This window comes from Amphiura filiformis, chromosome 9 (assembly GCF_039555335.1).
Source record: "Amphiura filiformis chromosome 9, Afil_fr2py, whole genome shotgun sequence".
In the NCBI taxonomy this organism is placed as follows: domain Eukaryota; kingdom Metazoa; phylum Echinodermata; class Ophiuroidea; order Amphilepidida; family Amphiuridae; genus Amphiura; species Amphiura filiformis.
The window spans coordinates 50,740,503-50,966,066 of NC_092636.1; the positions used below are offsets into that span (position 1 = coordinate 50,740,503).

The 225,564-nt window shown below is 36.5% G+C and overlaps 5 protein-coding genes across 11 annotated transcripts; 2 read left to right on the plus strand and 3 right to left on the minus strand.

Moving 5' to 3' along the window:
• Nucleotides 1-205: 205 nt before the first annotated feature.
• Nucleotides 206-26,515, minus strand: LOC140161116 (lysosome membrane protein 2-like). Of its 5 annotated transcripts, none has more exons than XM_072184518.1 (13): nt 26,312-26,515; nt 21,502-21,636; nt 20,600-20,760; nt 19,873-20,017; nt 18,802-19,005; nt 18,310-18,451; nt 17,615-17,684; nt 16,213-16,394; nt 15,139-15,260; nt 12,821-12,894; nt 8,989-9,040; nt 6,831-7,016; nt 206-3,877 (listed from the first exon to the last, which is right to left on the minus strand). In XM_072184518.1, exons 2-13 carry the CDS (start codon nt 21,610-21,612, stop codon nt 3,833-3,835), a joined length of 1,494 nt encoding a protein of 497 aa, XP_072040619.1. In that variant the 5' UTR covers nt 21,613-21,636; nt 26,312-26,515; the 3' UTR covers nt 206-3,832. The 5 variants fall into 5 exon arrangements, with proteins under 5 accessions (XP_072040619.1, XP_072040618.1, XP_072040620.1 ...); XM_072184517.1 differs by lacking the exon at nt 12,821-12,894 and adding an exon at nt 10,269-10,342 and having other exon boundaries at nt 21,502-21,652; XM_072184519.1 differs by having other exon boundaries at nt 6,861-7,016; nt 21,502-21,652.
• Nucleotides 26,516-32,580: 6,065 nt separating this feature from the next.
• LOC140161117 (uncharacterized) lies at nt 32,581-41,890 on the minus strand. Its single transcript, XM_072184523.1, has 2 exons — nt 41,722-41,890; nt 32,581-35,125 (listed from the first exon to the last, which is right to left on the minus strand). The coding sequence occupies exon 2, from the start codon at nt 35,119-35,121 to the stop codon at nt 33,454-33,456; it is 1,668 nt and encodes a 555-aa protein (XP_072040624.1). The 5' UTR covers nt 35,122-35,125; nt 41,722-41,890; the 3' UTR covers nt 32,581-33,453.
• A 32,241-nt stretch (nt 41,891-74,131) lies between these two features.
• Nucleotides 74,132-142,111, plus strand: LOC140161118 (cyclic nucleotide-gated channel alpha-3-like). Its single transcript, XM_072184524.1, has 4 exons — nt 74,132-74,372; nt 129,816-130,819; nt 136,942-137,171; nt 140,219-142,111. Exons 2-4 carry the CDS (start codon nt 130,365-130,367, stop codon nt 141,700-141,702), a joined length of 2,169 nt encoding a protein of 722 aa, XP_072040625.1. The 5' UTR covers nt 74,132-74,372; nt 129,816-130,364; the 3' UTR covers nt 141,703-142,111.
• A 14,756-nt stretch (nt 142,112-156,867) lies between these two features.
• Nucleotides 156,868-177,238, minus strand: LOC140161119 (ankyrin repeat and LEM domain-containing protein 2-like). Of its 3 annotated transcripts, XM_072184527.1 has the most exons (13): nt 176,764-177,238; nt 174,935-175,122; nt 173,468-173,632; nt 171,360-171,671; nt 169,304-169,426; nt 168,285-168,345; nt 166,781-166,965; nt 164,628-164,734; nt 163,612-163,760; nt 162,698-162,874; nt 162,202-162,643; nt 158,376-158,504; nt 156,868-157,136 (listed from the first exon to the last, which is right to left on the minus strand). In XM_072184527.1, exons 1-13 carry the CDS (start codon nt 177,152-177,154, stop codon nt 156,878-156,880), a joined length of 2,688 nt encoding a protein of 895 aa, XP_072040628.1. In that variant the 5' UTR covers nt 177,155-177,238; the 3' UTR covers nt 156,868-156,877. The 3 variants fall into 3 exon arrangements, with proteins under 3 accessions (XP_072040628.1, XP_072040627.1, XP_072040626.1); XM_072184526.1 differs by having other exon boundaries at nt 162,202-162,871; XM_072184525.1 differs by having other exon boundaries at nt 162,202-162,874.
• Nucleotides 177,239-185,480: 8,242 nt separating this feature from the next.
• Nucleotides 185,481-206,570, plus strand: LOC140161120 (prostaglandin reductase 2-like). Its single transcript, XM_072184528.1, has 8 exons — nt 185,481-185,576; nt 191,977-192,066; nt 193,834-193,949; nt 194,753-194,959; nt 197,445-197,615; nt 200,502-200,711; nt 205,190-205,399; nt 206,332-206,570. The coding sequence occupies exons 2-8, from the start codon at nt 192,024-192,026 to the stop codon at nt 206,437-206,439; spliced, it is 1,065 nt and encodes a 354-aa protein (XP_072040629.1). The 5' UTR covers nt 185,481-185,576; nt 191,977-192,023; the 3' UTR covers nt 206,440-206,570.
• Nucleotides 206,571-225,564: the final 18,994 nt, after the last annotated feature.

Consider the following 225,564-nt stretch of genomic DNA (forward strand, 5'->3'; position numbering starts at 1 on the left):
ATCTACTGCTGATAGCACATAGTTCATCGGTGCCATATCTACTGCTGATAGTATATTATACAAATATTGACTGCTATGAGGGGCATGGTTAAAATTATAGGCCCAAGGTGATCTCAAAACCATGACTATGCCCAGAGGCATAGCCGAGGGCATAGTCATGGTTTTGAGCTTACGGCGGGCCTATAATTTGAACCATGTTCCGAATAAAAAGCAGTCAATATTTGTTTTATATACCAAATCTTAAGATTCTTGTCATCTGCTTGGTTAAAAGCATCGATTTTGGGAAGAGAAATTAATAGTTTCAATGCGAACGGCACAGATTACAATCTGCGATTTCCGCGTAATTATAACGCGAAGACATTAACGCGTGCGTAATATCATTTTACGCTGGGAACAACGCACACGCAGAACTATGTCCGGGGAATAGTTACTTTTGCGGGCATAGTCAAAACTATGCCCGCTCTTTTAACCAATCAGATGACGTGAATCTTTAGATGAGGTATATAAAGTTTATCGGTGCCTGATTGCACACAGTTCATCAATGCCGTATCTACTGCTGTTAGCACATAGTTCATCAATGCCCCATCTAACTGCTGATAGTACATAGTTTATCGGTGCCATATCTACTGCTGACAGCAAGTAGTTCAATGCAAGTAGTTCAGTTTAATCTACTGCTGAATGATAGAATTACAAATTGATGCAGTAAATATTTGCAATTTGAGGGTGAAAAGCTTGTCCATCCAGTATCACTATGTATACTTTGTACATAGTCCATATTATTGCAATGGCAAAATTAGAAAGAAATTTACATATTTAAATTAATTATAAAAACATCTTAATCACTTGTTATCATCTTGTTTTCAGCAGACTCACCAACACATTGCACTTGCCTGAAAATCAATTTTCCACACTTTACATGATCTCAACATATTTCAAACATCCTGTACAGAAATATAAGCCTTGAATAAAATGGTGTACAAAAATGCCTTAAAATAATAAAATGTGACATGATTTGGTCCATGGGGGCCAAATGAGGCATTTTTGAATATTTAGATACTATAGTATAATCATTACTTTTACAAACATTTCAAATTGCCACCTTTGGCCCCAATGGACTAGATTGTGTCACAAATGTGACTCATTTCCACAAACTAGGAATATGTTCAAATGTTGATATTTTGACCAAGCTGTGAAGAGTAGTGAATATGCTTTATAAAGACACAGCACATTTGATTTGTAGCATGTATACTTCTAAAACTATGATACAACTTGCCATGAGTGCTTGAAAGTTTCATGTAAAAACACTAAATAGGCACCACAATCAAATCAAGAAGTCTGATTTCAAAGGTTTACAACTTTATGGCAGATATCTTGCAAAATTAGATCCCAACATGAGGTATGCTGACATGTTTCAAGTTTGTGGGAGCTGGTCACAAATAATGTTTGAGAAATCACATTACCTCCTAAATTAAGACCCTGTTTATACAGAGCCTGAAGTCAACTTTAGTTAAATTTGAACTCAACTTTATTTGTGTATCGACTTCTTCATTTTGAACTCAACTTCTAATGCAACCCAGAGCAACTTTTATTAAATTCAAACTTGACTCTTGCAGAAGTTGAGTTCACTAATGGTTATTTGAAGCATGAGGCTGAGCAAGTGATGATGAAAAAGTCAAATTCACAATTTGCTTTCAAGTTGACTACCATGGAAAGATAAATTATACTAATCCTTGGTCGCAATCTGAATTCAATGTTGCAATTGAGGTCAACATCTCTCTGTGTACACAGGGTCTTTGACATCGAGATAGTTAAAAGTTTTTGCAGAACTCTAAATATACAAAAATAAGGCACTCAAAAGAAGAGTTACAGGAAACCATAGTGATTACCACCTGTCATGCAATCATAAGTAGGTCACAGTAACTTCATGCTACAGGTGTAACACCTGTTTCCTCATAAGTCATTTACACAGTGGATCATTACCAAAGGATGATCCTCACAAGTCATTGACACAGTGGATCATTAACACACTGTGGTCCATAGGATGATTTAAGCATTTCCCAATACTCACTGGGCAAACTATGTAGCCAGCTGAATGTATGAGCACACAATCCAATCTTACCTGTACTGGAATTTTTACATTTATTTAAACTGCAATGTCACTGAGTAAACATCTGTCAATAATCAAATAATCTGATCCATAGACAGAGTGAAGTATCCTCTATACGTACAGTTCTTTTATGTCCTCAATGTTATCAAAAGATTTGAGCCCGAATTGTGGGTTAAATAATCGAAAAGTCACCCAATGTTTCTCTGAACCAAGACATTGGTTCCTATGTGACAGGAGACTACCGTAAGTTGCGGGAGCCAATGTTGAAAAGTCGCCCAATTTTTTCTTAACCATCGGTTTCTATGGGACAGGAAATTGTCACGTGGCAGGGAAAATCTTCAAAAGTCGCCCAATTGGGCTACCAAATCGCAGGTTTGGCAACCCTGCTTGTCCTATCGACTGACTAAAGCATTTTCCACCCTGACGTGGCAGTGACGTCAGTGTGCATTTCAATAGGCGCAGCTACAAATCACTAGTGTTCGCTAATAGCACTAGCGTACACATGCACACGCTTAAAGAAGCCACATAGATACGTGCACGTAACAGCTGCCTCAATGCTTTGATGTCACTGCCACATCAGGGTTGAAAATGCTTTAGGTACTAAACTGTGGCAGTTTTAAAAGAACATATTTTCATTAGAATTCAGTGGGACTTGTTAGCTTAAGTGGCAGTTGAAACCCTAGTGTTAAACACTCAGCAATGGATTATGGGAGTTCCAAAATCATCCTCTGGATCATTACTGATCTATTTCACTTTTGACTTCAAAATTAAACCAGCAGGTGTGTTCTTTTCATGTTGTAGAAGTTGTTAATATGTGATGTGATCAAGAGAAATGAGATATAGCCAATAATAGTATTCAACTTCCTTTGTATTTTAGTGTTCTGAGCAACATTAAAATGGCCATATATCTGTAACCATAAGTCTAATTATAATAGGGTTTCCAGCAAAATAAAGCTCTCAGAATGGCTCATGTAATGAAATTGGAAACTGAATTTTGATTTTGATTGATATCAAACTCATTTAGCTTGATCGCATCATATAATATGTGACACGATCTGGTCCATGGAGGCCAAAGGAGGCATTTTTAAAAATTGAGTTAGTATAATTATTGCCTTATACAAACATTAGGCTATCATATACTGAAAACACCAAAGGTCTATCATACTTGGTTTTGTGATGTGTATTTTCTTCAGTATTTGATTGTCTTTTACTCCATATTTTTTTGCCTTTATCTCAATTTCAAATTTGCTGCCTTTGGCCTCCATTGACCAGATCATGTCATATATATATTATATATAATATACAAATTAAGTTATAAAAAGTTTTCATGAGCCGAGTATAGTATCTCCCGAATTGCACAGAATTGTCCTGTTTTGCATAGCTATTACATAGCCTTATCATATAAAATATGAAACCATTCTGAGCAATCTCAGTCTTAACAGATCTACAAAATAGATCATTTAGATTTTTTTTTAAAGTGGCAGAAACTTGGACAATTACTGATGCATGGACCATGACATGGCATGTAATTTTTACATAAACACTCCAAAAAAATACCATGAAAATTAAATGTATCATAGCAACATGTGCAAGCTTCAATTTTGTCATTTTCTCACTTAGAGAAGCTTATAATACAAGATTTTCACAGGTGTTGTGGGTGAGGTAAAAAAGATTTTATTCTTAGTAGACAAATTTGATATATTCTGGTAGTTCTGTTGGTGTATTTCATCTCAGTATTGGTGTGGTCTCAGATAAGTCACCATTGGAAGTCTGTATGTAGAAAGGACAAAATAAAAACAATAGAAACAAATTAGAAAAAGACTATTCATCAACAACAAAAAAGACAAAGATTCAAATAGTGCAATTATATACAACCATCGCAATTTACAGAAAGTCATCAACAACTTTCATCAAATACACACCTAAACCAATTAGAATCATTCCATAGACACATCTCTATACAGGACTGCAGACCCTTATCCATATTCCAGAAAAAAACCCAGAATCAGCTTCCTGAGTTTTATACTAGGTAGACCAGGGCAATAAGTAGTAATAAATGAGTTCCTTGCACAGGAAATTTTAAGCTAGCTCAACATAAATATGACACTGCAGAGGGGATTGAACCTGTACCATCACACACTCATGCATCTGAGTCTAGCATTACCAAATGAGCTAACTTGACTGCAAAGTACTTTAGAGCATGATCTTGTCACAATGGCACAGTACACACTGCACAGGTGCCGATAGGCAGTCGACTATGGAGCACAACCAAAGTCACATGAGAATATTTTCATGAGCGGAAGGATTTAGTCTAATACTTTCACATGTGAAATGTAAATGGTAGGCTAGGCCCCTCACACTTGATTCTGTGTTTTCCCTCACATATTTTCAGGAAACAAATGCGGTAACTTTTTCATTATTTCCCCCAAGTTTCATTATCAGTTAAAATGTGGAATTAAGCGCAGTCTTCAGGCAAAAGCTTAGGCATTGAAGAATTTGAGTATGCTGAAAGCAACTAATTATTCAATTACTAAAATAAAAAAATTCGGCAGGCAAGCAAATAAAGAATTTTTTTTAAAAATAAACAAAGACAGAAAGAAACAATACAAGTAATGATGGACAAATAATAAGCTTCCCTATTTCTTTTTAAATTTGGATATGCAGTATAAAGCATATATACCGGAGACTTTAAAGAAACTAGTATTATAGAATGACTAGAGACTAGTATTATAGAATGACAGCTTTTCAAGCTGCTATATTTTTATACACTATAAATTTGTTTGACATTAATAAGGAAACAGTTGTTGTAATCCAAATCTCTTTTAGTTCCTGTCATCCACTGTCATCCAATATTATAAACCAAGCTGTTTACAGGCAGTTGCAAAAATGACCTCAAGTGACCTTTGACCTCACACCTGCTTACATCACACTTGTCAACAATGTACCCAAGGGCCCTCCCTTGTGTTCCATTGAAATCCATTAAAGCATGTGGGAAAAATCAACAGAACAATCCAAGGGTTAACATTAGAAGGTTAACATTTTCTGCACATACAGCCAGACACACAGCCACATATACATCGGAGTGCATTTTATAGTACCCTTTCCAAAATGTGTTTGGCATGGCCGGCAAACTTCGTTTGACAGGGGATGGACAAACATTACAACCATGCTACAAAAAAAAACTCTCCACATGTGGAAGCTTACCATAAAGTCAGTCAAATTTGCAGCAGTTACAGTGCTATCACCAACATCCAAAATATGTTTCTTTTGGAATGATAAAATATTATTTTTTTGGTTGATTATCTGGTAAGGATAGGAGGTTTGAAAGGGGGCAAAAAATTCTTATTATGGCAATTAATCCTCGTAATTCAGAAGCGTTGCACACACCCCAACAAATATTGCAAATATGCATTTAGTATGCTATGATAATAATCCTGGCAAGCATAGATAAGCTGAAACTTGATTTCATTAATACAATTACAACAATGACTTTTCATTTTGATACCCAATAACAGTTGTTTGTTTACTAGTCCTGTTTACTAGTTCCAAGAAAAATTTCTTCCTATTATACTCACAACCATTCCATGTTTGTATAGCATTGTTAGTAAGATCAATGTGCAGCAGGGTCATGGGCTGGGGTATCAGTACAAATCACCATGCAGGAATTGACAGCCATTAAGTAATCAATGTCCAGGTTTTTAGATATCGATGGTTAATTTTTCAAACTCTTTAAAACAATTAGCTGCAATTTGTCCCATTGCAGCCTAAATGTTCCAAATTTACCAATATCTCTAGAAATTTGGTAAAAACTGTGCCAATTGTCTTTGACATCAAATCTGGGCTTTATATAAACCGATGGGTCATAGCTAGAGTCCGAAGTTTTCCGTTTTACGGAAAACGGAAGAAAATCACGGAATCGGAGGTACAACACGGAAAATGACATTTTTGTATGATGTGACAAAAATTGTTAAAAGATAAGAGAAATAAATGTTAAAAACAATTAAGAGTTGTGTATGTCAATTTTTATGATAAAAATACTGTTTAATAATACTGAAATAAAGGTATATTACCAAGGCATGAACCCCCTATATCCCTCCAAACATCGTAATAGTCGGCCTATTATCGCCTATATTCCAATCAGAGCATATTGATCGGGATATTGAACACTTTATTGTGACATTAATATCATTGTTTATACATTTTAAGCTTTTTTCATGACACGGATTTACAAATATTACAACACGGATTATAACACGGAAAATGGATTTCAGAAAACGGTAAACTTCTGACTCTAGTCATAGCTATCATGGTACATAGCTATCATGGGTCCACTTTTTTAAAACTCTTGGCATCACCACCTTACACAAAACAAAACTTGAGAGTACCCCAGTGGGATGGCTATCAACAAACATTGGGGATGTCATGATATTAGTAACTCACATTTATGGCAGCATGATATTATACTGGGAAATATCAATTGAATGAATACAGCTGCAGAGCAGCGTGACAACTGTCCGTGCACATTGTTTGATGAATGCTCGCGTATGTGTGATGCAGAAGTAAATCCAACCATGCCAACTCACTTGTGATTGGTTAGTATTTTAATTATTATATCCAGGGTCATGCGTTCGCATTGTACGCAATATACAAGCGCTGTGCTCATTCAATTGAAATTCCCAGTATAATAACTCACATTAATAGCAGCATGATATTAGTAACTCACATTTATGGCAGTATCACTAAGGCTTCTTACTCTTGGGGATCTTCTCCTGATAAAACATGCTGAACATATGATAAGAACCACTGCACCAAGACCTATAAGTCCCCACTTGACACACTCGGTTATTAAGAGTGGTAGTGATAGACTCTTCTTTAAGCTATTGGCACCATCTACAGTTATTGTTGCACTCTGCAAGTTAAAACAAAACAAAAGTGTGAGAAAATTAGTAGGATTCTCTACAGGACAATAATTGTACACCGCACATACCTATGTAGGCAAGACCACAACTGAACCAGCAAAGTTCATGGCATTTCAAATTGTCAGAATTCCTCACATCATAATTCTTCACAATATGTACCGGTAGCTTAAGATTTCTTTAACCCTAACCAAACCCGTGTTTTTTTGCTATCGGAAGGGAAAGAACAAACAAAAAAGGAGAGAAGATGAACAAAGAAGTCCCTTGGCACCCCTGGGATTCGACCCGCCGACTCCTCTAATGCCACGCACAAGATCACTGGCCTGTACCCATGGGGGAGGGTAGGGGGGTTTCGCAGTGTTCACAGTGCTTTTCATAGTGAGCTTTAGTGACTTTCAGTTCGGTTAGGGTTAATTTCACAGCGAATAAATGCGCAAATAGAAAAATCCCATTTCTTGCTTACAGCGCATATAACTGAGCCAATGGCACAAGCTCATGATGACCATTAGGCTATTCCATTTAAAATCCACACTACCCCTGTGGAAGATTTAGCTAAAGTCTTCCATAGAGGGAGTATGGGTTTTGAATAGAATAAACAATTGGGTAACTTCCATTTAAAATACTCACTCCATTTGTGGAAGATATAGGTAAAACCATAATACAGAGGGAGTATGAGTTTCAAAATGATTAACCCTGACCAATTTCATTTGAAAAACATACTCTCCTTGTGGAAGATATTTCCAAAATCCACTCATGTTGTGGTGGCCTCATCTTGGATGCCCAGGGAATATTGAGCAGACCCATTATGTTATGACATTCCACCCCCCAGCTGTGCAATAAATTCCTGCATTTCTTATAAACAGTTAAATTCACCTGCACATCCAAGATGGCCACTCATGTTGTGGTGGCCTCATCTTGGATGCCCAGGGAATATTGAGCAGACCCATTATGTTATGACATTCCACCTCCCAGCTGTGCAATAAATTCTGCATTTCTTATTTCTGCTTGAGAAACTTTCTGCACTAGGGTTTTCAGGTACTCTTCATGCTCGTCCAGATGGATTCTGGGAAGGGTAAGCTATCTTCTCTGGACATTCATTCATTTCATTCATTCATTCATTTATTTATTTCCACAATTCACATAGAAATACAAAATACGCATTAAAATACCATCAAAGAATCATGGAGGAGATGGCCGAAAGGCCAGTAAGGCCAGAGGTAGCCATCCCCTTTAACAGAAAAGTTACCAAACAGAAAATTCAACAGCAAATAATAAAAATTAAAAACAAGAAACAACAAAAAAAAAAACTACAATGCTCGTCAATTAATCATATTTTGAAATTAAGTGTCTTTTGTACACGTTCCGGAAATGTTTCACTGAATAAGACGCTCTTAAAGATTTTTGCAATGAGTTCCATAATATAGGACCAGCTGTACGGACAGCGTGATCGGTGAAAACCCTGCTATTTTTAGTCAAGTTATAGTTATTAGCGTTTCTTGTTTGGTAATCATGAATATTAGATCGTAGGGTAAATAAACTGTCAAATAAGCTCGGTAATTCATTAATACTGTACTTATACATAAAAACTCCCAAATCTAATTTATAGGTGTCATTGTTTGCTAAAATGTTATATTTGGCAAACAAGGGGGCTGTATGACTTCTGTAATGACTACTGGCAACTGTCCGTCTCGCCCATTTTTGGAGTTTCACAATTTTATCCAAATATGTTTTACATGTGTTTCCCCAAATTAATATTCCATAGTTCAAATAAGGTTGAATAAAGGTACAATATAGAGTATAAAGAATGCGATCTGGTACAAAGAATTTGAGTTTGTTCATTACACCAATATTCCTTGAAATAGTTTTTGCTATACAGTTAATATGACACCTCCATGTTAAGTTTTCGTCTATGAGTACTCCCAGGAATTTGGTATTATCTACCCTTTCTAGGACACACTGACTTACCTCATTTAGCCACAACAATGGAAATGTTAATGTGCGAAGGTTCTTCATTTGACTGTGAAAAGAAAATGATTACAAATAATCTGTAAATAATAGACATAGAGATAGGCCTCACCAGGAGACAGCAATAAGAAAGGAGAGAAGAGAGACAAGAGCAAAATGGATAAAGATAAAGACAATTATAGCAGGATTGAGAATGACAGATGGTATTACAGAGAAACAGGGAAAGAAATAAGGAATGGAAAAGAAAGGAAGCAAAAGAAAAGAAGAAAAAAGAAAAGGTAAAAGGGGAAAAGAAAGAAAGATAAAACAGAAAGACAGAAAACACAAAAGAAAAACTCAGACAGAAGGAGAAAGAAGGAGAAAACAAGAAATGGTACGTTTTTTTTTTTTACTCTTTACCTTTATTAAGCTAGCATTTTGGCACAAGACAATATTATTAAAGCGCAATGAACATGTTTGGTATTGCGCTATAGCAAGCACTGTATATTATTATGAATTCATGCAACAATTTGTGCAGTGGAAGTATATTTATATAGTTGTGCAGTGGAAGTATATTTACGAGGGGGTATCAAAAAGTTTTAGAAATCGTCCAGAAGTGAAAGAGCTATGTCAATGAAATTTTGTCAGGGCAATCACTGGTCCTTATGTAGACTCTGATGCAAAAATGGTCTCATAAGAAGCTAGATGTCAGTACCTGCCTAACCGCATAACCAGCAAAATGGAGTAAAATGAGGCATGTAGCATGATTAAGTTCCCAAAAAATCTGTGATGAAATAAAAATTCATTTTCCAAAAAGCAACAGTGACAATATCACAATCACCACCGAAGATAACTTTCATTTCATCATCGATTTCCTAGGCACTGCAACCCTTCAAATGCAGGATCTTAATAACGCTTGCCTCAATTTTCTCAATCTTGCAGTTTATGCGCAGTAACTGGGGCAGCAGGTTATTAGCATCTAGCGTCGCCTGTAAAAAAGTAAACATATACTTATGAGACCATTTTGCACCATAGTGTACATAAGGACCAGTGATTGCACTGACAAAATTTCATTGATATAGCTCTTTCACTTCTGGGCATTTCTAAAACATTTTGATACCCCCTCGTATATAGTTAACTAAGCTAGGAACACAAAACATTTTTTTCACAATCTAAGGTCCTCCTACATGCTTGTCCAAATGTCCAATAGCGTCAGTGGTGGGCGGGCCACCTACCATAGCTATGACTACAATTTCTGACATAACTACCTTAGCATTAACTCACACATCTTTTAAACTTACTCTATCTCTGCATTTTTTTCCATAAAAATATTAATCTGAATGCGCTTGGCAACTTCTAGAGGAGCTCCTGTTAGCTGTATAATGGAAGTTGGTGTAGAAAGCAATAATATAATATAATATGAAAAGCAAACAGCAGGCAAAAAATTCAACTGATACCAGTTAGTCAGTGGATCTTCAGCTTACAGAAGTGACTTGTCAGTCAGTTTCCCCACCACTCCCCACCACAACTTTCAGCCAATTTTGTGAACATTTTGAACTGATATAATAATCTAACAAACAAGAGAAGTATGTATTGAATTCTCACCTGTCTTAAAATATCATAGTAATATAGAATGTCCCGAGAGTAGGATCTTACACCAAAAAGTCTTTTTTCTATCAATCCACACTTGATTGGAATAATTTACCATCCCAAATCAAAGCTATTATTGACAAAAATACTTTTAAATATGCCATAAAAAAACACCTTGCCAGAAGAGCGTTAACCCAAGAGTCAGCTGCCTTTGTGTAACCTGTTCCTTTCTGTCCTTTTGCTTGTTTTGTCCTCCGTCCCAGGCACCGTCTTGTCTTTATGTTGGACCCCATTGGAAATAAGTTTACACATTTGCAGCTAGACTTTATGGGTTATCCTGGCATTTCGGCTTTTTGGTGTCTTTGCTTGTATCCATGTATTTCATATGCTAAATTTGTGATAATTTGTGATTGATTATATTTATTGTTCTTGTCGATTTTGTCGAATAAATATGAATGAATGAATGAATGAATGAATGTAAAAATAATGTATAGTGCTGCAAAAACAGTATACATCACTTAGTAAAATTTTCATAGTTTAAAGGACAAACTGACAATTCATTTCCATAAGCTTACAAGCCAGCTTTTGCTGCATTATTTGGGGACATTTTTGAAAGCAAGCAATATTTAAAGAAATGCATAGGTATTTAGCCCTGCTAGTAATTCTAGTCAGGGCTCAAGTCATGTGTGAAACATACATTACATTTTGAGAAGTTGTGTGTGTCCAGGGTGTTTGAATGCATTTCATATTTATGTAGCACTAAGCATCACCAAGCATGATTCAATCAGCTTTTTGTACATGCATTTAAAACATGAAACATAGATATGTAACTGGAAAAAAAACATTAGATGCATAGCATTTTCATTCCTTGCAAAATGATTTCCATTGGATTGTGAAAAAGTAAAGCATGTTCAGCCATATTTGGTGCGCTACTGTTAGCCTTATACATAATAACCCTACACAGCTAGGCTCCATCATGATCATTTACAGGGTGTATCTAAGTTCCTTAGCGTACTTGAAATTAATATCCATATTGATTCTCAGGAGCACAGAGTATGGGGGTTTACCAATAGTATTCCTTTTAAATCATCAAATTATGCTGTTTAGGAAATACAGCGATTTCCCTAAAAGAATTTTGTGAACTGATGATTAACTATTACACACACATACACACCATTACAGGTGTTCGCTTCCAAACTTGGACAAAGTTTAATTAGGACTATGCAAACACGAATGTCTGACGCATTCCAATTGGCAAACCGAGGAAATTTTCGCCATTTTGTGCGTGTATGTGTACGAGATGCAATTTTACCTTGCAACTGCGGACAGAATATTTAATGCACAATTGAGGTAGAATCTCGCATATGAACTATACGTACAATTGTGGTCGTTTGTAGACCTCTGAAACCGAGGACGGTCCCCTTGCAGAATGGTCCACAGTGAAATGTCATGTGCGTGTCCTCATTTGTCGGTAAACACATATACACTCTCATGACTTTTATAATCTTTTCCTATGCAGTAGACGAGGGCATACTTTAAGCGTACAGCGCGTATGTAGTGTATTGAAACACACTTGTCTCTGATTGGTTGCTGAGGCAATCTGCTGTTGCCGCGTGGAAATTTATGAATGAACTTTGCGCTGCATGCATTTTTAGCTCTGACTTTACAGAAGTACGCACTTGTCAAAGGTTATCAGTAATTTGGTCTAGTCATGTATGCGTGTATCACTTAATCATGCATGGATTAATTTATTTTTTCATGAATTTTGGAAATATTGCTGTATTCCTAAACAAAATAAGTAAAATTCATATCCATAAGTACCAGACTTGAGTCCTGTTTATCAGGGACAGTCTGTGTAGCTCAGTGGTTAGAGCGCTCGCCCGACAAGTGAGATGTCTGGGGTTCAAGTCCCCGCACAGGCAGGTATGACCGGAGTTTTTTCTCTGGTATAACTGCCTATGCATGTTATGTTTCCATTTGTAAATTCATGTTTAAATGTGCTAGTGTGCGATGCGTAATTCTTCTTTCCCCTGTATATTGATATATTAAGAATAACGATTAAGCATCATTAATTTGATCTCGTGCGCTAGTTTCCATGTTCCAGTGTATGATGCGTAAGCCTCTTCCTCTGTTTGTAAAATCAATCATTTAAAAAGGACATCATTGGCAAAACCACATACTTTTTGATTTTGAGGTAACTCTCATGAAAGAACCCAGCTGTGTATACGACTACGAATCATAATAAGGATCTACATGTACGTACTCAATGGATTCATGTTTGTCCATGTATGCATTTATTTGGATTTTCTTTTGGATTTTCAATGGTCCTCCTGTGTACTGTATCAAATTAACATTAATGTTTTAAGTTTTTTATTGTACATGCAAACACCAAATACACATGTGTGTATAGAATTTATTACACAATTAACTTTTAGAAGAAATTTTATCAAGAAATCAAATTCAACATATTAAGTCATGTAAACCCTACACAGAGATTTGAAATAAAATCCATACACTACAGATATATAATTTCTTATGGACTCTTATGTTGCAGCCAATCCATGATCATATTTGCTATATTTTCTGGAAACTTTTGCTTTCTCCCTGCAATCTAATTATAGGACATCTTTAACTCCAATCCACTTTTATCCGGTGCTCCTTGTGTTGCTAGTGCACCTTAAAAATTATTTGGTTGAAAGATCACCCAATATAAATAACTATTTGCATGTTAAGTGGAATGTGTTTGTTGGAATGTTAATTCAAGCATCAATCCTGAACACTTTCAAATGGCTACTACAATGTATTCCGATCAGCTTGTGATAGGCAGGACTCATAACATCGTGGATTGATATACAATGGCGTACACACAGTTTGGGCGCAGTACCTACGCAAACTGCGATTTGCATATTCAGTGACTAATGCACTTTTGTGAATTGACCAAATCCGAATAATTCTTGCCTAATACGAGCTGGCGTCCATTTCACTAAACTTTACGAAGCTTCGTAAGTCCCGAAATCATTCGTAACTTCACTAAACTAATAGGGATTTCCTACAGGGACACTTCGTAAAGTTATGTCTAGTAATTGTTTTTTTGTAACTTTACGAACAGTTACTTGAGTTATGAAGGGTTAAAAGTTAAGTGAAATGGACCCCTGATCATAGTATAATGGCATAGTGTTGAATGGGTTGTATCTCTAGCTGTAGGCTGGACACACCCTGCTGAATGGGAACATTTATGACCACATAATTGATGTATCTGGGCTCAGAAGCTGACTATATAATAAATACAGTCTGGACATGAGAATTTGCATAAGCTGTGTGGTTGAGAGACAGCATGTGACTTGGGGTTATTCCAGCTATGGAAGACATGACCTTAATCTCCCACATAGGGAGCAACCCATTTGGTAACCGCATTTGAAATTCTCACTCCCTGTGTGGGAGAGTAATGTCATGTCTTCCATAGGGGGTGTATCGATGTCAACTGGAATAGCCCTAATGTGAGCCTCACTACTGGAAATAGCATGTACTTCTTGAAAACATGGGACATATGGTTTAATATGAAAACCTACCTAACATGTTTATTCTTCTTCATGTATGCGTTAACTTGTATTTTCTTTGATACAATCAATGGTCCCCCAGTATACTGGATTGAATTGAACACAACATGAACACTGATTGCATGCAGTATTTCTTATATTAATTCAATACAGGATAATATAAAAGACAATATTAACTTTGCTCTTGTATCATAATGAGAATGAGAAAATTGAGATAAGATTTTCCACTTACATAAGGCCAAAAAAATATATTGTTTGCTTGCCCTCCAGTGGGATTTTTGGGTGGGTGGTTTACTTTTCCCTAATTCTCTTGAATTGCCTATGGCTCAATGTATAGAAATCAGACCAGGTGAGTTGTGGCATGGCTGCTACTTTAAAACAAAACCTCTAAATCATACAGAACAGAATCCTGACTCAATCATGCTACACATCACCAACAACTTTTTTTCTGAAATATCTCTTGTCAAAAAAGAAAATATTAAAAATTGTATCATTTTTTTAGATACATCCTATATAATATTGAGGAACAATTTCAGTTATTACAACATATAGTGGTTTTGGCTTGATACATCTAATTCCTTCAACAAAAAGAAAATATTAAAAATTGTATCATTTTTTTAGATACATCCTATATAATATTGAGGAACAATTTCAGTTATTACAACATATAGTGGTTTTGGCTTGATACATCTAATTCCTTCAACAATGCACTATTTTTCACTCTCCAAGAGAATTTTTTCGTCAGGTCGACTAGCGTCTTCAGCAGATGGTGATGCTGTGATGATATGTTGTCTACAATTGGAATAGTCCTTACAGATGATGTCATATGATTGACACAATGACATCATGTTATAGTAAGGACTATCCCGCTTGTAGTCAAGATATTATCACACCATTATCATCTGCTGAAGATGCTAGACCACCCATCGATGTTCCAGGCGAGCGAAAAATAGTATAGTCCTGAAGTCAAACTCTTTTATCATTTTATCTACCACTACATATATGATAAATCCAGTTTACTCACAGGTTCCACATTGAAGTATGTGTTATGTTCCACTATGTCTGGCCTGACTCCATAAACTTGATCTATTACCTTTTCTTCATCAGCAAATAGAAAATGTGGTAATGACATAATGATAGGTGCACCTATAAAAAGAGGGAAATAACAAAAGACAAAGGAATCAACAAGAGGGCTCTTGAATCAACAACAACAAACCATACTTATATAGCACTTTACACCAAAATCCCTAAGCATTTTTACAAAGATACATAGACAACAACAAAACATAGTATGCAATTTTAAATAAGTGCATTTTCAGATATGTTTTAAAATGATTTCTGGTCAGACAGTTTCCCCCATATGGTAAAGTGTTCCTAAGTTCAGTGGCCACAAGCCCCCTTTTGACCCCCACCCCCCTTTTTTATTATTTTATAATAGGTTATATCGATGTTCATCATGCCATCAATGGCAGGAAAGTACCAAATACAGAAATGGTTTATAGTCTTTAGCAAAGGCTATGTCAGCTGATGGAAGGACTGCATGAATGCTTCATCATCTTTCAACTGTGTATATCATTGGATTATCTATTCCATAAGTGACAGACACAAGAAAATATAAAAATATACTAGCATGATTTCAGATGTGTCTGTTGTTTCTTTGTGTGGTTGTGAATGGAGATTGGCTTCACTTTGTAAACTACATTGAGCTATACCAGTTGAGATCCATACACCCATATGGAAGACATGACCTTAATCTTCCACACAGGGAGTGTGAATTTCAAATAGGTTACCTGAATGAGTGATTCCATTTAAAATCTACACCCCCTGTGTGGGAGATTAAGGTCATGTCTTCCGCAACAGGTGAATGGATTTTACCTGGAATAGCCCATTTTTAAATTACAGATACAGGTTAAATTAGGACAATGCACAGGATCAGTTCCCCAGATATTTTTTTGAAAAGTCTGCACATAAATTACACACAACTCATCAGTGTGTTGCTAAGTTGGCAGGGTGATAGAGCATGATGAATTCTGGTGCTGTACATACTTACATTGACAGACTGAGGGTATCATTCAATCTAAAGATAGCTGTCACTTACCTAATTGGCATTTGCTGACATTGAGTAACCCACTAGGAAGACAGTGGTCAATATCAGGAAGACAGAAGCCAGCATTGGGTGGATATGCTGTACCATTCAGCATAGAATATGATGGAGCTGAAAATTTCCAGGTTCGAATCCCTCTTGTTCTGGTTTCCTGCTCATATTTGACTATGATTGACCTGTTTATGAGGTGACAAGATTAAATTAACAGACATTATTTGGTTAGGTACACACATAAATTGATGGACTTCCTCTATGCAAGACCATAGACTATTACATACTATTTATCAAGAATCAAAAGTCCCTGTGCCAGGGGTGTGAAATGGCTTTTTAAAAAAAAGCGGAAAATTTACCAACCAGTGGGTTTCGAAAAAAATTGGAAAATTTACCTACCAAACTACGGTACAAATTCAATGCTATTCCGCGCATATTTCACCAGCAATAAATTGAAGATTATAAGCTTCCATTTCATGGCCTAAATGTGAGTGTCGCTTGACAAAATCACATTTTATGGTAGCCATGATGTATCTTCTCTTAATTCCATATGATTTTTATGAAATCAAATGTGAAACTTCAGATGGATGGTTCGGATTGAAAATCGCTTACATTTAACAATCACATATTTCGTATTTCCCCACAGGTACCACAACGACATTTTTAACTCATTCCGATGGGCGCAGTTCCCAAACAAACATATTACACAATGAGTAAGAACGAGGAATCAAAGAATATCGCGATGATGTTATGACCTGCGTTTCATGACCCGGGTATGGGCCGGGTTCATGACCTTTCAAGCATCGTTAATCTCATTTCCCAGTCGTTTTTATTGCGACACACATGTAATGCTATCAGAAGTACACAGACACACTTTTGATTTTTGAAAAGCGGAAATTGAAATCGGTCAGAAAAATGAAAAAAGCGGATTTCCGCTCTGTAGCGGAGATTTCACAGGCCTGCTGTGCTTTGTATGCTGTGAATTCTCACATATTCATGAGGGCCGATTATTCAATTGTGCGTGTCTAACAATCACGCCAGCGTTGCAGGTCTTCGCGTATACGCGATAGAGCGTTGTGTGTCTTCACGTTTAAACAAAAGACCATAAAAATATGTGGTATATGCGTAGCAGTTTTTGTCTGTCACAATTCATGGAACGATCATTATCGGGTGATGCTGAGACTTTTTTTTGCCTGTTTGCAGATCTTGCAAAGATGTTTATTTCTTGACTATCAACCCATGTTGAGCCAGTCTTTCTCAATATGAAAACAAAGGGAACCTGTACAAAGTAATAGGAGTGTCATTAGCTGTAATGAAGCATAATGTTGCAAAGGATTCTGGGAAGGGTAAGATACCTTCTCTGCATATAGGATACCCCATAAAAAGATCTGACCTGTGCACTTACCTGCATATATCTGAAGAAAACACATAAGCATCATCATCCTTATTCCAGAATGGGTGGTTGTAACTGCCATCTGAAAATATGAAATTCAGAAAATGAGTATTTCATTCATATTTAGCTTTATTTTAATAAATTCAAATAATTAAGAGCAAACACAAGACAATTGAATGAGAGTATTTTTGGAGAGGTTTGAGTAATCTTGCTCAAAAAGAGATCTCATGATTAGTTTTGTTTTGAGATATGGGTGAAAATATGATAACAAACTACCCTTTCATTGGGAGATGGCTTCATGCATGTCATTTCTTTGAAAATAAAATGTATGTTTATAAAAAAAATTCAACAAATGCCAAAAGAGTCAAAGAGATCCGCAAATCACAAGTGTCACCTGCCTGCACGTTCTTGATTATGGCGCTGTGTCTTTAAAACATAAATATGAGGTTTCTGCCAATTGGAAATTCAAAGCCAGTTGTTATGGTGGATGGAAATTTGCAAATTTAGCACATTTCTTAAAAACTTCTCATTGTGTCAGAAATCTGCAGTGCTAGTTGGGATTCCTTGCATCATTTCCTTCCTGAAAATGTATGCTCCTATGCATTTATTTACATCATTACTCTTAAAGATACAATATAAAACAGTGTCAGAAATTTCAAACTTAGAATGACCCCGTCTTCCCCCTTAATAACCATGGTACCACCTACCTGATCCATTGATAGCATTAGCTTCGTCTGTGGTCCACCATTCTAGCTTTGTCATGCCTTTCCATGATACTATGTTGCTAATTTGCATAGGGTCATTCTTGCCAGTATATACTTGATAAACGCCATCATTGGAACCATTTCTCTACAAAATATAAATTAGTGTTAATAATGTGTTAATATTCATGATTTAGCTCATTTGCATAGGGCTGTTCTTGCCAATAGGGTCATTCTGACCAGTATGCAGGGTGGATCCAGGATCGTCAATAGAGGGGAGCAAAGGCTAGAATTAGTGGAAATTGGCCTGATGTTTAGAAGGACCAATGGAATGGTACCAAGATTTTCGAACGCCGTTTACTCAGAACAACAATTTTGTGTATTCGGCACTCTGCCGTGTTCATAATGATATGGACCCATTTTCTAAAGATTAAAAAACACTGTTAACAATGTGTAAATATTGCTGATTTAGCTCATTCTGGCCAGTCTGATACTTACTCCAACAAATATACCAAAGGTAGTCTCTGGAACCAAGCTAGGGGCAACTTTTGCCAGCAATACCAGCATAGGATCCTCATAACCCCATAAAATATCATGGATGGACACCTCATAAAATATTTCCTCATGTTCATATGATTCTAAAAATTCCAGGACAAGTTTCTGTAGAAAAGATGGCAGAAATTTTAGCTGATCTGCTACCGTCTGTTGAAAAAAGAAAAGAAAGAATGTTGTTAGTGAATGATTAACAATTTTGGATACAAACAAGTTTTTATCATACAATATGAATGATTATGAGTGAAAAAATCCACTAAGGCCATCATAAGAAAAGAGTTTGTCTCAAAGCTTGTCAGAATTTAAGTTGAAATCATGTAATCACGAGTTCATACTGGTTCTGATTTTTTCTCTCTTTTATTATATGGCCAGTTTGTCTGAGATTCACTTCTTTGTTTTTATAACACGTTAGACAAACAAGAATTTTAATATATTTTGTATTAAAAATCGTAATAAATAATTTTGACCACTACAGGTCAAAAAGGTCAAAGGTCCTTCCCTTTTGCTTGAAGGCAATACATGAAGTTATCAATGTGCTGGCTGTTAAAACTCTGAAGCAAGGCATGATGGGAGAGCATCATTTGCTGCTGTGGGTTTAGTTGAAATGCATGATGGGAAGACACAATTCGCTGCTGTGGGTTTAGCTGAAATGTTGGTGAGCAAGCTTAGAAGAATGGACTAACTGACTAATTGACTGACTGACGTACAACCAGGGGTCCATTTCACTAAACTTTTACCCCTTCGTAACTCAAGTAACCGTTTTTAAGTTACGAATACCCAATACTAGATGTAACTTTACTGAAGGGTCCCTATAGTAAATCCAGTATTACTTACAAAGGGTATTGTTCAGTAGGTGAAACGGAACTTACGATTCGTCAGAAGTTACGAACGATTCGAGACTTACATAGCTTCGTAAAGTTTAGTGAAATGGATCCCAGGAAACATAATGCCTCCTGTTTGTGTAGTCTAAATTACATTTCAAATGGTCAATATTAAATGCAACACAATAAAACTCACCAACAAAGGTATATTAATTGTTGTTATTTTGTAGTCAGGGTCAGCAACTGACATATCAGGGATAAACTCATAGGAGTTAGGTGACGTATAGTTGACAGTATTTTTGTCTGCACTGAATGTGATATTACCCTTTGGTTTGTGTTCTCTGAAAAAGATAAAATGAATAGAAAAAGCAAATAACTGAACAGTCTGGGTCAATGTCATTTTTTCTTATCACTGATAAGCTTTTTATTTGTGCTGAACTGGCTGAAAAGAATTTCATTATGGGTACAAAGATATGACAAATGGGAAATACTACCCACACATGGCGCACCCCCACACACACACAAAACCCCATACAAAGAAATAATATGTCTTATGCTATGGGAGATCTATATTGTAATTTGTTAAGGACTAGACCTTTAAAGAGATTTAATACAAAAGTTATAAGTTTGTACAGCACTGAGAATTGGCAAGATATTTATTGATTTTGTGGTTTTTGTTTTAATTTTGGGAAATGCTTTTTCCCCAGTTTTGTTTTCCCCTGAAATTTTACTGGATTTTTCAAATAAAAAAACAAAACAAACAAATTATTGGTACAATTGTTCCAAAATGAAATGCACTCAGCATAAATACCCAGCAAGCACATCTACTGGGGTATGTAATGGAGACCTTCTTGAGTAAAGGATAACATTGATTCTCTCAATAATAGCTTGATCCTGTTAAATTTCAACCGTGTGACACTTACTTGTATGTGAATGGTCCTACTTCCGCAAAGTATGGCTTTGCTCCGTCTTGCACCTCAGCTTTGTTCGCGAGAGTGAAGAACCAGAATTGCATATAGATGTCCCCAGGGGGTGATTTCCACTCACCAAAACCAGTGGAGTTAGTATTGTACAAAACTACTTGCTAAAATCAAAAGACAAGACAGAGAAATTATGCAGAAAATGAACTTGGTACTTGCTACAGTTTCTTTGAACAATAATTAGGCTCAGTAAACTAGATTGTTGATAAGGCCATTATAATTTAATAGTTAGTCTCAAAGCCCTTCTCAAGTTCAAAACCTAATGCGGAATTCTGTAGGACACCACAAGCAAAACTATAGGGCACCAAAGGCAACACTACAGGACACCACAGGCAAAACTATAGGGCACCAAAGGCAACACTACAGGACACCACAGACAAAACTATAGGGCACCAAAGGCAACACTACAGGACACCACAGGCAAAACTATAGGGCACCAAAGGCAACACTACAGGACACCACAGGCAAAACTATAGGGCACCAAAGGCAACACTACAGGACACCACAGGCAAAACTATAGGGCACCAAAGGCAACACTACAGGACACCACAGGCAAAACTATAGGGCACCAAAGGCAACACTACAGGACACCACAGGCAAAACTATAGGGCACCAAAGGCAACACTACAGGACACCACAGGCAAAACTATAGGGCACCAAAGGCAACACTACAGGACACCACAGGCAAAACTATAGGGCACCAAAGGCAACACTACAGGACACCACAGGCAAAACTATAGGGCACCAAAGGCAACACTACAGGACACCACAGGCAAAACTATAGGGCACCAAAGGCAACACTACAGGACACCAAAGCAATTTTGATTATTTTGAAGCCTTCTTACCTTGACTACTTGATCATGTATGATTTTATCGAATACAGGGAAGAACACTCCTCCTAACACTATCATAACAGCACCCAGGACAGCACCAACAACCAACGCCCCACCTGACATCTTGGGAGTCTCTTATGTGTCTGTCTGCAAACAAATTTATCTGGCAAAATAACAAAAATATGTCAAGATCATTATGATTAGGTTGGCCATGTGCTTCTATACATTTGAATTGAACATGAACTCCTCAAAAAAAAGTTTGGCAAGTTTTTTTAGGGGAAATGCTACAAGTCAAAATTCTTGCCCCACCCCCCCCCACCCCCATTGCCCCTCCCCCCAGTAAAAACACAATACACAAAATTATGAAAAATTCCACTTTTGACACAAAATTTGTTGATTTTCCACCCTAAAATTCACTCCCCGAAAAAATTCCTGACACCGTGCCACCACTGATTATTTGTGACATGTTCATATCATTATTCTGTGCTCAACATTCTGTTTGAGACTCCACTACATTCATAGGATGAGGACTTGGCTATGAAAATTGTGATTGTTTCAAATGTGGTAAAACTTGTTGTAAAGAGGAATAAATTAGAGCTGTCTATTGATATGCAACACAATTTGAACATGTCACAAATAATCTGAGATGTATGACTTGAAAAAACCAAACTTGTTTATGAGTTGCACAGCGTTTCCATTCATACACGTTTTTACGATCTGAGCATGCTCAGTACCCCATATGATGTTGCCATTACAAGAAAATTTGATTGTCAGGTAAAACCCAGGTTTTGTTTTCAATTAACTCACTGGAATTTCAATTAACTAAGATACAATTATCGTGTTCTTTCAACACATATATTTAACTGCATTTTCACTGAAATGTTTTTAAATCGTACGATAATAATGTGATATATTCAACTATTTGAGAATATAATAAGTATGAAAAGAACATACATAGCCCATTCAGCTCAGACCACGGTGTTGTAAAGCACATTGAAACACTATACAACTTTCTTTATAATCTGCCTCAATAATAGAATAGGTACGGTATTGATTTAAATGGAATTGAATACATCTCTACATCTGAGTTTGTACTTCATCACTGAGCGATCTAGCGATCGGTTTCTAGCCAATCAGATAGGACTCCCTTTTCTTGCGTACAGTGAAATACCAATCGCCCGTTGCTCACCAACGGAGTATTAAGACCACGGTGTTGTAAAGCACATTGAAACACTATACAACTTTCTTTATAATCTGCCTCAATAATAGAATAGGTACGGTATTGATTTAAATGGAATTGAATACATCTCTACATCTGAGTTTGTACTTCATCACTGAGCGATCTAGCGATCGGTTTCTAGCCAATCAGATAGGACTCCCTTTTCTTGCGTACAGTGAAATACCAATCGCCCGTTGCTCACCAACGGAGTATTAAGACATGATTCATTGCAGGGAAAAAATATTTATTTACAGGTTGACGACACTGTGAGTTGTCTAAAAGTGAAGGATAAGTCATTAAAATTGTCTATAGGTATTTTTGAAATGTACTTCTTCCTTGGTTTATTTTAGACCCAAGATGTGCGCATTTATCCCGGCAAAGCCACTCTGGAAATTCCATTTCATGTTGGTTCCCTCTTTGTCAAAATTTCATCCTTTCTATTGTGTTAATCATAATATGAATGCTATAGCGCAGCTTCCCTGATACCTGGAAAAAACTGGCCCAGTAACTATAATACATCCCTCAGGACCCCACTATGAAGGCACCAAGGCAGGCCTTGGACCAGGGGTGTCTATTCTTCCAGAAAATTCTCTACATTCATAAACATACTCACATATTCAGTTTTGTGATATTATCCTTAAAAATAACACTATGAAGACTTCCTGCATCTCTTTTCTTCATCAAATCAGTATTAAAATCGGCATTTCACAGCAAAAAAAATGTAATTTCCTCGCCACCGTCATGAGTAAACCGTGTTATCTCTATGAGATTAAATTTTTGTTGTGGTGACGAATGACGATCGTTACGGTCACAAATTTGGTCATTTTCACACCTTCAAATCAAATTTGAATGTACCCAAATTTTTCACACATGCACCAAATTATGTTTTGTTTAAAGCCATATTATAACATTTCTGTAAAAATAGATTAGTATTTATTTTCCATAAATTGTTAGCTTTTACTGTCAGATATGTCCCCTTTTAATTTTGAGCCAAACAAGTGAGGTAAAGCATAGACAATTGGAATTTACTACTACTAGCGCCCATGCATGTTACTCCAGCTGGTTGTAATACGGCACGATCCTCGGGTGTGTGTGTATGTGTATCCCACACGCCGTGTAACGTACTGTGCATATGTGTTCGACTAATAAAACGCCGGTTCCATCGTTTTATTAAAAATCTCGGATTTTGACAAAACTATAGCACCCAAAGTCTATCTTTATTGACTTAAAGTACATTACAATCGTGTAAAAACCAGAATTAAACAAAAAAATTGAGGGCGTTCTCCTCAGCAAATGTTATAATATGGCTTTAAGTCTTATAATTATTAGTCTTATCTTCACGTGAGGAATGGTAAGAAGTGATATTTTCATTATTTTGTTTTAAAAAATTGAATACTGTGTACCCTGGACGAGATATGCCATGCCTCAGACCTTCGTACGGAGAAGGACAGTGGAAATCTAGTACAGCATGTACAGGGATCTATACTAGTCTACGGCATGTACCGTGATTTTTTTGTTGGGTGGATCACCATATATAACCGTATATAGGCAGTTTCAAGGTCTTAGCTAGAAATTGAGGGTTGCCCGTCATTTGAATAAAATTGCTTGTCCTAATTTGACCTTTAAAACATTTACCAGACATCTATAGCCTATTGGGGGTTCAAAGAGTTCAAATATGTGCTGATATGGCCTTGTTCTACAAATTGGGTCTACTAAAAAGGTCAATTAGCTTCTCAAAACATTCAATTTATAATACAGCATCTGTCAAAGGCATTAATTTTGCCCGTCCCAGGAGCAAACTCCCCGTCTAAAATGACGGCCAGACGGGTGCCTAGCTAAGACCTATGCCCAGCGAGGTCACGTCACACTCGGTGTGACGTGCCCTGAACTCCCAATAACTTTCCTAAGCGACAGACAATTTGCAGGAAAGCGTGCCAATTTAAGCTTCCTGTAATATCTATTGCACATAACGTACGAAGTCACAAACTTACAAACTTCAATATGCACTTCAAATACAGCAGACCAGCTGTTAATTATTACCGCTCCTGTAGAATAACTTACATAATCTTCAATTTCATGGAATCCCGTTGCTCAGAATTGCAAATGTCATTTTTATCTGTCAAATCCGCTGTGTATGTGCTCAGATAGTCAGAATAATCAGACCCAGAACAAAATATTAATTTCTGACATGATCGTGTACTGGGTCTGAACTGTTTCCATATGAAATCTTGATGGCAAATTGGACAATAGAAGCACATGGTTCTACGTGACAGCTTTTTAATCCCTATTCAGGTTACGTGAATTACGCTATTGTGGACCATCCTTCTGATACTTGAGTTTTTGGACAAGCGGAACGGTTTTTTGTCTACCTCTCTGTTTGTAAACAAACCAGGAGGTCGAAATCGTCCTCCTCGCCGAATACGAAAGTCAGCGTAATAGTACGGCACTGGTGCTCAGAGATTTTATGATATGCTCCATAAATCACAGGTGTGAAACTGACTTTATACCACTCGCTCGCTTTTAAAGCTAGCAGAAAAGCGAAGCCTCCGGCTACCTCGTGGCATGACGTCATCATGGACGTGTACAAAATTTCAGATGGGCGCCTTATTTATTTGTAACCCGTTTTGTGATTGGTTGCAAACACCATTCATCGCGGCCTTTTACGGTATGAATAAATGTGACCCGCCAGTAAAGTACGTCTAACCTGATTGGTTTACAAAAATAATTGGATATTTGCTAAGCCAGTAAGCGTGCTCGATGCTTAACAACCTGGTCGTAGAGGTGTTTTTTTTTAATAGGCGAATTCACATGGTGATCCAGCGATCAAGTATAAATTCAGCATGACTTCTGCTTTAACAGGTGCAATAACAATACGTGGACACAATCAGTGACATTTACACAATGCAATAATGAATTATTTATGACATGCATGGGCTGGATTTTACGATCGAGGTAAGGTTTTCGGCCTGTCCCTGCGTGAATATCGTTACTTTTCAGCATCAAAGATACTTGCGATGACCAGTTTTTTGCGGACACTTTAATAACAGGTAACTTTTATAGGTCATAGGGTAGAAACGATAGTTGTACAATTGTACGAAAATATACATTTTGTTATAGGCCTAAAATGTTTACAAAAATATATTGGTCCGTACGTTGTGCATGTATTCAGTTGTTCGACGTATAGCTAAGACCCTGCCCTGGCAGTTTACATTGAAAATACATGTCACTCATGCAATTGAATAGCAGACCGGCACTGCACAGTGCCGGCTTTGGCTGGTTACCAGTTGTACTCGTAGTACGTTATGCAATCGGCAATCGGAGCCTACACTATGTGGCACACATATCATCATCATCAATGACCATGCCCTGGGAATGATGACAGCGTCATGCATCGGGAATTGACGCAAATTTTATGGTAAAAGCAGTCATACTTAAAAAGGATAAAATTCAAATTGAGAAAATATTCTAGGTATGACTTGTTGTATTAGTGGAAATCATAGTGACGGGGGTGTGAGTACCTTGGGCTATTAAATCACAAGTGACATGCATGCAATGATGCATACACATGATGGAATGCATGTCGTGTCTGCCGAATTCACCTACCTTTACAGTTGTTTTCCCCCAAAGCTGTAAAGACCAGGTTGTGCAAAGGTTACTATTCTACTTGGATCAGTCTGTCAACACTTCTCTGAAACGTACTTTGATCTTGAACAACCGATTGACAATTTATCTTCTGATTTTCAATGGAAACATTGCGAAAGATTCAAGCCAAAAACTCAGCCGATCCCGTGATGATGTTTACGTAACTTTGGCTGATAGTGATGTGTTCTACTTTTTTAGTTAACGTGTAAAATACGCATTGCAAAAATAATCTTTACAACTCGGGGAACAATCGTTTCCGATCATTAGGATATTCTCATTTTTAGAAGGCATCATTCAAGCGCTGATATTTACAGGCTTTTACTTATAGGGTATTTGAAGGAAGAATAAGTAAAACTTTATGACGAGAATGTTAAACTTTCAACCAATCAAACACGTCTAGGCCCAACTCCCTATTGCAGAAAAATACAGCACTAATTTTTTGGGATTAAAAAAAAAATATTATCAAGTTCTGCCAAATGAAACATAGCTCATCTTTAAATCATTCATTTGGTACTATACCTGAAGAAAAAGTTACTAATTTTACCAATTCCTTGCAAAAAGGGCCAAAAATATGCATTTTCGGCATGTTTTTTGACAATCAAGTCACAAAAATCTAATACTTGGAACAAGTCTAAGCATTCAAAATCTTATGTAGGCCTATGTGCCGAATTTTTACTCTAATTTTCACTTTTTTGTGTTACTTATTTGTTTTAGGAATGAAACATGTTTTTTCCAAAAATTAGAATGTTTAAACTGAAATTAGCCTTTCATCTTTGGGCTTGATTGTCACAGTATACGAAAAACACCTTAAAAATGCAGGTTTTTGGCCCTTAATATTTCCAAATATTAAAATTGGACTTTTATTGCTAGTTGGGTCTAACTAAAGGATTAGGATGTAGCCATGGTTGGTTGGTTGGTTGGTTGACGTAATTCCCTCCTTTTCCCACCAGAAAATCAATTCAGTAAAAAGTTACAGTACATACAAGTCCCGGGGGCACTCAAATATGACAGTGTACACATGCGTGACCATTTTTTTTTCAAACACCCCCTAAACGAGTTTTACCCTACCAGCAAATTTAGACCCTTAATAAGGTAATTTAGTGTAGAATTTACCCCCTCATGAGTTTTTGGCTGGTGAAAATGCAACAAATGTACCCTTTTTGGACTCATAATTTACCAAAAATTTGAAAAGGTACCCTAAACAAGTTGTCCAGTTTCAGAAAACTACCCTTATTCTTGAACACCACTGTTTTTAGACCCTAAACGCGTCACGCCGCAGTAATTTGCCTTGCCTAAAAAACACCCCTTTCACTTGTTTTTTTGGTCACGCATGCGTACAGACCATTTATGTGAGTGATCCCCCGGGATACAAGTCCTTTTTTGTAGTTCAAAGTCATAATTAGGGATTTCACTAGGGCGTTAGGTAGGCAAAGCAGCGATGATAGCAGATCATCTTGTGACATGGAGTCTAGGCCTATAGTCTTGAGATGGGTTCAGTGTGAGCATGCAGGTTGGGATAGCAAGCAAAGCGGGTTAAATCGAGAATAAGTTGAGTAAGTCCTGTGTTAGATTCAGCAGTTAGTGACCAGCTACCCGGATACAGGCTTTCTCATTGCGCTTTCAGTTGCTTGACAAAGGGGTCTCTTTGTTTGTGAAGGGCTGTGCAGCAAACAAGAAAGTGCTCTCTGGTTTCAGCCTCTTTTTCACACAGCAGGCAAGGGTCAATGTTGAATTGGTTAAATTTGGCACGATTGCCCTGCAGATTGTAAGTACCAGTCAGTAGTTTTGTCTTGATTTGTAGACATCTCTCTGGTTACATTCCACATTTTCCCATGTTGGGTGGGTTACACCGATGCCGCAGTATGCAGTGTTGAGATACTTCAGAGAGGACTTTCTCATGGCTCCATTTCTCAACTTGTCATTCCAGAATGTAGTTACTGCAGATTGGATCACATTCTTCCAGTTTGCTTTTGATGGAGGACTGATGATCAAGTCGTGGGCAATTGGGAGATCATATTTTATGAAGTAATTTGTTCACACATATGAACCAGCTTTCTGATTTCAGATCTTTCATTGCCAGTTGTCTTTCAGCAATCTCCCAGTCAATTGATTGACAGTGTAAGCTGATTAAGCTCAATTCTGGCTTCAACTGGAAGTGCACCAAGTAGGAGGTACTAGTATACAGCTTCATCGGCAGTCTTCTCTGGCAGGTGTTGTATTTGCTTCAGTATCTTCTTCAGGAAAGTACTGTTGTCCATACTTTCAAGTCTGCCAATGTCAGGTTCATGATTTCCATTCCATATAGATAGCGAGGTTCCACATAGGTGTGAATCAGTTTCCATGATAACTTAGGATTAATCCCATTAAGGCCATGCAATACAGCTCCCATGAGAGCATAAGTGGTGCGTCTACCCGTCAGAGTTCTATCTTGGATGACTGATTTGTTTGAAGAGTGGTTGTTTCTTTTCACACCAAGGTGCTTGCTGCTCTCAGCCACCTCCACTACTTCATTATTCATACACCAAGGTGCGAAATCACTCCAAAACGAGAACGGCAATTTGGATTTAACAGGTATGATTACACACTTCTGTGGGTGCAGAATGTATCTTTCTTTTTGGGAGTATAGAACTGCCTCATCCAGTATGTCTTGTAGCTTCTTATAATTCCGTCATGGTGTTGGATGCCAAAAAGGATGTCATCAGCACATGTTGGTGCTCCTACATAGTAGGGACCGATTCTAGCATCATATATCTCTTCTCCTCCAGGCGATGTAGCAGGGATCCACATAGCATTTGTACAGCTCTGTTGATATGACTCTACCCTGATGCACACCTTGGAAGAGTTCGAATGGATCAGAAAGATTACCCTTCCACTTCACTTGGCTAGAAGCGCCGCCCTTACCAAACTTGAATACATTCCAACTGTATTCCCAATTTGTATTCCATCTGTATTCCTGGACGTGCAGGAATACAGATGAGATACACAAAATAGAGGAATACAGCATATGGTTCTTAACAAGTATATGGGCAGGAATACAATCAAGGAATACAGATCTGTATTCCGAATGCATTCCCACAAGCCTAATTATTTAAATGAGATGAGAATACACCCCAGGCCCAGGAATACACCTCAGGAATACACTCCATGAATGCATTCCACTCCGGGAATGCATTCCACTCCAGGAATACAGATCTCTATTCCGAATGCATTCCTGTGAGCCTAATTATTTAAATGAGATCAGAATACAGTTCAGGAATACAAATCTGTATTCCTGAGAGCCTAAATATTTAAATGAGAATACACCCACGGAATACATTCCATTCCAGGAATACAAATCATGCACCAGCATGACAAGGCACTTTTAGTAACTTCATGTACGGTACTCCTGTACTGCATCAAATTGTTAACTGTATATAAAAAATAAGAAATTATATAGCTGCATATGATGTAATGCCAATGTGTACTCCTCCCTCCCCTTGTGCTAGACTATTCCCTACTGAGATACATTTGTACTACATGCCTATATTATATACACAATAACCAAAATACCTGAATTTGCAAGATGCAATCATATTTTTAAGCTTACCTTAAATTATCATGTTATCCTTGTATTTCGAATGTAACACTTGCACACAAGAATCTATATATAGTTACATGGTTTACATACATTGTTGGTAAGTAACATCCCAATTTTTGTGAAAAACAAGGCCTGTAATACAGCTGGAAAATGGTAAAATATCCCCCAAACAATGAGTCCACATCTTCTCTGTAGTCATGCCAATTTCAAAATGGCTGATTAGAGATATATTCCCATCATGCACCTTTTTGTCAATTAAAGCTGATCCTCATATGACCTTGATTGCAAGGAATACAAATGAGGAATACAGGTTTCAGGAAATTGTATTCTGAGGAATACAAATATTGTATTCCTAGTTTCAAAATTAGGCCAGGAATACAGATGGAATACAAGTGGAATAACAAATTTGTATTCCACTTTGGTGTTTGACAATGCTCCATATTTCTGGCTGTACATCCTGCAGGTATAACTTTCTCAGCAAAGAGGAGTGGCAGACAACATCAAATGCCTTTCTTGCATCAAGTGTTGCAATAAAGAGATCCTTTTTTGTATCCTTGACTTCATTTGTTATCTATGATACTAGCAGGGCAGCAGACAGGGAGGAAGTATTAGCAGTAAATCCTCTCTGTAGTTGACAGTACTTTGCTTCCAAAAATGTTACTGGTCTCATACGTCCAAGAAGTACGTTCTCAAATATCTTGCCAATTGTGCTGGTAAGCGTTATTCCACAATAATTCTCCTGTAGAAGATGGTTCTTGTCTTTCTTTGGGATTGGGATTACAACGCCCTTCATAAAGGCCTCTGGGACTCTCCTTTTTGCCATGATGAGGTCAAAGAGGTGTGCAAGAGGGAGGAGAACAGCAGGTTCTGCTTTCTTGATGTGTTCTGCTGGATCCCATGACCATCAGGAGATTTTCCATTATTCAGCTTCTTAATTGCAAAGTCCACCTCCCCTGTTGAAATTGGGTTGGTGCACTCCTCAAGTTCAACAATTTGGGAACCAATCTCAAGATCGGCTTCTACTTGACTTAGATAATCAGCATCAAACGAGGGATCATTCTCCGGAGTTCCAAGCAGCTTGTGAAAGTAATTCTTCCATGCTTCTCTGGTGTCATTATCATCAATGAGTAGCTTTCCCTCACTAAGAATTGAATCTGTATGCAATGGAGTTGCCCTCTGTTTGTTGATTAACTTGAAGAACAACTTTTGATCGTTAGCATCAGCTTCCATGATCTTGTTTCAAGTCTTCTGCCTGTCCTTTGCTTTTTCTTGTCTTTGGGCTACATAGAGATACTTGTTTATGTTTCATTTGGTAAAACAGGATAATATTTTTTTAATCCCCCAAAATAAGTGCTAGGCTGCTAGCTGTATTTTTCTGGAATAGGGAGTAGGTAGATTTCTTCACATTGGTCCCGACATTGGTTCTCTTTGATCCCACACGGGACTTTACATTTGTTCTTGAGGGAGCACTGCACTGCACTGTGATGTTTGAGGCAAGATTCTGCGCAGTGCCCCCCCTTTTTTTTTTTTAATATAAATGTTTGTTACAATTGACATGTTTTGAATTACTCTGATAATTAGTAATAGGCCCTATACCGAGAAGTTTTCGCTAAGTTTGTTTTGATTTATTAAGCTTCAGAATAATCCTTATCCATGCCACTTTTTCAGAAATCCGACTAGTCTTATGTATTTAAACAGGGATACTCTGCCATGACTTTCTCATGCACACACACACCCCCACCCCTGCAACACCCACACTCTTATTACATACACACACCCCAACATGTATGTACCATAATATGGCAGGATGTATATTGCAAAATCATTCCAAGGGGGAGATTGAGTCTATCACTGTATTCATTCATTCATTTATTTTATCAATCATTATACCAATTCGGGGGCACTCATAATTTAGGGACGTCTCTGATATCAAATACTATTGAAGCGTCATGTCACATAACAGTATCATATTTCAGAGACGTCTCATAAATCACGTACTCCCTAGTTTCAAAACCCAGTCATAAACGATATTAGTAATTTTGGTAAACGTGCCAGCGCAGTGGGAATAATTTTGTGAGGAGGCCTTATCAGGGTTGTAGCTAGCCCAAGTTGAATGCCTGCTAATTTTACAATCCAATTCATGAATTAGAGCGCAGACTCGGGTACTCTTGGGATTTTTTACTTCAAAACATTTGATATTGGCCACTGCAATAGATCTAAGTGTGTTCTGGACACAGACCCCCGTATGTGAAATCACTGACCAGTCTTTGAAATCAGAGACGTCTGTGAATTACGAGTGCCCCCGAACTGATATAACAATAATAGAATACATAATACATTGTACATGTATAAATTTACAAAATACAATATGCGAGAGTGAAGAAATCACAGCAAAAGCCAAAAGAGGCCTGAAAGTATGTGATCCCTTGTTTGGTTAATTCATCATTGGACATGGCAGCAGATTGTCAGATCAATGAATAGTCAACAAGCTGTCATATCCTAATATGAATTAACCTAAGTAAATATAAAAAGAAAATAACAATAAAAAATAGTAAGTTAGGAAGTGCACGACACAAATAAATAATATAAATATCCAATGTGGTCATATAAACCAGAAACAATAAGAATTAATAGTAACTTTGCATAAGATGCTTTTTAAATTCATGGCGGAATTGATTGATAGATGATGAACTTTTAATGCTGTTATCAACATTATTCCATAACTTAGTAGCTGCATATTTAATAGATTTTTCACAGAAAGCTCTTTTAATAAAAGGAAGCTTTAAACGATCTTTATTTCTGGTGTTTATGAATCTCAGACTGTAAAGTTTGTCTCATTTACCCAAAAAGGGTTACATTATTTTCATCCCAAAATTTTCCAAAGGAGTAGTGTACAAGGTGTGAATCCTTGTAGTCTTGGAATACCTGCATTTCAGAAATTCTTTTCACAGTATACACATTGGATATCAACATTTGGACATAATTTTTTATGGGACATGAGAGCACATCAGACATATGTGACCCATTCTGACAAAACCAGGAACAAGTCGCATTTTTGACATTTCATGATTTGAATACAAATTTAATCACAATGTAGACAAAAAGCTTTAAAATGATACCAAAAGTTATATTATGTCATAACATCAATGTAACTCAAGACAAAAACATGCCTGGCGACTTGTTCTGGGTTTTATTGGAGCTGGTCACATATTGCAAATTCTGAAAATTTGTATTATATTGTGAATTTCAAAAAAATCAAAATTATTTGATATAAGAAGTACATTCGTCGCATTCAGAATGCAATTTGATACATGTATGTCTGATGTGTTCTTATGTCTCAGAATTTACTTTGCAAATGTTGATATACAAGCCCTTACGGGTTCCCTTTGGTGTGAATCCTTTCCTGTACAGTCTTGTTACCTGAATATGAGAAACTCTTTTTACAAAATTTACATTGGTATGGTTTCTCTTTGGTGTGAACCTTTTCATGTACAGTCTTGTTACCTGAATATGAGAAACTCTTTTCTCAATATTTACACTTGTATGGTTTCTCTTTGCATTGGTAGGGTTTCTCTTTGGTGTGAATCCTTTCATGTACATTCCTGTTACTTGCAACTGAGAAAGTTATTGCACAATATTTACATTTGTATGGTTTCTCTTTGGTGTGAATCCTTTCATGAATAATTTTACTGCTTGCATCTGAGAAATTCTTTTCACAATATTTACATTGATATGGCTTCTCGTTGGTATGAATCCTTTCATGTATAGTCTTGTTACCTATAGTTGAGAAACCCTTTTTGCAATATTTACAATGATATGGTTTTTCTTTGGTGTGAATCCTTTCATGTATATTCTTATTACTTGCCTGTGAGAAAGTCCTTTCACAATATTTACATTGGTATGGTTTCACTTTAGTGTGAATTCTTTCGTGCGTAGTCCTGTTACCTGCCTCTGAGAAACTCTTTTCACAATATTCACATTTATATGGTTTCTCTTTGCATTGGTAGGGTTTCTTTCTGGTGTGAATCCTTTCATGCCTACACTTATTACTTGCAGATGAGAATGTTTTTGCACAATATTTACATTTATATGGTTTCTCTTTGGTGTGAATCCTTTCATGGCTAGTCTTGCTACTTGCATCAAAGAAAGTCTTTTCACAATATTTACATTGGTGTGGCTTCTCTTTGCCATGAGTCCTTTCATGTACAGTCTTGTTACTTCCAGATGAGAAAGGTTTTGCACAATATTTACATTTGTATGGTTTCTCTTTGGTGTGAACCCTTTCATGTTTAGTCTTGCTACTTGCATCTGAGAAATTCTTTTCACAATATTTACATTGATATGGTTTGGTGTGAATCCTTTCATGCCATGTCTTGTATCTTGCCTGAGAGAAAGTCTTTTCACAATATTCACATTTATATGGGTTTTCTCTGAATTGGTATGATTTCTCTGCAGTGTGAATCCTTTCATGTGCAGTCTTGTTGCCTGAATTAGAGAAACTCTTTTTGCAATATTTACATTGGTATGGTTTCTCTTGGGTGTGAATCCTTTCATGTATAGTCTTGGTACTTGGATATGAGAAAGTCTTTTCACAATATTTACATTGGCGTGCTTTCTCTTTGGTGTGAATCCTTTCATGTGTACTCTTGCTTCCTGCCCAAGAGAAGGTCTTTTCACAATATTCACATTTATATGGTTTTTCGTTGAATTGGTGTGGTTTCTTTCTGGTGTGAATCCTTTCATGCCTACACTTATTACTAGCAGATGAGAATGTTTTTGCACAATATTTACATTTATATGGTTTCTCTTTGGTGTGAATCCTTTCATGGCTAGTCTTGCTACTTGCATCAAAGAAAGTCTTTTCACAATATTTACATTTATATGGTTTCTCTTTGGTGTGAATCATTTCATGTCTAATCTTGCTACTTGCATCTAAACAATTCTTTTCACAATATTTACATTGGTATGGTTTCACTGTACAAATCCCTGTATGTATAGTCTGTCTGCAGCTATACCAGTATCTGTGTAATTTCGCTCTATGTCTTATCACATGTTTCACATAATATGTCAAATTACTGTAAAACCGTCTACAGTAGATACATCTGTATGGTTGAAAACTGTTTGCATAATTTGTCTTAAGATGTACTTGATGTGTCCTGCCCCCTAGATACTGAAATTGGTGTGTAGTCTTCATGGCTCTGAAATGAGAGAGAAAAGATATTTATCGGTAAAAAAATAAGTATTGTTCAAGAATTGCATGGATATGAAACTACTTGAAGTTGAGGATATATCATGGATCAGCGATGATAGGATTAGGAATTTCCAGAGGAATTTCTATTCATTATTTTATGAATAAGAATATCCTGAAAAAGGGTCTGATCCCAATTAACATAACTGCACTGTTACAGGCACAATCAAATTGCAATTTATCCTACATTATCAAGATCATAGTTATAAACTCTAGCACTTTAGCACTTTTGAAAGATACATTTGTTTAGATCGAATCAGTGATACATTTGATGCAAGTGAAGGTTAATGATTTAATTAATTCATTTCATCATTACTTCCTTAATTTGCTTGTTATAAGATTATGATTACAAACTTGTTACATACAAAATCAGAAATACAACATTTCTGGTACAAGGCCATGTAATTACTACTAGTATACAGCAGCTGATTGCACCATAGTTATGTAAGATTTATGGATATACTGTACTGCATGGGGAATCTGATACACTGAGCATCGTTTATAGTGACAAGTTCAAGCAGGTTATCTTGTTGCAAAACCTGTGATTAGAAGCCCAATTGGGTGACTTCTGATGATTTTGAAGATCAAAATGGACCACAACTTTAAAACTATTAGGAGTAGAACCCCCTGTGTTTTTATTACATTCTTTAATGTTTTCTCTTTCATTTGACACCACTTGGGGGGGGGGGTGGTCACTTATTAAGTTAGTAACATAACAATAATATAGGATGGTACCATTTCATGGTCCAGCAAAAATATTGATCATTTATATTTTAACTATCATTTATAATATCAATATTCAAAATATATTATTAGTTATCCCCTGTTTGTTCATGCAATGCATGTCTACTGAATGATATTAAAGGATAACAGGGTCAGAATTTTGTTTCACAGTGCGAGAATCAATCTTGATTCTTGCAGAATAAATTTGCGGGAATCATTTGATTCTCGCAAATCAACTTCTGTGTAAACTACAAACGTTTGCGAGAATCAACTTTGATTCATGCAAATCTGTTTACGAGAATCTTTGGGAGAATCGATTCTCTGATTCACGCCGAAATTCTGACCCTGGGATAAACTATCATTTGTTTGTGTTATTTTTTATTCAACCAATCCTGTAATTTAATATGAGAATGTTCAGCTGAATTTGATATATATCTGGAAATCAATACTCTGCTGAATTTACAGTGCAAACTTGTTAATATGGGATCGCTGGGACCTTGCTACATGTACTGTTTACTTAAATTACTATCTCAATAATTCTCATCTCATTCTCAAGTTGAAGTTGAGAGTAATGCCATGTCATGATGTTTGATTTCACACTCACAGTGTATGCTTGTCCCCCTAAAATTCCATTATCCAGGCAGCCCTCGAATTAAGGATCTGAAGGGGCACGGCAACTTTTTTAGGGCAAGTTGAGAATTGCCTTGGATTTTCACTGAAAAGGCAAGGCAGCATGGCAGTTTGTAATATTTCAAGAGGGCATCATGGCAACTGTTGAAAATTTGAGAAGGGCACCAAGGCAATTTCTCAAAAGTGAAGAAAACACACACAGACATAGATAGATGATTTTATAATGAAGGGGCAGGGCTGGGGCACCGACGGCAAATTCATTAGAGGGCACGGCAAGTGACTGCCTTGGGTAAAGGACATATTTTGAGGGCATTACGGCAGTGGTGGTGGGCACCCACGGCAAAATGCCATGGGTTAATTCGAGAGCTGTATCCAGGATTTAATATTATATTAAAGACTCGACTCAACTCAAAGAGTCATGAACTCATGATCATTGATCAATTTATTATACACACAATGCACGATTTAAGGTTGGTAATATGCCATGTTTTTTGGGTTCCATGGGAACAAGGAACAAATACCAGGAGAAAAGCGTCAATTGGAAAATGGAAAGCAAAGGATTTTTTTTTTAATGGACTTATATATTTTTATAGTTGTTTTAATTCTAGTTTCTAGTCTTTTTATAGTTTTTCATCGCTACTTTAATCCTGTTCCTTGTTCCCGTGGAACAAAAAAAAACATGCCGAATCACCAACTTCAAATCGTGCATGTTTATATGTCAATTTATTTTACTTACATGACTTAACTTAAGCTTTAGTTTGCAAAGCAAACTTAAAAACCAGGTAAAACAGACACATCATTTATCGGTATGACATTTTCGTATTGGTGCTGCCCTATTTAAGTTTGCACTGGATCACGTGCTAAAGAATTTTTATTTATTCTGGATAAATAATGGAGTATTAATTACAATTTGAATTTCAAGCATAGGAGTTTAGGCAAGAAGTACAAGAAGCTGTGTAATTAATATTATGAAAAACTATTTAAGCCACAGGAGCCTTGTAATTTTTACTGTAAACTCTAATTGAAATCATGCAATTGCATTGCACTAGCTTTTTGTATACACTTTATCCCATACCGTTGTGCAGAGCTACTACTACGGTATCAGTTCGGGGGCACTCGTAATAACCGGACGTCTCTGATTTCAAAGACAGGTCAGTGATTTAACATACAGGGGGGGTCTGTGATATCACATACGTCGAGCTTTGTTGACAGCTGGGCACTCGATGCAGCACATCGGAACGAAGCTGAGTGCATTAGAATAAGATTTCCTATGTTTAGCAAATATCTACCTGTGCAAAAATTATATCTATATATCTGTGCAAATTCTGACAAATGGTCCCAGAACACACTTAGATTGCAATGGCCAAAATCAAATGTTTTGAATTGCTCGAGAAACACTAGCCACGAATTTGCTCACGGATGCCCTCGCATTCGTGGCTAGTGTCCTTTCGTATCTAATTTCGGGGGGTAAACATATTACGTAAGACCACATAAATTATAATGACAATACAGCATGATAAACATACCCTGAAATAACCCCCTTTTATCTAACTTCACTTACCATTCTGTTACTATACGTGTTGGTGGCATAATTCCCAGATAGTATGTCCCATTTTAAGTGTACTCACATGAATATTTCGGCACAATTTGTGATAAAAATCGCTCCCTTCTTTTCCGGTGATCGCATGTTCAATGGATACAACACGTGAATAGTAGGACTCGTCAGCTCTGGCCCATGCCAACTCGACCACAAACTAATTCGGCCCCTGTATAAACCCACTTAGGTTTTTATGTGTAGATGCCATGTTAATTAAAAGACGCAATGTGCTCTGGCTGTGCAATGATTATGAGCCCCCCCTCCCCGGGGTAAATTTCCGAACGACCCGCCAAAAATCGCTTGACCCCCCCCTCGGCCTGAAAAGTCACTTGTCCCCGACTCGGCCCACCAAAAATCGCTTGCCCCCCCCCCCTCCGTCGCCAAAAATTCCCCTCTACTTTGTACTCTTTTAAAACAGATCAATCAAAATTCCTTTTTGTTAAATTGTCAATTTATGATGTTACTAGAGTGCGGTCTAAAGTCACCACAGAATTAGTTCTGTGAAAGTCACTCACATAGGGCGTGGTGTACAGTCACTTACGGAGCACAGCCAATTACATTGTTTGGCTATAAAATTTATTGCTATGTACCGTCTACCAGGGTGCGATCTAAAAAGTCACTCACATAGGGCGTGGTGTAAAGTCACTTACAGAGCACAGCCAAATCATGTTGTGCCGTCTACCAGGGTGCAGTCTAAAGTCACTTACATAGGGCGTGTTGTATTAAAATCACTTACGGAGCACAGCCAATTAACTTGTTTGTCTTTACTGCTATGATACACCGTCTTAAGTCACCTACAGCACCCTGAATAGGGCGTGGTGTAAAGTCACTTACGGGACACAGCCACATTTGAGTGGAGAGAGAGGAGAGCCAGGCTTGAGAAAATAGGGACGATACTGACCGTGCCCCCTCCCCTCGTATGCTGGCTGCGCGCCTGGGTACCGTACAGGTCCAGAGCCAGCCATCGGTACAGGTGTATACGATGGCGGAAATTGGGACTCGAGTTCGGGTTCAAAAAAAGTCTGAGAACTGGATCGAGGGAGGGATTTTGAAGGTCGGGTTTGAAGGGAGAGAGAGAGAGACAGAAATAGTGAGAGAGGGATGGAGAAAGAACTGAGAGAGGCGCAGTCGTGAAAGTCACCCAGATTTTAAAGTTAAATTTTATTTAAACCTCATGCATTTAAAAAATGTATGTGTGTTGACCATTTTTCTTCAGATCTTCAATCATTAGAGATTACAACACTATACAAGTTTGCACAAAGTACATGATCTGATCGTTATAATGGCTTTATAAATTCACTTTTTATAACAAAAAACCTTTTATTCAGTGGGTCACTGTTGTGGGCGGGGCTAAATGTAATAGCCAACCAATTACCTTTTCCCATTTGCTTTAGAAAAATTTTGGTAAGTGATCAAAATCAATTCCCAGTTTCCCACGCTATTGAGAATGTGGCTAGACATCTCGGCACCTTGCCATGGTATATTTCCTGGGAAAGTCCGCTTATTTACAATATTTGCGGTGAGCTTTTGCGAGTTGAGCGGTTAACGTAAAGCGATGGTTTGGTACTACAGTCATGGTACAATTTACATCATGATCATGTTGACGCATTGTTTTGTCTACGGTGAGGTAAGGGACGCACCATTAGATTCTCGGGGGGTAGGAAGTTGGGATCGGGGAAGTTTTTTTTTTATTTCATGCATTTATACACAGAAGGTGGGGAAGTTTTGGGTTTTTTTTAGTGTTGGTGGGGAATTTGCTTTTTTTTATTTCATGCATTTATACACAGTTAGTTAGGTGGGGAAGTTTTGGGGTTTTTAGTGTTGGTGGGGATTTTTTTTCTTGCTTTTTTTTTTTTTTTTGCTCAAAAACTTACTACCCCCTGAGAATTCTAATGGTGCGTCCATTTTTTGCCAATAATGTAGTTTCTGATGAGGAGCATTGTAGACACCCGGTCAGTCGTGAGCAATTATTTTTTATTTTGAATATAATTGGATAAAATTACTTGAGTCGCAAGGGTTTTAGGGGCGCACCATTAGATTTCCAGGGGGGGCATGGGAGTTTTTGAAGAAAAAAAACTTCGCCCACTAGTGAGACGAAAAAAAAAATTTTACCCACTAGTTAAAAAAAAAAAAAAAATTGCCTCACTGATCAGTAAAACAAAAAAATTCCACCAACCCAAAATAAAAAAAAAATATACATTAAAATTGAAAAATAAATACTTCGCCCGAAAAAAAAAAAAATCTGCCTTCGAGGCGATAAAAAAAAAAATCTGCCTGACCCAAACACCCATGCCCCCCCCCCCCTGAGAATCTAATGGTGCGTCCCTTACATGGTCGGTCGGGTTACCAGAAATTTTTATTTAGCCTTATATAATGATGAAAAATGAGCAAATTTGCGAAAAAAATTGCTACTTGAAAGCTATATGACTATGAGGTTAATTTTTCTGCACTAACTGTGAAATTTTCACCCTTGACATCAACATTTTTTTTTGCCAGTGGAACATTTTTTTTCAACTATCTACCAAGCCTACCCCCTTGATATCTAATGGTGCGCCCCTTACACATAAAAACGTGGTTTTATACACATAATACAGGGACCGAATTTGCATGTGGTCGAGTTTGCCTTGGACCGGAAATGCCCTGGACTGGTTAATCGATCGACAAAAATAACAGGTGTTATCTGAATGAGGTAATCTCGTACCTACTAAGTGACTGTCCAGTCATAAATCACCAGAATTTACGTGTGTACAATTATCTCATAGGTTGAGATTATTTTCCACGATGTGACAGCTTCGATAAGCAGCACTGTAAGCAGCGCTGAATTAGGCTTCATATATCATCTTATTTTTTAGGATCGTATGTATCAAAGATGTCAAAAGGTAGGGTTGAACTTAATTAAGCTTATATGACACGCTTATGAAAGTGTGTTTGTGAAAAATGAAGCATTTTATCAATGTTTATATGCAGTAGCATCTTTGTGTATCGGGTCCGCACAATAACCTCTATGGTCGGGTCTCTAACGCAAATCAAAGATTTGCGATAGAGGCTACATGCTCGAACAAGTTTTGAAGTAAAAAAAATCCCAATTTTACTGTCCAATTCATGAATTGGATAGTACAATTAGCAGGCACTCAACATACTCAACTTGGCTTGGGCTAGCTACAACCCTGATAAGGCCTATACACAAAATTATTCCCACTGCGCTGCCACGTTCATCAAAATTATTTATATCGTTTGCGACTGGGTTTTGAAACTAGGAGTATGTGATTTATGAGACGTCTCTGAAATATGATACTGTTATGTGACATGACGCTTCAAGAGTATTTGATATCAGAGACCAGGCCTTATATTAAGTATGCCAGGACCAGGAGCTAAAAAGAGCTTCTGGTCCCAAACATGGCTCCTGGTCCTATAGTTTGTAGTGTAAAATATTGGACACACCAGGAGCCAAAACTGGGCAACCATGGGGTAAAAAAAGCCTGGGTGCCTGGTTAATATAAGCCTTGTCAGAGACGTCTTTGAATTAGCAGTGCCCCCGAACTGGTATGGGATAATGGGCTCCTATAATATTGTACTAACTAAATAAATAAGCTTACCTGATTGGGCCAACTCACAAAATACTCATGATACTGCCATGCACTCACACAAGTGCAACTAGAAGGGCTGTGACTGAGTGTGAACCATAAAACCACGATGTAATTTGCATTGAAACCCTGAAATACTAAAATAATCATAGACTGAAAAAATAGCACAAATTCGTAGACAAATTCGGCACAATTTTTAATTGGGTTACGAGCTCTCTGTGAAGTGCGAAAATAAGGGCGCACGCCACCAAATAATTTCCGGTTGCACGACTTCAACAGTTTTTTTACTGTCGCTGGCCACGGCTATGACAGAACCCAGCAGCAAACACAAAACTATTTTAAATCGTTATAAACAGGTTATAAACACGTTTTGGTTTTGGTAAAAGCATTTTATATATAAAGGTCATGAAAACAAAATGCATCAAAATGTTATTGCAAAATATGGTTTTGTAAACAGTTTTGCTAAATATTTTGTCAACAGTTAGGCCTAATAACAAATTATGTTAGAATGTTTTGTATAAAGTTTTCAAAAATGTTTTCTAAATGTTATTTTTAAACAAGAATTTGTCTTTAAAAAGACAAAGTTCACGGAACAGGTGTATAGTACTTTGAGCTACTTTGGTCTAACTTTCAATATTCATATACTAACCTACTCTGCACTGATTTGACAATAAATAAGTGATTTGAGGTATAAATGATACTTGCATCTTGACTCTGGAAAATAATTTCCAGAAAACCTCATTTTGCATTTAGGTTTTTAAGCTACCTGCAGGAAACAAATTTGGCTATTACTACGAAGAAAATTACATGAAAATATCTACTGTATCAGCCCATCATGCATCAAATGCTATTTCCCGTTGGATGTCCCATTCCTTTTTAAAAGAAGTTTTATTTGGAAGCAAATCGCCTAATGTGTTTCAGGAACACTGCATGTCAAATTATTTTGTTGAATAGTTTTCTATACAGAAGCTAGATGCCTAAAGCAAACAAATTACAATACATTGTGGTCTTGCTAGATTTTGTCACAGATATTTGTCTCATATCCCAGCTTTATGAACACCAATTTAATTAGTTTGTAAAAGATAATATACATTGGATATGTCTATAGGCCTACACACATTGCTTGGTTATTACAAGAGTCAATAAACATTCAATTAACTAGAGAATTGACTTAATTTTGTGCAGTGAAGTTATTTTCTGAAGTAAATCACCTATGAATAGGTTTCTATACAGATATGCCTAATCACTAAGTAAATAAATTATAGCTAATTATACTGACCAATCAGTTATGTGTATTATCAGCATGTGATGACTGTAAGCCAATTGCAAACATGTTTAATAAAAAGGCTAAAAAAATTCCTACACTAAGCAGTCTCACTCAGGATTAAATGTGCTAAATAGTAATTGACATGGGTAGCAGGATTAGATAAAGGCACACAAACGAGGGCATGAGATATTAGGAATTATTTCCTAGCCTCTTAACCACATGGATGGTGGGTTACAATAGCTATTCGAGACACAGGGTATGGGTGTAAGGGATAAACTGTGCATATAAGATGTGGGTGCAAGTGGTATTAACGTTCACTGGCGTGAACAAAAAGAGGGAGAGAGAGAGAGAAAGGGAGAAAGATAGAGAGAAAAAGTTAAATTCCACGTACTTGAGTAGGCCCATGCCTAAAAACCGCACGTCGATCGTAAATAAATATAACAAATTTCTTATCATAGGCCTGTGATTATTTTAGGCATTGCTTGAAGGCGGGTCCAGTCGGTTCGATATTTTGTCACCAAAGTCAGTATTAAGATGGACTCAATGGCTTCAACATCAATCGACGCATGCTTTTATTGGCATAATTGCGAGTCTCAAGTCTTATATTTGGACACTTTTATACATTTAAAATTTTGCCAATTGCGGTTTTTTTTACTACCTATTTTTAAGTGTGTACGATCTTTTTTGGTTTGAAGCAATGCACCAAATGGCGGCTTCAATTGCAGCTTCATTTTACAAAATTTGACAACTTCCTAAGGGGGAAACATCCCCCCTCAGACATACACCCAGTGGGTGGATTAACATCTTGCCGTTTTCGCTTCTGTTTTGGATACCCGTACACTTTATGTTTTTGAGCAATGAATAACTACGCCTACAGCTACAGAGGTATTGAATAAAAGGAAGCTAAACTGGTTTGGTATAGTCCTGGGGGATGCACATTAAACTATGTTATATAGGCCTACTGGACTATATGCACTAGCTTAAGAAATTACTTTGACGACCAAGTAAAACTATCAATAGGTGACATGTTTGCCTACTAGTAGTACCCCAGCAAACACAAAACGTTTTCGACATCCGCAAAAGGTTATAAAAGGTTGTCAGAAAACGTTTAAATGTCGGGTTATATAAAGGGTATATTAAGAGTATAAAACGTTTTCATAACCTTAAAAAACATTTTTGATAATCTACTGCTCAGCAAACAAAAATGTTTTACAGAAAACGTTTAAATGTCGGGTTATATAATGGGTATAAAAACGTTTTAATAACATTCCAAAAACATTCTTGAAAACTTGATACAAAACATTCTAAACAAAATGTTATTTTGGGGTTGAAAAAATATTTTGCGAAAAATGTTTGCCCAAAATATTTTCAATAACGTTTTAAAAATGTTTTCATGACCTTTATATAACCCGACATTTAAATGTTATTAAAAGGTTTTGAAAAAAACATTTTAAGAACATTTCTGTGTTTGCTGGGTTCAAATTTTTTAACATAATGTTATTTAAGTATTGACACAATATTTGGCAAAAATGTTTGCAAAAATAGTTTACAATAACATTTTTTGAAAACGTTTAAAAATATTGTTGCAGTGTGTTTTCATACAAAACGTTTTAAAACGTTATCATGACCTTTATATAACCCGACATTTTAATGTTATTAAAACGTTTTTACCTAAACCAAAAGCCAAAATATAACTTATTTAAAACGTTTTTAAAACGTTTTTGTGTTTGCTGGGACGGTATACTATTTTCTAATTTGTACAGATTTCACATCACCAAATATAATGTCTCTAAAGGCCTTCCGTCCCGATAAATCAATATCAAAAATCTGTGCCAGGTATTAAAATAGGCTTGAATCCAAACATCTGCCAAGATTTAAAAAAAAACTCTGTGTTTTTATTCGAATTTTAAATGTATTTTCTCAGCAAGACACCGGTTTCTAGCCGGTTAGGTAAAATTACAAGTGCTATTCTTAAGGGATGGGGTATGAACGTTTGGACAGTATTTATTGTGGGACATTAGAGCACATCAGACATATCGAATTGCATTCTGAATACGAAGAATGTCCTTCTGATATCAAATAATTTTGATTTTTGAAATTCGCAATGTAATACACATTTTATGGCAAATGATTAAAAATTGACATTTTGATATTTAACAGTAGCCTACTCGAAGTAAACTTTATAAATCTGATGATTTATACTTAAAGTGTATGTAGGTGGGATGAAAAGCCGACGATCAATTGAAAATTTTGACCTTTCGTATTGAAGATATGGATTTTATTCCCAAAACACCAAAAAAAATAGGTCTTTTGGGGAAAAAAATCCATATCTTCAATATATGAAAGGTCAAAATTTTCAATTGATCGTCGGCTTTTCCTCCCAGCTACATATACTTTAAGAATATATTATTAGATTTATAAAATTTACTTCGAGGACTGTTATCAAAAATGTGAAAAATATCAAATTTTAATTATTTGTCATAAAATTTGTATTATATCGTAATTTCAAAAATTAAAATTATTTGATATCAGAAAGACATTCTTCGTATTCAGAATGCAATTCGATATGTCTGATGTGCTCTCATGTCCCACAAAAAATACTGTCGAAACGCTCAAAATCAAATGTCCTAGCTAAATATCTCTCTTTAAATTATAATGCTCCCGCCAACACCGTCGATCTATACCTAAACCAAAAGTTGGCCACCTCACGGTGAGTTGGGGCCTCCAAATTTTGGCCTGGCCCAGGGCCCCCAGAAAGGTAAATCCGGCCCTGACTCTACATGTAAAGTCTTCAAGGGAATTTATAAATTTGGTATTTTATATGTAACGGGCATCAGAATGGTTGGTTTTAATAATAAGGTTAGGGTTTGAAATGTTAGGACTTAAGGTATATGATTATTTACCATGTTTATTATTTTGTTTATTTTGATTGTGTCATTCTTAATTAATGTAGGTTTTTGGTTTCATATCAAATTATATTTCTATCTGTTGTGTAATTAATCGATCGTAATCATCATTGTCTTTGAAATATTATTTTTAATAGATCATGGTTTATCTTTAATTTGAAAAGGTCATTCACCTCATTGATGTAGGCATCCTTTGATTCTCAAGTTTATGAGTACCTCAAATATTTATGTCTTCATTGTTTATTGTCTTCCATTCATAGAAGTTTTAAGAGCACTTTAGCAATTGATTCCTTTTATATGACTGTGTATTGTTATATCCATAAGTTAAGTGTGGTGGAATTTATTGACACTTATCCAATTAACTTGTTTCTTGGAACACTGAGCTTGAGATGGTAGGTGACGTGCTTATGAATTATTCATGAAAAAGTTTTATCTCTTTATCAGGTTATGTATTGTTAAGATTTATCATAAAGTAAATGCTTAGTTAAGGTTATTATTTATGCTGTTGCAGAGATGGTACTTAAGTTGGTTTTCAAGTGTTTTTCTGGTGAGCTTGCCCCTTAGATCATTTTACTTCACTTCCATCCAAGCATTCAACTGATCAACATCAAATCTTCCATCTTAGCCACGAACTGATCAACACCAAATCTTCCATCTTAGCCACCAACTGATAAACATCAAATCTTCCATCCGAGCATCCAACTTGCCAATATCAATTCAATCGTCATCATATTATTATTGCATCGATCTTCATACTGTTTCTACATTATTATTACATCATCATATATTAAAGCCGGAGTATAACAGCGTGTATATATCCACCAAGTCTTCCATCTGTGTGTCTATTTATTTTGTGTAACGGTATTGGACATTTATTATCGCCCGAGTAAGTCCCTGGATCCAAAGTTGAACAAAAGAAAATCACCCTAAAAAATTTTCTACCGTTACATTGGCGTCTTCAACGTGGGGCTAAAAATTGACGATAACTTTTCTTCAACAAATTGGATCAGGGCACCCACGACCCTTGGACTACATCATGATCTCTAATATTATTTCACGACTAGAAGCCCTGGAAGCTGATATGAACTATCTTCGTAATCTCCATCGCTCTAGACAGCGTTCATCTCCATCATATACCGGACCAACATATCTCGCTCATCAAGTATCCGGATATGTAAAGTGGTTCAACGTTAAGAATGGATATGGCTTCATCACCCGCGATGACACCAGAGAAGATGTTTTTGTACATTGGCGTGGTATCACTAAGAACAACCCTGCAAAACTTCAATCCAGTGTAGGCGACGGTGAAGCAGTTGTATTCGACGTTGTGCTCATTCCTGGAAGAACTCCTGAAGCCATTCACGTCACCGGCCCTGGAGGCACATGTGTTCGTGGAAGTAGCTATGCCATGGACAGACCATACTTCAATCATAGTGTCCAGCATCAATCAGTTTCTGTCATGACAACGCAAACTGATCCAACTGATGAAAGTCATGCAACTGAGCCTGGATGTGAACATTCATGTAGTGAATCTGACTTTGAACCTGAGCATGTTGATAATGATAGTGATGATGATATGTTTGAATACAATTCTGATGACTTCCCCTGTGACACTAGTGATCAAACATCTGAACACTCTGTACCTGATAACTTGCCGCCAGCTGATATTATTGTTCCCTTAGTTGACATTCCTGCTGAAGATCCATCATCTGAACAATCTGAATCTGATAGTAACTCTGAACTGAATTACACACCAGCTGCAGCTACTCTTGATAGTCACCTGGTTAGTGAACAAGATAAAATTGCTATGTCTGACGCTTGGGAGAAACTAAGCAACTTACAAACTGATGATTGTTGTGACCAGTTACTAGATAGAAAATTTGATTTCTTGATACTATGCCAACTGGAGGACATTTCACGTCGCGTCCCATCACAAGATATCTTGGAAGTGTTATTATGTTTATGTCAACACCTTCTGGACATTGACCACCATGGACATCTTCGTGATATTATACCATCTTTTGTGACAGTACTTAGGAAGTACCATGCTTTTATTTCCTGTGGATATGTGGCCATCAACTCTCACCCCTCATATCGCAGCTTATATTCTGACGATTCTGCCATCCTTACATCATATTCAGACTCAGAAATTGCAAATGCAACTAGTACACATGCAAGTAAAATACTGTTGAACTTTCAAGGTAACAACCTAGAACAATATGGACATTTGCTGGATGAATTATGTCACCTATTTTACATTAGTAAGGAACAAGAACTCATCACCACTACATTATACAATTGCTATCGGAGATGGAAGATATATTACCAGCGAGCAGCAGAACAACAAAAGTAAACTGACTTTTGAAAAACACTTCAAACAACATTATCATACAACTTTTTAAATTTCAAATTATTGTGTGATCTACATATTTTGTCATCTGAATAATATCTTTCAAAGACTGACTCTATCAAAATATTACATGTATAATGAAGTGTATGTTGCTAAAATCCACATCAAACAATATTTTCATCATATTTTAAAGTGTCATAATTATACACGTATAAATGTCGAGGACGCCATTTCCTCGCAGCAGAGTTGAATGTAACTGTCACCCCTTTCTGAGTAACTTTATATTATGTTTGTCAGATAATGATTTTAAAATACTTCATTTTATGATCATGCATGATTAAGTTTGTTGTCTTCTTTGTGTACAACTAAAAATTCTTAAATCATTATTTTACAAGTGTTAATCATATATGTATAGTTTCGTAAAGAGTAAGTTTGAAGACGTGCACTTATTCAAACTTAGTTCCTCTTTCAAATTAAGAGTTGCGGTCCTCTTTTGTGATTCTACTATATTTTGCTCATAAAAATCTGAGTATGTCAAGGCATTTTATTAATCATGTTATATTATTGCTTTGAGTTTGAAGCCATTGTTTACGTCATTATTTTATTTCACTACATGTTTTATGTAGGTCAAAGGAGTAAAGTTGAGCATAATAACTGCTCGCATCCAATTTCTCTTCAAAACAGAGTTTTTGATATTCTGCTGTTGTTTTACATGTTTATTGATTTTCATTATGCAAACTGATGTTTTATGAATTGATTTGAACAGGTTTCCAAACTAAACCTATTGTTGTGGTATTTTGTGTTTTGGCATATTTTAGATCATTACCAAAATTGATCCAATTTGCATGCAATTGTCAATCCAAAATTATCATCAAATCATTTGCATATTTGTTTGGCATCAGTTATTTAAACAAAGGTATTTCTCATTTCCATCATGATACCATCTTTAGTAATTTGCCAACCAATTTATCTCGTAATTTATTTTTCTTTAAACATGTCATTTGATATGAGCTAAGTTATGAGCATTAACATTGTGTTCTATTATTTTGTTCAATAATCATATCATAAAGATTATGGTTTGCTAGTATTGTATTTAGAAGTGTTATGAGGTTATATTTAAGGACCAATTTGGTTCACCATTTTGTTTGAGTAGTATAGGTTTTATAAATTAAACCTATATTTTATTAATTATGTTTTTGGCATGAAGATCACAGGAAAAAGATGATCTTAATTTGCGCAACATGTCATCACATTTTTTTCCAAATAGCTACTCACCAAATGTTTTTGTTATTTTATGATATCATGTCTCATTCATCATCATGATATTGATTTTATTGACATGTCAGCTACATGAGAGAATTATTTGTAGAAACATCAATCACATTTTCTATTCTGTTCTTGATTTCATTGTCAGGAATATTTATGATTAGTTAATTATGTATCCTCCACCTTAAGTTCATTAAGTTCATAATTATCTTGTCATCTTATAACTTGCTTTATTTCCATCATATACCAATAATACATGTATTCATGCAAAGTTATTCACTTACTTATTTTTGATCTGTGTCATTTTCACATGACTAAATTAAAAGTAGAATATAAAAATGTATTCTACATGTAGGCCTTTATTTTCTTCCAAAAATAGTCTTGTTTATCTGTTGATCATGCTAAATTCAAAATGAGTAATTGCATTCATACATTGTGAAGTTTTATTTCTTCCAAAGTGTTAATTGGTTTATCATGAAAAGTTTCTTTTGATTTGTAAGTCAGATTTGGATAGTGGTCATGAAGTCATAAAAGTTGAAGTGTGGTTATTGATTCTTTTGTATTGTTTGGTATTTACAGCAAAGTGTACCTTTTGGATTTCACACCAAATTAGCAGGTCATAAATGCACTTTAATTTGTAAAGAGATAGTTACATCACTTAAGTATGTACATGTATTTCATTATTATATTTTTGTTGAAATTTGCAACATTCTTCAAATTATCATCTTCCAAATTTCATGTAAAATGCCGAGACGTCATTTTCTCTGCAGCAGGGGTGAATGTAACGGGCATCAGAATGGTTGGTTTTAATAATAAGGTTAGGGTTTGAAATGTTAGGACTTAAGGTATATGATTATTTACCATGTTTATTATTTTGTTTATTTTGATTGTGTCATTCTTAATTAATGTAGGTTTTTGGTTTCATATCAAATTATATTTCTATCTGTTGTGTAATTAATCGATCGTAATCATCATTGTCTTTGAAATATTATTTTTAATAGATCATGGTTTATCTTTAATTTGAAAAGGTCATTCACCTCATTGATGTAGGCATCCTTTGATTCTCAAGTTTATGAGTACCTCAAATATTTATGTCTTCATTGTTTATTGTCTTCCATTCATAGAAGTTTTAAGAGCACTTTAGCAATTGATTCCTTTTATATGACTGTGTATTGTTATATCCATAAGTTAAGTGTGGTGGAATTTATTGACACTTATCCAATTAACTTGTTTCTTGGAACACTGAGCTTGAGATGGTAGGTGACGTGCTTATGAATTATTCATGAAAAAGTTTTATCTCTTTATCAGGTTATGTATTGTTAAGATTTATCATAAAGTAAATGCTTAGTTAAGGTTATTATTTATGCTGTTGCAGAGATGGTACTTAAGTTGGTTTTCAAGTGTTTTTCTGGTGAGCTTGCCCCTTAGATCATTTTACTTCACTTCCATCCAAGCATTCAACTGATCAACATCAAATCTTCCATCTTAGCCACGAACTGATCAACACCAAATCTTCCATCTTAGCCACCAACTGATAAACATCAAATCTTCCATCCGAGCATCCAACTTGCCAATATCAATTCAATCGTCATCATATTATTATTGCATCGATCTTCATACTGTTTCTACATTATTATTACATCATCATATATTAAAGCCGGAGTATAACAGCGTGTATATATCCACCAAGTCTTCCATCTGTGTGTCTATTTATTTTGTGTAACGGTATTGGACATTTATTATCGCCCGAGTAAGTCCCTGGATCCAAAGTTGAACAAAAAGAAAATCACCCTAAAAAATCTCTACCGTTACATATACTAGTTTGACCCATGATTGGTGTGAATTTTGCTGGGACACGGACTCCTTTCCTTTTCTTTTCCTTTGCCCCCCCCGATTTTCTCTTTCATTTTTGTCATCAGGAGCACTTTTCTCTTTCAGTTTTTGTCACTCTGCCCCTCCCCTTCTGATAACTTTTCCTTATCAAGAAATAATCCTACCTCTTTTTTTTGTGTGTGTGTGTGTTTGGTCTTTCTTCTTCTGAGGGTTCTGTAAATGGCATATCTATTGCAAAAACAAGTTTAACTCCATTCGAAAAGAATAATTATTACATTACATATTTCTCCTGAAAAAAGACTGAAATTGTGTTGGTAAAGTTCGGTCTCGTTCTGGTCCTTCCCCCGTTCGAAGCGAAATTAATTTTCAAGGCAGCGGGCTGATGATGTAAGTAAATGAAGCGGACACAATAGTGGAGAGTGGGGTAATCCCCTATGTTCACGATATAAACATAATGGCCCAGAGTTCTTTTCATGTTCATTCATGCATAGATCATCCAGATGATCTATACGCTGGCGAAGTTACGTAATTAATCGGATTAATTACCATAGCAATAGGTGAAAACAATTTTGAACATATTGCGCTGCACTACAAGCAGGTTACACTCATCACCTGTGTATGTCTGCAATCATAGATTGAATACAATACTGGTCTTTTCAAAGATACTAATCTTACAGGTGCAAGTAACCAGCATGATATGGTTCAATGCAGAGGTACCGCGTGAACGTATCAGTGCAGCGCGGTATATTCAAAAATTGTTTTCACCTATTTCTATGGTAGTTAATCCGATTATTACGTAACTTCGCCAGCGTATGATTCATGCGCGACTTTCAATGGTCAACAAAGGCTTAGCTACTGGCCCATTGAAATTGTTTATTTGCATAATAAATATAATATTGATCATCGAGACTAGTATACCTGCATACTAGTCTCACGCTCAAATTCTAAGCTCAAAATATTTTTTTTTTAGTCCAAATATTTCTCATGATTTTGATATACATATGAATTGTAATATCACAATTTACTAATATATAATAAAGAAGCGGCTGATTTTATCCATATGTTTAAAAACCATTAAATCTGTAACACTTGATTAGACTTTTTTTCTGAGAACACCAACAGTATACGTTCTGTGCATTGAGAGTGTTTACAGTCCATTCTTACAAAGCGGGCACATATCATTTCATGACGTCAACTTTTTTCTAGGTAAAATCTGTCTCGTTCGAAGGAACTTACCGCTTACAGTTGGTTTTTGCGGAATATCAATTTTAAACGTCTTAATTTCTCAAAAAAGGAGTCATTTTCATTGTCCTCATAATATTAGCTTGCCAATGATATGATGTTGTCCGAGCAATATATATGACCTTTAACAATGTCATTTGAAATATCATTTGAAAGGTACAAAGATTGAATTTTTTGCTTAGCACTAGTATCTGTTTGCATCATGCCCTTAGTTTTAACTTCCTCAATTTTTGCATCAATAGGGAATCAAATTTGTTTATCATGTTCAAGTAGTTTGATTTGGCCTTCTGTATTTGTTTCCCTTTAATTTCCTCAAATCGTGCTGGTCAGTAGCAGCCACTTGCTGACCCTTGTATCTCCATTTCTGTTACCTTGGTTGGTTACTGCCTTTTTATGTTTACCTCTTAATGTTGATGGGTCCATTTCACTATCCTTTACAACGTGTTCAGTGCCTTATGTTCTCTTTTTGAATTCCCTCACAATTTTCCAGGTTGCCATCTCCTCACTGATGGCACTTTTAATACACCTTATTCTTTTATGACTTCTTTTTTTTTCCATACAATCCTCATTGCCGTCACTTTATGAATTTCCTCGGATATGTGCCCTATTACCACCTGCCTTCACCCAACCTCTATTTTTCCTGTTAAATTACATTGCATACCTTCTCTGATGATAAATTGTAAATTTCCTCAAATATGCATTGTTACCCATATCCATACTTTAACACCAACACCTTCCTAAGCTCTTATTTGTGATTTCCTCAATATTTTGCACAAGTGTCTTTCTCTCTTCCATTTAGTAGCTTCACATCTTTTGCTGAGATATGTTTCCTTCTTCTACCTCCTCCTTTTCTTCATCTTTCCTTCTTCCTCTCTTCTTTTAATTTTTTCTCCTTTCCTCTTTTTTTCCTCACTTTTTTTTCCTCAAGGCACTATTTCCTCAATTTTGACTGTCATTTCCTGGGAGCGGTGCACCCCGCTCCCGCACAATTTGCATCCCTCAAGGATACAATTATTCCGGACCTGTTTGCCAAGATAATGAGCACTGAACACATATATAATTTACATCACAAAAACAGATAAATGCAATAGAATGTGATCATTCCGTTTGGCAGTAACCCAATTGTGTATGTTTGTTTGTTTGATTTATTGTCTTGTGTTGTTTTGAAAAAAAAAAAAAAATTATATAACCATGTGGGGATTCGATGTCACTAAGTCCAGAAGGAGCAAATTCTGGAGACCATCACGGTATGCAGACATACAGTGCATATGCTAGTGAAAACCCGAGACTGAAAACGAAAAAGAATTCTCAACGATTTGAATTGTTGTAGAAATAACGAGGTAAAGTGAAAAAAACCGCACTGGATATTTTGACCATTTAACGTTGTTTAATGTTGTAAATAAGACTTTACGTTGAAGTATACAAAAAGTAGAGAGATTGCGATGTTCCATACGCAGCACGTGGACCGTACGTTTTAACGTACGTTTTTACGTACGTTAATACGGTGTTTAAAATATTACCAGTCTCGGTTCCAAACTGGATTGTGCTCATTCGTCACAAAGGAGAACATGGCGGCTGGAATAAAGACTATAATATCTGATCTAGGTAGATCTAGGCCGATAGAGGGCATAGTGATTAAAAAAATAATGGTATCAGCAGGTTACCGAGTCTCCGCCTAATTCAAACAGCACGCTTTTGATTTAGACTAAAATTTTGACTTAACATGCTGCTTAAACTTAATTGTATTTTTGTGCTCCCCAAATATTATAGTTGCCCGAAAACATATATTTTGGTAGATTAAGGATCACTACATCCATATATCATGACTTTACATTCAAAATGTTTAGGTGCGTTGCATGAACTTCGACATGTCGTAAATTCAGCATAATTCAACGTGGAACGTACGTTTTAATACTACGTTGAGTCCAAAATGTGAAATCGCAATGTCATTTTTTATACGCAAAGTATCACACACATTTCAATGGGCAATCTCTGCGTATGGACATCGCGTATAAATCCAGTCAATTTTTAACACATCGCTGTACCTTTATTATAATGATTTGTTTCAAACAAAAGGATCATAATAATAATCAGACTTTCCTTCGTATGTTCATTATCCTTGACTGTCTTTAACATATTGTGAAATGGACAAAATGCATTTTCAACGATCTATCTACGTTCATTTCGCACGTGGAAAATCTTAAAAACTGGCTAAATACGTGACCTCGCTTCGATACAGGAGAGTGGTTTTGAATAGATCAACGTACGTCCGATACCTACGTTTGGAAATCGCAATCTCTCTAGTATTTAACTGTTGACCTAAACGTAACAAATTTGGCTGATTCCATTTAGGCGTAAGTTGGTAGCCCGGGTTGGTAGGTCTTGTTTGAAACAAATGAACCAATTTCTACATAAGATTGTACATGGTTTTAACAGTTTCTTAAGGCACAACATATCCATCGTCATAGTCTGGCTCAACAGCAACTTCGATCGTGTTTTCGTACGCGGAATCATAATCCGATGGTTCGATTCTACCACTGTTTCCTGATGACTTCGTGTTTCCCTGGTTCAAAGACGGGTTCAAAGACGCATACGACTGATTAGTGCTGATGTTGTCCTTTTGAAGATCTTGATAAGATGATTCGTTCTCCACTGATGACATTGTAATGACTGGCGCTGACTTGGTGACAGTCTGTTCCTTATCAGATGCAAATTTACGGTTGGTACAATACAAGAGGATTATCAAAACGACGATGAAGAGACACCAACCAATTACAGCCAGCACAATGGCTGCTATATTCACTGCGCATGGAGACTGTGATTGCTTATCTGAATCTGATCCTGAGGGTAAGAGAACAGCGTCAGGGATGTCTATGGTAACAACTACACTTGCATTTGCACTGGGAATACCGGGAATAACAGCTTCACACGTTACCTTCTTGTTGTTGGATAAAACCGATGGATCTTCTATTACAAGTGTAGAATTTGTTATTGACTGAGTTATGAGTATTCCATCCCGAGTAGTATCAATCAAAGTGTTGCCAATATACCAGTTGTAGGTGATGTCATTGGTCGTCGCCCCAGTATTGGTGCACATAATGATAATACTGGATACACTCTCAGAAGAGTAGGTGACTGAAGCATCTGTGGCGACTACAGGCAAAGGGTTGTATGGAATGATGCTACAAGATAGTGATTGGTCCAAGGTACCAGCGACTGTGGCTATGCAAACAAATTCACGTCCGTGATCCTGGGCACCGATCTCGAGTACGTAATTAGTTTGAACCACACCAGGATTAGAATCGAGATCGTCTACCACGGTATATTCATTATTTATTACTTCAAACCACGTCAATACAGGCCGCGGATTGCCATCATCTAATACACAAGTCAACGCAATGAAATAGCTCGAGTCTCCAGTTATAACGGTAGGTATACTACTTTGCTCCTGGTTTCCGCATCGAGGTGGAATTGTAGGCTTTGTCCAAACAATAAGTTGTGACCCTGTTCCAATGTTAATATTCAAAACCCCTCTATATTGGTATAAACAATTGAACATATAACGTGCGTCATTTTGGGTTACATTTACAATACGCAACATAAGGATTTCTATGTCACCTTGTAAAGTGTGTGAAGTATAATACTTTCCGTGATTGGTGGGAGTTGAAAAACTAGGGAATATCTCTCCTATGATTTGCGCATCAACAAACAAGCCACTGCTACCAGAATCATCCGGATCATAAGCTTGCCACATCAATGGTTCACCATTTCTACCAGTAACATTACATGTAAACTCTGCTGTGTCGCCTTCCAATACATTGTTTTCAGGCGAAGGCTCTAAGGTCCCTGTTGGTTGACCATTTGCAGGATGCCATATTAGGCAAAGACATGCACAAATAATGGGTTGTTTCACACAAGCTAACAGGTTCGACGCCATTGCAATTCGTGGCTGTAGCAAATGAAAATGTTGTCCGCCCTTCAGATGCCAAATGAAGGCGGAAATACATACAAAATATTGCAATCAATGAATGCTTATGCTTTAATGTGTATGTAAAAGTACCTTTTGTCTATAGTGAGTTCAACCAACTATGTTGACCTTGTATACACTGCAAAAACAAATGTTTATATTTAAACACAATATAAAGTGTTTAAGTAGATCAACACTTAATAAACACGTAATTAGTGTTATACTACATGTTTATTATAAACACAAAGTTATGTTAATAACGTGCTGAATAATTGTTAATAAACACTAATTACGTGTTCATTAAATGTTGCCCTTAATAGTTAATGCACACAATATTGTGTTTAAATATAAACATTTGCAGTGTATACATTTTGTTTATCCGCACACACGAAAAATGAGATGATAGACTATACTGCAAATCAGCAGGAAGGTGTGCACAATACACCATGCGCACCTCCCCCCCACACACACACACACTCCTTCTAAGACACGCTTGCACGCGAGTAAATGTATCAAAGCATAGTACGCGTTTTTTGTATTTATTAGGACCTCGACACGAAGTGTAACAACAATCTGCACGATGTAATTTTACCACTACTTGGAAACATGTTAATGTTAAGTCTTGCAAATCAACACGAATACGTGCACACACGCCCTGCAAACACGCAAAGACACGCCCACACGCGGGTAAAAGCACAGTTCGCATATACATGTATATTTGATCTCGACATATGTGTAACAACAAAATGTAGTTTTACCATTGCCTAGATTGTTGATTATTCATATACATTGTATATTGTCCACATACAGAGAGAATTGGAGACTACTGCAAATCAGTGGGAATAGGTGTACCCCACATGAGCGCCGCCGCCCACTTTACACACCTGGATCGCCCCTTGTGATCTGCCCTGAGTAATTAAATTTGGTCTTTAAATTTTCTTTACATGCAAAGCTATTTCATGAAAGGTGGGAATCCCCTCTCATGTAATCAAGTTGATTCAATAACAATTCAGTCAAAATTTATTAATATTTTGGGAAATCTTCCCAGATTTTCCAGAATGTTCTATTCATAGTATTGCATAGTTATGGAAAATCCCAGTGGCTATAATAAGGTGAATGTGACAGAATGACCTGTTCTTTGAATGTTTTTTCTTCAGTTTTACTAGTTTGGTATAAAAAAAGTGAAGCAATAGATATTCATGGCAGATTTTATCAAGAAAGTTATTGCAGGTTTTCTAATGTGTTTATCGTATATGTGCCTTCAAAGAAAGGAGAGTTCGAGTACACGTTTCCAAGCATGTTTCCAAGCTAATTCCTTCCCACAAAGAGAATATATTCCTCTGTCGACTTGTTAAAGTCTGTTTTATGAAACAACACATATGTCAATGTAAAACAGTGCGAAAAAAGAATGTTTCCTGGAAAAAGTGTGTTATTGTTGAAAGCAGCACTGTTTTTGGAAACTGTCGTCTGTGCAAGGATTTATACGCAAAGGATATATAACTACAAGTCAACAATGGACTTCGCGGAACAGTAGCCTTCGCAGGGTAAACTTGAATCAGGACATACATCAGTCGTCCAGAACATTGAGTGCAACAGAACTTTGTAATCAACAACAAGAAGACTGCCGGATAAGTACAAATTATCATAGTGATTCATAAAGTGTATGCATTTGTGTTTATGTGCAGGCTAATTGTCAATCCGATATACGTTTCATTAAAGATTCAGATTTTGTTAGCTTATACGAACAGCGTGTTTTATTGTGCATTCAGAAGGGAATTTGGGTAAAAGGTGGTTTGGTCTTGAGTCATTTACGACTCGTAACACCCTGACTGCTAATTAACAAGAATACGTGCACACACAAGCACAGCACATTCACTACAGATATCTATATACAAAGACACGCGGGCAAATAGCAAAGTAAGTATTGTTCATTAGGACCTCGACACAAAATGAAACACCAATATGCACAATGTAGTTTTACTACTTCCTGGAAACACGTTGTTGATAATTCTGTATACATTCTATAATATCCGCATATAAAAAAGAATGGTCAGCAGGAATAGTTGATCCTACACCCCTACAAACCCTCTATACACCCCACACATACACCCCACCCACCCCACCCCTCCATACACCCGCACACTGACACCCTACACACATGCAAATACACACCCACACGCGAGTAAATACATAAAAGCACCGTTAGAATATTGTCCTCGACACAAAGTGTAACAACAATCTGCACAATGTAGTTTTACCTGGATACCCATCGTTGGTAATTCTTATATACATTCCAATGTTCTCATATAAAGGAATGGGATACTTATGGAAATTAGCAGGAATACGTGCACACACACCTCACACCAACACCCCACATCCACCCACCCACATCATTTTATCTGGGTTTTATGTGTAATCAGCTTAGAAGAATATCATTTTGTTAATCAAGATTCATGATTCTGAATTATGCTTAGTGATTACAGGACAACAGGGAGTACAAAAGCTTAGCCCAGCCTTGACCATTTCCAGCAATAAGATAATGCTATACGTTGATATATACTTTTATTAGTTTAAATCCAAATATATAAAAATAACAAGTGACATGGTGAAGGCCATGATTGTCGTATTACGTAAAAGCAATTGTGAATTATAGTTATACAATAATTTATGCGAACCGTAACACAATTTAAATACATGAGCTAAAAATAAAACATAAGTACAAGAATGTTTTTCTATATAATTTTGTACGTAGCCCAGCACAAAGATGTTCGTAACCGTTATCTTATAATTAGTCCCTAGCTAATTATAATCCTGATCCTATAGATATTAGATAAACATCTCAAAAAAAGTAACTAACCCCCCTTAAATAATGACCAATATTAAAAGAACGGGCAATTGTATTACAAATCTGTAAATGCGTTGGAAGCAGAATTTATTTCTGCACATTTTGACACCTCATTTGTAGCAATTGACTAAACATTTGAAAGTTGCAGTAAATAATAGTATTTATTTTGTATTCAGTGTAATGGAAGCAAATCTGTGTAATGATATCTGAGTGGTTTTTTTTTATTGTAATAAGGTGCAACTTTCAAATCTGGACCTCACTACATTAAATTGACCCGTGTTTTATTGTTTTCTGGGCTATCGTATCAAATGAGGTGTCAAAATGCGCAGAAATAAATTCTGCTTCCAACACATTTTACAGATATGTAATACAAGAGCCTCTTTTGAATTATGGCCATTATTTAAGGGGGGTTAGTTACTTTTTTGAGATGTTTATAACGTTTACCATATAATATTTAATTATAGCAAGGGTGCAATTATTCCGGACCTGTTTGCCAAGATTATGAGCAAATTGAACACATAACTTACTTCACAAAAACAGATAAATGCAATAGAATATTCGTTTGGCAGTAACTCAATTGTGTATGTTTGTTTGTTTGATTGACTGTCTTGAATTGTTTGTTCTTTAAAAAGCCCATCTGAACTATGCAACGTTTAGCCAAGTGTGAGTTTACCAAAGACCCATTTAGTGATTCCAGCGCAAGTGTAAAAAAAAAATTGTTTATAAATTGCTTAAAAGCATTCAAATTGTCATTTTATCTTTTTGAAGTAAAAAAAAATTGGCAAAAACGAAGAAAACAGCAGTATTGACGAAGTTGAAGCCCCATTCAAATAAATGTCACCAATTGATCTACTGTCAGTATATAAATTACAGATTCATGTAAAATGCCTTATTTTGTCTTAAATACACGGCTTTCGGTTGAACCGCTAGCAGGCTGTGTTAGTACATCTATGACAATAACAAAGGTACCAAAATCTGAATTATTACTGTTTTAAATGTTAATGTTCTTTATAAGTGCTTAGCGGTAGATTCCCAATTCATCATAAATTTGGTATTTGTTATTCATGATAATATTCATGTATTAATGACATTTCCTATCATCACGGAAAGACAATAATCTTGTTTATGTACTTATTTTTCATTACAGTTGGTAATTAATTCTGAAGATAATATTTCAATTATATGTCCATCTTTTTAATTTTGGCGGGCTTTTAAGAAATTACTAGGACCTCGAAACTTACAATATGGAAATTCATTCACTCAGTTTGTAATTTGTATTTATATTATGTATATCGAGGCTTTTTTTTTTTAATCTATCAGTTTTTACAATAGTTAAAAAGGGCTAAAGGGCTTCTACATAAAGATTGACATCAGAAATACGGTGTCTGATCTCCGCCAAACTCCCCCTTTTATAATTCATCTCCCCAAATTTTCAGTTTTCCCCCTTTTTTGCGAAATGCTTTCCCCTTTTTCAAATATTTCCCCTTTTAACTTTCCCCTTTTCAAATAGTTCCCCTTTTCGACTTTCCCCTTTTCAAATAGTTCCCCCTTTTCGACTTTCCCCCTTTTTAAATAGTTCCCCCTTTTCGAATTTCCCCCTTTTCATATAGTTTCCCCATTTTCGAATTTCCCCCTTTTCATATAGTTCCCCCTTTTCGAATTTCCCCCTTTTCATATAGTTCCCCCTTTTCGAATTTCCCCTTTTCATATAGTTTCCCCTTTTCGAATTTCCCCCTTTTCATATAGTTCCCCTTTTCGAATTTCCCCTTTTCATATAGTTTCCCCCTTTTCAATTTCCCCCTTTTCATATAGTTTCCCCTTTCGAATTTCCCCTTTTCATATAGTTTCCCCTTTTCGAATTTCCCCTTTTCATATAGTTCCCCCTTTTCGAATTTTCCCCTTTTCATATAGTTTCCCCCTTTTCGAATTTCCCCCCTTTTCATATAGTTTCCCCTTTTCATATAGTTTCCCCTTTTCGAATTTTCTTTTCACCTTTTACATAATACCATTTTACAGATTTTTCCCCATTAAAATAGTTTCTCCTTATTTTTTATTCCTTTTTTTTACTCCTTTTTTTATTCCCCTTTTCACGATGCGTAGGCTTTACCAGTAGGCACGGACCATCTATAGTACCGTGCATTCACGTCCCATGTACTTCGATATTGAAATAGGTCCGGCCTACACGTTGAAAGCACGTGATTGTCTGATACAAATTCTTGAGCTAAATAAAATGAATAAAATGATACTTATTATGTAATTTATGAATTCTATAGGATATAGATCTACATTTAAGAAAAATCATAATCTGAATTATATCATGCAACTAAATAAAGACCCAGGAAAAGGCCAGGAGATTGGAATTCGAATCAATTAGATTGGCTTATTAATCGTTATTATTTTGGACTTGTCTCGACTTTTAAAAAGATTAGGCTTAAGGGGTACTACACCCTGTCCAATTTGCGCCTATTTTTGCAATTTTCTCAAAATTATAGCACATTGGTGACAAGTAAGATATGTATATTATAGGGGCAAGGACTACAACTACCGTTTTGAAAATACAGCAACACAAAGCAAGTAGTTATTGATTTATTGATCAAATATTGGTTTTCCCTCATTTTTGACTGTAACTCCACAACTGTTGGCTGTGCTGAAATAAAATTTCCAGTGCAGTAGTTGTAGTCCTTGCCCCTATAATATACATATCTTACTTGTCCCCAATGCGCCATAATTTTTGAGAAAAATGCAAAAATAGGCACACAATTGGGCAGGGGTGTAGTACCCCCTTAATTACTACTTAATTCTTCATCTAACATATAGGGCCTACTAATTCTTTTTGGCTTTTTGAGGCGTGCACCACTGACCGAAGTCCCTGGTTCATTTGTCTGGTCAATTGAATATACGCCATAGAGCCTTTGATTAGAAAGCACATTTTTATTGTTAACGGGATTGTTGACAAACAAAGAATAGAGAAAATTACTCGGAACTGGCTTAAAAATAAAGTTGCATAAAATCACACAGCCACACTTGTCATAAATATGCAATGCCCATTTTGTCCAGGCCCGTTTTATAAATGTATGCTTTTATTGTCATTTCACTGTTAAGACCGCTTGTTTTAAACTTTGGTGCTAACTTTAAAAAAAACTTTTGAATAATTATATAGCACAAACAATTCTTATTATCTAGGCTTCTGTAACAATGGCATGGCAGCCAGTTGTTTGTTGTCTCTGACATATCCCTGTTTATAGACAAGTTCTTCACAGACTTTCAAACATCATTGCTATGAATTTGACCAGCATAAATATTTATGCATGCCATTTCACCCGTTTAACATTCTGAACATCATTTGGTTTATCAATCATATCGGATTTGCTCTTTGTACAGCCCCTCTATAAACGTGCATAAAAGTTGACGGATCCCTAACCCATTGAATTTAGCGGCGCTTGCACAACAGGCTATAAATCTACCTACGTTGGTATCCAAATTCATGTAGAACGCCTTTCCAATAATGGATGTAGCGAAATGAGCTCTAGTGAGTGCACGGTACTCTTCAGGGTCCAGGCTTACTGGTAAAGCCTACGCACGGAAAACGGGGAGTACCCAAACAAAAAGGGAGTATTAAAAACAAAAGGAGTATTATTTAAAAGGGAGAAACTATTTAAAATGGGAACCTATTTGTGAAAAGCAGGAGGAAAGTTAAAAGGGATTATTTGTAAAAAGGGGAACTATTAATTTTACAAAATGGGTGAAAATAAAAGGGTATTATTTGTAAAGGGGGTAATTTGAAAACGGGGAAACTATTTAAAAAGGGAAACTATTTGAAAAGGGGGGATTCGAAAAGGGGGAAACTATTTGAAAAGGGGGAAACTATTTGAAAAGGGGGAAAGTCGAAAAGGGAGAAACTATTTGAAAAAAGGGGGCAAGTCGAAAAGGGGGAAACTATTTGAAAAGGGGGTAAGTCGAAAAGGGGGAAACTATTTGAAAGGGGGAAAGTCGAAAAGGGAGAAACTATTTGAAAAGGGGTCAAGTCGAAAAGGGGAAAGTCGAAAGGGGGAAACTATTTGAAAAGGGGTAAGTCGAAAGGGGAAACTATTTGAAAAGGGGAAAGTCGAAAGGGAGAAACTATTTGAAAAGGGGGGCAAGTCGAAAAGGGGAAAGTCGAAAAGGGGAAACTATTTGAAAAGGGGGGGAAAGTCGAAAAGGGGGAAACTATTTGAAAACGGGGAAAGTTAAAAGGGGAAATATTTGAAAAAGGGGAAAGCATTTCGCAAAAAGGGGGAAAACTAAAAATTTGGGGATATGAATTATAAAAGGGGGAGTTTGGCGGAGATCAGACACCGTACAGAAAGCCCTAAACACACAAGCGCTTGGTATTCAAAATCCATATCCCGGCGAGGATGAGGAAGAATTGTCAAATATAGATAGAATGACATGTCAGTATTCTATGATATGCAAGAAACACTGCTCTCTACGGGACGTGCTTATCTACCTACCCTTGCTCCATCCCAACTGATGTAGAAAATTGAGACGTAACAACCAAGATACAAATCGACCGTTACGCCATCTCATTGGAACGAAGGTAAAGACGCTATTGCTGCACAACCACCTTGCGCATGGTTCATTATAGATCCACGACAGTGCCGACCTCTAAGTGACTCGCCGTGTTTATTAATCAGTACTGCTGCAATGCATACATCCTAAGCAAGCCAAAGAACAAACTGTTAATGGAGATATTATATTTGCTGTGATTTCCAGAATATTCGAGCAGGATTTTAATATCGGCTGTTTTTTATTTGTATATGTTTTAAAGGATGTCGTATATCACAGGTAAGGATATAAACAATAGATCACTACTAGTGTGACAGTGTTATATGTGTGTGCTATTTGCGACAAGGAAGATGGCATTCGTTGATGACAGAAGCGAAGTTAAGCTTTCATATATGGTAAATTTATGTTCACATACGCATTTGTATGCCTTGACGCCAGTAAACTACATCATTTAATGCTGTATTGGATAGCATGATCAACTGTTGTTGTTTTGCATCGTAAAATACTGTCTTTCTTTAACAAAAGTGGCTCACCAATAATGAGTGATAATGAGGACAGTAGTTGAAGCCCTAAAACATCAGCACAGATGTTAATTTGTACTTCACCTGCTCCAATTTGTGTGTGTCATATAACACAGTCTTCGTAATAATTAAACGCAGGTAGTATAACCCTCCCCTAGATTCAAATTGCAGGATTCAGCACGTCATGTAATTAGAAATTACATTGTAAGCATGGTAAGTGTGCACGTAGAGTGTCAAAATAGGAGAATAGCGCGTTGGAAGGTTTTTAATTTACTTGGATTTCTCTCATAAATCAAAGCATGTATATTGTTACTGTAAATATTAGGTTTCATTATATACGGTGTCGGGTAGTTATGGCATGCGTTATGCTTGTAATGTTAATAATATGTGTCGAGAGAGAATAAATTAATTTGAGAATTTTCATGACATTATCAATTCAAATAAAGAGCTGGTTAAAGATGTATTACAAATACTGGTAGTCTTTCCATTAAAGTCCAATTTATACATAATTTATTTGTTTATTGAGTAAAAAGGTTCTTGGCTGTCCTGTATGTAATCCCAAGGAAGGTTCTTGAGTATGTTTCTAGCATTTACATACTAGTAACTTTTTCTGGTCAAATATGGTTCTTTCTTGCCTTTGCAGAACCTTTTTAGTTCTTCGTAGAATCATTTAAGGTCCCACATACATGACAGCTGAAGAACCAGATAGACAGAAACATCTATATAGACACAAATGGTCATGTTTAATTTGTGGATAAATGTCTGTGTGAACGTCTCCATGACGCACATCATTGAATTAGCCAGATTGGAAAGCCCTTCTTGATTTGTCGTGCTCAGAGTAGAGTTTACCCCGGGGACATGACTTATAGTGATTTCGAGGTTTTTTTGCAACATTTCTGGACACAGCTTCTAATGGTGTTTAAAATTGATCTATAAATTGTGATACCCGGCAATTATTTTTTTTAAGTGACGTAATAGGCATTTTGGTGGGTATTAAAGCCGTTTTTGTGATTTGCAAAATAAATTTACCAAACATGTCTATTTTAAAAAAAGGTACATAACTTTGAAAGTAAATAGAATATGAGCTTCACATTATACTTTTTATATTATCTATTTTTGCGGCATATCTGATTAAGACCTTGTTACCCAACCCAGAGAAGATGAGATTTATTCTCATCTTCTCTGCCCAACCCAACTAAGACGTTATTGCCCAAATATTATCTTGACATCATTTTACACTGTACTCAAATAAAATCATTTCGATTATGACCATCTCAAATTAAACACTCATAATTATCATAAATCTGACGTCGTAAATCCTGAAGCAAGCAATTAGAGGTACAGTCATTTCACGGAAAAATGCTAAATGACCTGATAAAATTACCCGTCGTATAATTATATGATCTTAATTTTGTTTGTCCAGATATCTGCGGTAATCCAAATGATTCCAATCCGTTAAATTATGATAAATATCTACATGTATTTTGTTCTGCTTCTGCTCGTACCTGTAAATTACCGTGGTATAAAATCTTGTACAAACTAAAACATTCATTATGGTTTACATAATGTATAGCAGATTGGGCTTGCTGATATTAATTTCGTCTGAGTCTGCCTCGATGTAGTTTTCAACATAATTGAGACTTGAGGCAGAAAATAACACCTTCTCTCTCGGCTGGTTTACTGATATCATGGACATGCACATACAATAATAACACATTATGTTGCAGATGTTTCCGCGGTCAAATTTGCCACTTCGCGGTTGTCATAATTTAACGATTCATTTGTAGTATAGTACAGGCTATCTACTGAAGAAAGCATTCTTGATTATTCTTTCGTTTCATCTTGAAGACTTTACTCTGTATATTTATGCTGCTGTCACCTTGTAAAGTGTGTGAAGTATAATACTTTCCGTGATTGGTGGGAGTTGAAAAACTAGGGAATATCTCTCCTATGATTTGCGCATCAACAAACAAGCCACTGCTACCAGAATCATCCGGATCATAAGCTTGCCACATCAATGGTTCACCATTTCTACCAGTAACATTACATGTAAACTCTGCTGTGTCGCCTTCCAATACATTGTTTTCAGGCGAAGGCTCTAAGGTCCCTGTTGGTTGACCATTTGCAGGATGCCATATTAGGCAAAGACATGCACAAATAATGGGTTGTTTCACACAAGCTAACAGGTTCGACGCCATTGCAATTCGTGGCTGTAGCAAATGAAAATGTTGTCCGCCCTTCAGATGCCAAATGAAGGCGGAAATACATACAAAATATTGCAATCAATGAATGCTTATGCTTTAATGTGTATGTAAAAGTACCTTTTGTCTATAGTGAGTTCAACCAACTATGTTGACCTTGTATACACTGCAAAAACAAATGTTTATATTTAAACACAATATAAAGTGTTTAAGTAGATCAACACTTAATAAACACGTAATTAGTGTTATACTACATGTTTATTATAAACACAAAGTTATGTTAATAACGTGCTGAATAATTGTTAATAAACACTAATTACGTGTTCATTAAATGTTGCCCTTAATAGTTAATGCACACAATATTGTGTTTAAATATAAACATTTGCAGTGTATACATTTTGTTTATCCGCACACACACGAAAAATGAGATGATAGACTATACTGCAAATCAGCAGGAAGGTGTGCACAATACACCATGCGCACCTCCCCCCCACACACACACACTCCTTCTAAGACACGCTTGCACGCGAGTAAATGTATCAAAGCATAGTACGCGTTTTTTGTATTTATTAGGACCTCGACACGAAGTGTAACAACAATCTGCACGATGTAATTTTACCACTACTTGGAAACATGTTAATGTTAAGTCTTGCAAATCAACACGAATACGTGCACACACGCCCTGCAAACACGCAAAGACACGCCCACACGCGGGTAAAAGCACAGTTCGCATATACATGTATATTTGATCTCGACATATGTGTAACAACAAAATGTAGTTTTACCATTGCCTAGATTGTTGATTATTCATATACATTGTATATTGTCCACATACAGAGAGAATTGGAGACTACTGCAAATCAGTGGGAATAGGTGTACCCACATGAGCGCCGCCGCCCACTTTACACACCTGGATCGCCCTTGTGATCTGCCCTGAGTAATTAAATTTGGTCTTTAAATTTTCTTTACATGCAAAGCTATTTCATGAAAGGTGGGAATCCTCTCATGTAATCAAGTTGATTCAATAACAATTCAGTCAAAATTTATTAATATTTTGGGAAATCTTCCCAGATTTTCCAGAATGTTCTATTCATAGTATTGCATAGTTATGGAAAATCCCAGTGGCTATAATAAGGTGAATGTGACAGAATGACCTGTTCTTTGAATGTTTTTTCTTCAGTTTTACTAGTTTGGTATAAAAAAAGTGAAGCAATAGATATTCATGGCAGATTTTATCAAGAAAGTTATTGCAGGTTTTCTAATGTGTTTATCGTATATGTGCCTTCAAAGAAAGGAGAGTTCGAGTACACGTTTCCAAGCATGTTTCCAAGCTAATTCCTTCCCACAAAGAGAATATATTCCTCTGTCGACTTGTTAAAGTCTGTTTTATGAAACAACACATATGTCAATGTAAAACAGTGCGAAAAAGAATGTTTCCTGGAAAAAGTGTGTTATTGTTGAAAGCAGCACTGTTTTTGGAAACTGTCGTCTGTGCAAGGATTTATACGCAAAGGATATATAACTACAAGTCAACAATGGACTTCGCGGAACAGTAGCCTTCGCAGGGTAAACTTGAATCAGGACATACATCAGTCGTCCAGAACATTGAGTGCAACAGAACTTTGTAATCAACAACAAGAAGACTGCCGGATAAGTACAAATTATCATAGTGATTCATAAAGTGTATGCATTTGTGTTTATGTGCAGGCTAATTGTCAATCCGATATACGTTTCATTAAAGATTCAGATTTTGTTAGCTTATACGAACAGCGTGTTTTATTGTGCATTCAGAAGGAATTTGGGTAAAAGGTGGTTTGGTCTTGAGTCATTTACGACTCGTAACACCCTGACTGCTAATTAACAAGAATACGTGCACACACAAGCACAGCACATTCACTACAGATATCTATATACAAAGACACGCGGGCAAATAGCAAAGTAAGTATTGTTCATTAGGACCTCGACACAAAATGAAACACCAATATGCACAATGTAGTTTTACTACTTCCTGGAAACACGTTGTTGATAATTCTGTATACATTCTATAATATCCGCATATAAAAAAGAATGGTCAGCAGGAATAGTTGATCCTACACCCCTACAAACCCTCTATACACCCCACACATACACCCCACCCACCCCACCCCTCCATACACCCGCACACTGACACCCTACACACATGCAAATACACACCCACACGCGAGTAAATACATAAAAGCACCGTTAGAATATTGTCCTCGACACAAAGTGTAACAACAATCTGCACAATGTAGTTTTACCTGGATACCCATCGTTGGTAATTCTTATATACATTCCAATGTTCTCATATAAAGGAATGGGATACTTATGGAAATTAGCAGGAATACGTGCACACACACCTCACACCAACACCCCACATCCACCCACCCACATCATTTTATCTGGGTTTTATGTGTAATCAGCTTAGAAGAATATCATTTTGTTAATCAAGATTCATGATTCTGAATTATGCTTAGTGATTACAGGACAACAGGGAGTACAAAAGCTTAGCCCAGCCTTGACCATTTCCAGCAATAAGATAATGCTATACGTTGATATATACTTTTATTAGTTTAAATCCAAATATATAAAAATAACAAGTGACATGGTGAAGGCCATGATTGTCGTATTACGTAAAAGCAATTGTGAATTATAGTTATACAATAATTTATGCGAACCGTAACACAATTTAAATACATGAGCTAAAAATAAAACATAAGTACAAGAATGTTTTTCTATATAATTTTGTACGTAGCCCAGCACAAAGATGTTCGTAACCGTTATCTTATAATTAGTCCCTAGCTAATTATAATCCTGATCCTATAGATATTAGATAAACATCTCAAAAAAAGTAACTAACCCCCCTTAAATAATGACCAATATTAAAAGAACGGGCAATTGTATTACAAATCTGTAAATGCGTTGGAAGCAGAATTTATTTCTGCACATTTTGACACCTCATTTGTAGCAATTGACTAAACATTTGAAAGTTGCAGTAAATAATAGTATTTATTTTGTATTCAGTGTAATGGAAGCAAATCTGTGTAATGATATCTGAGTGGTTTTTTTTTTTTATTGTAATAAGGTGCAACTTTCAAATCTGGACCTCACTACATTAAATTGACCCGTGTTTTATTGTTTTCTGGGCTATCGTATCAAATGAGGTGTCAAAATGCGCAGAAATAAATTCTGCTTCCAACACATTTTACAGATATGTAATACAAGAGCCTCTTTTTGAATAATGGCCATTATTTAAGGGGGGTTAGTTACTTTTTTGAGATGTTTATAACGTTTACCATATAATATTTAATTATAGCAAGGGTGCAATTATTCCGGACCTGTTTGCCAAGATTATGAGCAAATTGAACACATAACTTACTTCACAAAAACAGATAAATGCAATAGAATATTCGTTTGGCAGTAACTCAATTGTGTATGTTTGTTTGTTTGATTGACTGTCTTGAATTGTTTGTTCTTTAAAAAGCCCATCTGAACTATGCAACGTTTAGCCAAGTGTGAGTTTACCAAAGACCCATTTAGTGATTCCAGCGCAAGTGTAAAAAAAAAAAATTGTTTATAAATTGCTTAAAAGCATTCAAATTGTCATTTTATCTTTTTGAAGTAAAAAAAAATTGGCAAAAACGAAGAAAACAGCAGTATTGACGAAGTTGAAGCCCCATTCAAATAAATGTCACCAATTGATCTACTGTCAGTATATAAATTACAGATTCATGTAAAATGCCTTATTTTGTCTTAAATACACGGCTTTCGGTTGAACCGCTAGCAGGCTGTGTTAGTACATCTATGACAATAACAAAGGTACCAAAATCTGAATTATTACTGTTTTAAATGTTAATGTTCTTTATAAGTGCTTAGCGGTAGATTCCCAATTCATCATAAATTTGGTATTTGTTATTCATGATAATATTCATGTATTAATGACATTTCCTATCATCACGGAAAGACAATAATCTTGTTTATGTACTTATTTTTCATTACAGTTGGTAATTAATTCTGAAGATAATATTTCAATTATATGTCCATCTTTTTAATTTTGGCGGGCTTTTAAGAAATTACTAGGACCTCGAAACTTACAATATGGAAATTCATTCACTCAGTTTGTAATTTGTATTTATATTATGTATATCGAGGCTTTTTTTTTTTAATCTATCAGTTTTTACAATAGTTAAAAAGGGCTAAAGGGCTTCTACATAAAGATTGACATCAGAAATACGGTGTCTGATCTCCGCCAAACTCCCCCTTTTATAATTCATCTCCCCAAATTTTCAGTTTTCCCCCTTTTTGCGAAATGCTTTCCCCCTTTTTCAAATATTTCCCCCTTTTAACTTTCCCCCTTTTCAAATAGTTCCCCCTTTTCGACTTTCCCCCTTTTCAAATAGTTCCCCTTTTCGACTTTCCCCTTTTCATATAGTTTCCCCATTTTCGAATTTCCCCCTTTTCATATAGTTCCCCCTTTTCGAATTTCCCCCTTTTCATATAGTTCCCCCTTTTCGAATTTCCCCCTTTTCATATAGTTTCCCCTTTTCGAATTTCCCCCTTTTCATATAGTTCCCCTTTTCGAATTTCCCCCTTTTCATATAGTTTCCCCTTTTCGAATTTCCCCTTTTCATATAGTTTCCCCCTTTTCGAATTTCCCCCTTTTCATATAGTTTCCCCCTTTTCGAATTTCCCCCTTTTCATATAGTTCCCCCTTTTCGAATTTTCCCCTTTTCATATAGTATCCCCCTTTTCGAATTTCCCCCTTTTCATATAGTTTCCCCCTTTTCATATAGTTTCCCCTTTTCGAATTTTCTTTTCACCTTTTACATAATACCATTTTACAGATTTTTCCCCCATTAAAATAGTTTCTCCCTTATTTTTTATTCCCTTTTTTTTTACTCCCTTTTTTTTATTCCCTTTTCACGATGCGTAGGCTTTACCAGTAGGCACGGACCATCTATAGTACCGTGCATTCACGTCCCATGTACTTCGATATTGAAATAGGTCCGGCCTACACGTTGAAAGCACGTGATTGTCTGATACAAATTCTTGAGCTAAATAAAATGAATAAAATGATACTTATTATGTAATTTATGAATTCTATAGGATATAGATCTACATTTAAGAAAAATCATAATCTGAATTATATCATGCAACTAAATAAAGACCCAGGAAAAGGCCAGGAGATTGGAATTCGAATCAATTAGATTGGCTTATTAATCGTTATTATTTTGGACTTGTCTCGACTTTTAAAAAGATTAGGCTTAAGGGGTACTACACCCTGTCCAATTTTGCGCCTATTTTTGCAATTTTCTCAAAAATTATAGCACATTGGTGACAAGTAAGATATGTATATTATAGGGGCAAGGACTACAACTACCGTTTTGAAAATACAGCAACACAAAGCAAGTAGTTATTGATTTATTGATCAAATATTGGTTTTCCCTCATTTTTGACTGTAACTCCACAACTGTTGGCTGTGCTGAAATAAAATTTCCAGTGCAGTAGTTGTAGTCCTTGCCCCTATAATATACATATCTTACTTGTCCCCAATGCGCCATAATTTTTGAGAAAAATGCAAAAATAGGCACACTAATTGGGCAGGGTGTAGTAATCTTAATTACTACTTAATTCTTCATCTAACATATAGGGCCTACTAATTCTTTTTGGCTTTTTGAGGCGTGCACCACTGACCGAAGTCCCTGGTTCATTTGTCTGGTCAATTGAATATACGCCATAGAGCCTTTGATTAGAAAGCACATTTTTATTGTTAACGGGATTGTTGACAAACAAAGAATAGAGAAAATTACTCGGAACTGGCTTAAAAATAAAGTTGCATAAAATCACACAGCCACACTTGTCATAAATATGCAATGCCCATTTTGTCCAGGCCCGTTTTATAAATGTATGCTTTTATTGTCATTTCACTGTTAAGACCGCTTGTTTTAAACTTTGGTGCTAACTTTTAAAAAAAACTTTTGAATAATTATATAGCACAAACAATTCTTATTATCTAGGCTTCTGTAACAATGGCATGGCAGCCAGTTGTTTGTTGTCTCTGACATATCCCTGTTTATAGACAAGTTCTTCACAGACTTTCAAACATCATTGCTATGAATTTGACCAGCATAAATATTTATGCATGCCATTTCACCCGTTTAACATTCTGAACATCATTTGGTTTATCAATCATATCGGATTTGCTCTTTGTACAGCCCCTCTATAAACGTGCATAAAAGTTGACGGATCCCTAACCCATTGAATTTAGCGGCGCTTGCACAACAGGCTATAAATCTACCTACGTTGGTATCCAAATTCATGTAGAACGCCTTTCCAATAATGGATGTAGCGAAATGAGCTCTAGTGAGTGCACGGTACTCTTCAGGGTCCAGGCTTACTGGTAAAGCCTACGCACGGAAAACGGGGAGTACCCAAACAAAAAGGGAGTATTAAAAACAAAAAGGAGTATTATTTAAAAAGGAGAAACTATTTAAAATGGGAACCTATTTGTGAAAAGCGGGAGGAAAGTTAAAAGGGGATTATTTGTAAAAAGGGGGAACTATTAATTTTACAAAATGGGTGAAAATAAAAAGGGGTATTATTTGTAAAGGGGGTAATTTGAAAACGGGGAAACTATTTGAAAAGGGAAATTAAAAGGGGAAACTATTTGAAAAGGGGGGATTCGAAAAGGGGGAAACTATTTGAAAAGGGGGAAAGTCGAAAAGGGGAAACTATTTGAAAAGGGGGAAAGTCGAAAAGGAGAAACTATTTGAAAAGGGTCAAGTCGAAAAGGGGAAAGTCGAAAAGGGGAAACTATTTGAAAAGGGGTAAGTCGAAAAGGGGAAACTATTTGAAAAGGGGAAAGTCGAAAAGGAGAAACTATTTGAAAAGGGGTCAAGTCGAAAAGGGGGAAAGTCGAAAAGGGGGAAACTATTTGAAAAGGGGGTAAGTCGAAAAGGGGAAACTATTTGAAAAGGGGAAAGTCGAAAAGGAGAAACTATTTGAAAAGGGGGCAAGTCGAAAAGGGGGAAAGTCGAAAAGGGGGAAACTATTTGAAAAGGGGGGAAAGTCGAAAAGGGGGAAACTATTTGAAAACGGGGAAAGTTAAAAGGGGGAAAAATTTGAAAAAGGGGGAAAGCATTTCGCAAAAGGGGGAAAACTAAAATTTGGGGATATGAATTATAAAAGGGGGAGTTTGGCGGAGATCAGACACCGTACAGAAAGCCCTAAACACACAAGCGCTTGGTATTCAAAATCCATATCCCGGCGAGGATGAGGAAGAATTGTCAAATATAGATAGAATGACATGTCAGTATTCTATGATATGCAAGAAACACTGCTCTCTACGGGACGTGCTTATCTACCTACCCTTGCTCCATCCCAACTGATGTAGAAAATTGAGACGTAACAACCAAGATACAAATCGACCGTTACGCCATCTCATTGGAACGAAGGTAAAGACGCTATTGCTGCACAACCACCTTGCGCATGGTTCATTATAGATCCACGACAGTGCCGACCTCTAAGTGACTCGCCGTGTTTATTAATCAGTACTGCTGCAATGCATACATCCTAAGCAAGCCAAAGAACAAACTGTTAATGGAGATATTATATTTGCTGTGATTTCCAGAATATTCGAGCAGGATTTTAATATCGGCTGTTTTTTATTTGTATATGTTTTAAAGGATGTCGTATATCACAGGTAAGGATATAAACAATAGATCACTACTAGTGTGACAGTGTTATATGTGTGTGCTATTTGCGACAAGGAAGATGGCATTCGTTGATGACAGAAGCGAAGTTAAGCTTTCATATATGGTAAATTTATGTTCACATACGCATTTGTATGCCTTGACGCCAGTAAACTACATCATTTAATGCTGTATTGGATAGCATGATCAACTGTTGTTGTTTTGCATCGTAAAATACTGTCTTTCTTTAACAAAAGTGGCTCACCAATAATGAGTGATAATGAGGACAGTAGTTGAAGCCCTAAAACATCAGCACAGATGTTAATTTGTACTTCACCTGCTCCAATTTGTGTGTGTCATATAACACAGTCTTCGTAATAATTAAACGCAGGTAGTATAACCCTCCCCTAGATTCAAATTGCAGGATTCAGCACGTCATGTAATTAGAAATTACATTGTAAGCATGGTAAGTGTGCACGTAGAGTGTCAAAATAGGAGAATAGCGCGTTGGAAGGTTTTTAATTTACTTGGATTTCTCTCATAAATCAAAGCATGTATATTGTTACTGTAAATATTAGGTTTCATTATATACGGTGTCGGGTAGTTATGGCATGCGTTATGCTTGTAATGTTAATAATATGTGTCGAGAGAGAATAAATTAATTTGAGAATTTTCATGACATTATCAATTCAAATAAAGAGCTGGTTAAAGATGTATTACAAATACTGGTAGTCTTTCCATTAAAGTCCAATTTATACATAATTTATTTGTTTATTGAGTAAAAAGGTTCTTGGCTGTCCTGTATGTAATCCCAAGGAAGGTTCTTGAGTATGTTTCTAGCATTTACATACTAGTAACTTTTTCTGGTCAAATATGGTTCTTTCTTGCCTTTGCAGAACCTTTTTAGTTCTTCGTAGAATCATTTAAGGTCCCACATACATGACAGCTGAAGAACCAGATAGACAGAAACATCTATATAGACACAAATGGTCATGTTTAATTTGTGGATAAATGTCTGTGTGAACGTCTCCATGACGCACATCATTGAATTAGCCAGATTGGAAAGCCCTTCTTGATTTGTCGTGCTCAGAGTAGAGTTTACCCCGGGGACATGACTTATAGTGATTTCGAGGTTTTTTTGCAACATTTCTGGACACAGCTTCTAATGGTGTTTAAAATTGATCTATAAATTGTGATACCCGGCAATTATTTTTTTTAAGTGACGTAATAGGCATTTTGGTGGGTATTAAAGCCGTTTTTGTGATTTGCAAAATAAATTTACCAAACATGTCTATTTTAAAAAAAGGTACATAACTTTGAAAGTAAATAGAATATGAGCTTCACATTATACTTTTTATATTATCTATTTTTGCGGCATATCTGATTAAGACCTTGTTACCCCAACCCAGAGAAGATGAGATTTATTCTCATCTTCTCTGCCCAACCCAACTAAGACGTTATTGCCCAAATATTATCTTGACATCATTTTACACTGTACTCAAATAAAATCATTTCGATTATGACCATCTCAAATTAAACACTCATAATTATCATAAATCTGACGTCGTAAATCCTGAAGCAAGCAATTAGAGGTACAGTCATTTCACGGAAAAAATGCTAAATGACCTGATAAAATTACCCGTCGTATAATTATATGATCTTAATTTTGTTTGTCCAGATATCTGCGGTAATCCAAATGATTCCAATCCGTTAAATTATGATAAATATCTACATGTATTTTGTTCTGCTTCTGCTCGTACCTGTAAATTACCGTGGTATAAAATCTTGTACAAACTAAAACATTCATTATGGTTTACATAATGTATAGCAGATTGGGCTTGCTGATATTAATTTCGTCTGAGTCTGCCTCGATGTAGTTTTCAACATAATTGAGACTTGAGGCAGAAAATAACACCTTCTCTCTCGGCTGGTTTACTGATATCATGGACATGCACATACAATAATAACACATTATGTTGCAGATGTTTCCGCGGTCAAATTTGCCACTTCGCGGTTGTCATAATTTAACGATTCATTTGTAGTATAGTACAGGCTATCTACTGAAGAAAGCATTCTTGATTATTCTTTCGTTTCATCTTGAAGACTTTACTCTGTATATTTATGCTGCTGCAAATCAACCAATACAACTGTTGCAGCCTTTTATTATCCCTATAATATATATATATTGCTAAATCTAAGTAGGTATTTGCAAGATTTATTGCTAAGTGTCAGCATTTCTAACCACCTGTATAACAAACAACCTCGACGTTCGAAGAAACTCACTCGCTTAGGCGACGAAAAAAAAGAAACCATGTTCTACGGGCGTTATTAAGATGCATTCAATAATATATTAAAGCCTATGTATACTTTACTTTTTAAGTATACGTAGGCTTTAATATATTACTATTATAAAAAAAGTTTAATTAGTGACATTAAGCCTCTGCCTATATCAGATCCCGAGATATAGTTAAAAAGGTTTCAAAATGGTTGCCATTTTGAACTTATGCAAATTAGGCATGAAAAAATGACTCAATTATATAAAAACTGTTGTAAATGAATTCTTTGACCCCAAAACATGGGTATAGACACCAGAATTAGGTCTCTACCAATCTTAGATTCCGAGATATAGTCAAAATTATTATGAAATTATTTATGCAAATTAGGCACTGTTCCACTACTCTAATTTGGGTAAACATTTGATACCTCCTTTTGTCAGATATTCCATGTTAAATGCAGATAAAATGGTTTCTGTTGGAATTTGTTTTGGGTCAAATCGTATTTTTACTGAGCTAAAAGGTGCCTCGCCTAAAGTGAGAACAGTATATAGTTGACGCCCTAGAAACATCAACACAGGTGTTTAATTTACTGCAATTACTCCGATTTTGTGTGTCACGTAATACAATTACAAAAATGCGATCTTCGCAATAATTAACCGTAGGGTGTTCATGTGTATAGGAAAACCCCATCATCTAGATTTAAATTGCATGATTCAGCAAATTTGCATTTACATTGTAAGTGTGCATGTAGTGGCAATATATGAGAATAGCGAGTTGTCACCGGTTTTTAATTTACTCGGATTTCTCTCATAAATCAAATTGTTAGTGTTTAGGTTTCATATACGTACGGTGTTGGGTCGTTACGACACGTTCTGCTTATGATGGATGCTAATTTATGTCGAGAAAAAAAACAAATTGGTTTTACAATTTGCTTGACATTATCATAGGGTGGTAAAAATTGTACTGCAAATAGTAGAGTAGCCTTTACAGTCATAAATGTCCAATTCAGGCCTCTCTACATTACCATTTATTACTTATTGTTTATTCAATCATTTTCAACTCCACACGTCACGCTCTTAAACCAATGTTTTAAAGGGGTTTTGAAAATGCAAGAATCCAAATTAGTTCTTTCTGGCATTTACAAAACCTGTTCTGGTTAAAAAGTGTTCTTTCTGGCCTTTGCAGGCTTTCTTCAGTTCTTCGTTGAATCATTTAAGGTTCCACATACATGACAGCTGAGGCATTTATTTCAGGAGTGCAGCTGCTGTTATAAAAGGAGCCTGATCATAAATAAAATCGTGTCTTGAGTTTAGACATATTAATTTCAACCACAGAAAAAATACAAAAATAGACAAATAAGTCTTGCCTGATGACACAATCTAAGGGAACGTGAAACAGAAGCATACACACGAGTGGTACATGTCCAGATGGTCACTTAATCTCTGTCGCCTATGACACGTCCTGTTTACGAGACATTTCTCTTAAGACACGTCCAGTATTTATGGGACATGTCATTTGTAGCCATATTTGAGACACATTCTTCATTGTTCGTTTTTCATCCTAGACATGACCTGGGGACATGACTTACTCAAGGTCATACCACAGTTGAGAGTATGTGACCACCAATATCTGTGATGTGACTTATATAGTTTGTGTGGTTGTGATTTGTATTTCTTTTTTCTATTGTTTGTGGCAATAAGGTTGATTTTCATTTTCTATTGTTTCTGACTATTACCAAGGCATCATTTTTTACAGCTCCAAATAAAGTTGCTTCAATTATGACCACCCGAAATTAATAACCCGTGTTAAATTAAATCTGATATCGCACAGAAGCAAGTAATCAGAGCTATACTCATTTCATCTGAAAAATACTTAATGACCTGAGAGAATTACCCTGTAAATGGAATTTTATTTGTCTAAAGCAGGCATTTTCAAGATTTATTGCTATTTGTCTAAGCAATTCTAAGCACCTCGTGGTTCTTGTAATTTAACGATTCATTCGTAGTAATACGAGCTATCTACTGAATAAAGCATTCTTGGTTATTCTTCCTTTTCAGCTTGAAAACTTTATGCAACAATTCGCAAACCTTGTAGCGTATTATATGCCATCTATACATATTGCTAAGTCTACAATGTGCCCTTTCAAGTAGCATTTCTAAACAATCTTTATGGAATCACAAATTTCTTATTTAATATAAAAATATGAAATTTGAAAAGATGTATCTGCAGTGTTTGCCACAAGAAATGGTGAGCGAGTTTAAAAAACATGTATGCTTGCGAAGGATATTTTAAAGATGTGTTGTTGTTTGTGTTTCAATAACGACCAACTATCGTCAACATTTTATTTTGTCATAAATAAATCTTTATTCAGACTGTAGTCTTTCAATAGTTACCTCAAAGTATTTTGGTTACCTAGGATCCGTCTTACGCTGTGATATAAAAAATATCTGCAGTAACAATAAATGTTTTTCAAAGATATGACAATTATTATTCATACAAAATATGTTTACAACACTAGCGTAAAACATGTATCTTGTGCGTTTTTCGACCTTTTCTAAAGCCCTTGAAACTTTATCTCGTAGAAATATTCGCAACCTATCCCTTAAGCTGCGCATGAATCATGCATGTACTCTGCCTTTGAATACTAACATCCGTCAGTATGCTATTGACATCACTAGATGCATGTTTACTTATTTTGACTGAAAGGAAATTATGGCAAAATATCTTTCATGGCATCAATTGTCCCATTTTTTCATACTTGAATGTTGACAACCATGTGACTGTAATCTATGTAATTAGCTTCTTGATGAATTCATAAATCTTTGAGTGTTATTATCATTCTACTTAAGATATAGTTATAAAGGCAAATTCAAGTTCCTCTAAACTTGCTTTATAATTTATAGACTTAATAAAGGCCAAGCGGTGCTCAAATGTTTTAGCACTTTATCTTATAAAACTGAAATCTTAAACTTGGCTGAAAATCCCTATTATATGGCCCACAATGAGTGTAATCTGCACGTTAAAGCTAATTACCGGTAGTTACATAAAGTTTATATTTATCGAAACTTGTCAGACATTTCTCTATTTATTTCGGTTTCACTAATTCCAGAGGAATATTTATAGAACGTTTGGCATACGGGGATGTACGGCAGATTTAGGGTGGATTTGGATTATTCGGGGTGAAAATTTCAGAAACTTGGTTTAGAGAAAGGACTCCTTTTCACAATAATTTTCTTCACAAGAATCAAGAATTAAAAGTGGTTTGTTTTCATTTGCGGTACTAGTAAATCAGTCCAATGCGCTAATTTAAAATAGCTACATATTTTTGTTTTGCTTCTGTTCATATCGGTAAATTCATGGTACAACTACAAATCTCGCAAAAATTGAAACATTCATTTTTTTTTACCAAGTATCACTAATGTAGCGGATTGGGCTTGCTGATATTAATTTCGTCTGGGTCTGCATCTATCATGTTTATAGAGTTTCAAACGCAATTGAAGCTTAAGGCTGAAAAATAACACCTCTCTTGCTGCGGCTGCATGATTTACTGATATCATGGGCATGCACAGTAATAACACATTATGTTGCAGATGTTTCCGCGGTCAAATTTGCCACTTCGCGGTTTTCATAATTTAACGATTCATTTGTAGTAGCACGAGCTATCTACTGAAGAAAGCACTTTTTTAAACCTTGCAGCGTTTTATTAGCACTCTACACATTGCTTGGTCTAAAGTAGGCATTTTCAAGATTTATTGCTATTTGTCTAATCAATTCTAACCACCTCGAGGTTCTTGTAATTTAACGATTCATTCGTAGTAACACGAGTTGTCTACTGAAGAAAGCATTCTTGGTTATTCTTCCTGTTCAGCTTGAAGACTTTATGCAACAATTCGCAAACCTTGTAGCGTTTTATTTGCCATCTGTATATATCGTTAAGTCTAAAATGTGCCTTTTCAAGTAGCATTTCTAAACAAATCACAATTTTTTTATTTAATATAAAAGTATGAAATTTGAAAAGAAGTATCTGCCGTGTTTGATACAAGAAATGGTGGGCGAGTTTAAAAAACACGTATGCCTGCGAAGGATATTATAAAGATGTTTTGTTGTTTGTGTTTCAATTGCGATATAAAATCTACCAACTATCGTCAACATTTTATTTTGTCATAAATCAATCTTTATTCAGACTGTAGTCTTTCAATAATAGTTACCTCAAAGTATTTTGGTTACCTAGGATCTGTCTCCTTTTAATACGCTATCATAAAAGTTTTTGCAGTCACAATAAATTTTAAAAGATGACACATTGAACATATTTCTTACCAGGTTCGCATATTCGTTATTTTTCCGATATGACAATTATAAATTATTCATACAAAATACGTTTACACAACTAGCGGAAAACATGTATCTTGTGCGTTTTTCGACCTTTTCTAAAGCCCTTGAAACTTTATCTCGTAGAAATATTCGTAACCTATCCCTTAAGCTGCGTATGAATCATGCATGTACTCTGCCTTTGAATACTAACATCCGTCAGTATGCTATTGACATCACTAGATGCATGTTTACTTATTTTGACGTCTTTCATGGCATGAATTGTCCGAATTTTTCATACTTGAATGTGACAGTCATGTAATTAGCTTCCTGTTGAATTCATAAATCCTTGACTGTTATTATCATTCTTCTTAAGATATACGTGTAGTCATAATGGCAAATTCAAGTTGCTCTAAACTTGCTTTATAGACTTAAGGCCAAATGAGGCTTTAATGTTTTATCATTTTTATCTCACAAAACATGGATATAAAACTTAGCTAAAATATTCTGTTATATGGCCCCAATTAGTATACTGCATAATTAGCTATGCATAAAGTTTATATTTATCAAAGCTTGTCAGACATTTCCCTATTTATTTCGTTTTCACTAATTCCGGAGGAATATTTGTGGAAAGGTTGGTGCTGGGATGTATGGCAGATTTAGGGTGCAGATTTAGGCTCTTCTGTCTGGATTCGGGAGCAAATATCAGAAACCTGGTTTAGAAAAGGGCGCTTTTTCACATTTCTTCAAGAATCAAACATGGTTATTTTTCAATTTTTTTAGCAAAGTTTGAAAATTTATCTTTATTTTGAACAAAAGTAATTTCAAAGTGCACAACATTGGTATAATTTTCAGTTTCTTTTCATCGAATTTGGTATATTTTTAGGATAGGTTTTCGGAATTCCATCCGCACGTGATCTTCACCAATCAAAAATCAAAAACTCCTCAGTACAGTAGTGGAATTATAAGCTATAAAACATGTTGTTGTTTGGTTTTAAGGGTTGTATGTTACATTTTAATTACACGAGCAATACCATATAATGTGACGGTCCGCGGTGGAGTAAAAATGCTAACGAGCTCAAGTATGAACCAATTATAGGCCTGAGATGGTTCTCTAATTAGGGAACTATAATGATGGTCGCTAACACACGTTACGATTAAAACTGAATAGAAATCGATTCATTGTTGGTTAAACAGCCACATGCAGAGAATATTTGTATTTGCATTCATTAGCCATATTAACTTTCATTACATTTTCAGAATGGTGGTTGACAAATGAAGGGAGAGCGAAGAAGGCAAATGTTAATGCTCTGCAGGCTTCAACATAAAAAGTTCAAGTTTTGAGATATTTGCTCAAAATATCAAGAGCTATCTTTAGAACCACTGAAGCAATACTAGGTTTCATGCTGATTCTAAAGTATGGTCATGACAATAGAGGCCGTCAGCGTGACGTCATATGCCGCCATCTTGTGGGTACACGCTGCGATGTAGACTGCTGCCCTCAGTCGTCAACCGTCTGGATTGACGACTGAGAAAACTACATGGAAATGTATAATATGTGATGAATTTTTTTGTAAGGGGGGTAGATGTTTTACTGTTGTATTTTATTACTTTTTAAACAATTTTGGAACTCAACATGTCCGATGTTTAGGATCTTAATACTGTCATATGATTATTCTTTGTGTTTATGTGTTAACTTCATGTTTGCTTTGGTGTTTAGGGATTTTCGAAGGTCAAAGCAAAGAGCTTACTTTATCGTCAATATTGTGAGAGCTGATTGTATGTTACGGCTGTCTGGTTCAGATCGCTCAAATTGAAACAAACATAGGCCTATCAATAAATTGATTTGAAGTCGTAGTTGAATTTTCTGTATGACATTTATTAGAAGTATTTATCGAATAGTTTGCGATCTTATACTATGAATTTGGACAATCAACTAACACCCTTGCATTATGATCAATATAAGAAAGCAATCTCTATTGATAACAGACTGACCATTCGTGTCAGAATGAAGATATAGCAACTATGGTAGGCCCACTTTTTTTTTTATTGTGAAAGCCGGTGTAAAGGGCGGATTATGAACGTGATTACTGCCGAAATATACTCAATATAGGCCTAAATATAAACAATTTCTTATTGAGATGCCTTTAATCAATCATGACTCCCTGTTCTTTAGTCACGATTGATCACGAGTTAAAATTTTGATCCTCGGTCTCTAGAATTCTAACAACTATCATTACAAGTTGTCAACTGATAAATTGAACATGATAATGTGATTATGTAGGCCTATCATCAGTTTATGTAGGCCTATCATAGTTTCCGTAACTTTGAGTAAGAGCCTTAAATCAAATAATAATGACCCCCGTTTTTTTAGTGTAATTAAAACGTGATTTTGATTTAACTTTTAATCCAAAGACAAGGAATTAATTAATAATTTCCGATGGTAATTTTCATTAGCGAGCGAGTGATTAGTGAGTGATGAGTGAGTAAATTCTTTATAATGAATCAAAAGTATGTAGGCCTATAATGTAGGCCTATCATCAGTTGCCGTAAGTTTGAGTAAGAGCCTTAAATGAAATAATAATATATATGACTCCCGTTTTTTTAAGTGTAATTACAATGTGATTCTAATTTAAACTTTTAATCCAAACACAAAGAATTAATTCATATACATCGGAAATTATGGTACTCCTAACTTTCATTAGCGAGTGAGTGATGAGTGAGTGACTGAGTTCGTTATATTTGAATCAAAAGTTTAAATCAAAATCATAATTTAATAGAGATGAACTTTCAGGAACGTATTTACAACGTGTCACAAATGATCATGAGTTAAATGTTGTATCATCAATCACGACAAGTTGTCAACTCATGAACTGAGCATGGTATATAGCGTAGCGTATCGTAGCGTAGCGTAGCGTAGCGTATCGGCTACCATGACTATCCTACAGTTGGAAAATCATCATACAGCTGGTCTCACCTTAGTTAACCTCTACTTACACTGTCAATACATACTACAAACCGGCCAACCCTTGCACAGACTGTTAAAAAGACAAACTATGCTTATTCTCTTTCTCAGTCATGTACTGCCATGCAAATCAAACTCATAACAAAATACAGCATGTGCATGCGCCTAACCTGTAATATTCTAGGCTCATTTGAGCTCGATTATCGTAATGTATTTTGAATGGTGTATCAACGAAAGTTGAGGAATATCACCTAATCGTATGCAAGCCATTTCAGTGAAATTAAATAGGGAAGCATCGCCTGCGGGCGCTGCTTCAAAAAAGTGACGGATTTTGCAACAGGATTCCTGTGGCATAGAGCATGCGCAGTTGTGTCCAAATTGACCTTTTGACCGAGATTGTTGTTTTTAGAAGTTCAGAGCGCGATTTTGTCACAGCGGCGCGCTACAGCGACGCGGTACGCGGGCGCCGCTAGTCAGTCGCGCTACGGCGCACAACTGAAGTCGCATTGAATAGTTTTCAGAAGTCCGTCATGATATTGGCTGTAAGATAATCACTACGAAGCATACACAGTACATGCGAAGTGTAGACGGCTGATTGGAATTAGTCTAGCTGCGATGGTCGTTCGATCTCCATGCGTGAACAGTAAAATCATCGCGTTGATGCGTGGTAACAACTGCGTGGCAAGCTGCGTAGTATCAGACGCATGAACGCGCGTATCATTTGTACCCACAAGATGGCGAAAGGCTGACGGCCTCTATCGGATTCGACATCCATATAGGTGAAGGTTGACATAGGTCCAATAATTGCCGCGCATACTGCAGTTACTGTCCGTTTTCCTATACACAATACACAGTGCTCTCACAGTTGACGCGTGACCTCTACAAAAAGTGTATGTTAGTAGTATAGGCAATTGCCTAGTTAACGTCACTGTGTGAAAAATAACCGGCCAATATTTAAAGTATTCTCTGAAATTCTAGAAAATATAGTTTTGTAACATGTCCTAAATGTTTAGCTAATTTAGGTGTTTGGAAATATTCGCACTTTGGTGTTTCAGGAAGGATATGTAAACGACAGATAACACCAAAAATATGAAGAAATTATATCCAAACCGTGTTAAGTCTGCAACCATTATGCTTCTCATTTTCAAGAATGCTAGTTAACAATAAGCAGACTATTGTCTCATTTCGTAAACAAAAGCCCACACAGTATTGTTACCCTTCGTTTGCTTTATAATCGTTCACCCAACTGAAACTATAATACCATCTCATTGCTCATTGCACAGGTAAAACAGAAACATCTGTAGTGTAGATTTAACCAGAGAAGATCTGATTTAATCAGTTGAGCTGTTTTCAATGAGTGTTATCTTGGTTTAATAGCTTTTAATGGGGTTTAAGTCCTGCAAAGGTCGTGGTGAATTCTAATGTAGACATGACTGCATCATGGTCCAATATTGCCGCGTTTTGTTTAGGTCACCTAATGACAGAATACACAATTCCTTACATCTTCTTAGTAGGCATTTATTGTAATTCTAAATAATCTGACCGATGTGAGCTCCGGTACAAAAACCCACGCAAAGAATTGATCTAAGTGGAAGCGATATTACACTGGGCGGATAATTATGAAAGCATCGACTATTCGTAGCTTTTAGAAAAACTGAAACAAAAACAACAACAACAGCACTACCGTTACTCAGATTACCTGATTGACTTCAGTCAATTTCTGAAGATATTGTTTCGTCAGAAATTATTTGAATGTTAAAGATGGGAATGTTGTCAGAGAACACTAGGCCTATCCAGACCAAAATATAGTAGATCTTAAAGGGAAATTAAGGTTCTTTTCTTTTCATAGGACTATAATAATATATTTTTATTAACAGCAATTTTTTCAGACCTGCAAAGCATAGCTTATAATACAGGAGATCTCCATTGATATAAAGGGTGTTATTTTCGCCCCATATGCATGATTTTTCTCGGGAGGTGGAAAACGCCCAATTTGTTCATTCTTATATTATCAAGAATTGCAAGACCTATGGAAATAGGATGCGATTATTGGCTTCCTTGACTCATTTCATCTCCATTAACTAAAAGGCACTCACTAATAGGTGTAATCAAGTTTTACTGGCATATTCATTAACATTTACTGCTCTTAATAGCTACAAATTGTGATACACCTTAATAATCTGGGCATAATGAATCTATTTAGGCAAATATAGGGCCAAAACGTTTTAAAGTAACTTTCATTGGGTTATTATCAACACCCTCAAAAGACAACGAATAATTAAAATTAACAAACTATACAATGGAAATCACAGAAAGGTAACCATAGTTACAGCGCTGTTTTGACGGATGTAAAATAACACAATCACCATGATCACTTACCAAATTCTGCCCATCACTTCTGCAGCGCAATTTTGGCTAAAATTTCAACATCATGAATATGTTTTTCCCCAAACCATAAGAAATCCAAAATTTTGCAGGGTGTAAATTTGGAATAGGCCTACGTCATTTTTTGGGGTGACAGTTTATGACATACATGTGAAGATTGGAGTCTTCTCAGAAGACAACTAAATGTAGCAGTGCAAATGAGCTATTCTAGTTGAAATTAATACACCCTATGGAAGACAGGACCTTAATCTCTCATACAGGAGAGTGAACTCAAATGGGTTACCTGAATGGTTGACCCCATTTGAAATATAGGCCTACACCCTCTGTGTGGGAGATTAAGGCAGTGGCTAGCGCGTAGCCAAGGGGGATGGGTAGGGGCAGCTACCCCCTGTGAGAAATCTTGCCCCCCTCTTGCCCCCTCTGTGGGATATGCTAGTCGCCCTGATATTTAAGATTTTTAGGCCTTTTTTGTATTTTTAGCCCATTTTTGACCATATGCGTCAAAGTTTTTCCCCCTTAAAAAGTGCCCCCCCCCCCTTTGCCCACCCGCTGAAAAAGATTCTGGCTACGCCACTGGATTATGGCCATGTCTTCCATTGGTGGTGTGTGGATTTCAAAAGGAATATCACAATGTGTTGAGTAGCCGGCCATTTCCATGATTGCATACATTGTACACGGCCCTGGAACAATTTGCTTTCGACGACCAAAATGCTTAATTGTCATGGCAACGGATTTAGAGTTTGATGCAAAGTTATCCTTTATGACCATTTATGGATTGTTGACGTAGGTTATTTGTTTACAGACAAGAGCGCCAGTAGAGATTATCAGTAATTCTCTTTTTGTTCTTTATACAAGCGTGCCATATCCGTTGTCATTTAATCAAAATAGACGTGTTGCTGCAAAGATGTAAACAAAGAAGTATACATCGGAAAATAAATCATCTTGAATCTAAAGGTTTACCTTACTGAAAAATAAGACCAAGAAGAATTTTATACGCTAAGATAAATAGAAAGATAATTTCGTAATTTCAAATGATTTAGACTGGACCTACTTCATGACGTTTTCGTAGAAAACAAACGTGTCAAAGTATATATTTCTGCAATTTGTATATATGACCCCAGAGTCTCTCGGGATGACTTTCTCATCCAAAGACCTCCATATTTCGGGTGGCATATCCCTATTTACGAACTGCTGTTTGCCACATCCCCGTACGCTTCCCCTCCCGGTGGGAAAACGATGATTTAGTTTTACGAGGACGTCCGGGGTTGGAAAGTCCACCTTGTTGTGAAACTTGCTAATGGAAGAACAATCAGTTCACAGTTACATAGTCAACTAGAAAAGTCAAACGATGTAGAAGTAGACTTCTCCGTAGTCCACTTGCCAATTGTGCATACTCTGGCTATTGCATTTAAGCTTAAAACTCTCTGATTTAATTAATTTGCGCACAATTGATAGATTTTCATATCTGATCTTTTCAGTCACCGTACTCCCTCTGTTTGTTAGCTTCGCAAGTGTCAACTCGGGCTTTTCGCAATTAATGAACTGACAGATTCTAAAATTATAATTGTTCAGTATTGAAGTACCATTATAGTTATGCCACTATGATATGTTGCATTCAATAATATAAGCCTACATATACTTTACTTTTACTGTCACAAATATAATTATATAAACTTTTTCATAACCATTTTATACTAGTATTTTGATGTAATAAATATCAGTATAATTTCGAGTTCAACTGAATGCGTTCATCATGAATAATAACATATTTTTAATTATCAAAAATCGACTATGGCATAGTCTAATGTAGAAGAAGAGTAGAAAAGAAGAAGACGATGATAATGATGATGATTAAAATAATAATTATTATAATTAGGCACAGAATGAAACAACAGATGTGGTCAATCAGCAAGGGTTTTGACTACGGTGAAGATGTGAATTACGAAAATACTGATTAGTGCAAGAAAAAGAGAATAGCTTCTATTATTCCGTAAAAAAACTTCAATGATGTAAATATCAGAGATATACCGTGATGACCGCAGAATATAAGATGCAGAATAAAGATGACAGGATTGACATTATGTCCAGGAGGTTTCGTAATGCCATAATATGAAAAATATGAATATAACAAATTATTAAGTCCTACCGGCGAATAAAGGTGAACGACTTACTAAGGGGTTTTAAATTAAAAACTTCGGTCGAAGTTTTGCCACAAGTTAAAAAAAATAACGGTTAGTTCATGAAAAAGAAGAAGTGAAATTTAGCAAAACGCGACGAGGTTTATTTGCCCGTAAGAGAGCTCTATTGTTCCGCTATTGTATCCGCTATTGTATCCACTATTGTATTCTATTCATAAAAGCTACTGCAGGAATCGCGGCAATCCCTGATATTGCTGATGTCTACCGCCGGCGTTTCGCATTTATTAACAATCAAAATTATCCCATACTCTTACATTTATAGTCTTATTCTCACCTTTTATATAATATTAAGAAATTGCAATTATGAAAACTACAAACTTTGAAAGTGAAAATATATTTACCATCGAAAATATATCATACTTAAATTCTATAGAGTCTATAATATATCCAACCCAGAAGTGCCAATTTATTTAAATTGTTGTAATAGCGCCCAAATATCCCCACAAATATCTTATACACGATTTTATTGATTCATTTTGGGCTAAATCAAAAGTCAGAAGTAGTTAAAAAGGGCAACATCCTCACCATTACTTGCTGATCCTCGCTTGACCAAACACGCATAGTACGTTGATCGAAAAACCTAGCGTGGTTGTCTTAACAATGCAAAAGAGATGTACAGCTTACCCACTAATACTAGCTCATTTACTCAGAACAGTATTGAACAGTTACGTAGTCCATCGATAGTGCGGACACTCTTCACTCGCAAACCACCAAAATTCGTGCTATTTTGGCGTTGGAAAAGAATTCTCGTGAATAGAGTGCCCTCTCTACTATCTGCCTACATAGTACATGTTTACGTTCTAGAAATGCCAACTAAAATCATCCAACAACTTCATTTTAAGAATTATTTCAGTATAGAAATCAATAGGAACAGAAAGAGTATGGTCTACACATTCCAGGAAAATGTTTTATTTGTTTCTTCCGCCATTCTATATTTCCCTAAAATTATCACATTTTTTCTCCAAAATCCTATGTAAATGATTCTCCACGCTACGCAGAAATTGTGTGCGATAAATCATACAAATTTGCCACAATTTTACATCACTTTAGACAGTATTGCAATATTATCTTGATGATTTTTAGGCATTTTCAACGGCAACTTGAGTATATTCAGAAATCAAATATCGCGCCAAGGGGATGACACTCTTATTCACGCATTCATTTACAACGCAAACTTGTATCGAATCCCGGTGGTTTGCGACCAATGAAATGTCCGCACCCTGGATTTATTCATCCCTGGTATGAATTATTTATTAGGTTTGTCAAGGCAATAACCACGATCCGTTTTGTAATAATATAAAAGCACTTGCAATAGAATCCCGCTGAGTTCAATGAACTGCGCCCTGAAACCGATGGAGAGGTGCCCCATAAAGAAGCTATTCCATTGACCTCTATTAACAGGTCAGTGAGCTCTCCATACACAAATGAACAAGTACAATAGGACAAGGCCAGCACCTATTACCTGCTTTGTAACATGTTATTTTGAAGTCGTGAAGATTAGTAATCGTCTGTGCATATGAACTGCGCATTTATGATGCAAAATATTAGTTCTATATAATATAAAATTACAAATACTGGTATTCTACACCCATTTAATATGTACTCAGGTGGAACCTTGCCTTTTTAATTTTCATTTCTTTTTATGTAACAAATTCAGGTTTTTCCATTACGCGGGGCCCCCCATACAAATTTGATGCTAACATTGAATGAACGCAGAATCAAGAATGGGCGTTTCTAGTACATACAGCGTCTGACTCTACCTGAGGACCTAGCCCCATGGGCTCCAAGAGTGGCTCTCCATACACACATGAACAAATACAATGACGGGTCGCCATTGCACTCCATACACAAATGATCAAATACAATGGAGAGTCCGACTGCCATGCAAATGAGCCAAGTGCCCTCTCAAGGGTCTGCTCTGTGATATCACACTGATCAGACTGATCTTTATGTTATTACAGCGAGGCTCACATACAATGTTCAACACAAAGTGAACGATGTTATAACTTGGAGGGCTAACAAACCAACACCGCCAAATTCGACTGACGTGTGAACAACGTGGGATGCTATGAGGAAATTGAATACTCGTTGTCTGATCATGCATGTGCGTTTATGGTTCGGATAGCGGTTACTTAGCAACTCTCGTTCCGCCTTGGGTTTATTGAATACACTCTATATAAAGTCATCAATATGTCGTTTCCAGTCCTTGGCTGAACTATTGGGTTCAGCTATTAATTTTTTAAATAATTCTGTTAACCCCATAGCATTAAAAAACTAGTATTTTGATAAATAAAATAGCTGGATGCGGTATGCAGCTGATTGGGGTGGTTACGGGTCGTTAAAACCACTAACCGCGAAATATGGATATCCAACTAGTTTGCCCCGCAGGGTTACAAAGAACCGCTAACCGCGAAATATGGATATCCAACTAGTTTGCCCTCGGAGCTTCAAAAACCACTCACCCCGAAATATGGATATCCAACTAGTTTGCCCTGCAGGGCTATAAAGCACCATTAACCGCGAAATATGGATATCCAACTAGTTCACCTCGTATGGCTACAAAGAACCACTTAGCGCACAATATTTTTTTACCTCAAAAAAAGAATTAATATCTACCAAAAACGTTTCAAAACGTAAAAAGCGGCCAAAGTTTAAAAATCTTTCCTGTGTTGCTTTTCACCCTTTTTTAAACTTGGTCCCATTTAGTAAAGTAGTATTAACATGAAGAATGAGTCCTAATTTTACATGCAACAATGTACTCTTATAGGTTTAAGACTGTTCGAAAGCGGTGCAATATGACGTAGGCTACCGTATGTATTATCAAAAACATTTCAAGGTTTATGTTTTATTATATTGCGTGATCATAAAGAGTAGTAGAGTATTATATATACTTAGCAAATTGACTGTGTGTCAACCTGCTACATATAGGCCCTACATCTGTACATAAGGCGCAGAATCGCACATGACGATGAAGAATTTAACAAAGTGAGTATTTGCTACAAAATACATTATAACGTCTATACGGACAAAAAACTTCAATTACGCACGAACATTAATTCATTTGCTCTACAAAATAAACATTGACAACTAAGAAAACCAACAAGTAGCCTATAGATGACTTCGTATGGGTCTTTAAAACTTTCATAAATGGGACCAAGTTTAAAAAGGGTGAAAAGCCACACAGGAAAGATTTTTAAACTTTGGCCGCTTTTTACGTTTTGAAACGTTTTTTGGTAGATAGGATTTGCTCATAAACCCTGGACAAATTTCTTGGATCAATACCACATTCCTTGCATAGAATAATACTGACGCTAATCCACTTTGACATTTTTCAAAACCAAGAAGGAAAGGGAGATCGAGAGAGAAGAAAAAGTAAATGAAGAGCAAGAAAGAAAGGAAGGAAGAAAAATAGACAAGGAAGGACACGAAACCCAAGAAAACAGGAATGAAGAGAAACAACTAAAAGAAGGACATGAAAACCAAGAAATAAAGGACGAAAGAGAAATAATCAAAAGACGGGCAATTGGAAAGGAAAAAGCCCGGCCATTGAATAAAAAATGGGCTTATTTAACAGAATGTTGATGTTTTTTGGTCCCAATTTTAGCTGAAAATATTTTTCCGAGGAGGCAATCTGGGCAATAGCATAGCTAGCTTCCCCATACTGTAGTTACTGTCCGTTTTCCTATACACAATACACAGTGCTCTCACCATTGACGCGTGACCTCTACAAATGATGTATGGTGGAAGAATGGACACTTGCCTAGTTATCATCACTGTGTGAAAAATAACCAGTCAATATTTTATTTATTCTCCAAAACTTCTAGCAAATATATTTCTCTAACATGACCTAAAATTACAGCTAGGTTAGATGTTCAGAAATGGTCGCACTTTTGTAAAATATGAGTGAGGGCAAGGCATAGCTAGCCAACTCCCCGTGTTAATTGAATGGAGATTTGACCGAAAATATTGGTATCGGACCGCTCACTTCTGAAGGATGCCACAAAAAACGGTAAAAGCTACATTTAAACTATTCTAAATAGGTTCTAGAAAATATAGTTTTGTAACATGTCCTAAATTTTTAGCTAATTTAGATGTTTGAGAGGGTCGCACTTTTGTGTTTTAGGAAGGATATGTAAACGACAGATAACACCAAAATATGAAGAAATTATTTCCAAACCGTGTTAAGTCAACAATCATTATGTTGCTCATTTTGAAGAATGCTGGTTAACAAAAAGCAGGTCTTTGTCTCATTTCGTGAACAAAGGTATACATACCATTGTTTCCTTTCGTTTCCTTTATAATCGGTTACCCAACTGAAGCTATAATACCAGCTTTATTGCGATGTCGCACATTGAAAACAGACACTTGTGCACAACCAGAGAAGATCTGATTTAATCAGTTGAGCTGCTTCAATGAGTGTTATCTTGGTTTAATAGCTTTTAATGGGGTTTAAGTCCTGCAAAGGTCGAGATGAATTCTACTGTAGACATGACTGCATCATGCCCTGTGAGAAGTCGTGCCGCCTCTTGGGTTCTATCCGCCTTGTAGATTGTGAGGCGTTTTTGTACATTTTCGCCTATTTTCAACCATTTTCGGCAAAATTTCCCCTTGAAAGTTGTCCTGTCCCCTGACAAAGTTGCCCGGGAAAAGTTCCGACTACGCAGTCTGTACCTGTCCCTGATTATATCTCAAAACATCATGCACACGTTGAAAGACTTTGGAACCAACAGATGCATGTAGCTGTACCTCAGGGCAGTATACTTATCTAACGTTGGTCTAATAAAACCAAACATACCTTGTTTCAATGTTGTATTATGTCTAAAGGCTCTATGGGTCTCCCCTTTAACATAGCCTAATGCCCAGAAGTACGCTCTCTTTCGGGACTCGAGCACAAATGTATCTCGATCACTCGATCATACCTTGGGGATATAAAATGGCGAATCACTCAGGCTGTTTACAACAACCTGCAGTCGTGTTTGTGAGACTTTGTGCGAAAATCAGGTCTATACATTATACCTTGCAGTCACCTGAAAATCTCGCAGTGAATAAAATCTCCTCCAGTCTAGACTAGTGCTTGTCACTACTTTGGTAAACACATCCTTGGATATGGAATTAGGTTAGAACCTGTTTGTATTTTACACCACAAAATTATTTAACTTGTGTCTGTAGTTCGCCCTTCCATCGATGTTGTTACTGCTGCTAAATTTTATCTGTGTTTGTAAATGTATCGTTTTATAACATTTTTAAATCAATACTACTGTGGCATATCAAGGTGAGTTGTCAAGTGGGGCCAAAGATGAAAATGTTCCCGTTGCTCAAAGCATTTTACCGTGCTAAAAAGAAGATCTACACATGGCAATGTTCAGAGTTTATGACGAGAGTCAATATTTGCCAACCTTTAAGCAACCTCGTACCTTTCACTACTCATGATGTGGATTAATACATGTAATTATGTTCTAACCTCTAGCTTGCTTAATTAAACACGTCTTATCCACAATCACATTGTATATAGGATTCCAATGTTGGGAGCATCTTTTTTTATTTCAAGATTCACTACCTCCTTTGAAAAACAAAATAAAAGCAATATAGCATATTTTTAAATAAAACATTTAAAAATGTTATATATCCAATCTTCTATGGTACCATTCCCATAAGCGGAGTACACGTACTTTATAAAGAGTATACATCTAACGAATAAAATAATGGCTTTTTTCATGTTCGCTATCATCAATTCATTAAATTGCTTTTAGAATTATGCATACAATAAGACAAAGGAGCAGAAAAATCGGATCACTAATTGATCAAAAATATAGATTTGCTGATTTTTCAAACATAAAATATACAATCTATGTTAAATAAAACAGCGGTGAGTGGATTTAGCTGACAGTCATACTGCAGTTACTGTCCGTTTTCCTATACACAATACACAGAGCTCTCACAATTGACGCGTGACCTCTACAAGTAGTGTATGTTAGAAGTATAGGCAATTACCTAGTTAACGCCACTGTGTGAAAAATAACCGGCCAATATTTAAAGTATTCTCTGAAATTCTAGAAAATATAGTTTTGTAACATGTCCTAAATTTTAGCTAATTTAGGTGTTTGGAAATATTCGCACTTTTGTGTTTAGTGTATGTTATAGGTAATAGGACATTGCCTAGTTAACGTCACTGTGTGAAAAATAACCGGCCAATATTTAAAGTATTCTCTGAAATTCTAGAAAATATAGTTTTCTAACATGTCCTAATTTTTTAGCTAATTTAGGTGTTTGGAAATATTCGCACTTTTGTCTTTTAGGAAGGATATGTAAACGACAGATAACAAATATGAAGAAATTATTTCCAAACCGTGTTAAGTCTGCAAACCATTATGCTTCTCATTTTCAAGAACGCTGATTAACAATAAGCACACTATTGTCTCGTTTCGTAAACAAAAGCCCACACAGTATTATTAGCTTGCATTCGCTTTATAATCGTTCACCCAACTGAAACTATAATACCAGCTCATTGCTCATTGCACAGGTAAAACAGAAACATGTGTAATGTGGATTTAACCAGAGAAGATCTGATTTAATCAGTTGAGCTGTTTTCAATGAGTGTTATCTTGGTTTAATAGCTTTTAATGGGGTTTAAGTCCTGCAAAGGTCGTGGTGAATTCCACTGCAGACATGACTGCATCATGTAATACGTACACTGCAAGTATGCCAATTGATTTGCTTCATGTCTTTGAAAAAACTAAACAAGGGAAAATAATGATGATGATTAAAATAATAATTATTATAATTAGGCACAGAATGAAACAACAGATGTGGTCAATCAGCAAGGGTTTTGACTACGATGAAGATGTGAATGACGAAAATACTGATTAGTGCAAGAAAAAGAGAATAGCTTCTATTATTCCGTAAAAAACTTCAATGATGTAAATATCAGAGATATACTGTGATGACCGCAGAATATAAGATGCAGAATAAAGATGGCAGGATTGACATTATGTCCAGGAGGTTTCGTAATGCCATAATATAAAAATATGAATATATTAAGTCCTACGGCGAGTAAAGGTGAACGACCTACTAAGGGTTTTTAAATAGGATTTGCTCATAAACCCTGGACAAATTTCTTTTATCAATATCATATTCCTTGCTAGTGTACTGACGCTAATCCACTTTGACATTTTTCAAAACCAAGAAGGAAAGGGGAGAGAAGAAAGAAGTAAATGAAGAGCACGAAAATCAAGAAAGAAAGGAAGGAAGAAAAACAGATAAAGGAAGGACACGAAACCCAAGAAAACAGGAATGAAGAGAAACAACTAAAGGAAGGACATGAAAACCAAGAAATAAAGGACGAAAGAAAAATAATCAAAAGACGGGCAATTGGTTTATTCTACATGATGCGGTAGCTAAAACCAAAAGTCAAGGAAAAAGCCCGGCCATTGAATCAAAAATGGGCTTATTTAACAGAATGTTGATGTTTTTTGTCCCAATTTTAGCTGAAAATATTTTTCCAAGGAGGCAATCTGGGCAATAGCGTAGATAGCTTCCCCCTGTGAGAAGTCGTGCCTCCTTGGGTTCTATCCGCCATGTAGATTGTGAGACCTTTTTGTACATTTTCGCCTATTTTCAACCATTTTCGGCAAAATTTCCCCTTGAAAGTTGTCCTGTCCCCTGACAAAGTTGCCCGGGAAAAGTTCCGACTACGCAGTCTGTACCTGTCCCTGATTATATCTCAAAACATCTTCACGATCTTGCACACGTTGAAAAACTTTGGAACCAATGGATGCATGTAGCTCTACCTCAGTGCAGTATACTTGACTAATGTTGGTCTAATAAAACCAAACATACCTTGTTTCAATGTTGTATTATGTCTAAAGGCTCTATGGGTCTCCCCTTTAACATAGCCTAATGCCCAGAAGTAAGCCATACTGCAGTTACTGTCCGTTTTCCTATACACAATACACAGTGCTCTTTCCCATTGACGAGTGACCTCTACAAATAGCCCTACGTTAACAGTATGGGGATATGACTAGTTAACGTCGCTGTGTGAAAAATAACCGGCCAATATTAAAAGTACTCTTTTAAAGTTCTAGAAAATATAGTTTTTAACATGTCCTAAATTTTTAGCTAATTTAGATGTTTGGAAATATTCGTACTTTGGTGTTTTAGTTAATGTTATAGGTAATAGTACATTGCCTAGTTAACGTCGCTGTGTGAAAAATAACCGGCCAATATTAAAAGTACTCTTCTAAAATTCTAGACAATATAGTTTTGTAACATGTCCTAAATTTTTAGCTAATTTAGGTGTTTGGAGAGGGTCGTACTTTTGTGTTTTAGGAAGGATATGTAAACGACAGATAACACCAAAAATATGAAGAAATTATTTCCAAACCGTGTTAAGTCAACAATCATTATGTTGCTCATTTTCAAGAATGCTGGTTTACAAAAAGCACGCCATTGTCTCATTTCGTGAACAATGGTACACATACCATTGTTTCCTTTCGTTTCCTTTATAATCGGTTACCCAACTGAAGCTTTAATACAAACTTTATTGCGATATCGCACATGAAAACAGTCACATGTGCACAGCCAGAGAAGATCCGATTTAATCAGTTGAGCTGTTTCAATGAGTGTTATCTTGGTTTAATAGCTTTTAATGGGGTTAAGTCCTGCAAAGGTCGAGATGAATTCTACTGTAGACATGACTGCATCATGCCCTCTTTCGGGACTCGAGCACAAAATGTATCTCGATCACTCGATCATACCTCGAGGATATAAAATGGCGAATCACTCAGGCTGTTTACAACAACCTGCAGTCGTGTTTGTGAGACTTTGTGCGAAAATCAGGTCTATACATTATACCTTGCAGTCACCTGAAAATCTCGCAGTGAATAAAATCTCCTCCAGTCTAGACTAGTGCTTGTCACTACTTTGGTAAACACATCCTTCAAATCACATTGGATATGGAATTAGGTTAGAAGCTGTTTGTATTTTACACCACAAAATTATTTAACTTGTGTCATCAATGTTGTTACTGCTGCTAAATTTGATCTGTGTTTGTAAATGTATCGTTTTAGATAACATTTTTAAATCAATACTACTGTGGCATATAAGGGTGAGTTGTCAAGTGGGGCTAAAGATGAAAATGTTCCCGGTAGGCATCACTTTTTCCCGGTTTTACCGGGACAGCCAATTTGCAATTTTATACTATTTTCCCCTAATCAAGATGTTTACCGTGCTAAAAAGAAGATCTACACATGGCAATGTTCAGAGTTTATGACGAGAGCCAATATTTGCGAACCATTAAGCAACCTCGTACCTTTCACTACTCATGCAGTGGATTATTACATGTAATTATGTTCTAACCTCTGGCTTGCTTAATTAAACACGTCTTATCCACAATCACATTGTATTATAGGATTCCAATGTTGAGAGCATCTTTTTTTATTTCAAGATTCACTACTTCCTTTGAAAAACAAAATAAAAGCAATATACCATATTTAAATGTTTTATATCCAATCTTCTATGGTACCATTCCCATGAGCGGAGTACACGTACTTTATTACGAGTACATCTAACAAATGAAATAATCATTAGAGAATGAATTTGGATAAAAAATTCTGATAATTACAAACACTCGTTGAGCAGCAAGACCTTCGCTCTAAGCTTTTAATCCTGATTATCTATTTGTTTTCATGAATTGGAAGACATTCTTTGATGTATTACTGAGCTCAATCATCTGAAATTACTGGAGTGTGAGTCACCCAGACTGGTGGCTCAGCATAGTATTGTATTAACAGAAGGTTTTCTCCAAATTCATTTCCAAATGGGCCCTTTTCATGTTCGCTATCATCAATTCATTAAATTGCTTTCAGAATTATGCATTAGAATACAATAAGACAAAGGAACAGAAAAATCGGCTTACTAATCGATCAAAAATATAGATTTGCTGATTTTCGAAGCATAAAATATACAAGCTATGTTAGATAAAACAGCGGCGAGTGGATTTAGTTGACAGTAATGTATACGTACACTGCAAGTATGCCAATTGATTTGCTTCATGTCTTTGAAAAACAAAAGCAAGGGTAAAATAATGTTAACTCTTCAAATGCAGCCGAAAACAGATGGAAAAATTTTCTGAAGTTTGCACATATTTGTTTGTTTCAAAGTTGTATCTGTAGGTTTGATTCAATATTTTCATTGTTTGTCTGCGTATACTTGTTTTAATAGTATATCTGTTTGTTTGTTTGTTTGTGGGTGTAATTGTGGCTGCTTCGTGTTTATACCATGTGTATAAAATGATATCTTCATATGGAAGCCTCCCGAAATCTTGCGCCTCAAGAAAACCAATACAAATACGTTTTTGGACCCCTTAGAAAAAAATCATAATACCAAATCTAAACACCATGACGGGAATTCACCATATCACGTCCAGCTCACATTGGGCGCCCATTCCTTTTTTAAAGGAATTTTTATAGAAGCATGCTACTGTTTTTGCTATTATGATTTTCTTATTTTATATAAAATACACGGAATTCGCCGAAGGACATGGGTTTAAACATAGGGGTGGGACCACACAGATATATATCTGTGGTGGGACGAAATTGCGATTGCTCGCAATTAACTTGAGCCAGAATGACAAAATCATACCGACCGCGTCACTTTTAAAGAATAATGTGTACACACTCAAATCAAGGATTTATCTATAATTGCAAATATTATGCCAAAACCAAACTAGTTTTTCAAAATTTGAAGGTATTTGAAAGTAATCTTAACCTAGTTCATTTAAATATTCAATTCCGATTCTGAATTATTTTTATTTTGTATTTTGATCTAATTTACTGCCTTGAACATTACTCGTTGACTGCCGATAAACGTCCCAATAAATCGGACTTAGTCACCGGTCAATTCTCATGATAGATCTCCATGGCTAACGATGGTTAACTATGAAAACATGTTGAAGGACATCAAGAAAATTTTCTAAGTTATTTATTTTGAGCTCTTTCGAGTATCGACGAGTAATGGATATATTCTGTAGATTTAGGTTTTGTCTGTGACTGCTAATGTGAGGCCGTCGTAGGTCGTACGGGGCTCAAACTCGGTGGGTGGGTGTAGCTCTGTCCTGGCAAGAAGAAGTTTATGTTCGTTAAGTCATCCGACCCCGGGGCCCCCTCCCAGGGGTCATTTGAGGTCAAATGACTAAAGACTGTCATATGGGCATGAAACTAGGTCGTACGAGGCTCAAACTCGGTGGGTGGGTGTAGTTCTGTCCTGACAAGAAGAAGTTTATGCTCGTTAAGTCATCCGACCCCGGGGCCCCCTCCCAGGGGTCATTTGAGGTCAAATGACTAAAAACTGTCATATGGGTATGAAACTAGGTCGTACGAGGCTCAAACTCGGTGGGTGGGTGTAGTTCTGTCCTGGCAAGAAGAAGTTTATGTTCGTTAAGTCATCCGACCCCGGGGCCCCCTCCCAGGGGTCATTTGAGGTCAAATGACTAAAAACTGTCATATGGGCATGCAACTAGGTCGTACGGGGCTCAAACTCGGTGGGTGGGTGTAGTTCTGTCCTGGCAAGAAGATGTTTATGTTCGTTAAGTCATCCGACCCCGGAGCCCCTCCCAGGGGTCATTTGAGGTCAAATGACTAAAACTGTCATATGGGTATGAAACTAGGTCGTACGAGGCTCAAACTCGGTGGGTGGGTGTAGTTCTGTCCTGTCAAGAAGAAGTTTATGTTCGTTAAGTCATCCGACCCCGGGACCCCTCCCAGGGGTCATTTGAGGTCAAATGACTAAAAACTGTCATATGGGCATGAAACTAGGTCGTACGGGACTCAAACTCGGTGGGTGGGTGACGTTCTGTCCTGGCAAGAAGATGTTTATGTTCGTTAAGTCATCCGACCCCGGGGCCCCCTCCCAGGGGTCATTTGAGGTCAAATGACTAAAAACTGTCATATGTGCATGAAACTAGGTCGTACGGGACTCAAACTCGGTGGGTGGGTGTAGTTCTATCCTGGCAAGAAGATGTTTATGTTCGTTAAGTCGTCCCACCCCGGGGCTCCCTCCCAGGAGACATTTGAGTTCAAATGACTAAAAACTGTCATATGGGTATGAAACTAGGTCCTACGGGGCTCAAACTCGGTGGGTGGGTGTAGTTCTGTCCTGGCAAGAAGATGTCTATGTTCGTTAAGTCATCCGACCACGGGGCCCCCTCCCAGGGGTCATTTGAGGTCAAATGACTAAAAAACTGTCATATGGGCATGAAACTAGGTCGTACGGGGCTCAAACTCGGTGGGTGGGTATAGTTCTGTGCTGGCAAGAAGATGTTTATGTTCGTTAAGTCATCTAACCACGGGGTCCCCTCCCAGGGGTCATCTAAGGTCAAATTACTAAAAAGTGTCGTATGTGCATGAAACTTGGTAGGTACTGTCAACATTTAAAGCAACATTTTTGAAGGTCATTTTGGGGTCATCCAAGGTCACCACGGGTCATCTGAGGTCAAATTAGTAAAAACTCATATATGGGCATGAAACTTGGTAGGTACAGTCAACATTTAGAGTTATAAGTTTAGGTCATTTTGGGGTCATCCAATGTCACCCTGGGGTCATCTGAGGTCAAACTACTAAGAACTGTCTTTTGGGCATGACGGTACAGTCAACATTTAGAGACAAATTTTTGGAAGGTCATTTTGGGGTCGCCAGGGGTCATCTGAGGTCAAATTAGTAAAAATTGTCATATGGGCATGTCACCATCAGCCTGGTAATCGCGCCCAGCCGAGAACCGCCAAATATGGGTAACCGCCCAGTCTATTTTAAAACTGATGCATCAATGACTATGTTCATCATGTCATATAGAGGCCTTGCATGCGACGTATCATCCCGTAAATATGGCGGACTACTCAAATGCATTCAACAAAAGCATGATTGCAATCTACCGTGACAGTTCGTCTCACACACATAATCCTGCACTACGATCAAATAGGTTGATGACAACATTTGATTGAATGGACTGCACTCCGCCATAACTACGGTGAAGGACACCGGTTGAAAACCTTTGTTTGGAGCCAATCAATAATTTCATGCAGGGCCTCTATTGTATCATTCTCACATAGATATAGAAATACTAAATTCGTTCACTATCTATTTACTTCTAGTAGAGCTCCAATCTAAGGGTTAAAGTTATGTTTTAGGTTAGGTTAGAATTTTTTTAAAGTACCCAGTACAGTGAACCTTATGGTACAAATGCGCGCGAAAATTTTAGCATAGGCCTATTGAAACTAAACTGGTGAAATATGGGACAAAAGTGGAATAAATTCGCGCAAAGCGCTAAAATGGCATTTTGTGGCTATAAAATGGCCAAATATGAGGTTAATTTCGACACAAACCAATACACAGGCGTCAATATTGGGGGGGTGGGTGATTATATTGACCATCCCCCTGGCAAAATATTGTGGCATTTATCCCCCCCCCCCGATCTACGCCTATGTAATTTAGAGCCCTGTGACTCCATCGGTCTCCCTCTCCCTCTCTCTCCTTCCCCCCCCCCTCCTTCCATTTTTTCTTCCTCCCCTTGGCGGAAACTCTAATAGGCACAAAGGACCAATATGCGATACGTAATCTATTTCCTCTTCTTTCTATATGTAGCCTCCTTGGGCCTACATATTAGTACTGATATATCATACGCTGGCGAAATTACGTAATTAATCGGATTAACATACTGAGCAATAGGTGAAAACAATTTTGACAAAAGGAGTTGTCCTTGTCAATTTGTAGACATGTACTTTTGATTATTTACATAGCTTCTTCTCCAATCACTGTGTAAAACATCCATCCAAAAATCTGATTGCTATTATTATATGGATGAATGGACATATCACAAAAGGATTGCTTATCTCAATAGGGCATGTACTTAAGCATTTTTTTTAACTGACCGGCGTTATTGGCCGTTTTATCGGAGGTCACCGAGTAATGCCGAAGATCAAAATCGATTTTATGTATTGTGTATGTATCATAGGACGCTCGTATTAATTGTCTCTATGCGCTTGAGAATTCAACAATATAAATAATGGTAGCTCTATTATAATACACATTAATGTTTTAAGCAGATAAAATTCCAAATTATAATACGTTTTCTGCCTTTGCTTGTCACGTGGTAGGCCTATGTTGAAGTTGCGATTATATTTTTAAATAAGTTTCAGATGAATAACAAGACAAGTGGCCGAGTGGTCTAAGGCGCTAGGCTCATAGAGTACTAAGCGTTGCGCCGTGAGTTCGAACCCCGCCTCTGCCAAAATTTATATTAAAAGAAGTAAATTAAAATTTGACTTTTTTTAATTTCATATTTGGGAAATGTGACTGGGAGAATTTATGTATGGTGTGGAGTGGTGTGATAGGGCATGTACTTTAACTGGCCGGCGCGGTCCGGTGACTAAGTCTTTATTGGGCGTTTTATCGGCAGTCAACGAGTAATGAAATGGGTTGCCACGAATATAACAAACGAACATCGAGCCTTGACCTCAATTGAGACACGTAATTACTTTGATATTTGTGGTGTTATTTAAGCTGAATTATACAAAAATAGCACAAATAAATAATCACAAGTTCATATATAGCCCTATAACCTTTATGTGAATGATTATCGAATTTTGAACCAAGAGCAATCCAAGATACGAGCAATCCAAATGATTTTATAATTTGTGTTAAATTTATTATAAACATGCTCGTGCTCTTATTGAGAAGGACTATTAATGTCATACATAAAGAACCTGTATAGATTTCAAGAAATTAAGCGTTCCACGTGGTGAAAATTAATGCATTACTCAAAGATTTGTTTTTATGAGGACATCCAGGGTTTGGAAAGTCTACCTTGTTGTCAGACTTGTTATAGAGGAATATCCATCAGTGTTCTATAACTTATAAGCTGCATATCCTATCAACGACTGCTATACCTTGTTTAGGACTTTCAAAAGAAATACCTGCACGTGTAACTATGACTGTTTCAAAATAGCCTCCAAAGTCATGCAGGTAACTCCGAGGTCGTGCATTGAATTGGTTTGAATGAGGAATACTACGGGAACCAGCGCCTTTTGTTAGAAGTCACACATGAGTGAAGTGGATAACCTCTATAGAACATAATCAAGACGAGAATTGAAGAGGAATAATGCTGGTTTCATACTGTCATGTCGCTTGCCGCTGAGCGGCGTGACGCACGCGCATTGCAGACACCCCGGCAGAATCAATTGACTGATACGACATGCTGCTTGTTGGTCAAATGTGACGTGTCATGTCAAAAGGAGACACTTTTGGGCAGGTTATGAATTTTGAGGTTTTTGCATATCTTAAATGTAAAGATATTTTGCTCCACAACGCCGTTTTCCTCAATGAAATCGGACATTCCTAAGCGAAGATATTGAGTTCGGAAGTTGTGGTATTATAAAATTGGAAATTGAGATATCGGCCTTTAAAAATATTATTGACAGTGTTGTGAGTAGGAATTAACTTGAAAATGTCTCAAAAAATACAAGATGCCAGTTATATTCCGGTCTGAAACTATCAGACAATATTTTTAACATTAGTAACATCACAAATTCGCAACAAACCCGAATTGTGAAAAAATCACACACCAGCAGATTTTTGGCTATTTCTCTATTTACGATCCTGCCCAAAAGTGTCTCCTTTTGACATGACACGTCACAAATATCTATATCGCTTATCGCACACACCGATTGTGCGCAAACTAGCCTAATTGGCAAACAATGTGACATGTTTTCAAATAGCATCAAATAAACCCCTACCTTTTTGACGGTATACCAGTACAGTGGCATATCCAGCTAGGTTTTCGAAGGGAGTGGGTTGGGAGTATAGTACTATGCTGAATACTTGTAAACATCTTTACAAAATATTCTTCAGAAGTTTTTGTTTATTTTTAGACTCGTAGGTTTGAAAAAGAACGACCATTTGTGTCATCTTCATGCACGTATACACCAAGAAAAGCAATTGAATTTCCGATTAAATTATTCATTTGCGCGACGGACCATTTTTAATCGTCCTTTTTATTGTTATTATTTTGTTGAAAGGTGATAAAGAAGAACTGCCCTACATAATTATATTAATAAATATGACTCGCACATGTTGACGCTTGTAATGGTAAGGACGAACCAACCATGCCAACCGCGAACCAGGCGGCGGATGACATGATCGAGCCGGCAACTTGCGAAACCGCCCGGCCGTATGGCATTTTCCATACTCGGATAGTTTTGTGGGGTTCATTATCGAACCCCAACGGTTTTAGCTTGTATTTATATTATTTATCAACATAGGCCTATTTGTTTGTGATATTTCAAGCGTTTTAAAATTTCAAAATAATCCCATTCAATTACACGGTTGACGATGAAAATTTACTGAATTTAGAGAATGCAATGCGGCCACCACCTGCCGCGAACCTTCATGTGCGTAAAATCACACTTATATTATTTTCCTCTTGTTCAACAATTTTCTTATATTATTCTTATTTATTTATGCAGTAGAATTATTTTCACTATCAATCATAGACACAACAACAAACAATACTCAGTGATTTGCAAGAAATCAGAACGCAATATGAATCATAAGATGCATTCCATTTTACTAGTATAATTGAAACACATAAAATACATCAAGTATTTTATATATAATACAAATCGCTGATTGAGAGCAATCATTATGCAGTCATGTCTACAGCAGAATTCACCACGACCTTTGCAGGACTTAAACCCCATTAAACCAAGATAAACCTCATTGAAACAGCTCAACTATGTTAAATCAGGGATGTGTCTCATATCCATGGTTAAATCCACAAACACATGTTTCTGATTTACCTGTGTGATATTGCAATGGGCTGTGGTGAAATAGGTATCATGATTTCAGTTGGATGCACCATAACAAAGCAAACGCACAGACACAATACCGTGCCTGGCCTTTGTTTCCCAAATGAGAACAATAGTCTGCGTATTGTTAACCAGGCTTGCTGATGGTACAACTCATGTCAAACTTGTCAGAGTAATTGTGATTGTATCACACAAGTAAATGAGAAACATGTGGTTTTAGACTTAACACGGTTTGGAAATAAGTTTTTCATTTTTTTGCTCCCTATCGGGCAGTCAGAACTCCATATTTGGGAGGGCTCGACAACAATCTTCCCAAAATCGCATTTTAATAATGACCATAGAGGGAAAGAATTGAAGTTTATTTACAGCTTCTATGGCGAAAATTGATCAAACCGATCACCCGACGGTGTCCCTTCGAAGTTGGAGCTATCACAAGTCAGCTGTTGAGCACAATTTGCCATTGAAATTACACGTCCGACTGCTATGAAATTTTGGAATTCTCTCTTCGGAAAAATAGCTCGACAACAGCTTTTCCGTGACATTTTTTACTTCAAACTGTAGTATGTTAAGGATGAATATTATAATTCACATGTGAGCTTCTATGGCTAATATTGGGTGAAGGGTTTTCCCACCAGCTCACTAACTAGTTTATTGCATATACCTACAGTACAGTGTGAGTGAGCTATAGGTCAATCATCAATTGGAGCGCGGTGTGTACACTGAACAGGAAAAACGGACAGTAACTGCATAATGTTTAGCGTGCTCAGTGCAAAATTAGCTTAAGCTTACACTTATTCAGTACGCAACATGAAACACAAGATTCGTTCCAATTGAAACACATTAAATACATCAAAGTGTTTTACATTATGTAATGGAAATCGCTCAAGACGGCTGATTGAGAGATACAGTTCGGAGGTTAATCCATCTCCTTTGCTATGCAATACGCATATTGCATTGTGGGAAGGAATTTCGGCACAAATTGACTTCCGGTAAAGAAACCCTAAATCCGCGTATTTAACCCCGCAATTAACCATGTTATTAGACTTAATTACTTCTTAATTGAAGACGACACATGAAATAGATTAAGACAAATATTTGGTCTCTTCCCAAACCATGTATTCTATTAATGCCATATTTTTGTTTCTCATTCTTTGACATTTCATTTAGTGAGCGTTTTGAGCAAATCTGCATCAGTTAAAGCCGCCATTCTATTGCAAGTCGACTGTCAATGCTATATGTGTTATCTCACGTTTAATCAGCGGGGCAAACAGTCGCTAGTTAAAATAGCAAATACAGAGGTGAAGCCATGAATCCATACATTACTGTCAATCTGAGTAAACACTGTCGTCGTGGGTTTCTGAATTCGGCAACCAAATGAATATAAAGTCAATGTGAAATGAGCTTCAAATATTTCTTATCGTTTGTTATATTTTAATGCGTATTCTCAAGAATTCCCGAGTTATAGAAATAGTCTGTTTCGATTTACAGACGATTCTTTTGGCATATTATTTGGTTAAATTTTTTTTTAAAAACATTGATTTTTCTGCAGAACAGAAAGCGTTTTGCGAGGAATTAAATAGTAATAATCATTTGACATTATGACGATAATTAAACATTTTCAATGGTTTGTGAATTTATTCTCAAGACTCAAGGATCAGTCCTTGTCTAGGGTCGTTGTAAAGAGACATAGTGGCCTGCATAAAATAATGTAAAATTATACGGCGTCGTTGATATTGTCATTTGTATATATATTATTTCAAACGTTCATTCTTGAATCGACTTATTGGTGTGCTGTGTCTCAATATTTTTCACGGCAGTGAAATAATGCCACTTGCCCCCACATCTCATATGCACAGTTATCCCTTACATATCATGTGTCTTGAATAGTTATTGTAGCCCACCAACCCTGTGGTTAAGAGGCTATGAAATAATTCCTAATATCTCATACCCTTGTTTGTATGCCTTTATCCATGCTTTATCTAATCCTGCCCCACATGACAAGGACTATATGTAGCCCTTAAATCCGGCAATGAGACTTTTTAGTGTAGGAAATGTTAGCCTTTTTTTTTATAAACATGTTAGCAATTGGCTTATAGCCATCACATGCTGACAATACAGAAAACTGATTGGTTAATCAAAACTAGGCAGGTCATGATCAGTATACTGAATATTTACTTTGTGATTAGGCCTATCATCTGTATAGAAAACTATGTGCAGCAGGCGATTTACTTCAGAAAATTCATTATAACTACATTGCACAAAACTAAGTTCATTATCTATAGTTGAATGTTTATTGACTCTTGTAATAACCCTGAAATGTGTGTATAAACCTGTATAATATATTTTCTTTTACAAAATAATAATTGGTGTCCATAAAAGTAGGGCTATGAGACAAATATCCCTGACAAAAGCTATAGCAAGTCCATAATGGCTGTGTAATTTGTTTACGTTAGTGATAAGGCATCTTGCATACAATTTTCTTCGCAGTTATAGCCAAATTTGTTTCCAGTATAGGTGGCTTAAAAACCTAAATGCAAAATGAGATCCTGTAGGTGGCTTAAAAACCTAAATGCAAAATGAGGTTTTTTAAAAAAAAAAATTGTTGCCAGAGTTTGTATTATTATTATTATTATTATTATTATTATTATTATTATTATTATTATTATTATTATTTTAAAGAACTTATAAAGCGCATTTCCCATGCGCTGTACAAAGAAAATAAAAATACATCAAAATACACAGCATGGCATTAATCAAATTGTTTTAATCAAAAAATTTGATTAAACCAGATATGCGCAGCAATCTGAAGCACAATTAGAATCATTAAAAATACACAGTATCAATACCAAAAATACACAGCATGGCATTAAGTACAACAATATATCACAACGTGGTAAAATATACTCCTAATTACTTTGTTTTAATCAAAAAAATTGATTAAAACAGATATGCGCAGCAATCTGAAGCACAATTAGAATAATTAAAAATACACTTGAACCCAAATAGGGACATATATCATTATAAAATACATATTATTATCTGTACACAACGGGAGTGAATACCTGCAAACAGGTGTATGAAAATACATAATGGTAAAAAAAACCAAAAATCATAACAAAAACCTAATATTTTGGAAAAAGATAGGTTTATAAAAGGTTGTATCATTGTTAAGCCTCATATTACTTATTTATTGTCAAATAAGTGCAGAGTAGTTTAGTTATGAATATTAAATGTTAGACCAAAGTAGCTCAAAATACTATACACCTGAGCCGTGAACTTGTCTTTTTTAAAGACATATTCTTGTTGTATCTTTAAACGTTATCTATTTCCCGATCGTATCCTCAAAGGAAATTAAGCGTGTTTTACTTATACTTTAGTTGACATGGGAAAGTGCCCACTCTCAATCTGCTACGAAGCCACATCCCCATTGGTTACTGTTTATTACTATGGTTTAAAATATTCACCACATTGGCAAAAATAAAATGACAGCACGGAAGGACAGAATTATGTTAGAAAAAGCAACAATGGCATTAAGAATATTATTGAGGCACTCTCGGTCTTGAAGTAAAGAGCATGTACCAATTTGCCATTGTTGCCTCGGTAGTGAAACGATTGGCATTGACATTGCTATCTAAAAATAGGGTCTTTTTTGTGATTTCTATTATGTGTCTAATTGTTGTTGATGTACTTTCAAGGATAATAGAAACATTGTAAGTCACGTCGCGATGTCATATATTTTCAATGGAAATAAACCGATTATTCAAACCAAACATATCCACACTTAAACATCTATAAAACAACTTACTCCCACCACCACTCCAACCAAATACGCCCTACCTTTGCATTACGCTTATTTCCGACCGATGTCCTGAAAAATGAAGACATTTTGTGAAGTCCAAAGTCCTCAGTTTATCGTTATTGTGTTGTCATGTCAATTAAGGACTCACAGCAATGTGGTTTTACTAATCTTACTGAGTGAATATTACTCAATGTTGATTAAATTATACACAAATTGAGTTACATTTGACTAATTTTGACTCTCGGCAGTGGCGTAGCGTGGGTCATCCGATTGGGGGGGGCACCAGGTCTGATTGGGGGGGCACAACCCGTTTTAGGCCATTTTCCTATGGGATTTTAAAAATTTCAGATCGATTGGGGCTGACTCTCGGTTCCCTTTTTACTCAACATTAAGTCATTTTTACTATTGCCTTTTTTATATTTAGAGTGTACATTATAATTATACATATGAAGATGATAGAGAAAAGTTACCAGTCGTACCTAACTTCGTATACTTCATAAATCAATTATGTTATGTTGAAACTCAAAATATCAATTCCTTCTAAAACAACGAGCAAAACATTTACCTAAGCGTCCAAATAGATCAATAAAAGCTGAAACAATCAACAAATACCGAAATGCGAGTGACATGTAAATGTTGAATCTGTTCAGATTAGCTCATGTGTTTTGCAACAAGATATGTACACATTTGAATAGAATATTTAGTTTTAGGATATAAATTTATATGTCGGATAACAATATCAACTCACAGTCGGTAGCATCCACAGCGATCACTTGAAAGTAATAACAAAAAGACACTAAAGCATTTCGTGTCAAAAAGAGCTACCTGCCATGATGGTGAATTTCAATTGCTGCCGTGTGTAACCGGTCTCATCAGCATTGCCCACAATTCGCAAGATATCTGCAGCCAGGGCACACAAAGGTCAACTACACTAATGGCAGCTTTTAACTATGATGTCTTTATTGATGATAGCATACATTGTTATGACGTCATCATTAAGTAGGATAAACTAATATAATAGAAAACCATGACAACCTGTAAGATCAATCTATACATTGTTACTAATAGAAATAACAAATTGTATCTGGCACTGTTCACTCATCATTTCTGATTACTCTTGAAGGTTCAGATTTGAAATCCAAGGGAAGTTTGATTTGTCTAAGATTATAAATAATATTAATTTGAAAAATGGAAGTAAAAGGAAATCGTTTACCTATCGAATCATTCAATGTCAATCATAACCTAATTAAATTGAAAGCTATTAAAGTGCAACTTGTCACTTTGACAGGCAAATATGTTTCAAATCACTACTAAAATATTTGACAATATCCAATATGATTGACTGATTTAGCCAATCTTGTCATTAAACAAGTTGTATGTGTGTCCAATGGTCCAATCTAATATACAAGAGCCAATCAATAGGCGACGGAATTATGATAAAATGGTCAAGCTAGAAATGGCGGACATGCCTTTTTGCTCGTGTAACTCCCGGGTGTAACTTAGTCCCCGTGTAACGAAGATTGATGATTTTATGTTCTCTCTATGATTGCCGCAAACATCCCAACAACCTATACGTCTGCGTTGAATCGTTGTTAATGGCATTTCTCGCCGTAGCAACCATTCATGACACGAAACAAGTTGTGCGTTGTCATAACAACCATCAAATCATAATGGTGCGAAAAGGTGGAGTATAGTAGTAAAGGTTGAGTAAAAATCTGAAAGCGAATAGGATGAATAAGATTTTTTTCCTGTCATTATCATCACGTGTGTGGTAAGGTGAGTGAAATCCGTAGAGGAATAATTTGAGTATAATTTAATCTTAATAGACGTATACACATCACTTAATTGGTTCATATTTATGGCAAAAAGACTCGTTGCTCTTGTATTTCTCGCAATTGTATAACTCAGCCTCAATGACGTAATTCACCAAATTGATCGAGCACGAGCATGTTTTTAATATTCGCCAACAAATCTGGTCTTAAAATTGTTCATATTCTAACTGATTTAAAATGACTGTTTCATAGAGTAGTATGAAACAATTATATATTTTTTTTGCAATACTAGTATTTTTAGATTGATTTGGCTTAGAACAAGAAAAGTCGTCTCCAATTGCTCATTTTGAGGGATAATCTATTTTACAATACACTAACGCTCGCTTGTTGGCCAAGTGGAAAATAATCATGACTTGGAACATTGCATTCATATTACCTTTCGAAAAATGAACCTTTTCCATAACTATTTTAAATATAATTATAAAAACAAGTCATAATTTTGTTCCATTATTATGATATTTGTTTGCATACTTTGAAAGAGTCCTTTAGTTTTTAACATACACGACGACAGAATGCCAATTACCAAATCACGTTCTACCAATTGTTCATTCTAAAGGATATTTATTCGTGTTTATGTTTCAGTGTCTTCATAAAAAAAGACGAATATTATGATCAGTGCAAAGTCCAATGGCAATTATTTTCTGTAAATTCTTCAAACAAATACTTTAAAATGAAATATTTCAAATGTTGAATATATAATATCGTGAGTTTTATTGTCATGTCGAAGGCACTGCAGACCGTTAATTTCAGAAACACTATGTGATACCACCGGTAGCACTGTCGCCTCTTTTTAAAGAAAATATCATAATTGCTACTTTAATGAAAACTAACTCAGACACAATCATCTCAAGAAAGGCACACAATAATGTAATTATCTGCAAGCTATGACCTATAATTCCTCCATATAGTTACTGACATTATGTGTAAGATGAATTATTGAGTAAACAAAAGACGGCAATGACCTTGTCCTCAGCTTCCAACATCAATTATATAAAATAAAAATATCTCGCAATGTGGCTAAAATAGTACTTGGTATAAGCCTGGCAAAGGCACATACAATTATAGAAAAAGCAACAACTTTTTTAAAATAGGTCACTCAACAAGGACAACATAGTCCTTGTATAATATTTATTGTGACCATCTTTTGAGATACACTTTTCAGGCGATATCAGAACTGCTTTTACATCACTTAAGTTAATGTGCGCATTTCGTGATCATTATGCAATATCAGATTTAGTCACCAGACTCGTATTAAATTTAGAACATAACGACGACAAGAAAACCTACATTGGTGATATCTAACACTTAGTCCACTTATACAGGTGGTTTAATATCAAATCGCTGAGCAAGATGGAGGTATAAACTCCTGCTTCCGGGTATATCCGTACCGAGTCGTTAACAAAATTCACAATTAAATGAATTCTTATACTATACTAAAACTGTACTACTGTAGCAGGTGTGCCAGGTGTAGAACCAAATTATGAACTTTACATAGCTGGTATACGACGTATATTAGAATGCAGAATCAGTGACTCGACTGACTAACGCTTATGTGAATTTGTGCGAGCGTAAGTTGGGACTCTATTTTCGCCACTTAGTACTTGAACAAAGTATAGTACCAGTCCAGATTGGAACAATTTTAGTTTAAAGAACTTTTGCTGCCAGCATTTCAACCAATCATCCCAATGTTTTTTGATGTTTTGGGAAATGTTTTACCACAAAATTCGTCTCGGGAATGCCTTAAAATGAGACGTTTCTTCCAAAACTAGAAATTAACGATATTCGGGAATATAACGCCCATGTTACAACTTCTCCGTTTACAACTCATTAAAGGGGCAAGTAAAAAATGCTAGCCCTGGATTAATTTGAGTGATGTATTTTCTAAAAAAAACTTTTCTGGACCCAAGGCAGGCTTTATATTACCCATTTGTACAGCATCCCATTCCAGAATGTCCTCATGTATTGCATGTTGTACTCTTGAGATCAGAAACCCATAATATCCAGCATTGGGCCGGGACCAATAAAATATATATGAGATCATTTCGGCGAACTGACTTTCTATTATATACACCTCATTCGTAAATATTAAAAAACCTTGATGGTCATAATCGACTCCTGCTTTACTAACTAGTGTTGAAGTAGGACACATTGGTATAATATAAAGTCTGCACGAAAAGTAACGCAGCTGTTATAAATACGCCTATAGCTTCAGAACTAATAATTGTTTTCACAATATTTCAACATAGAGAGAAGGATGATTTATTTACGCGCATTTTGATACCCCATATGTCAAATGTCATTCAATATTAACAACACAGTAGTGCTTTTAAAGAAAAATACCCGAATTCAAAGGTTTTTATGCCAGCACTGTAAACACGTAAAGCCCGCCATTATCTTCGCGCTTACTTCAAATCAATACAAATAGCTGCAACTTTTAAATTCGGGTATTTTTCTTTCAAAAGACTGCTGTATTGTCAATATCGATCACAATTGGACAAATTGGGTATCAAAATGCGCGTAAATAAATCATCCTTCTTTTTATGTTAAAATATTATGAAAACAATTATTAGTTCTGAAGCTATAGGCGTATTTATAACAGCTGCGTTACTTTTTGGGCAGACTTTAGAACAAAATCCCGCCCAAAACCCATTAACTACCCAAAATGGCGTTTTTTAAAAACCTTTTTCGTATTTCCTGATCTCCTATCGTTGCGTGTCATGTTTGGTTAGCTTATAGTCCTAAGTGTGAGTAACCCTCTTTTGTGGAGATCAGCATAGGCGTACTCGTTTCTATTTCCTGACGGCAAATTCTTTCTTTTAATTAGTTAGACGAGATGTCATCGACCACAAAAACCACAATCATTACAGTATATAGGTGATATGTTCGGCAGGACAAAAGATTTTAATGAGGTTAGATAAAGAAGATTTTAATGAGGTTAGATACAACAAATATCAAATGATTTTAATGAGGATATCAAATGACATGTTGTTTTTTAATCCTAATGAATGCAGGAGGACAGAAAAAACCAACATTCAATATGATACTATCCTATTTAGTGGGTAATTATATAGACATATGATAATCTTTAACCCAATGGATCCGGATACACGTTACCGATATTATACTTATGGATCATAAAAACGTTATCAATGAACCGTAATTCGATCACTTATGTATTCTATCATAAACAAGTGCAGAACTGTATTCATTTTAAAGCAAAGTTGAACACTGGTGGCGGTATTTATCTTAAATCTTTTTTTGCACCTTTTAAAGGGGTAGACACATGTATAATGACATTATAATAAAACATCAGAAAATGAGTAACAAATAACAAGGAAATGTTCTAAAAATATGTTATTATGAAATGAAAGGTATAAATCGTATTATTGAGCTAAATTAAACATAAAATATATGTAAATAGCGCCCTCAGTTTTAACACAAATAAACAATTTATAGAATAAAAATTACCATAAAAAGGCAGAAAAAGATTTTGAAAAAAAAAATTGATACATAATAAGGAAAATCTATGTTAAAAGTATGATAGCAGTTGGTATTGTCCAGGTGTGGAATTGAAAATTATATGATGTTTTGTAAGAAAATTTAATAAATGATCACATCAAACAATATATACTGCCTGTAAGGACATGTTCAATGTAAATAACAGCGTAAGATCATGGATATATCAATATTCATTTTTACTTCTAGGAGACCCCGGGACGTGAAAAAAGATATGTTGCTATGTTGCTGACTAGAGTTTGCAACTCTGTAAATTTACAATATTATTCAGTATACTTGGTAAATTAACGCGAAGGAAATTGGAGTGTTAAGTTAAAATAAGCAAAGCGGTAATCTTGATGATTTATACGGATGAAAATGTTTCTGACATACACCGGGACGGACAGGCAAAACATCGCAGTGAGATGTTTGCAACACACACATTTTAAAGGAATTTTGATTTGCGTTGTTTATCATTTTAATTGAATGAACACATCTGACAGGTAAATTGTCTGGTTAATATCTACATATTCGTTTACGTAGATGAATGACAAAGAAACAGACGATAGAATTGAATTAGATTCAACCCTCGTCTTCTACGTCTTTTTTATAGGTGCACTATAAGCACTCAAATAAGCAGACAAATGACTCTGGCCAATCGTAAGCCTAGTTGAGCTTATTAAAGCGCAACAACATTTAACCTACCACCATAGGGTAGTCTGTCAAGCTTCGAGGGTAGGGGAGGGACGATAGTGAGAGAGAGAGGGGGGGGGGGTTGTTCACGACCAGCAGGAAATTTTCTTTGTCTTCAGTATTGAAGCTTTAAACTTATCTTGGTATATTGTTTTGCATTTTAATGAATCTAGCAGTATTATGGTGCTTTTATTGTTAAACATCTACATATCGTATTGAGTCTGGGTCTTCAGCTCATTTTGCCTTTATTATATGTTTAAACAGGAAACATCGGGTGCTTTATGTGGAAGTGTTATGATTTCTCGCTTTGCGTTTCTCGAATTTGCACCTCTTATACACGTCAATTGACATACTTTTGTTCCTCAATTTCCTTTTTAAGCACGCGTACCTGACAAATAGATATATTATAAAAGCGATAGCTTCCCGTCTTCCCGCCGAGACTTCGTTAAATCGATATCTGGAAACTAACCAATTTTCAGGATTCTCTGTATTAAAATGTTACTGTTAAAATGTCTTTCACATGGTGAAGCCATATTTAGAAATAGCACAAATCGTCTGGAATACATTATATCATATCCTTACCACATCAAAGTAACTAGAAATTTATTATATTTTTTGTAGCTTGGTTTTTTCAGATAAAAATAAACAAATAATATAGGCAGGGGCGTACCAAGGTGGTGGTGGGGGGGGGGTCAGCTGTGGAGGGAATTGTCAAAAATAACATAAAGTATTAAAATTCTGAGCTAACTTTTATCCTATATTCAAGAATTTGAAGTCTTAAAATTGTGTGACTAATAGAATCTTTCTATATTACTTTGTTAGACATTTTATAGAATTCGTCTACATTTAGAATTCTGCTGTAGTTGATAGAGTTATTGTATATTTTATAGAATTTATCTATATTTTACAGGATTCTTTTCCATTTTATAGAATTCTTCTGTTTCATAGAATGCTTGTACGTTTGATAGAATTCTTGTACATTGTTTTCTTGCATCATTTTCACTATCAATCATAGACAGAACAGACTTGAAGTAAATCACTACACAAATTGAAACGCAAGATACATTCCATTGTAATTGAAACAAATAAAATACATCAAGTATTTTGCATTAAGTAATGAAAATCGTCCAAACCGGCAGTTGAGAGCATAATCAATTTAACTTGTTTTTAAAGGGATGAAAAATTGGCCAATTAACCATGTTAAAAGTAAAACATGGCTAAATGTTGGAAGATGACTGGAAATCATTTCCAAATATTGATTAATTGTTGACCTATATTTTTAAAGCCGCCACCATACTCATACTGGTATTTGACAGTGAATGTTATGTGTTATCTCACGTTTAATCAGCGGGCCAAACAGTCGCTAGTTAAAATAGCAAATACAGAGGTGAAGCCATGAATCCATACATTACTGTCAATCTGTGTAAATACCGTCGTCGTGGGTTTCTGAATTCGACAGCTATAAATGATCCCAGAAAATGAGGCGTCATATTTCTTATTCCTTATAAATATTCTTCATGTTTATTTTCAAGATATAACATGATATAAGAAGAATCTATTTTAAGAGATATGTTCCATGTGGTTCCATATATCATGAGCATCAATCATTTGGCAAATGAGCCAGTTTTTGTTTCTTTTCAGTTCAGTGCACTTTTGGACAAGCCGACTCTCCTCTCACTTTTCAATACTTTGTTTAAAATATTAAGCTGCATATTGTTGTTGGGTTTTTTTTTTTTTTTTTTTGCACAACACGAAGCGTTTTGAGAGGAATTAAACAGTTATTATCATTTGACATTCTTGAATAAATTTTTGTGAGGACGTTTGATTCATTAAGTACGCGCCGACGATAAGGATTTATCCTCAGGACTTAAGCGTCCCTGGGAAGCGTCCTTGTCCGGGGGCTTCGAGAGCGGGCTAGGCTTAGTATCAAGGCCACCTTAAGACTAAGGCTTGCTAAGACTCCGGTCGAGAAACTCGCCCGTAGTGGCCTTCGTGCAATAATGTAAAGTTATACGGCGTCAGTGATATTATATATTCTTTCAAACATTCATTACTGAGTCGACTTATTGGCGTGATGTGTCTCAATATTTTCAATCTTTAAACTGTTGACCGTTAACAAAGTCCTTCGTCCATTTCACGAGCTTATCCCCGAAGGATATTTAGCGTGTTTTACTCACTTTAGTTGACATGGGTAAGTGCTCACTCTCAACAATCGTATAAATGTTGACTAAAACATGGTATTGAAATAAATACCCGAGTTCAAGCGGAAGTTCAAGGAATCTATTTATAGCTGCAGAAAGCAAATGACAGAAAAAGCATTTTCTGTTCGTTTTTATTACAATGGTTTTAGCATGGTCGTCACTAATATATAATGAAGATGACAACATGGAAAGGACAATGTTAGAAAATTAGATACTTTGCAGGAACAATGACATTAAGAATATTATTGAGGCACTCTCGGTCTTATAGTAAAGAGCATGTACGAATTTGCCATTGTTGCCTCGGTAGTGAAACGATTGACATTGGCATTGACATCTAAAAATAGGGTCTCCAAAATAATGTGATTTCTATTATGTGTCTAATTGTATTAATGTACTTCCAAGGACAATAGGAAAACTGTAAGTCTCGTTGCGATGCCATATCTTCAATAAAAACAAGCATATGACTCCACAAGTGCGCGCATTGAGACCCTACGTATCCCCACCCGGGATCCCCACACGTACACACACCCACCTCGATACACCCCCACACATCCCATAATCACCTGTCCCCACCCAACCCCAACTCACATACCTAAAACCAAAACATATCACCAGTCATCATGGTAATGTAGTTTGACCGTCACTTCAAATACCGTTGCATACTACTCTTACATATAGTTTTTAGCTACATTACATACTACTTCCAAAAATACAGGGCTATCTTTTTATGATGGGCTTAGGATGGTTTTCGTATGCTGTGACAATCAACTTGTTGTCTAATTATGTATTCTAATTTTGGAAAACACATTTTCAAAGAAATTAGCATGATTGAACACAAGAACACACGAACTCGGTATGTGTGTTGTAAAAGAACTAGTAAAGTCATGAAATGTGCCAGATTTCAGGAGTTTATCGAGATGCTGATTTCTGACTGAAATATCTGTAATATATTGTTTTATTTTCAAAGTCTGAAGTCAGGAACAACGGAATGGCGTTTAATTAAGCGAAGTCGAATTAAAACCAAATTGTCAATGGGGAGAAAATTGTTGGCCAGGCGTATAAATGGGTTTTTACCCTTGTGTATAATATGGGTTAAGCCGTTGATCCACTTGGAGTTATGCACATCAGTGATTTCAGATATGCGTTCACCCATGTTAAAACAGGTGCAGGGTTATTGAATGCAATTATAATGGTTTTGTTAAAGGTTTTTGTTGTTGCTAGGATACAACCAATCACTTGGCATAAGTGTAGCTGGTCAAATGCAAGTGGGTTTTTGACTCATATCATGTTTTATCACCGAGAGATCAACTTCTATTGAAAAAACCCACCCTCCACGCCCAATAAATGTACATGTTAAGTGAAAGTAAAGTAACAGTGAGTCATGTATAAGTTTACATGTTTTAGCGGAAAGTAAGTAAGAATAATCAATTGGTTATAAGTTTTACGTAACTTTGAAAACATGTTTAATGCTAAATTATGCGGTTTAAATTAACACAAACATGAAATGTTTTATCAGAGCGTTAAACGTTTTCAAGTTAATCATTTGAAACAGAAATATCATAATAAATGTCAAATGTTCACTTCGAATTCATGCATAACAATATAAGAATTGAAGTAATATAATCAAGCCTTGCAGGCTTAATTGAATTGAATTTAATGGCTTAACATGTTTAATAAAACATGTTTATCATAACAAGTGGGACACGGATAAGATAATAATTCGCAAGTCAGCAAGTGATTATAATTGTGAATTCAAGTTTAAGTCTATAAAAACTTTCAATTGTATATACAGAAATATCACAATAAATGTCAAATGTTCACAAAATGAGGTAACTTCGAATTCATGCATAACATAAGAATTGAAGTAAATAGGCTTGTTCAGACGATCGCTTGTAAAGTCGCTTAAAACTACATTCAAATGTAAACTTGTATGTAGTGCCCGTCTAAACGCACTTGCATGTAGCTACATGCAAGTTACAAGTGACAATTTTACATGTAAGATATCTTACATGTAGCGAGTAACATTCAAATGTAAGGCCAGTGTGAACAAGACTAATGTTATCAAGCCTTGCATGCTTAATTGAACTTAATTGAATGGCTTAACATGTTTAATAAAACATGTTTATCATAACAAATGGAGACATGGATAAGATAACAACTCACAAGTCAGCAAGTGATTATAATTGTGAATTCAAGTTCAAGTCTAAAAGCTTACAATTGTGTATACAGAAATATCACAATAAATGTGAAATGTTCACGAAATGAGGTAACTTCGAATTCATGCATAACAAAAGAATTGAAGTAAAGATTATCAAGCCTTGCAGGCTTAATTGGAATGGCTTAACATGTTTAATAAAACATGTTTATACTCGCAAGTCAGCAAGTGATTATAATTTTGCATTCAAGTTTAAGTCTAAAAGTTTTCAATTGTATAAACTTGAGCCTTAAACACTGCATAGAGCGGTCGTGTTAAACTAAGATGTCCCCCAGCGCAAAACACTGGCGAAAAATGGTTCACAATGGAAATGAGAACCAGACGTATAGAAATAAGGTAATAAGTCAACAAGTTCAAAATAAGTTTGATATGACTTTGAATTCATAGCAAATTCTAAAGTCTGAAAATATGTAAGCTAAATAATTCCACAAAAAAGAATGTTTCTGTCGGCGTCAAGTAGGCACTTTATCATAAAATCAAAAAGTAGCCAAAGTTAAAGAAAAAGCACTTTACCACTGTCTACCATGTTTACTGCATAATCAAAAACAAAAACAAAACAAATCAAAAATGGTTGTTGAAGTTAAAGACATAAACCTGGTACATGTATGTCAACAGTTTCCTAGGCATTGTGGTAAATACATACCAATTAACTGTACCTATCGGAAATAAATACATGAAATGATTGAAGTAAAACTTTTCATGTCTATAAACGATGACGCATACGTGCAGTTATTTTTCGGCTTTCAATGATATTCTGCATTAATTATATGCATTTATGACAAATCATGGCAAATGACATGGTCATGATTTGAAATCTGCGTAAAGTATTGAATTGAGTGTTATAAAATACACACGATAATGATTCCATATGGCGATGGCCTTTCAATTAGCGCGTGATAGTTTTGTCTGCGTTTTGGGACCTTTTTGGGCTCAATTATAGGCCTATGGTATATAATTATATGGTATAAGATATATAGTGCTAATTAGCGAATATTAGAAATATGATGAACCCCGGGGATGATGAACAATGGTATATGGTAACTTGTGCCCTTAATTAGCGCAAATTATGGTCGTGTTTGGCTTTGGGGCATTTATCATAGGGAATAACATGTGCCCGGAAATAACGTCATAAGAAATAATGTGCCTTTAAATACGCGCAGATTATGGTTATGTCTGGTGTCAGGGCATTTTTCTTTGGTATGAGATATTTAAGAAATCCCATAGAGGATATTCTTTATAAATAAACCAAATGATCTCTCGGTTGGTATAGAACATGACCACCGCAAATAGTGTTGTCTCCCATGTTTGTTGTTTTTGAGTACAATGACAATTCACGATTGCTGTCCATTCGTGATTTCACAAACCCAGTTGTACCTATTAGTGTTCTTCACAGATAAATATGTTTTAACTCAAAATATCAATTCCTTCTTTAGATACGGCAGGCAAAACATTTTGCTAAGCTCCAAATGTAGATAAAAGCTCAAATAATCAACAAAATACGACTACATGACAATAATTTATAGCATGTAAGTGGCTGAGAAATGTAAATGTTAAATTGTTAGTCTATTCAGATTAGTTCAGGTGCATTTCAAGTGAAAAAAGAGCTGCCTACAATAATTAATTGCAAGTGCTGCCGTGTGTTCCAGGTCTCATCAGCATTCTCTACAATTCGCAAGATATATCTGCTCCAAGGACATGCAAAGGCCAATTAGGTAAATGGCAGCTTTTATCTATTTCTCTATTGGTGATGGATGCATTGTTATGACGTCATCATTAAGTAGGATAAACCAATATGATAGAAAACCATGACAACCTGTAAGATCAATATATACATTGTTACTAATGGAAATAACAAATTGTATCTGGCACTGTTCACTCATCATTTCTGATTACTTTTGAAGGTTCAGATTTGAAATCAAAGGGAAGTTTGATTTGTCTAAGATTATAAATAATGTTAATTTGAAAAATGGAAATAAAAGGAAATCGTTTACCTATCGAATCATTCAATGTCAATCATAACCTAATTAAATTGTTAGCTATTAAAGTGCAACTTGTCACTTTGACAGGCAAATATGTTTCAAATCACTACTAAAATATTTGACAATATCCAATATGATTGACTGATTTGCCAATCTTGTAATTAAACAAGTTGTATTTATCTCCAATCAAATACAAGAGTCAATCAATAGGCTACGGGATGATGATAAAATGGTCAAGCTAGAAATGGCGGACATGCCTTTTTGCTCGTGTAACTCCCGGGTGTAACTTGTGTAATGAAAATTGATGATTTTATTCTGTCTCTATGATTGCCGCAAACATCCCAACAACCTATACGTCTGTGTTGAATCGTTGTTAATGGCATTTCTCGCCGTAGTCATGACACAGAACAAGTTGTGCGTTGTCATAACAACCATCAATTCGTAATAGTGTGAGGAGGTAGAGTATAGTAGTAAAGGTTGAGTACAAATCTGAAAGAGAATAGAAGCTAATAGATGAATAAGATTTTTTTCCTGTCATTATCATCACGCGGATGGTAAGGTGAGTGAAATCCGTGGAGGAATAATTTGAGTATAATCTAATCTTAATAGATGTCATTTTGAAATATACATCACTTAATTGGTTCATATTTATGGCAAAAAGGCTCGTTGCTCTTGTATTTCTCGCAATTGTATAACTCTGCCTCAATGACGTAATTCACCAAATTGATCGAACACGAGCATGTTTTTAATATTCGCCAACAAATCTGGGCTGAAAATTGTTCATATTCTAACTGATTTAAAATGACTGTTTCATAGAGTAGTATGAAACAATTATATATTTTTTTGCAATACTAGTATTTTTAGATTGATTTGGCTTAGAACAAGAAACTGATTTAAAATGACTTAGAGTAGTATGAAATAATTATATTTTTTGCAATCGACCTACTGATATTTTAGATTGATTTTGGCTTAGAACTTGATAAATCTTTTCCAATTGCTCATGTTGAAGCATAATCTATCGTACGATGCACAAACGCTCACTCGTGTGAAGCATTTGGCCAAATTAGAAAAGAAACCTACTTTAAAAAAACCCAAAAAAACAGATCATAAAATATGTATTATGATTATTTGTTTGCATACTTTGAGGGAGTCCTTAGTTTTTACCCAGATTTTTAACTTAATACTACAATTGTTCAATTGCAGCGCAGATTTCAAACAGTGATTTTATAATGTTCTGTAAATTAAATAATGAAAACTAAATATTTAAGATAATGTTGTATAGAATGTCGTCATGTCGAATTCACTAGCCGTATTATATAGGCCTAGATGTTAACATTAAATGTTTAATTTAATTTAAACATTAAATTACAACATACACTAATAATATCATGAATATGACAATGTTAGACCTTTATTAGAAACACTGTGAAATTATCGGCTCCTTTTTATAACAGAAAATATCGTAATCCCAGCAAACAAAAAAACATTTTACAGAAAACGTTTAAATGTGCACCATGTCAACAATTCCTAGAAAAGTTGCTTTTGGCCTTGTAAAAGTACCGTAATGTTTTGTCATTTTCTGCGATTCCTTTTCTCCGATCGGCACCAGATGAATATTGAATCCTTCCATTTACGCGCTAGTACTAACCAATCAAGGGAGTTTGATTGACAGTGACGTCAGACGCAATCTAGTCTTTATAATTCTGTCTCAGATTATACTCCCATTGTTAGATTCCAGACCACCTATACAGACAGCCCATTGAAGTGCTTGGATCCGTGAAACAATGATCAATTCAATAGAACTCCTGTTAAATTTCGAGTTTGATTGCCAGCTTTCTATTGTGGCTACGGATTTACTTAATAGCTCTTTTGTGGAAAACATAATAAATTATAAATAGCATTGTGGATTAATGAGACAATATACAAAAGACTTGAATCGAGTCACTTTAAAGACACAAATATTACCGATTGGAACATCTTCAGTGACTCGTTCATGTGTTCAGTTGTTGCTATTGTCTATTTATCAAATAAACCTTTCCAATCAAATCAAGGAAACCCACGCTATTTGTAGTGACACTCAATGTAAATACGTTGAGAATAATATATAGGTTTGCAATAATTTCAATCTTGCGATTAGCGATTGTTTTTAGTCAATAAACTTTATCATGTCTTAACCAATGAACGTAACGCTTACACTATACCTTGCATGGAGTTATCATCTATCTTATTGATCGATGTAATATAGAAATGGTGAAGTTCCACCAAGGTCGATCCATACTTGAATTGTTTTTCTCATGTCAGAATAATCTTGTCAACCATAGACAAGATTATTCGGTTGAATACTCCGAGTGTGTTGAAATTGTGCAATATTGTGAAGTGTATATGTTACATTGAGTATTCATACGAAAGATCAAAGTCACTGTCGTCTGCAAGTGTGCATTGTTAATATACTGCGCCAATAAAGTATCCTTACACTTGGAAAAATAATCACAATCTCAAAACCAAACCATATTGGGGTAAATTTGTTTTTTTAATAGATGGACTATTTAATCCTGCACATTATGACACCACATTGAATCCAATGTGACCTCAAGAAGTAAATTACAAGCAATTGAATAGACGAAGGTCCAATTTTAAAAGTGACAAACTGGCCTATACAAGGCGTAACAAAGAGAAAACACAGTTTCTTCAATGAAGCTTTATTTAAAGCAGTTTTTATTTCAGTTTTCAGTTTTATATACTTTGGACATACAATTCAGAAATAATGAAGCTCGAAAAGGTCCATGTTCTCTCCCATTACTCTGCCCTTAAGACTAAGGCTTACTAAGACTCCGGTCGAGAAACTCGCCCGTAGTGGCCTTCATGCAATAATGTAAAATTATACGGCGTCAGTGATATTGTATATTCTTTCAAACATTCATTACTGAAGCGACTTATTGGCGTGATGTGTCTCAATATTTTTAATCTTTAAAACGTTGACCGTTAACAAATTCCTTCGTCCATTTCACGAGCTTATCCCCGGAGGATATTTAGCGTGTTTTACTCACTTTAGTTGACATGGGTAAGTGCTCACTCTCAACAATCGTATAAATGTTGACTAAAACATGGTATTGAAATAAATACCCGAGATCAAGCGGAAGTTCAAGGAATCTATTACTAGCTGATAAATACTAATAAATAATGAAGATGACAACATGGAAAAGACAATGTTAGAAAATTAGATACTTTGAAGGAACAATGGCATTAAGAATGTTATTGAGGTACTCGGTCTTTTATAGTAAAGAGCATGTACGAATTTGCCATTGTTGCCTCGGTAGTGAAACGATTGACATTGGCATTGACATCTAAAAATAGGGTCTTCAAATGTGATTTCTATTATGTGTCTAATTGTATTAATGTACTTCCAAGGACAATAGGAAAACTGTAAGTCACGTTGCGATGCCATATCTTCGATAAATATAAGCATATGACTCCACAAGTGCAGGCATTGGCACCCCACGTATCCCCACCCGGGATCCCCATACGTACACACCCCCACCTCGATACACCCCCACACATCCCATAATCACCTATCCCCACCCAACCCCAACTCACATGCGTATAAAACATATCACCAGTCATCATGGTAATGTAGTTTGACCGTCACTTCAAATACCGTTGCATACTACCCTTACATATAATTTTAGTTACATTACAAAATACAGGGCTCTCTTTTTATGGTGGGCTTAGGATGGTTTTCGTATACTCCTGTACTTTTCATAACTTTCATTTTATTTGTCAGCTCCTTTGTTTCAGTTTTCTTTCGTTCCTTTTGTTTTAAATTAAAGGCACGCACAAATTAGCCATTCACCACTCTCAAACCAGATGACTAGTTCGTGGAGTTTTGAATAGGCATGTTTGTCATTTTTAAAACTGGACCTTCGTCTATTCAATTGCTTGTAACTTTGCTTCTTGAAGTCACATCGGATTCAATGTGGTGTCATAATGTGCAGGATTAAATAGTGCATCTATTAAAAACAAATTTACCCCAATATTGTTCAGTTTGGAAATTGTGATTATTTTTCCAAGTGTAAGGATACTTAATTGGCGCAGTATAGTTCTTCTGTACCACTGGCGTAAAATGGCCCATACATTTTATCTGTTTTAGTTTCTCAATTGTCCAGAAACTAAAAATAAGAAATTAGGTTAATAATGCTAGAAAGCTAGAAAAAGCTACTCTAGGCGAAATGTTCTATAGAGTTCGTACGAAACATATTCTATTGAACATGACCATTCACACTCAGCTATACGCCGTAGAAGTGACGTAGTTAATCGGATTAACTACCACAGCAATAGATGAATACAATTTTGACTATACCGCCCTGCACTACAACGTATACGCGGTACTGATGTATTGAACCATAGGTGTCAAAGAAAGGCTGATCAACGGCACCTGTAAGATAAGTATCTTTGAAAAGAACGGTATTGTATTCAATCTATGTTTGCTGACATGCACAGGTGATTAGTGCAATCTGCTTGTAGTGCAAGGCGGTCTATTCAAAATTGTATTCATCTATTGCTATGGTAGTTAATCCGATTATGACGTCACTTCTACGGCGTATACAGTCAGCACATGGTTGCTCACTATGCAGCCTTTCCGCCCAAGGTCAGAACAGAACAAGGTAGAACACATTGCATAGTTTTCCAGTTCAGTGGTTTAGAGAAAGTAGTCAAATGAGCATTCACACTCAGCTATACAGTCAGCACATGGTTGCTCACTATGCAGCCTTTCCGCCCAAGGTCAGAACAGAACAAGGTAGAACACATTGCACAGTTGCCCAGTTCAGTGGTTTAGAGAAAGTGGTCAAATGAGCATTCACACTCAGCTATACAGTCAGCACATGGTTGCTCAAGGTCAGAACTACCAGAGCGTGAGCTGCTTTGTGGTCTTACCAGGGTATAGCCGATCCCCCGGGGGGGGGGGGGCACTTCAATTTGAAATGGATATAGGTGTAGGGCTGGCACTTTCGCACTAAGGGGCATTCGGTGAGAGCAAAATGTAAAAAATATGGGGTCATTGGGTGAGAGCATGATTTTTGGCATTCGGTGAGAGCAAAATGTAAAAAATATGGGGTTTTTGACCTTTTTTTGAAGGTCAAAAAAACATGACCTTTTTTTGAAATGGAATCTTTGGGTGAGAACCGAAAAAGCGCCACAGAAACCTCGAAAATCGAATTTTTAGTGCTAAATCGATTCAAATTTCATTGTTTTTTCAAAATAAGTAACAAAATCAGTGATAAATGAAAGTTGCTGCTCAAATTGAACTTGTAAGGGTCTTTTGGTGACAGATCAAATGGAAAAATAGGGGGTCTTCGGGTGACAGAGCTGGGACAGAGCATGTGTTTGTAAAAAAATATGGGGTCTTTGGGTGACAGCTATGCTGAAAAAGGGGGTCTTAACAGCCCTACATACGCGTCACCTCCAAAGTTGAAGTGCCCCCCCCCCCGGGGACGAATCCAAATACACGCATTCCTACACCTGACTAGCAGCCTTTAGTTGGGTAGCCGTCGGCTACAATGCACTCAAAATGTGAAATGATTCGGCCTTGGCGGAAATTTTAAACTGCATTCCATCACCCGTTTTACACCTTCCGCGAAGACACAGGTAGACAAAAGAATAACACAATACAGTTCCCTTCGACAAAACACACAGCATGGTCTATTCGCTGTTGAAGTGACATAATAATCGGATTAACTATACGCGGTATCTATGCATTGATGTACTTGCGAACAAAAGGACTATGTAGATACGACGGGATTACCTGCGGAATTATCTCCATTATATATATTATTAGCTATTATTCTATTAACCCTCCTCGTCCTTGCATCTTCTCTAGGTGTTAGGCGGCTTTTATTTGCACAATTGGACGCTCAAAACACCAGGTTGGTGCTAGCGGCTACCCAAAGATGTCCGACCAAATCCTGACCATGACTTGGCTACTTGGATTCGTCTATATGCGAGTTGCTGTTTTACAAATTATCCTCAGTGCGTAGATCGGCGCAACTAGCCTTCGCATGATATCGAAGGTCGTAACAGATAATCTGATAACAATATAGCCATCATCAATAAGCTGTTTCCAGTCCCTTCATTACACAATACCTGTCATCTGAGATGTGTTGATGACGTGCTTTTCTATTCATATTCAAACCTATTTCAAAATTTTTTATGTAAATGACAAACTTCTAGATGCAACAACTTTTAATTATTGACACCAAAAAACTTCTAACGAATATTTGATGACGTAGAATCGATAATATTTTATGCAGAATGTATGATGGAAATATATTATCGATTTTACGTCATCAAATATTCATCAAGACATGTTACATGAAATATCCCACATCTACTAAAAAGTCTCATAAATAGGGGCCCTTATTTTTAGTATGTTTGGGATTGTCTACATCTGATAGTCATCAGGAATACATTCAGATTGTGCGTACGCGTGTAGAGAAAGTTGAATTACACAGGAAGAGCATTTTTATACTTTTGTTCTTGTTCTTGTCCTTGACCTTGGTCTGATATGAAAAAAAATATTTGTCGAAAATTTAGACGTGTGGTAATCTTCATCTGGTTGTCCTCCCGGGATATTTACAGGAATGCATTCAGATTTTGCAGAGCGCCAAAATAAGGTTATATTTCGCAAGATGCTATTGTTGTTGTTTCTTTTGCTGTTTTGATTGGTTTTTCATTATTTTTATTTAAAACACATTTGGTCTGTTCTGATGGGGCTACTATATATAATGATTGTTCTATATGTTATAGCATTCTTCTATATTTGATAGAATATCAAGCCTTGTAACAATGGCTGATAAAAATATGCATTGATCTGTATCGTAGTAACATACACCTGGGACTGTGTAATCTGAATAGATTGAATAGGTAGCACTGCAGACAGAATACTATACAGTGCACAAAAGAATTAAGGTAACAGTTCTATTTACCACTGTATATCCTAAACAAAGACATATATGTCAGAATTGGAACCAGCAGCCAATGGTTGTATCTTTTAACTCGGATTTAAGACCTCATTCGTTGATATCGTTCAATAAATAAAGACACGATGATAAAAAAAAAACCAAGGAAGATGCATTCAAAAGTTGTTTTGCACACATAGCGTTCTTGAGCAAGAGAAATAACGCCGTGCTCCAAAACTAGTGTCGTGCTTTCATTAGTTAGAACATAAAAGTGCAACTTTTGATTTCGTTCTTTCCTTAGGTTTTAGGTCACTGTTTCTTTAATTCTCAACCAACTTCAACAACTGAGGTCTTAAATCAGAGCTAATGGGTACAGGTACTGGCTGCTTGTTTTAAGTTTGACATCTTTGTTTAGGATATACAGGGGTGAACATAACTGGTACCTGAATTTGTTGCGCACTGTATATACCCTAGGGTGATTCCTTCACAAGTAGAGCAGACCTATTTAATCATTGTAATGTGCGATTGATTTATAATGTGTATTCTTTCCTATTCGAGTTGATGAATTAACTTACTGTCTATAGCTAATACGCTTGCATTAATTGTACCCTTTCTTTGATTAAATTTTAATAAATGATGAATATCGTCTTTTTATAAGCACTAAGCAGGATGATCTTTGTGCTTTATTTTGGATACATATTCATTTGAATATCTCCCTGCAATACGCCTACAAGCTTACACTTATCAAAGTGTTGCACTAGGCAAAATGGTTGGGAGCGCAAACAAATAAACGAAGCACAAAGCTTACTGAAAAGGTGAGGATTTTTGGTTAATTCACCTTCCACAATCCAGGTGTTTAGATAGAAACTTAATATAAAAGTTTCAATCTAAAACCCTGGATTGTGGGAGACTCTCTGGTGGATTTACTACCGTATAAGGAGTTTATTTCATTCTTTTATTCTCCTGGGCCTGAGACGGCTACAGAGTTTGATCCAGCTGATTTGAAAGCTGTATGCATACTAAGAAGCGTCTTATCAAAAGAAGATATCTGAATGCTTGGAAAATAAGAAGAAAGAAGCTCACTAACATTATGTTATGGATTTACACACGTCTCATTTTACTGTTTTACGTAATATATTGCAACTATTTATTAAATCATATTTAATACTTATATTTCAAATTCTAATATATACTTTTATTGGTGATTATGTGTGAGTTGAATCTTTTGAGATTAATACTTTTGCATTAAAATTTCAATAAAATATAATGAATAACAAAATCATTGTTTTCTTTTCTTTTCCAGATAGTAGGTTGACTGACACAAGCTTCGTCAAAACAGCATCTCTACAGGATTAGAATCGGATAAAGAAACTCATTAGCGTCGCCATTATCATCATTAATTTCATCTTACTATAAAGCCTTGGATTATACTCACGCTCGTACTTGCGCTGAGAAGATTAATTAATGCCTTGTCTAATTCATCACCTTTGTAGAAATGAAACCGATGAGTGAAGCCAATTATTCTCTTGCTGGAATTAATTTATTGATACAAGCAATGCATTTCTGTTTATGCCGTCGTATGAAAGAAAACGGAGTAAACAGTATGAGGTTTGATTATTATTAATTTTTAAACATCTTTTTGATTATCATGGAAAACATAAACAACATCGGCCATGTTTGACCACGTGAAATCATTGCTGCAACGTGACCAAGTGGTGAATAAATCGCTCTTAACTGACCTTGATTTTGCATCTAAACCATGAAAGTTGTAATAGGAAAACGATGACTATCAGGGTACCTTTGTGTATAAGGTGAAAGCTGCTTATTTGATATCATCGATTAAAGTGAAACAATGGGTGACACATCAGATCAAGAAAATGGACGTGATGGAGATGGTGCTAGTAAGAAGTCAGAGACTATGGACTCTGACATGGAACACAATTCTGAACCTTCTTCAATAAGGAAGCCTCCCTCGTTGTCAGCATTTGTGAAAAGGATGTCCCGCAAAGACCCCCCGAGACCTTCTTCTCCTGATCTAAGTGGCCATAGTGGCCAGGCCAACATCGAGATCATACATTCCGACTACGATGCGGAACAAACTGACGAAGAAGGTGGCGGGGAAGGTCGGGAGAGAAAAAGTAGTACAATGGGGAGGTTTGTAGGGACATTACAAGTGCTGAAAAGTTGGATGGTTAGAGAAGAAGAAAGGACCAAAAGAGCAGATTCGTTTCTAGAGAGGCTTGCTATGGGAGGGCCTCATGTGGAGATGTCACCAGGGGGAACCACTCCCGCCGGTGGAGACAGTGGGTATGTTAAAATTTAGTTAGTGTATGACTTTGAATCAGTGGTGGCTCCAAAGAGGAGGCATGAAAAACAAACACGTCAATTTGGGCAAAAAAGATGCGAAATGTCTTAGTGCCGCCACTGCTTCTAGCTCAAACAACGCGATAAAGTATATGTATTTGATTGGTTTGTTATTGTGCGTGCTCTTGTGGAAACGCGGAATTTAAATTTTGTGCCCACTTTTACTTTCTTACCAGGCGCTTAAAATCTATAATTTAAGCGCCCTGTCCTGGTTTTGTCAGATTTTCTGTCTTAGAGAAATCTCCATCACATTGTATTACAAATTTACATTTTTGACATTTAACAGTCCTCAAAGTAAACTAGGTTAATTTTATAAATTCAATGATATGCACTTAAAGTGTATGCAACTGGGAGGGAAAGCCAACCATTAAATGAAAATTTAGATTTTCGTATTGAAAATGTACATAAAAAGACCTACAAATTTAGGTTATTTGGGAAACTTCATGTATATCTTTAATACAAAAGGTCACCGTTTTACAATTTTCATATGATGGTCGGCTTTCCATTCCAGCTACATACACTTTACGTAGCATTAGACTGATAAAGTCAAAAAATTAAGGTATCAGTTATGTTCACCCCTTGTATATCCTAAACTAAGACAGATATGTCGTAATTGGAACCAGCAGCCATTAGCTGCATCTTTTAGCTCGAATTTAAGACCTCATTTGTTGAAATTGTTCAAGAAATAAAGATATGACGATCCAAAACCCCAAGGAAGATGCCAATTTAAAAGTTGCAGATTGCTCCACATTGCGTGCCCTATCGATTTGCACACAATGCGTTCACGAAAAGGAGAACCAGCGCCGTTAAAACTAGCGTCGTGCTTTCGTTGATTAGAACACAAACTTGATTTCGTTTCTTTATTAGATTTTAGACCACCGTTTCTTTAATTCTCAACCAATTTCAACAAATGAGGCCTTAAATCAGAGCTAAAGAGTACAGGTATTAGCTGCTTGTTTTAATTTTGACACATGTTTCTTAATTAGGATATACAGGGGTGAACACAACTGGTACCTTAATTTTTTGGCTTACTGTACTTCGTTGACTGTTAAATGTCAAGAAAAGGCCATTTTTAATAATTGCAATACATTTTGTATCATATCGGGAATTATGGTGCCAGTTATTTTCAACCCTGGATATCCTAAACAATATGTCATATTAAAAACAGCTAACAGCCAATAGTGCATCTTTCAGCTCGGATTTAAAGCCCGGGGATTTAAGACCTGATTTATTGAAATCGGTCAAGAAATAAAGACACGGTGAAGTCAAAAGTTTCCGATTGCTCCATTAGATGCCCTATTGATTTGTACACAAAGCTTTCTCAAAGAAAAAGCAGACAAATAACGGTTGCTTTGCCATGTTTATATAAATTCAGCAAGTCAATCAGGCATCCTCCTCCTCATGGTCCATTTACAGGTTACCATGGGAGATATCTGGTTGCAAACGATCGCCTTATAACTAATTTAACGCAAATCTTACTACACGAGTACCTTATCAATACAATTGTCGCCATTGTCATGTGACTGTGAAAATGCAATATGGCGGACTTAACAGCCTTTACAATTTACAAACATGTTCTTTTAACACTTTGAGGTACAATTTGTCATCAAGACGTAGATTTTATGTGAGAAAATTTTGTTCTTTTGGCAGATTTTGCGGGCACGTTTAGTAACTCTTAGTTAAATATTACAACCTACTATAGATTTAATAAAAGCAATTCGAGTACAAGTGAAGCGTTCATAATAGTAATGTTTCTGTGTTCAATTCAAAATCTTATCATCTCGTTACTAACTCTGATTAGAATGTAGAATGCATCCTTGATTAAACAAACACTTATTAATGACAGTGTTCCTTTACTTATTATTTTAAGATATTTTACTGCGTGGGTTGCTCCAATATGGCGGACTTTATGCGTATTCTAGCGTACTGGTGATGAATATCTAATTAAGATGCAGCCCACAAAATATTGCGCGAGGAGCAAAAAATTGCAATGCTGCAAGAAAATGAGAACGGATATGTAATGTTAAAATGAACTAATTGATCATCTAATATTATTTTACACAAATATATTCTTTTACTTTGAAATCTTTGTTTTTAACTCCATCGATGAGCGACTGAATTTTAATTTTGTCCAACAATGTAGATCATTTCAACCCAAAGCAATATAAACTATCAATTTCATTGGTTAGATTTCAATCGCGTGTCGTTTACGACTGGCTATAAAGTCAGATTAGGTTTTTAAACCTGACCTTGAATCCTTGACATTTATTATGTCCACATTTTGCATTTAAGTTTGTGTTGTATATTTTATTTTAAGCTTGAGCTTGTGGTGTTTTTTTTTATCTCAAATCCTATTATAAATTCTAATCATTGATTTTCTATAGACTTTGCCTATTAAATTTGTTGTATAATTACTTTCTTTTAAAAGCCCAAGCTTTGTGCTTTGTATTATTATAAATTCTTATCGTTTCTTTTTTCAATTTTCCCTTTTAAGTTTGTCACATGTTTTTAACTAAATGTCAAGTTTTATGTATTTAATTTTATCGTCAATCCGCTGACGTTTTATGCTTTGAAATTTCTGTTATTTTCTTTTTATCATTTCCTGCTTCTGCTGTTATTTTTCGTTTACCATTTGCAGAATACATCATGCATTTTGCATGCAAAGGTATAAGTGATCTTTTTGGTAAATCCCATAATTCTTTGCGGTTAGACCTCTGATTTCGTCATCTCAGGTCTAAGCGCAAAGAATTATGGGATTTACCGAAAAGGTCCATTTATGTGCAAGTCATCTGATTTAATTCCACCATTATCTGAAAAACATTAATCATATTCAAAATACAGAATCAATCGTGGAGTTAGAATAATTTGTTTATTGTTCATATTATTTTTCAAATCAATTTTCATTTCATCATATACAGTCAAATTTACAAGTGCATGTGTAGCATAACATATCATACAATATAGTTTGAATTTCATTACTATACATTGTGTGGTTGCTTATAACATATTTGTACCAGTTTGTTTATGTCGTCATAAATTTACTTCTAAGACTAACTCTTGCATAATATTGATATTGAAACATCTACGACATTTCCACTTTTCATGGTCTTAATCCTGGTCCTGGCAAGCCTTATTTGGTAACACGTCAATTCCTCTCTCATTTTCCCCAGTAGGTGACATCATGATTTTCACGAAACTTAGATAAATTAATATAAATTTGTCCATTATGTATACATTCTATTAAACATACACAGAGAGCCCATACAGTATGGCCAAATAAAAATACCGGATGCGTTTATTTTCTTTAACTTTAAAAGTACACACCGCAATCACAAAATTTAAAACGAAACATTATAGCAGACATGTAATAGCATAATCTGTTTCCTACATAATTATATATCAGCGCAAATAATTTATGTTCGATTCAGTTACGTAGTAACAAAGACGTGAGTGCGTATGCGTGTGATCAGACTTTGAATAAACAGTGACATGGGAAAGAGATAGTGATACATGGTTCTTTTTAAAGTTGTATGATTCCTGTGCTGTACACCTTTGCATTACTGTACAGCAAAATAAAACTATCCGGTCATTTTTATTGGGACACACTGTATTGTCAATATATTCATTAGAGCAGTTTATAAAATCTCCGGGTGGCAGTAACCACCCCTTATCCTTGAGAGCATACCCTAAGATAAGGTTGTTAGTTTTGACGTACAAAGGTTGGTCCTACAATTACATAGAAGCGTTTGGTCACTGCAGCGTTATAGTGCAACAAGTTGTGAGCCGTTGGGGGCGTACTTGTAATATTCTATTTAAAATCTACTCATTTGGAATGAAAGTGTTGATCTCACAAGGATAGACAATTTATATTTACATTATATTAGCAAATACCCTGTAATGCGAGATATCGATTTCGTTACCGTTTAATGTAAACAACACATAGTAAGCGCAAACATTGTTTTAAATTGAAATAATACGATGGGTGATTAATGTATGAAATGTGTCTAAATATTTGAAATGTTACGTAACTGATATCAAGGAAATAGATTGTGCACTATCTACTAACTCGGTCTCTAATCTTTTTATTTAATTTTTATTTATTTGAAGTACGGGCATACAAATGTGGGATATTCACACAGTGAGCACGGGCCTTCCCCGAAAATTAATGGACGTAATTGGCATAATTTAAAAATGATAACGATTATGAAATTATGATTAAAGAGTTTAACTTCAACACTACACTATTTTTCGCTTACCTGGAACGTTTTCACTAGTTCGACTAGCGTCGTCAGCAGGTGGTGATCATTTTATCTACCACTACGTATGAATATCCACTCGTATATATTTAATTATAAAATTGTTTTCTCCTGGTGAAATACTTTCAAATTTAGATGTCTTTCAAGTGTGCAAAAGAAAAATAGCGTTCTATCAGTTATAGTTGCTTTTACCAATTAAGGTTATATTTGTACGTTCTGCCAAATAAATTTAGAAGAGTTGCAAAGTTGGTTGGGAAATGTGTTGCCCAGGCATGATTAGGTAGTGAAAGGTAAAAAGGAATGTGTAAATATTATGTGTGAACCGTGACCGAAATAAAAGCAATTTCATGAAGTTTTTATTTTAAGTTTCTGAACATGAGATTGATTCCTTTGGTATTTCTATCAAGCATGTCTAGAGTGATGAACAAAACATCACGTACGTGCACCTAAGTGATGCCCGGGAAGAGATGATAATGAATGTCCTTCACATTATGAAATCTATCATAATAAGCTCATAATAAGTTGCTTGCGTTTGTCTCATACTCCATCTTTGTCATTGTATACCATTATGTTGTTCGTTATATTCAAGTATCTTTTTTGATCCATTTCTCTCATTTTATTGTGTATCTGATTGGTTTTTCATTGTTTTTGGATTTGCATTTGCTCCCATTCATCTTTCGAGTTATATTGCCACAATTATACATAATATCATACTGACATCACGTCGAAAAGTGGTGGTTGAGTGACGTATATCATTTTTGGAGCCTTATCGTTCAGGTCTCGGACTGCAAACCCGGGTGCAAACCCAACTCGGCTATTCATCGGTCCAACGCCCATCTCTACAGAATGAGCTATCTAAATTATGCTCCAAAGCGATGCTTAACTATAACAACTTTGACAACTTTTGACAAGTTTTGATAATACAAAAAGTAAAGATTTCCTATGATGCTAATTTCGATCTTTGAGATCCTTAAGATGTGACCATCCACTACGAATAGGCTGAAATGTCGGCTTAAAATGTGACCATCCACTACGAAGGCTGTAATGTCGCAGACAGAGCATGTTTTGCAATATGGTCCATTGAACCTCTCAAAAACAGCAGAAAGCAAAGAATTTACCAACTTGTACTGATCTTTACTGCTGTGTAAGCAAGCAACATGGACAAGCTTATTTTGAGAAAAAGTTGCCTGTGCAATATCTCAACACTGCTCAAAAAGTTTCAACATTACAGTCCATTTGTGTTAGATCATGATCTAGAGATGTTTGCACTCAGACAAATAAAGCTGACACACACACATTTCTCGGGATTTTTCTAGTGACGACGGGGGGGGGGGGGGGTGCGCAAAACAGTCGTTTTGATATACAATTGGCTTTAACCTAGGGAAATATAAATGTGATTACTGACTTCATTGATTTATTTGAGATAAGATCAATAGAATAATATTAAGAAATATACCGTAAAACTTGTTATTTATCATATTATGTGCTTACTATCGAGCGCTTTTGAAAACATAAAATTGTACGGAAGTCCGGTGTTTTACGAACTGGGCTAATGGGATTGAGACACAGATTTGCAGGTTTACTTGTTCGTATATGACCATGTGTATCGACGAGTTGCTGCTCAAAACCCTTTACACTTTTGTGGATGGGGCTCTTCATGTTTGCATGTTTTAAAAGCGCTCGATAGTAAGCACATATGCTAACTATCGAGTTTTTACGGTACTTAGTTAAAGGGCTAAACTGGACAATAATTTGGCTCCTTCCATCCAAACTCTAGATTACCATTCCTATTTTTCCGTTTCTTTACAGCGCTGCAGCACAACAGAAAGCCTCTAAAATCTGGGTAATCGAACAATCGGATACGTTCTACTATCGGTGGCTTCTTGTCATTATGTTAGCAGCCGTCTATAATTGGTACATCATCATTGCCAGAGCGTGCTTTCTTGATTTACAAGATTTATTTACCACCACGTGGTTGGTCCTGGATTATGTATGTGACGTTATCTACATTCTTGACATGTTGGTTCAATCTCGAACAGGTAAGAAATACAATCTTCGTGCGTGTATACGTACACGTACACGTATGAAATGTACGTATACGTGTAAAATGTATGTGTATGCGGATGTTTTTACTTCTTCATTTCTTTATGTGAGTTTTTCGTCATTTGTTTTTTACAATATAATTAAGGTGTGATACTGAATATCGGCCACTTACCAGTTGACAAAATTGCTTTTCTCCTCTCCAAAAATACAATTTTCCGAAGTCACTTCTTTTAGTTTGTTTCATTTTTATTTTTGCTGGGGTTGGGGTTTATGTATTTTTTTCTTCCTTTTCTTTCTATTCATATTCATACTTTTTAAGAGGCAAATCAGGACAGAGGTGATCACAACCCAGGAAGTGAATACGATTTACACCTAAAAATGATAAATAAAATAAACGTAAGATATAAAACTACAAACAATGTTCCAAACTAAACAACAGTTATCAATATTGGGACACAGTTTGGGCATGGCTTGGCTCTTGTTATTTGACTTTTTGTGTATATTTTTGTAAGCGCCATGGTATCTTGGCCTGTAAATGTAAATGTTAAATTAATTTTAAGGTATTTCACGGATGCCATTTAGTGGTTTTCAAAGAATTGGCCCGGATGTTCTAACAGTTTCATTAGAAATGCATTCTTTTATCTTGTTAAACAGGCGTGGTCCAACTTTTTCAGGTTTCATATTCTGTTAAATTAAAGGATTATGTTTCCAAATTTTGAGTTGTATTGCTCCAGCGGTTTTGATTTGAGAAGCAAAAACGTGTAAACAATGCTCCATGTGATAGTACATGATACAAAAATCCAAGTTTTTGATGAAGAAAAATGGGGCATGAGGCTATCGATTGGGCCACACCCTCACCCGTACCCATGATGTAATCATAAGTGTGTTCAGTACCACAGTATTTGTGCTAGCATAGTTTGGTAGAATAGTTATCGGAAGAGTTTTGGGAATTTCTTCCAATCGTTCCAATACAATTAACACGTGATATTTTATTCTTACGCCTTTTCCCGTTTTTGGATAACCTCGCACAAAAATATGTTCGTGTCTTACTGCTCTTATTTAATACGGGTTTGTTGTACGTCTAGGGCAGTGGGGTGTGTGCGAGATGTGGGGTGGTGGCGGATGTATTTGATAATGACACCTTTGGCATTACATTTTATTCTTACGCCTTTTCCTGTTTTTGGATAACCTCGCACAAAAATATGTTCGTGTCTTACTGCTCTTATTTAATACGGGTTTGTTGTACGTCTAGGGCAGTGGGGTGTGTGCGAGATGTGGGGTGGTGGCGGATGTATGATAATGACACCTTTGGCATTACATTTTATTCTTACGCCTTTTCCCGTTTTTGGATAACCTCGCACAAAAATATGTTCGTGTCTTACTGCTCTTATTTAATACGGGTTTGTTGTACGTCTAGGACAGTGGGGTGTGTGCGAGATGTGGGGTGGTGGCGGATGTATGATAATGACACCTTTGGCATTACATGTACACATTTTTTTGAATGATACAAAAATAATATGTCCATGCATTCGTGAGGCCTGTACATTTCCTGGGCAACCATACGATTGTGTTCTAATATACACTTCAGAGACGCAAATGGTGTTACAGAAATTGCCATGACAACCGGTGTTATTTTAAAATGAGCACAAAACATCCTTGAAGCAATAAACGTCACCTTGGTGTAACGGACTGCTCAGGCTAATAAATATGGATGACGAGGGACACAAGATAGGGGTCGATGAAAGGGGTGAATGTCGAGAATATTTCGATATGAATAACACATAATTTTATACTTCGTCCCAACTGCCAACAGTTTGTGCGATCTTAACTGTTATTGATGGGGTAGGAATCTCCTCTACTAGGAAAACCGTATTCTGCCTTTCTGTTATTTCAGGAGTCTCCTTTACTAGGACAAGCGGTCATATTATGCCTTTATTTATTTTAGGAATCTCCTTTACTAGAAAAGACGGTCATATTCTGTATTTTTTATAATTCCAGATCGATCAGAATTTAGCATCATAATATTATAACAATCGGCGCGCCCGCGGCGGTTGTTTGATGGCATGTAAACTGTACGTCATTTTAAAGAAAAGGTGAACAATGATGGTGTTATTTATCGTAAATCTTATTTGCATCTTTAGTCTTTAGAAGGGGTAGACACTTGTAAAATGGCATTAGAACATCAGAAAAATACTAACCAACAGACTAACAAATGGCAAGGGAATTTTCAAAAAACTTTTTATCATGAAATGTAAGGAATAACTCATATTATTTGGCTAATTTAAATTTTTTTAAATGTATGTAAATAGCGCCCTCAATTTGCTCACAAATGTGCAGTTTATAGAATAAAGATTACCACAAAAAGCAGACAAAGATGAATAATTTAATATAGAAACGAGAATCTATGTTGAAAATAGCTATACAATATATGAACGAATTGAACATTATATAATGTTTTTAAAATTAATAAATGATCACATCAAACAACCGTAACCCAGACCATTGGATGGGCAAAGAAGCTCGAATAAAATTGCGCTTGGCGATAACATAGTACAAGGAACTTATACGATGTCCTCATTCACAAACTGATACTATATTGGCGAGCGGTCTGAATGTTGAGCCATACAAGTTTACGTGGTGAACTAGCGATAACATTGAATTCTGTTTCACGACGTCCGAACAACTTCCATGTGTTTGAACATTGATTAATTGCATATTACATGGCTACTTCTTAACAAAAATATCAACTCCAGCTAGGTTATCTTGTCTGGTTGATTTGGTTTTGTTGGTAGGTCGAGAGAAGCATCCAGGGCGTGGAGGGTGCTGTTGCATCCCAATTTTGGAGGTAAAATTGACCAATTAATATAAATGCGTCTTTGATAAGCTCCATTCTCCCTAAATAAATACGTACAACCTGCATACGACAATGCAAAATGGTAGATTTGGGATAACCTACTCAGAAGCAGTGTTTCATTATGTCCTTGCCATCTCATGAAACATTTGTATAATTTGCAATTATTTTTGTCTCCCCTACTTTTTGCAGGTTATCTTGAAGGCGGCCTTCCAGTACGAGATTCGAAGAAACTACGGATGCACTATATCAAATCCTATACATTTATCCTTGACGCATTATCCCTACTACCACTGGACTTTTTCTACCTGTTATTTGGCTTCAATACACCTTTGCTACGTCTTCCCCGTTTACTGCGTCTACCCCGTGTATTTGAATGCTTCGACCGTACTGAAACAATCACCAGTTATCCTAATATCGTCCGTGTGCTTAATCTAATCTTCTACATAATGATCATTATCCATTGGAATGCGTGTGTATACATTGCTTTGTCTCGACATATCGGGTTTGGTACCGACGGATGGGTCTATCCAAACGGTTCCGACCCACTTAGTACACAGTATGTGTATAGTTTGTATTGGTCAACTTTGACACTGACCACGATCGGTGAGACTCCTAAACCAGATACCGACCCAGAATACATATTTGTTGTGTTTGATTTCCTTGTCGGTGTGTTGATCTTCGCCACCATCGTCGGTAACGTCGGTACCATGATAAGCAATATGAATGCATCCAGATCGGAGTTCCAGCATCGTATGGACGGGGTCAAACAGTACATGACATTACGAAAGGTTAGCAAAGAACTAGAAGCAAGAGTCATCAAGTGGTTTGATTACTTATGGACAAATAAGAAAACTTTAGATGAAGAGGTTATATTGAACACATTACCCGAGAAACTACGTGCAGAGATTGCTATCCATGTACATCTGGACACCTTGAAGCAGGTCAGTATCTTCTCTGACTGTGAACCTGGCCTATTAGTAGAGCTTGTCCTTAAACTGCGACCACAGGTGTTTAGGCCTGGAGATTTTATATGTAGGAAAGGAGATATTGGGAGAGAAATGTACATTGTGAAGCAAGGCAAATTACAAGTTGTATCTGAAGATTGCAAAGTTGTGTATGCAACTTTAAACGAAGGTAGCTACTTCGGGGAAATCAGTATCCTTAATGTCCCCGGTAGTTTATCTGGGAATAGGCGTACCGCCAATGTGAGAAGCGTTGGATATTCTGACTTATTCTGCTTATCAAAAGACGATTTGCTGGATGCTATCAAAGAATATCCAGATGCAAGATCCATCCTAGAAGAACGCGGAAGGAAGATTTTGATGAAAGATAATCTGATCGATGAGGAATTGGCTAAACGAGGTGGTAAAACGCAAGAACAGGCGGAGGCGGAAGAGAAACTGGAGAGAATGGAATCTAACCTTAACCATCTGCAGACAAGATTTACAAGACTCTTGTCTGAGTACAGCAATTCCCAGATGCGACTGAAGCAGCGTATAACGAGATTGGAAAAGAAAGTCAAAGATAAAGATAAAGAAGACAGAGACAGACTCAAGGAACATGCACCAGAAACGTCTACTAAATCTGAAGCAGCAAGAGCTGCATCGCCGCAGAAACCTAGAAGGCGTACGTCAAAGAATGCGAAACACGAACCCAAAGATGAGAAAAAATAAACGAGTGATATGATAATAATATTTTCATCAGGAGAGTCATTCTCACAGGCGTTCATTTTGAAACCCTTTGCGATATTGTACATGTTTTTTAAGTCATTGTTTTTCTCCACGACATACACACACTGGCCAAAGGTATTGCAACATTGCTGTAAAAAGAAAAAAATGACAAGGTGAACATTCATCCAATATCCAGTCGATTTCACATTACGTGCCGGATGGCAATGTTCTTTGTATGATATAATTAAGATAATGCTAATCAATTTGGGTATATTTGGTCACCCATGGTGACATCATGCGAAGTTTCTAATGCTTATAATGGCATGAATGGTGAAAGGACGGTGATTCGTTAGAACGCAGAGTCGAAGAAACTTAAGGCCACAAAAAGTCCAGATGCCATTTAGAATGGTCGCCAAATGGTTTTGGTTTCTGCAATATAGAACGGAAGTGGTGCTTGGAAGAAAATAACAGTCAAAGATGGCCGACGTCCTGCAAGGGTTGTGAGACTCGGGGATTTCAATAATTGCAATATTATTGTAAGGTCGTGTGGTTATTCCGTAAAGGACATAACGACTTTTAAAAACGTAATGAACACACCAAACAATGTTTTGGTGTAATTCAGAGTCATTAGGCATGTTAGGTGCCTTATGGGTTAAACACCTTTCTCCAAGACCACAAAAAACTTCCGTCTTCTAAGGCTGTTGATTTCTTTCACCCGACACATCCCTGAATAATTATCCCATCACCATTTCACTGATACGTTGCAGAAACCACTTATTGGTGACCATTTAAGGCATCTGGACATGTTGTAGAATAAAGTTTCTTCCTCTCTGCGTTCAAACGGATTTCCGTCTTTTTGCCATTGTAAGCACTGGAATACTGGCGTCACCATACTGGACATCTACATCCCATTGATTTCGTGCAAAGAGCATTGCTATTTAGTACTTACTGTGAATTCGACAGGATATTGGATGAATGTTATAATAATGATAATAATAATTGTATTTAAACACGATAAAAACATGTTCAATACAACATTGATCTTCCACATGTACGTGGATATTAAAATATTACTAAAATATAAAAGTTTGTTTAAAAGATATTTACAATGCAAAATGAACATAGACTAATATTAACACAATGTTCAATATACAGTTTGCCGAATTCTTCCTTTTCAGTGATGTTCCAATACTTTCGGCCTGTGTGTGTATGAAAATATACAGAGTTTGATTGAAACAAGATGAGTTCTTGGGACGACGTGCAAGTAACATAGCCAAACTGAAACCATATTATATGTGTCAGCTGCCTCGACGAGATGGTCGGAATTACATCAACGTGGAATACCGAAATCCCTGGTTTGTTCATAGTGTGTATTTCGAGCTTTAACTTATTTGTATGCATAATATTGGCCATAGACAACAGGAACAAACAACAGGAACAAACTGTAATATTGCTGGACAATATTTGAAACGAACAAAAGAATTCCTTGGTGCAATGTAATAATTATTTAGGAAAAGCAGTTACATGTTAATGTACAATGACATGTCAATGTACATATTGTGTCTTTTAAAAGATTTTTTTACAAACGAACAAAACAAAAAGCGAAGTAGTCGATGCGTAAGAGCCTTGAAAGTACAAAGTAATTAGAATGTTTGATATCGTGATATTGTGTAATGTGTGTGATAAACCCGCGACAGCTTTGTCGGGTTATAACAGTTTTAACATTATCGTATGCTGTATAAAGTAAAATCGAATTCTGGAAATAAAATTTGCAACTTACATGCGACAGTTGCGATCGGTAACTCCGAACTTCATCAGGCATCTGATAGGTCACGTGACAAACGACGGGGAAGATTTTGCAAAGCTTTGCGGCAGTTGAAAGCGGAGTTCCCCTTTTCTGGCTACTCCACTCTCTCCAATGGCTTCCCTGACACCCCGCTCGAACCACTTTTCTTCTTTGTCGAGGATCACAACCTCCATTGGCTTAAAGAAGTGTTCTGATGTTTTGCAGTGATTGAAAACTGCGGAGTTCTGAGCTTCACTTGAGCTAGGTCTACGATGTTGGTTTACCCTAGCTCTCAGGGACTGTTTGGTCTCTCCCACGTAGGCTTCACCACAGTCAGTAGCCGCACAGGTTATGCCATTAACCAAATTACTCTGCTTGTCCTTGGGGGTGTCCTTAACGTGGACTAATTTACCCCTGATGATGTTAGTGGGCTTATAAGACGTTGCGATCTCAAAGGACTTCAGAGTGTTATTGATCCTTTCTGACAAGCTAGATATGTAGGGCTCTTTGGTCTTTTTAGCTTTGGTGAAGGCCCAGTTGGGGTAGCCACAGCAACCCAGGGATTGCGATATTTGCATCTGAATGTGATGTTGTTATCCAGGAAGGTCCTGTTGGTCGCTGATAATGGTACTAGCCCGATGTTTCAGGGATCTAATCACCCCGAGTTTGTGTATTAAGGGATGATAAGAATCAAATTGTAAGTAAAAGTCCGTATGAGTTGGTTTCTATGTAAACCGTGGACTTGAGTGATCCGTACTCGTGAATGTGCACTTGACAGTCCACGAAGGCTAGATTGTTATCCACACACTCCTCCTGGGTAAACTTGATGTTTGGGTCTACCTCGTTGATGAATTTGTAAAATGGGGCAGCCTCGTTCCTATCAATAACAACAAACGTATCGTCGACGTGGCGCAGCCACAGTTTAGGATAGTTTTCAGGATATTTATCTAGCACGATCTGCTTCAAATTCTCTATGTAGATGTTAACAACAATAGGCGAGACAGCTGAACCCATGGCACAGCCATATTGAATGAAGAATTTGTTGTTATATGAGAAATACGTGGTCTAGAGACAGATGGTTAAAAGTTCAATGATTTGGTCCACCGATCAATTTGTTCGATCATCTAGTATTGTCCTTGGTGAGATATTCTTTCACCACTTTTATAGCATCGTTGGGAGGAATGGATGTGAAAAGAGCGGTCACGTCGTATGATGTGATGATTCCTGTAAAGCTTGATGTTCTGAATTTTATGAACAAAATCCTGAGTGATCTTTAAGTGGTAGGGGGACACACCAACTAGGGGGCCAATGATCTTGGCAGCGTGCTTGGCTAAATTTTATTTCCAGAATTCGATTTAACTTTACTTTATATGTTATTTACTGGATGACTAATCTACACCAAGATATTATCGTATGTTGTTTAAGGCGACGCGATCTTTTGTGCGTAACTATAGCGGGCCAGGGGATTCACACTATCATTAAAAAAATATTTGAAGAAATCAAAGAGCCCTAGGAATAAAAAATTGTAGTATAATTCACTACAGACACAATTTCTGTTTAATGATCAAAATAATTTTTGTAATCGATCAAAAAACAAACGTTTTATACCAATTTTGAATTTAGCCCGAATTCGTAAATATGGCACTCCTCTGTTAAACTGTTTTTTTCTTCTTCAAAATCCATGATCGCATTTCGAAATGAGTCATTTGTCGGTAAATCGTGGATCGTAAACAAAGCAGGGCTGACCAATGCTGCCCAAACTATTTGTTTTGGGCAGAATTTCACCACGTGCGAGATAGAGTAGGGCCGCCGGTTTATTGCCATTTGGTCTAATACCATTTCGTCTAATACACATTTTTAGTCTATATCCATTTCGTCTATCACCAGAAAGGCTAATTACCATTTAGTCTAATTATCATATAGTCTAATGTCCATTTAGTCGAATACTGTTTGGTCCATTAACGTAGTAGATATAGACCAAGTGGGTTTAGACGAACTTGATGTGTGTAGACGAAACGGTTATTAGACGGAATGGTATTAGACCAAACGGCAATTTCCCGGGCCGTCGGCCGGCCATTGTACACGACACAGTTATACGGACCGTACGACTGATTTTGTAATTAGTATGAAGCTTTTATCTATATCAGGGATATTCTTCATGGAAACGAAGATGATGATGATCGATTGACTTCATCATGTTTATTAAGAACAATACATCTTGGCGACTGTTTGTAGATAAAATATGATTGTATCGAAGATGTACTTCGTTTTATAATTAATGTACATTATAAATGTCTTCTTTCAAGAATGTTAAATGTAGTATCTATTGATGACATAATTTTAACTTGTACTTTGTAGCCATATATGGTATTATATTTTTTCTACGAATGTTGAAGACATAGAATTTTGGTGTACATTTCAGTAAAGTAACCCTATTTAAAATATTTGATATTTTTCAATCAGTGCAATGATCTGCGAGTACTAACTTTTTAGGTAAAAAGACTGGTTTGGATGTTTTGCATGAAGTGTCAGTAAATTATCTTGTATGTAATCATGGTAATGTAGATAACAGGCATGAGAATGGCTTTTTTGAAAGTTGCTTTAAAAAGGGCCTGAATTCATCCTTAAAAAGGCCCAAAACAGGCTGAAAAAATAAAATGCGTAAATTTGGACAACAAAACTGCCTAAATTCCCGGGCTGAATTCAGGCAAAAGTCTGAAAATTCTAGACGATTCTAGAAAATTCTCAACTGGATAAATTAATGAGAGCAAACCTGATCGGATTGTGGAGTGCATGGCGCGTGGCGCGCATTTCATACATATCAAGAGTTAGTTCCGACCGAATCCGAATTGCATAATTATGGCAGTGTGATTTTTGGTTTCCATATTATCAAAGGCTGTTTAATTGTCAAATACTGCTTTTCACAACCATACTAAAAGAGAATAGGATGACGCCACTAGTCTATTATCTTATTTTGAAAAACGTTTTAGGTACAAGCCCGTAGCCAGAATTTTTTCGTGGGGTGTGGATTTTCCAAATGCAGACCTTTTTAATAGAAATCTTCATTCTGGCCAAAAGTAGATCTTTATCTCCCCTGCAACTGATTTTTGGATCCTGTTTTTTTCAAACACATTTCACTTGATTTGGGGTATGTTTATCAGAATGTTGACATTTTGGGCCCAATTTTGCCATTTTTTACAAAGCAGACCGTCGCAGATTTATGGAAGGTGCGACGCCCCCACCACACACCCCTGGCTACGGACCTGTTTAGATATATAACCGTTTAGGCCTATTATAAGGCGTTTTCAAATGATATGTAAATTGTATTTTTAGTTTATAAGATAGAAATACAAGCAGCGACGCAGTCGAAGGGTTACGAATCTGATAGACCTTTATAGGATTTGACTTTTATAAACAATTTTTCTGTCATTTGGTATATTTGTGCGTAACATAAGATAATTTGCTTTTTGTGATTATGTGTCGGTTTTTTTTATATATAAAGTTATGATCAACAGTCGAGTCGATGTAATAGCATAGAATTTATTTCTTTATTTATTTTATTTTTTTGGTAACGAAACAATTTTAATCGGGTATAAAACAATGTCAACAATCCTTTTATACTACTAATGTGATTTCATATCGAATGACATTCCATATCGATCATGTAAAAAGTAACATGCGTAAACTAACCTTGAATTTGGACAAGGCCGCCAATAATTATTGCTAGATCGACGTAAGAGCATCGATGCCATTGCATCGTCCTCACGTTATCAGCCTTGTTAAGTACTAAAGGCAATTTGTATGAGCGTAACCTCCGGGTGGGTGAGACAGTAAATAAAATCTCAAAGCTGATTTTTTTGTCATCTTTGCTTTTCCCATTTCCTTCTATCTCTTTTTCTTCTTATTTTCTTGCTCTTCTCTTTCAGTCCCCTCCCCTTTTTTCTCTTTTATCCGTTTTCCTTTTTACCCTCTTCCGTTTTTCAGTGCTCCTTCATTTCCCCTCATCATTGCTCCCTCCTTTGCCCTCATCATCCCCCACCCATTATTGCTCCGAGTGGGCAAGTCGCTCACCCAGAAAATCCCAGGTTATGCCACTGACATTTGGAAACAGCCCGTTAGTTCGAAGGGTTAAGGTTAGCAACTATTTTAAACTGTTGCAATTTGGTAGTTCACAGCATCTTCACGGCTGTTTGATGGGGTCATTTATTAATAATTTATTTAACAAAACATTATAATGTTCAATTCTAGACCTGAATAATACCAACAGCTATCACACTAATAAATTGTATATGCGCATATATTTTGCAGAAATTTTTAACATAGATTTTCGTTTCTGTATCAAATTATTCATCTTTTTCAGCTTTTTTATGGTAAATTTAATTCTATAAACTGTACATTTGTGTGAAAATTGAGGGCGCTATTTACATATATTTTTAATTTAAATTAATCTTATAAAAGTTTTTTGAAAATTCAGTCTGTTTGCTTAAGTTCTAATACCATTTGACAAGTGTCTACCTCTTGTAAAGTTGCAAACAAGATTTTAGATAAATAGCGCCATCATTGTTCAACATTTGTTAAAAATGACTCGTTACATGCCATCAAACAACCGTGTCTTGCGAATGCATGCGCGTATTTTTTTTTGGGGGGGCTTTGGGGCACCAGCCCCGGGTCAAAGCAGGGGTGGCCAAATCGAAGGGCAGCGGAAAGAAGAAGGCGACAAAAAGAGGGGCGGAAGAAGAAGGCGGCAAAAAGCATTAGTAAAGAAAAAAGGGCGGAAAATATGAAAAATTTGTACTATACATCAAAATGTATTGCTTTTGGGGCGGTAGCGCCTATAAATCCTTGTTGTTTTTCAATAATATATTAATGTTCGACCAACAAAACACCGTGTACCCTTAAGGCGACGCGATCTTTTGTTGGTCGAAGCAACCAAAAACAACAACAAAAAAAAGGATTTTTACTGTGATATTTGAATTCTTCTAAACACTCGCTATATGAAATGATCAATGCAATTTTTGCCAAAGCTCACTACCATTTGCAAAATGCTGTGAACTACCAAATAGCAACAGTTTAAAATATTTGCTAACCTTAATAGTCCCAAAATGGTTAGATAGGTTTAGGGCATTGTAGGTTAAGATTGGGGTTAGCATCTGGGTTTGTGTTACTACTGTGTTAGGGATAGGGTTTGGCTAGGGTCATGGTCAAAGTTAGGATTAGAATCATGATTGGGTTTAGGGTTAGGGTTAGAGCTTATAGGCTAGGGTTAAGTTCGGAGCTCGGGTAAGGATTATAGTTAATAATATTTTTATCGGGTTTTCTGCTAATCATCCTTCGGACCTGTAACCGGCAGTTTGCTTATGAAAAAAAACCACTTGAAGAATTTTGGCCAATACTGTGCTAATACATGTAGTGTATTTTGTGAAGGATCTCCTCATATAATTACTAGTATTATAAAGACAAGGCCAAGGTCATAGAAACGGTCCATCTCTGTTCTTTTTTTCATTTTTTTTCAATTTATATTGCGGAGCTTATTCAGTATATTTTGGCTATATTGCCAATATATACCGTTTAACAGCAAGTTTTACCTTTAAGCTAGGCATATCATTTTAGAATATTCTGGGAATCATCACACGGAAATGTACAGTTTCTGTTGAAATGTATTTTAGGCCAGTCTGGGAGGCAAGTATTTATAGTTTGATATTTACAAACATGTTCACAAACACTTATTCGAGGGGGCCTGATGTAAAAAATAAAAATTCATTTTTTTTTTACCTATAATTATTTTCAGAGCCCCCCTTTTGGCCATGAAAAATGTACGTCAACCCCATAGAAAATAGTGTAGGCCTAAAACTCATGTTCTCCGAGAAAAATTAAGGTGATTTTTTTAAAGGCTCCCCCTTAAGAGGGATACAAATTTTCAGGTCCCCCTTTTTTTGCATCAGCCCCCCCCCCTTACAAGTGTTTTTGAACGGTCCATGGTATTACTTCATGGAAGCATACTCGGAGTTAGCCAGGTTTATGTACAGCTTACATATAAAGGCTGTATAATCGAAAATTATAGATAGATGTCAGTGTTTTGCCTTTGCAACAAACACACTGATAAAATTTTAACTGATCAAACTTTCTATTTCTCATGGTTCAAAACAGTAAATTTTATATTATAATGCCTATTAACATATTTTAAATGTTTGACAAGTTGTAGAAAGATTGTGCAATAGGAGTGCTGATCATTTCCTGCCATTGTGTAAATACCATTGTTGCTGTATTCATTGTTTGTGTATAGATTTGGAAGATGCTGATAATAAATCATTTTATTTAGACTACTTCGATTTGAAACATGTGATTCTTTGAAGTTTGAAACACTCTAATAAATGAAACTTGAGTATCTGAATATCCCCTCTGTTTAATTTAGATTAATCCTATTTGAAGAGCGATTCTTTGAATTTTGAAATAAAGCTCTAATAAATCATGTCAGGGGAAAAGAACACATCACAGATGAGCAAAGCAGCAAATATTGGGCTATTCCAGTTGAAATCCATACACTCTGTATGGAAGACATGACCCCGGGGACATGACTACTCAAACAGGGAGTCAAGATTTCAAATGGTATCCCCATTTGGAAGATTATGGTTAGGCCTGTCATAGAGGGTGTATGGATTTTAAATAGAACAGCCCATTTCTTCATACTGAGTCACGTGCCACAGAACATGTGTGAGATGTAACTAGTGTGTTCAATTACTTTGGGGTGGTTCAATACAACATATTCGAGAGGTTGTGATTTCTTATACTTGGTGCTTCTCTACGCCCATCTACCTATTCAAATCACATCACAGTGATTTGGAATAGTTAGATGGGCCTTAATATGCATGAGTCACAACCTCTTTGTATCACTCGTACATAAATTATAGACTGTTCATTGGTTGATTATCATTCAATACTTTAAAGGCTCCTGCAAAAGTTTTAAAAAAATAAAATTGTGTAGAAATTTTCTTAAAGTGAAGGTTAAGTCATTAAAATTGTCAAGTATACTTTTGAAACAATACATTTTGGCAAAAACAAGGAAAACAGCAGTATTGAAAAAGATAAATCCCCATTCAATTACATGGAACTAATTTCTACATGAAATTACGGATTCATGTAAAATGTAAAAAGGCTATGTTATCACATCTACGACACTAACCCTGGACTCCAAAATCTGAATTTTGATGATTTTTACAATCCTCCTGATGAGCAAATCACTGAATGAGCCTCGGAATGGTTGTTCTCCAAAAATATCATTCAGAATGGTTTTTCCCTTTTCATACAGTAATGACCCAAGGGAGCTTGCAATCGCTGCCAAGTTAAGTGCTCCATGTATGGTCAGATGAATAAGGTCGCCAGGTTTGAAATTTGAACACTGTACCAGCATCAACCAAATTGAAGCACACTCAGAAGATGGCTCACGCATGGGTCTTTCCTATCTGGAGTTTACTTTACACTTACATCAATTCTGCGAAATAGATAACTCGCATAATTTTCAAAAATAACAAAATTCTGCATGTAAATATAACCGCGTATACAGTAATTGTCACCTTCCCTCAGGGAATGGGCCAATCCATTTGAAATCTACACTCCCACTGAGGAAGACTTCGGTATTCCAAACAATTTCAACAGTTTGAATACTTCCACATTCAATCATTTTCATCCACAGCAGCTGAAGGGAGTATCCCATTATGCTTTGCGGCACCAAAATAGAACTGCACATGCCATATACACAAAACCCTTCTCTTCAAGAATTACCCACTTAAATCAGGGGTGCTCAGACTTTTTGTTTGGAAAAATATGTTCCCTAAAGTGTTGTGAAACTATCCATAGGTCTCAATATTTAGGTGGCTCTATACTTATTTTTTGTATTTTATACATGCATTTGCTATAGGTCACCACGGTCATCAGGGTAAGTTTTTAACATCCAGGTTATATGCCATTGACAACAAACAAAACGTAAATGCCGATGTTGTGTTTGGATTTGGTGCCGCGCTGTGCTGTGCTTTGTTTTCAACGGCTCCTGACCGGAAGTGACATAGCTCCGGGGTCACCTATAGAGCAAGGAGATACACCGCAATGCTTGCTGGGATAGTCCCTTCAGCTATCCCATCATACTGTGATTTTCATCCATAAAAAAGTGGAAGAGGTGTGGACATGTTTGAATTCTAAACCAAACGTTTCTCATTTGAGACAAAATTGAGTCAAATTCCACTGGATTTGATAAATGTCCACAATTTTAACATAAAATTAGCAATAAGTTTCAACTGGATTGAACATATTAGCTGCAACTGAAACTGAGATGGCAGCAAAATCTTCCACATAGGGTGTGTGGATTTTAAATGGAATAGCCCAATAATTACTGTATAAGTGGTAATTTTCGCAAGGGTTTATTTTCATAAATTTTGCGATTATAGCTCCAACTGGGAAAATAACACCTCGCGAATGTATGCAATAATGTATTACAAGTATAGGGAAGGACTGGGCAATCGCGAAATTAACATTCACAAAAATGTGTCTCTTACTCTAAATCGCGAAAATAACTGTACACGAAAATTACCACTTAAACAGTACTTGAGCAAATGCACAAAAGAATCATGATTAACCAATTATTTAATTATTTCTTTTTATTTCTCTTGTTAAAACATTAATGAACATTAACATTGAATTCAATTTGAATAGATTTGAAGATATAAATACACCACATACAATTATATTAGCAATGTGTGTGGCCAGATATCAGTCAAAAACTGTTTGCAAATGTTTCCTTCAAACTAACCTACAATGATATAAAATTGGATCGATTGAGCCCATATTTATTGGTCAAGCTATGACTTGACTACATCTCGTCCAATATTTTAAAACTCATAGCGAGACCAATAAATATTGGGCATAAAACATTCAATTTTATCATTATGTTTCGGATCTAATATTTTCACACACTTGGATTCATCAAAACATAATACTGTGTCTCTAGAGTCTTCCATAAAATGTGAAGTGGAATGCCAAGAAATAGGCAAGAATAGTCTTTCCTAAGAATGACGGATAAAATTTTCTCACTTGCTTCGCTCATGTTTTTCAAGTCTAAAACAGTCACTTTTGCCCCAAAAATGGCTGATTTTACATGCATACAGCAAAAAAAAAAAAAAAAATTAAAATACAAATTTTAGCATGGTAGGCCCGTAGAACAGGGTTTATACATCACCTAATGATATAAATATATCAGAGGCAGGTCCAAGATTATTTTCCATTCTGGGAACATGGCAAAACACTGGCTGACACAGACCCTATCAAACAGTACCTCAGAATCAGGGGACATATTCATTCCCAGTTAGGTCAAACTATATGGTTACTTTCAAAGCTATTGCAAAATTTATCTTTTTTATTCATATTTGATCAACTTGAACATTTTATTCTGTATTATTTTGAAATAGGGAGAGTATGGCCACAATACCGTAAAAACTCGATAGTTTGCATATGTGCTTACTATCGAGCATTTTTCAAACATGCAAACATAAAGCGCCCCATCCTCATAAGTGTAAAGAGTTTTGAGCAAATCATCGATACACATATATATATATAACTTGTTCAATGACCCTCATGTGACTGGACACAGCGAATCAGCCGTAAAGTCGGCCCGGTCAATTTTGTTTTATTTCGTGTTTAGAAAATATGTGACGAGTCACAACAAAAGGTACTTCTTGTCGGTTGCTACATGCGTCTCTTTTTGAACATAGAACGAATTGAGACACCTATGAATACGACCTTCACACACATTTTACACTTTAACTCAGAATACAATTTGCCGAGTTTACGGCTCATTCGTAGTGTCCACTCACATATGGTAAAGTGCCATATAGTTTAAAACCAACCTACAGCAGCCAGAAGACAGTAACATTGTTTTCATCTCCTTGAATTTACTACCTTTTTCAGTGTGAGTCAAATAGAATCATGGAAAAAGGAACTACATTGTTTATCTGTTCCAATTCCAGTGACACCTCATGCCTAAATGTGACACGATCTGGTCCATGGGGGCCAAAGGCGGCAAATTTGAAACTGAGAAAAAGGTAAAAATATGGAGTAAAAAGCAATAAAATACATAAGAAAATAGACATCAAAAAACTTCATAACTTTAGAACTAAGTATGCTAGACCTTTGGTGTTTTCAGTAAATGACAGTCTATTGTATGTATAATGTAATAATTACAGTAACTCAATTTTCAAAAATGCCTCCTTTGGCCCCCATGGACCAGATCATGTCACATATGTTCCTATGTAGGATTTAAAAAAAGCGCAGTGGTTTATAGTGCGTTATGCATAGGCACAACGCCTAGACGTTGATCCACAAGCCTCAGCACACTTTACAGGTTATCGCTGACCACTACGGCCCCACATCATTCCATAAACCATTAAACAACAATTCAGGGACTTTGCTGCTTCAAGAGCGCACACCCTAGACATTCCACAAATAACCTTTGCAACCAGGATCAGCTCCCCGAGTTTTGTACGGGTTACAACGAGACAAATTAGCAGTAAGTTCTTTGTCCAGGGGAATTTCAAGCTAACTCAATTTTTACCACGAGAGCGTACTAAACACCGCCAGGGTTTGAACCCGCAACCTCTCGCACCATAGTCGAACGCCTTATCGATTGAGCTAACTTGACTGCTGATAGGCAAATGTTCACTGGATTGGCATGCACACTAACACTACAGGGTGTCCCTGAAAGAACTGTATCATCAGAAACTTAATTGTTTGGGTATTTAATGCCACAACTAAACATAACTAAATAATTGGTGTGGTTGAGAAATAAATCAGCTATCGCATACTTTTTGAATTATGACAATTGACCACACCGTTCGGGAAATATAAAATTTTTACTAAACTCCCTCATTTTAAAACGTTTCGATGGATTCAAATATCAATCGATAATCTGTATTCGGAGTACTAATCACTGCGCATCATCAGCGTCTATTGTCATTGATAGATATTTGACTCCGTGGAACGGGCTGAAAATGAGGTAGTTTTGTAACATTCTTTTATTTCAAAAACGGAGCGGTCAATTGTCAAAATTCAAAAAGTATGTGATAGCTGAAATATTCCTCAACCACATCAGTTATTTAAACTGGCCTCAAAAAGAAACTTATAATTTTTTCACAAGGTCATATCTTAAAATCCTGGCCCGAAAATGAACAAAAATTACACACAGGATTACTTCAATACTCTACTCTAAATACATGTCAATAACCAAACAGTTGTCCAACTGACACAACAGTAAAATACACTGACACGGAACAGCTTCTGGGACCACATTCACAGGCGAATAATTGGAACACAGCAAAAGAAATATGTGAGAATGCGTTTAAGATCCTTACACAGGTGATTATTTCAAAGAGTAAGTGGAATAGTGTGGAAAGCTTCTGCTTTTCACACCCTTTCTTCAAGAAACAGGTCTTGTTCCACACTATTCCATTTACTCACAGATTGTTTGTGTTGGGTGCCAATTATTGGGCTGTGAATGTTGTCCAGGAAACTGTTCCATGTCAGTGCATTTTGCTGTTGTATCAGTTGGACAACTGTTTAGTTGCTAAACAGTATTTAGAGTAGAGTATTGAAGTAATCCTGTGTTCAATTTTTGTTCATTTTTATGGACAGGAATTTAAGATATGGCCTTGTGAAAAATTATAAGTTTCTTTTTGAGGCCAGTTTAGTTATGTTTGGTTTATGTACTATAATACCCAAACAATTCAGTTTCCGACGATACAGTTCTATCAGGGACACCCTGTACATAACAGTCCTGTTACATTGATTTTTTTAAAGTAAAATGTTAATACCATTACAACACATCAAAGGTCCGAAGGAAATAATGAGGTGTCGTTGAAGTTGGAATAGATAAATAGCGTAAAGATTCGCCTAATGGCGCACATGGGCTACTTTGTTTTGGAGTAAATGTCATGTTCGAATAGAGAGCTCCCTCCTCTGAAATCCCAACAACAATTATTTGCTGGTGGGAATTTTACGGGAGGGCACTTTTATGTTGTGCTTAAATTTCCAAAAGTGTCAAGTGAGCCCATAGAGCCATTAGGCGAATCTTTACACTAGTAAAGTGAATAGAAGATGCACATTCATCCATATTAGGGCTGTGTGAAAGCTCACCACCATAATACCTACTTCTCAAGATAACATCATATTTCTGTTTGTATATCAACAAAGAGAACAACATATTATACTATATGATCAGCTTGTAATGGGCCAGATTTGGTTTCTATATGTGCGTATCAATAAGGTCCCAACTTAAGCCAGTATTAATTCACAAAAATGCATCATACAAACCACAAAATGCAGTTTGTGTAGGTACTATGCCCAGCAATGTGTACACCATTCTATATCAATCTATGATGTTATGAATAAGCCTATTACAAACTGATCATATCATAGTACAGTTTCAAATTATGTTTGCGCCCGACTCATAATCCATAGGTTGCGAGTTCGAGCCCCTTTCGTGCCAACGTGTTGTGTCCTTGGGCAAGGCACTTTATCCTCATTGCCTACTGGGGATGGGGTTGGGTTAGATTAGACGTTTGTATAGTTGTTTGTTTCAATGTTGCAATATTGGCGCTGATTAAGCTGCTGCCTGCAAAATTGTATTGTGTCTGTTTAGGTGTGTTTAATGTACAATTCTAGCAATTTGACCTGCGGGTCACCATTAGAGTTTGAAATAAAAAAACTTTCCTTTTTTTTTATGTTTGCCAAGTCTCTCATATGCCAACATGCAATTGAATACCTGATTGGAAGAAGGGCCCAACTCAAATTTATAACAAAAATGAGTTAGACCCAGCATATTATTGCCAACAGATTGTTCTTCCTTGTGTGTGAAAGATGAGCCAAAATCAACTCTCCAAATAGTCTTTCAAGTACACTTAATCATGGTTTTCATGGAAGAAAGGCCCAACTCCGTGGAGTTGGGCCCGTTTTCCACAAATATTGGGTTAAAGAGGAATTTTGTTCATCCATGAAATCTGCTTTTCACTACAATAAACTTTCTTGACATGCTTCTACTTGTGCAATTAATGGATAATTGCCAAATTTCTGTAGCTATTTATAACACATCTGCTTACGGAACTGGCACTCGCAGTATATTAGTGGAAGAAGGGCCCAACTCCCGTTCGTATTAAGACCTGTACCGTTGCCATGGAAACATCATATTTAATTTTGAATGTATGAAATATTGTATATTCATGTATTAAAGGTCCCCTGAAGAGGAAAACATTATGCCTATAAAACTTTTCAAAATATTTAGTTTTTTCCTAATATCTCAAAAACAGTTTTGATGGAGTTGGGCCCTTCTTCCACTCAGGTATTCAATTGATTTACTCATGGAAAAAGTATTAACCTTGGCATATCCTGCTGAGGACCTCTAGGACTCGTAGCATACACTCTCCTCCGAGCCAGTCCAGGATCTGATAGATGACGAGAACGGTGCAACAGATGAGGTGAACCCAAGAGGACTCTAGCAGCTGAGGCGGTGTGGATGGGACTGTTGTATCGTAATAGACGCTGAGTTGAAGAGATATTACGTGGTGAATTGGCTGGTGTTGCTGATACACATGGTGACTTGGCAGGTGTGGGCCACCTAAATGTAATAAATGAAAATGTAAGAAATTAAATTATTATGCAGTGAATAGATTATTATGATTATGGAAAGAAATTGGGCTATTCCATTTAAAATCCACACTACCCCTGTGGAAGATTTTGGAAATATCTACAACAGGGGGAGTATAAATTTCAAATGGAATGAGTACATTACGCAGGTCCATTTGAATTTCATACACCCTCTGAGAAGGATTCAACCTGAATCTTCAACAGAGGGGAGGGTGTGTTTCAAATGGAGCTGCTAATGTGTTCATTCCATTTGAAATTAATACTCCCCTGTGGAAGATATTTCCAAAATCTTCCACAGGGGGAGTGTGGATTTTAAATGGAATAGCCCATTATGATGATTATGGAAATAAAAATAAAAATTAATCACTTCCTTTATAGCATTAAAAATTCAAAAATGAAGTTGAAGGGGAATCTTTTTTGGGAGGGCAAAACATTACATTTAATGGACATCAACTCTGGATATCAAACGCTTATAATTTATATGGAAAGGCTGAAAAAATTATGGAAAAAAAGCAAATTCCAATTACTGGTATGTCTAAATAAAGGTTTTGTTCTAAAAAAATGACTAAAAACCAAATAGCAAAATAAAACTGTTCAATTTAATTATAGACATTTCTACAAATATTGATTCAATATTAAAACCAATCTGTAATTGCCAATTAGATCTGTATAAGGGAGCAAATCAAAAGATCAATGAAGGCCTATAAATGTCACTGTTATGCACTAAATTAACTTAATGTTAAATTTTTTATTGAGCAGTGATTATCTTTTAAGAAATGACCTGACAGAAAACTGTTTTTTACAACCTAACCTAAGATTGTGTTTTCACAATTTCTACAGCAACAACAAACATCTTACTGTCAATTCCATTCAATTTCAGCCCTTTGAAACAGTTAGAAATGGGGATCAGCAATCTAAAACTACCAAGAACTGATACCTGACATTGTAGGGCTTATTTTGCAAATGGGCCAAAATTTAATAGATTTTGATCTTTATTCAAATTCAAACATGAAATACTTTTCTGTTATTTTTGCAATAAACAGAAGCAAAAAAATACGCGACCAACCCTACTTGGAAGGTCTAGTCGATATAGAACCATGTTTTTTGTTTCGAAAGTCTGTTTTTCCTCATTTAATTTGGTGCTAATTTCACACAAATTTTGTGCAAATTTAGTATAAATTTAGTGCAAATTTAGGCAAGTTGTGCTTACCTTTTTCTCCTATCTTCAGGCACTTGTTCCACCTGTTGCCTCCATTGCTGTATACATGGATAGTCATCTAAATTGTCTGCATATGAGACGGCTCTCAAAACATCCAAATCTAACTTGGTTGGTTCATTCCTGTACAAACATAGACAAAAAAGAATGGCAATTAATTCCTTAGCATTCCTCATATTGATAATTAGATTATTGTGATATCTGAGTGCCATATTTCAGTTCCCCCCAAGACCAACAACTATTACTGAAGCATAAAAACACTACCACTATACTATAGTCTATTTGGCAGGGGCATAACAAGAGCCTCAGGGGCCCATGGACAAGGAGCAGTGCGGGGCCCTAAAACATCTACTTTATCACCCCTATCCCTAATCCACTACATTTTCGCTTTTGCTCGGGGCCCCTGAACCATTGGGGCCCCTGGACTTCGTCCACCCTGTCCTCCCGCTTGCTACACCCCTGCCATTTGGCTATCTGAAGACACTAGCATCCGTGTTTGATAGATGCACGATTAAAAGGCAGTGCATGTGTAGAATGCAATGTGGCGTGAAGTGACGGTGCCCTACAGATACATCGCCTTTGACTGTGTGTGTACCACCCATGGACACTACTCTCTCAAGGAAACCAAATGGTATATAGCTGATAAGTGTTATTGGATAGCATTCAGATATGACCATGCAATGGATGTTCAATGGGAAAAAATGTCCAAAACGTTTTAATAACATTTAAATGTCAGCTTATATAAAGGTGATGAACATGTTATTAAAATATTATATTTGAAATCCCTACAACCACCTTTGAAAAAAATCTTCTTAATATTTAATAACATAATGTTAGAATGTTTTGTGTCAAGTTTTCAAAAATGTTTTATGAATCTAATTAAAAGGTATTGCACCCTTTATATAACCTGACATTTGAACATTTTCTGGATAATGTTTGTGTTGTGCTGGGTATCCACGGCACAAAACTTTTGCGATTTGAAAAGACCCATCATTGTTATGGCAAGTAACTTTTGTAAAATTTATATATTTTCATAAAAGGTAGGGGAAATCCCTACATGGACTTGCACCTTCTTATATAATATAAACCAACTTACGCCGCCGCCGTCAGATAAATTTCTTCTTTCAACACAAAAACTTTTTCCTCGTATGGTGATAGAGCATTCTCTTCATGTGCACCAAAACTTTGGAACACTCTCCCTATGGACATTCGTTGTTGTGTATCACTTAATGTTTTTAAGAATCGTTAAAAAACATTTTTGTTCCAATCTGCTTATGATATTTAATATGTTTTTAAGTAACTTTTCCATATGCTTTAGATTTCACATGTTCCAATTCAAAGTGTATTTTTGCTAAATGTGCTTCTTGTCGGTATCAGGTATTGTTCATGTTTTTATTTTCTTATGTTGTTTTTTGTTTCTGTTTTGTATAGCGCCTTGGATTAGGCTGCCTAGATAGATGGCGCTTTATAAATGATTAAGTAAAGTTAAAGTTAAGTTAAACCACCATAACTCAATTGCATAAGTGCATTATTGTCAATCTCTTAGGTTTCTGCCCCACACCTCCTGACATTGATATGTACAATCTTAACAATGACCATAAAGAATTTTGCCACAGAATGCGTATACAGGCTTTCTTTGAGGAAAAACCACCTCAAAGAAGACATTGATGAAGCACCCACTCAAGAACCTTCTCCCAAACTTCAAGCCACTAAAAGCAAGTGGAATCCTCCTCAAAAGTTTCAATATCTTGAAGTTTTTCTGGATGAAGTCACAAATGAAATTAAACACATGGCGAGAACATCAAAGAAGCCAACAGACAATTTATTTTCATCTGAAAGACAAGCTCTAAGGGATTTTCGGCACAATCATGACCTCATTATAAAACCTGTTGATAAAGGTGGATCTATTGCCTTAATGGACAGGCTAGATTACATCATGGAAGGGAAGCGGCAGCTAAATGACACAGCAACCTACCAAAATGATCGTACCAACTTAAATCTGCAGAAAGTCAGTAAGTCACTAAAAAGATCTGTGCTGCTTTAATCCCTGAAGAAGTCAGATCTTCTCAGTTGTATCTTTTGCCCAAGATACATAAAAACATCACTCCTGTGCCTGACGCCCGATTGTCTCTAGCTGCTGCTGTCCCACAACACAGATATCCATATTTGTCGATTTTCATCTACCGCCTCTTATCACACATTATTATGTTTTGAAGGATCCAAGTTGTGATAATATTGGATCCAAAACATAATAGTGATACAATTTCATGCTTTATGCCCAATATTTATTGTCTCGCTATGAGTTGTAAAATATTGGACTCGACTACGTCTCGTCCAATATTTTAAAACTCATAGCTCGACCAATAAATATGGGCTCAACCGATCCAATTTTATATCAAAGTCGGTCTTACATCAAAGATACCACCCATTTTCTTCAGATTATTAATGACCTTAACCAAATCCGTTCCCCATTTCCAGCCAACACTTTGCTCTGCACTGCCGCTGTAAGCTGTATACTAGCACTGATCATATGACTCCTTAATAGTCGCACTAACAAATCCCCTTCTACTGTGGATCTTATCCGGTTATTAGAGTTAATCCTTACTCTAAACACATTCCAATTTGACTCTGTTTTCTACCACCAATTATCTGGGACCACAATGGGAACCAATGTGGCACCTAGCTATGCCAATGCTACCATGACCAGCATTGAGGAGGATATGTTGAGGAAAGCGTCTACCACTCCTTTAGTTTGGAAACGGTACATTGATGATGTTTTCTTCATTTGCAATGACTCACTTGAGACCCTTATTGAATTCCAGAATCATCTCAATGAATCCCATCCAACAATTAAGTTCACCTTTGAGACGTCTTCCACCGGCATACCATTCCTCGATATCATGGTTTCCATGGATTTTGACCATCAGCTCACCACCACAGTGTATAGTAAACCCACTGATTCACACCAGTACCTTCTTCATACATCCTACCATCCTCCCCACACCTTTACAAGTATTGTTTATAGCCAGGCACTTCGTACAATTAGGATATGCTATAAACCTGAGGAAGCTGACACAAAAATCGACAAGTTAAAAGGTCATTTCTTCAGATGCGATTATGATAAAGAAATGGTTAACCATCGAGTTGAACGTGCTAAACAACTGAACCATGCTTATCTCCTCACCTATAAAAAAGGTCAATCGCCGTGTCCCATTGGTTACCACTTATCACCCATGCCTCAAAGCTATTGGTTCCATAATTCAAAAACACCTCCCAGAACCCCACAAATCGGATCTCATGCAACACATTTTCCCTGAAGCACCCCTCACTGCTATTAGACGTCCCCGAAACATCACAGATCTCCTGGTTAAGGCCAAATTACCCCCCAAAAAAAGTCTGATTCTGGTAAACTGCTGGGTACACACAAGTGCACCGGCAAAAGTGTCATCTGCCGGGAACACCTTGTGGGAGGTAAAAAGTATACCAGTTCTCAGACTAATAAATTAGTTTTTTGGTTTTTTTAGTTCTTATATCAATTTTCTTTGTAGTTGAGTTGCCTGATGAAGACATAGTCGAAAGCTAGCAATTATAAATAAAGTTACTGCTATGTCCGTCGTATCTCATTTCACCCGTGCATTTACTATTTTCGATATGACAACCTGAGCGTGTATACACATCAATTTTTTCACAATATATTCTTAAAGGCCTATAGGAAAAAGAAATATTTGCAAGCATGAAAAATTCCATTTGCATACAATTCAAACGGAATATCAGAATCTGTTAAAATGATTATGGTAACAATCTGACATGCTCAACTTACCCTACAAGATAAACCGGTTCTGAATTGTCACATTCTCTGCCAAAAAGATGATTCCTCACATTTGATTTTGGTGTCTCCATCAACCCTCTACCATCATCACCATTTCCACCCTTCTCCTGCTGGTTACCAACATCCATTTTTTCATCTTCATCACATAAATCATCTTTGGGACATGACACTTGTTTAGTTTCACTATCATCACACCTGTCTGCAGCTGCTATTGCACCAAGTTGACCACTTTGGTTATTTTCAAAATTATCATGTTTTTGCTCTTGTAAATTTGACCCTAATTGTGGAATAGTACTGGCCTCCAAATTATTTATGTTAGCTTCATCGGCAGACAAAGGTGAAGATTTAGTTCTATCTGTAAAATTACTGATATCTGTTGCCATGGGAACACTGTTTGCATTTCTTGTCATCTGTTCTTGTTCTTCCATAGAATCTGATGTAGCCATGACATCTGATGTACTTTTAGAATCTGATGTACCCATAGCACCTGATGTAGCCATGACATCTGATGTATCAGTTCTGTTTGGTATGTCATGTGAGACGGTTTCACTATTGGATGCAATGTTAAGATTCTCAAAACTTGCCATCAAATTGGATACAATGTCATCTGTAGGTGTACTTGGTTTGTTGTCATTAGCTGGGTTGGTTTGATCACCTCCGGCTACTGGAAAAACACACATAGTTTTTGCTATCTTAGATTCATTATAATGTTTTGTTAAATGTAATTTTCATATCTAATATGTTAATTTGTGCAACTTTAGTATTGCTTGTATCCATTCTGTAACTTTCTTGTAGGCATTCTCAATCTGATTTTTATAGCTCTGCTTTATAAAAACCAAAATATGCTAGTATCAATAAAGCCAGGAACACCAAGTCTCAAAAACCTATCCAAATGGGTCTCGACTGAAGATAACAAGTTGCAAATTTTCTTTAAAAACTCCAAACTTTCATTATGGTACATTTTCATGACCATATTTGGAATCAACATGACAAATGCATTAAAATGAGTACAAACAAGCCCACTATTGAATCAGTGGTTCTTGAGATAGCTCTCAAGTCTTGATATTTTGAGAAAATGTCTCAAAACTTTGACTTTTTATATTGAAGCCTATTGCTAGCATGCAAATCATTAAAACATACTGTTCAGAGATGCACTTAGGAGTACCTGGGGGATGAGGTTCCAGGGGCAGAACCCCAAGAAACTCCCAAGGTTTTACCAGTAGAGTTGCTGCAGTAGGGTCCTCTCAAATAAAGTAAAATATATGAACAAAATTGGAAATTGTGTTGCCACTGCTATTTATGTAATGGACACATTATAGAAGTATAATTAATTGCAGTGTAGAACCATTTCTAATTTTTTTAAATATAAAATGAATCTATGTATGTGAGGGGAATACTTACTCTTAGATATGACTTTCTTTTGAGAATGTTGCCTCCCTTGCAGATATTCTTCTAATTGAATCAGACCTTCTGATGAAGAAAGGTCCACATAGGCATCAAGAAAATCCCAGTATTCAGCCCATGGTACATGCATGGAACGTGCCAATTCTCTATAAAATAAAACAGTTTACATCAAATTATCATCTTATAGTTGACAACAAAGGCTGTTCTGGATTTGAATCCAGGACCTCTGGGTGTCTAGACAAAGGTTCCCTAGCTTGGTAGTGAGGTCAGTGCTTTTAAATGATTGCACCGCAAGGTGCCCACAAATCATGTGCCCTTGAAAGCGTGCATATAATTTATGTTCCGCAGGATTAGGTTAACGAGTGCGATTAGATACTACGACCAGCAAAATACACCCCTACATCACTACCACTGGAGGTGACAAAGTATGGTATAGAGAGTCTGGACCCACATACATCCATATGGGAAATCTGTCAGATGGAATGCATGGGAACCAAAATAATGTACCACCAGCATTATATGGACAAAGGCAAAATGAAATAATTGGTGTCCTTAAGCTAAAGTGTTACAAAGTTTTGACCATGTAGTGCTTGGCACACATTATAGCCCTGTACACCCAAGGCAAACAAATAAGCACTTTACATCAAAGTTTGTCAGCTATGTGGTGAAAAACAAAACCAGAGGTAAACCAAATTCTTCTCCATGAGAGACACACAAACATAGTAGAGTCTGGACTCAAGCCTCTTTGGTAATACGTACCAAGAACAGTCAATATTGCAACATACCTGGTAACAGCTAGCTATGTATGTCAAAGGTTCGCTATGTCGAAAATGAAATAAGGCTCACTATTTTGACTCTACCCTAATCCTAACCCAAATGTAACTTATTTTATAATCAACATAGCAAACCTTATTGTATATTTGCCATAGCAAATCTTATTTTGTGTATTTTCAACATTACAAACCATCGACATAGCGAACCTTCAACATGGCGGGCATTCAGACACTACAAACCTGGCTACTCTTTCCAAGCCTTTGTCACTGTCAGCTCTTCTTATGGCTGCAGCTCTCTTACTTTCTGCCGATGGAGGAGTGCGTAGATGCTTATGGAATGTCTCAGCCTGGTGTGAAAATCAAACATATGATGGGAAATGTTAGTACTAGTAGTAATGGTTTAATTATGATTAGAAATGCTAAAAAAGACACACAAAAACACATGTCCGATGAGATGTCTCTTATCCATTGTTGGGATACAGGCAAATATAGCAATATAGCAATATAATAATAACAAGGAAGGCACAGCCTAATTTGGTCACAGTTTCATAATTTATCTTGGAATTTGTAAAGTAAGATGACAATTTATAGCTAGTATTATAGGGCAAATGTTGGTGCAGGCCTTCTGGAAGATCTTTACATCCTATTGCATTGTAAAAGAAGACCTGGAAGGCAAAGAACATCCTACTTGTCTTATGCACAAAATCTGTTGGGGGACTTTTACTGCCAGATGCCATTACCAGGCCATGTCATTTCCAGGCCATGTCATTTCCGGGTTAGGTCACTGTTATATACTACATGTTCATGTACCTACTACCAAATGTTACCTGTTTTTATTCAAATGTTTTTTCCAGTCCCTTCATATAACCTATGGGTGTTATCGTTACTTGGGGCGTTTGGTCATGAAAAAAATCAAGTTTGTTCATTGCATTGTTGATCACCAATCAGAGTAGATTGAAAAATAGTTTTTTGTTTCTTTTCTTTATTCTCTGTCTAATATGTAGCCTAGTGTGGAGTGGCTTTGGCTGTGTTTGGCCCATTATTTTAACAATATTTTATCTTTGTACACATTACATAATTAATCCATTATGATACACCTTCATTTCTGCAGTACAACCATGTCATACATGTATGTAAGCAAAAATAAACAAATGTTGTCCTTAATAATATCCCAAGTTGATGGAATTTACATTGAAAATTATTAGTTTTTGATCATGTAATGCATAAAATTAACACAATGAAGGCAAAACATTATCATAAAATGGGCTTAATTTGTAGTTTGTCAAAATACTTGGCATATTTCAGACCCGAGAAGATGAGAAGTTTTTTCTTCTTATCTTCTCTGTTCAGACACACTTGTACTTGCAACCATACTACAGCAGGCTATATTAGCTGGCTTCTTTATCATGAATTGACAATGTACTGTTACATATAGAGGCTTCACTTCCTTAATTATTATGAAGTGGGTGTCAATACTTGGAAGGGAAGTATAATAGCTTCTTGCATTGACGTCACAAGTGTAGCAACAAAGGAACCTCCCACTAAGAAATTTGATGAAATTCAATTGAAAAATTGCTACAGAGTGCCATCAATCATCTCAATGGGAACTCTGATACAATGAAGAGAAGCAGTGAATGCTGCAAGTTTATCTTATATTATACAATATACAACTAGGCAGTGTCTTTATAGATAACTTAAAAGCACCCAGGGGGAGGGGGGCACACACAAATTAAGGTGGTATGGGTATGACATGTGCAGTGGTCAATGGTCTGACTCTCCGGTAATTCCTTAAAGGGGGTCTCCGGCAATCATAACATTATGCTTTATATGTTAGAAAAATAATTATCAAGCACAAATCACATGGTTTTATTTAAAACAAACTCATATTGACCATAAACAAACGAATAGAAACATTCGGCTCTCAACATGCAATGTTTAAAATTTCCGTGCCGAAATTGTCTAAGTGCAATGACGTTATGGTTATTTGTGCTCATTTGTCGTCAGCCTTCATTGTATTACTGGGACATCATTTTGAATATCGCGTGTTGAGAGCCGAATGTTTTTAATCGTTTTTATGGTCAATATGAGTTTGTTTTAAATAAAACCATGTGATTTGTGCTTGATAAATATTTTTTTAACATAATATAAGGCATAAATGTTATGATTGCTGGAGTCACCCTTTAAGACCCATATTCAGATCATGCGCCAGCTATTTGGGTCTCAAACACTGACAAATTTGGACAAATTAGGAATTTTTGAGCTCCACTGCGTATAATAAAAAAACATTGAAATTTAAGACCATGCCCCTATTTTGCCTCAAAATCAGTTTGGCACAACACTACTAAAATATAAGTTAAGCCCCCGCCCGAACAGCATACAACATTATTTCTTACCTCTGATGGCGACATGGGTCCAGCATAGGCTTTGGTACAGATATTGGCATCTACAGGACTTTCTTCTCTTGCACGTATCCCAGAATTCACTTGTTGCATTCCAGCTTTGTCAGGTGACCATAATTCACCAATCACAGGTTGTGTAGAATTATCTTCTGATCTTAGCAGCGGTACATAGTAATTATCTAAAATGTGAGGACAAACAAGATATGTTAGGTGGTTGCAACTACATATTACAGGTGTCAATAGGAGTTTCCAATTGGGTAAATAAATGATTGAATAATAGTACCTACATGTACCTCTTACATTGACAGAAATAAAAAACATTTGTCTACCGATTCGATATCGATTCGATTCGATATCGGCAGATATCCGATCAATCGCGAAAAGCACAAAAATTAAACCCCTGCAAAAATTTCCCACTATACAGTATATTTCTACTATACTTTGATCAGCTCGTAATCGGCGGGCCTTATAACATCGCGGATTAATATCAAAATATTTTATTTTGAGAATTGTCTTGTGATATCTCGCCAGAAGCATCACAAATTATTAATTGAAGTCCTGTACTTTGTCTACTTTCTTTAACACACAAAATATAGGCCAGACAGGTCAACTAATAGCACTCTGAACATGGGTCTACTTTTCGGCGTAGTGATAAAAGCCTAACATTTACCACCTATTTAGAGCTGATCAAACTATACAAACAAATATGATTTCCACAGGAAATTAACATGTCATTTTAATCTACAAATTCCAAAGGCATAAATGTGCAAACTAAATGTATATTTTTGGTAATGTCACTAATGACACTGAAGATAATCTCATTTTGACTTCACTTCATTACTTGATCTTTGATCGTCTAGTGTTCACCATATCCTGTCCTAATGGGCCATTCCACCACACCAACAAACAGTATTATATGGTCGTGCGTCCTTAATTTCAATTCTCAGAAAAAAATCATTTACTCCTAAACTAAGCATTAAAATTAGCAGATATTTGCCTAATTTTGGCTAAATATGGATTGGTCATGATTAGCAATGTTAAATCCTGCAAGTGTACCACAAATGGGAGAGATCAAGTAATTTTTAATGATTTTAATCAGCCTTTTTCTTCTGTTCTCTGTACAGAAATACTGGCATGGTTTTGCATGTAAATTAGGTAATTCCCAGACTTCACAGACTTTGAAAGCCTGTCTTAAAAAATAATGATGGTCAACCTATTTTTACCCAGCCAGAGGGATCAGGCAAGGCCTGAATTCAACTATCATAGCTGTCGCTAAGAACTGAGTCGCTCCTGTGACGTATTCTTTAGGCAAATTTAGCACATATCTCTGGGACTTGGTGGTGTGAGATCTTAATCTCCCACACAGGGATTGTGAATCTCAAATGGGGTTAACTGAATGGGTGACTCCATTTGAAATTCAGACTCCCTGTGTACGAGATTAAGGTCATGTCTTCCACAGGAGGTGTTTAAAATTTCAACTAGAAATAACCCTATGTACCTTCTAATAGATGAATGATTCTCTTCTTGGTAGAATTGTCACCAGATCGGCTGCAGGCAATCTAGATACATAATTGAAATAAAATGAGAAATTCCAGTTTGGCATGTTTATACCAGTCATTAAAGCTTGTTTGGTACTATCGTAAAAAATTCATTTGAATGAACACAGTTGCCAACAGCTGTACGCTATCCAACTGCGATCTTATTTCAATATGAACACACAACCATGGATACTTTTAAAATGAAAATATTAACCAATCACAAGTGAGTTGACATGGTTGCATTCAGTGTATGCGGATAATCGTCATGCTGTTGGAAACTGTGTTCATTTAAATGATATTTTTACAATAGACTCCACTAGTATATATCGGTATGAAGTCAAGGCTCACAGTGCCGATATGAACAAAAAAAAAAAGTGAGCTAGCTTGAACTTATCATGAAGTTATAAAACAATGGCTTTTAAAATTGTCCCAGCGTAACCTATATGAAACTCAAGATCATGGCTGTGCTGTACTTCTTATTACTGCTAGCCCCTGATTTGTTATTTAATGAAAAGAGTACTTTAGGCCGCAGTGGACAACTACAAAAATGGGATATTACACTTGAAATTTACACTACCCCAGTGGAAGATTTTGGAAATATCTTCCACAGGGGTATTTAGTTGAGTTAATCATTTTAAAACCCATACTCCCCTTGTATTATGGCTTTACCTATATCTTCCACAACTGGAGTAAGTATTTCAAATGAAAATTACCCAATTGTATATTCTATTCAAAATTGATACCCCTCTGTTGCAGAATATTGCTAAATCTTCTACAGGGAAAGTGTGTAATTTAAATGGAATAGCCAAAGTTTGGTACACATGTATAACAGATTTTGAAAATCCATATTGACACTTTGAATCAGTTACTCAAAATTACAAGCCAAGCAACATTTATTTATTACTGTGCTGGATCTCAAATACAATCAATCCAAAACTTTGTGATAAGAAATATCCTTAAAATATCTTATTACATATACCTGTTTTGCTGTTTGTCCATATTTATTTTTGACTGTTTTATCACACATGACATTGTCCACCAACACCTCAACAACATCAGCATTGCCAAATTTACTGGCAAAATGCAGTGGAGTCTCACAATTCTGTTGAAATAATAAAGATGGTCATTTAATAAACTGTTGATGAGCCAGCTGCTTATTTCCAACTAATTATTTTTTTTTAGCAAAGGAAAATGGGAAAATATCAATTTATATTACTCAATGAGTCAATAATAGAAACTAGTCTTATCAATAGAAGCTATATGTTGAGTTTTGGAATTAAATCTAATACTGGAACTCAATTTTTTGCAACCATTTCCATGTTGTGTCTGGAACCACCAGACTTCATCAGGCAACTGACCCGCTGGACTGGTCACATGATAGACGGCTAGGTATCGACCCGATGGCCCCGTCCCATGCATGAGATAAGTTAAAGCGGAGTCCCCCTTTCTTGTTCAGTGATGGTTGCTCAATGCGTTCCCAAATGGCTTCTTTTATGCCTCTCCTATGCCATTGTTCCTCCTTGTCTAGAATAATGACTTCCTCGTTCTTAATTGAGTGTCCAGTGTCCTTTAAATGGAGGTAAACAGCAGAGTTTTGCGCTTTGTTGGTACTTGGTCTCCTATGTTGACCAATACAGGTTTTTAACGCCTGTTTGGTTTCTCCAACATAAGCTGCTGAGCTAGCCGTCTATCACGTGACCAGTCCAGCGGGTCAGCTGCCTGATGAAGTCTGGTGGTTCCAGACGCAACGTCGCAATAGTTGCAAAAAGTAAGTTCCAGTATTAGATTTAATTCCAAAACTACTGGATGACTAAGAACATTCACTCATTTGAAGCTACATGTTGTCTCTCACACAGTCTGCATGTGCATATTTTTGCTCATTGAGAAACACTTAAGTGGACCAGTCTTCAGGAAACATGTAGCATGATTGAAGGTAGGAATACACATGTGATGCAACTTAAGAATAATGGTTTACTGGGTGAGATTCAAAGTTCGTGAAATATCCTGAAAGTAGAAAATCCTGTGAAATTGAGCTAACATACCCCCAAAATGGGCTGAAAATCAATACTATTGCAGTAAATTTTGGCCACAAAAAAACCTGAAATCAGTAGAAATCCTGACGAATCACACCTCTGGATTTAGTATTATTACAAAATTAAGTCATGGTTTTTGGAGAGGGGAAGGAAAGGAGGAAGGAAGAAAACTTTTTCTCGGGTGCGGTTTTGAACCACCGACTCGGCCTCAGGTGCCAGACACGTGCACGGGCCTACCTTGCCATGGGGGTGTAGCATGCCCGGCCAAGCTTTCCGCAACCACATGACTGTTCGCATGATGACGCAATCACATCACCTGGGATACCTGCCTGTGCCTATGCTTTGTGAACTGTGGTTTTGTGTTGTTATATGGTTAGGGTTAAGATACACATATAGGGGGAAAATTAAGGTGTTCTTAACCCTAATGCCCTTGCTGCTTTTTGGCGAGGGGGAAGGAAAGGAGGAAGGAAGAAAGAAAAAAGAAGAAGAGAAAACTTTTTTCTCGGATGCGGTTTTGAACCACCGAACACTCGGGTGCCACACACGTGCACGGACCTACCTTGCCACGAGGGTGTAGCTTGCCCGGCCAAGCTTTCCGCGCCCATATCACCTAGGATACTTGCCAGCGCCTATGCTTTGTGAACTGTGGTTTTGTGTTGTTTAGTATGGTTAGGGTTAATGAAAATATCATTGTGGGATGAAATAGATTGACAAAAAATAAGTTTTTATATCTGAAGTTACCACAGAATTGACAAGAAGAACCAGGACTCCCTACATGGATATGAACAAAAACAAATTTGCATGATAACCACACTATCACATGTTGTGTCGTTCCTTAGACACAGTCATTGTGTCGAAACATGCAGTGTGTCTAGTATCTCCCATAAGTACCATTTAGTTTCAGGTGTATTTCAAACAAAACACAAATACCCCAAATATTTGCCCCATGTGTGTACGGGTTGTCTGGTTTTAATTCTGTGGAAGTTACAAATCTGCTCTTACCCCTTTATCTGGCATATTGAGATACAAGTCTAACAGGACCTGTTGTCTCTTCTGGCGTGTTTCTGGTGAGTCTTCTGGATACATCAAAGCAAAGAATTGAGGGTCTTCTAATGTCTCTATGATGAGGCGACACATTGAGGCAAGATTCCCCAGTGCTGTCACATGCAACGCATTGTACCGTGGTCCTTCCTGTAGGGGAGAGTATAACAAAGCAAAGAATTGAGGGTCTTCTAATGTCTCTATGATGAGGCGACACATTGAGGCAAGATTCCCCAGTGCTGTCACATGCAACGCATTGTACCGTGGTCCTTCCTGTAGGGCAGAATATATCGAACAGTGAGCAGCTGTTGTCATGATTCACAATTGAGTATGTAAGTGAAAGGAGGGCCCAACTCCACCATTTTACAAAGATGACTTAGACCCAGCATTTTATTGCTAGCAGACAGTTCTCTCTTGTGTGTGAAAGGGCTCAATTCCACTCTCTTAATAGTCTTCCCAAGTACACTTACATGTATTATTATTATAAAACATTTATATGGCGCTCCACAAAGCACTTAATCATGATATCAATGGTAGAAAGGCCCAACTCCATGGAGTTGGGCCTTTCTTCCACAAATATTGGGAATATCATGGAGATGGAGTTGGGCCCTTCTTCCTCTTATATGTAGGTATTCAATTTCATAATGCCAGCAATATGAATCTTCTGATGATTTCATACACTCTTAGAACCACACAGCCAAGAAAAGTCATTAGAAAAATATGCGGAGTACATAAATGTTACTTGTGGCCAATTTGATCAAGTTGTATACAAGTCACATCCATGCATAAATTTGGCAAATTTATTAAATCTTTGGATGTGATAGGATTTGGATTGAAAAAAAAATATTTGCGCACCACTTTGTGATGAACAACAGAATGACTTCCAATTGAAAAGAAGACAATGCTTGATAAGGTTTTCCTAGTATAAAATCCATACTCTCCCTAAGGAGAAGACATGACCTTAACCTTCCACACAGGGAGTCTGAATTTTAAATGAGGTTACTTGATTGGGTGTCTACATTTGAAATCTACACACCCTGTGTAGGAGATTAACCCTAACACTGACCCATGCTTTTTGATATCGGAAGTCAAAGACGATCCAAATTTTTCAAGAAGAACAAGAATTTTTGACTAGGCACCCCGGGATTTGAACCTTTGACCCCCCGCATGCCAAGCCCACGATCGCGGACTGGTAGCTGCACAGGTTATCGCTGCCCGGCCAGCAATTCCGTGAGCATATCACACTTAGGGTCATTGCGTCATCGCAGACCCTGGGATCCATGCATGCGCCTAATTTTTCATTGTGGTATTTTGTGGTTTTTACTGGTGTTAGGGTTAGGGTCATGTATTCTGTAATGTGTGTATGGATTTAAACTGGAATAGGAGTTTTCAACACAACTGGAACCTATCAGTCTATCTAAACTTGACTTACTTGACTTGACTTGACTTATCTAAACAGAAACCACTAATCGTTCACTAATTAGGCAGTGTCTTTATAGATAATTGGGTACTTGACAACAACTGTATGTGTATACAACATGACTGGTCACTCCAGTAGTCATTGGCCTTGCTTTACACAAGTACCATATTGTTCCTAATAAGTGCCCACGAGCCGTGACATTTCATGAAGGGTGGGCGTTTATTAGGGATCAATTTTGTGTGTACGTTTTTACATTAAATGACCAAAATAACACCACCCATTCCAGTTTTAGATGCACCTGTTTGCAGGGAGAATGGCTTATCATCATGAGAAATAAACTTCCTATAATCCAATGAAACCTATATGATCTAACATTTTTTTTTTCAAATATGGTTCAATTTTGATTTTGGAAAATCTTGGGGGTTGGGCGTTTAATAGAGACTGGGCACTTATTAGGAACAATACGGTATGCCAAAGGGCTGTTAATCGGTCAGTGTCTCAAAGATTGTGGTAAGCCATTTCACAGCAGTATTCACACCTCTGTAATTAGGCAGAATTTTTTCTCTGTTTAGAATTTAGATAGACTGATCATGGTATCCTTGAAACGGTCATTGAAATACCTGTTGATATTGAAACAAATCTGACTTGCCTTCATAATAGTTGGTGTGTCTCCAGAGCTGATAAGATATCTAGGGTTATTCCAGATAATCTTTGTGTATTGTTCCTGGTCGTTGGCTTCTATGGCTTTGCGGAGACCCACAAGCTGCTGGTTTTTAGGCGACTGGAAACAATTGGCACTTTCACTAACAACTTGCTGTGGAGTAACAATTGTTGTTATTATTATTAAGGGCTGGGGTATGAACGTTTGGACAGTATTTATTTTGGGACATTAGAGCACATCAGACATATCGAATTGCATTCTGAATACGAAGAATGTCATTCTGATATCAAATAATTTTGATTTTTGAAATTCACAATTTAATACACATTTTATGGCAAATCATTAAAAATTGATATTTTTGATATTTAACAGTACTTGAAGTAAACTTTATAAATCTGATGATTTATACTTAAAGTGTATGTAGGTGGGAAGACATGCTTCGTATTCAGAATGCAATTCGATAGGTCTGAGGTGCTCTCATGTCCCACAAAAAATACTGTCGAAACGCAATAAACGCTCATTTTAGATCCCTTAAACCAGTAAATATGCTATTCACAGACAAAATAAATGCCATACAGTAAGATATGACAAAAGAAAAAATGAGAATAAAAGGTCTTGAAGTACTTCTTGATGGCATTGATGGAACAGGCATTGGGCTATTCCAGTTGAAATCCATACACCCCTAAGACATGACCTTATTCTTCCACAGGGAGTGTAAATTTCAAATGGGGTTACCTGTTAATGGGTAACACCATCTGATATCTACACCCCCTGATCTGTGAAGGCCTACCTACATTGGGATATTCTAGTTGAAATCTATACCCCCCTATGGAAGACATGACTTTAATCTCCCACACAGGGAGTGTAGATTTCAATTGCAGTCACCCATTCAGGTAACTCAACTAGGTCTTCCATAGGTGGTGTATGGATGTCAACTGGAATAGTCCATTATGTGATAGGTAACAATTTCATATTGAGCTATTCCATTTGAAATGTGCTTTTTTATGCAGTTGCTACACAAGCATTCCAACAAAATGCCCTTGTACGTATGTGTAGGTTACCATGCTGGATTCAATACTGCCTCCAGTGACTTCTTTACATCACTACTAAACAATGCATTATATAACAGCACAATATTATAAATAAGGTAGCAGTTCATGACCTGATAGTCAAAAAGTAAATGGATGATTTCAAAATCAGGGCAACATAACGACCGCAAGGATGTTTTCTTTCATTTCAGATATTGACCATTCTCTCCTTACATTCTATTATTGCAAATGCTCTAAACAGCTCTCCTTGAAGGCTCCTGAAGAGCTTTTTGATGCTCTCCTGCAAATTCGAAAAGATAGTCACTGCAAAATCAACCCTCACTTTGGTTGCAAGGTTTAATATTATTTATAAACAGCTGCCTTATTTCTTGTGTTGTCAGAGAGTCAACACCAGCCAATCACTTACCACATTGGTAGCACCTGTCCGTGAAACTGGTTCAGTTCTTTTAGGAGTACTCAAATCTTGATGGGAGTTAACAAATGTCTCGGCTTCTTGTTGGCTCTTGAACACTTTGAAACGTGCACCTTTATTTTTCTTCATCATATCAAATGCCTCCTTTCTGTTCTCATACACACGGGCACCGCAGAGAGGTACTGTCAAGAGAAAAACAAATATTAATAATTTTAACTACAAACATGGTATTGTGCACCCTACATGCACAGTGGCGGCGCCACTGGGGCAAGTATTTTTCGGGGGCAAATATTTTTTCCCCCCCACTTTTGAGGCAAAACCCCAAAATCACGTAAATTTCCACTTTTTGCGGCAATTTTGCATTGCCCCCCCATCGAAATTCACTTTGCCCCCGAAAAAAAAATTCCTGGTTCCGCCACTGCATGCACATGCCTCAAGGATCACAGCACTAAAATCACTATTTGCTAAATCAGAAGTCTACAAAATCATGCTACACATGCTATGTCTTCTGAAGGTACATGTATTAACTTATACAAAATGCGGGACAATTGGCAGGTCTGTAATATTGGAACCGCTTGAGTTTTGAAACTTTTCAATTCCATTATAAGCTCATTCAAAGTTAATCTAATATTGCATATTGGAAATGGATGCATGCGTATGATCTATATTTTCCAGATGGATGAAAATAACTGTGATATGTACAGGATAAATGCCTTGTTGATTCTGCTGTGAAACTAAAGTGAACTTGAGTCACATCAGTTTGGAATAGTGTGTTCGATAGAATTAAAGTTTACCAGTCATTTGAATGAAATTGTCCATCCTAATTTGACCTTTAAAATGTTAACCAAATTTGGGGGGGCAAAGGGGAGTCAAAGCAGTTTAAATGTGTGTTGCCATGATTTTGTTTTGCAAATCTGATCTACTTAAAGTTACTATATATTTTCAACAGCTTTAATTTTAATTTAGCATCTATCTGTCTAAAGCATTAAATTTTGTTTGTCCCAGGCAAATTCCCTATCAATGTGTTGGCCAACCACCTGTTCCCCTATCATTTTGGGTGGACAGTTTGCTCCTGGGATGCATCTGGTAGATGCTTAATTCTAAGAATACTGCTTTAAGGGTAGACTAGGTATTGTTGGTGAAACAGCCCCCCCCAAAAAAAAAGTAAATTTTCTTTATTTATTATTGAAAAATAACACTTTGATGTTTTACAAAAGTTCATTCTATACAAATCATATATTTTGAAAACTTGCTTGATTTATTGTTAACGAGTTAAGTACGTTTTACAAAAGTGTTGTTGTTTCAGCCCTCTTTACAACAGAACTCAAGAACCACAGGACCTACAAAAGTATATTTGTGATATATATTTGAATTCTTCTACACGCTGTCGTTCACTATGAAATGATCAATGTAATTTTTGCCAAAGCTCACTACCATTTGCAAGATGCTGTGAACTACCAAATTGCAACAGTTTAAAATAGTTGCTAACCTTGGTAAGTTCTGGGAATTCAAATGGCTATACATGTAGCAATATCTATTCTAGAACTGATTGACTCCCACATCAGACGTCTGGTTTATGTTTTCGAAGTCAAAATTTTGACAGGGACTTTTGGTGAAAATGACGGGCACTTATCAAATCCTAGCTAAGACCCTGCTCCCTGTCCCAAAAGACAGACAGATGAGTAGCTATTCGCCACTTGCACGGTCGCCATGGTCGCGTACCAAAGCGAGGCTCTCCCCGCATCATCGTTTCAATATGGCGATTCCGTGCAAGTGGAGAATGGTATAAGACACAGGATGGAATGACAAATTGAAATACCCACCTTTGAATGTGGGTGCATCAGGCACATCCATAGTATCCATATCCTCTGTAGACAGCTGAACCACATAAAACAAACCATCTGATGAACAACTCTTCTTCACATCTGCTTCCTTCTTCACATCCTTTGTCTTCGATTCCACATTCACTTGCTGCTGATCCATGCCATCAGTTGTCTCCAATTTATCCCTTTTTTCACCATCCCAGGGCTTTGGTCCATTGTCTGTGGCATCTTGACCACACCCAGTTGTTGCTAGGAGATGTTTTGCTAGTCGTTTCTCAAAGAACTTCCTTGTTGTTTTTGCAATGCCACCACATGGCTGTCCTGCAGCCTTTAATTCTGTTCTCAGCTCAGCATCTGATATCTGGGAGAGTCGCTGCAATATGGCATCCATGGCTCAATGTCTAACTCTTTATGAATATCTGGTAAAGATTTACATAGTTGATCTCTAAAAAGAACAAATTCAACATTTATACACAAAATTTACAAAATTTACTGGAAATCAGAGAATGGCTATCACTGATGGGTTGCTCTACTTTGGGAACAAGGGTGAAAATAAGTGGGAGACGGGAGCCGCTTGGCCCCAGAAACTCATTCAGCACATCTTTATTTTTATTGGCCCTTGGTGATCAGAAATGGCACCTGGTTCCTAGTTAATTTTATTGAACCAAGTACCATTTTTATGAAAAAGTAGCTCCTGAGCCAACACTCCTTATTTTCACGTGATCATATCCAGTATTAGAGTGCATAGTTCCATTGTATAGGGTCCACAACTTATAAGTTCCCCCCTAAATACTGTTTGACATAAATCGAAAAATATTTGACAAAATGCAAACGTGTAGAAAGGCATGGGTAGCCTTATTTGTTTTACACATGTGGTCCAAATTATAGCATCACACATCATTGCGTTCAGTCACAATGGGTTATTATTAGGGGTGTGATTTTCGGGTAATTTTGTGCCCGGGTACACGGCGCATTTTTCGGGCGGGTAACCGGGTAAAAAAAAAAAAAAAAAAAAAAGTAGTCCACTTGCCCATTGTGCATACTCTGAATATTGTATTTAAGCTTAAAACTCTGATTTAATTAATGTGTGCACAATTGATAGATTTTCACATCTGATCTTTTCAGTCACCCTACTCCCTCTCTTTGTTAGCTTCCCAAGTAGACTACTGACTTTGCCTTGCGGTTAAGATTTTTAACATGGGACTCTATGGAGAGTTAGGCCAATTTCTGGCCTAACTAAAATTGGCCATGATGTAATGCATCTTTAAATGGATCTGCCTTGTGATTGGTCGCCCATATCTCGCTATGGTTTAAATCTTCTGGGCCCGCGCCATTACCATTAACTACACCGTACACAACTGTCTGTGGTATTTGCGGCGCTTTTGTGTCGACGCAAAAGTTAATCTCTCATCAAACATCTAGCGCGTACTTGTGGTTAATGGACTGATAAACAAGTATGTTTGACAGTGTGTTTTTAGAGAGCAAAGTCCAGGGGTAAAGTTCTGCTTACAATTCAAAGTCCATAGTCGAATTTTCGGGTTCGCTATCAATAAACTGGTAGATTCCAAAATCAGAATTGTTCAGTATTAAAGTGAGCCATTATAATTATGCAAGATAATGTTGCATTCAATTACTTTTATTGTCACTAATCATCTGATATTGTAACTCTTTATGACCATTTTACTATTGAATACTTTAATTTTAATAAACATCAGTATAATTTAGAGTTCAACGAAATGGGTTCATCATGACTAATAATAACATATTTTTAATAAAATTCGACTATGGCATAGTCTACCCTGGACCTAGACCTAAATGCTAGGATCATTCACGGTTGACCTAAAAATTAAAAAAAATTCAAGATGTTTTGTATTTTTAATATGAAAATTGATAATTTGTATTCATGTCATACTCTATTAATGATTTCAAAACGCATTGAATTTGAATGCATTTTGATATCATTAATAAAAAAATTATTATTATATTTTTTTGGGGGGCACCGGGCAGGGTATTTCCTGCCCGGTAATGTAATTTCGGCGAGCCGCTTAAAAATCCCTGGCTTAGTTATTATGTAAAAAAAAGAGACTGTTTTTAATAATAATAGTGTTAAAAGTTGCATCTAAGTCCATAGGAGTTAACTCTCAAACAATACAGTAGGCCAGGAATATTCATGTGTTTGTTAAAGAAAACTTAATCTTTGATATTCTTCACTTTCAAAAACAAAGCAGGTGTTTAAATCTTTTCTTTTTTAATGATAAATGGCTGAATTGGGCGGGATATGTACTGCAGTGAGAAAAGACCATACATCGCCAGTAGTTCATCACATGTAAAATGTCACATTTTAATAATGCCGCGTTTGCCCGATTTCCTTTGCGGTCGAGCAATAGGTTTGCTGGATGAAAATGTACCAGTGAAAGAATTTGCTCGTCGTATGGGAGTGGCGCCTAATGCGATTCGAAAATTGAAAACAAAATTTCAGTTGACAGGAGAAGTGAAAAACCAGCCGAGAGCACCTCGTTGACGTGTCACGTCTGTTCGTCAGGAGATGTCAATAGTAAATCTGGCTGAAACCAGTAACGGATCCGAACTTTCATTAACAGCATACGCCAACGTTGTAATGCACTTGTTAAGAGTGTAAGAGGACACATTCCCTACTGAACATCTTATATGTTAAGTTTTATTTCCATTACAAACACATGAACAGGCCTGGCATACTGTATTGTTTGAAATTTATTCCTATGGACTCAGGTGCAACTTTTAAAACTGCCTCTTTTTTTACATAATGATCCATTGTGACCGAACACAATGATGTGTGACACTAAAATTTGGTCCAGATTTGTTAAACAAATTAGGTTTACTCATACCTTTTACAATTTTACATTTCGTTAAATAATTTTCGATTTCTTTCAAATAGCATTAGTTGTGCACCCTATATATACATGCTAGACCAAACTTAGTCCGAATAATCAGACCCAGTACAAAATATTAATTTCTGACATGATCGTGTTCTGGGTCTGAACTGTTTCCATTCTGATTCGAAATCTTGATGCCAAATTGGACAAAAGAAGCACATGGTCCTACTTCACAGTTTTTTAATCCCCTATTCATGTTGCGTGAATCACTCTATTGTGGACCATCCTTTTGATACTTGAGTATTTGGACAAGCGGAACAGTTTTGACAGGCCCTTTGTCTACCTCTCTGTTTGTAAACAAACGAGGGGGTCGAAATTGTCCTCCTCTGCGAATACGAAAGGCAGCGTAATAGTACGGCACTAGACCAAACTCATGGATTGCTGAGCTGTTGGATCAGAACAGGATTGGTGGATTTTACATGGTCAGAGGGATAAGGGGATGATAAATTAAAATGGTCTACTACAGACTACGTTTTCACAAATAACTAAATGTAATTGGACCGCACGCATCACATTTATTAATGAGGTTATGAATAAGCTTTAAAGGCTTACAAACATATAGCTGAAGCATTTTGCTTGAGCCAAGTACTTTACTGTGAGGATAGAGATCGCCAATTTTCAAACGTTTTAAAACAATTTTCTGTGAAGTTTAATGTTACAAAATGTACTTTTATTTTGATGACTTATCTGAAACTGTATCTTCAGAGCAAAGTTTGCTAATCTTTAAGAAATTAACATGCAAGCTAATAATTCACCGATGGGTCATTTGAGTAACTTTTTCGGAAGCTATACCGGTTGTGATCGGCATTGTTAACTTCCGAATTTCCATTGCTTTTACACACAAGTCATGCTTCACTGATTATAACATGTTTTTAATAAAATTTGAAATAGCTCCATACATGATCCTCAATCCATCATCGGTTAAGCTGAATTTATACTCGATAGCCGAGCGATTGTGATGAAACGCTTTTGGAAAGTGATGGTCAAACGCTGAATTTTGCGATGCATCGCCCATCGCTTTTGCATTTATACTTATCACACTGATAGCGATTGCAAACAACAAAATAAAATATTCTAAAATGCAACAAAATACATTTTTAAAACATTAGTTGCTGTCAATAATTATTGCTTTGAATTAATTCATTACCAAAAGTTAATAATCGAGAAAGGCAAATTAATTAGCAAAATAATAGATCCAGTTGGTTGTGTAGGTATGCTAGGTGAATTCAAATTTGCCATCAAACTGCATCATTTTATATCAAATTAAAGCAAGCCAAAACTGAAAACCTTTTTGTCATAGCACTTTCCGTAGCAAAGTTACATCTTGTCAAAGATTGACTTTCATCAAAAAGATTCTGCTAGCAAATTCCCCAAAACAGCATTTTGGTGGTGTTTCTAGATCTTAAGTCTCATGATGATAGCAGCTTTTTTTAATAGAACTGCTATCAAAATCCCTCTAAAATTCCATGTGCGATTGTCTTATCACCATAAAAAATCATATATTTGGGTCAAGTGAAGTATAGAAAATATATTTATGTAGGTATCCTTGACCAGCCTTTCCAACCTGTTCTTTTAAATTTCTATGTAAATATGCATTGTGTTTGGGCCCCGTTCTAGGCGAATTTGGCTGACTAGCAAATGTGTTAACTACATGTAAGGTTTGCCTCTCATACCTAATGATTGGTTGATCGATGCATTCACGTGTCAAGCGATATCGCTGGAAGTGGAGATTTCTTCAACTTGCAAAAGCGACGTTGTTTTTGCCTCAGCAATTTGAATCGATTGATTGGCTCGACGCTCTGGAAATGCAAGTAAACACTGACTGAGCATGCGCGAGAATCGCTTTTCTGCAAAAGCGATCGAGTATAAATTCAGCTTCACGGTGGCTGCCCTGGATTGACATTGGGATAGACCTTTCGATCAAGCATCATAGCATGTCAAGCATGTGTCCACCCAGACCGACTGGTCTGGTCTGGTAAACTATAGTATATAATATGGGAAACGGGACACTTCACACCCTTTCAATTTCGGACCCGTGCACTTTCGCCCCCTTTCTATTTCGCACCCGTGCACTTTCGCCCCCTTTTTAAACCGTGGGTAATGTGCTGCTGTTGATCAATGCACGATCGATCGCTTCAACACCCGGCAGTGCAGTGTAGTATGTGTATAGTATTGGTTGACTGTTGAGTGTTGACTGTCTGTGTTTTGCAGTGACGGGCCCAGCGTGGATTGCAAGATGTAATAACAATAAATAATATTAGTAATTATATTAAATGTGCTGCGACTGAAAATTGGTACTCATATGTTTTTTATTTTACTTATTTTATTTTATTTTATTTTATTTTATTTTATTTTATTATATTATTAGGCCTACTATATTATTATTATTATTATTATTATTATTATTATTATTATTATTATTATTATTATTATTATTATTATTAGAATTATTATTAGAATTATTATTAGAATTATTATTAGAATTATGTTACCTTACTAGTACTTTAAATATATATATAATTTGGTGTTAAATTAATTAGAAAAAACCGTGGTTAAACCGCGGTTTTAACCACTTGGCAAAAACAATTTTTGCCGGCAAAAATGGCAAAAACTAAAAAAGTGATTTAAAGTTCAGATTTTTTTAAATCTCAAAACGAATTATTAAATTAAAAAATTAATTTCCTGAGTATAACAAGGCCACATTGTGTAATTTTAAGTAACATATTAAGAAATTTAAGGCATGCGTTTTCATTGCTCACTGGTACATTTAACTGAAATGTGGCATATCAAATTCAAAACATTTTCATTTATAGGACTTAATGAGGCAAAAATATGTTGAACATGTTGAATGATGCATTAAAAGTTGTATGTTTACTGTTTATGAGCTTTCTGTATACTTGCTAATACTTGAGTGACTATATATGAATTTTTGCCAGTTTTTGCCATTTTTGCCGGTTGTTTTCGCCAGTTATTGCCACTTGCGAAAAACAGGTTTTTGCCGGCAAAAACCTTACCCTGATTATATAATATTGATATGGCCAAAAAATTTGATGGCTTATAATTTATAATTTATCCCATCTTTATGTTGCCAAATTAAAGTCGGTTAAAATATAATAAGTTTGAGACATTCAAAACTTACAGTCCTAGATATATTAAATCAGATAAGATCTTCTTTGATATAATGAAACTAAAGGAAAAAATATTTGGCAAATTTCTCAAAGACAAATGTGCACAACTAGCAAAACAAACGCCTAGCAGCAGCTTTGTGATATTGCTTTGCTGAATTTCGTCCCTTTCTTCACCGCGAGTATTAGCTGTCACTTACGCGAAAGCGCCGGGTGTGACATGGGTTCATACAATGGTAGCCTAATGTGACTAGGCAGTAGCACGCAATTGTCCCAGAACACACCCGTACCGGATGGATTGCTTGACAAGTCTCCGGGCCCCGCGGCCGCGTGCCTGTGTGACTCCTTGTCTCCTTCAACCCATTATGTTATGAATGACTTACGCGAAAGCGCCGGGCATGATGTGGGTTCAATCAATGGTACCGTGACCAACTTCACGCAAAAGTGCTATAGACCAAGTAAGAATCGATTGCTTGAAAAGTCCCGGGCCCCGCGGCCGCATGCCTGTATAAACTTGTCAAGATATACATATAGGCCCTGTGCTCTCAATTTTAATAAGACCGAATAAGAAATATAGGCCTACTATGGGCAGTGTTTTCTACTTGCGACGTAGGTCTATGATTTTGTTTGCAAAACTGGTTAAAGCCTATTAATATGATTTCGGTCGAATTTTAATTTGGTTATCAAATTCATATTTTTAATATCACATCTCCATATACAAAGATATATTTACGAACAAAATGTTACGATTGCACTGTGGATTGAGAAATATTACAATTGCATTCATATTCTTTGCCAAATATCAAATATTATTAGTCAGGCAAGTTTTCTGTTCATTTTAAGCTAGTAATGACTGACTTCTATACCCGACTTCTATAGCAAACACCGATTGACATTTATATGTTCATGATTGTCTTTTTTTCTTCTTAATTTCTGCAACTTGCCTGTCAATCACGGACTCATTACGATGATTGCTTTCTTAACGCCACGGCACATCTTACGCGGTATCTTAATCCGCTTAATATGCCGACAATTTTAAGACAGGATGTTTGAACTTGAAGATGTCAATAATGTAATAGATAATAAAGATCTTTGTAAAGGAGATGACTTTCTTTGTTTTTTCTTTTTCATTATTTTTTTTTTGTTTAATGTGCAACTCAACTTAAACTTTGTATGCATGTAATTTGATTTTAAATCGGCAATCTAAACTTAATTTTTTTTTTTTGTATAGAATTCTACTTGGTCATTTTATGAAATTAGGTTTAATTATACTTGTTTAGAATTTAATTCAAACTTAGTATGCATGTAATTTTATTTTCTATTATTATTATTATTATTATTATTATTATTAGGCCTATTATTATTATTATTATTATGTTAATAATTGAATATTATTGCTGGTGTATTATTATTATATTAAACATTAAACTTATTGCTGGTATATTACTATTTATCATTATTACTATTTCTATTATTAAATTCTAATTCTTTCATTATTTTGGGTAAGCCTGCTGCCAAAATATTTCGCTTAAAATGGCTATTATGATTATAATGTGTACTGAGAAAACAAATGGTTCCTCTATTTTATTATAAATATAATGACATCCTTTGTTGTCTTCCTGGGTTTATCATGACTTTAGTGCATGCCCGACGGCCCCAGTACTATAACATAACTACGCCGCACCGCCGGGAGTTCAAGCAATCGACCGTGCATCAATCAACAGCAGCACATTACCAGCGGTATAAAAAGGGGCGAAAGTGCAGGTGCGAAATAGAAAAGGCGAAAGTGCACGGGTCCGAAATTGAAAGGGTGCGAACCGTCCAGCATTCATAATATGTACCGTACATAATAATCATGATGATTATCATGTGTATGGTATTCATCATGTACATGTAATTCATGAATTGAACGAAGCCTTGAAGGCAACTTTTGAGCTATCATGGGCCTCATGGTAGGTATCCTAGGTGAATTCAAATTTGCCATCAAATTGCATCGTTTTATATATCAAATTAAAGCCCTTGAGTAAACTAAGCCAAAACTGAAAACCTTTTTTTCATAGCACTTTCCGTAGCAAAGTTACATCTTGTCAAAGATTGACTTTCATCAAAAAGATTCAGCTAGCAAAATTCCCAAAAGCGGCATTCGGGGTGTGTTTCTAGATCTTAGACGTAGTCTCATGGCGATGCCAACTTTATTTAATCGAACTGCTATCAAAAACCCCCTAAAATTCCATGTGCGACTTGATTATCACCATAAAAATCATATATTTGGGTCAAGTGAAGTATAGAAAACATATTTATGTAGGTTTCCTTCACCCACCTATTCTCGAAAAAAATTCAAATTTCTATGTAAATATGCATTGTGTTGGGGCCCCGGTCTCGGCGAATTCGCTGACTAGTAAATGTGTTAACCAAGGTTTGCCTAGGTTACCTACTCATGGCTACACATGGCTATGATTTAAATTAATTTAAGCTTACTTACTTGAACTTGAAGTTGAACTAAATGACATGACGACTGACGTTCATGACACAATAATCCACTTCACTCTTTTGAAAATATTCACACATATCTAAAGAGTATTTCTACCATATGAAACTACATAATTATGCTAAGAAATTACTGTTTTACAGTAAAAAGCACGACGAACAAATAAGCTTACCTTTATTTTTAATTTTGAACGAGACGACAGGCTGTGGGAGACAAGCTCAAAATAGCACAACGGTGCTCCTTGGAAAACAAAATACATTTTCGGACATTTCAGTGGAGAAATTACTGGTAAATTTTATGCGTTTCTATATAAACAGGGTTATGTAGATTAATTCGTAAGGTTCAGTGTATATCTATGTACAAGATTCAAGTTAGAAACTCTTGGTAAGCAAAGTAGTTTGTAGTATTTTGTTGTTTTGATAAACATGACTTTACTTTAGCATGTTTTGGCATGTTTAGTATTAAGCTTATAAATTATGCCAATCATACAATGCCGTCAATGGGCCATGAATGATTACAGTTTCTGGCAGAGAAGAACGGCAGTTGTTTGTATTTTGAGAGCATGCACAGTAGAAACACAGAAGTGGGGTTCTGATTGGCTGATTCAATCGTTTGACAATCGTTCCATCCAAGCACGCTTATCAAAGTTGACAAAGTTGGTGATGTTGCTTCTGATGATTATGAAAGAGATCGAGATTAAAAATACTACCGACAAGGATAGGCGTAAGACGTAAGACAATCATAACAACAGGCCGATAATCTGATTGACCGAAAATGTTGGTCGGCGCAGGTCAGCACCAAAGCTCTGTGTATGTGGCTCTACAAACACAGGCACAGCGCTTAAATTTGAGAAGCACCAGCAACAAATTTGCTCACGGATGCCCTCGCATTCGTGGCTATAGCCAAAATAACAAATTCTCGATCATGAGAGGGTGTACCTTCTGCGTCAGCGTACGTTTCATAGAATAACACGATCGCGCGACCTGCATGACCGAACCTTGACCTTGCCTAGCAACGATCGTGTGATTGGTAAATTCTCAAAAGCTGTGTTTGCGCCGTTAGCGCCGGTATTTGCGTAGTACGCTTGACGCGAATAACTGTGCGTACCCAAGTTGGCTCTCATGATCGAGAATTTAATATTTTGGCTATAGTGGTCGTTTGTATCAACTTGGGGGGGGAGGAAGATATTACATAAGCCCACATAATTATGAATACTGCACAACGCTCCCAAGTTGAACAAGCATAGGCGTAAATAAGTACAACAAGTCATACCTACACATAGAATATTTTCCCCGGGGGGGTGGGGGCCACTGTAATGGTGATGAAGGGGGTATCAGGTGCGTCCATGGACTCACAAAAAGCACCCTAAACAAGTATTGCTGAGACTGAAATTTGCACCCTAAACAAGTATAAATAGCATGATTTGCTACCCTAAACAAGTTGTTGTCTTTTCGAAACCCTACAAGTAAGGCACTTGAAACTTGATTCTGAGTTTAGCGTCCCATTTTTTTCAGCTCATAATGAGGCAACTATTTCATTATTCATTATTCATTATTTTCAAGATTTCATTATCAGCGGCTTTTGTTCATTCTAATTGGGTATCGAACAGCATGTCATACATTTATAAAAGTATAATTATCTTGCTTTTTGTTTTTCAAGTTTTAAAACAAACTAAATGTATTCAGAATTACTAGTATACCAATCTTCTTCACTCTAATTTGTACTAACCTCTCTGTATACATTTGAGGATAGGGGGAAATGGGGGGATTGACTCATTTACAAAAATAACAATCATGCAGAACATTATGAAATAATTATTATTGGCACCAATTTGTTAAAAATAGGTCTTTTATAGTATCTCCTAGTTAAATTATTTACAATATAAACAATGTCCATCTGGTAACAACATTTTGGCTAGGTTAAGTTCTAGTCTACCCTGGTATCCCAAAGGTATAATTGAAATAATTGGATAGAGCAAGGGTCAAAAATCTGTATATTTTTAATGCTCAAATATTTACATGAATTCTTCTAATAATTGTCAAGGCTTTCTATAGTTTTTGAAGGGTTAAAATACAAAAAAAATGGGGTTTAAAAATTTGTAAGAACAAATTTTCTTTCAGGTTTAGTAGTAATTTGCACAATAATGAATTATTTTCAGATTTTACATCTCAAACGCGGCACAAAATTCATAACGCGGGCGGCGAACGCTAAACTCAGAATCAAGTTTCAAGTGCCTAAACACACAGAAACAGGTGCTTTTAAAAAAAAAACCTAATAAGAAGTTGCTGCCTTGCTCAATTTTGGAAATAACTTTGGCCAAAAATGTGTTTTGAGGAGACAATCAAGTCCAGCAGGCCGCTACAAATATTATTTTTTAGCTTGCCTGATCGGGCAGGCAATGGTCAAGACTTGGTTGCCCGAAAATTACCCCTATTCCCGGCACAACGAAGTCACATAGGCCTATAGGCCTACTCATCATGGCAGTATGCCGAATTTGGCAGTTTCATTCTTACAGAAATCCGATACTTTTCTCAGTTAAGTTGATACATAAATGAGTATTCATGAAAAGCACTACATAAAAAAAGTAACATTTCATTCACTACTTCTTGACGACATAATATACGCACGTAACAGGTTCTATAATTGGCTAACTTTAGTGCAATACCAATACATCACGTAGCGTCATGTTCATTTGCATACGGTATATATGATTTCCAGTCTGGTATGGAATATGAGTACCTAGGGAAAGAACTTAATTGAGTCAAAACTACCCTACATGTAAGTACGTTTTTAGCTCCAAAAACATATGTACCCTTTTACACCAATTTTACATGAATTTGATGCCCTATTCACGTTAGGCCAAAAAACACACAGCACTTTACTGGTTTAACTCTTGAGATGGTTCTGCATCAGGCTTCCCGTTAGTGTGCGTCCAGACGCGTATTTTACAAATTTGGAGTTCACATGGGTAATCAACTTCAAGTATTTTGCGTCCATGTCACATGCATGTGGACGCAGACAAAACTTTATCATTAATTGATGATAAAAATAAGAAATTTTATTCTTTTATATTTTAAGATAATAAAAGCCCCAAAATTTTGACCCACCTGCTAAGAATTGAAGTAAATTCTGCAATATTTGTAAATGCAACATCAGGAAATCGTGTACTTTTTGCATGCTTTCCGAACGATTGCTGTTTGATGGCCTGGGGAAGTCCCGATTGATTTGTTTACAAGCAAGCATGCACTGAACACGTGCCGCTAACGACTAACGTGCGGTTAATGTTTATTTAATTATTTATCACAACCTGACAATATTCAATTTTTAATATTTTAAGTTTATTTTCTCATAAATAATCTAGGTTTCCTTTATTTTAGTATTATTGTTACGATGAATAAAAGCAATTTTAAAGACAAGATTTAAATGATAACCCTTTTTCATATTATTTGTGGCAGCGCGCTAGTTTAGCTTTGTAGCATCAACAACACGTTCATTTAAAAAAAAAAATGTGGAAGTAAAATTTACGAACGAAAATTTGTTCCAGATTGACAGACTTTGCTCATGTTTTTGCACCTGTTTTTGACCATGTTTGGGACCAAAACTGACACAGAAATGAGAAAAAATTACCATAGCGAATGGAGATGGAATATCACGGCGAAAATGCACTTTTATTTTTTTTTAACAATCAACATTTGATGAGGTGTAGACCCGGGGGGCCGGGGTACGTCACTTACGTGTGTATCGTCATATTATACAACGTGCGGTTTATGTAAATGAAGCTCAAACATGAACATATACACGTTTTAACAAAAAATAAAAGACTATTATTTTTCTAAAACATATGCGTTATCATCTTTATAAACTATTGTTACGATCAATTTGTGGAAATAATAATGTTTTTAGAATTGAATTGTACATATTCAGCAAATTTCTGACTCGGCGATGTATTAGAATCTGTACATCAAATTCAAATATACGTTGTACGCACTAGAAATATACAGAATTTCGTGTCATTGAAAAGTGCATTGTATTTACACAACAGCGACGAAAATACAACAACAATGCGAAATGTTGGAACTGAGCTCCACGGTCTCCACCTGGACTCTGTAAACATCCAAATACGCATGGGTACAGGTAATAATATTTCTGTTTTCCCCAAATTTACTTTGTAGATGCATTTTTGAAAAGAAAAATATTGAATTTAAAAAATAAATAAAAAACGGTCGGGACCAGGGTACACGGTCGGTCGGACGAGGACAAACAAACAATTTTTTTTTTTGCCTTACGTGGACAACGTGTCCTAGTCTGTAAATATAGGGCCTACCCTTTTTACGTTAATTTAAGGACGCGCCTGATACCCCCCTTCACCATTAGAGTGGCCCCCAGGGATATTTTCTCAATTTGTACCGTAAAATTTGTGTCAATTCCCGATGTTATAATATACATGTATGCGCCATGTTTTGTAGGCTCCGACTGCCGATTACATCTAGACGAGTACAACTGGTAAGCAGCCATAGGTGGTACTGTGCAGTGCCGACCTGCCATTCAGTTGCGTGGTGCATTGGGTGCCGGGGGTACTGGGTACTCAGTGCAAATGACCATGTACAGAAATGTGCCGCAAATATGAGTAGCATTTTCAGCCTTTCGGTATACATTCAATGACCCCTTTTTCTAGGCCAATTGTGGTCCCTTTTTTCAAAATTTTCTCAATTTCGTAAAAACTAAGACATTATTGGTTAAATTTGGCTGAAAATTTTGACTTTTGGTATATCAATGGGTCCAAATTTCTTGAAAAATTGGTATAGTTATCGGTCCACTTTCAAGTTCTCCGCGGCACACCCCTACCAAAACCAAACTTGAGTACCGGTACCCCCCGGAATTGGGTGACATGTATTTTCTACGTCATTTGCCTATATGATGATCCACCCAAAAATAAAAATAATCATATATAGATCCCTGTACTAGGCGTACATCCGGGGGGGGGGGGTCCATACAATCATCCCCCCAATGTTGATGCCTGTATATGGGTTTCTGACCAAATTAACCTCATATTTGGCCATTTTAGCCCCAAAAGTGCAACTTTTGCCAATGTTTCATCAGTTTAGCCTCAATATGGCAAAAGCTTCGCGCGCATTTGTACCATAAGCTAATTATTCATACTGTGGATTCACTAAACTTCACAAAATTTTTCAAACCCCATCCCCTCCAATGTCAAAAAGAAATCTATGCTACTGGGAACAAGACGAACAGGAATAATAATAATAATAAATAACAATAATAATAATAAAATATATTTTTGAGCGCCTGACAACAAAAACAAATTCACTAAGCGCTTTACAGAGCAAAATACTTAAAAGCAAGAACATACAAATTATTTAAAAGTACAAACCAGCTGTACAGAAATATCATAAAAATAAGGTTACATCATCTTAAATTAAGTACAATAATTAAACGACAGTTTGAAAAGATGAGTCTTTAAACATGTTTTAAAATTCTGCAGAGGCGAGATGCTGCGAATGTCTGCCGGCAGAGCATTCCAGATGGTAGGTGCAGCTACACTGAAAGATCTGTTGCCATATGTGACGGTTTTGTGAATGTCTGGGCGTTTAAGGAAATGTGCAGATGAGGAGCGAAGTGTGCGTGAAGGATTATGGCGAGAAATGAGTTCATTGATGTAACCAGGTGACATTCCATGGAGACTCTTGAAAGTCATGAGTGCAATTTTGTAGGTGATACGATGACGAACTGGGAGCCAGTGCAGATGGTGAAGGATTGGGGTGATATGGTCGTATTTTCTAGTGCGTGTGATGAGTCTAGCCGCAGCATTTTGAATTCTCTGCAGTTTCTCAATTTCAGTTGCGGGTAGTCCGTATAATAAGCTATTGCACAAGTCAAGTCGCTGACCAAACAAACGCATGGACCAGTCGCTCGATGGAATCGCGATCCAGGTACTTAGCAAGCTGCCCGATCTTATAGATAGCAAACGAAGCTGCCCGGACAACTGGTGTATGCATGAAAAGTTACTTGCTCTCTTAGTTAATCTTGCTTCTTAGTTACAATGTAGGTATGCTTGCACAGCTGCTTTGAAGCTGGTTGAGTCTTCTATTTGGATAATTGAGTGGGGTAGGTGATTTCAGTCTATTACAGTTTTTGGGAAGTATGAATATATGTAGCAGTTCTTAGCACAGGTGATGATTTGGTATAAATAAGGGTGAGAGTGCCAAGATTGATGAAGGCTTTGTGTAACTGTAAGTGGGTGTTCCACCGGGAGGGCCAGGAGGCCCTGTCTGGCTTTATGGAGAATACATAGTCTATTGGCGGTTCTTCTGTCTGAATAATAATAATGACAAATAAAGCATGATCAACATATATGTACCCTGATTGCAATAACCCCCTTCAAACCTACCATTCTGTTAATACTATATATACGTAAAATGAGCAAACTAACCCATATTTACAATTATAAAATAAATAACCAACACAGTGCATCAAATTTAAAATAGCTGAGTTTGTGTGTGTGCTCCAAATGTGCTATCTTTACCAATTTGGTCTTTCTACGGTGCTGTTTATTCATTAATTTTGTCTAATTAATGCCTTTTTTCCTCTTGTCAGATATTAGTGGTTTCATACAGGTTAGATTTAGAGTAATAAATATTTCTCTCTTTCTGTCAATTCACAATAATAACAGAACAAGCCGATACTTGTTAGAGCATGCAGAACAACTAATGTGCAACAATGAGTAGAACAAACAAACGTGTGTGTTTAAAATCAAGACCAGGTTAGTATTTTAGATTTGAGATAATTACTAATAAATTAGTCACTCTAGTGATATTCTACATGAAATCTTTTTACCAAATCAGTGTATCAGATCAGCATATTATTTCTGTGTTTAGGCTCTAGAACTCACTATCAGAATAGTTATTATACAGTAAGCCAAAAAAATAATGTACCAGTTATGTTCACCTCCTGTATATCCCAAACAAAGACAGATATGTCATAATTGGAACCAGCAGCCAGTAGCTGCATCCTTTAGCTCAAATTTAAGACCTCATTCGTTGAAATTGTTCAAGAAATAAAGACACTGCAATCCCAAAACCCAAGGAAGATAACAATTTAAAAGTTGCAGTTTGCTGCATTAAATGCCTTATTGATTTGTACACAAAGCGTTCGTGAACAAGAGAACTAGCGCCGTGCTTTCATTGATTAGCACGTTAAAACTAGCGTCGTGCTTTCATTGATTAGAACACAAAAGTGCAACTTTTGATTTTGTTTCTTCATTAGGTTTTTAGATCACCGTTTCTTTAATGCTCAACCAATTTCAACAAATAAGATCTTAAATCAGAGCTAAAGAGTACAGGTATTGACTCGACTGCTTGTTTTATTTTGTCTTTTTTAGGATATACAGGGTGAACATAACGGGTACCTTAATTTTTTGGCTTACTGTATATGCTTGGTCATCAACAGATTTTCTGCATTAAATCTGCTAGCACATTTTCTGTACTTGATCCACTGAGTTTCTGTGCTTAAAGTCTGCCAACGGATCTTTGGTGCTCATTTAATAAAGTAGTTTAGTGTTTAATATATATGTGAAATATAAATCCACTTCAACATTTTATGTTATCAAAATATAATTGTATTTTTGTCAACACTTAGATAAGATTATATGTTTGCAACAAGTTTTGAAAAATGCTCGGTCTTGAATGTTACTAAATGGTTATTCCCTATTCCCTTTTTATAAACCAACATTTAAATCTTTTCTGCAACATGTTTTATGTTTGCTGGGAATGTATCATTTTGCATCTTCTTTCGTATGAGGGCCTGTTTGGAATGCAGTGCTTGCCACTGAAGTACATGTTTTAATGTAAATATGTGCCCATCCACCACAAACTGATCGTAAAGTCGGCATTTTCCATTTTGAGATACAATCAAAAACAGTATATGGATTTCTATATAAAGTATATTAGGAATTTGACCTTTGATGAACCATAACTTCACTTCCAGATGTCCGATGAAGCTGGTTGAGGTGTCATTTCAAAGCTGAAAGCGCATTATTTCATAATCTGCAATAAACAGAAAATGACTTGGAGCCGACTTTACTACCACTTCGTGGTGGATGTTTGATAGGGCTTTTAATTGAACATGTATACAATATATAGAATGCAGAAATTCTCAAATGCGATCTATAGGGCAGCGCTAACTAAAAAAACCTTATTTTAGAAGTAAAATACTCAGGTCCGTAACCAGGATTTATTTTTTGGGTGGGGGGGCTGATTTTGAAAAAGTGGTCCTTTTTTCAAAATTTGGACCTTTGGTCTGGAAGGGGTTGAATTTTGGGGAAAAAAAGGACTTTTTGACCAAAAAGGCATAAAAACCATATTCTTTCGCACAATAAGCTCGCAAATGGGCCTTTTTTGTTCTATTTGGGGAATTTTGGTGATGGGGAGGGGCATCCACCCCAGCCCCCCCCCCCCTGGTTACGAGTCTGAAAATACTTTAAGGTAATATGTATGAGATCTTCATTTTATTTGTTCAATTTTTATCTCAGGGGAGAATTCTGCACCATCAGTGGATAATTTTCATGTAGAGGATTGTGAATTTCCAGAGGTTCAAGATGGTCAAATACTGGTGAAAACATTGTATCTCTCTGCTGATCCATATATGGTATGTATGATGTGGCCCTATCTCTGTCTTATTTCTCACTCGTTCGCTTGCTCGCCCCCAAGCACGCCCAATGAAAGAAGTGGCGCAAGTGTAATCACAGCGTCTGTGTAGAGACTGATGTTAATTCACAAGTAGATAACATTCCTGTTCACATATTGAATGTATCGCAATCAATTCAGGATGTCAGCCCACTGTATATTGTGTCGCCCATTCGTGAAAACTTTTACTCCATGTGTTTCACAATCCAATGGTGAAGATCATATTTTTCGTAAGATGAAAAAAAAAAAAAAATTGTTTGATTGGCGTAACCCGACCTACCCTAAAATTAGGCCCGACCCTAACTTTTGTAATTTTTTTTGTGCAAAAAAATAATAAAATTTAAAAAAGTAAATTTAAATAAATAAATTTAAAAAAAGAAGAAAAAAAGTTCCAAAGCCTTTATCAAACAAAATTTACAGCTTAAAAAGTAAAAAAAAAAAAAAAAAAGAATCCCGACCTACCTACCCTAAAAAAAATTTGATGTTACGCCAATCAAACAATTTTTTTTTTAGGCCTGATTGCAGTGATTCAGAAGAAAATCATGAGTGTTTGTTAGATGCATAAATGCTGCATCAATGTGGACTCATGGTGCAGATAGTGATAAATGAACCCAGAAGTGACTGAAATTTGTGATAATGACGATGTTCAGTCTTCTGAATTTGATAACAGTGTTTTTATTCTTCTTTTCCATGTAACTGGTTAATCAAAACAGCATTATATTTTGAACTTACCTTAATTTTGTCTTAAATATTCTCCAACATTAGAGATGCAGAATGAATTTGGACACAGGCACTGACTATATGTCACCATGGAAACTAGATGATACCATTGATGGTTCAGGGGTTGGAGTGGTTATAGAGAGTAGAAATTCAAGTTTTAGTCGTGGAGAAATCTTGGAAAGTTTTCACTGGCCATGGAAGCAGTATGCAACCTTTGATGTGCAAGGGTTTAATTGTTTGATCGTCAATAAGGTACAGTATGTAATGTTTAACACTTTGCATGCTAGGCGTCAACATAAAAAGGTTTTTTTTATTTTGTAGAAAGTATCAAGAGCTATCACAAGAACCACATAACCAATACCAGGCTTGTTTGTACTCATTTTAATGCATTTTACATGTTGATTCCAAATATTGCCATGAAAATGTACAATTTTGAGAACTGAGAACTTATTGTCTGCAGTCAACACCCCTAGGGGCAAGAAATGCACCAATACAATAGCAGTAATTTTTTGTCAGGTTTTTTTTTTCATGGTCAATTTTAGAACTTAATTTAAAAGCCTGGAAAAATATTTTGTATGGATTGGCTTTGATATGGATATGTAACTGTTTGAAACAGCTAATACAAGAAAGTACAAAACTGTTCAGTGAAAAGTTAAAATCAAGACAAATTAATACTGCTTGAATATCCTGCTATATAGCGCTAGGTTTTGCAATAAGCAACACCATCCACAAGCTGTGCTGTATTCCATGAGTATGAACCATTCTCAGAATAATAAGAGGGTGTATGACAGGAGTGGCATAGCGATTCTAAAGTTGCAGCCTATACAGTAGTAGCAGTCATGTAAATTCAGCCTCACATAGACGCACCCCTGCAGATAGGGTAGAGTTGGGGCTAAATACGTCCAACAATGTTCACAAGATTCCACCAATAGAGAAAAAATGAAAAATTATGGAACAGTCCAAACATAGTAGTTCACAAAATGTGTAAGCTATCAATAATAATTATCCAGAAGTGTTGGTTCTGATGGCTTTTAAGATTATCTGAGAAACAAACATATAGTTTCAAAGGCACCAAATACATGTAGCAGGGGTGTGAGAGTTCAGCTTTTATTGCAGGGGTGTAGCAAGAGCATCAGGGGCCCATGGACAAGAAGCAGTACGGGCCCTTTTAACCAGGGCGGGATTTACCTCCAGGCCAAAATTTGGAGGCCCCGAACTCACGTGCCGAGGAAGTCATTGGTCAAGTTTTGATTTACGTCATATAGAGGGGGGATAACATATTTTGCTCCGATGTTACTTGGACATTTGGACTATTTTAGCTTCAGATCAACATGAAATTTGCTATTTGAATGCGCGTGAAGCGCGGAAAATGTTACAACTTTGCCCTATTTTGGCCAAAAACATGCTGTTATTGGGATTAAAAGAAAGATGCATAGGGCAATTTTGGGGCCCCCAAATTTTGGTCCCATCTGGCCCAATGGTAAATCCGGCCCTGCTCTCCATTATCAGCCCTTATTTAATTTTCGCTTTTGTGCTCGGGGCCCCCTGAACCCTCGGGGCCCATGGACTTCGTCCACCCTGTCCCCCCGCTTGCTACGCGCCTGTTTTATTGTTGCCAAAATTTATGTGTTTTCTTTTATTTTCAGCCCATATTTGGTGTTTTTACCAGATTTTACACTGTTTTTCAGCTATTAGTAATTTTCCTCTTTTTTGTTTTGTCTGAGGCCTCTCACACCCAGGGCCGTTCCTAGGTATTTTGCCGCCCTAGGCAAAGCCTCTCCCTGCCGCCCCACCAAAGCAGTGGCGTAGCTAAGGGTTGTGGCGCCCAGGGCTAAGGATACATATTAGCGCCCGCCCCTCCCCCCACTTGAAGCAATTGCGCGAGTAGCGCGAGAAATTTGGACAATTAAGGCCTACCAGTACCACTGATTAATTTTGGTTATAATGAAGTTGAATCTTTCAAATGATTTTGAAGCGCGCGAAAATGTTGACATTTATCGCTTGGAGGGCGCAGAATCGATGCTGAATTGGCCAATTTGGCAACTCCCTAAGAGTGTCGTCCAGGGCACGTGCCCCCCCCCTTGCCCCCCGTTGCTACACCACTGCACCAAAGCATACCTCGCCCTTTTTATTTTTCCTCCCATTTTTTCTTTTTATCCGCCCTCATTTTGTCTTCCTTTTCTTTCGCCATTCCCGCTTTTTTAGTTTTTAGCCTTTTTTTTTTTTTTGCGCCCTCGCGTTTGCCGCCCTAGGCGACCACCTTACCTGGCCTAATGGTCGGAACGGCCCTGCTCACACCCCTGATGTAGTGAATCTGGTGTACCTGACTAAATAACCATCAGGGAGAATGAGCTGCATATGTATACATCCATATCAAAAGGATGCACTTGTCGGCTGCTACATGTGTCTCATTTCACATAATAACCGGGAATAAATACCAGACTCATTTCAAGTGGGGGTCACTTTATATCATTCCAAGTCACATGGCTTATTAATACAGAGAACATTCCATAACCATGTCACTTGGGGATGATTTGAAGTGACCTCCACTTGAGATGAGTGTGGTATTTATTCCCGGTTATTATGTGAAATGAGACACATGTAGCAGCCGACAAGTGCATCGTTTTGATATATACAAATCATGGCAAACAGATGCAAAAGTAGATATAGATTGTTGGACATCCGCATGTGTTCACATTAATTTATTTTTCCCTTTTTTCCCCTCTATCTGTTGCAGGTTGAGCCAACATTGGTAGAAAAGCATTATTCATTGATGTTAGGTTTATATGGTGTATCTGGTCTGTCAGGACTAGTAGGCATAAGGGAGAAAGGACACATAACAAAGGACAGTAAACAGACGTGTGTAGTGAGTGCAGCTGCAGGGTCTTGTGGTTCTGTTGCTGGTCAGGTAAGTTACTCATTGATGTTAGGTTTATATGGTGTATCTGGTCTGTCAGGACTAGTAGGCATAAGGAGAAAGGACACATAACAAAGGACAGTAAACAGGCGTGTGTAGTGAGTGCAGCTGCAGGGTCTTGTGGTTCTGTCGCTGGTCAGGTAAGTTACTCATTGATGTTAGGTTTATATGGTGTATCTGGTCTGTCAGGACTAGTAGGCATAAGGGAGAAAGGACACATAACAAAGGACAGTAAACAGGCGTGTGTAGTGAGTGCAGCTGCAGGGTCTTGTGGTTCTGTTGCTGGTCAGGTAAGTTACTCATTGATGTTAGGTTTATATGGTGTATCTGGTCTGTCAGGACTAGTAGGCATAAGGGAGAAAGGACACATAACAAAGGACAGTAAACAGGCGTGTGTAGTGAGTGCAGCTGCAGGGTCTTGTGGTTCTGTTGCTGGTCAGGTAAGTTACTCATTGATGTTAGGTTTATATGGTGTATCTGGTCTGTCAGGACTAGTAGGCATAAGGGAGAAAGGACACATAACAAAGGACAGTAAACAGACGTGTGTAGTGAGTGCAGCTGCAGGGTCTTGTGGTTCTGTTGCTGGTCAGGTAAGTTACTCATTGATGTTAGGTTTATATGGTGTATCTGGTCTGTCAGGACTAGTAGGCATAAGGGAGAAAGGACACATAACAAAGGACAGTAAACAGACGTGTGTAGTGAGTGCAGCTGCAGGGTCTTGTGGTTCTGTCGCTGGTCAGGTAAGTTACTCATTGATGTTAGGTTTATATGGTGTATCTGGTCTGTCAGGACTAGTAGGCATAAGGGAGAAAGGACACATAACAAAGGACAGTAAACAGACGTGTGTAGTGAGTGCAGCTGCAGGGTCTTGTGGTTCTGTCGCTGGTCAGGTAAGTTATTCATTGATGTTAGGTTTATATGGTGTATCTGGTCTGTCAGGACTAGTAGGCATAAGGGAGAAAGGACACATAACAAAGGACAGTAAACAGACGTGTGTAGTGAGTGCAGCTGCAGGGTCTTGTGGTTCTGTTGCTGGTCAGGTAAGTTACTCATTGATGTTAGGTTTATATGGTGTATCTGGTCTGTCAGGACTAGTAGGCATAAGGGAGAAAGGACACATAACAAAGGACAGTAAACAGACGTGTGTAGTGAGTGCAGCTGCAGGGTCTTGTGGTTCTGTCGCTGGTCAGGTAAGTTACTCATTGATGTTAGGTTTATATGGTGTATCTGGTCTGTCAGGACTAGTAGGCATAAGGGAGAAAGGACACATAACAAAGGACAGTAAACAGACGTGTGTAGTGAGTGCAGCTGCAGGGTCTTGTGGTTCTGTCGCTGGTCAGGTAAGTTACTCATTGATGTTAGGTTTATATGGTGTATCTGGTCTGTCAGGACTAGTAGGCATAAGGGAGAAAGGACACATAACAAAGGACAGTAAACAGACATGTGTAGTTAGTGCAGCTGCTGGGTCATGTGGTTCTGTTGCTGGTCAGGTGAGCATTGAAGAGTATTCTTTGGCCTGTTTACAAGTTGAACCAATACTGATTCGCTTTAGGTGTTTTTGAAAACCCTACCTCTTCCATGCAACATTGGATTCACTAGAAATAACCAGGATTTGTAGTTTTTTTCAGCAGTAGTTTTTGAGCTATGAACTCCATTGATTGATTGATTGATTGATTGATTGATTGATTGATTGATTGATTGATTGATTGATAAGAAATGTTATTACATTCAGTGTGCATATCATTTAACTTTACAATGCATCCTTAGCAAGGTCTTAGCTAGGATTTGACAAGTGCCTGTCATTTTCACCAAAACTACCTGTCCAAAATTTGATCCCGAAAACAAAATCCAGACCTCTGCCCTTTCTAAGGATTTTTGACAACGCAGGTAGAACGGAGATTGGCCTGTAGTTATTAAATAAATATTTGTCGCCGGATTTAAAACTAGGGATTACTTTGGCAGTTTTAAAAATTGATGGAACAATGGCAGTGGATATGGAGTTATTGAAAATATGAACAATAGGACCGACAATTTTAGGCATGATTTGTTTGAGGAGGTTTGAACTAATACCATCAACGCCGCAACTGGTGCTTGATTTGAGAGATGAAGAAATATCTTGCACTTCCTCTTCCATGGTGGGGGATAGGAAGATACTGTGATTTAGTGAATTTGGATTGCTGAACTTGGTGTTATTTTCGCAGCAAGGGAGAGACCAATGTTGGTGAAGAAGTCATTGAGTTTATTCGCAATTTGGACAGGGTCTTTGATTTCTGAACCATCACTGTCAATGAAATGAGAGGGTGGCTTGGAGGATTTATTCCTGCCAATAATGTGGTTAAGGGTTTGCCACGTCTTCTTCATGTTGTTTTTGTGGGCATCGAGCTCAGCAGTGATATGATTTTTTTAGACTCTAAGGAGATGATTGAGTGTAGTACAGTATTTAGATCTTAAGTCCTGGCCCATCTTATATATAGATAGGGCCCTTATTTTTGCAGTAGACTCTTCACGTGAGTGTTTTTTGTTTTTGTATGAGTGATGTTATATAAATATTAACTATCTGCAAGTGTGATGCTCAACATATAATCATGAGGTGATGGATAAATTGTTCCATTGGGCTGCACAAATTTAAAACAGTTAATATTTGTTTGATATCACCTCTACGTCTCTGTTAAAACACTTTGAAAACTTTTACAGATGGCTCACAGGTGCAAAATCATCAACCAAAAATGACCTGTAACCAGTATTTCAACATGAGAAGTCTTGGTCTCCTGGTTTATTCTCACCTTCTCTGCCAATTAATCCTGATGATTGTTTTTGGTTTTTTCATTCCTTCATAACATTTTTGTGTGTGTGGGTTTTTTTTCCAATCCCTTCCAGGTTGCAAGATTAGAAGGCTGTAGTAATGTAGTAGGTATCTGTGGGTCCGATGAGAAATGTGCCTATATCACAGAGGACCTGGGCTTCCAACATGCTATCAATTACAAGACACAAGATGTAGTAGAACAACTGAGTGAAACTTGCCCTAATGGTGTTGATGTCTACTTTGATAATGTTGGTGCTAGTATCAGCGACACCGTTATAAAACAGGTTAGTTGACAGCAAGGGTGAAAATAAGAGAGCCAGGGGCCACTTTGGCAAAAAAGTGGCCCCTGGTTCACCAAGATTTGGAGGAACAAGGGGCCATTTCCAATTACCAAGGGGCCAATAAAAATAAAGATATACTGGATGAGTCTAACAAGCACTAGTTGCTTTGAATTTGAGATTTTTGGTTCACTATCCAGGGGGCCAGTTTTGTGAGAAAAGTGTCCCTTGGTCAACTACAATTGAGATGGAACCAGGAGCCATTTCAGAGTTTCTGGGGCCAAACAGCTCCCGTCTCCCACTTAATTTCACCTTTGGTTGACAGAACTTTTCAAGGGAGTTCACAAAGTGTGTTGATTTCACTCTGCCAAATAGAAATCTGGTCGAGTGCCCTGTATATATGTGACATGATCAAAGGGAATGAGTCACATGTCGGCCCTGGTCGAAAATGAGTTTTACACATGTTTCTAAAGAGGACATTTAGAGCTTCAGAAACTGAAAACCCCATGTTGATACGACTTTTCTTTCTGAAGTTACGCCAATCAATCGCTGAAAACAATATAAAACAAAAGAATTTTAACACTTTCTTTGCCAATATCTCAAAATCAATATTAGCGACATCCGACTCATTTCCCTTGATCGTGTCACATATTTTGATTCATGGGACATGTTGGAGGCAAGATGCTAAATTAAATATTAAATTGAGCAGAAATTTACATGATCTGGGCTAAACTTATTGGATTGGTCATGATTAGAAGTGTTAAATTCTTCATTCCTACTACAGATGTCATACATTTTTTTGCAGAGTATGTGCTGATGATCATTGATCAACCTGTTGTTTTTCCTAGTCTGAGAGACTAGGCTGGGCTGTTTGCAATATCTCATAGCTGTCGATTAGAAATGAGTCTCTTCTGTGAAGAAAAAAGGATGTTTTCTTATAAAAGGCAAACTTGTACACATCTATGGCACTTGCATTTGGTATGGTGATACCTGCCCTCTTTGTTACTCCCATGAAAGGAGAAGTAATGCACCCTTGTAACATCGTACCTGGATCTACTCATTAACTTAAACGTAAATCAAAATGTCATAAATACAGCTTTTTCTTCTTAGCAAATCCAGAATTAGATGTTACCTACCTCGATCAATGACAGTTTCGTGCTAACACTTAGCACTTTCTCAAATTGAATGACTAATTCCTGCACCTCCACGGCTGCTTCCTGGCAGAGCAGACGTTGGTGGCGCTGTTTGTTTTAGGACTTGGTCATAAATATGCGGAAGAAAGTAGTTCCCTTGGTCTCTGTTGAGTGTTTTGGCCCCCTTCTTTCTTATCCAGATGGCTTCCTTGATATATCTCTTATTTCTGTTCTGTTCTCTGTCCTTTATTTCTGACTGTTCCCATCCAATCATTGCAAATCAAAATGTCATCTTGCAGCAAACATTAATACACTTTTCCATAAATGACATAAATATAAGTATATTGATTGATTCTGTTGATTTAAGTTCAAAAATATCTGTAACTACTTCCAGTTTATGCAAAAGCAAAGAATTATCATCTTGAAGGATTATGAAAACACAAAATAACTTTCTCATTCCAAAGATTTTATTTTGAAATATGCATTTCTATGAGTCAGAGGAATAAAAACTAATGTGGACACACATCACTTGGTAAATGCTACCATGAAATGCTGACTGAATGAGAGGAATTTAAAAGCATTGTGAAAAATTATGGTGTTACTGTGGTCCAAAAGTTTGATAGTTTGAAAACAATTCAATGTGAATTCAAATAAATGTCTCAAAAAAAGTAACTAGCCCCCCTTAAAAAATGGCCATTATTCAAAAAGGGACTATTGTATTACAAATCTGTTAAATGCGTTGAAAGCAGAATTTATTTCTGAACATTTTGACACCTCATTTGATACAATAGCCCAGAAAACAATGAAACACTGGTCAATTTAATGTAGTGAGGTCCAGATTTGAAAGTTGCACTTAGATACAATACATAAACACTCAGATATCATTACACAGATTTCCTTCCATTATACTGAATACAAAATCAATACAATTTACTGCAACTTTCAAATCTTGGGTTATAAAAGGCAAACTTGTACACATCTATGGCACTTGCATTTGGTATGGTGATACATTGTACCTGCCCTCTTTGTTACTCTCATGAAAGGAGAAGTAATGCACCCTTGTAACATTGTACCTGGATCTACTCATTAACTTAAACGTAAATCAAAATGTCATAAATACAGCTTTTTCTTCTTAGCAAATCCAGAATTAGATGTTACCTACCTCGATCAATGACAGTTTCGTGCTAACACTTAGCACTTTCTCAAATTGAATGACTAATTCCTGCACCTCCACGGCTGCTTCCTGGCAGAGCAGACGTTGGTGGCGCTGTTTGTTTTAGGACTTAGATACAATACATAAACACTCAGATATCATTACACAGATTTCCTTCCATTATACTGAATACAAAATCAATACAATTTACTGCAACTTTCAAATCTTGGGTTACATTGATTTAAATGAACGCTGTGAAGTCAATATTTAGTCAATTGCTACAAATGAGGTGTCAAAATGGGCAGAAATAAATTCTGCTTCCAACTCATTTTACAGATTTGTAATACAATCGCCTGTTTTTGATAAATTTATTATTTAAGGGGGGTTAGTTGCTTTTTTTGAGATGTTTATTAGGATGAATGAACTTTATTCCACCTGTCTTATAGAGGTAATTGCGTCCATGAACTCAACAAAGAACTTCAATCATGTAATCAGTGGCTAATCGACAATCAATTATCCCTGCATGTGGGTAAGACCGAGTGTATTTTATTTGGCTCTCATGTGAAATTAAAGAGAGCCACTGATTTTAACATCAATTATAACGGGCAAGTTATCTGCTCCCAAGATAGTATTAATTATCTTGGAATCACAATGGATCAAACACTCTCGGGTGACAACATGGTTGATGTTCTTGTCAGGAAAGTCATTGGGCGTCTTAAGTTTCTTTATAGGCATTCAAACTATCTCAATCAAACCCTTCGCTTTGATGTGTGTGCTGATCTTATACAGTGTCACCTTGATTACTGCTGTTCAGCATGGTTTGTTGGTATCAGTACCAGAGCTAAACACAAATTACAGATCACCCAAAACAAAATAGTCCGCTTTATTCTAAATTTGTCTCCCAGGACCCACATTGATCAGTTGACTCAGTAACTCCATTAAACTTCTAAATTCTCAGGACCGTGCTAAACAACTAAGGCTTAACCACGTATTCAACATCTTCAATGATACTGGTGCACCATACCTCAGAAACAACTTCATTAGAACCTCAAGTGCTCATACCCATCGTACCAGATCTAGTAATTTTAATTTCTTTGTGCCCAGAGTCAAAGGTATTGCCAACAAGTCCTTCTACTATAATGCCATCTTAGATTGGAATGACTTGCCGCCTCAAATTCAGTCCATAAGCAACAGGATGGCTTTCAAAAGGCTGTCAAAAAACACCAAGCTGATAGAGCACAGAAGCAGGAATCTGCAGAATTTATACGTATGTAGGCTTATGTCCAAATGTCTCTTTTTTCTATTTTCCTCCACGTCCACAGCCATTTTTTTGTTTTGGGACCCCATTGGAAATAAGCCTGCATACGTAGCCAGGCTTTTATGGGCTATCCTTGCCTTGCAACTTTTGGTGTTGTGGCGTGTATGCCGTTCCAATCTGGGATGGCATTTTGTGGTTTGTGCACATTTTATTATTGTTGTTAAATTTTGATGCATTGTACTTGATGTCTTAACATTTTTCTGTATTTTTGTATATGTTGCAATGCTAAATAAAAACTAAACTAAACTAATAGTGCAACAAACTTTGAGACTAACAGTAAGCAATCTCTCTCACATTCATGTACAACACAATGACCTTCCAGTATGATGAAATGTTATACACACAATTAGGAAGTGTTTCTGTTCTTGTACTTCCTTGATAATGCCTAGATGTTTTGATTAGATTTATTGATGGTGAAATTGAACACAATTTTCAGGTAATCACCTGGTAGATTCATGTAAACTAAAATCACTTCAGGTTGGATCTCTGGACATGGAGGGGTGAACCTTGTTCTATGTGCCAAACTGAACCAGATTTTGCATTTGAAGATTTTTATGTTGGCAAAAAGTGTTGAGATTTTTCATGCTTTCTTTAGGGTCATTTAGCCTCTTCCAGAAATATAAATCCTGACCGACCGACTAACCTCTTACAACAAAACAGTCAAATTTAAGAGGGTTCACCCCTTAGACCCCATGAGAGGCTCTGCCCCTTCAAATCCTACTGGGGGTTTCACCCCCAGACCCCTACTTTCGGCAGCACCACTTTGAAATTTGTTCCGACGGGCCTGAGTTGTTTGCATAGTTGTAAAACTGAAAGTCCTTTTTACACTTTATTTATTGATAGTCTTTTAATTGATATTCTTTTGTTCTGTTTATTCCAGATGAACAAAAACTCGCATATAGTATTATGTGGCCAGATAGCAGTGTATAATACAGACTTACCGTACCCTCCACCCCTATCACAAGAAACACAAGACATCCTGCAAGAAAGGAATATCACAAGGGAGAGATTCCTGATCTTGAATTATGTGGATCAGTTTCCAAATAGTATCGCACAATTACATCTATGGTACAAAACTGGTGCAATAAAGGTAAGTGCTCTTCAGTACTGATATTCTTGTATTTATACATTGCAATCATAGTTCATGCTCTATGTTTTGATCAAATTTCTCTGTGCCATAGATTGGACCAATAGCTCACCTTATCTACAAGCATTTCAACTTGTCCAGAAGTGTATTAAAGCCATATTATAACATTTCTGTAAAAATAGATTGGGATTTATTTTCCATAAAATGTTAGCTTTTACTGTCAGATATGTCCCCTTTTAATTTTGAGCCGAACAAGTGAGGTAAAGCATAGAAAATTGAAATTTACTACTAGCGCCCAGGCATGTTACTCCCGCGGTTGTAGTACATATGCACGTACACACCGTATCCCGCATGCCGTGTACGTACTGTGCATACATGTTCGACTAATATTTCCATCGTCATAATAAAATGCCGGTTCCATCGTTTTATTCAAAATCTTGGATTTTGACATAACTACAGCACCTAAAGTCTTGATTTTTGCAGAGTATCTTTATTGACTAAAGTACATTACAATTGTGTAAAAACTAGAATTTAAAAAAAAATTGAGGGCGTTCTCCTCAGCAAATGTTATAATATGGCTTTAATCGCCTATGTTTTGTTTAGATAATTCCCTTTTAGTCAGTGGTGGTGCCCCCTACAAAAATTGGGCTTTACCCCCTGTTTCCCTCAATCAGAACAAAAAACAGGCATGCTAAATTCCCTTTTTTACCCAAATATCTGTGTTTTTATTTCTTTTTAGCCTGTTTTTGAGCATTTTTGCCATATCCTATGCTTTTTTTTCAGTTTTTTCCTTTTTATTTGTCATTGAAAATTGTTCTCATGTCTGAAAAAATTACTGATAATTACACTATTTTGGGCACAAATTTCCAAATGTTAGGCAAATTCTCACATTTCCCCCAGATTTCACATTAGTTTTCTTTGTACATTTTTTCTAGTTCCGTGAAACTGTTGCTGAGAGTCTTGATGCTGCACCAGAGGCTTTTATTTCCATGATGACTGGAGGAAACATTGGCAAACAAATAGTTCATGTTGCAGACCCTTGACCTTCAGATGAATATGAACTCAGTTGTAACTATGTGCAATCTATGTATAGTACCGTATTAGTCCGAGTATAGTCCCACGTTCGAGTATAGTCCCACTCCCCATTTTTAGAAAAATGCCAGAAATTGTAAAAAAAAAACCACATTTTTTTATAGATGGATGGACTGCTCTAATGCTAGGATCTCGTTATTGCATTTTGAAATCATTAATAGTTTATGACATGAATACAAATTATCAATTTTTTTTTTACAGGATGGATAGACTGCTCTAATGCTAGGATCTCTTTATTGCATTTTGAAATCATTAATAGTTTACGACATGAATACAAATTATCAATTTTCATATTAAAAACACAAACAATCATGCAAAGTCAACCATGAATGATTGATCCAAGCATAGGTCCGTGGACACTCCAAAACCGAAAAATACAGGATGGATGGACTGCTCTAATGCTAGGATCTCTTTATTGCATTTCGAAATCATTAATAGTTTACGACATGAATACAAATTATCAATTTTCATATTAAAAACACAAACAATCATGCAAAGTCAACCATGAATGATTGATCCAAGCATAGGTCCGGGACACTCCAAAACCGAAAAAAAAAAAAATAAAATTTTGAAATTGAGTATAATCCCACCCCCAATTTTGACAAATTTGCACCTAAAAAACGGGTGGGACTATACTCGGACGAATACGGTACTAATGAATCTGTGTCAAATATATACAAGAAGCTTGTGGTAATTAAAGATGCAAAATCTGGTGATTTTACGATTAAATATACATGTGGTAATTTTAGGACACATGTATTGCTTCAAAAGTCAGTACTAGCGGAGGATAGAGTACGAGCTCAGCCAGTTCACAACTTGGAAAGATGAACAATCATAGAATTGAAATTAGGAATGCTTGAAAATAAATGCTAAACTACATGTATTATGGCCAGTAATTCTGCTGCCTACTTCCCCAGCCGTCATACTCTCTACAAATGAGTAATTGAGAGGTATGTAGCAAACTCTTCAAGAAATAAATAATAAATGTAGGCATTTATATAGCGCCTTTAGAACAAGTTATAAAAATATGACTCCCTCCTGTTTGACACCTGGGGAGGAATAATGTAAGTTGGTGTAATTGCATTTTGAAGATATAGTACAGCTGCTAAGTTGAACATTGTGCACTTTGTGATAAAAGCATGAGATTGTCCTCACATGAAGTACATGGTCCAAAGTTTATTTTAAAACATGGAGGCATTTTGGATTTGACCACTAGTAACCTGTGGAGGTCATGAAAGGTCACACAGGGGTAAACAATTGAAAATGCTCCAATCTTGTCGACAAATACACCAAATTATTTGTCTGATCACAAGGATTTTAAAAATGTATAATTTGTGCTATCTACGACTTGTCAATTGGCAGCCCATAGGGCCTTGTTGATTGTTGACTTACATTTGCAAACAACAATTAATGATTACAAGAAAGATTTTTTTACCCCTGTACAACCAAAAATGTGCTGTTTTTACCCCCAAAATGACCTGTAACTATAGGTCGTAGATAGCACAAACTATTCATTTTTTATATCCTTGTGATAGAAGAATAATTTGATGTATCCAAAGAGGGAGGGCAAGTTTCAAATAGTTGGTTTAAATAGTGTGCTAATTCCATTTTAAATTCTTGTTTACTTTTATTTTAATAGACCTGTGTGATTAGATTTAGAAAGGTAATATCCACATTATGTTGTGTCCAGTTTCATCAAAACATGCAGTTATCAAGTGCGACATGATGAGAGCAAGCCCAATTAAAAAAAATACAAAGTAAGAAGTCCTATCATCTATATGCAGGCCACCCACCTATTCAACCCATCCCATATGTAATATCAGCTGTATGTGATGTGTGTCAGGTTGTAGCCAACAACCAAAACTAGTGTAATTGATGCTACGGTAATAACCAAGTAATGCTACATGGAAACTTCATTTATGGTATGTGTGAGGTTACAAGGTGTTGATGAGTTTCCCACAGTTGGTTTACCGTATTCATTCCAATAAGCGCCCAGGGCGCTTAACAAAGTCATTTTGGGTGGTCGCTTATTTTTTACCTCGTTTACCTAATTTTTTCGTAAGGGACGTTTTTTAGAGACAAATTTACGTATGTTATAAAAGGGTACTGACGTTCTAATAGCTTTTCTGATGCAGAAAATGTTTTGCAAGTTCACGCAGGACTTGTAGTCCTGCAGCTATTTCACTGTATCGATATCTATCTGTAACTTCCTTTAGCAAATTGAAAATACCCTGGGTGGTCGCTTATTGGGGCATGGGCGCTTATTGGAATGAATACGGTAATACATGCAGCATCTGTGGTTTCAGCTAGGATATTTTTAGTTCAATCATTATTTTAAATAACCATCTAGGCTATAGAAAACAGTTTGAAAATAAGTATTATATATATCTGGGTCTGTATAATAATTAAAGTACATTTAAATAACTTAAATGAAGACAATTGAACTTGAATACACATTGGCCTATATATATGTTGTAAAAAGTTATATGTATTGTGGAAGATATTTCCAAAATCGTCCACAGGGGGAGTGTGGATTTATTATGGATCAGCCCATAAGTGACTAAGAGACAGTAATATAGAATCAGTCCTAAAGATCTGTTTATATTATACAAGTTTGGATATGCTGTCATTTTTACAACTGAATTTATTCATAATGTTATTAATGGATGAAAATATGTTTATTTTGCAGTCTAAATATACATATATTGTTATTTTATTAATGTATTTTTGTATATCTTTGTATTCCCCTTCCATGTCGATTTGCGATAAATATACCGGTAGTAAAAAACCCATATCCAGTTAGTCTGATATGGGTGTTTCAGTGAATGGCAAGTTTCAGGGGCAGATCCCCTCCTGCCCGAAAAAAGAAGAAAAAATTGAAAATAGGGTAAATTTTACTTGTGCCTATGGAAGTGGGGGATCATATGAAGATTGAATCAGTTGCTGGCTGGATCTATCCCAATGGCCCGGCAAGGATGCAGAATGGCACCCAAACAAGTTTTTGCCGAACTGTAAATTGTTGACCCCATTTTTTTTTGCCCATTGCGCTCAAGAATCTTAAAAAGGGTGGGGGATAAAATATATTTTAACTCAATTTGTTGATCCAAAATTTGGCATCCCAAAAGCTGGTGCCCAGGGCGGGTGCCCCCCCCCCCCCTCGCTACCCCACTACAATGGCCATATGTTGTGCACCCCTTCCATGGAGGATTTTGTATGAGTGAAAGCGGACTTACTGTTAATAATCCTGAGCTGTGGTCACTAGTCATTCTATAATGGATGTGAGTCTAAGTGCTTCAGATTCTCATTTATAACCTATTAATAAACAAAGACAAAAGAGTACAGTTTTAGCCTATGCACATGATTTTGAATACTTGGACTTGTACCAATCTCTGAACTTTGTGAATTGTGAATGTTATTCTAAGAAAACATACAAAGTAAGGGGTTGGCCCTTTTTTCTCAATATTGATTGGATAGATAATTGTGACTTTTATTCCCAGTTCGCTAAGTTTCATCTTACAAAATTTTTATTTTATTAAGAAACATTCAGTTGTGCACACGGTAGACTGTAAAATCGCACCAGCTAAATTTGCACGCTACAGTGCCTGAAAAAAAGATCCTGCGAACCACAAATTGACACACGTATGGGCACTGCCATGGAGTGCTGGGGTGCTTATGAACGCGTCGCCAGCACAAGTCCAACGCGATGTCCAACGCGTATAGGGCACATACAAGTGCACCTACGCCGCCGGTAGTTCCTGGATACGCGATTACAGAGTCAATGGCCACTTCCACGTGGTAACATACTTCTGAACAGAGTGTCAGGGCCCTGGTATTATGCTGAAATATGTATGAAGCAATGTGTGTAGATACAGGTAAATAATTAATTAGCATTAATATATGTACATGTAGAACTAGTGTATTCAATTAGATTGAATAAAGCACTGATAAAAGATTATAATGTACTTTGTTTTTGTATGAATAGTATATATTTTTCTCAATGATATACTTTGCTGCAACGTTATATTACTGCCAGAACTGTAAGGTCCAAAAATTAGCTCAAAATGTTTGGAAATTGGCTCAAAATATTTGAAAATTGTCTTAAAAAAATTGAGAGAAAAACAATTTTGGTAAAATAAAGACTTTTAAGTCATTGTTTTGGCCCAATTGGATAATTAAAATATCAATTGGGCCAATTTTACATGACATAGAAAAATTGGCCCAAGATAAAAATCCTTAGCAGGAAGCTAGGAATACTGTTTTTATACAAACCTGTAAAATGAGGACACATTCATGAGAAATCTCTGTGAAGCACAGGATTCTGTGGTTCCTTGGACAATGTTTCCATGATGTAAAACCCAAATGCAATATGCCATAAGAAATCTCATTGAAGCACAGAATTCCATAGGAGGTGGAAGCAGGGGACAGGGCGACTTGTCCCCCCTAAATTTTCATGCTTCCGCTGCCACTGCAGGATTCTGTGATTCCTTGGACAGTTTTTCTAGATATATGCCATAAGAAATTGATAGATCTAATGACCTCAGTTACCGGTTTAGGGGAAGGGTAAAGCAAAAACCCTCTCAAATGTGTGTATCCATGGTTATATAGTATACAATCACGAGGTGTAATATGGCTTTTCATGAGCCAGAACGAGGAGTGGAATGGAAAAATGCATATTCCACACCATTACACAAATTTGAAATGGTTAATATTTTGTTTTATATCACTCATACATAAATTCCATTACTTAAAAATACTGTTTAAGGTAGCTAATACATTTTTTTATCAACAGAACACCATGTTTTTATACTGTGACACACTTCACATTTTGGGGTACACACCATAATTATTGGACAGTCTAAGAGTCAGAGCATGGAGAGGCTGATGGTAAAAATGATAAATTACATCAACCAATAAACTGTCTAGAATTTATATATGAGTGGTATAATAGAAACTGTTATTATGTGTATCACATCCTCATTTGCCAGTGGTTATACATAAGAGTGTTCTTCCACATGTATAGCTGCATAATCTGTGTGTAAAGAATGTGCCTTGCAGTTAGCAGACACTGTTTTTTGAATTGATGAAAAGCTGTAGAATTAAGAAAAATCTTTGTTTTTCAAGACCGACATGATATGTCAAACAGAGGCACTTCTGGGCATGACAGTGAATGGAGAAACAGCCAAGTGTGATTTTTTTATAGAATTTGAATATTTTGCAAATTTGTGATAATAATGTTAGTAATGTAATCTAAAAGTTTCCGACTGAAGTTTCATCTGCTACGTGGCATTTCTTTACACTTTTAGATGTAACTTTGATCATTTTCCCACAAAACATTGAACTTTTAAAGGATGATATCTCATTTTCCACTTTCAAGACACACCATTGCAACTTTAGAATTCCATAACTTAGCTTAGGAGCTCTTAGGAATATACGATTTCATCAAACAAACAGTGCTGAAAAGAAAGAAAATTATCTCTATTTTAATAATATGTAACAATTTTCAAATTGCCCCCTGCGAAGAAGTACCTCCTTTTGACATACCACCATAATAATGCATTATGTACTTGTATAATGTATAGACGAATCCAATGTCATGCATTCCTACACCTCAATGGCACCCATAGCTGGGTCCCCGCTGAGTCTATTCCACCAGAAATGTGAAATAATGTGTCCTTGGCGGGAATTTTAAACTGCATTCCATCACCCGTGCTACACGCAGACAAAAGAATGACGATAGTTTACAACACAATACAATATAACATCAATTTTAAGCAGCTTTAATCCACCCAATTGGGCAGTCACAACACCAGTTTGGTGTGCCGGGGACACAGTAATGGCCGAATGAATTCTGACCATCACTTGGCTCATTGGATTCGTCTATAGGTACAGTAACTACTGTCCCTATATTTAGACTGGTCAATTTAAGTACCAAAATGGAACACAAATGTTTTTGCTTGCTAGTGACTCTAAACACCCTTGTGAACAATATATCCAAAAAGAGCAAAAAAGAAAATAGTGGAAAATGGTAATTTGCATATATCCACAATGCCCGCTAATACAGAGCACAAATTTCAAGTTGGGCGAATATGGATAAAAACCGTCTTGTTGTATTCCTCTCATTATTATTAGGATTCAGAAAAAGTATAGTTTGTCCTATTTCCGATTAACAGTTCTTGAGTTATAGGCTTAAAGGTCAAATGTTACATTTTGGTGTCCATCATTGTCAACAGGGTAAAAAAAATAAAAAATGCTCGGATTTTGATCAAAGTGGTCTCAAATTGTTCCTCTTGGAAAAGCATTTAAAAAAAGAATAGTTTGCCACATCTCAGGTGTTTCGTTACCTGGGTAACAGGGCAAAAAAATTCAAAGCCCATTGGATCATGTTAACCATGACCTATTTTGTGATGTTACCCAAGGTCTGGACTGAATGTAATATCACCCAGGCTGCAGTTAGCCTGGGCGAAATAATCAAATTTTTCCTCCTCATATCAATAGATCATTACCAAGGTTGGTCAAAATACTTCTTAAATGGAAGGGTCAACCAAGGTGCCAAGAATACGGTTAAAGGTGGGTGACCCAGGTTTTTTTTATGCACCTAATTAACATATATTAATTTTTATGAAATTTCACAAAATGGCTCTGATTGGGCAAATACTTGATGAAAATAAATTTGAAAGTGTGGGAGATATGTCAAATAACAACCAGAGGTCATACAAGGTCAAATGTAATCCAGTAGTGAAATATTGTAAATTGCTCCAATTTGGCTGAAATTTGGTTAGATATGAGCATACTAACATCGGCCCTAATTAAATAATCACCCATTTGCTGTGAATGCTGAATACAGGTGAGTCTGCAGCACCATCAGTACATGTACTCTTGTTTTTACTCCCTATTCCAGAAAAATACACAACTAATTTTTTTGGAATTAAAGAAATATAATCTAGTTTTGCCAAATGAAACATAACTAAATCCTAATCCTTTAGTTTGAGGGAAAATGTGCCAAAAACATGCAAATTTGTTTTCTTACAATTGTAGTCACAAAAATGTAAGACTTGGCACAAGTCTAAGCGTTCCGTGTCTTGAGAAGGCTGAGAGATAGCTCAAATTTGAATATTTTATGTTATTTTTGATAATTGGTTATGAAAAAGATTAAAAAATTTGTTTTCCAAAAAATTTAGAATGCATTACTTGAAATTAGTCTTAGCATAAGTCTTTGTCACAGCATACGAAAAACGCCCTAAAAATGCACATTTTGGCCCATTAGTAACATTTGACTTTTATTGCCAGTTAGATCTAACTGAAGGGTTAGGATTTAGCTATGTTTCATTTGGCAAAATAAGATAATTTTGTTTTTAATTCCAAAAAATTGGTGCTGTATTTTTCTGGAATAGGGAGTAAATCTGTGACAGTAATGTCTTAATCAGTTTCTGTAATTATGAAGAATTATTATTGTTTTACTTGCTTTCTTAATAAATAATCCGTTTTGTAGATAAGTGATTTAATTTCAAATGTCATCTGCAAAACATTATTGCACTTAGCACGGAGGAATATTTTCCAAGAAAAAGTGAGAAATGCAATCAATTCTGTAGATTTAAAATATGACTTGTTCAACTGATATCTTGTATGGCAAAACTAAACTTGGTTTTAGTACGTTGGATTTCTTTTATTTTGAAATGTTACCTTTAGGCCTACATACTCTAGGTAAATGAAGTCACTCGGGGAAGTCACGTTTTGCCATCAGTAATTCGGTCATGCACTCATAGCTTACTCTACTAAATCATACGTAACATTTTGATCATTTTCGGAGGCAGGTCATTGATAATTATTACAGGTCTACATGTTAATGTTTGTTTTGTCACATAATTTATGCTTGCTAAAAACTGTTTATTTTTAACAGGCTTATATTTAGAAACACCACATGATTTTTAGTTTTCATGTTGTTACAAGTAACTTATGTACTGCTGTATATTTGTTGTGCATATATAGATACATGAAACATGCATAAACTTGTTGAATAAAAAACAAGAATGAAATTAATGTATTGTATATCATTAAGTGCTCATTTAAAAGGGTAACCTGATTGATACAACCCCCCACTTTACCCCATCAAAATGCAGATTTTGGTATCAGGTGAAAGTTCATATTTTTCTCATGAACATGCTGAAATTAGGCGTTCCAAATCGGTATATTTTTGAAGAAATCATTAAAAAACTGTTGAATTAGTCTCATTTGTGGTATACCACATTTGAGACTAATTCGACAGTTTTGGGGCGCTTGGGGCGCCCGCTACGGCGGGGGCCCTTATTTGGCTTGACTTTTCAAAAAGCTTCTAATTTTGGTCTTGCTAGTTTTACTTCACAACTGTTTTGCTTAAAAGTATGCCCAGCTTAGAAATAAAAACACAACTTGCTTGGTTTTGATTTTCTTATTGTTTACTAATATGCACAGGATGAAATCTTGTGCGTATAGGCCCGTTATCCTTTGTTTATTATACAAAATGAATGCATAGAAACACCAATTAAACCGATAGCGCTGTGCAGCTTTGGCTATTGGTGCCAGCGAGGGGAGACGGGCGCTTGGTGTGTTTTCATGGTTTCGTTTTGCGGATGTTAATAATTTTGGGTTGCTTAGTATAAATGTATCTTTTTATAAACATTGTCAGTGCAATAATACATCTGTTTAAGGGGGTACTACACCCCTCGATAAATTTGTGTATATTTTTTCATTTTTCTCACAAACTAATAACACAGTGGTAACAAAAGTTATGTATATTATAGGGGCAAGAAATCCAATTACTACACTGGAATTTCAGTGACCCAAGACAAGCGGTTTGTTATTTATGATCAGAAATAAGGTACCGCTAGGATGTACCTCGTTTCCTATCATATATACTGAACCGCTTGTCTTGAGTCACTGAAATTTCAGTGTAGTAATTGGATTCCTGGCCCCAATAATATACATAACTTTTGTTACCAGTGTGTAATTATTTTTGTGAAAATGCAAAACAATCTAAATTTACCACATGGGTGTAGTACCCCTTAAAAAATGAAATGAAAGGTACTTTGTAAAACCAAAATAATTATTCTTGTCTTCTTTACTATACTATTGCTATACTATCAATCATAACAGTCTTACCCCTGCTTAACGAAATTCAACAGTATTCAATATCCAATGCAATCTCCTCACTACAAAAAATACAAAACTCCCCACCCCACATGATCATAAATTAACACGGAAGCTTCATACCATTCATTTCAATACAATTTAATTCAATCCAAAACGGTCCTGTCATACACCTCCCCCACTCAAACACATATCTTTTGCATTTAATCATTTTCCCCTCTATCCTAGAAAAAAATAATTCTAATACCAAATCTAAACACTATGGAATTCACCACATCACGACCAAGCTCACATTGGGCACCCCATTCCTTTTTGAAAGGAATTTTTAGTTGATGATATCTTCGGAAATACACCAATTTGGAACCCTAATTTCAATATGTTAATGAGGAAAATAGTATCTTTCATTTGATATCAGTTTATTACAGGATCATCATGGTTATCACGGGATTGTCGTGAAACTTTACTTGATGTTATTTACAATCGGAGCGCCCACAATCTAAAGTCATGTCAAGGTCATATGTGGTTAAATGAGCATTTCATGAAATGTGGTGGCTGTGATCACCATGAAGCGCCAAACATATTCAAGGTCATGTCAAGGTCATCTGAGGTCTGCTGTTGGATTGTTGGACGGTAATGAAACTTGGTGGGTGTTATCATGATCATCTTTCAGTGGGGAACATTTTCCAGGTTATCTGAGGTCAACTGAATATTGATTGTCGGATTGTCAGGAAACTTGCTTGGATTGATATGCATGGAGATTTTTGTTAATATACAATTCTGAATTAGATATGCTTAGCACACATTTTAAGAGTAAATTTGTATTTCCTATATTCTTTGTGGTATTTACCAATAAATACCCATATGTCCCATCCGGAAATTAATTTACACATAAAACAAATTACCAGCATATCATGGACTACCAATGCAAATTATGAAACATGGTCTTCATCCGTGGCATTGTCTTTTTAAAGACATTTCTTGTTATTTATGTTCATTGAGACGAGTCACAAATTTTCTTCCGGTCTCACCGACATAGGTATTTCATACACACAATCCGTGCTGTTAAAGGTAGGTGATCAGATTTTTTTCGTATTTTGCTTCTTATCTCATATTGACGCCTATACCAAAATAATCCAATTTCCAAGTTTTGAGGTAAATTGCGCTAGTTGTTTTGATATTAGAACGGTATGTGTGGTATACCACATTTGGGGATGAGGCTATCACTTTTCCGTTCATAACATCTAAACAAAACATATTTTTGGCCTAAAAATTTCACTGGGATTATGAGAAAAATATGAGCTTTCCTCTGATGCCAAAATCTCCATTTTGATAGAAAACAAAAGTGGGGGATGAGGCTGTGGATCAGGTCACCCATCTTTAAGGGAAGTGTAATGAGCGTGAACCTGGTTTGGATTCCAGAGGGAGTGTGCCTGTAACAGACACAGCCACCAGAAAAGGACCAGCTCAGATCGCGCGCCAAATAAGTTTGCAGTTCAGAAATTGCATTTTTTTTCTCTCAGCCTTGAAAAAAAATAGGCGGAGGTGGGAATCGAACCCGGGACCTCACTTTTATAAAACTCAGTGTGTTACCACGAAGCCAACTGAGAAGATGTGAGAAGTTTGATAGTAATCCTTGATATTGCTGAATAGAATAAATCAATACTGATAGGCTTATTTATCTAATGTACGATGCTATTCAAAATTAATAGACGTTCCATAGGGCCTATAAACTAGGAATATAATGTGAAATGATTATCAATCGACCAATCAGTCAAGTTTTAAGTTATCAACAACCAAGGCAATAATAAACAAATGAGTCATGGAATATTACTAATTTCTTACTTATCTACTAAATAAATAAGTCAGTAAATAAATAAATAAATAGGCATAGGCCTAAATAAATAGTTAAATACACAATGCAGAATGCAGTTAGTACTTTAGTTAGAAAACTCCAAACATTCTATTATAATTTTCTGCTAGCACGCAAAGGACTTGTGCCTTTAATATCCGCGCCTAATCAATAATGGGTCTTTCACCATGCTCACACAACATGTTAAACTACTGACCATGCTGACTGTATCCCTGTAGGATTATCTACTGACCAGGTGCTAAAAGAACTCAGTAAAGTGGATGCATTTACTGTACCCAATCAAGTCTACATATCAAGGTCATAGCAGGGCATTTACAAAGAATGGTCAAAGGTCAACGTTTCCAAAGAAGTATAGTATAGATGCTGACGCAAGCTTTCGTGCGGGAAACATAAAAACATACTCGCCAGTCGTGGCCTGTTTATGAGATTTGATACGGCGCTGAAGTCTATAGCTGTCCCAAAATCAGTTCCAGACCCGGTTTCCAGACGCAAATTTGTATGTTGTTACAAAGATTTCAAACTAATTTTATCATCAAGTGACCCACATAGAGGAATACGACATCTATCGTGAGCCAATCTGCATTCTGTTGCCTGCAAAAGCCGACGACCAGGTAAGAATTCTAAAAGCAGCGTTACTATATATTCGTGTTAATTTCACGACTATAAGCTTAAAACGCATTGAAAACGCCAAATTGCAGTCACAAAATATATAATATTAGTAAATCACCAAAGCAAATGGTAACGTAGGTATGTGGAAAAGAACTGCAATAACTATAACAAACTATGTGCCCAAAGAGTTGTCTTTGGCATGTCGCTTTTTTGAAATATCACCAAAATATCAAATTTTGGAAAAACGCCCCAAAATTTAAAACAAACACGAACCTTCCAAAATAAATAGATATTCGCACTCGGCAGCCCAGTGACTACCTGTCGCTGTGATTTGGGGTAACTCGTTGCTTCCTCTCTCCAGATACATGTACTTCAAGTTCGCCCATACCCCACTCCTTTATGATCTATTTTGTCCTTTGGGTGGACCAGAAGTTTTCTGAGACTCGTGTTAGGCTTCATAGCCGTTGCGATACCATGTTTTCTGACAATTCTATTGGCCTTCTCCGCAAGTCCTTCAACATATGGGATAACCACAAGACCTTTTGTTTGGATGTCATTGTCCTTTTTCTCTTTAGGTTTCTTTGCCTGTTTCTTATCAATTTTTTCTTGCACTTGTTTGAACGACCAATTTGTGTAACCACAACGACTGGGGGCCTCTTTGATCTTAATTTCCTCTAATTTCTTATCTGCATCCTCTGTTATGATTGAGTTCATTCTGTCGAAAAGGGTCCTGACCACCCCAAGTTTTTGGTGGAGCGGTGGTGTGAATTGAAATTGAGGTATTGGTCAGTGTGAGTAACCTTCCTATACACCAGTAGCTTAAAGCCATATTATAACATTTCTGTAAAAATAGATTAGTATTTAGTTTCCATAAAATGTAAGCTTTTACTCTCAGATATGTCCCTTTTAATTTTGAGCCGAACAAGTGAGGTAAAGCATAGAAAATTGGAATTTACTACTAGCGCAAATGCGTGTTACTCCCGCGGTTGTAATACGGTACGATCCTCTGGGGTGTGTGTATGTGTATCCCGCACGCCGCGTACGTACTGTGCATACGTGTTCGACTAATATTTCCATCGTAATAATAAAACGACGGTTCCGGCGTTTTATTCAAAATCCCGGATTTTGACAAAACTATACAGCACCTAAAGTCTTGATCCCGGGTCTTGATTTTTGCAGAGTATCTTTATTGAATAAAGTACATTACAATTGTGTAAAAAGCAGAATATAAAATATTTTTGAGGGCGTTCTCCTCAGCAAATGTTATAATATGGCTTTAACTGACCCATCTGGCTTGCGTACAACGTGTCCAAAAATGGGATTTTGCCCTTATGCTCTTTTTCATAGGTAAATTTTATGTTCCCCGTGGGATCACTCTGATTGAGGTGCTCTGTGAGATCGTCGACTTGGTCTTTGTGAACTATTTCTAGGATATCATCCACGTATCTCTTCCACAGGTTTATCTACAAACCTGATGAATCTGTTCAGTGACTTAAGTTTAAAAGATTTATTGTGAATTTACATCATCACACAAACGGATCAAAATAACATAATGTATGTGTTAATAAATCTTACCAGAGTCACATTGCAGCATAGTAAGGCCTAAAAAATTATTTGATTGGCGTAACGTAAAAAAAAAAATAGGGTAGGTAGGTCGGGATTCGGGATTTGTTTTGCAAAAAAAAGAAGAAAAAAAGTTAGGGTCGGGCCTAATTTTAGGGTAGGTCGGGTTACGCTAATCAAACAATTTTTTTACGCCTAAGTATAATTGAATATAATTCACTTGCAAGATGAATACACCATCCTTCTAGCAGGTAGGAAAGAATCGAAAGCTGGCATTGGAAGAGAAGGTGTTGGGCTTCTAATATCACAGCCACTTCTTGAATGCCTTGACAGCTATGAATCTGTCTCTTCCAGAATCCTAACAGCAAAGTTCAAAATGAAGGAAGGAATACTCAACATCATTAATGTTTACGCCCCCACCACTACGCACGGCACAGTGATGCAGAGAGTGATGAATTTTATGATGGGCTACAACATCACCTTCAGAAAGTCAATAAGAAGGAGAAACTTATCCTGATGGGGGATTTCAACGCCAAAATAGGCTCTGACAGTAAAGCTTGGACCCCCGCAATGGGCAAGTATGGTATTGGTAAGATCAACAGCAGAGGGGAGAAACTGTTGGAATTCTGCATGCTCCAAAACAGTCTGTAACACCCACTTCCAATATAAAGCCTGTAGAAAGGTAACAAAAATATGATTCCATCCAGAATTGTCGATCATACTGCTCAGCTGATGTGGGCTCAGATCACAATCTAGTGATCGCTAAAGTGGTATCAGAACCAAACGCCTGAAAACAATTCCAAAAAGCTATGACGTCAGTAGACTTACCAACCCCCTGATTGCAGAAGAGTTCAGAGCCAAGATTGGTGGTACTTTTGAACCCCTGCTTCAACTGGAGGATACTGATGTAAAAGACCTGTGGGCTAAGTTCAGAGACACGACAAACAAAATTACTGAAGAATCAGTTGGTATTAGGAGGGCTCGCCAAGTGAAGGGATTGCCTGAAGAAGTCAGGAAAATGTGCCACTTGAGAAGAAAAGCCAGAGTCTTGATGTTAAACAACCCCTCAGCTACAAACAAGAACTGCTATCGGAAGCTGAACAAAGGGGTCAAATATCAAGTGAAGCAGTGGAAAAGAAAACTTCTTGAAAAAGACGTCCAAGAAATGGAAGAAGCCTATGCAAAGAACATAAGCCATGATCTCTTCAAGAAAGTCACAAAGCTAGCAGGTGATAAAACCAACGTTCAAACTGCAAAGACAAACATGGTTCACTGAAAACAGCCCCAGAGGAAGTAATGAAGTGCTGGGAGGAATACTTCAGTAAACATCTGAATACAGAATTCCCCAGAGACTGTATGATATACTTAACGCCATCCCAGAGCCTGTCAACCGTGCTACAGCAAGTTTGCCCTTTTCAATAGATGAAGTTGAAGAGGCCATCAAGAAGCTTAAAAGCAACAAAGCGTGTGGTTGGGATAAGATTTTAGCAGAAGTGTTGAAAGCAGGAGGATCCATGTTGAAACAAATGTTGTTGAAGATCATCAACACCGCCTGGGCTGAAGGAAAAATCCCTGAAGACTGGAGTAAAGGTCTAATAACCCCTGTATACAAAAAGGGCGACAAACTGGACCCAGCCAACTACAGAGCTATTACCCTCCTGTCAATCCCGGGAAAAGTATTCTGTAGGATGGTTCTTAACCGAATACAACATACTGTAGATAACCATCTGAGAGAGGAACAGTGTGGGTTCAGGAGTTCCAGAGGCACATTTACAGTACGCCAAATCTATGAAAAGGCTAAAGAAAGTAAAGAAAGACGCATTCCAATACACTGGAACTTTGTAGACTTCAAAGCAGCATTTGACACCATATGGAGGGAGGCCCTTTGGAAATGTCTGCGATCAGTAGGAGTAGACACCAAACTGGTGAACCTCATTGCAAAAATGTATGAGCAAACCAAATGCTCAGTCGTGGTAAATGGAAAGATCACCGATTGGTTTGAAGTCCTAGTTGGTGTTAGACAGGGATGTCTTCTCTCACCATGCCTCTTCAATCTATATCTGGAGTTTGTCATGAGGGACATCCAAAATCTAGGCTCAGGTGTGCAGATGGGTGACATGTGCATTAACAACATCCGATATGCAGATGACACCACACTCATGGATATGGACTTTGAGAACCTGCAAATCTCCACTAATGAATTGGAAAAAGCATGCAGCAGCTGGGGAATGAAAATTAACCCAAAAAAATGCAAGATCATGTCTGACGATCCAAGAGATATCATGCTGAACCAAATAACCATTGACAAAGTAAATAACTTTGTCTTTCTGGGTAGCAGTGTGCCCTCAGTAGAAGAGGATATTAAACGTCGCACAAAGTTGGCAGCCTGGGCATTTGGTAGATTGAAAAATACCATCTGGTCTAACCATGACATCACCAGATCGCTGAAAGTAAGGATCTACCAGTCGCTCAACCTCCCTATTGCCACCTATGGGTCAGAATCCTGGGCGTTACGTGAATCTTTGGATGTCTTTGAAATGCGATGCCTTAGGGTAATGCTTGGAGTTTCCCTACTTGACAAAATCCGCAACAATTCCATCAGACAGAGTCTCAACATCACTAGCTCCATCAATGATGTTATCTGCCGGAGACGTTTGAAATGGGCTGGGTACATCTTCAGGATGCCTCTACATCGGCTTACCCACCAAGCTTACATTAATTAAAGTCAGTCAAGTCAAGTCACTTGCAAGACATGATTACAATATCTCAGTAACCAAAGTTCTTGATATCTGATCCAGAAATTGCACTTAGTTTGTGCACGTTTCAGCAACACTGTTGCCTTGACCCCGTTTACATTGGGCAAAAGTCGTAATCGACTTAAAGCCATATTATAGTATTTATTTTCCATAAAATGGGTTTTTTTTTATCTTTCCACAAGACACAAAGTGCCCCGTACTTTTATTTTCATTATATATTTTCAAAATCACAAGAATCAATAAAAATCACACAAGAAGAATCACAAATGCTGCATCAATATAAAAATGTTACGTCATATATAAAAGTCTACTTTACCATAATTATACATGTAATTTAACAGTATCTTCAACACAGCCCAGTACATACTGTGATGTACCCTGATAGTAATTTAATTTGATGATTTATCTCTGTTTACAATTAAAATCTATTTTATGAGACAGGGATTCCCCTTTCTTGCATCAACTTGATCAAAAACAAATCGAATCATTTCTAATTTTGGATCATATGGGAATACCCATAGAGATTGTAAAGTGAAGATGATGTCACAGGATTCCCCTCAGGAAGTGATGTCAGGGGATTCCCCTCAGGAAGTGATGAAATGTGAAAGGTTAATGTTATAATTGGGACTTGGGAATTTCCCAGACTAGTGTGAAGGTAGTAATAGCCTATTGATAGAATGGGGGTTTTCCCAGTGCTTGATATATAAGAAAATGTAAACACAATTAAATTGACACAGTTTATAGTGTTGATCTGGGCTAGCTAGCTAATATGCTTATAGTCCAATTCCTTCAAAGAAAGGAAATTGCTAACCAGAAATATTTTACGTAGTCAATGCACTACTACCTCTCAGTGTTGTCGGAGAAGATCTAGAATACGTCAAAGAACGTACTTCTTCCAAGTGAAAGGAATATATATTCTTCTGCCGAGTTGCTGAAGTCTGGTTAATGGAGCAACACAACTGTCAATATAAGTGGGGACAACTGCATCGCAGTCCTGCTTCCTGAAGATATTGTGTGAAAAGTGGAAATACATGTAGCACCAAAGCAGCGCAAGGAGTTAAGTTTGGAGAAAGCAGCGCAAGGAGATAACGGTTTGGATAAAGCAACGCCATTTTTGTGTGAGGATTTCCTACGCAAGGATATTTATAAGTTACGCAAGTGTACACTGGATTCCGCTGATTTTCGCAGGACAAGTGAATAAGGATATATTACATCAGTCGTCCAGAACATTACAAGAACTCTAGGATCACCAACAAGAAGACAGCTGGTTAAGTACTGATAGAGTAAAACTGTCATTGTGTGATTTTATTGTATATGCGATATTGTTATTATTATGTACCAATCATACTCTGTTTTCAATTAAAGACTTAGATTTTGTTAGCTTAATCAAACAGTGTACTTGTGTTGTGCATTCGTGTGAATTTGGGTAAAAGGTGATTTTGGCCTTGAGTCAAGTACGACTCGTAACAATACACAAAAACAAACTTGAAGGTCAAATCTCCACTTTTTATATAAATGATATTTTCCATAAAATGTCCCCTTTTAATTTTGAGCCGAACAAGTGAGGTAAAGCATAGAAAATTGGAATTTACTACTAGCGCCCATGCATGTTACTCCGCGGTTGTAATACGGTACGATCCTCGGGGTGTGTGTGTATGTGTATCCCGCACGCCGTGTACGTACTGTGCATACGTGTTCGACTAATATTAAAACATCGTTTTATTCAAAATCTCGGATTTTGACAAAACTACATCACCTAAAGTCTTGATTTTTGCAGAGTATCTTTGTTGACTAAAGTACATTACAATCGTGTAAAAACCAGAATTTAAAATATTTTGAGGGCGTTCTCCTCAGCAAATGTTATAATATGGCTTTAATATACATCATTTTAAATCCATTTTGGTATGCACTGTTGCCTCGCAAATCGAAAGAAAGGTGGTAAGATCAATTACTCAATCAACGTGATGAGATGATGCAACTTTAAAAAATAATAATTAATTCAAATTCTTTCTAAACAGGAGGTTAACACACTGACACAATTTGTTTAACACGTGCGACTTCTTTTTTTTATAATTCATTCAAGTATAATTATTAAATTACTATAATACCCTACGTATATAATTTGTATTAGTCATGTGATACGACCGTTGCATGACGGGGAGAAACCCATGTCATGTACAGGGTGAGTCAAAAAAAATTGCAATAGAGAAAAGAATCCATTTTTATTTAAGAACCGAGTTGAACCTTTTAGGTTTCAAAACATTTTATAAATAACATGTCCATTAGTAATCTTGTGTGAAAAAAATCAAGGAATTAGCATTTACCGTTTTGTTTTTATGACAAATTTTATAGCGATATCCAATTTCAATGTTTGCCCAAGAGACATCTAAAATTTGAATGTCAGCCCACTCTGTGTAAGGTAGATTTGAAACAACTGCCTTTTTGGGCGAAAAATGCGAAGCATTTTTCGTCCTTATTGCGATGGGTTTTGGCTTACTTATTTCCTCACAGCGTTGCAGAATAAAAATAAAATAATCGTGCTGTCTATGTAATCAGGAAACTACAGAGGCGATAGTGTACATTTAAATGTGTCATTACTACTTCATGTTGATATTCAAACAGCGCTATAAAGTTGTCTTACCAAGGAATGTGTTTGTATTAAAAGAAATAATTGTTTTACAACTTGGATGAACTAGAATTACTTTTATGCAAATCCGAAAATTGCAACAGATATTTTTCATTTCTTTAAGATTTAGCGGTATTGCCAGATTGTACGTACAGTTGGGCTACATTAATAGCCTCATTATAGTTTTATTGATACTGGTAAAATACTTGCCTGTATGTGCTTGTTGTTCTGCTATAGCGTATAGAATTTGTTAATGATACTACAGTCAATTAATTTATGTCAACATGAGGCGAGGCTGTCGGATTGCTCAGACCAAGAATGTTTGCTTATTGACCAATTTACCAGGAGAAAAGTCAATAACTGGTTGCCCTTTATCTGCTAACTTGGTTGAACATGGTGTGGTGGTATACAGCTAAACACGTTGAAGTCAATGTTCAATAAATGCCAAATGTTGCTAGCAGTAGAATAGTTAAATAGGCCTACAGCATGCAATGACAATAAAAAAAAGTTTATGATGTCGTCATGCGTA

What these genes read in the sequence shown, in the direction of transcription:
- LOC140161116 (XM_072184518.1), bottom strand. Translation starts at nt 21,612, where the DNA reads ATGTCAGGTGGGGCGTTGGTTGTTGGTGCTGTCCTGGGTGCTGTTATG. An exon ending in CCTTTGGTATATTTGTTGGA is followed by an intron (nt 18,452 to 18,801) that starts GTAAGTATCAGA and finishes TATATTTTGTAG; the next exon opens with AGAAATGGTTCCAATGATGG. An exon ending in TAATGCTATCAATGGATCAG is followed by an intron (nt 17,685 to 18,309) that starts GTAGGTGGTACC and finishes TCATATTTTCAG; the next exon opens with ATGGCAGTTACAACCACCCA.
- LOC140161117 (XM_072184523.1), bottom strand. Translation starts at nt 35,121, where the DNA reads ATGAAGACTACACACCAATTTCAGTATCTAGGGGGCAGGACACATCAA.
- LOC140161118 (XM_072184524.1), top strand. Translation starts at nt 130,365, where the DNA reads ATGGGTGACACATCAGATCAAGAAAATGGACGTGATGGAGATGGTGCT. An exon ending in CCCGCCGGTGGAGACAGTGG is followed by an intron (nt 130,820 to 136,941) that starts GTATGTTAAAAT and finishes GTTTCTTTACAG; the next exon opens with CGCTGCAGCACAACAGAAAG. An exon ending in GTTGGTTCAATCTCGAACAG is followed by an intron (nt 137,172 to 140,218) that starts GTAAGAAATACA and finishes TACTTTTTGCAG; the next exon opens with GTTATCTTGAAGGCGGCCTT.
- LOC140161119 (XM_072184525.1), bottom strand. Translation starts at nt 177,154, where the DNA reads ATGGATGCCATATTGCAGCGACTCTCCCAGATATCAGATGCTGAGCTG. An exon ending in ATGGACAAACAGCAAAACAG is followed by an intron (nt 168,346 to 169,303) that starts GTATATGTAATA and finishes TTATGTATCTAG; the next exon opens with ATTGCCTGCAGCCGATCTGG. An exon ending in AAAGAAAGTCATATCTAAGA is followed by an intron (nt 162,875 to 163,611) that starts GTAAGTATTCCC and finishes GTGTTTTTCCAG; the next exon opens with TAGCCGGAGGTGATCAAACC.
- LOC140161120 (XM_072184528.1), top strand. Translation starts at nt 192,024, where the DNA reads ATGAGTAGAACAAACAAACGTGTGTGTTTAAAATCAAGACCAG. An exon ending in GTGTTTAAAATCAAGACCAG is followed by an intron (nt 192,067 to 193,833) that starts GTTAGTATTTTA and finishes TTTTTATCTCAG; the next exon opens with GGGAGAATTCTGCACCATCA. An exon ending in GTGGTTCTGTTGCTGGTCAG is followed by an intron (nt 197,616 to 200,501) that starts GTAAGTTACTCA and finishes AATCCCTTCCAG; the next exon opens with GTTGCAAGATTAGAAGGCTG.